Consider the following 288,358-nt stretch of genomic DNA (forward strand, 5'->3'; position numbering starts at 1 on the left):
CACCAAAAATATTTATACCATCACAGTGATGAAAGCATGCTCCAAAGCACCTATTCATTTACTAGTGAAGTAATAAAAAAATTACTTCCTTACAGAATTAGTCTCAATCACAAGCTATTTCAGTCAAGAAAGGAAACTGCTTACCATCCAAATCCAGCTGCTAACAGGAACTATTTTCCTCCTTCAGTGAGACCACTCATGTCTGGGAATACCTTTACAGACACCATGAACAACCTGAACAAAAGAACATGACCTCCTCCAAGAATTCAGAAACTGAACAACATGATGTTCTGATGAAAATACAAGCCTCTAGGAGCAACTCTGACCCACTCTGACCCTTTTGTAGGCAGTGGATAAAGAAAACAGTGATGGAAACTACAAAGAAGGGAGATGTGAAGGTAACATAAAACTGACAGCAGATTTCTACCTGTATCAGCACCTTTTAAAAATCAGTGAAAATTATTAAATCTGAAAATTATTACTATGAAATCAAAATTTACTTTGGCAGGAAGTTTTTCAAAGAACTGTTGTATTCATGTAAAGTCACAGAAGACATCTGTATTATAGTCATGAAAGCAACTTAAAACCTTACTGACTTTTGTGAATTGTAATTTATTTTACAACCTTTATTCACATGCTCATCAAAATAATGCTGTACCTCCAGCTGCTGAACCTTGATTTGGCCCCTGTGATTGACACATTCATTGCCCTCGACTCAGCTACTGTACTTTTTTTTATAGTAAAACTAGTTTGCTGCCAGAATTACGTGGACAGAAAATGTTGCTGCGTTGATTCCCAGTGTGAAAAGTGATCCTGCAGAATGCCACCTACTAAAAACAGAGCCTTAGAAGAAAAGAAAATCTCTGTAAAATCCATAGCCCCTGAACATGATCACAGAATGTTTTAAAGGACCTTGAGGATTACTCTCTTTAGGGTAAAATAACATAGTTTACTTACATTGATCCTGGGAGAAATCATTTTATTATATATCTTCATTGTACATGAAAGACATTAAACTAATAATTATAGTATAACATTTTTAGGCAAGTGTGAATGGATATTTAATCCCTGCAGTTCTCAGCTACTGGTTGTTCATTCTACTTTAGAAATTAGAAACCTGATATAAGATTGGAAAAACTAATTTGCAAAAGTTTTTTTCTCTTGCTGCTGATAACTATCTCTCACATGCTTTGATAACAGAACATAGTGAAAGGAGGAGCATAGAAGTCCCTTCCATACTATCAAAAACAGGAATAATATCACAATATAAAAATTAGTGGATAGAGAACATGAACAACACCTGAAAGAGGTGTCAAATATAAACTGTCTTAGTGCCAATTTTCTTTTTTTTTTTTTTTTTTGCATAATCCTGCCTGTAGCACTGGCACTTTGCTTTTGTGCTACATTCAGAAGCTCAGTGTTTTATTCTTCCAGTTGCATTAAACTGTGACAATGAGAGATATACAGATTTATTTTTTAACAGGATTCAGCCTGACCAGCAGTCATTTAGCTGGAAATGGCTTTGCTTTAAGGCAGAGCTTCCTGACTTAGCTTGTACAGGCACTGTCATCAGACAAGGAGATGGCACTGCACCATGTCATTATCAGCAGTGACAGTAGCAGCTTCTGGCTGTGCACAAGGCTGCACATGCACTGTAGGAGATGAGATCCTAGTCCTAGCAAGTCCTCTGCTGGCCTTTGTATACAAGGGAAGAAGGAAGGGTCATTGTCTCCTCTGGGATTGTTTTAACCTGCAGGGTACCTGCTTTAGGATTGAAATCACATACAGATTTTTAATGCTTTCCATCCATATATTTCCAAACAATGGCCAGGGAAAGCGTCGTTGCATATTAACAGCTGCTTTTTTTGCACATGATGAAAAAGTGACATACAGAAAAGTTAAGGCCAATGTCCTCTAAAGCACTGAATTCAATCTAAGCTTGTTGAAGTCTAACAAGCTATGGACATCTGTGCCCAGGTGACCTAAATGGAAACTCTCCAACCTGTTCTGAGCTCCATCTCTCTTCATGAAACCAGACCTGTCCCTCCAGCATACAGAGACATGTTGAAGCAGACACAATGTACTGAAATGTGTGATAGACTTTGAACCATTAGCATCTGAAAACTCCTTTGATATTCAGAAATGTTTCCAGTTCTTAAAGGGAGCCACTAGCTCAACTGCCAATGACAGAGTCTCATAAGGTTTTGAAAAGCAGACTTTATTTAATAGGCACATCATTGCTTTAATAGCACTCGGCTGCACAGCTCTCTTCACCATTTGTGAATGGTTTTGTTTGATTACACTGCATTTCCTCAGTGTCAGTAGGATTCAAGTAAAAAAGTTACTGCTTTTATTCTCTGTCATTTCTCAAGATGGAAAAAACCAGTAAACCAGTAAACATCTAGCACACAGGAGCAGGGTACAGACAGAGCTGCCTGCAACACAGCAGAAGTCAAGACAAACTGAATTTTGAGCACTGAACAGTTAAAGCTGCAAGACAACCATAACTACATTTGCTCAGATGGAAGCTTGCTTTATGCAGGATAGAGATGAATGTTGCTGACTAATACATACAATAATGAGTTCTTATACTGAGAAACAAAGACTGTCCAACGTAGACAAGAATGAGGGTTTCCTAACAAAACAGTTCACATGAAATTAGCTTCCTTATTATTTCTGATTATAAAACTTGTATTCCCTCGTCTGTAAAAGTTAAAGGCCTAAAAGAAAAGAACTGCATACAGAGCTCTAAAACTGCACTTTAATCAGCTTTTCCCCCTTATATTACAACTCTTTGTGATAAAAGCATAGCATTCTGGATAATTTTTGTAATGAAGTCATTTATGTGGTTGTTACATTTCTTCCCTGAAAATCTGCATTTTAGTATTTTATTGAATTCCACCAATAGAAGCATATAAAATCAGAAATCATGAGGAAAGTAATATTGCTCTATGAAAGAAAAAAGCATGACTTCTAACATAGTTTTATGAACATTGTAAAAGAAGCGCATATGGCATTGAAACATTCCAAAAATTGAGAAATATTTTGCAAGTTTCAATGTTTTTTGGCTTTACATTCTGTTTTCTGAATGTGTATTTCCAAAGTTTTTGCATTTTTTTAATAGATTTTTTAGCATTGCATAGGACGGACAACCTAAAACCAACAAGGCAGGTATCTAGCGTGCTGCACACATTAATATACACCAGTTACTTCAGTTACTAGCACTTTACACTGACAGCACCTACTGTATTTGTAAAATTTGTTTTTAAATCAGCTTGTCAATGCTTTTGAGAAGCAATCTGGGCAAAAAGGTGGGTACATTTTTAGTGTCTACCATGAATACAGCCCATTACTGAATCAGAGGTCACTCTCTCCATACAGTGCTGATGAAAAAGAGGTGTAATCCAGAGCCCCAGGAACAGATCCCGGGCCGGTGTACGGAGGCATTCTCTTGATGCAATACTGAGCCTGCTCGGGAGGCAGCTCTCGACGCAACTCATCTGCCAGGATATAAGGCTGGGAGGGGGGAAAGGATTGACAAATTCAGTATGTGTTCTTCAAAAACAACATATATTTATTTTCTCTAACTGTGACTAATAAATTTGGACATCTTGCCTGTTTTTCTGAGACCAAATATTTTCCTCGGTAAATTCCATCACAAATTATAAGTTGAAGGAGACAATTGCATCAACAAACTGATTAGGTCAAAATGCAGTCTCAGGATAGGTGACTGTGTGTGTTAGCTACCAAGCGCTGTGCAGCCATGGGCAGACTGCTACAGACACAGCTTATCCCTGGATAGTCAGGATCTTTGGAGTGACTACTGCCCCTTCTGCAGTGACAGGACAGATGCAGGTAGTTAGTTTCAAGGCTCTAAGATATGTGTAAAGAAAGATGCATAATTGTTCTTAATGGTTTGCATTTATGATATGAGGGATACCCTCTGTTAACAGACTTGACATTGCTTAAAATAGCAATCTAATGAAAACCACTTTTTCCTGAGACCATCTTCCACATGAATTGCTACTGAGAACATGTCTGGAATTTAAAATGTGGTTCACATTAACTGAGAACACAAAATCAATACAAGCAGCTGGAATGAGAAAATCAGTAGAGCGAGCTTGGGCAAATAGACCTGTACTGCTGTGATCTCTCCTTTCTTCACAGCACAGGACTGGTTTAGAGGCAATACTGTTAATGGCCCTGACTCCTCCAGAAGCTCTTGTGTTGCCATTATACTCCCTTGCACCTTCAAACACCACTCAGTCACAAGTGCATCTGGCAGTGGGGATGAAAGTATGCCAAATTCAGGAGCTTCCTCTACAAAGCCAGTAACTAGAGGAGGCCTCCTTCCGCTGCTCCTGCCAGGATATGGAATACACCACAGTGCATCACCCTGTTGAGTGAGCTGCCCAGTCACAACATGGCTCACAACCAGGTACACCTGGTTCTTGATCAGGTCTTGTGCACCTGATCTAGGCTATGCTTTCAAGGGCCAAACTGCATTGAAACATACAGATAAAAGCATGAAAGGCAGAACAAGTTCCCCACTAATAAAGGCTGTGGTGCGGAAATAACCTGATGTACAGACCAACTGTCTAGGTCTCGTCAAAGACGCCTAATTTTATGTTGGCTCTCCATGATATGAGGATACACAGACCAAGCCTTGTATTCTGCACCCATTTCATGTAAGAGTCTTGGTTCCAAACAAGAAGAAAAAGCACGTGCTTTCTCTGAAGTCTGACAAACTGCAAACAGAACTCCACTATTACTAAAAGGCTTGTAACAAGAAGGACTAAACAGGAGAGCGACTGAATCCTTACAGCAGCAGCACGGTGACTGACCTTATCTGAAGCCAGGATTCTGAAAGAAGCTATCACTTGCTCAGCTGTGTCTGTGTCAGCCGTTTCTCTGGTCATGAAGTCAATGAAGGACTGGAAAGTGACGGTTCCTTGCCCATTGGGGTCAACCAGAGACATGATTCGGGCAAACTCAGCTTCACCCTTTCACAAAATCCAAAACAAAGAAAATGGTCACCATAATACCGATCTCCAGCAGCCCAACCCTCTCATGAACCAGTCGGAACCACTGGTTACAGAGCTTAAAAAGCATCTTCCTGACTCAGAAACACCAACATCAGAGCCAATGAAATCTGCATCTTAAATGCCCACCCCACTTCTGTAAAGTGTATCCTTTGTCCTAAATACATAAAATACCTACCTTTCAATTAACTGTCACCATCTTCTCTCCCTCCCACCCTCCCACAATGACTGCTTAACTTATTCTAACTTAACACTTCATTTTCCATCTCATCCTAAAACCACTGTAATTTAGGTACCATGCAAGAAAGTGAAACAATAAGCCCAACAAGCAGTGTAGTCTGAACTAAGAAGGTAAACAATTCTGAGCACTTCATGTCAAATACAGGACAGCTTGACTAAGGATAATCTCTTTCTTTTCCATTAAAAAGGTAAATTTCGGAGGAAATTTTTAGAATAAATAAATGAAGCAAGGAAAATGCAACACCCAAGGCAAGTTTATGAAAATTAAACAGTATCAAACTCATTCTTCATCATGCAGGTAGAAAAGGAGAAATTTACAAAAACATTAGTTTAATAACTGTTAATTTCAACTTTTAGAGTTTCCTTAATTCAAAGAGCAATGCAGTGCACCATAGAATATGGTTTTCAAGTGTCTTGTTTTACTTTTAACTTCCCTTTTAATCATTTGAAAATAAAGAAAAAGGAAAGTACTGTCTCCAGGGTAAATGACATTAGTATCCTCTCTATTTAGATACACTTTAGTATTTCTGTGGTTAATGTTTTAGCTGTGAGCAGAATTAGTTGACATTTTTTCTTAAAGCTCGTACCAAATCATAACCCATTGAAATTAAGCAAGCTCTGAAATCATCATGGTCCATTAATCCATTCTTCCTCTATTGGCAAAAACAACATAAGGAATATAGAAGGAAGGGTTTGAAGAATCCAAGGTAATTTCCAGAGAGATGATGAGTTTGAACCATTGGCATATTGGATCCAGTGTACGAACAGTATTCATTGATGTTGCCAGATCAGGTCATGAGAATCATCATCAGTTTTAAAAGAGGAAGAAGTAACTAACATATTACACACAGGAAAGAGACATTTTCACCACGAAAATAGTAACATCAGGAAAGGTCAGGGGAGAGATAAGGGAGAAGAGGAGATGAATGGGACAAGAATACAGAGAACACAACCAGAGAAGACAAAGAGAAGAGCAAGGAGAAAAGTTTGTTACTAAACTAGACAAACTCAGCAGATACTCAAGCTGCCTCCCTGATATGAAATGTCTTTGAAATGTTCTGCATGGAATCTCTAGCAGCTAAAGTACAGTGAAAAACAGTGAAATATTTCATTCCAAGGCCAAATTAAATACGAGAGCAGTCTGCTGATATATGGGAAATAAGTACAGGGAATTTTCCTTCTGACTGCAGGCTGTCAAGACCTTGACTACAGCAGAAATGTGCATACTGGCTTAAAGGATGACACCTGCAAGACTTCGGAGATCAGCTGAAGACCTTGTATGAAATGAGGTTGCTCATTTTTCAGGCAATAACATATCTACAACATTCTAGACTTGAAGCTCAGTAAACATTAAATGGCATGAAAGTAAGAAGGTAAATAAAAGTTTCCTCTGTGCTCTGATAGACTGCAGTGGCTTGGAGAGAGTTGTGTCATCCTGTGTTAGGAGAGAGAATATGAGAACTTGTATTGAGTCTGAGGAAAGTAAAATTGACACAAGTTTGAATGCAAGAAGCATAGGAGCTCTCCTAGGTATCTAGTAGTGTTCAAATAAAATATCTCCAACCAACTAAAACAAGCAAACTGAAAAATCTTTGAAAAATGCAAAGCTCAAAGTGATGCTGACAGTCCATCTAAACCAATTGTCTTCCCCAAGGCAGGATCTTTTCAAAGCCTTATGACCAGCAGACTGGAGTTTAAACATGCATTCTTTTTGGCTATTGTTATATCTGAAAAGAGAATTATTTCAGTTTCCTCTACCTGCAAGTCATTTCCAACCTGTCCTAGACTGATGAGGCAGGCTTTAAATTCATCAGACTGTAGATTGTCAGATTCGTCCTAACATCCCATCACAGGTCATGCATTTGGGAAGGGGAAAGGAAAGAAAGTCACAGGTCAGGTTAGTTGGTTAGTAAAGAACATTCTATTTGCAAATAAATAATCACATTCTTCCAGAATTTCATGGAAATTTAATGTCAACATATGCAATGAATTACCTAAAAAGTGTGCAGTTTCTGCAGTTTCATGCTTTAAACTTTTTCTCAGTAGAAGAGGGTCCTCACTTCATCTACAAAGTTAAAATTCTGCTTCCTTCCCTCTTTTTTTATAACACCTTTGCTGACAAGGCAGATTTCATTCTATGAACTGCCATTTGTTTCCTTCCTTTCCTGTTGTCATGCAGTGTATGTGAGATGCAATAAAAATATCACTGAGCCTGGGCAAAACATGTTTTCCCCACTCAATTACTGTTACTTCATTCTTGATGTGGTAATACTACTTAATAGAAAGTGCATATCTCAAAAGAGATAAGTACAAAATAAATTTATAATTGACAACTTATTTTCAGTTATCTGTCTTCTTTAACAATATGTACAGTCAGGTTTTGCTTTGAAAACTGACTTTAAAAATGCACCATTGAATTCCAGGTTAAATGGTTCCTAGTAATACCACATCAAACTGGAACATTTTTTCGAACCAATTTCTTTTTCTATTTTGGTGAAGGTGAAGAAATTCACACTAACTTATTAAAAACAGACTGGCTTGTCTTTTTCTTCCTGTTCATAAAAAATGTGTCCTACCAGAGGAGTACTTTAGAGTGAATTAACATAAATACAATTAATGAGATATTCCAAGATGAAAAATTATGACCCTTATTGATTTTACAGACAGTTTGGACAAGATCCAAGGTTTTCTGTCTGCTACATATTTGCCTGCTAGATGAATAATTTATTTTTGAAAATTTCTATATAGCTATGCATAGATAAAATGTGAGTTTTAACAAATGCACTGGGCTTATTTAATATACTAATAGGATGAAGTGGTGCCTTAGTAAGTTAATAACACCATGCATTTTTAAAATATCATGCTGTTATTGACTTCCTCTGCATCAACATCCACCAGCCCCATAAAAGAAAGATGAAAAATAACAGTGGGAAGTCAAAGAAGGAAAAAAAGCAAAGTTACAAATGTGGTACAGCATTTAGTTAAAAGCCATAATCACAGTAAAGTTTTTATCCTTTAATGTTTCTATTTAATATGATGATTCCTGCAATAAAGCATTCAAAATGGCTCATTTTATCATTCTCAAAATGTTAATCTAGGCTGGTTTGAAACTTTCAAAAGCTGTCCTGGAGACAGGCTATGGCAGGTCCCACCAGGGGTGAAGTTACTCATTTTACCTCATATTTAAAGATGAAGATACTTCTGTGTGACTGCAAAAAATAATTTTATAAAAATGGGAGCTAAGAGCCAAATCCTGCCTCTCCATCTCCTCTACCAAGGTGTTGGTGGAGGATCATCAGCTACCACCCCACTCCATGGCAGGTGGATGGGTGGGTGGGCAGTGTATGCAGGAGCTCCCCAACCAGCAGCAGGAGCTGAAGCAGTGAAGGGCAGATGGGAGTGAGGGGCTGGCACATCCTCCAAGATACAATTTTCTGTAGGAGAGAAGTGCAGTGGTTGTGCTGCAGCTCAGAACAGTCATATGGCTAAGTGGGACTCCCTAGTGAGGGTCCAAATAGTAGTGCCAAGTGCAGGTTTTCACATTCTTGTAGTGAAATTTTCAAATCTTCATCATCTGTTGCCTAAAAAAGCATCTTTGCAGTATATCAGAGTTTCACGGAGTTCAACGGCATTTTGCAATTAAGGCACAGATGAAGCCCGTGTGAAGGCGTTCTCAATTGGAAATGGTTCTTGATATTTATTTTTATTGTTTACAGACCAACATTAGGAGCTGAAACTAACCTTTTAATGCATATAAATAACTTTGCCTTGTTCATCTTTTCCTGCCAATACAAAGAAAAACTAAAATCTCCTTCATATTTCATTATTAGTCTTCAGAAATCTTTTTCCTTCTCCTTGTGATTTATATGTGACCTTATAAAATAAGTGAACTTCTGAGTCCAACTAATCCAGTCTTAAATATGTCCTTAGTTTTCCTGAATGCTAATCGATCTGCTTAAGCCTGAAAATATGATTCCTTTAATAGGGAGCTGTTGTTTTTCTGTTAGCAAAATATAGGGTGGCATGATGCCATTTTTCTGCATGCAAAGTTCCTACTTGAAATCTGTAGTTTGCAGAAAAATCAATAGTAGAATGTATTAGCAGCCATTAAAATAGTACAGGCAGGGCAGCTGCAGATATTTCATCACATACTTTGCAATCTTATTTAGAATGTACTAAATATACTGAATCTGAAAAAGGAATCCCTGCATAAAGAGATGTCAAAACCACTGACTGACAACCTATCTGCGTGGTATCCTGATTTGGCTGCATACCATTATTCAGCTATGCACCATTTTGAACACTTCTAAACTGCTTCTGTGATTCAGACACTGTGTCCCACTTTCTCTTTTTTTTTCTCTATGCAGTCACATTAAGGAAGGAAATATAGCAGCATTGCTGAAGATTTACATTTATAACTACAACTAGACTGTGCCTTGAGGCAGTCTCTTGCCAGGAGTAGGGCAGCAGTGGTAAGCAAGGGTTAGCATCAGGAATAACCCCTGGGGCACCAACCAGCATGTGTATATGCCTGCTGGGAACACAAGAGCCAGGAAGGTTATCCCCATGAGCCAGGGAGAGAGCCTGTTTGCCACTTGCCTTTTCAAGGATGACTTGTAAAGCTCTCTGTGCCAGCACATCTCTGCTGGGGAAGCACTGAAAGAAACACTACTTTTCCTGCCTGCCTTTGTAATTCTCACATGCACTGTGAGAATTTTTTTTTATACATTCTTCCCAGGGAGGAAGATAGGGGTTCCTTTCTCAGATTCATAAGCAAAGGAAATTGTTTCTAAAAGCACACTAAAAAGAGTTGTTAGATTATTTTACCAAAATACATACTTCAAAATGGGGAAGGGAGCTACTCTGCATATCAGTACTTTGATGACATCCTCAAGACACACTGTCAGACATTAAGACTCCCATCTTAAATGGGAGAAATTCCACATAAGTCAGAGCAATACCATGCATAAATTGTTCTGTTATACTTGGATATTTAAAGCCTCCTTGTCAGTGACAGTATTAATTTTTGGGATCCTTTCTGGCTATTCTTCATGGTGAACAGCAGTCCAATCCTTCAAGTGTATTTTTAAACTGTATCAGGCATTCAGAAATGCTGCTAAATGCCACAAAATTTTTACATATATTGTTAATTCCATCTGACATGAAGAAGACCATATTTTTCATGGTAGTGCTTATGTTCAAATAAACCAGTTTTATCTTCATTTCTATTTAAGGAAATCAAAACCATAAAAGAATGCATTACTGCCTTCTCTATCTAAACATGAACAAATATAAAGTCTTCATTATTTTATATACACTGAAGTAACTCTGAAGCACCTTGAGTTTCCTTCATTCATCAACACTAAATATTTGAGTGTGCAAGGACACAGGGAAGATAGAAAAATTATAAACAAGACTGTCTTTTTCCAACATGTTTGTTCATAGTCTCCTTCTAGCCTGTGTAGATTGAGTTGCAATGTCCATTATGTAACAGTGTAACTTAATCCTTATAATCTTATTTTTTATCAGTGCTTCTACTATCTGTTCCCTCCATAAAGCTTGGCTTGATGGTTGAATGGTTTTAGATCTTACCTTGTTCCTTTCTTTAACTTGCATTATGCTACAGAGAAAATAATTCTTACACTCTGTCACTGCAGAAGTCCAGTTTTCCACATTTGATTGTGAGGGATGGGGTATACTAAAGAGGGAATTTGTAAAATGGTCCTTTCCTTATGTGATCATTCCTGATCTCTTCTTTTAAGCCATTGGATTATATCTGTCATGGAGAAAGGCAGGGTCTACAGCTAAACTTGCAGACCAGGCCCAGGCTGTTGAGGCCACAGAAACAGATGAGGATGTATCATAGATGAAACATCTGTCTCCTTCAGATTCTGACCTGGCCATTCAGACTTCCTGCAACAGGAACCAGGGCAGAAAGGACACAGCATAAAACCATGACCCATTATAGCCTGAGGAAAGTGATAGTCAGGGACAGGCAAGATTCTAGGAGCTGGGAAGCAATGTTATATTACACATTATTGTTGTAGCCCATCTCCAGTGTGCTAGCAGCTGTGTGACACAACCACCTTCTTCCAGGTCGTACAACCTTTCCTAAGGCTTTGCTCTGTTTTATGCTTTGGTATTTCAATGGCTTTCTGCTTCTGCAAAGCCTGAAAATCCATAACAGTAGGGCTGGTTCGTGTAGGATTTAGCTTTTCCCTTCAGGCAGCCTGAGGCACCAAGAGCTGACTGTGGTATCAGCTCAGCCACTGAGCCAGCCTGGCTGCAAGCAGGCCAGAGAATTCATCTATGAACTACAAAGGTACAGGGATGCTAGAAATGGCCACCCAATTTTGCTTACTTTTAGGGAGCTGTCAAATCTTTGTGCAAAGACCTTGGTTTCCCCTAGAGAGGTCTCTCAAATACAGGCATGTAATTTATCGAGGCCTGGTACTTTGTCTGCTTTTAATAGCTCTAATTGCTCAATTATCTGCTCCAGTGCATTGGGAAAGCCATTTGGTATGCTACTTCCTTCCACCCCAGGAAATCTATCTCTGCTTTTGTGATGTTATCTTCTGCTTCCTTAGAAAATACAAAAAACAATTATGCTGTACTAGAATCACATTAATATTTTTCCATAAAATCCGTTCCTAGTTCTGTGTAGCTAAATTTCCTTATGCTTGTATGTTTCTTCAGCAAGCAGAGGTTTGACAATTCTGGTCTTCTTCCTAAACAGTTAGTGTAATCTAAAGAAGATTTAGTAAACTGTCACTATAAGAATCCAATCCATATCAAATGCAAGTGCAGGTATGGGCACCCAATTTGAGTAGAGCTGAATAAACAGGATGTTAGTGAAAAGAAAGTGGTATTTTGCTGTACCCTGAAACGATTTGAAGGAGCTGACTCAACAGACTGGTGCTGCATTATGATAAGTTTTTTCAGTATTTGAACTGTGAACTTGGTTTTAAAGGTGGGTTCATGTGAGCACAGAGCCATCAGAACTAACTCATGTTCAGAGTGTTCTCCAGCTGCAAATGTAAGATCCCCATCTGCATATATTTTGCTATTGTGTCTATTAATATTTATCTTTATAACACTCTGTCCATTAATACTGCATAACTCACAGAAGTGAGTTAAGTTTCTTCACAGTAGTGTTTTCCTTCCTACTTTTTTATTCATCCATATTTAGATAAAAAAAGTAACAGCCTCTTATTTCCCACATATAGCCAGAAAAATAATGGATATTCCTGGAGAGATATGTGTCCTAATTGTATTCTCTACAAATACATTTCTAGGGAGACAAGTTGTGATTCAAAGGGGGTTTAGATAAAACCTCTGTGATACAGATTACAGCTAAATTTAATGAGATGGAAACAACAGTAAGTACTTAAAACATGCTGTACTGTCTTAAAATAAAGGGTCATATTATTTTCCAAAACACACAGATTTATGCAGTTCTGCTTATTAATTGAACAAATACTAAACCATATAAGCAGAGCTATAATTCTACATTACATTTAAAAAGCAAAAATTAATCTTTAATTTATGTGCAGAATGCTACTAGGCTGTGGGGAGCCCTGGGCAACATGATCTAGTGGATGGCATCCCTGCCCTAAGGTGGGAAAAGTGGAAGTAGATGATCTTTTAAGTCCCTTCCAATCCAATCCAATCCTATGACTTTATAAGGCTACAAATTCTTTCTTAACTGATCTTTTAAAAAGAACCCATTGCTAGTGCATTTGCAGGGTTTTTAAATGGCTTATGTTTGGAATGCCAAGAAACTCACTTTAGGGAAGAATAAATATCGTAGCTGAGAAAAACCAGGAGTACTGTACCCTGTCAAAGTGATTGAATGATGCTCTGAAGTCATTCATTTGTTCCTGGGTGATACCCTTGGCATCTCTTGTGAGGATCTGAGTCTCAACCTCATTGATAGTGCGAGCAATTGTGGTAAGCAGGAGCTCCCATCCAACACGGATGTGCTATGAGAGAGAAAATACTGAGTTATTACAGAAACAAATATATTCTTTTAAGAGTATAAAAAGTACAGTAAGAAAAAAAATCAGCTCTAAATATTTATGTGATACTTTTTCCATACCACTAACTCTATAGTATGACCAAGGATCACTAAAAATAAAAATGGCCTTCAAAATATACAAAAAACTGATTTCTAAATGGGTACTTTTTCACTAAAAAGTGAAAACAAAAGAAAATAAAACAAGTCTTATGAGATTGTCAGAAAGACTGCTAAATTCTTGACTTCTGTGGCAGTCCCTTTAAATCAGGGAAGGTACTTACACAGCACAAGAGGACAGAATAAACTAATAAATACAAAAGGGAGTAAATGGCTACCTCCATGGTATAGTTGGTGTGCTTGTTGTCAAACACCAGGGCTTCTTGTATAAGCTGATGATCTCCTTCCAATTTGTCAATATTGTGTTTATAATTGATGATATTGTGCTCATATTGCTTCAGCTGATTCATCTGGTCCTCCAAAGGCCCTGTCATTTCAATAGAACTGCGGGCAATTTCCTGTCAAAAGAAAGAAAGACACCCCCAGGTCCCACAAAATTTAAGCTTTGGATGTGCTAATTTGACCAATGTTCACATAAATATGTTGTATTTTTATACTAAGAAGCAATAGTAATAAAACCTTCATACAGTGGAGATGAAAAATTTTGCTGCAGAAAACACATTTCAAAATAAATGTGTCACATTTGTATCTGGAATAAGTATTGAGATCCCAGTGAACCTGTTATCTTTTCTACAAAAAGCAGAAGCTAAACAGTAATTGTTTAGTGATTGATTTTTCAAAGCTGAATCCCCTGGTCACCATCAAGGTACCACTTGTACAAAGTTCCACAGTTTTAAGAATAATCTTAACAGGTGCTCAATAGTTTAGGATCAAACAGCTGGTGAACTGTTATTGACTCGGCTGTTTCCCTGTATATAAAGTAGAGATTAAAAAATTATAAATCACTTTGTTGATCAGCTTCTGCATGAGGGTCTGACGCTCACCTCCATCTTGGTCTGGATCCATGGCCCAATGACATTGGCCTGAGCAGCAAACTGGCGCCGCAGGCGCTCGTTGGCGTGCTGGCGGGCTAATTCCTCCTGCAAGGATTGATCCCTCTGAGGCACCAGCTGCTTCACCTGTCACAGTGGGAAGGCACTGAAGGTGAGTAGGCACAACTGAATAGTTTAAAAGCAAATGGAACAAGTAAGTCTTCAGCTACCGATTTTCATTATTGGTCTGAAGGTCAGTATCAGAAGAACAAGAAGCCAGAATGATCACTATTTTATTTACAAATTCCGTACTGACATAAGAAATTCACAACATGGTCTTGGGCAGCCTGACCAGAGAGACTGACATGCAGAGAGAATAAATTCTCTCCTCTGGTTGGATTTGAGACAATTAATTCACTTTAACTGCTCTTAGAGCAGTTACTTTGTTTTTCTTTTGAAAAATAAAGGTGATTTTTCAATCTTTAAGTAATTGTTCTAAGAAGAGTCAGTGCAAACCATTTTATTTGAGCACCTCCATTAGAATAGGAGGACATGTTCTGTCATGCACATCTGGAGGTCTCTAATTCATTGAAATGCTTTTGTTTGGCTGATCTTTCTGAATTGCCATGGGAGATTCCAACCTTAGTCCTCACTGCTTGGTTTTATTACCCATTGTGTGTTCTTGTCCATGTAAGTTTTTGTGATTCTACATTTTACACAATCATTTACCCCCAGTATTTTATCTGTCTTGTTTCCTAATGAAATGAAATTGGTGTGATTGCTCTAGGAACCTCTCTTTAATCCAGGACTCTTCAGTTGCTAATGCCAATTTTAATCTAATTGGACAGAAACATTAAAAGTCCCAAAGATGCTGATTTTATACATTTTTGAAAGGCAGCATCTGGGTAGAAGAAACACAAGAAATTACTCTTTGTACTAAGAGAAAGAATACAATCATTTTTTATTTTTTTAACAGCACCCCTGGCCAGGCACCAGCTCTGCACTAGTCTCAACACAGGCTTCTCTTGCCCTAGCAGAAAGCCAAAGAGGACATAGGTAATACTGCGTGATGGGAGCAAGGGATATTGTGAAGTGAGCCTGGCAAACATAAGGGAGAGCATAAGGTATGGTAGAAATTCATTCTGGCATCTGATGATCTAGAATAATTCAGAGATTTATTGTAAAGATCTCTGAATATTCTCAGTAATTCTAAACTGGAAGAATGTGTTACAAAGCCCCTTTTGTGCTTAGCAATTTAGCATACATTACCTTTTCCCACTTGCTACGAATCTCTTCGACTGTAACAGTGCTGTAAGGATTGGTTGCACTTATTCTCATGTTGTAACTCTGGATAACTTTTTCAACTTCATTCTGGATTGACAGTATGGCCTGTCGTTCACCATCTGCCTCTGGCAAAGTAGCTTTAAATTGATCGTGTGCAGAGATTAAACTCTAAAATCAGAAACAGAGAGGGAAAGCATGAAAACTCTATCATTTCTTCCAGCAACTGGAAGATCTGCTGTAAGTAAGCACAACTCCTCTCTCAGGCTCTCAAACATGTGAGCTACTGGGTACAGATACAGGATATAATACAATTACCTGAATTTCCTCTATGCTATGAACAATAAACATGTCCTGTAGGTCTTCCATAGCACCTTCCATCCAGTTGTTGAAAGGAGCAGCTCTTTTGGCAAACTCCAGGTGAAGCTGATCAATTGTTTCAAGCAATTTCTCTGTCCTCTGTACAGATTGGGAAAAGTGTATTATTTTGTTATTAGGGCAAGATGTAGTTCCACACACATACCCACCCATAAACAAAGTCATGCCTCATCTTTTCAAAGGCATTTGATTGCATGCATTGATTCACCATCTGCTTTAAGGATTCTCAGTCAAGGCAATAGGACTAACTGCAGTAAAAGTACTCTCATATCCAACACATTAAAAGGGGTAGGCCTCTGAAGTGAAATAATGATATATTTTAAGTATTTTTTATATATTTTTAAGTATTTTTATTATTGGGATCTATCTGCAAATTAATTAAAATATGATAATATTTATTTAGTAATTTCTTTTAAGTACAAAAAGAATTACACATATATTTCCCACCTTGACATTTATGTGTGTGACTTCCTCTTTTCCAAAAGAACAAGGCTTTGCAAAGTATCTCAGTGCTTTGAAATATTCACTACCAAAAATTAACCTACTGCTGGACAGAAAGGTATGCAAGACTGCAAACTCAGACTAGGATGAAAAGGTTCCAATGGCTTCTTTTAGCCTTCCTAGACATCAGATTTCCACAGAGGGGTGCTACAAACCACATGCCATTTGTTGCTGCTTTAGAACTGCCTGGGGCAGCTCAGTACTGTCAAGTCTACTCTGAGTAATTCAGTCCATTTGCAAAAGTAACCACACCAAAATGAAATGGAGATCTGAGGAAAGGGGTTTTTGCTATTTTGACTCCAATGTGGATGCTCAGTGGCACCATTTCCTGATCTGAAAGAAATGGTTCATTTCCCTCTTCCTTCCTCAGCTGAGCTGCTGATCCTTATTATATGGTTTACCTCCAGTGCCTCTCTCCTTTTCTGAGTGAGTGTTCCCAGGCTGTCCCATTGGTCACATATCTTTTGACACCTATCATTGACACTTGCAGCATCGTGGTAGTCCAGTTCACTAAGAAAGAGCAAAGACAAAACTCTGTGTGACTTTTTAAGGACAGGAGCAGTGTCCACACTTCCATTTGCCCTCAACAATTGTTCCCCTATTTCTTGCAATATTTCTCCTAAGGTAAGCATGGGTTGCAGTACAGACATTGTGTTTAGGCATCAGCATTTCAAGCACAGCACAGGAACAGGATCAATCTCCTCTGTTCTGAGAAAAGTTAAGTGACATCCAGGTATTAAAGACAATTAAGGTGTCCAAGCATCTTTGTCTTAGCTATTCCTGTGACACAAGCAATTCAATCCCCTGGTGGCCAAAATGCTTCAATCTAGGTCTTTATGAAGTTTGCAAAGATTGGTACACTTCTAAATTAATTGACCTGAAATATCCATTTTGTTTAAAATAATCCAATCCTTTCCTTATATGATTTGAAATTACTTAACTGAGAAACACACATCAGGTTGCATTCAAAGCATAATCTCTCACAAGCCTGGCAATACTAATACGGGCTTCCGAGACCTGGGGCGCAGAGAACAAATTTCATCTTCCTCTTCAGGAACTCACAGATCTACACCCCAGAACTGGCTGGTTCAGAGAAGAGGGATCTCCAGACCAACATATGCCACCAGCATGAATGAGTGTATTAACAAAGGATATCAGTTACCCTTGCTTTTTCACCTGCTTAATAGGCTAATATCATCCTGACAGGAAGCAACTTACTATTCTGCTTGAGACTGGAATAAATTTTTAAGGCTCTGTCCTGAGATTCTGCACTAACTCTGCTTCAAACTGAACTTTTGATCTCAGTGGCAAATGATAGTCATCCATAATACATCTGTTTGACACTTTGGAAACTCACTTTTGTTGGTGAATTGCCATCCATTGAATTTAGCTCTTGGCTTCGCCTTGAGAACACTCTGCTCAGGACTAAACATTGCAGAGACTGTAAATACGTGACACATGGCAATATGAACCTAAGGTTTACTTTGAGGCTTGAACAAGACAGCAAATGCAAATAGAATTTGTTCCCTTTTTTTTCTACCGTTCTTCTCCAGGCAATTGGCAAGAACAATGAACAGATCATACTGCCAGTAATACAGAGAATCACAGAGGACAAAATGAGAACAGAGGCAGCTTTCCTCTGTGAAGCCAGAGGCCAGAAGCCAGAAGCTCTGTAGGCCAGGGGCAGTGTTCATGTTTCCTCCTCTAAGCCAAATCAGAGCAATCTGGTTTGGAGTAAACCTGAGAAGTATGAGAAGCATTCAGTTTAAAAGAAACTTAAGATGTGCTGTATCAACTGACTGTTGAAAGTGAAGAATGGTAAAACAGGTAAAAAACATTCCATCACAGAATTACAAAACGACAGAGTGAGTCAGGTTGGAAGGGACCACAGGGGGTCATCTGGTCCAACCTCCCTGTTCAAGTAGGGTCATCCTAGAGCACATGTTTCAGGATTGAGGTCAGGCAGTTCTTAAATATCTCTAGTAAGGGAGACTCCACAGCCTCTCTGGGCAATCTGCTCCTATGTTCAGTCACTCTCACAGTAGAGTTCTTCCTCATATTCAGATAGAACTTCCTGTGCATCAGTTTCTGCCTCTTGTCCTATTACTCAGCCCCACCAAGAAGAGTCTGGCTCCATCCTCTTGGCACCCTCCCTGTGGATACTGATAGACATTGATGAGGTCCCTTCTCAGTCATCTCTTCTCGAGGCTGAACAGGCCCAGCTCCCTCAGCCTTTCCTCATAAGAGTTCTAGTCCCCCTATCCATCACTGTATCCCTCCACTGGCCTGCTCCAGGAGCTCCATGCCCCTCTTGTACTGAGGATACCAGAACTGGTTACAGCACCCCAGCTGTGCCTCACTAGGGCTCATCAGAGGGGCAGGATCACCTCCCTCGACCTGCTGGCAATGCTTTTCCTGCTCCATTCCAGGACACCATTGACCTTCTTGGCCACCAGGACACACTGCTGGCTCATGGACAGCTTGTTGTCCACCAGGACACCCAAGTCCTTCTCCACAGAGCTGCTTTCCAGCAGCTCAGCTCCCAGCCTGTGCTGGTGCAGGGTTTATTCCTCCCCAGGTGCAGGACCCTGCACATGCCTTCGTTAAAGTTCACTCAGTCCTTCTCTGCCCATCTCTCCAGCCTGCCGAAGTCCTTCCGAAGGTCTGCACAGCCTCTGGGGTGTTGGCCCCTCCTCCCAGCTTTGTGTTGTCAGTGAACCTGCTGAGGAGGCATCTGCCCCTTCACCTGAGTCATTGATGAACAAGGTAAACAGCACTGGGTGCAGTGCTGGACCTTGGGGCACCAGCCCCAACTTGACCATGTGCCTCTGGGTTACAACCCTCTGGGATCTGCCATTCAGCCAGTTCTGAATCCACCTCACTGTCTGCTCATCCAGCCTGCACTTCCCAGCTTTGCCTAGGTGAATGTTGTGAGACAGTGTTAAAACCTTGCTAAAGACAGGAAAAATCCACTGGTCTTCCCTCAGGCATCCAGGTACTGGACATGGTTTACAACACATGGGCTTGCAGATGTCAAGTTTGCCTAGGTATTCTCTAATCCAATCCTCCAAACAAATTTAAAAATAACAAAAACAACCCAAAATTGTGAAAGCAAACTCTTGTATGTAAGGAGAAAATTGCCAGCAAGTCACACTGTGCAAGTTCTCCTTAAATGGAAAACTTGCTTCCTTCTTTGGAAGCCTTTACATTAGCCTTCAAAGGATACAACAAAAGCCTGCTAAGAAATTTTAAGTCAGGAGCATAGAGTCTTGGATGAAACAGGCTGAGACTGATTTTGCTGTCATGAGTTTTTGGCTGAAATTTGTTGGGTTTTTTTCATTATAGCATATTAAGTTTATTAGATTATGAGCAAACTTTATTTTTGCTTCAATGGATCACTTATCTCCTTTTGTCGATTAAGGGTAAGGGCAGGTGTCCTTCCATGAAAGTGAGGGACTGATTGTACCAGCTGTGGTCAAAGTCCTGGAAGGTGATATGTCACCTTCCTCCACAAGCTCTGCCAGGGAGATTCAGTCATTCCCCATAACATCTCTACTACCCTATTCCTTCCAGGGATATGTGCTGTGGACAAATAGGTAGGAGACTAAGATCGAAACAACTTTTTTAAAGGGCACAAATGGTGCTAACTAACAAAATCCTAAGTTAGTTCACCAAGTGGCATTAAACAGTGTAGCACCACTACCTTTCTGGGCCTGCTGTTGTTTAGTTCAATGAAGTGTATTATAGGTATCAAAGAACATTTTTTCCTGCCCTAAGCAGGAGCAGAGGAAGTAATAACTCATCAAAGATTAATTAGTTGGAAGTAAAACACAGACTTATATTCCCTGTCCTATTAATTTTTGTATCTTTTTCAACATTGAAGAGAGTAGATTTACATTTCGTAAAAATTTTTGCTTTGCAGTGCATGAAGTACTGCTTCTCACTTGTTACAGACCTAAGAGAACAGTCTTTGTATTTGTTTGGCTATTTGAAACCTACAGCCTTTGGAATTCAAAAATCATTAAGTTATCATTAAGTAACTCAAACCTATCTGTCAAAATTTTAAAATTCAGTAAAATTTTGACCTGATCCAGATAAGCACTTAAGTGTGAGCTCACTCTGGGAACAGTGATAGTGCCACAAAAATAACCTGCTGAGCAACATGTTTTAGCAGTGCTTCAGAAAAAGGCTCATGTTAACCATGCACGTAAGCACAATTTGAGCCGAGGTCTCCAGAATCAAAATGACTCTCAAATCAGTCTTACAGAAAATGGTCTGCTTGGCTGAAAATCAGTCAAAATACCAGTGATAGATATACAAGAAACTACATTTCAAAAATTTTGTCTTGATGATTGGAAATACTGAAATGAGCACATAAGATCATAAATTAATATGGGTTTTTATAGTACAGCTCACTCAAATGAGCATTTGCTATGTCATAAATGGCAAATCTCATTTTAGAAATGCTTGTCCTCCTTCAGCTTTGTATAAAGCCCTATCCAAGCCCTGTCATGCCTCTTTGCCAAGGAATATCTCAGTCTATACAAGAACTAACAAGAACACAAAAATCTTGTAGCAATATCCTGGCTGGAATCACCTGTTTGCATATACACATAAATCCTGTATCAAAATAGCATAAATCAACAAGCTTGTAGCAACTTTAACCTTAAGCACGCAGTGAACTGAGTTGTAGTAAACCATACTAGGACAGGAAGTCGTTAATTAGTAGAGTTCAAGGTCATATAGCAATAGGTCTGCTTTGAAATTGCAACATTAGGTATCCAAGAGATTGACTAAAACAAAACATGGAGGTGTACTGAATTGTAATTTAGACACAGATGATGATGGTTTCTGTAAGGGCCTGCTCCAGTGATGAGGAAAAAAAAAAACAACCCACCAAACAAACAAACAAAAATCAAGGAAGAAACATCCCCATTGTCTTCAACAGGCTTTGTATCAGATGCCAGTGCACATTTCTTAGCATTCAGACATTAATCCTTCTTTTAAAATACAGATTAAGAAAGAAATTAGCATTTTCCTCCATAATTTTATTGTGTGAGGAATTATGTATAAATAATTAAAATCAGTATTTAAAGAGAAGCTGCCCATTTGCTTGCAGCCAGTGATAAAACCTGACCTTTATGACCTTTCATTCAGTGTTCCCCATGGGCACTAAGCCTAACTGAGTTAGAGTCACAGAGAAAAATCAGGCACTGATAGCACCACTGTATGGAGAAGCAGAGAAGTCAAATTAGAGCATCTCTAAATGCAATCAGCTTTCAGCACCTTTGCAGCCCAGGCCACAAATAACTTGTTTAACTTCACGCAGCAAATTACTGAAACAACTGAGAAGAGACAATCCCAAAATAGACAGGATACAGTGTTCACTGGCGTCACCAGAGGTAAAGGACAGAGGGTTCAAAACACTGGTAAGCAGATGCTGTACTATGTATACTACATTCCCAAAGTTTCTCATAATTCATAAAGCTGAAGCTGAATTAGCAATGATTAAGTGTTACAGAAACTTTCTTTAGTATAAAGAGAAACAAATCTCAGGGCAATCCCAAGTGCAAATACAGGCTGAGTAGAGAATGGATTGAGAGCAGCCCTGGGAGGAAGGACTATGGGATGTTGGTTGACAAGAAGCTAAATATGAGCCAGCCATGTGCACTCACAGCCCAGAAAGCCAAACGTGTCCTGGGCTGCATCCAGAGCAGTGTGGGCAGCAGGGCCAGGGAGGGGATTCTGCCCCTCTGCTCTGCTCTGCTCTGCTCTGCTCTGCTCTGGTGAGACCCCACCTGGAGTGCTGCATCCAGCTCTGGGGCCCCCAGAGAAGACACGGACTCATTGGAGTGGATCCAGAGAAGGGACACAAAGATGATTAGAGAGGTGGAGCATCTGTCCTAAGAAGACAGGCTGAGAGAACTGGGGCTGTCCAGCCTGTAGACAAGGAGGTTTTGGGGAGACCTTATAGCAGCCTTCCAGTACTGAAAGTGGACTTACAGGAGAGCTGGAGAGGTACTTTTAACAAGGACAAGGGGGAATAGTGTTAATCAGCAAGAGGACAGGTTTGGACTGGGTATTAGGCAGAAATTCTTTACTGTGAGGGTGGTGAGGCACTGGAACAGGTTGCCTGGAGAAGCTGTGGATGCCCCATCCCTGAAAGTGTTCAAGGCCAGGTTGGATGGGGCTTTGAGCAACATGATCTAGTGGACGGTGTCCCTGTCCATGGTAGGGGTCTTGGAATTAAATGATCATTGAGGTCCCTTCCAACCCAAGCCATTCTATAAAATAATTCCACAACAGAGATCAAGGCATGCCAGAAAGTGTTTCATAATCTCACATATTCAGGGCAATCTCCATTCTCTGTGGATTTTTAGATCTCTTTCAAATTAACCAAAACACAGTACTTACTCTGCCCACTGTGCTTAATTTTTCTTTCTTTAAATAATCTTGAAGATGGGATTTTTCTTTTAAATCCATTTGAATTACACAATTATTGTAAGTGGTGCTGCTATCACATATGAACTACATTTTTAGACAAGCGTCTGATTCTTAATCATTAATGAATATGGAGCTGTTTGTGAGTCATGGTCCTTCAAAAAGTGAAAAAAGGGCATGTTTCTAAGATTTCATTTCTGAGCAGTAACTGTTCTGTCTCTTCAAGGTGAGAAATTGAAACTTGGAGAGCTGAAGCCAAGGGTGGGAATCTGAGAGCAATTTATTTCGTTTCCACTGTCCCTTCTCTAAAATGGAGACAATGGCACTTCCAAACAAAGTATCAAGAGATTGTGATAATAAGCATATTAGAGACAATTAAATCTCCAGGAAGTCAGTGCATTACCCACTACTATGGAGGTAATAAAGGGACGCGAAGCCTTTTGAAAGGACCAATATACTTGTGAAGATACTTGACCTGCAATTTGTGTAAGTGAAATTATTTTTTAAGTTAAACAACTCATAGCCTATACCTCTCAGCAGACCATATGAACTGAGAAATAAATACCTCCAGGAATCCCATCAACCCACAATGGATTCATGGGTAGAGCTAATGCTAAAATATTACTGTGAAGTCAAGTTGCAAATGTTTCTTTTCAAATAAATTTGGTCAGTTAAATATCTATATTTGGTTGGGGGTAAGGGGGAGATGAGGGAAAGGTTGCAGTGACCAGCTCAGATAATATACTTATGAAGCTATGTCTGGAATTCCTACGTTGGTACCTATGACACTATCAAATTCATTGGAAAGAGTTTATCGCAAAGTTAAATGTCAGCAGCTGCAAGCCTTTAAATGGAACATACTTCAGCTCCTGGGCAATGGCAGCGATCTGTTCCACCCTGTCCTGGTGAGCAGCCAAATCGCTTTCAAAAGCTTCATGTTTCCTTAACATGGCACGGACTTCTGTCAGAGAGGCAGACTCATAATCCTTCTGAAGCAAGGTCTGCTCTTTGCCTGAAAGAGGAAATGAAAATATTACTCATTTTTTAGCAATTTATTTGTCATGAAAATTGTGAATTTAATCAGCTTTTTAGTTGAGGCATGGTGAAAATCATATGTATGAAATTAAATCCCATCCCCACTGAAATCAGCAGAAAATTGTCAGCACATGTTAATTAGAAACATATATTTTTAAAGCTCTCACAGTAATATCCTAGTTTTTACATAGGCTGTTTATACAGTTCTAAAATAGTGAGTATTACATTGCTAGAGAAACTGGCATAAAAATTGTATATTAGCTAAAATCTTTATCTCTAAACTACTGTGATATTTTTTGTAGAATAAACTTAAAAAAACAAAAATCACACTGCTATGCTCAGCTTCACTCTTACTAATGATCTGTTATTATTTTTTATGTTCTATCTTCAATTCATTATTCATTTCAGCACTTAAAAAAATAATAAACCGGAGATGTGTGACTGCCTTTTGTATCAAACACTGAATTTTAGGTGGAAAATGCCAACTTATCTACAAAAGGCTAGAGAAACAAAGATTAAATAGAAACTGAAATAGTACTGTTGAGTAGCTCCCATGTTTGACAACTGAATCTACACAGACAGGCCCTGCAGCTGCACTCACCACATGGCATTTGCAGTTCTGTGAATCCTAGAGCCAGAAGCAACTATTGTTCCACTTGCTGTGTACCAGCTTATGTGAAGTTTTCCCTACACAACAGCTACAACTTGTCACCATGAGTAGTTTATGCTCAGAAAACTGGCTCTCAGGGCTGATAAACGCTGTCGTTTCCCTTCTAGTTTCTGCTTGGCAACCATTTATAGCCTTGCATGCTTCCAGCTACTCTGTTAGGGGATGGACTCTGATTCACTTTCACAGTGTCAAAAGAATCTAGCTGGAAAAAGCCAGAAGCATGGCAGAAATAGGAAGACAGTCATCAGGATGATAGAGCAGACCTATGTTTAATAGTCCCCAACAAAACTGAATGCCACTGTAAGGTCCTACAGGTGTCAGGTAAGGTTAGGTTACCACTAAAAGCCAGAACTTTAAATGGTGTGTAAGCCAAGGTTTGGAGCAAAGCAGACACAAGTCCAGTATCATGTAGTTTATCTGGACTATTCAGAACATCATGATGACCAAATAATAACAAACTCAGAATACTTCTGTTAATAATTTCACACTCAGTCAGTGGTATGACTGCATTCCTGGTTGGATTGCTGGTGTACAATTATGTGGTAATACATTAGCAGTAATGGCCCCTATTCAAATGCAGAATATTCCCATTAAGTTTGACTCACTACCTGAAGTATGATTTTTTACAGTTGCATCTCATTAGCAACATACCAACAAGTTAGAATCGTGACTAGAGTCAACAAAACCTGACATTTTATCTGTTATTATTTTAGATTGTCTGAAATTGTCCAAATTACTTATGAGTGAGTTCGTGACTGGCAAAGACTCAGCACTGACAGTTCAACTTTGAACATTAAAATACTAAAAATGTTAAAAGCCATCTCTCCTCACCATATGCCCACTGTTCATGAGTGGAAGCCTTCTGCCTAAATTTCTCAGCCAAGTGTTCAAGTCTTTCCAGTCGTCGTATTTCATTCAGCAGCCACTCCTCATAGCCTTTCTCAGCTTGCTCAAGTCTCTGCCAAGCACCGGCAATATCCTGTGAGGAGCACACATGGGAGAGATGGATGAAATTATAATCTCTTTTTATCTAAATTTACAGATTTTTGATTAATTCATAATTTGGCTTCAAAAAGAGAAGTTTTTATGTTAAGATTTTGTAAAATCACAGAATCATAGAAAATGTTGTCAGGCAGTTGTGTTTTAGTGCAGACACCTGCTCCTCATAGTGTGTTGTATTCAGGTGGGTTCATGAAAGGAGCCCCTATATAAATGGTTTCCAAGCATGGCTACAGGTCCAGTGTCTTCACAATATATTGCTTTTACCTGCCATTTTACAATTTGTGTGCTCTTTTATATCTCTGTTATCAAAATGAAACTGCTTTACTTTCACAAGTTAGGTAGCAAGGTAATTAGTATCAGGAGGATTTGGTGCATATTTTACCTCGAACACAAATTCATTTCATCTTCTGTGGTACACAAAGTTCTGTGAGCTTCCTCACAAACTCAAAGACATGAGTGGGAAGCCGAAGTAACAGAGCCTTTATTTTCTGCATACAGGGAGTGAACAATAACCCTTTTCAGGTAGAGCATCTTTTTTTTTGTTTGTTTATGAAAAAACACAATGATAGCACAGAGTACAGAAACAGGTTTCCTGTACTCCACAGGAAATGTTTTGACCCACAGTCAAGTTCACAGTACTTATCAACAGATGAGAATTCTTGGTAAAGACTATTCTTATCTTCATAGACATAAGAGAAAAAGCAGAATAGAAAAATACAGAAACGTGTATTGAGCAAAGTCTGTCTGATGACTAAAATGTCAGTGAAACCACTGAGTTTTGCTTTAATAAGCAATCATTGGCTCAATGATACATGAGTATTGATAACACTCCCAAAGGAAGCTCTATCATCTCCAGATAATTTGCTTTTTGGAAAATCTTCAAACAGGCAGAAGCATATTATAATATATAATAATAGGCTTATTAGAAAGCAAGATTCTGGAACAAAAGGAAATGTGTAAAAGGAGTTTGGTATTGAAAAAGTACAACAAATATGTTTCTGAGAAGTGACTTAGAATGGCCTTTCAATCCTTTACACTACCATTTTTGGGAGGTCATTGATAAAGCAAACAGAATATTGATGCCGCCTTTACTTACTGAAACCATTTTCCCCTCTGATGGCATGAAAGCTGGCCGATTGCTGATTCTCAGTTTTGTCTGCAGGGTGTTGAAATTGATCTCCAGCTGACATTTCTCCTGGACTTTCGGAGGTTTGTGTTTGCGGCGGTAGTCCCGGAAATCCTCTAATTTCTTCTGCATAGCCTGCATTGTTTTTTCAGGGGTCCTGTTTTCCAGCCAAGGAATTGTCCGGCGAATCCATTCTAAAAGCTTTCAAACCAACATAAACAAGTCAAAGGCAATGGAAAAAAAACAACAACAGAAAGATCATATTGAACACACAAATCCTAATTAAGTTTGTTCCATTTTAATATTATTGACTTCAATTGGTACTGATGCCTTAATGGTGAGTAAGCACAAGATATTCAAAGCTAAACAATACTTTTATATCATATTGCTTTATACAAACAGCAAATTTGCCCAGATATTCCAGGCATTTCTAGAAATAACCTGATTTTCAGAAAGATTAACACACATCTAAGGTGTCTCTAATTACTCAAAATCTGAGTTACCCAGTATCATCTGCCACTTTCTTGGTGTTTCAGGTAGTAATAGTTATGGGACAGACATAGCTCGGGAGAGAAACCAGCCTCAGGTCATATAAAAAGCCTTCACTCAGAAGGCCATTAGTGCAAATTTAGATACAGAAAGCAGTGGAGTGATCTCAGTAGGCTTGTGCAGGTTAAGCAGTAAGAGATAAGAGAGCTCTCATTCAAACACTATACATCCGTAGTCCTGCTCAGCAGATTTGCCTTCAAACAAGAAAGAACAGGAGGAGGACATTCATCTGTACATTCATCTGCTGTCCTTGCTCACAGGTGACTTGTGAACAACCTGACAGACCCTCTCCAGGTGTGCTTTGCAGTACACAGAGCCAAGGAGCTTGCTTGATCTGGTATGTTCCACATGTGGTCGAGGATAGCTGTCTTTGAAAAGAGACAGGAATCTTGGTCTTGGGGCAGACAGATGACAATCCCCAAGACACCCTTTAGGATACATTAACAAGCCTGATTGGTTTGCTGAAGGTCACACAGGAAGTCTGTGGCAAAGGAGTCACCTGAAACTCGTTATCTTGTGCAACTGGGCTTTGTAACCTGCCACTGTGAGATTTACCCTTTTCAGTGTTTCCACTTTTCTGTCTTGAAGAGAGTGCACGAATCTTTCAGCTTTCAATATTTCACAAACATTGTTGTCACCACATTACAGATAAAGCATCCTTACCTCACTTGCTAGTCTCTCATACTCTTCCATCAACCTCTCATTTTCCTGATTCACAGCAAGCACCTTACAGATCCGGTTAGCTGCAGTCTCAGCCTGTAACACACAGCAAATAAACAGGACATATTCATAAACATATTCTGAGAAAAGTATAGGCTTGGAGAAAGAGAATGTGGCTGCTGCAAATAAAAGATCACATTCTTTTACAGTTAGTGATTTATGCTCCTAGGTTACTCAGATACTCCTTTTTCCTCCTTCTGCAGCCATAGATTCCAATGGTTGAATGAGGCACAGATCAGCACAGAGGTCCCCTTGTTTTACAATGAAGCCTTACTATAGTGTTGTTTGATAGATCTTTTCATTTTAAAGACAACTTAAGCCATTCTCAGAAGATATCCTATTAGGTTATTTTTTTAAGTCGCATCCAAAAAATATTAGACTTGTTAGCCACACTGGAAAGCCACCACAAGTGATGCAGGAGTCTCAGATCACCCTGTATCTGCATATCATATGTATATATACCCTTGAGAATAACTGCAGCTCAACCACTGATGGCAGATCTTTTCATGCCTCCTCACAAATTTACATGTGAAGGCTCTGGGTTGCTCTGCTGTATTTAGAATTTACTAGTTTGATACCACCAGAGCAATACTTTCATACAAATATGACTCTGGAATATATCTAATCAAATAAATATCCATCTAGACTCCTGTGTTACAGAGTATTTGGAACTCCCCTTTTGCATGAATAGCAAAACCTTCATACCCAGGAATGAGAGAGCACAACAGTGTAGTTGTGCTGTGGTAAGGCATAGGCAACCTAGCAGATAGGAAGGAAATTCAGTCCTGAGGATGAAGGGAAAATATTAACTACTTTAAAGGTTGTTTTTGTTGTTGCTTTTGTTGCTTTGTGATTTTTATTTTTTTTTTTTTGCATCCTAAATTGGGTTATGTCCATTTGTAGGCTAGAAATGTATGAAGCAGAAGAGGAGGAAATGCCACATTTATAAGTGAAAATACCACTGATGACAGGTCTCCTGCTGATGTTCATGCCTTTTATACTAGTACTTTCATCCACAAATAATCCTGTTGGTTCAGTGGGAACCAGGCACAAATACTGTGTTGGATGTCTTCTGCGCCCTCCTACGTCTTCAGGCATCTTAGCCCTACCCTAAATTACTACTCAGCACGAGTAAGTCTCAGTCTCCAATAAGACATTGCAGCAACAAGCAACAGCTCCACTAAATAATATCTTCAAATCAGTTTTTTTTTCTGAAACAGTCCTTCAAGTTACCAAATAAAGACCCAAAATTAGAAACAGAATGTCTGTTTGAATTAAAGAGGTTAACTTGTTACACAACATTTAACTAAAACACAATTGAGAGTTGGTTAAAAACAAATATTAGTGCTCAAATAATACTTGCAAATGTTAATTAAAACCACATAGTACTAAATTAGTTGCAGGTTTTGTTTAAATAAACTGGTGGAAATGTGAAACAACCAATCAAAAACACAGCAACCTGAAGGGACACTCAATTAATACCTGCTCTGCTCCAGCAAAAGCATGGTAGAAGCAGGACACATATGTCATGATAGCTCTCTCATCAGGTTTGGGAGTGTTCACAATATCTACAAGAGGGGGGAGAAATTCAAATAAAACAAGAAAAAAAGGAATCGAGGAGTAGAAAATAGGATTAATAAATAAATGCATAACTTCATGTCCTTCTTGCTGTTATCTTGTCCATAGCTCTATATTCAAGAAACTCTACAAAGCTGTAATAAATTTATTGTTAGATTGAGGGGTGCTGACAGAATAAAAAGTACACTAAAAATTCAGTATAAGCTCATACAAAGAGGAGGATTTTTTCTTTTTTTTTTAATAAGCTTGTTACAGCAGTACTGTCATAGAGGGAGTAACCTAATTTTACCAGGACAGTCTGCTTAAGAACTGGCACACATATGTCTGGTGACTTAAATTCTGTGGGTTTTGACTAAGAAAAAGGAAAGGAAGACTCCATTTCAGTCTGGGGAGATGTTCTCTGTAAGTTGCACATGGATTTAGCTATTAATCTTAGCATTATATATCAGTATTTTTATATTACCAGTACCTGAAGTATGCCCAATTCCAAATCACCTTACTTTTTAGAATTTTCCTTCTTTTTTTAGGACATGATTCCAGAACTTATCTGAGATGTCTATATATGTTTCTGTTTTGCATAGGGGCATCATTTAACGTTGCTGTTTGTACTTACCATTAAGCATTTAACATTTTAAAAACAATCCTGAAAGCATAAGAGAAGGGTTTATTTTCCGAGCATGTTATGATGATTTTGACATCTGCAGCAGAAATAATATCCAGCAGAGAGAAGAAAGATGGCATTCTACTATTGTTTTCACTCTGAGCTTATTTTTATCTTACATTTTTAATGGTGCTTCAAATGAATGCACACAGATTCATTTAAAGGGAATATCATCCTCTCCCATTCAGTAACCAGCTGTCAAAAACCTACTGGATATTATTAGTAAATATGCAGAAAGATGAGACAGGAAGGTTTGTTTCTATGAAACAAATGGATAGACTACTACTGGCTCTACCAAAACAGCAGCTCACAGAGAAAAGAGGCAACAGGAAATGAGCTCAGCTCTAAGATGCTGTTCTAGTAACTAGTGAGGAAAAGATCAGAAAAGGAAAAATTGCTGAAAAAAACAAGACAGAAGGTGAAGGATGAGATCTGATCCATCTACAGTCTCACCTTCTGAGCACCAGCAAATGCATGGTAGTAACAGGAAACATAAGTCATAATGGCTCTTTCATCAGGTCTGGCAGTGTTTACTACATCTGTGTGGAGAGAAGAGGGTTAACTGCTCAGAAATTCTCACAAGGTACTTTCATCTGATTATGCTAATGGTGTCACCTCAGTGCTGTAAGGATTCCAAATAAATACGCAATTATTCAGGTTGCATCTGTTTACTCATATGAGTGCAAAGCCACCTAAGATTCAGGAATCAGCAAACACAGAAGATACAACTCTCCCTGAAATGGCAAAACATCTGAAGGCTGAGACTCTACAGAAGGGTATTGCTGCCTTCTGGGTTGTGGAAACTTCCAAGCAGATGGCATGGCTGGCAGATCTACTGGGTTCAGCTTCACTGCCACTCCAAAGCAACTTCATCTGAATCACTGCAATTACTGCAGAGCTAAACACAGCCTCTGACAGTCACAAACCAGAACTGCACTCAGTGTGTATCAGCACAGGGTCCCTGTGGCTGACAGGGTACTGGCATATACTGGAAACCTGTACAGCTCCTGTAGTCCAGAAGTACATTTTGTGCTAAGAAAATTTGGATAGTAGCAGCTCTGCAATCCTTGTGCCAGCCCATCTTTTAGTTAATAGCATAAATCACAGGAAGTTTTGGCTTGGCTGCCAAATAGCTTTGTCCCTATCATGGCCTGAGAGTGAAAATATAAAGTGAGTGCAATCAAGGTATGCATCCATGGGTAAAAAATGGACCTTTTAAATACTTAACAGAGAAAGGCAGGAAGAGGTGTTTTTACAGCAGCTATGGCGGAGTAATGAACTACTCTAGTGTAAGCTGCATGGAATCCTGTCAATGTAAGGAGTGGGAAGATACTGACTTGAAAAGACCCTGGAATAAGGTGAAAAATTTTCATGTTAACAGTGAGATTTCTAGGTTCAGGACCAGTATATTTACAGATTTTGCAACTACTTTATGCAGCTGTGAACAAAATTTTGCAGAGCTTCCATGGAGAATGCAGTGGAAGTAAAGACGATAAAAAGTGACCATGAATACTTAAAGGATATTAGAAAGAATATAATTTCATTACCTCCTCCCCTGCTAAGAGGAGAATAGTAAGATAAGGAATAGAATGTGCAGAACATTTGGTGAGGAAAACAGAAGGTTTCTTACATGGACTATGAAGAGAAGAGGAAAAACATGTAGAGAGGTGCTCAATGGCAAGGGGACAGCACTTCTCTGTTTATGCCTTGCACAGTATTTCGGAGCAAAATAATTAAGTGGTGCTTGAAAGGGGAATTGCAGCTCAAAAGATGAAAACAATCTGTTTTAAAGCATGAAAGTGAAAATTTCACGTGAAGCTTTCAGGGAACTCCCTTCAAAAGAAGCAGGTGTATTCAGTTTGAGTGCAATGGATAATTCCCATGTTATCACTGCTCTACTGACAAGCCACCAGAACTGAGTCACCATTCTTGGGTAAGAATGCTTTGAACTAATGTAGGTGAATTCCAGTAGTTTGGCAGCATTTTCTGCCCAGAGTATGGAAGTTTGGTTATCTTGAAGAAATTTAGGAAGCTCTCAAGATAATTGGTGACATGTGAATTATTTTTAAAAATTATCACTGCAAAAAATTTACCACTTTTAAAAAAAAATAAACAAAAAAAATGTTTCCCTCAACCTAGCTGTCATTCAGAGGAGGCTAGGCATGTTTTTTTATATTTTGAAAGTTTTGAAAGTACTTCTACTATTTCTATTTTTGGCCCCTCCCTTAAACATTTAAAAAACTGAATATGTTTTAAGTTGCTAACCGTTATTAAATTTTAATTATTAAAAGGATTAACTTTTGCTCCTGCATTTTACCTCAACACAGTTGGGCCGTGTGCTGAGGTTAGGGTCCAAGGTACTATAATAAATGTAAACATTAATAGACAATAAGTAAAAAAGCAAAAAGTGAGTAAAATTATCCAATGCATGCGGGAAAGCAATGAAAATATTTTTTGAAAATTAAGCGGGTTGCTACATTATAATTCATGTGGAAGGAAGACTGAAAATCTGCTTTGGAAAAAAAAATAAAAAAAGGAAATTTACTATGTCCTGTTACAAGCAACACAAACTTCAGTAAGGTATAACCCTCACCTTCTGCATCCAGCATCTTTGGGATATCCAAATGCTTTTCAGCAATTTCCATGGCAAGGTTGATATTCCCTATGGGGTCATCCTGCATTAAAGAAAAAAATACAATGAGTCAAAGACAGAAGTTTTTCTTTGAAGCAAGACTAGAGTAGTTACACTAAAATTTAGCTTCTGTTTTTCCAAACTGTAAACTGGAGTCACAACTATTGCTCTTCAAAAAACAGAGTCTAGGTATATGAACTTTTAATCCAACTGCTGCTATGTTTTCAAAAGAAAACTTTAATAAGCTGTTATCTACCACTAGAACTCTGCTGGAAATGCATTCTGGAGGTGAACACAGATAACAGTGTACACTCAGTTCTGAGCTAATTCTGAATGAAGGACAGCAGCAATACAGACACTAAATGCCACTGGACCAGCAGGCAAAGTGAGATCTTTCAACACAGATTAGCCCTGCCTGTTTTATACCCACTATACAGTACATCACAGTTACATGACTTCCACCTAGTTCTTGGCTGGTTAGGTGCATGCATGACAAGAAGCAAGCAAAAACAATTGCTCTTCAGAAGGAGCGAAACTTGCCAGTTTGGACTTGGAAATAAAATCGTGTAAAGCCTCTATAAATGGAATTTTAGGGCTGTGGAAATTCAAGCACTTCCTCTGGTTTTGAGATTTTGGTTTTTGAAGGAAAGAAAAAGGAAGCAGTGAGCACAGTTCAGATAGAGAGCAGATTTAGTGTCTTTTTTGTCATTACAGACAGCTGTTGCTGACAATGAAAGAGTGTGTCGAATTTGGGCTGCCATTAAGGCAGCTTTCCCATATCAGCTTGGAGGGAAAACATGCTATGTGAAATGGCAGTTCATGCCATTAATTATATTATTATTTTGACATAGCCACAAACTAATAACTGGTCATAGCCACTATGAACAATGCCCGTGTCTATAGAAAGAGACTGGGAAAATTAGATGCAGAAAAGAAAAGTAATAAAGATAGTAAATCTAAGTGAGACCTATTGACTAGGTTAAAGCACTTTGCTTTTGAATGAGTGATGAGCACCTCCTATTTGTATGCTTGGTACTAAGTGCATGAGTAAATAGTGCTCCACTGGTTAAGGGTTGCTTTAAAATCATAGCAGCTTCTGAATAATTGGAGATCTCCATCACCCATGCTTTTAAGCTAAACTACAAGCCACAGTAACTAAAAATCTCTGCTACAGCTAAAGAAATACCTCATCTAACTTGGCATAATCAAGGAGATCAGGCCTGTGTCTATGGATAAGGGCGTTGAAAGCAAGGCCATCTTTCCAGCTACAAGTTCACACAAAACACATTGGTGAGAAAAGGAAAGGACAGCATGCAGGAGATAAGAAACAAGACACCAAGACAGCTGTTAATGTAACCAAAATGAAGAGTCAAACACAGCCAGGCCAGAAAAGCAAGATCTATTTTAGGATTTTTTTTCTGCATGTGCTTTACGTGCAACAGCTCAGCCTCAATTTGAAACCTGACCTGTTCTTATTTTGGAAACCTCTAAGAGGAAAATAGTAACATTGAAGCAGACCTGCCTATGTTCTATCACCTTTTCTCAGCACTCATCCATGGGATGGTTAACTGTGATGTTCTTTAGCATACCACTATTCAAAGCACAGATTCCATCAAACTCACTTCTGTTCATGCCATGCATAATAAGCACATATGCACAGAGACAGGTAGCTCAGTCATTCCATTACTCTGTTCATCTGTAGGAAAGGTTGCATGTAGAATTGGAGAACAAGCTGGTATTGATGGCTAATATTTCGACCATTGGTTCAGATCTGAAGTTATCTTAACAGCTGCCTAAATTAAAATTTTATGTGTTCAGTACTAAGTTCATTTAATTTTCATCACTGCATACTTTAGGGGCCCTGGTATAAATTGAACATATAAACAAATAAAGCAGACTAAGGTTTTAAAATAGTTTCAGTTCATTCATTTATTTTTTCTTCACCAAGGACTTTCTAATAACAGTTGATTCCACTAGTAAACCAATTTGCAATGAAAGGACATGGAATGGAAAAATACAGTTGGTGTTTTACCACTCTCTCTCATCAATGCAAAGTTCCACACAACAGATTAAAACCACAATTAAGGTTTCTGTTGCACTGGTGTTTACATGAGACCTCAAGAAACATTCATTCCAGAGAGGAGAAAACAGCATGTATGTGTTGACACCTAATGTGAAACAACAACATTCTACTTCTTTCTATGTTTTTTTTCCTTTCAGTAATGATACCAAGAAATTCTGACATTACTGCTCATTCCTCATTTCTCCCTCTCAAACCAATGTAGCTTTTAGAAAACATGCATTTTGCCATAAATTACAGACTGTAATAAAATAGTTTTTAATACCCATGAGGAACTACCTAAGGATGTAAGGTTATTGATTTTGCTTCCACTTGTCTGGAAGTATAAGTAGAAGTACCATCTGAGAATCAGTGAATACTTTCTGAATATGTAAGACTAGTAATTTACTGTGTATTCCTAATTAGCAAGAGTAGTGTTCTAAAGAATTTTAGGATTAATTGCCATGTCATTGTTTACTGGTCTGCAATCTACAGTCATTTAAACCTGATAAAAACAGGATGGACAATACTATCAGTGCTAAGTGGATAATTCCAATTTATTTGATTTAGTAGCCATATTGGGCAGTGTAAAGACTTCATCGACTACCAGAATCTGAGGGCCAGATTATTTGCAATTAAATGCTGAAGTCATTGTAATGGGAATGAAAGGACACAGGACAGTCAAGAGGTCCTCTCCCTTGTGACATTGAGGGTTTTTTGGGAAGGACCTTAGACAGTCATTCAGAATTAGTATGCACTCCTAAGCCTGTCTTTTAGAAAACATGCTAAGCAAACCAGAAGAGAGCCAAATCACTGCAGGACAGCATGCTGTACCACCCAGACTGATGACCTTATTTAGCTTGGAGTAGTCAATAAGATCAGGTCGGTGTCTGTGGATAAGTGCACATAATCCAAGGCCATCTTTCCAGCTTTACAACAAAAAAAAAATAAAATGGAAAAAAATTAGTTAATAAATTCATGGCATTTTACAGTTTGATCCTTGCTCGAGGCTTAAATTAAAGCAGGAATTCTGTCAAATCCTGAACTTACATCCTGTCAACTCTCTCTGAGCGGCTCTGTTACTGTTCTCCTTTAACTATAGTAAATATCTTACTCTACAGTCCATAGACACTTAAGGTATACTCCATGTAGACGTCATATACTTTCTAGGCAATTTACATTTTGTGCAACAGTCCCTGATTTCAATTGCTTAATTCATGAAGAGTTCTAGGACAGCTCAAGTACACATTCACCCATGAAAATGCATGATTTCTCATTACACTCACAGCATATTTGTGAAAAAATAAAAGAGAGCAAACCTGCAATTACTTTAATTTGCTGAAGCAATTGGCTTTTCCTGAGTTATTTCTGATAATTGTACTGGCACAACCATGTGCTCAGAGAAGCAAGAAATCATAAATCAGCTCAGTTTATTTAAAACACTTCACACATACGACAGCTTTGATCTGAGTTCTTAGACGTCACCCTGACTTAAGACTCACTACCTTTTGTGGCAAGAACAGGAAATGAATGGAGCTACAAATAGCATATTTTTTGAAAGATTATGAGAGGTTCCTTTCAGCCAAAAGCAATTATTCTGAAAGATACTTTATGTAAACACTTCAAGCAATCATAGGGACCGAGGGTTTGAGGTCTTGTCCTGTGCAGTAATTGTGTGAGCCTAAGCACATTAAGACTGTTAAAATCCCTACTACTGAGATTTCTGGGTAGGTCCTTCAAATAACAGAACCATTTCCAAAAAAAAAGGTAACAAAGTCAAGCAGAACATACCTACATTGTGTAATATAAAATCATCTAGAATGTAAAACCAAATCAAACTGAGCACCAAACAGGTTTTTGGTTTTTTTTTTTTTTTTTGCAAAAAGGTGTAAAATAAAATGATCTGGATAGCCCACTACAAAGTAGTACTGTAACAGCCAATCCACCCAAACAAAAATCAAGCTACTTCCATTAAAGATGTTTTCCCCAGATCATGCATCAGACCAGTGTATGTACATACATACATTAAGATTCTGACACTGTAACTAGAAGAATACCATTGATCCATCAGAAGTTCTACTAAATATATCTTTGCATATTCTAGAAAAGTAACACGTAACAAATTTGAGATCTCTGAAAGACAATACAGGGACTGTAAATCAAAAAAATTTTCTTATTTTGGAATGTATGTATGAACTGTATCTTCTCTGTCACTAAATGTGTTTTAGGTACTACAGATGAAGAATTAATTCAAAACACTAATATAGAGCTCTTGTTTTAAATACTAGAAGGGTCTCAGGGAAGGGAAGATTACCTGGTTAAACAGTGCAAATAGTAAGTAATGTACTTTAATGAGGTAGGCCAGTGGCACAGATTCAGGAACTAGCCCAGTGAAATCCCCAAACTAGGCAGTCTGTATAGGGACTGGAATTCCCATTCTAGGTCTTAATGAAAACACAGAAACACAAGGCTGGAGCTTCACTAAATTTTCCAGCTTAGGTTATGAGTCTGATTCTATAAACATATGTGTTTACAGTGCTGCTGTTGTGTACGTACCAAGTGTATTTTATGCTCCTTATAGTAATGTACATTGCAAAATAGTGAAGACTGATTTATCATAATGAGATATTCATATGCTCAACACACTGGTCTTTTTGCCAGAAGAACTTCTCTGTGGCTCTCATTTGAAAGCAATCATTTGCCACTATGCTGCAGCACTCAGGAATTCCCATATGACACAAAGGACCTCTAAAAATGTCATACGGTCATTCGGTATACAGCAGGATCTTTTTCTTTTAAATAGTAACTCTGGAAGTCATAGTAAATAATGCTAAAGGCTAAAATAACACTCTGAAGATAGAGCAGGAGAATTTGAAAAAGATCTAGTTAAGAGTGAAGAGCAAAATTCTCTGATCAAATATACAACTGTGGGGAAAATTTGACATAACATTTTTGAGATTGCTTCTACCACTTGAAATAATGGAAGTTTACCTAAGATGGAAGTTCTGAATGTTCACATTTCTGTAAGGAGCAGTCTTCCTTTGACACCACAGCAGCAGCCCTTCTTTGGCAGAGGTCTCTGTAAAAGACACAAGGAAGTAAAAAAACAAAAGAAAGAAAAATTTTAAAAGTGCTCAAGTAATTAATTTCTTGTCATCTTAAATGTGGTTGGCCACCTGAAACTGAATGGCATAAACCAAAATTTAATCCTAAAAAATGTTCATACAAATGGACAATATACTACTTGAATTTCATTAAAATACAGAGGTCAGTTAAGATTAGAGTCTCAGTCTGCACAGAAGTTCTGGCATGTTAGAAATTGAAGGAATTGTATTGTTTGGACAGCAGACTGTACATTGGAGAAAAATATCCAATAAAAATATAATGCAAATAGACATAAAAGATTGTGTTGGTGCATACATGAAATATGCTCATAGCCTCAGTTCATTTGTTTGTGGGGAGGTTTAAGTGCCCAAAAAATACATTTATTATCTGAACCCTATGGACATCTGAGTGCAGAAGAAAAGGTCAAAAATTATTAAATTAACTATTAGGTCCACATTTAATAGCCAACCAATTATGAGGGCAGGACAACATGCAGGGCTTGAAACAATTCTACTTTTGTGGGAAATTGAGGTTAGTTTCTAGAATTCTAGACTTTCACAACCTAGACTTGATTTAAAGAGGATTGTAACAACATGCTTTTAGGGGGCAGTTGCCAAGTGGAAACTAAGAAAAAAATTCTGAAACAGTGAGGGGAAAAAAGTGATAGACAGAAAGAAGAGGGATATAAGATGATATTTATTTGCAAAGAATGTGACAAATGGACAGGACTAAAAATGTATGTTGGAAATAGAACCAAAACACAAAAGGTATAGCTCAGAAGCTCAGAAACAGTTATGTTTCTGCCTCTGTAGCTGAGAGACATGACCAGGACTTCTGCACTTAGAAAGCTGGCTCAAGGTCTTTGTCAAGTGGGAAGAGCAGATAATTTTCCCTCCAGAAATTAATTTTGTCCAGGTAAAGAACTTACAGTATCATTTTCTGTGGAAAAAAATATTTTTAGAACACTCCTCTCACTTCTACACAATTTATTTTAAAATGTCTTCAAACAAATTTCATAATTATTTAACATAACTGTATTACTCTTACCTTCCACTGAAATATCCTGAATAGCAAAACGAAGGATGATAGTCCAGATCATACCCAGTGTCATTTTCACATTGCCATCCACAATTTCTAAGGTGAAAAATAGATACAGTAGTAGTATTTAAAAGGTTTTTTTAAAATTTTATCTTATTTTATCATATATTTCTATAAATAACACATTGTAACTAATAAATTAATTATACTTCTATATTTTTTTACTCACACAGAGTTCACCTGGGTTCATTTTTCAACAAACTCATGCTTGTGCTACTCTGTCAGTAGGACTGAAGGTTACTGAGGTGAAGGTCACTTCAGTCTTTCCATGCTAAAAGGCTTCTCTCAGGGCAGCTGTAAGAGTTTCAAATCTTTATCTTTTAGGATCATGTTTTAGAGAGAACATGAAGGGAAATATTGGAAGTTTGAACAGTATCAGCATTAACAGTTTTCAAATGCAACAGAATGAAAAACTATTGGGGGTCTTACCCCAATTTTTAAGAAACTACAGGATATGAACAGTACTGTTTTTTAATAAAATAGTAATTAGAATTTCTATACTATTTAGATATGTTTGAGAATTTGCCTCTAGTGTCAGCTCAGACAAGACATGAAGAACAACTCAAAAGACATGGCACCTCCTGACACTGAGCTACAGCCAAGCTGTAGCCAAGCTGCAGCTGTAGCCAGCTGTCCTGCCAAGCTGTTCAGAACCACAGCCACGAGGTTGTAATGCCTCACAGCTCTGAAGCATACATACATTTATGGATCTTTAATATAAATGGGGTTTTTTTAACCTCAATTTGTTTTGGGTTTCAATTTGTTCCAAGACTACTAGAGTCTACCTACAACACAGGGAACATGAGAATCCCTGCCACAAGCTGGGTCAGAATCCAATGCTCCCACATTGTAATTAAGAGATACCACTTCAATTTCTCAAAACCAAAAAATGTACTGCCAAAATGTACTTAGCATGCTGGTAATGTTAAGTCATTCTGAAAAGCAAGTCAAGAGAATCAGAAAAACATAGTGAGACTGTAAGGAAGGTGCAGCATTGGAAGGGAGGAGATGGGACTGCAGACTGACTTTCCAGTCACCTCACACCGAAAGAGCAGTAGAGCAAGGAAGACACCAGCTGCTCCCCTACTTAAAAGTCACCACTAGCCTTTCTCAAAAAGTGAAGCAGCTGTGGCTGCCTGGGGGTCCACTGGTGTTCTGGGCAAGGTGCAGGAGGAACTTGCAGCAGGAGGAATTTCCTCAATTTAAGATCAAATGCCAATAGAGGTGCCAGCAGAAAGTGCAGTCACTCTGCTACTTAGAATTGCCTGAATCCAGTGCAAATTTTTACAAAACAAAGGCAGCTGCTGTCTCTGAGACTTTAGATACAAGTTAAATTGCAGTAGGATGTGACACAAGCTGTCATTTGAATCTATGGAATTAACAAATGTGATAAGAAATATGTAATCCATCACTACCCTATACTTATTTTGTTAGTGTGATAATTCATGTTTATACATAAATGGCTGATTTCCCACTTTCCCCTTTGGATCCTGCACTAATTTTCCAGATTTCTTACATCACTCTGCCTGCCTTCCATGCATCCTGCCTTATTGGCCCTGAAAGACCTCAATTCTCAAAACAAAACCCTTCCAGACAAAAAAAAAAAAATAAAAAAAAAGACCAAATGGCAATTAGAGCATGTAGCAACCTCTCTTTCTTCCCTCCTTGTGAGGGAAGTCAAGTCATTTCACTATTTTGATCGGATGTCTGCTATGTATATACAGTGAAGACAAATTTCTTCAAATGTACAATTAATGTATTTAAATACTCAGGAGGCATTGCTAGTTGTCAGGAAATCAATTAATAGAGTTGCATAATCACTACACTGTTGTTTTCATTTACATATCCATATGTACACACATACAGAAGAAAAGAGCAAGAGAGGGAATTTTCTGTGTTGTGCCACAGAAGGATTTTCAAGTGATTTGCCAGCTTTGGTTTCTCATAAAAATGCTAGCATAAAACAACAACAACAAAAAAAGATTCCTATACAAGACAAGGAAGAAAAATGAAGTTACTAAAATATTGAAACTTATCAGTGACAAAAAGGTATTGATTCATTCCTATAATTTTCCTCTACCAGTCAATAGAAGACTTCATTAATTTTTTCATATTGCCTGTTTGCTCTGGCTGGAATATAACTCCTACCCCTCACATACACAAAGTTACAGCTTTCTGGGGAAGAAGGAGAGGGAGAGGGAGAGGGAGAGGGGGAGGGGGAGGGGGAGGGAGAGGGAGAGGGAGAGGGAGAGGGAGAGGGAGAGGGAGAGGGAGAGGGAGAGGGAGAGGGAGAGGGAGAGGGAGAGGAGAGGAGAGGAGAGGAGAGGAGAGGAGAGGAGAGGAGAGGAGAGGAGAGGAGAGGAGAGGAGAGGAGAGGAGAGGAGAGGAGAGGAGAGGAGAGGAGAGGAGAGGAGAGGAGAGGAGAGGAGAGGAGAGGAGAGGAGAGGAGAGGAGAGGAGAATGGTAAAAACTGTCTAGGGAAAATAGTAAAGCAAAGAAATTTCTCAAAGGTTTTAGTCCCATTTTTAGTCCCATTTTTTTTCTATTCTGCTTTTATTTTGTTTATTAATTTATTTTTTTATTCTAACTTTATTGTAGCAGATTCACAGATCATTTGGTCTTTACATTTTCCCACTTCACAGAAAAGCAATACAGAAGTATTTCCAATTAACAGGATACTTGTCTTTTGTGGTTCTCCATATCTAGTTGATTTAATTCAGGATGCAAGTACCTTGCAAATGGAGTTGCTGCACTTTTTAAAAACTTAAGGAAAAACTTCTAAGTCCTGGACTGTGAATAGCTCATAAGGATTACTTTCACAGTTTTTTCTTTTAGCTTCTTGACTCTGTAGTCTCATTTCATGACCAGTGGAGAGTGAGATTCTTTGACAAGACAGGTGAGAGTAGATAAATTTGGCTCCTGCTCAGCATCACAATTAAAAGTGATCAGCTCTCTCCACTCCACAGACAGCCCAGAGAAGTCAGTCTCAGAACAATAATGATGACTTCAAAGAATATCCCTGGATCCTCAGAAATACTAATTTTATTTTTTGTACTGGTGTCCCACAGGAATCACCATTTTGAGGCCCCATTTTAAATACCAGCTGTTCCCCTTGAGCCCACGTGCTCTTCACCATTCAGTCTGTCAGATAATGGAACATGATCCTCAGCAGATTTAGATACAAAACTTTCATGCTTTGGAAATTAAGAAGTATTCCAAGCATCCATGTAACTCAAAGAATGCCCAAACAGATGGGTGAGGGCAAGCCCACGTGTCCCGTGCTCACACACAGGGGCAGAGCAGTTAAGGGGTTGTAGACCTTGACAACGAAACAAATTTAAGGAGACTCTGCTCTGCCTCCTTGCTGGCATTCACTCCAACCTACTGTAATGACTGCCTGGTCAACAATGCTGAAATAATGCAGCAAAAGAAAAAAAAAATAAGTTGGGTGTGTTTTAGAAACAGATCAGATTGCTGATCCAGTCTCCAGCAAAACCACAGCACCAGTTGTCAGCCCAAGTGAGAAGGCAGGGCTGTGAAGTGTGGGAGCAAGAATGCAGTTCCAGGGGGCACAAGGACTTTTCAAACACACACTGGTGCCAGAGGTCCCACACTGTGAAACCATACCCAGTCAGATGTGATACTGCATTGCTGCATCAGCACAACACTGTGCCTTGGGTTACAAATCTAGTAGAAGGGATGCAGTAAACTTAACAGGGCACTAAGCACGTCTGTGCCAGAGCTGGCTTTGTGTTCAGGCTGTTTAGAGTGGGAGGGGAAGGCACATGAATCTATCTGCTCCCACCCACATGGATGTAATCTAATGTGGGCATCAGGCCATACTCGACATAGTGTCATGTCTTACAGTGACAGGTTCCTCTCTGCACCTAAGCTATCACAGTAGCTGTGAATTTTTCTCCCATGCTTCCATCTAAGAATTTCGTGTTTTTTAAATGATAACTAATTCATTTTTGCTTTTAATACAGCCATTTTACAGAATGAGAATTCCAGAAACAGGGAATGATAGCTAAACCCATCACCTTAATCTCTTGGGTTACTAGGTATGGCCTGCTGCTATATGCAAGAATAAATACTGGATACCTGGACAGTCAACTTGCAGTAAGTGCCTGAAAAGCTGGAAGAGGTTATTGCTCTTTTTCCAGCCACCTTTCCTAAAGGAATTATCATGGAGCACCTAAATCACAGAGCATCTGAACCCATGCCACTTGCTGTTAAGGAGAACAGCAGAGTTAGTTTAAATGTTTTCAATGTCTGATCTGAGCTATCCCAAATGTTTTGCCTTCAGAAAGTGCTCAACTGCTGTTCCCCAGCCTGAGTACCCTGGCATTAGTGACCAGCAATAAGTGGGGCAAAATAAGAGATGAGAGTGCAGAGGGCTGGCTTGGTCCTTTCAGGAGCAGATATGAGTTGATGTATCCTGGTATAAGTACTCCAGCCTTGTGCCAACTGTGATCAGTGAGAACAACCACTTTATCCCACAAGACATTCCTTTGGCTACACTCTGGTTTTGGTTAGAAGCCTCCTAACCAAACCAACCTCCTAAACTGTCTCCTGCACGACATGACAGAAACTACCTTTCATTTGTTCCATGTTCTGTAATATCAGCATTTCTTCACCAGCTATCAAGCAGGCATCTGTATTCTTAATCTTCATTTCCACACATAAATTGTCTCTTCAGTACCCTCTGCTGTCCATTCAATGCCATGTCACTCTCATAAAAGTCTTGCTGCAGAGGTTTAGGGTAGCAGCATATTTTTCCATCCCACTTCATTTAATTGAGCAAAGGTGTGATTGAGCAGTCTGTACAGTTGGAAGAGGGAGCCAGGTACCTTTGAAATGCAGCAGAGTTCTTCTGAGATCTAAAGTGCCTGTGGGATTGCCCATTTCTCCTCACTGATGATACATTCCCAAAAAAAGGTCTCTGTTTCTGCCTAAAGACAGATGGTATGGATTTGGACTCAGGTAGCCCACCCAGTTCAGTCTTAAATAAAGAGTGAGTTGAAACAAATTCTCTTCCCAGGAAGCACATTTCTTGGGATTTTTGAGTTCTAGATCTAGAAACGGAACACATTTGGTAAACAATACTTGAGGAACCAAGTGGGTTAGGTCAAACCATGGTAAAACAAATGAACACTGACAGATCTCTCCATTATTTCTACAGATACCCTTATCCCACATAATGAATCTCCTGTTCCATCCACAACTGCAGTAAGCTCCCTGGGATCAAGGCTTGGAAGCCAGAATAACAGTACATATAAGCCTGTAGAAATCTGGAAACTGGAAGAAGAGGTTCATAAACCAATCTAAAAAGGCCTAAAAATGTCAGTAGAATATAGGAGTGCTTCTCATCATCATAATGAGGTTACAGATAAAATTTTTCTCTAAGGACATGTTAGAGTGAAGAAAAAAAGCACAGAAAGCACATCGTTGAGGCTATGGAATCAAAAATAGTTGGATATCATGCTAGCCACATCATTCTTGGTATGGTAATGGCTATGGAACCCAATATGCAAATAGCTTAATGGAGTAACCAGTTCTACACACACCTTTGTCATTTTAAACAATTAATTGAATCTCCTAGTGAGGCACAGATTCACTTACAGCGAGAGTCTGCCTTCTTTAGCTCAGTTTACATCTATCAGAATCTAGCTAGCCAACCGCATGTTGGTACTTAGCTACCTGAACAGCAGAAGAATAAAAAAGCAATTACTTTACTAAATAGCATCCCATATTTCTTCATATGTTCAATCTCTCCCCAGCTACCGCAGTTTCTTTTGATCACTTCCTTAACTCTACATCTGAATTTTAGAAACACAGCTGCAGAAAATCTCATAATAAAGTGGGAGTAAGTTCCAGTCACTCAGCAGTGATATCAGCCTTTCTTTTGTCTGAATAATATCTCCTAAAGATACCAGACTGTATAAAACACACCCTAGAATCCAACCTTCTTTCTAAAGGAATTCTTTATTTTTAATAATGTATGGGAAAATTACAATGATCTTGTAAAATGTTCTTGAAAATAAATCGTTACCTTAACAACTCCTGAAACACAGACAATTCAATTTAACCTTGGAGATAGACTAAGCTTAGTGCTCATTTATACCCCTATCTCCCTCCAGGTGTCCAAAAATTTCCACCTCTTGTCTTTTCACAGATGAGCAATTAACGTAATTAAGAGACTTCTGAGGCACCCATATGTAGAGAACAGTAATGTGCACATAATGTGGCCAAGGGTCTCCACCAGACAGCTCTGTAAAGTGACCTAAGTAAGGTGTGCTGTCAAGATCTGTCACGTACCTTCTGCACCAATTGACACAAGTTTCACTCCTTTGCTAGCGATGTAATCCAGAGCTTTGTTGACATTAGCAATTTTATGGAAGCGCATTTTCCCTCTGTCTGGTTTCGGTAGCCTTTCCCCTGCAGAACAATAAATTTAATGTGTTTATTCTTATATATGGCTTGCTACAGACATAAAAGTGATTAGAAATCAAGAGTGGATGTGCCCTAACACTACCTAAAAGTCAGCAATTATTTTAATAGGTACTTTTCTAAAAGAATGCCAAAGAGGTTTGAACCAAACCCTGAAAAGAAAATTCAAATGTGGAAGCATCTAATTTTGATCTTTCTGATACAGCAGTAAAACCAGAGTAAAATTTTGGTTTGCCCTAAACATCTGGAAGATATATGTGTACTTCCTCCTACTCCACTTCTGGTTCACTGCTACTGTCTGTTACAGTAGCTGAATATAAGAAGGCAGAATGTTCTCAGAGCTCATAATGCTTATCTGCCCAACTGTAAAGAGAGGCTGGATTCTGTCCAGCAGATCAGCCATAGCATGCTTGCACATCTCACCAAAAAGAATGGCTTTTAACAACCTCATCCAGCACAGCAGAGCAGCTCATTTCAGAGCATAAGGCTAAGGTGTTTGAACAAACTTATTCTTTCAAATGATCAGTAAGAATAATAATTTCTAAAAAGATTCTCCATTTCATGAAGAATGATCATTTGAGGAATTTCTTTGTACACTGGAATCTCCAGCAAAATTCTCAAATGCCTTGTGTGGTTGTAGGTTGAGCTATTCCCTTCCCATTAAGGGGCGTTCTGATCTTACCTGGGAGACTGCCCCTCTGAATAATTTTTAAGAACAGGGACATGGTGAGTTTACACCAGCTAGTAAAATGTCTTGGATGTTCCAGTCTTTTGAAAAACAAGACCTTTTATTTGTGACTAAATATTGATCTAGGTGCACTTTAGGCACTCACTTTTGAAAGCATTGGTACATCCAATAAAATCATTAAAAGTAAAGCAAAATGTTTATGCTAAAAGCAGAATAAAATGAAATTTTAACCTAAGTGTAAAGACTTTTTAAGTGTAAGGCGCTAAGAAAAGGTCCTCAATGTTTTTGGTTTGTCCAACAATGCTGTGATGTCAGTGATACGCTGATACACTGTGATATCCTGGAACACAAGCACAAACAAGAAAATTTTGGACACAAGCAAAAAGCAGAGCTTCTTTTCTCCTCCTTTTTGCTTTACAGTGTGTTTCAACTCTCACTTTTCTGTCTACGTAGAGTTTGTGCTCACTGTTTTGAACTGTTAACAATTTTTGTTCTTTTAAGAGTGTTTCAGTTAGTATACTGTAAATACACAGAAAACTTTATTTTAGCTAACCTGAGATAACTTCCAAGAGGAGCATCAGTTTGAGGCCATTTCTGAAGTCCTCCTCAATGTTCTCAATCTGTGTGCCTGCTTTCCTGAGGTGGGAATTGCACCAGGCTGTAAACGTCTGTAATAGCAATTAAAAAAACAAACAAACAAACTTATCAACAAGGCATTTTCCAAACAACTGCTAAGCATATGAGCAAACACTGCATCTGAGATTTGGATGTCCAGCTCCCATTCATTCTATACATGTTGCCAAGTACAAAATTCTTGTCTCAGATGTTCATGAAGATGCAAAGAACTTCTTGAATAGAAACAATTTTGTGCTAGATTCCACTTGCAGATGCATCTCCAGAGAGAAGTTGTATGCATAAAGGCAAAACTTGGACACAAATGCAGATACTTAAGTTTGCAGTGGAAAAATTATCACAAAAGCAACCATGAATATTTTTGTGTCCATAGCGAGTAATCAAGTCTGCTTTTACTTGCAGAGGTGAAAAGCAGAATTAATTCCATTGCAGAGGTCATATATATGTTACCTTTTGTATGAATGAAGTTAAAACCTGGGCTACTATGATAACTTAGTAGTTAAATTAGTCGGGTTTTAAATATTCATTACTTCTCTCAGCCTTCTGACAAACTGTCCTTGCTTTTCAGTGTCTGTTAAGATACATGAAGCAAGTTTGTATTTACTAGGTATTTTAGCAGGCATTTAACTTATATAACAAAGTCATTGTCACTAAACATTTGTAGTAACAATGACTTCAGCTTCTTAAAATTGTCAAATATTTGAAATTCCCCTTCTTTTGCTACATCAAATTTCCAGTTTTAAAAACATTTAATTAAAATAGTTTTAAAAAACAAGATACATCCCAATTGTAAATAAGAAATTGCCTTTGGCCTTCTTTATTCTTGCCTGTTTGTTTAGACTATTTAATTTCTGATCTTTCAGAAACAGAATAAAGAAGGCCAGTAGATTAAGACAAAGATCTTTCCTGGAATTTATTTCTGCAGATTCTAGACAGATTTGATACCTTAAGAAAACATTGACTGAATTTTCCCAAATGGTCTAATCCTAAAAAAAAAACCCAAAACTTTTTGTTATAGAGTAACATTGTGACTACTGTTGGGTTTGACTCAGTTTATACGAAGAATTGACAGGCAGCTTACTGGGCTCTTTTCTCAGTGCTCCTACACTAACAAGGAACAACTTCCTTTTATCATCTTTTCCTATTGAATTGAAAGGAGGCAAGAAGTGCTATGGAGTTGGCAGAGTTGTGCAGTGAAATTCCTAATTCTAGGCAACCAGAAAAAAGTGGAGAGAGAAGAAAATATTGGAACTGTCTCTAGGCAGGGGTTTTTGTTGACACGAAGGGGCTGAATTGTAGGTAGGGATGTAAGTTGCTCTATGTGAATATAGGGATAAGTAAGGTTGCAGCTGAAGCATATCTGCAAACACATTTTAATAAAGGGACATTAGCTTCCATTCAGGAAGGCAGAAAGTTCCTCATTTTAAGGTAAATAGCTTTAATGAGTTCATGAGAGATCTGAAACCAGAGCATACCAATCTTCACAGCACAGATTCTAGGCACCTCCACCCTCAGGGCACGACATGATGGAGTGCTAGGATGGCATTTGGTTTGGATCATTATAGGGTTAGGATCTAGTTCATAAGATTAATTCGTCTGCCTCAAGCAGTATCTTGTTTTGGTGGTATGTATCTCAAAAAAGCTTAGCACCACGTTAAGTCATTTGCAAACATTAAAAATTATTACAAGCTTCTTGGAAGGAATAATACTATGGCAATACAGAAAAAAAAAGCTGAAAGCACTCAAGGGTAAATGCGCATGAATCTTGCATGGAAATTTGGCAATAAATATCAGAAATCTGAACCTTTAAATAAATGAGCCTTTCATGAATTAGGCTTAAATGGTGGACATGTGTTATTTGCAGATGCTATTGCAGTTTGTAGAACTGTTCCAAGCACACCATAATAAACTCAGAGAGGAAGCTGGAGAAAAACCTCAGCCATTTCCATCTCTTCCTTTAGATATTTATGGTAAATGTCCATCTTGTGCCACTCAACTTAATGAGTTTTCCTCATTTTTCATTTAATTAAGAGTTTAATGGCAACAATCCCACCAGTTGAGAAGTCTTAAAATATTCTTAGTTCATATATATATATATATATATGAACTTAGTTGATATATATATATATATATATATATATATATATATATATCAACTTGATGCTGCACTGATAGACACAAAACATAAGTCCTATTCAAAGATCAGAGAGTTTTCAAATTATTTAAATAGTTTCTCTTGAAAACGGACATTTTTATGACACTGAATTTCCTGAGAGACAAATGGGTTTTCATCTCATTCATTCTATGCAGACAATAATCACCCTATGTTGCTGTGATATAGAAAAAGAAAAGATGCTGCTAGTCCTGAGTCAAGCTGTTTTCAATAAATAGTTTGTGACAGAGTGGTTTTTATGAACTGCTTTTTTATATTTGTATGTTATTTAAGATTCCTTCCAGTTGTATTGCATTTGTAGCATTTTGACGGATAAATTGGAATTACCACAAAGCTTCCATTCATGAGATAACAAGTTCTGCTGAAGCACTCTACTGTGATTGGAGTCTTTATTTAGATGTTCTGTATCTAGATAGTTTTGATTATCTTCTATATCTAGAATAAGAGAGTTACGTCTTTTATTTAAACTACAGTTGCTCAGTCTTCTATTTTATCAGTGCCCCAGGCCATAACTTGGTGCTGTCCTGTGCCTCAAGGAAATGCCACTGCAGTACATTACAGCAGACTCTTGGTGTGTGGCTTCTTAAGCCTGGTACCACCCAACTTCTTTCCCAGGACTACACATGGTTATAGAAACGATACCTGGGGAAGTGCCAACTATGTGTCAGTGATACAATTCATTAGTGACTGCATAAAGGCTACTGCATAATTTCACTTGCAAATTTTAACAGTTTCCTCAATCTACATTTTATTTAGCCCTCATCCCTCTATTCTTATTGTAATACCACTTGTTCTCATTGCTTTGGCTTTAACTAACAATTCTATTCATAGTCAAGAAACAATTCAAAGCATGCTCAAGTCCTGGAGATCAAGATGCAGCCAGCATATAGTACACTAGAAATTTGTAATCCATTGGGATTTAAAAGCTATTAAATTACTTAGACAAAGCAAATTCTTTTTTCTGCTGAGCTGTACAGAACATTTCAGAGTATCAGACTGCCCAGAGAATCAAAGCAAGACTGAAGGCAGCAAAATGAATACCAAGAAGGACACAAATAAGTGTCTACAAAGCTAGATATTTCTTTTTAGCATATATTTGCCCTATGGGGCTCTACAAATTGAAAATATAAATAAATAAAAAATTCTCCTTTCCAAGTTTGTTACTACAAAAGAAAGTTTGCTAAGACTCTGAGAGAAAAGACCCCAGAAGAGGGGATGCAGGGCAGGAAGCCAAAGAATTCACAGTCCCACAGGTGAATGTTCTCTTAATGGACCATTAATTGTCTACTGCTGTCACAGGTCTATTTTGGAAACACTAATTCCGGGAAAGAGAATGCAATTTATGTTCTATGCCCACTTAGCCTCCTTGTGTATACTGCCAATAGCATATTCACCACAATTCACAGATCTGTGATGGTAAATTGTATACCTATGGGGAGAAAAACTCTTACCTGGTAATTTACTCAGGCCACTTAATTTGTCTCTGACAAATAAAATTGCAACCAAGCAGCAGCAAAAGGAGATATCCCTCATTAATTATCAATCAACTACAGATAATGCCAAAAAAGAATAGGGTATGCCAAATTTGTACATATATTTTCACACAGGCACAATGAAAGACGTGCTTTGCTGGGAAAAAATGGTGTCTTTGAGATCTGAGCTGTCCTATAGTTCTGTGAAAGCCCATATATCCTTTTTATGTGAGTGTAACAATAACTTACTTTTGATAGTGGTTCAAAGCCAGAAAACAAGATGCTATGAAAACAAGTTTCACATGTGCACGTAATAATACAGATAAAGACAATTGAGAAAACCAGTCACCACACCCTCCGATACTGGTCAGCCAAGACAACTTGTTCCACCTCCTGAAGATGTAAAGCAAATTTCTAATTTGGGACCGACAGCGAGTCCATAATGAACATCACTAAGGCAGCAGCATCACTTGTGCGCACAGGGGATACACTCCAAGAGTTCAGAAAGATTTGTGGGTTTGTACTCAGTATTGAAATTCAGAAATGGATCCAGCCTAATGAAGCACTGGGGACCTGTATCCTCTTTAGTACCTATATCTCATATCAAGGTTAACTCTGCCTTTCATTCACTCCAACTCAAATAAATTTCTGTCTGCTACAGTATTTATAAGCGGTCAAAATTAAGATTTATTTTAAAAGCCATATGTCTGTTGGTCTGTACCCCTGTCAGTCCAAGAAAGGCTACTTGCTCAAAGGAGTGATTTGTTTTTACTTGAATTGGAAATTTAATACTTTCTGTGCCTGCTAAGGAAAACAGAATCACAACTTTTTTTCATAGACCTTAAATTCTAATAACTAGAGCAGGGGAACACTTCTGACTAAAATTAACTTTGAATACAAACATTCAACACATTTGTTTACATATATATTACCCTGAATTATTTCCATCTGTTTCTTGAAACTGGTTTACAGCCCTTCTTCTAAAGATCTTTTCCTCTCTGTTAGCTGAGGGTCTTCATTATTTCTAGGCTAAATGGGATGCAGTGATTCACTCTGCAATTATACAGAACATTGCTGGGCTCTGAGTGCATGACAAGGGTATTACAGAAGGACCTCTGCCAGAACATTCCCAGTAGGCCAGACTGAGGTTTCCCCTTGAAGAATTTCCCATCTGACTGTTATCCATGTTTTAAAACATAAGTTGAGAACTTGCAACATGATCTGCTAGCTCCTGTGTCCACATCATGTTCTGATGGCTGCAGAATCAGGGGTTTTCTCTGGCCTTAGGATACAGTCTGTGTTGGCCCTTGTTCTCTAACTGTTTATTCTGTTCCCAAAAGAAGAGGCTGGAAGGTGAAATGCAGCAGAAAATTGCACAGCACTTTTAAGCTAGCTTGATGTAAACCCATAACTACACATGGTATCTTTGAGCTGCTCCTAGAGCATCTAGAGTAGCTATACATGTATACATGCATGAGTATATTTTTATGAATTGAAAATAAATAAAATCTTATATTTTAGCTGTTGGTTTGAATTATTATTAGCTGTTCCCTTGCTGTGTTTTTTTCTGGCAGTAGAAACCTAAATGCATTGGCACATGTTAAAAAATAACTAGAATAACAGGAGACGTGCTTCACCAGTGCAACTGGAACACATCAGAACACCAGGAAACAAAGTGGGATTTTAACACCAAATGTTCCAGAGCATAGCAACAACTGAAGTGAAGCAAAGGGAAAACATTGTGAAGGATAGCATGAAGGTTAAGGTAGAGGAAATGTTTAGCATATTCCAAAATGTTATTAGAAGAAAACCCTCAAATCACAGGCATTATGTTAAAGCCAAATTCCTGGAAACACAAGAAAGGATAAGCACAGGACCATCTCACTTTGGAAGTGAGTAGAGGCTCCATCAGAAGTAGCCCAAATCCAAAGCTGGAGTAAGCCCTTTGTGCTCCAGCACATCCATCCATATAGCTGAACAGATGGCGTCAGAGATGATACACTGGCACATTCTGCACTGGCACACATTTTACTAACTCCGGGGACTTCCTCCCAGCCCCCTAGTTTTATCACTCACAGGAGAAGTCACCAAAGGGATGCATTCATCACACAGGACTTTGCACGTGTCTTATTGGCACTCTGCATTCTGCCTGCATGGAAGAGCCTGGGGAGACCTCAGTCCTTGCAAAGCAGGTGGCCTAATCCCATGTGAGTCTAGGGTTTCCTACAAAACATGCAACTCCCTCCAGTACTGAATGACTGCACGTCTGTTTTACAGTGCTCGCTATTACCAAAAAAAACACCCAGAGCATGTAAATATCCCTTGAAGAATAATTTAGCAAGGTTGAACCCTGAGCAATGTCAAGATTATTAAGACTTTTGTTACAAAGTGAGTGATGCTAGTTCTTTCTTTCAGAGCAGACAACAGAGAAAGTTTATACTGTCCCAGTGATCTAAACTGGGAAAAAACCTCAGGCAGTAGCAAGTTGCATGGAAAATTTAGTATGGATCACTGCCTGCACTATCCTCACCTCAGCCTTTTTTTCTTAAGGAAAGAAGAGGAAGGAAAGGAAGGAAGCTGAGAGGTTTCACAAGGTCTTTAAAGAGGCTAAAACAATTAAAATATTGCAAAGTTTATTAGGAACAGCAGATATCTTTACTGGATTACCTGAGATAGCTGGAAAAGGCAGAGAAGTTTTATGTACATAAGCCCATCTTTACATGTGAGAAAGAAGTCTCAGGCTTAAGTGTGAAAATTTAGGTAAGTGTTCAGAGAACTCAGAGCTTTGATGGACCATCAGTATAATGCTTCAACAGCTATATTCCCTGAAGGAAGCCCTTTTCATTTTTCAGTACTGTTGATGACACCCATTAAGAAAGCTTTAAGAAAGCATCTGTAAAATCCAACCATGTGACTTCTCAAAATACATGCAGTACCATAGGGTTGTCTGATGTAGTATTTTTCCAATTTAAAATCATTGCCTATTCAAAATGTATTTTCAAACAAAAACTTTGATATTTCAGAAGTAAGAACACATGCAATATTAAAAATCCCATTTGAAACTAAAAGGTACTTAGGAACCATAGGAAAATGCTGGTCTAAATCTACTTTTAATTTTTGGAATTTCAAGCATCAAGCAAATAAAGAGATGCCTACTCAGAAAAATAACACAGAAATAAAACATGTAGAGATCCTATGAAGACCTTTAGTAAAAGCATGGGTATGGTTTTATTTTGCATTATAAAAATAGTAAGATATCTTTACTCATTCTTATCTTTACAACAATTTCAAGCTACCCAATTTGTTAAGGTGAAGGAATCAGAAAGACAAAGGAACTGTCAGGGGAGAAAGAAACAGAAAAACCAACCAAACAAACAACCAAACAGAAAAACCATTCCTGCCTTCTTCTGATGTATTCTCTGAATTCTGAATGTTTTTTAACATACTCCTAGGACCTAAGCAGACCAGAATAGTCTACGGCAAATTTACATGTAGAAATTTTAATTAAAAAGGGAGAAACACAGTCTTATAAAAGAGGTCTGGCATATTTTGTTTACATGAAAGTCAGTAAGTATCAGCTTCTGCTAAAACCAATCATATTAAAAATTAAACTTCCAAGGACAAGCAAGCAAAAAACTTACATTGTGCTACAGTTCTAAGCCTGCATTTAGGTACACATGTCCTCTGCTCATGATTTTATCTAGACTCAAGCCATCAGTCCTAGCTGCACTGGTTAAGCCAAAGTATTTTAAAAGTCCCGCACCCAGACTCTACAGAAGCAGATCTCTTTTATGTCATGTACCTAAGCCGGTTGCAATAGCAGTCAGCTATTTATCAAAAAAAGCAAACTAAACACAAAACCACAGGGGGAAAATGGTGTGTTTAGCAAGTCAGAGAGTCTATTCCTACCAGTGGTGAGTAGTGGCCCACTCTAAGTGGGAGAGCTTATTACAAAGACTTCTGTAGGAACCTGACCTGAAGCATTTCCTATATACTATACCCCATACCTACCCATTTGGATAATAGAACAAGGTGCATGCTTATCACATTTGAGCAAGACAGCAAAACCATGGGTCTGCAAGCATGTTTCATGACAGAGATACAATTCAAACTAATAGTAACAAATCAGTCAAATAGCTTGAAGAAAGCCAGATTCAGACAAGCAAGAAGTCTCAATTCTCCCAATCATACTTGCTATGATCTTCATGGAAGATTCATATCCTATCCGACATCTACACTGCAGCCTTGAAAAGGGAGAATATCAAGAAGACTGTTTTTCCTGCCAGATTGTGTCCTGCCAGATAAGTGATCCAAAGACTACAAAATAAGAAGTCACTCAGCAGAAAACAACTCCCTTGTAGGAATCCAAGCACTTGGCAAGCAACAGGTAGCTGTAAATTTTGTTTCTGTCAGGTTGTTCTTTAAGTGGAGATCCCCATTTCCATCTTCTATTTTCACTTGACCCTCTGATTTCCCTTAGCAAAAAGAAATCTAATACTGGAGATTTGTCAGTGATATTGGAGAAAACGAAAAAAAAAGATGGTGAGGACAGAGAACAGTAATGAAACAAAGCTAAAGAAATAGAGGGTAGAGGGAGAGTCAAAGTCAAAAGGCAGAAGAGTGTTTATGAGAAACTAAACAAACCAAAACAAAATGAAGGTGGATTCCATGATATGTTCTATGGGAACACCTATTTCCTGAGGTCTATATTATCATCCTTGAGAAGAGACCCTGACACTTGTGTTTTCTCCCTAGCTTTGAAACAGCTTTTAAAGCACTTAAGGCAGGAATTTTAAAAATGTTTTTACTGTCCTAAATGCTAAGCAAATTATGACTCGATTCCTCACAAGGGACTATAATCCTTTTCACAACAATGGGGGAAAATGTTAGCCATAGGTGAGTGCTTTTCAGCATCCCACTTCTGTATTCAAGGATAATAATAAACCCTCCATATTCCACAGCACTATTTTGGGGGAAAATAACCATTGTTTTTGAGATGCTCAAACACTACCCTGAAAAAAAGCCCAATAAAGAAACAGTAGCAAGAGAGATTAGAAAGTTGAAAAAACTATAAATGTCTTGTAAATACAGATCTGCAAAAAATGAATCAAAACCAGAACCTACTCTGAACAGACAGAAAACAATACATAACAACTACCAACATGTTCAGTATCTGTTCACTGTCACCCAACATTAATTTTGCATCTAATACCAAAACCGAGCATTTTAGTATAAACCAGTTACCTACTACTGTAAATCTAGTTACATGCTAGTTATTCTTCTCTCCTTAAACTCCTTAGTGAATATGCCAGCCTCTCTAGTATGGAGAAAGAAGTGGCTCAAGGAACTGTTAAAAATAGCAACGACTGTGAGTAACCCCACAGAAATTTTTTTTAGCTTTCACCTCTAGTGTGAAAAGTCACTGTCCCTACCTCTCACTAATAAGGTCAGTTTTGGGCACCTCCAATGAAGCTGCCATTTCTGGTGGTGTAAGTGATGGGGACACCTGTCCCCCTGAGAGCTAAACTGAGCGTACAACTCACCTCATAGATATTACCAAACAGTCTGCATTTGTTAGCAACCTTGTCACTTACTCACCTGGCCTGGGTTCAAAACACTGACCTAAAAGTGAAAGGTTCCCGTCAGCCACACAATCCTAACTAATAAATTTAAAGTCCATCTTCAGCACAAGGTTACCTTTCATCATGAGCTGGGGTGTGGGAGCTATCAGAATATTCCACTCGGAAGGCTTTGCAATGCTGAAACTTTTAATTAAGTTTGCTAAGCAAGTCAGTTTTGCTAAGTACAAGTCAGCTTTCTCTTGAATGTGAATGACTTTTTTTGCAGTACAGTTTGTCATCCACATCAGATGCATGAATCCCTGGAAAAAGATGGTCCCCAACACCATCCAGGCAATAGTCTATTAGAATCCTTTGTCCAAATGCACAAGTCCAGCTGTATTGAGTCAGCCCTGGATAATTCATAGTAGCCAGATGGAGTAATGGGGAGCAATCCCTTGCTGTTTGTTTTGAACTTACCCCTTCATTTTCCCTTCCACTTCAATAACAATATGCATGACATCATTTACAGTTACACAACGGTCTTTTGATGACTCTGCTCTCTTTGCCTTTTTTGTAAACCAACAGGTATGCTAGTACCTCATCATAACAGAATTAATACCTCTGGATTTTGGATTACATACCATTACCCAATGCACATTCTCAGTGTGGAAGATTAGATTTAGAGAATGGTAAATAATGGTATAGTCTGTGAAGTAAACAAAGTTCTCAAATTACTAACAAATTTCCAAGTTATAATAGCCCTCATATTAAATTGCATTCTCCAATGAGAGTGAAAAGACAGACTGTGAGTAATGACTGAGCTCTTGCTCCTCCACAAATTTCTGTACAACTTCTTTCAAGCTATAAAACCTCTTTATATGTCCAAAACCTTTATCCCACAGTAGAGTGAAATATAAACACATTCCATGGACTGAGACCTCTAAATGCAGAATTAGATGGGCTCTGTTAATCTTTACAATGGAGTGAAATTCACAGTTTCATGTAAATTAACTGTTGCATTTTGAAAATTTAAAAGTGTTTAAAGTAGAAAGTGAAAGAACTTGTATTTCATAATCCTCAAAAAACAAATATTGGTGAAAAAAGTTATCTGTGAATCAAGTATATTCAGAACTCAGTTCTTAAATGGCAGTAATGCTTTAAAAACAAAACCAAACACAAACAAAAGGAATCAATGGAACAACACAAATGTAAAGTTTTGTATTTTTGGTCAATGGCTTTTTTTTCTTTTCAGATGTTGATTTTGTATTTCCCTCAAAGGAAAAGTTTACACAACTTGCTGATCTCTTTGAATTTGTTTCTAGAATTTATTAATTCAACAGTTAACAAAACATGGAATAATTTTTTCTTGTTACATGCAGCACTGCCAAATTTTGCCCTTCAAAATGCTTCCTACGGAAATCTGCAGAAATAGAGGTGCATCACCCACAAGGACCTGTGCCTTTCTGACAGAACCAGGGTACTCTTACATGGCATGGCAGGGAGTTCACAGCATCCAGCCTGAACCTCTGAGGACTGCCACCTATTTGCATGGCACAACAGTATTTTCCTCTTAACAAGGTAAGCTGACTTTAGAGCATCCTATCCAAATATTCTCTGCTCTGATACACTGCACTTTGCAGAGCTTGCATGTACACTCTATAAACAAGCAAGCCTGACATTACATTCTGCAGTAGTATGGCTACTAACATCTTACACATCATTCCCGATCACTTTACACCGCAGAACCTCACAGTGCATGCGCAGAAATAAATTAGTTTTTGCCCAGTTGTCAAGGCATTAAAATAGATTTGCCACTACACTGCACAAAATTGAGTGCCACAAAGAAATTTGCACATTTTTATGAGTTCTAATGGACTCTGTCATCCATGTAATAAAGACTGCATCTTTGCATTTATACAGAGGTACATATTCACATCTCATAAAGTGCTGCCCAAATACCCCTCCCCAACCAGTCAGGCAGGGCACTAGGGACCCAAGCAGAGAGCTTGCAGAGCATAAAGTGTGTAGGTTCTGTTAGAAACTCCAAAGTACTGATGCACACTCCCAAATATCTCTTTTCCATGCATCATCTCTCTTGCTCTCTATAAGACTTTTAGATACAAATCTTGGGTGAACAAAATTAAGACAACTGATACTTTTGAAGGCATGCTCAGTTAATGGAAAAGAGCCCTATTTACATTCTGGTGCTTTCTGGATCACTTTTGAGCAAAGTGACATTTGGGAAGTCTCACTCAAAATGCAAGTTAGACAAAGGATCTAAATATTGAAAAACTGAGGGAAAAAAAAAAAACATAGGAAAAGGTATTTCATATGTCATGGGACCAAAATATACAACAAAAGGCTGAAGTGTGACAGGCTCAAAAGAAATTCACCAGTTTCTATGTGGCTCAGAATTCATTAATTCTGGAACAGTACCTTTCCTGTATTTCTGCTTCACAGAAGTATCAACAAACTAGAAGGACTCTTCAGAAAAAGATTTGCATTAAAAATGTCAACAGGTTTGGAGGGAATTGTTTCAGCAATGATAAAATATCTGAGACCAGCCATTTTACTGTTTTCTGTCTCCCTCTATATTCTTTACCAATTGTCCACTTCTTCACAATTACAGAAGAAAAGAACAATCTCTGTTTCATTTTCCTCTCCCTGTGGGGACTTGAAAATGAAGTATAGGTAATCCCCAAAGGGATTCTGTGGTGGATCTGCAATGGGGAAATCAATGCCCCTCAAAGTGCCTGGGGCTTTCTCAAGTTTGTTAAACAAAGAACATGTATTACCACTACCCCATCAGTGCCATATGAACCTTCTTAATAAAGAGATAGGATCTCCTATTGTTTCTATTCTTAGGTCCTTCTTCCACCAGCTGTACCTTACAGTGTTCCTTCTGGTTTCCCAAGAGCTCATGAACTATCACAGACAGTGCTGGTTAACAGTTTTGTTTCAGCACATACATATTTCAATGGCCAAATACTATTCAGGATGAGATGAAAGAAGCATTCACACATTACAGTATGGAAGGAACTACAGGTACAGTATGGAAGGAACTAAAGGTATGCCCTCTGGAAATAGAAGGATTAATTAAAGTAGGCTAATCCAGGATTTATTTGACTGGATTTCCAAATGTCTTTCCTTTGCTTTCTCTGTTGATTTTCTTCACCATGCTATCTTTATCCAGTAATTATACATTACACTGTCAGGTGAGTAAGTAAATCCATTATAAATTTGTCAATACAGAGTGGGATAAAACTATGTTCCTATCCAATTTAACAACATTCTTTAAAGCACTTCCATAATCATAAAACAAGGTCTTCTGACAGATATTGAAAGTTTTTCCAATTTTACCATCACCAAAACATACATCCTTAAGTCTCTGACACTAATAAATGATAGGAAAATATGTCAATAGTCAGATCCCAAAACATTTACACAGTAAATGTTGTCTTTACACTCCGTTATGTAGTACATTTGGAGATAACCAAACCTAATTTCACTTGTAATCTTAACTAAGGTTTCAGCTGAGACTCATAGAGAAAGGAAAACCTCATACATTAATTCCCACTTATGCAACAAAAGGCTCCTCTGTGGCATATATGCCACATTACTCAATGCAGTATTTCTCAATACACAAAGCACATAATCTGTCCATGTGAATTACTTGACTATTTTAACTGATGACTAGAAAATAACCAATTTTTATTTCATGTTTGTAGTTATTTCTGTGGTTAAAGATACCACTTAAATATACTGGGTTTGTTTATGCTTTTTTTTTTTGAGGAATTATCTATAGAATGACATTTTCTAAAACATTTAAAATATCCTGTAAGAAAGCAGACTTTCAGACCTGAGTTTCTAAATAATATCTAGTGAGGCTCAGGTTCCTAAATTACTTATGTTTCCCTTAAACCAGAACAAAGAACAAAACATTACTTGGGATCTTTGGATGACTTGATTATATATAAATAAGAAATTTAGCTAACTTGTTCTCAAGCACTTAGCTAAGAATAGATAGGTAAATAAACAATGATGACTGTAACTTCTGGAGGCATAAACAATGGTTTTAGACAGTGTGTGATAAGCAAACTCTTGTATCAATTAAATAAACAGTTCTTTGTTAACAGGGTCTCTCTTCTCAACAGGAGCCATGCTGGGACATGTCCTCGGTCATGGAAATGAAGACCTTCGACAAAAGGAAAGAAAACCAACTTCAGCCTCATGTCTGGTGTTTTGCTTGTCTTTTCCTATAATGCCAGATTGGTCATAAGTGCATTGTACATGATATGTGCATGCACAGATACAGCTGCTTGTGGGGCTGCACTGCAAACCACATTACTGAAATGATTTAGGATTAAGAAGTATTAAAAAGAGGGAGGGTTGCTTCACATTTCTTCCATGATCTGGTATATAGCAGATCATTGTACCAGCAAATGAAGGGGACTGGAAGCCTATAGTCAGTAGTAGAGTCAAAGATGATCAGCTACCCTGCCAAAGAAAACCTGTGATGGAACTACTCTCCAGAACTGAGGTGGAAATGAGCTTGGACTACAGGGGTTTTCTCAAAGGAACTTCTCTAGGTGAAATAATACCCTAGAGCTACACAATTATTTATAGTTGGGTGTTTGGGGTTTTTTGCTTTTTTAAAGTTTTGAATTCAATGCAGCTGGGTACCAGTTTTCTTCACATTAAAGAGTGCAATGTTTTAAGTCTTGCAGCAGTGAAAAGCTACACTGGTGCCAAGATTAAATATAAAACAGAGTTTAAAAAAATCACTTAATGCTAGATAGTTATGCCTTTCTATTCCTGCCAAAACAGCGGGCTGATTTTCAAATGTGCAAAATAGACAGAAGCTCCTCCTGACGTCAGTGGAAATGCCTGGGTGTTCAACACCTATAAAAAAATATGAGTGTTTCCTTAGATGCTTAAGGAATAATCATGGATGCTAATTTTAGCCTGGGGTAGTCACCTTCCACAGACTCCTGCCATGGCAGTGGGGGTGAGCAAGGCTTTTCAGAGGGGCAGTTAAGATTAGAATCTGTCTGCTGTAAATTAGGTTCTGCAAGTTATCAAAGTAATGGATGGCTGAACTTCTTTCATTCACAAGTTTTTTGAAGAGAAATAAAAAGCAAACATCAGATTTCAAGTTGAAGGAATTCTGGCAGTTAAGAGCAGTTGGGAGGAAGCATTCAAAATAAATGGAAAATCTTACTCATATCAAGTACAGTAAACACTTATCACTGCCATCTGCAAAGTCAGCACATACTGTTTTGGAGATGACACGGACAAAGCAATGTGTCCTTTTAACTCAAACATGGGTAAAAACAGGACCAGGTACAGGAGCAGCAGTGTCCCTTCTTGCACTTAGGACATAAATTTAGGATTTATTTTCTCCCCTCTGTGCACACTCAGATATTTTAGGTCCAATTATAGAAACTAACTAAAAATCAGCCAGACAGCTGTCACCTTCTGCTTTCCTCTGGTCTTCAAAAGCATGAAGTGTATTTCTACAAGCTACCACTTCCAGTAGGAGACACTTTTATAAAAGAAGACCATTGCACTTCAAAACCTTCTGCCCTGTCTCTTCCTGCAGAGCAGTAACACCTGTCCTGCAAACCTTTCACACCAGTAGTTTGAGGATTACTGAGACCATGCTGCCTTGATCTGTACTGAAGTGTTTCTGTTAATGCCAGCGGGAAGAGTTACTACAGCTTCTGTACAGAAACATGCACAGAGGGTGATCTGTAGGACCTGTATGGTTATGATAACATTTATGCATCAAGTCTCTCAACCTGAGGCATGTTTCAAACCAACAAATACAGTAATCTAAGAACAAACATCACACATTCTTATCACAGCATTTCATGAAGACAAACACTAAAGATGTGAAAATTACCTCCAAACTAAGAGGAATGAAATTCAATTAAGGAAGAAATTGAGTGCTCGGTGTGAATACATGCTCCTTCTGGTATCAGCTGACAGTAAGGAATGCATGGCCATAAAGGAGATATTTACCCAGAGTCAGCAACTTCTCAGCACTCACACTAGAAGAATACTACATCAGCTACACATTGTTTATGCCAACATTCACGGTCCAGAAGAAATTATGCTTGGCAGTAAAGCCATTGAAACCAACTCAACTTTGCCAACTGGGTAAGCACTTTTATATTTGTTTATTTGTAAGGATATAAAATAAGACACAGGAGGGACATTTTTTGACTTGGGAGAAGGCAAAGCAGCACAAATTTCCATCTAATTCTATTTCATTGACACATTTCTTCCTGCATCACATCTATCTGCATTCCAGCTGCAAATCCAGTGCATTCTTCTGTAAGTAGGGTTTGCAGTACAGTTTCTAAAATACTACCAATATCTGCATATTCATCAACATTTGCAAATAAAGAAAATCTTAATGCTCAGTCTTTTTGAAATTAATCAGTAGAACTACACAGTGCAATTCAGAAATCACTAGCTAAATTAAAAGTCATTACATAGATCAGAATTTATGCAACAGTGACCAATTCATGTGAGGCGTTTTTTGGCATCTGATTTTTCCATCATAATGATGTCTTTTGTCTTGTGAGAGGACAGAAGGTTTTTAACAAAAGATTTTGACCTGGCCCCACTGGCCAAAAGTAGTCAAAATTCCTTTTGCAAAGCTCTTTTAGTTTAATTTGGAAATTGATGATGGAATCATGATATTTTCTTACTGATATTCATTAGTTTACAGAATTTGCCCCAGCCCTGCTTTTGTTTGCACAGGGCTAGAAATTGTATAAGCGTGGATGTATTTTTAGTGTGGTCTCAGGGCTGAAAACCCTTAGAGGTCTTCCAAGCAAAAACCTTCCATGTTTCTCTTCAGCTCTCCAGTGACCCAGAGATTTAGGCAAGATGCAGACATCCCACTCTCAAGAGATTATTGCAAAGTCCACTGCTTAACACACAGCTTTTCTCTAGCTCTTAAGCACATTGGTGGCAGCTTATGGAAACCCACTTAGATCCATACTTTCTTCCAATCCTCATTGTTTTACTAATTGGATCAATGCATCTACAGACAGACATTTTACTATATGAATTTCAGGGGAGGTTGTGTATCTATGAGTGAGAGGCAGGTAGCCTTTTCTTCCCATTATAAAATGGTGCTTACAATTTATTTTCATAATACGTTGCTGGCAGATATTTGGGGGTCAATGACAATTAACAGCTAAACTTGGACTGGGAATTATCAATTTGACAACACTTAAAAGCATACAGAGCCTGGAATGGGTCAACATTGAGAGGTTCATTTGAGTTTAAATAGAAAACATAATATTGAGTAATTTATTGATTTCTCTCAGTACTGGTAAAGAAAACCTTCCCATTCAAATAATGTACCTACATAATCATTTCTAGTAGAGTGAATTTCATAATAGTTTTCTTTGATTTTTCCTTTATATACCAGCACCACAGTATTCAGGGCTGCACACCTTACTGACAGCTTCCAAGACAAAATATGACTGTTCCACTATCCTTTCAGCATGCTCCTCTCAAGCACCATTCCATGCAAGTAACATCAGCAAGAGGAATTTAACATGTTACTATTTTAAAAAGCACTAATCTCTAAGAGGCAAATTGTACAGAACAAGCCTTAAACATATCCCCTATTTCTACAGAGATTCTTGTTTTCATGGCAACTCATCATAGGATAAGAGAAATTGCCATTCCATGGTCTTCTGTTGCATCAGTGTCTAATACCTGGGACAGGTACACTATATGCTGAAAAATCAGGACATGCTGTTGCAGAAAAAAACATATGTTTGTCTATGGACTACCAACTTCTCTCCCACTCAGAACACACATAGCACGTAAGAAAAAACAAGATATGTTCTTCGTGTGTTCTTAATGCTAGAGCTTTGGGCACCCACTCTTTGAAAATTCTTGATGCACCCAAAGGAGGAGCATTTGGCCTTGGAATGCTGAAACTTATGTTTCATAAGGTGCATTCTGTATCTACAGTAACATGTACCATTTGGCAAGACATTGCTATTCTATACAAGACAGCCAAATACTTGCTGAACATTATGGGGGGGAAAAAAAAAGTCTAAAAATGGTGACATTTTTTGGCACTTTTCAACTACTAATACTCAAAGAAAATTCTGCATTTCAGCCAACAGAATTCCCAAGACACCAACATAACAGTAATTATCTGCATAAAAGGTAAGGGAGGGAGAGAACTGCAGTGTAGGACTCAGCATATGAAATAGCATATGCTACCATGGCACATGGTTTTTCCATTATCGTTCTGCTTTCGAGTCTGGATGATTTTTCTCCTGGTATATTCAATCTCCTCCTGAAAGTAGTTCTGAAGCTACTCAACTCTTTATAAGAAATATCCTCTTTGTAAGAATATGCAACTGTTAACAGGTTAATACTAGAAATGAGAAGGTTCATACTCTCTTAGAAAAGAGAGGACCTTTTGCTTCCCTCACACCTCCTACATTCATGTCCAGACCCTGTTCATGTTGCTCACTTGCAGAGGGGAATCCGTGCCTTCTCAACAATCCCACTGGTATTCCAAGTGGGTAAAAAGTGCTACCTCAGTGAAAACCCTCTAGTGGTGGTTTCTGTGTCTGCCATGCAAGCCTAACCCCAAGGCTCATTATTCAAGAGAAGAATTTTACATGGTTTAAAACAAACAACAAAACCAAACCCAAATCAATGTCATTTCCAGATAATCCCAGTAAAAGATGAAGACCTAGGATGGAATGTCCTCTACACATTGCAGATATTGTTATATTCTCTGCAACAATGATTTCAATCTGGAGCCTGTAAATCCATAAAAAGTGGTTCTGTAGTACTTAATTTTGCTCGTAGCATCCAGCCTCTCCTGCTAACCCTTTTCTGCCCTACATTTATTTTTCATTCATTCATCCTTGCTTATTTTTCTTGTCCAGTGAAGAATGAAGTTGTTTCTTTCCATTACATCTGTCTTCTCACTCACCAGTAGAATTCTTACAGGAAGAGATTTCTGATAAGAAACCAACTTAGATTCCATCCACAGAAGACCAAGCAAACTTAAGAGTAAATCTGGGATACTGACTGTAACTCTATTTATAGACTCTGAAGTCAGACTGAGCACAAGGTCAATTTCTCTTTCAGGCTGCAATGAACCTCTCAAATCTGCTGAACTTAATAAAGCTGCAGCAATGTAAGAAAAATAAGAACTTTGTCCATAATCCATAATTCTTATAGCTGCTGCCAAATAATCAAATAATTTGCCATACATGTGACTTCCTACTTTTTTTTCCCTTTTGCTTGCAAGGACAACAGGAGGTATACTACCAGCCAAAGGAGGCAATGCAGATAAATCCTTATAGGTCACACTGGAAAGGTAATCTGATATGCACTGCTGAAGACTAAAAGACACAGCTTTTTTCCTTAAGAATCTTTCCCCAAGTCCTCACTCATGCACAATGTTCAGTGTCATCAAGAAGATTTGCATTCAGAAAGAGGGCAATATTAAGGTAAATAAATATTTTAAATCTTGTTTATTTTATTCCAGTATAAAAAAACCCCATCCAAATGGTCATCATTTACATTGACATCTACATTAAAACCCTTCTGCATTAAAAAAGCAGTGCTCCAGAGCAAGCTAGAATAAGACCATTCATCTATAACAAAGTCAGTAAGGCAAGGAACATGTTCCCAGTTCTTTCTTTATGTGTGTTAGGGCAATAGTGTCAGACATGTCTTAATTACTGCAGGAGGCACATGTTAAATATGTGAGCTCAGTTTAATGCCTTACAATACAACTGTCCTGAGAAAGGGTCCACACTTGTTTCACAACCTTCCTTGGAAGTCTAACAAACCACATTTCCTGCCAGTTTTAAAAAAGCACACTCACTCTTATAATTACTTATAAGCAAAAGTTGCAAATAGGCACGAGTGCTGGTTAACACATGGCTCACCAAGCAGTGTTGGCAGATCAAAAACTTTACAAAAATACAGTGTTTGTGGATTTCAAGTAACAATGTTGTGCTTGGTTTCCTAAGCTAAGGGACACAGCATTACCTTATTTTCCTTTTAGTTCTATTGAGATATGGGGTAGTGAAAACTAAAAGGATTGTGGAGTCTGTTGAACTTTTCTTGAAAACTCAAGAAATAAATTTATTATGAAGAAAAGAGAAATTATAAGTCTTCCATTATAAGCTAGTATGATTTCTACTTCCACTCCAGTCCAGCAGGGTAGGGACTGATGGACAGCTGATCTCTAGTCTGACACACCATAAAACCAACCATTTCTACCAGTTCATACAAATATCTCTGCTGTCCTCTCTACCAGTGAGAAAACTGAGGTCAGAGGTGATCTGACCTTGTCTAGGGTTACAGAGCAAAATGAAGAAAACAATCCCACCCTCTCTGGCCAAGCTTTCTAATTTCAAATACTTTTTTATTTCTGTGTAGTACTGAAGAAACAAGGGGCCACTTCCATAGATCTTTCAGCTGCTGTTTTATCACACGTGGGCAACAGAAGTGTAATGGGTCAAGGAGCAGACTTCAGGCATCTCTCATCTCATGGTATACATCTATATATTCAAAAAGACACAAAGGCCATGGTTCTGTAATTATTTTCTACTGTAGACAGCATGTCCACCCAAAATACAATTTCTGCTTTCTTTAAAGATCCTGTCTGAAAAGCCCAACCACATGGGGTCTAAGTTTTCAAAAAGAGTGTCTAATGCACAAATGGTCAAATTGTTGCATTTTCTTGATATCCTGAGTTGACACAGGCTAAATGTAACCTCAACTAAGTCATTTAAATTGTTGCTCATATTCAGAAAGACAGTGCTAAACCACAACTCAGCTTTCTTTTCTATAGCGTTCTTCATATATTTTTGGACATCTGCGACCACCAAGGAGCCTGGATTACAGCAGACCATAATACTCTATGAACCACGGTTATAATTAGGCGTCACCTCCATTGTAATCCTATGGATGTCATCATGTGTTACCAGCATCTGTTGACAGATTTCATACCAGGCATATCACTGAAATGGCAAGTCTGGAGAGGGCAGCCCACAATAGAAACAATGGCATTTATTTCTGGTTTGTTCCAAGACTGTCTAATAGAAAATATATGTTGCCAACTGCCACATGGAGCCAGGGGCTCCACCAAGATCACTTTTGAATATTGTATTACCAGTTAGAACAAAGATCTGTGCCCATGCACTTGCAATCTTCTCCTAAGGAATAAGGAAACTAAGAAAGCACTTTCTGCAACTGTCTTAGCACAAATTAGGAAAACACAGAAGCCTTGACATTCTACAAAGTTTATGAGGCCCTTCATCCTGCGATTACTTACTTCTCATGTAATAATAAATTCAGATTTCTTTCCAAGATAAGGAACAAGGATCCTCTCTTGTAAATTTTATTTGAATATGGTATCACATTAACATTAAAACTAAACCCTTGGAACTGGCAATGTTAGGTAGCAAAACCACAGTCTCTACTCTATGCAAGCAAAACGGAGACTGCTTTAATTTGACAGTGGGGAAATTTGACTTTCTGCTGAAGTACTACCTGTTCACAGGAACGGAAACATAAAATTTTCAATGCAGTATAACTGCTCCCCACTTTCCTGTAAAAATCAAGAGACTTATTGTAAACAAGAATATCTACCTAATCCAAATTGTCTTTACTTTTTAACATTTGCATTGAAGGAAAACTGCATTAGAGTGCATTAGTATCTAGTAACTTGACCATTTTCTTTTAAAAATAGCCTTCTCTGAAAAACTGGACAATTGAATCCTAATCAGATGTAACACAACCTCTTACAGCTGAGCAGTTTTGCATCACTAAAGCACTTTGGCACTAAGATAATTTTCATTCTCATTATAAAATGCGAAAGTATAGTTCACCATCTGAAGAGTGCCAAATTAAAATAAATGCCAACATTGATGAGTACAACTTAATTATTCGTTAGTAGTTGCAGCAGCTGGTAGATCAAAAAAAGTGAACTTCAGCTTAGAACTTCTCCCCCTGTCCTCACACAGCAGGATCTGAATAGGCATGAATGCAAGAAAATGAACAAAACCAGTTAAAAACAACAGAAAGATGGAGGCTACAAGCTAAATCTGAGAGGAAAATATTGCTTCTACAAATTTTAATGGAAAAGTAAACCCACTGTCCCCAACTATTCTAACAGCTCTTAGTTTTATAATTACACTTTTATAGTATAGCTTTTATAGGAGCTGTAACAGTGGGACTGTCATAAGATCTAAACTGGCACATTCTGCTTAAGATGCTCATCTATGTAAAATGCATATTCAACCTTATTGTCCAGAGCACTGTCTCTCACTCCCTACCTTTTTTTCATTCTTGTAACCAGCAGATAACCTTTTAATCCCAGATCTGTCAGCTGTGACTTCAACATCACCTTTTAAATTAGGAAGCAATAAATCCTTTGCATTATTTCATCTTTCTTTTCCATATCCTACTTAAAACAATGTTATGAAATTAGATATTACAAATATTACTAAAGTAGCAAAGCACTGACATAACTCCTGCTGGGATCATAATTTCTGCTTATGTTCAGAAAAAGAACATGGGCAGTACTTGGTGGCACAATAGTTTTCTTACACCTACAAGGCAAGAAGCATTTCTTCTAAAACTGTGTATTCCGAGAAGTTTATAGACATGGGGTTTTTTTCCAGTAAGTGAACTGTCATATAGGAACATAATCATGACATACAGTTTTCCAAATATAGCCTGGATATAATTCTAGCCTGGATATAATTCTATATTTAATGTAATTCTATGACAATACTTTCCTTGTCAGGTCATTCAGTCAGAATGGAGATAAATAACAAATTCGAATAAGAGCTGACTTGCAAGACCACAATTTCAAAAGTGACTTCCCAGTCTGCTCTCAGAAACACTGCAAACTTTTCTGCACACTAACTTTGAACCATCTCGTTTATCTCTGTTCATAATTGCAATTTACTCTTTTTGAAAAATCAATTGGACACACGCATCAATTCAAAGTCTGCTTTCCAAAAGGAAGACCCAGGAAATTAAGTTCAAAGTTTCTGAAATATTTATACATAAATCTAGAGGTACTGACAGAATATTTGCAGTGCAATATAAATTTGAAACTCCCATAAAATATCTTCATCTGACATAGATTTCACTTAAGATTCAAAAAAGTGAATGCTTTATCTTAAAAATATGGCATAGCTACTTTACATAATATAAAGGGTTTATACAGTGTAAAATACATTTTATTAGAACCCCTTGCTTTACAACCCCGACAATTCCAGACAAAACATGGCAGTAAGATAGGGCATCATTCCACACAGAAGCACACAGACAGATGCACATTATTTCCAGACCTTCCTTTGCTGTTTCTCCCATGCTGGGTCCAGGAGCAGGTCCCTGTCCCATTCTTCTTCTTGGGTCATGTACTCATCTTCTTCATAGTTGTAGGTGTACTGCATGTTTGTATCTATCTGATTCATGCTATTCATGCTACCCGGGGATCAGCTTCAGCTGCTGTGGCTTCTACTACGACTTTAGTTTACTTGCTGAGAGGTTGTAGGTAGCAGTCTTTTTTTCCTTCTTTTTTTTTTTTTTCCCCTCTTTTTCCAAGGTGACAGGGAATGAATATTGACTAATCTTGCTGAGAGCAGAGGCTGAAACTGCCAGGTAGGTGCTGACCTGTGGTGACCTTCCCTGCTGTGTCCCTGGCGGCGGCGGCGGCGGCGGCTGCTGCTGCTGCTGCTGCTGCTGCTGCTGCTGCTGCTGCTGCTGCTGCTGCTGCTGCTGCTGCTGTCGGTCCCTGTGGCTGACCCTGCGGAGGAGCCCGGCGCAGCTCCCGGTCGCCGCTTATTATCCCTGCCGGGCCGTCACGTGGCGCTCGGGCCCCGGCCCCGGCCCCGCCGCGGGCACCGGGCAGGGGGGGCTGCCGCCCGACACGGCCGGCCGAAATGCCCGCCTGCTCTGCCAACCTGATACGCACCTGTCCTTTGGTTCGGGTTTTCTTCCCCCTCTTACTGACATGTATTCCTGCTCCCCAAGACCCGCCTACGATCCGCTGATGCAGCTCGACATCGCTCAGCGTTAGCCCGAAGTGCGCGTCCCGCCTTGGGACGCTTCGCACTTTCAGATTAAGGATTACACGAGCCAGCCCAGCAAGGACACCCAAGTGATGAAACGTTTCCCAGTGGCAAAAGGTCTGGGGTTAACCAGGCAGCATGGAAGCACAACTTTTAAAAAGCAACACATCTTTTTGTCCAGAAAAGACGCTAATTAAATCCAAAAGCAGGCACCAAGAAGCACATACAAAGCTCTGTGGAACCAGGAACTTTACAAGTGTGCGGCAGGAACCATTTGCCCGTTCTTTCCACAGGGCAAAATCTCAAAGGGTAGCCTGAGATCAAGCATCCTGGCAAGCATGTCCGGTATCTCCCGTGCCCTATCATTCCAGTTGCTTTGGCAACAATGTTTCTTCTGGGAATTGGCAAGTTTACTACGTTCTTCATGGAGCTTGTCACTAATGCCTGCACCTATCATCAGCCAAGGTCATCTTCTCCAGCGGTGTCCACACTGGATACAATACGAACCTCACTTACAAAATGAAAATGCTCACCAAAGCTGAGCTTTTGGAAGCCGTAAGTTACAAAATCAGGCGCGTGGAAAAACTGTGCTCACTGAAGTCTCAGTAAGTCTCTAAGCCAATGGGAATGAATAACCAGAGTAATTTATGCCTAGACAGCAATATGCCCTCCATTTCATATTGCTAACTAAAGCTCTGTTTTCTTCCAAGTCACCTTCTATCCCTTGACTCCAAGCAATATAGAACATGCACACATGCACAGAAAATACCTACTCCTCAGCTCAAAAAAGCTTTATAAATGCAGCACTAAGGTTGCAAATTGGAATTCAGAAGAGGATTGCAACAATTCGTTCAATAACAGCAAGCTGAACTTTGATGTACATACTGTGAGATAAACAGTCTAAAAATTAAATTCCAAATCTAAGCACCCAGACAGAACAACATGCTTTTCACCTGCTCAGTGCAAATACTCTCAAGGTTGCTACACTTCTACCTACAGAACAAAGCAAATGCTATGCTTAGACTTTTTGCTCAAATGCAGATGAGCATTCTCTTAGGATACTCTGAGACAATATCAAATAGCAATTACAAAACAACATAGTTCATGTATGTACACATTATATGTATGCTGGTGTAACTTGTGTGGTTTATTTTTATAGCTTGGTAGACATCTTCAGTTTTCAATACAAGTCTAACTGCAATCACTTAAATGATAATTCAAACCTTCAAAGTCAGTAAAATCATTTCTTCTTATTTGCTATATACAGCACAGAAGTTTCTAGAGGAAATGCAGGAAGCAGTCAGAGGAGTCCTAGAAGAACACACATAAATTTTAATATGTGACCCAGAGCTGGCCCCCATACAAAGAGCCCTCCTGCTGATGAAACTGTGACCTTCCACACACTCCCCCATTAGAGGGGAGCCATTGCAACCAGGTTTGTGCCTTTCCTTGGCACTGCCTTGTCTGGGGATCTACATGGATGGAAATGGTTCTGCATCAGTCCCCAGTGTGCAGTACAGATGAGCTTTACAGGTACTGATGGCTTCATACAGGGAGGTATTAGCTACAACCCACATTTTATTTGTTGGTCCTCACCCTCTAATATGGGCCAGGGTGCCCACCTCAGTCAGGAAGTAAAAACTGAGGTGCTTTGGCAAAGAATTTCTTTAATAAAGAATATCCAATCACACTGTGGATTAGGACTGGAATCAGACCCATGTCTAGATGTCTAGAAATCAAAGGATATTCTACCCAAATTTTCTAGAATTCTTAAAGAAGGCTATTAAGTCTTTCATAAAATAACTGGATTTTCTCAAACTACAGCTAGCCACTGCTAAAAAGCTACTGTTCATTTTTCCATGTTTACTCGGTACATAGGTGAACACTACTTGATAACAAAGCAAATTGAGCAAAAATATCTTCATTGTTCCTAGGAACCAACAGCCAGAACCATAGTATCTCTCAGCTAGTCTGAGAGATAAAAAAAAAAAAAAAAGTTTCTAAGATCCACTTTGGCCAGGTTATATTATTCCATTTTAGATAAAAAAAATTTCAGAATGAAAAATCTTTTTAATTCTGAAAATGTCAAAATAGGAGGCTTCAACATTGTCAGTGTGCATTTTGGGAACACTGGGCTTTTTACCTATGAAACAGGAGGTTAAATGGAAGACCCCTGTTTTCAAAAAAATCCTGCCTATCTTGATGGAATCTGACCTGCTTTAGGTTCTCTAACTAACTGCTTACTCCCTCTTAATCAGACAGCATGAGTAGGCAGGGGAGATATTTATAGATGGGAGCTTTAGGAGGAGCATCTGGTACTTTGTTTACTACTTTAATTTAATTTTATAAACTAACTGTGTGGATGGTAATGAGAAGCATATGAATGGAGGTCCGTAGTGGAAAGAGAGCCAAACTCGACGTGGAAAGGGAGCTGTCTCTTTCAGCTCAACAGGAAAATAGGAAAGTTGTGCCTAGCACAGTAGTATGAATAAAGTGGTTTGCTTCACCAAGCTTCTTCCCACATCAGAGGTAGGTTAGGATTATTCCCAAATAAAGCTGGCAGAGTCACGTAGCCATGGACTATGCATGCCTAAGGAGAAAGAAAATAAAACCAAAACAGAAATAAGCAAAGAAAGGACAAAAGTCTCAAAGAGAAAAAAAGAAACACAATGTACCATATGATTAGGGAACATTAAGTTGACATGGCAAAGTACCTGAGAGTCAGCAAGTATATTTAAAGTAGAAATGACACAGGTTGTTTATGATGGGCAAGACAAAAGAATACTCAAGACTGCCAAACAGGTTAGAAAAAATAAGGTGCCAGGGGAAGATCAGGAGTAGAGATGGCAGAGCTGAATTGTCAACTACTTTTGTTTTTTATTTGGCAAAAAATGAACAGCTGTAGTTCATGCTAACATAAACACCATTAAGGACCTACTCAGGAGAATGGTGACTTGAACCCAGGAGAGCACTGTGGCAACCAAGCATCATGTCCCATGCATTTTGAGGAGCACCAAATGGCCAGATCTTTCCTAACAGCAGGAGCAGGTCTGTGAGTTCACACAAGGGAGTACCACCCAAGTGAAAGCCTTCTAGTATGATTTGCATGAAGCTCCTTGAGAATCAAATGGCTTTACTACCTAAAGGACACTCATCTTCATCATTCTTCTTAATGAAATTGAAGGTTTTCACAGAGTTTATATTTAACATTCATTTACTTATCAAAAGCCGTCATATCATTCTTTCAAGAACTGTGTCCTTTGCATTTTTACTGTTTCTCAGATTTTCAGTCCTTGAACATATTTCTTATGCTTCCCTCTCACAAAATTGTGGAATAAGCCAACAACTTTTATTAAAACTTCAAAAATGCTGAACACTGCAACAGTGTTTCATCAGATCATTCTTCTATTTGAACTTGATGAGATCTAGAACAAGAAATGAGCCAGATTTCTCTACTTAAATAATTGCCTGTGAAACAATCAACTGACATGGAAATGGCCACCATTAGTTTTCAGCTGTAACACTTCTGTGTAGGAATACAATAGTTCGTATCTGCCAAAACTGTCTCAGAAAGGCCACAGGAAGATAAAGAACCTTATAAGAGCTCAATCAGTCATTGAGTCTTTAAGTAATCATCTTGTCCTAGTCACTGCCTGCTTCTTCGTGAAAAAGAACACTAAGATGCTTTATCAAGAAAGAAGACAATGAAAGGTAAAAGAAAATAAATTCAAAGTGACTATTCTTCTGTGTAAACTGTTAATGGAATCTTAAAATGGGGATCGAAGAGCCGTTGTCTTTTCAAAGCATGCCATAACTGCCACTTGTAGATAAAATATATTTTTGCTTGTGGCAAATATCCACTAGTTTAAAGCTTAACCAACAAAAATCTGAATTATTTAAGAAAATTATGATCTGGCCAAAATGTCAGATTCTGTTAAAAATTATGCATAAATTTCCCTCACAAAGCTAAGCAGAAAAGTAAGGTATGTTATAAAATGTACACATCATTTATTAGAGGTGTTTCAGGGTTTGGTTTTTTTGCAATACAATAAGTATAACCTGCCTTCTTCAATGTAAGAAATACACTACATTGTAAAAAGAAAACCAAGGTATTAAGTTCATTATGTAAAGGTAGTATGAACAAACTTCAAACTCACTTAATATTTCTGAAACCAACACATACATAAGAAAAAACAGAAAGAAAGAAGAGAACAGAGCCATACGTCTGGGAACGAAAACCCTGATTTTGTCTGAGCTAAGGAAAAGCACTGTGGACATTAAGCATATGTAGCCCTCCCACATTTAGCACCAAGAGGCACAAACTTTGATTCTGAAAATCTCCATGCTACTCATACAAGGTGATATTAACTATACAGTAGCTAATTACTTTTTAAAAAGTATGTTATTTCCAATGACAAGTTTGGAAATTAAATGTAAGAAAGAACAGAAAAGAGTAATTTGCTCACTTCATAGTAACAACTGTCATTGCCAGAAGATCCCAAAGTGTTTCATCAGCTATATATAGAGACGACTTACTCTGTCCCTGGAATTCAGCCATGGATGAAGTGTAGCAAGAAACATTTATGGGACCAACAAATACTACCAAAGCATAGCTTGGGCTTCAGGGGTATGGAGAAAATGCTGACAGCACTGACATCACTGGCTTTTGCCAACCCTTTGTGCGGAAGGAAAATCACGGGGCTGAGACATGGTGTGACCATGCCAGCTCAAGATGCCCTTATGTGACCTTGAGCAAGCAAATTCGGATAAATTTTTCCCAAAAATCTGAGTGTTAGCTTGTTAGACTACTGTCTCTGAGAGAAACAAACTTATGGTGCTGCACTCTGCCATCTCTGAAACAGTGTCAGCAATGCTTCCTTTGGTCCTTAATGTCCACCTAGAAAAGAAGTAGAGGCTTTGTCTGTCTAAAAGCCCTGAGGAATCTGCACAACAATTATGAATACAGTGTGCTTTATCTATCATACATCCTTTACCTCTGGACTGTGTGTGGCCTGCACCCAAACATCCCTAGAATTATTCTAGGATGTCAAGCTTGCTCAGGGATTTAGGGTCCCTTACACCCTGGAGGCAGAGCTCCTAGTGTTTGTAGGGCCATGCTTAGAGCCCTGCATCCTGCACAGCAGATGGCCCTGGTTCTCCAAGAGGGTTCAGGGCAGGCAGCAGGAGGAATCAATCAACATCTGGTCTCTGCCAGAGTCACTAGGCAGTACTGTGATACTTAGCAACAACCACAAACTGCAAGGCGGGTGCTGAAAGGTGTAAGGTAGCTGGGCAAACCCTCTAGCGATGGCACTGCCAGGCAGCAGTGCATAAGATAATACCTTTCATGAATGAGAAGAGCCCTCAGACTTCACATTCTGATGCATTTCTATTCATAAGGAACCACGACACCTGAAGTCCCTTATTCCTTGAGCTAGATTGTTGAGGGTGTCTTTTTGGTTTAATGGTTCTTGTCAGGGTAGGTGCAACTCACAAAGACAGATTAGATCAGGGACTAAATAATATCAGAAGCTTTGATAGATGCTTTGCACAGATTAGAAGTGGGCAAAGGAAAAACTGGGAAAAGTATATTGTAATTTATATACCACACTTCAGTCAGTCTGTTGGCACACTGCGGTTGTGGGGCAACATGCAGTCAGCTACAACACAGTACACACAGTAACAGGTGGGGAAACTACAAATAGGGCTGGCGTAAGAGCGGAAAAAATGGCGAGACAGATCCAGGATTTTAAAAATGGTTCAGTGACGAGAATGCAAGGGGTAGGACCAGGGGTATAGCACGGCCTGTTACAAACCTTTTGAAGAAACCTTCACATATCATGTGCTCCCAGAATCCTGCCTATATTCCTATTTTTCGCTGTCTTAGCCTTACCACGCAGAGATCCTAAGCAAAGAAGAAACTGTGTGACTAGGGCAATGCAAAAGCTGCAACTGATGATACAATTTGTACTTCATTAATTCAACCAGTAAAAAATCCCTTTGTAGGCCAGCCTGTGACCCTTAACTGATTTAATTGAGACTGTCATTTAAAATAGCACCACATCATTCAGCAATAGTTTTGGTCACAATGAGAGAGGTGTGTGTGTGAAAGAGACAAGGAATTGCAAGGACAATATGCCTTTATTTATCTAGAAACAAACACCATCAACTAACTTAGAGTTTCCAGACGACAACTGAGGGGCACAGGTTTTAAACCACTGAGGTATGAGGTAGAGATTATGGGTACAGGCACTGCTGTGTTCTAAACTCAGCATTTGTACACGTTGACTGACTGACCTTTGTCAAGTTGCAGTCTCAATGCCCTTATTTCTCTTTCCAGATACACCAGTGTAATATCACTAATATCAATCATACTCAAGTTGCACAATCAAGAAGGCAATCTGGTTGAACAAATGGCTGGTTTGAAAAATGAATACTCTCTGCTTATTATTCATTGCACAGAAATTATAGAAAGATTAATAAAAACAGCAAATTAATCCTTGTATACAGCAGTGTTAGACGCAACCTGAATTACTGCCAAAAAGGGATAACATGTTCTTTATGTATAGCACCTAACAGTTCCTTTTCAGAACCTTTGTCCTTCCATGCTGTCCATAGAAGTTTTACCCTGACACTCAGCTGCATTAAGAATGTGCACTGAGAAAATGGGCAATGTTCCTGCCGTGCCTGATGTAAAAACAGCAAGGCCTGAATTTTCCAATTCTGGTTCTAAAGACAATTGCTTCCTTCCAGCTATGATCACTCTTACCAACTTCAGACATATTCCAATGTCAGGAGGAAGTATCAGTTTTGCACACCTTCCAGTATTGGACTGCTCTTAAGATCTACCAGCAAAAACCTACTCATAATGAAGGCTCTTGTCTACTTTCAATCCCTCTGAATCAGGACAAGTGCTTTGTTTCTTAACTAGCTCCCCTCTCTCCCTGCCTAAGTTCAGTTAAGCATAAGCAAAGGAGGACAGGAGAGCATTTAAATGTTTCTTCACTTTGAAACTAGGTAGTTTTTATGATAAATTGACTGAAGGGCATGCTGTTGTATCCCATAGTTAAATTTGAAATAGCTGTAATCTTCCAGAATTTCACAGCTGAACCAAATTCAACACGTGAGGCATTCTTCTAGGCCAGAAACTGTTCTGGGTAATTGTTCAGTTCATGTGAACAGTTACTGGAGGTGGAGTCAGCAACAAAGGTGAAATTACCCCTACAGGCTGTAAGGCTACACATGTATTTATACAAACTCCCACATTAATTTTTCAGTAGATACAATCCAAACACATCTTCCCCGATAAAAACATTCTGCAGAAAGCTCGTTTTTCAATTCAAATGAATAGACTCAAATACATTTTAGGCTTCTCTAGGGGAAATGATTTTGTCATGAATGTGCTTCTAGGACACCATGACACTTTCATTTGTTCCCCATAGTTTCATCCCTCTTGTACCACTTTCACTGGTAACCTTGGCACACAGATGATTTATGGAAGATCAGGATGTTCGGGCCCTAAATTTGTAGGGCCTGATTTTTTACTGTGAAAGTACCAGTGGTGGGAGTCGGGAGAATCACTGCACTTCCAATTCCAGGAGAGAATGTCTAAATCAATGCATGATGAAATACCAGAAAAATTGAGGATTCTGCTGGGCCTGAAGGCTCAAACCATTAGGCTTACCCAGTGGAGAAAGTGCAGTAGGTAATTGTACTCTGTAAAGTACATAAGGGAAAAGACAACTTCCATACTAACAACATTGATTATCCTAAAATGATGCATTGTATGGGGAAATGTAAGTATATACAGTTTGGAGCATGTGCCTCAGCTTTCTTTATAGACCAAGAGTAACACTAATACTGTGAAGTATAAGGAAGTGTGTGAAAATCAAATACCAGATAAATCTGTAATACTTGAAGACAAGTACAAATACTGTGATGACCAGAGTGGAAAACGATAAATTATATATTTGGGAATATGCTCCAACTGAGTGCAACAGACATTCACTGAATAAAGAAAAATCATAATGCTGTTGAACACTGCTTACTCATTACACTGAACAGAGTACAATTTCTGGGGGAAAAAAAGTGTGTGACTGTGCAAATAAATACATACAACACAGCTTGGAAAACTTAACTCTGGCATAGTCCACCATTAATTAAACTGTGATCTTGATTTTTTTTTTTTAAGATAACTGTGTTATAACTAATTATAAATAAAGTATAAATTAAGTAATTATAAATGGGTTCTGAATTGGAAGACAATTCATACACAATGTCAAGAAAAGCACTGAAGGCTTCCAATGCAGCCCAGCAGCTGCATAACCCCTACACCTTTTGCTCAAGAAATAACATCATGTTTTGCATCTCCGATCTGTCTGTTGCAGTTTACACACAAGAGTCCTTAAATGTGTTACAGTGACACAGACTAAACACATTTTTTGGATTAAATTAGTGATAAATTGTTTAAAGTGTTTTGTTGCCCCTCTGCAACTTAAAACAAGCCACATACAGCACCATACTGTTAATAATCAGCAAGTAATACAAACCAAAGGGATCACACTATAAGTAAAGTGAGAAAGATTCTGAAGTGTAACCTTTCCCATGCAGTACTTGAGAGTATCACAGCAGGAACTGTTTTGCCATCAGGCTTATTTAAAATAAACGTATCAGCATCAGTGTCAGAAGCACCTAATTCTCAGTGCTCCACACTCCCCTTCACTACATGTCCAAACCCAGGCTGCCTTCCTGGCCCTATACTAAGTGCCTGTCAAACCTTGTGCAGAAATAGTACCCTCATCTCTGCATATCTAAGGAATTGCTTCTGATGTCACAGCGTCTCTAAGTCTCCCCCAAGTAGTTTCTCTGCAGAGAACTGCCTTAAGTCTCCAATATGGACAGTGCAGGCAGAGTGTCAGAGAGTAAGAGACGCAGTGGAGAAACCACTGACATACACTTGTCAGTAAGGGCTGTTAGCAGATATCTAGAACATTGCCAGTTGTCAAGACTACTTTATGCAAGGCTGCAAGGCACAGAGACAGCAGGGCCACTATTTTAAATCTGAAAACGTGACACCTCTAGTAATCAGCAAATCTGGAGACACAGGCTTATTAGTAAAACTCCAGCGCATACCCTCATCTAACACACTATTTCTTCTAATTACAGGGTGTTTTTCCCCCCAAGAATTCCCACAATACATAAGAGCATGAACAGTTCTCAATCCACAATGAAAGCAAATACAAAAGCCAAATATCTTTTTGCAATGGCACTGAAACGCAGAGAAAAAATTGGGGTATTTTTGTGACTGCAGATACTCTGTGTGACTCAGTATTGTGAAAATGCACTTTCTGACTCTTTAATGATTCTAAAATATAACAGTATTAATATCTCTCATATATGTATGCATATATAACACACAAATATTAAAAAATGCTCTGTTTTTCACAGTGTTTACAGTGCCACTGTCCCAGGCATTACATGAACACATAGCTCATTCCTACACAAAAAATACGTAAAATAATTAAACTTTAGAATGTGAATAAACAAAATATGTAACTGAATATAGTTGAACAGCAAAACTGGCAGATAAATATTCTCTTCTGTGCTGCAGAGTGTGGATCATACCTGTTTTCAGGAACTGTCATACAAAGTTGTGAGCTCATTGTACTTCAAATCATGTACCAGCTACAGAAAAGGTCCATGGACTGGCAGTGGACAAAAGAAGAAATGAAAGCAGCACAGACTTCAGTGGCCAGCTTGGGAAAAAAGCTGAAATTTGTATTTAGTGCACCTAGATAGGAATGACACTATTTCTTCTTCAGGGAAAGAGCTGTGATACATCTTAATATTTTTAAAAGACCCAGAAAGTGGCTGGCTGACAAGCAAATTAAGGCTTGAACAGCTACAGGTCAGGAATGGGTGAGTGAGATCTGCTGCTGCTCCAACACCTGTCAATTGCTTGATTAACAGGCAACTGAAGAACGTGACAACAAGACTGTATACTGCAGTAAGAAAAGTGTGCTAAACATGGTCCCTATTGATCACTTCTTCCTCCTTCCCATCCCTCACTTTATTGTCTTTTTTCCTGTAAACAGCCATGCTGTGAACGATGAGACATGTCTAGCACACAACACTTTCCTTATAGTTCATTACACCCAAGTCCCCAAAGGCCACACTGCTTCACTCCAATTACCAAGTTCTCCCAATGCATTAAACAACGTGACTCACAACTCTCACAACAGTAGATCTATGACACCTACTCTTGCAGTAGCTTGTCTGGCACAGGCTCCTTTTCATAATAATAAACAGTTAATTTATACATCCAGTATTGTACTCCCCAGGCTAAGAAGCATCAGAGCATGACAGAAGACTATACATTCACAGCAATCACAAGAGACATCTTCCTGCTTTTCATTGCAACTGTTATGCAGTCTCTATAGTCCAACTTTCTAGCTGACTTTTTACACAAACAAAAAAGTCACAATTCATCAAGCAGCTCAGCACTGAAAGGACAGCTTTTTTCTTCCACTGTTTACCTTCTCCATTTGTCTTCCTTACTCTTCCCTGATGCTCCCAGGATAAACTAGACTACCTCAAATGGATACAAATGGATTTACAAAGATGACTATTGCCTATTCTTTTCAAGATCATGCTTTCTCTGCCTGTGTCTTGCTGAAACTAGTTTACTTATTTTGGGTTTATTTCTCCTTATATAGAATATATATTTTAAAATTTCCTTTACAGCAAGTTTGATTCAAAAGCCTTTAGTCTATGTTACCATATCAGAAAGCTTTTAATACAGTAAAATCCCCAAAACAGCTTTCCACCACCCCATCTAAAGGGTTGCATTTTAATATTAGATCTGGAATGCAGCTAAACATGAGAATTTACAGCTGGGGGAAGCTACAAAGGATTTTCACGGAAATCCAGGAAAACATGACACTGTCTCCTACAGTGGTCAGTAAGTCAATGATGTGCTGAATGCACTGTCTAGCAAGGAAACTTTTTCGAGCCCTTCAGTTCAACTCAAGAATTATTCTCCCTTCAGACCTGATCCAGCATGAGAACTGCAACTCCCTGTAACTTAAACCACCACCAAGTGGTGACGGTTGACAAAAAAACTTGACAAAGCAATGTGTGCTCACAGGCTAAAAAGCCTGAATCCCAGGCTGCATCCAAAGCAGAACGGCCAGCAGGACAAGGAAGGGGATTCTGCCCCTCTACTCTGCACTTGTAAGACCCCCACCTGGAGTGCTGCATCCAGCTCCAGTGCTCCCAACATAAGAACATGGAACTGTTGGAGCAAGTCCAGAAAGGGCCACAAAGTTGGTAAGAGGACTGGAGCACCTCCCCTACAAACACAGGCAGAGAGAGTTGGGGCTGCTCAGTCTGGAGAAGGTTGTGTGAAGACCTAACAGCAACTTTCCAGTATCTGAAGGAGGATACAGGAAAGCTGGAGAGGGACTGTTTGTCAAGAACTGTAGTGACAGGACATGGGGCATGGCTTTGAGCTGAAAGAAGGTAGGTTTATATTAGATATTAGGAAGAAATTCTTTAATGTGAGGGTGGTGAGGCACTGGAACAGGTTTCTCAAAGAAGTGGTAGATGCCTCATCCTTGACAGTGTTCAAGGCCAGGTTGGATGGGGCTCTGAGTAACCTGATCTAGCGAAAGGTGTCCCTGCCTGTGGTGGTGGGGACATTGGAACTATAAGGCCCCATCCAACTCGAACCAATCTGTCATTCTATGAATTATGTTTGATTGTGTCTGCCTCCAGTTACACCAGCTGCACACTCATACAGCTTCACTGACCTCATCAGAATTACTCCTGAGTTTCACTGATGTAAGCATAAAAAGATCAAGCCCTTATGGCAGAAAGCAGACAGGGAAAATAAATGTTAACTCACTCATTTTAGATCTGTGCATTGCTATAGGACAAAAAGGCTCCCATCTCTTTGCTTCTAACAAAAGCCCAGCCAAGGAAATAATGGCTTCAAGGCTTTACCAACATGCAGAAAGGTACAGGTCATTGGATTGTCACAGGGTACAGAAAGAACTGAAAATAGAGAAAAATGCATTAATGCAGCCTAAAGAACACAATAAAGCACTGTTCTTCCTGATAATCACAGTAGCTCTGCAAATTCAGAGACCACAGGTATATTCTTATAAATTATAATGCTGTAATAGGGAGCAGATGTGTACATGAATTAAGAAAAAAGGGCATGGATTAACTCAGAGTAGCAGATTCAACTGCACAGTCTCCCAAACTACAAAACTTCAGCATGCCTCCTAAAATCAACAGCAAAACACAATATATCCTTTGACAATGAGATTACCTTGGGTGAACAGGCTTTTCAAGCCACTGCTTAGAAACACAGATTGGCTTACAGTTCAGTTAGCAGCCACATACCCACATTAAACACACGGATTTGTTAACACCTACTTTTGCTTAAAACATTAAAGAACATACACTCTGGAAAAAGTGAGAATCTTTGCATATCCTAGAAAGGTTTTGCTATTACTTCAGTATGCTGCAATTAGAATGTATTTTAGATGCCAGGCACTGTCACATTGCCAATTAGAAATGTCAGGGAACATACCAAGATTACTAGGAAGTGATGGGAAGCACAGGGAAGGTGGCCTTCTTCTGTCTCCTTCAGAATTGTTTATCATGGTAGCTCGCTAGATTACAGAAGGTGCTGCAAGAAGTAAAAAAGAATCATCATATTAGAAAATTAATTAATAACAATTTGAGAATGCTTAAAAGCATTTAATACAAACACTTTAATTTGGTATGTAAACAGTAAATTGCATAGGCAGCACTCAATTCCTTCACATTCATTCTGACATATTACAATCGAACACTACTGAGCATTCCCGTTTTTTAATCAGAAGATTTACTTTTTCCTCTCTACATGAAATCCCTCCCACCTCTTGCTTAGAAATGAAAACAAACCAGAAAGATGCTTTCCAGGAATGCAACTCACGGGAGTTTGATCAGACAGAATGAGATCTGGTCTGCAGAAAACTCTGAAGTGCACATTATGATGAAGGTTCCTCAGCACCACTTCATTCTACAAATCTCCTCCTGCTGGGTTGCATTACTTACCAAGGTGGATGAAGCTCTATTCAATGAACAGCTGGTGAGGTGAGTTGGAAGACAAAAAATATAAAGACTAGACATCTATCTAAAGACATCCATGATATGTTCTCCAGAAGTACCACAAATTTAGCGGTGGTACTTTTACAGAAGTAGAGAACATAAAAAGTTTCATAGTGTTTACCTTTCTCAGTCAAACCTTTTCGAACATGCCCCAAAGCTTACAAGTGAATAACTTACAGAAAAAGCTTGAAACAGATCATCTTTTCCCCAATTAAAAATTAGCATATGATAATTTATATTCTAAGATCCTATGAATTTTAACAGGCAATGTATTATTTCAAATGCAGCTTAATAGCAGCCATCAGCAGAGGTGATCTCAGCTGCAGTGTGGCTATGAGAATTACACCTACATAGACCATCTATGTGATGAAAAAATAAAGGGACTACTTGAAACAGGTTTGGATTTCAGTTCAAAAAAGCACCTCTTTGGAGTCCAGCATGGCGCAAATCTCTATGAGGCTCACCTTCAACACTGGGTAATTACAATGCCAACTAAGCATATTTCCTACAAGACTTTCTGAGCTAACATTTTTCCACAAAACACTTGTTTATAATCAAATCAAGAACAAATATTTTTCCCTCTGCAGAAGGTGTCTCTGTTTCTCCAATTAACTACCAAAGGAAATCCCAGCTTTACTCTGAAACAAAACAAAGATGGAACGGAAAACACAAAGGTACAAAACTTTTGTCCTGCAGCTCTCTGTGGGAAAAAAACAGAGTGGGATAGGACTACTGCAAAACCTGAACACATTACAGCTTTTGCAACTTCCAGTTTATCTTTCTGGGTAGAGTATTTAAATAATTAATCACATGGCTACAAACAAGCAAACAAACAAGACTGGTGATTTTCTTGTTTTAGAATCAACTTTCTGCCCCTTGCACATTTTCCAGATATTTTAATGCTTGGTATTTTTAGGCATGGAAACATGCATATTTCTGCAAGTTTTAAGTCATGTTAAAAGTAAGGTCACATGAAAGTTTCATGAAAGAAAAGGATGCACAAAAGGCACAGGGAATGTGGAAAAAGTGCAATAAAACTGGCCTTTTGGCTTGCACTGCTCCCAGCCAGCTCCTTTGCTAGGTGATCAGAATCTCTGTGTTAGAAACATCAGAAAAATGATAGCAATTCCTGTTAAATCAGTTATATCCTCCAAACACTTTGACACTGTTACAATTGCAATGGTAGCAACTCTTACCAGCTCAGCAATTGCTGTCATTACATCCAGACCATAACCATGTCAGAAGGAACGTGACACAGAGTTAACACACACTCTAATAAGGGACTGGTAAATATCATCAGGCACAGAGTCAGACATCCAGCTGTATTTCCCCTCTCTGCTGCCATACCTACAATGGCTTATCTTCAACCAACCAAAGAAAAATCAGAAAGGAATAACAAAATGTTGAAATCAGGGGACACCCACAATGGATAAAATTAAACATTGAAATAATTCTCTGCAATCCCAGACTTTTATCAGCATTTTGTATTTCTACTGCATGTTAAATGATTGCCAAATACAGCAGCCTGACAAACAAATCTGGTATTTTTGTCATAGCTATGAAGCTTTGCAACAATATATGGAAATAGTTTTATACAACTGGTGCTGGAATTGTTGTCTTTATTATCATTTTGTCCATCTGCTAACATCAGTTGGGATAAATTTTATTTCTGATTTTTGTGCCAGGCTTTTCTTGGTTTGTCACAAGCCACGTTCCCTTTATGGCTTTGTGCACAGACTTCCAGGTGCAGGACCCTGCAACCTTGAATGCAAACTGATGGAAGGCATCACGGGTTTTAACATCAGAAATTTATTTTTAACCTGAGGTTAACGAAATCTTGGATGAGAGGCTCAGTGAAGCCATGGAATTTCCACCCTCAGGGATATTCCAAACACAACTGGGCAAAACCATGAGCAAAATGTTCTAAGCTGGCCCTGTTCTGGGGCTGAATCAGATGGCTTTTAGAGGACCCTTCAAGCCTACATGGTTCTGTGGTTCTGCAGCTGGGATCTAGCCTACACACATTACTGCAGCTTTCAATGCCTTGCGCTCATGGGAGTTCTGTGCTTTCCCTAACATCACTCACTCCACACATGGAAAAGTCCTGAGATGGAATAACTCCACTTGTTCTAGTTGTGTCATCTCTTCTCTGTGAAGAGATGTCTGGTGGATCTCCACTCCCAGCCCAGGCTGTTGCCTTGCAGGGCTCAGCACAAATCCAGCAGCAGCCCTGCCACGGACACTTGGCTGAGGTGTCCCCATCTCTCCATCGCTGCTGCCTTCGCACCCTGGGCACTGCCTCAGAGCGGGAGGCTGTGCCCTGCCCCACACCTGTGTGATGCCTCCACAGGGACACTGCAATCCAGGGACCTGCCTGGATGGTGAAACCATCCACATGGCCACAATGGCTGCTTCCCTCACCGACACCATCCACACGGCCACTATGGCTCCTGGAGGTGACACATACTCAGCTGCATCATAGACTCCTTTGGGCTGGAAAAGACCTCTAAGATCACTGTGTCCAACCACTACCCCAGCACTGCCAAGCCCACCACAAAACCGTGTCCCTAAATCCCACATCTACATGTCTTCTAACTACCTCCAGGGATGGTGACTCCATCACTTCCCCAGGCAGTTCCCTTCAGCTCCAAGGCCTGACCACCCTTCCAGTGAAACAGTGTTTCTTGGTATCCAATCTAAACAAGCACAACTCGACGCCATTTCCTCTAGTCCGGTCACTTGTCGCTTGGAGGAAGAGGCCAACTCCCACCTGGCCACCGTCTCCTTTCAGAAAGTTGTAGGGAAGGACAACATCCCCCTGAGCCTCCTTTCCTCCAGGATAAACACCCCCAGCTCCCTCAGCTGCTCCTCACAGGACTTGTGCTCCAGGCCCTTCACCAGCTCTGTTGCCATTCTCTGGATTTGCTCCAGCACCTCAAAGTCCTTCTTGTACTGAAGGGCACAGAACTGGGCACAGGATCTTCTCCCTGGTCCCTCTGGCCACACTATCCCTGACACAGGCCAGGGTGCCATAGCTCCCTGCACGGACAGCTGGCTCCCGTCCCGCAGCTCTCGAGCGGCAGCTCCAGCCCCTTTCCGCTGCCGGGGGCGGCTCCAGGAACTTCCCGAGCCTCTGGAGCAGCCGCTTCCGGGTGAGCGGCGCGCGCAGCCCACGTGCGGCCCGGCGGGGAGCGGCGGGAGACAGGTCGGTGTTGGGGACCGGGATCGGGACCGGGATCGGGATCGGCACAGGGACAGGCGTCACGCCGGGCGCTGTGCCCCTTCCTCCCCGGCTGGGCCGGGCCCGGGCCCGCCACACGTGCGCGCCCGAGCGGCGCCGGGGCCCGGAGGGGCGGCTGGCAGCACGCGGCTGCTTCACCGGCGGGCCTGCCGTGGTTTTCTTCCCCCAGTTTTCTCCGGAGGCTCCTTTCCCCCCAGCGCGGAGCCATGACGTCCTTGGCGGAGCAGCTGAAGCGGCTGGCGCTGCCCCAGAACGATCCCAGCCTCCTGGACCGCAGCGAGGTGGCGTCGCTGCTCTTCACCTGCAAGGAAGCCGCCACTATTGACAGGGACACCTTTTTTGCCATCGGTGAGTTTTGGCTGCTTAGATGGCACTGGTTTTAAAAGCGCTCCAAGAAAACAGCTGGATAAATAAGAAAGGTAAACTCCGATTCAAAAAAGGCCTAAAGAATAGTTCAAAAACTAGTCAGCATCACTCCAGCCCTTGGGAAAACCGTGGAGCAGTGCCTCTACCAGCACGCTTCTGGGCACGTAAGGGAAAGGTGATGGGCAAGAGTCCGGGATCCCCCACGATGCTCAAGGACTGGAGAATTTGCCCAGTAGGGGAAAGTTGGCGAGAGGAATGTCTCTGATTCATTCGGTCTGGAGAGGAGAAGGCTTTGGATGGATCTCATAGGATCCTGCCATTACCTTTGAGGAGGTTCCCAGAAGATGCACCAGGCTATCCACAGGGGGATGTGTATGGCTGGAGGGCAGGAGGCAGTGGGCATAAGTTGAAAGAATAGGAGTTAAAACTAGATAGAAGGAAAAGCTTTTTCAGTGTGAGGACAGTCAAGCACTTAACAAGATTGTCCAGGGAGATTGTGCCTTGGAAAAAATTAGGTGACTTTTTTGGAAAACTCTGACATGAAAATCCCCTGAGCAACTGGGTCCAATTCTGGAAACCCTTTTAACTCTGCTTTGAGCAGAGCTTGAGACTGGAAATCTCCCATTGTGACTTCTGTCATGAATTCTGTTTTCATGAAAACATGCTGATGCCCTGCTCTTGGGTAACGTTATGGTGACAAATAATGTGAAGTGGCAGTAGCTTTTGCCGTGTTGGGACACTTCAAATTCTTTATGCTCTATCCCTTTCCATTTTCTGTATAAAATTTTATTCAGGAATGTGATACTCTTGAATAAGAAAGCTGTTTTCTAGAACCAGGCAGATGGTTATCATGTTTTCATTTTAAGTAACAGGATTGTAGATATATATCTTTGATGCAGCACAGCATGTTTTATTGGTTTCTTAAATAGTTACTCTAGAACTGCTTGGCTAAGTTTGAGGAATATTTGTGGTCTCTTATCCAGTACTGGACCTCTGATCCAGTATTTGATCATTCCACAGTTAGAAAAAACCAAAATCTATACATTGGGGTTGAGTTTCCTATGTTCCAGCTTGCATGTGTTGTCTTCTCATCCCTTCAGTGTGCATATCTGAGAAGAGTTTGGCTCATCTCCTTGATAACCCACACTATATCCTGTTAAGTAGCTTCAGACAGCAGGAAGATTTCCTTCTGACTCTCTCTTCTCCAGGCTGAACAGTTCCTCCTTTTCCTTGTATGTTGTTTTCCAGTCCTTAGACCATCTCAGCATTCCTTTGCTGAACTCATGTCCAGAAATGTTTTTTTTTTCTGCTGCTCATGATCTCAAAATTGCACACAGGGCTCCAGCTGCAGCTCACAACTGGAAGGGGCAGTTCCCCTCTTCCTCAGCCGGCTGGCCATGCTCTCAGGAACAGCACAACCCAGGGTGCTGCTGGCCTTCACTGCTGCAAGAGCACTCTGCTGATAGTTGCTAATGTTGTTTGTCAGTTGAGAAATAGTTCAAGTATATCAAAGGTTTTGGTCTTAGGCCTCTTTGCTGTTTGTTTTGGTTTGGTTGGTGAGGATGATGTATACCAGGATGGCAAAAAAGTTGGATATGCCAGTAAGGAGCTAAGGGGGTAGGACTAGAGAACAAAAACTGTTGTGTTTAAAGCATTCCTCCCATTTTTAATTTTTTTTTCCCCCACAGGATGCACTGGCTTAGAAGAGCTGATGGGGATTGATCCTTCATTTGAAGAGTTCCAGTCCAGTTTGTTTAGTTCCACATCCAAAGGCCTTGAACGCAGTGTTCAGACTAAAGCAGTAAATCAGCAGCTGAATAAGAATATTTCATTGTTCCTCATTCACCTGTCCCCTTACTTTATGCTTAAGCCAGCCCAGAAGTGCCTTGAATGGCTGATTCACAGGTAATCCACTGAATATCCTACGTGTCAATAGATAAGGCTAGAAATGCACGATATATTTTTCCCCAGTGAGAAAAATTTTGAATAATTTTACTTCAGCTTTCTGAAAATACAGGTTAGAATGTTCATAATGTGCATTTGGGCTTAGTCTTTATGGGGCCAGATGCCCTTGCCGATTAGATTTTTGTCTTTTGATAAATTTCTGTGATTATTTTGCTCTGTCATGATACTCTGTATAAAAGCAGTTACTTCCTTGCCTGGCTTTCACCAGAGTTGTCCAGCCCTAGCCATCCTACAGAGCACATAGAGAGGCACTTCTATATTGTGCTTTTAAAAGTGGGCTTTGTAAAATAGTAAATTTTTGATATTAACTCTGAACCATGAACTCTAAATATTCTTATTTGATGGTTTTGTAAGAAGGTGTGAAGAAAAACCAGTGAAGTATTTTGTGATGTTATATTTATTTATATAAATTAACCTATCCAAATGTAGAAAGTGCAGTATTTCTTATCATGAAAGAGTGTGTGATTTTTATGAAACATACTTCTTTGAGTCACAGTTTTTCACAGTGCATGTATTACACTGAGAGGTTCATACTAGGTTATTGTAACATCCAGTTTAGTATTGATCTGTGCAGAAGAAATTAAGGTAGTTTTTAGTTATACAGGTACCTACAATTTTTTGATGGTGAGGGAAAAAATATGCTAGCACAGTTTCCTCCTTCTAGCACATACAGGCTGGTGGCCACCTTGAGTTTCTGGGTGGACCATAGATCTGAGTCAGTATGAAAACCGTGTCAGGTCTTGCTTAAAAGCAAGTAAACAAGGTATTCTGAGAAGTATGTGGATAGGTCTTTTTTTCCTTTTTGGTTTCCAGATGCTTTTTAACTACATATGTATGTTCTTTTCCTTAGATTTCACATTCATCTCTACAATCAAGACAGTTTGATTGGTTGTGTTCTGCCATATCATGAGACTAATCTATTTGTGAGAGTTATTCAACTTTTAGATATAAAAAGCCCAACTCATAAGTGGCATTGGATGGATCCAATACGGGTAAAGTATTTAACAGATGCAAGATGGAAGGTTGAGGAACTTTATTTAATAATTGACTCTTCTACTCTGCTTATGAATACGGTCCACTAATTTATGTGGTTAGTTGTGGAATTGTCTGAAAAATTTAATTACAGGAATGGAGTCTGGATGCCCATATGTTATTTCTGCTGTCTTTCGTTAAAGGTGATGTTGATATTAAAAAGCTTTGACTGTAATTACTCTTTGTTTTGGCTAAGTTAAAGCATGCTTTTAAGGTGTAAGTATTTGCTACTGCTAGGAAGATACGCCAGTTACTAAAATTTATGTTTATTCGTGTTTAGGTTAAATGTGATTCTCTTAATCATCTGTCTTAATGTAGACACAAAACATTCTAGAGCAGATGTGGAAATCCATTACTTAGTTGAAATGGTGTTAACTGATCAGCAGGATTAATTTGTTAGTGATAGTAATTTTTACTTTCTGTGCTTCACTTTACTCTTAGTGTTCTAATGTTACTTTTTTTCACTGTGTAAAGAAACCTGGAGTCCCACTGGCAAGAGGTACTGTCATTACACACTGCTCCAAAGACTTGGATTTCATGGATTTCATCTGCAGGCTGGTGGCAAAATCTGTGAAGGTTGTTCATTTATTCTAGAGCATTGCTTGCTGTCACTTTTGTCTTCTCCGTGTTTTTATAGTAGTGTGCTATTTCTTGATATTTTGAACTGCATATCAAATGAAATGAAATGAATCATTTATCAGTAAGCAATAGGAGGATTTCTTTTATTATAATTTGTGAGGATGACAGTCTGTCAGAAGCTCTTATAAGGAAGTGGCTGAGACCCAGTGAGCCATGACAAAACAATTTGGCCATACTGTATTATTTACTGTGTTGCCTCAGGGTACTTAATTGTCTACATTTCTTTCATTAACTCATTCCTGCTGTTAGTTTGTAACTGTGCTCTGCATTTCCGTGTCTCTTCTGGGGGTTGCCATGGGTGTTTTAAATACATGTCTTCAGATATTAATGAGGATTTGAAACTGTGAAAGTTAGAAGATGGGCAAATTGTTTTGTCCTTTTCAGCTAATGTCTAATAGAGGGCTAGTTCTGTAGTCTCAGAAGGGTAAGATGTATGACAGATCCAGTTCTTTTGAGAACTGGGATGTATCTGCTGCCAGACTAAGGAAAGCAGACACAATAATAGAGTTTATTCAGTCACTTTATTCACTCCAGGTGTAGAAGGAGGTGTTAGACATAACACCAGTTAGCTTCTTGGCTGTCCAGCTCTGAGTCCTGAGCAGTACACCAAGATCACAAGTGATTTTGGCTACCTATTCTGATCACCTACATCAACACCCATTTCCATCTGCTGTGTCTGTGAGGAGGAGCAGTGACCTCTGGCAAGGTTTGCTGCTGTGAGAGGTGGTGACTTCAATTGTGCTAGCTGGAGCTCCTGGAGCTTGCAGGCTGGAGTTTAAGATTTTGGGGATTTGAGGGAAGCCATAATATATGCATTTCCACTTGCCCTGATGTCTGAACAACCGATTTTTTTCTGTGTTCCAGGTCTTTTCAGAGTGTCCTGGCAACTCAGCTCAACTGAGAGTTCTCCTTGTGTTTTATGCTTCCACCATTGCGTCGGCTCTTGGAGCTGCAGAGAAGATAACAGACACTATGGTCTCTCTGCTGCTCCCTTACATCCAAAAGGTAGGTGAAGCTCTGTTTCCCTCCTGTGTGATGAAGTGTACTGTGTTCTGCAGACATGAATCTGCAGATAACACCAAGAGAGACATCCTGTGTGATATGTACTGTACCACTCAGCCTGATTTGAAACATCATGCAGGTGAGGGTCCATGGAAAATAATGTTTTTTCACACCTCAGATGAGCACTTTAAGAACCGTTTTCATCTCTGCATGAGGAATGGAGCTGTGATAAATGGTTTGAAGAATGTCTTTGTTTGAGATTTATCATGCTAAACCATGAGGAGATGGTGTCAGGTAGAAAGCCTGCTTTAATGTCCTCTCTTCCATGATTGTTGCTTTGTCAACAAACAGCAATAGTTAATAAATGTGCCTTCTTTATCTGTGGACACTGCACAACAGCTTTTTCTTCTTAAAAGTTGAGTTTATAGATACCTTAAACCTTAACACATGGAAAAGAACATAGTGGGATTTCTTGGATGTCAGAATAAAAATTATTTTTATGTTAATGTACTCTTGTGTTACTCTGTGTTAAAAATACACCTTTTTTTCTTTTTCTAGGGCTTGAAATCCTCTGTACAGGATTACAGAGCTGCAACATACATGGTAATCTGCCAGATGACAGTAAAAGTGACAGTGGAGACTTCCTTGGTGCATTCCTTGATGGTACAGATAAGCAAGACGTTATTTAAAATTCCCTCATTAATCAGGGATGGGCTGGCTTGCTTGAACCTACTTCTGCAAACTCAGAAAGGAGATAAACTTGGGAAAAAGTAAGTCTACATGAATCAGATTTTCCCACTGTCTAAAATACCAAACTGTGCCTTGATAATGTGAAATTTTTATATCCTCATCATTAAAAGGACACTTCCCTGTCAGAAGTTTTGGTAGTTGACATTTCAAAGGGCTCACTAGTTCTTCTGGGCTACTTTGAAAATCTGTATGCTCACCGCAGCAAAGGTGTCTCAGTGGTGTGAGCTGATCATCTCTTGGTCCTTCTGCTACTTCTTTTAGTAAGGGATTGATGTCAGTGTGCAAAACAACCCTGTCAAGTAAGAGGTTTTCTGGAAAGTGCAGATAAGTTCTGCCCCTTCCGTGGAAGGGCTTTGAGTTGGTGTTGAGTTTAACACCTGAAGCATAAGTGCTTCTATAGCATCACTTGTTTGGTCTCACTTCAGGTGAGGTGTTCTCCTGGGGGTTCATGTGTTAGACTCCTATCCGTCCATCTGTCCTGCTCTGGCACAGTTGGCTTGTGCTGGTAACGTGCATTTGAACATAGTCCCACATGCCACAGGGAATTTGCTTTCTGGCAGAGAGGAGTATTCCAATAGGAAAAATCTTCTGAGGGATATACAGAGTGATTAGCTTCCAGATACTTGAGTGCTGTCATAGGTTAAAAAGTGCAGGTGTGAGGTTAATACATTTTGCGGCATCCAGCCAGGTGGGTGTAGAAGGAGACAAGATGAAGCTTTGTGTTAGCCAAAAGGGAAATGGCTGCTTCTCAGAGGATCTGTCATGATTACTTCTCATCCCTTTTGAATCCTCATGAAGTCTGCATGGTTTTGAAAGTATTTGTAACCCAGATGAGCAAACATACTTTTGTTTTTTCCCCCCTTTCAATTGTGCAGGCCGTTTAATTATCTGTGTAAAACCCCAGAACTGGTAGCACTTTTGCAAGGCCTGTCAGCAGGCTATGATATCTCTCCTCTCCTCCGCTACCTGTTGCCTCACCTTGTTCACACCATCGTGAAAAGTGATACAGGTAAGTTAGCACAGGTTCTTTGTAAAACTTTTATCAGCCTTAACGACACATAACTGTGATCAGTGTCAAAGCTGTGTAATTGCTTCTTCCATTGAAACTATGCCAATACCTGTGAAGACCTAATTGAGCTTTTGTGTGTTTGCTTTTTTTATTTTTTCACTTTTTTAAAATTTTCCCTTAGAGGTGTATTGTAGTACTGTGAAATCTTAGGTAGATTGCATGTACTCCATATGGGAGTAACTAGGGGACAGCTGTGTTTACCCAGGGAATTAAATGTGCCTGGGAACAGTCTGGGGCAGTGAGGCTGGCATGCAGTTGTAGCCTGTGTCTGTGATAGAGTCTGTTTGCACTGTGGCACTGTAGTGCTGAATCACGACTGGGAAAGCTCTTTTGTTAAAAAGGTCCAGATTCACACCAAGGAATGCTTTAGGGAAGTTGCTGGCACAGCTTTTTAGCAGCAGGTCTGGAACATGTCAAAGCATCCCTGAATTTATTTGCAACAATCCAGGCTTTGGCATTTTAACGACAGTGGTATAAAGCATTGCTAATGGATCACAAGAGAGTGCTGATAATCACTGAACACTGTGGTCTTGAAGTTGCATACTTGGTTCACGAGAGGATGATGCCTGTGCAAGCTGTTTGCTTTAATCAGTGTGAAGGGGCTGTTCTCTAATGTTCATCTTTTATGAATGTCCCTAGAGGAGCAAGAAGAATCCGAGGAGGCAGGAAATAACATTTACATCAAGCATCTTCAAGCTATTCTTGAGAGTATACCACTGGAAAAGGATTTAGATTCCCTGTTGGCTTCGTGAGTTTATTTCAGTTCTTTTTCTTATGCAGTACTATGGTCACTTCTGGTTTATTAGTAAATTATTCCTGACAATGTCATTAGCATTATATGAACATGTTCTTTCTGAGTTTATAAGTAAAGCCCAGATGTGGATTTTGAAATTTAAACATTCAGTAACCCAGAAGAGCCATTCATTTAGCATTTGTGGGAGTAGTTGTGGGACTGCGTGAAACTTCAGGCCAGCAGCAAATCTGTACTTGCAGTAAATAATGTTTATTAATCCTAACCTGTCAAGCACTGTGCTTTATAACAGTAATGAAAAAGGCACCGTACAAAATATGGTGGCTTTTCCTTTTGTTTGTAATTTTAGCAAGTTTCTTGAAGAGTTCATCTCCCATGGTACAGAGATTGAATCTAATCCCATCAAAATGGCTGCGCTCAATCAAAAGATCCTTCCTCTTATCAGACTTCTTGAGAGAAAGTAAGTTTCATTTTTCTATGGCAGACCCACAGTCTGTAGACTGGTGATAACAGCTATGATCTTGGATTACTGTAAGCACGATAGTCTTGCTGAAATAGATACAAAAGAAATAACTGACTCCTAATCTCTGTCCAAATTTTGTTTTACTGATCTGTCCTTACATATTTTGTTGTCACTGTGGTGACATGGACACAGACCTACTGGCTTTGTACAGCTCTTCACTTCATAGCATGACCTTCTCTGCTCATTATGTATCCTAGTGGTCTGCATTTTGTTCATCTGTGTTAAGACATAATGGTTTATTGCCTTTGCAAAACCACTTAAAGTGTCTGGTTGGATGAATGTATGTGCATTCAGTTTCCTTGCTTTTCCCTGGTTTTCTCTTGTAAATACATGTTTTTCTATAATCCTCTGCAGAAAGTATTGATGATTTTGTCTTTTGGCAGGTATCCTAAAGCCTTAGACTCTGTTTTGGAGAAGCACCTGGAAGATTGCACTGACGAGGCTGACCAAAATCTTTTTCATCAATTTATTTCTCTTTCATTAAGCTGTGGCAAGTACAAGGTAGGTAGGTAGGATTGTGATCCTAGCTCTTATATGGTTATACTGTCAGAAGGCTGATTTTTAATGGAATTCTGCTTTCTATTCCTCCTTATAAACAAAATATCCACCATTCCCACAAAAAAAAAAAAAAAAAAGAACCCCAACTTAGTTAAATATTTTGGAGGGGAACTTGGTCAAAACTGTGATAAAACAAAAGCTATCAGGTCTTTCAAGTTTTTTTTTTTTTATCATAGGGACTCATGAATGTGAGCTTTTTTTTCCCTGGTTAAAATGTATACATTTCCACCTGTTCCAATTGCTACCAATATTATTTTTCCTCAGAAACATGGCCACTACATACACTGTAGTGGTCAGTAATGACAACACAGTGATGCCCAGCAAGGCCTCATCTTACTTAAGGATGTTGTCAGTGGCAGAGGTGTCTGTTTTGGGAAAGCTGAGAAACAACTTTATCATTGTTGAGAGAAGATGGCTTGGTCATTTTTCTTGCACTGATTTTATGAATGTTTACAGTCGGTAACAGGGAAGAACAGAGTGACCACAGAGTTCTTCCTGTGCCATTTCTGAAGAGCAATTGAAACTCAGCCTAACACAGAATAACCATTACTACAACAGAGCTGGCCAAGGAATTTATTATAAAAGCTGGTTAGTATTATGGCTGTTGTTTGCAAGGAATGAAGGACTGAAAGCACTTAGGAAAATATGACAAACTACATAAAGAAGCGCTTCCTGTATATTTGTACTGACTTAACAAAGGTGCAGATTCTGTGTCTGAGTAACAAGCGGATTAACAGAAAAACAAGGCATGCAGAGCAAAGGCATATGACTCTTCCAGCTTTTAAGGTTCCTGAGATAAGTGTACGCAATTGGACTAGCAGGGATGCCTTTTTAACAGTTTCTGTCTGTGCTCTGTCACACTGACATTGTCACTAGAGCTTTCTCAGAATCCTTAGATAAGTGTAATGCTTTTCTAGGACATAATGGTGTCTGTGGCTTACTGTACTTTTCAAGCTATCTTGCAAAAACTGTCTGCAATAGTGAAGAAATTTAATAATTTAAAACAGTTGTACCATATCATTGTACTGTAATTTAACTTTCTAGGTCTTGATTATGCAGGTTTTCTTCTGGTACAAAAAATTGCCATGAGAATGTCTCTCATTATCCTTACGTATATTTCAAGTATTTTTAATATGCACTGAGGTTACTGTGCAATCTCTATTTCAGTTTCTGGAAGACTCTGATACATCCCTTCTGCTTAGTTTGAATCATCCTCAGCCTGCTGTGCGGGTCCTGGCTCTTCAGCATTTGAAGGATGTTATTGAAACTTCAAAGGTTTGTGTCTGAATCTCTCACTTACGAAACTGACTTAACATAGAATGTCTTCAAAAAGCTGTTTGCTAGACTTACAGATGAAGATGAGTGGTATGTGAAACTGTGCCTATGTCATCCTTACTGCTTTTCATTGTGTTTTCAGTAGGCTTCTGTCACCATTTCCCCATATTCTGGAGTCTGGATGTAGTTCTTGTTGATTAAGCTGCTCGCATTCTCATAAAATCCAAGTTAATCGATTAATCCAAGTTTCTTTCTTTTGTTATTGAAAGTTAGTCTGCCTATGATGTTTAATTTAGATGATATTACCACTTCTTTTGCACTGGAATTCAGATATTTCATTAAAAGCCTGTAAAGTGTTCTACAAACAAATTATTTCTTTGGCTCTGTTTTCCTTTATGTTTTCAGGAAGGCTTTGATCAGGCTTTCATAGAAGAAGCAATCTTTGGACGGCTCAAAGATGACAACAGAGATGTTGTGATGTCTGCTCTCAGTTCTTTGGAGGTGTGTGTCTTTTGACAGGCAAGATTTTATCTGGTTTTGCATATGTGTGTGTCTGGAATTCATTCTGTGTAGTTTACTTTCTTGTCCTCGTGTCCTTATTGCATGACTTTTATCCTTTAACAGGATAAAGCAATACAAATTTAGGAGGCTTGTGTTATTTGCCATCTCACAAATTCCCCCCAAATCTGCTGCCTGATCCTTCCCAAGGTGCTGGCAGTTAAAGGGAATGTATCAATTTTTTCTCTTTTTTTCTTGATGTAGCTACTGAAGCATACTTAAATCTTGGATTATTATTTGAGGCAGGCTTCCTGCTTATTCTGTACGTTTTTCTATAAAAAGGCAAGCCACACTATCTGTCTTTTGGATGGAAAGTGGTGCAGTCACAAGACATTACTGTAGTGAGTGGTGCTCAGTTGAGTTTTTCCATATGCAAGTCATTTGGTCAGTTGATAGTGGCAAAGTCCTGAGCTCCAGCTCAGGTTTACTGGATAGGACTCTGGTATGCATTGTACTGATTGTTTCCAGCTAGAGTAGCAGTCTGTTTTTATGGGTTCTGCTAGTAGTGGAGAATATTATTAGCAGTAGTGGAATTGGTCATGTGTTTTCATTCATTCTTGATCACCAGTAAACAGGAATAGAAGTACGAGTGCTCCCTTAAACTTTAGTATCTTTTGTGGTCCGTTTTTTTTTGTGGTCTGGTTGCAATGTAAAGTAAAAGCAATTCTTACTTAATTATAACATAGTTTGCATATCGTTTATCCATTTTGCCAAACGTTTCCACAATCAATAAATTCTCCATATTTTAGCATATCAACAGGGCATACTGGGCAGCCTTATTACTTCTTTTTACCTGAAAGTATTTTTATTACGTGAACATCAGCAGGAATGCAGTTAGTCCTCTTTGATCTCTGTTTCCGCTTGGTATAGCAGATATATTTTCCATTGTGATATGGTAAACTGTTTTGTATATTGTTGTATTTTCATTCATTCTTCTTGCTTATGGTTCAGACTTTCAGGAATCAAGTCAATCCAGAAGTAATAGTATCAAGTCTTTTGAACATTTTCCAGAAAGCTGATCTTTCAAAGGATGGAAAGTGGTATGTTCATGCGCTTTTTTTTTTCAGTCTGCATTCTTTCTGTATAAATTCATTTTTTAAAAGTAACTATAAAGAATACTTTGAAAACTGTGTTTCTCTGCAAATGCTTTTTGTTACGCTATTGCTATGCTGCGTTACAGGAGAGATGTTCAATTGCTTTCATACCATTTCCCATTAATTCCTTATTTGTTCTTGCTGATGTTTAGCTACAGAAAATCACCATGCAGAATAGAGAACAAATCAAAGAAACGTTGCTGATGTGATTGAGTAATGTATTTTCAACATGATTTGTTCTCTTTTAGGTACAAAGTTTTGGAGCGAGCAGTAAAAATTTTAGTCAAAGAGGAGATCCTGAAAGAGAAGAAAGAACTTCTAGATGAAGCAGTAATGCAGTTGTTACCTTTTATGATAGTCACTAATGCAAATTCAAAATCTTCAGATTGGAAAATGGCTGTTTGTTTGTCGGAGTCCGATCTCTGCTCCTTACACCCTTTACTGAAAGGCTGGCCAGAAGGTAAAGCACTTCTTGTAACTAACTTGTTAAGAGGAAACTTGTGGCAAGTTAGGACCTCATCCTTATTGAACCTAAACCTATTGAAGGGGGCAGGCTGTCACTATCAGCCTATCATGCTGTGACTGTGAATGGATTTCTTAAAAAAACTCTTTGAAAAGAGTTAGAGCTTGTTTAATATGTTTCTGACTGTTTCTAATTATTATTGTGCCACCAGTATGTTAATACATGAATTTTATACCTAGATTATTTGATTTTTTTTCCCTTGGAGTAGCTCTTGAAGAGGCAATTAAATCTACCAAGTCTGCTGAGTTGATTGGGATGGCCAATGAGAAAATTATTCTGCTACTTTCTGAAAACTTGATTTCAGGGGACCCTTCATTGGTATTGCAAATGGTAAGTGTACCATGTCAACCTAACCTTAAAGAAGTTTTACTTTTCAGGTGGTGACTGTAATCAAACAAGTGTGATATAGAAGAACTTTGCATGGCTGCTCTAGGCACTAGTATGCTATCATCAGGTTGCTAGGCAAATATATGTGTATGTGTGTATGCATATATATATATAAAATTATATATATTAACTTTTTAATGTTTATATGTATGTTTGTATTTATATACAATTTACATATATATGAAAAATAGAGAACCACAATACCATCCATATAAAACCAATTTCATCCTTAACATAAGACAAAGAAGTGATTGCCTTTTTTTTACAAATTATTGGTGTAAGTAAATTCAAGGAATTTTTAGCTTCCTGAAAAAAATTTTCTAGAGAGTAAGCAAGTATACCTGTGGGTAGTTCATAGAAACTGATGTTTGTGCATTGCAAGGTTTCAAAGACTATAATTACAGCAGTCAGTGACTTTTTGCCTATGATAGAAAGTAAACAGTATTACACCATTTTTCATTTACATGTTCAGTTTAGTCATAGTGAAAGCCCCACTGTCATACTGATTTTTGTTGTCCTCCACTCTTTTTTCTAAGGTCGATGACCTGATACTCATTGCTGAAACGGAATCTGACAGTGTGAGACAGAAAGTAACTACTCATATAATTGGTTCAGTGCTTGTTCAGTGCTGCTGCAATACAGAGATGGAGGAGAATTATTTTCCAGTGGCTATCAGAGTCTTCCGCTTCTTGGATAAAAAAATTAAAAATCTCAGAACTTGTGAACCTGCAGAGGTAAGATGTAAACAGTGTGGACAGGGCATTTTCTTTGTACTGAAAACAGTATTAAGTATTTTATTTAATTGTTTTTACTGAAGGCCAGGTTCAGAAACTTCAAGAAGGACTGAAAAAATCTCACCTTCATTTCTTCTCAGGGCAAAAACGCACACTTGTCAGTAGTGGCATTAAGAATTACTCTAATATTTTTTGTGTGTTTCCATTGGAATTTTCTTGACTTATTTTGTTGAGAAACAGCTCTAGGTTTTTTTGGTGTGTAAGAAACCCACCTGAGCAGGGCAGTGTTTCTGTGTGTACATCCCCTCACACATATTGTTGCATATTGTGATTACTATTCTGACCTCATAATTATTCCATTAATGATTTTTGTATATGCAAGTATCTGAAAGATATGGATTATTTTCTGAAACAGAGTTAGATTAAAGTGTTAAACTGACTGTCAGAAATGCTGCAATTCCCAGTCCCTTTGAAGAGATATTTTAGATTTTACTCTTCTGTTACCTCATTTATGTACACTGTAATTATGGTAGAAAGAGCTGGCATAGGTTTTAAAAGTTTCAATGTAAAATCAGAAATGTAATTCACTCCATGAGGATACCTCTTTGGAGGTTGGAAATTAAATGTTGCTGTATTTTAATGCTAAATTTCTGTTTTCTGTTGCATGGAATTGTGACAGAATACATTAAAATTTCTTTTCATTCACAGGAAACTCCCCTAAATTGGTCTGTTGAAACAGTAGAGGAAACTTTGGTGCCTAAGGACTTGTTAAATGCATATATAGAAAAACTCAGTAGTGATGAGACTGCTCATGCAGAGGAGTCAGCTATGGTCCTATTCCTATTGAAAAACTTCATTAATGGTCTAAAACCTCCCCGGTCCTTTTCAAATGGTAGGTGTTGGATTTTGCCTGTCCCTTACATCAGTAAAAAAGGAGAGTTAATTTTTTTATCTCTAAAGATTACTTGTGAACATTAAATCAACCAAATGTACTGTCCTCTTTTAACTAGAGATATCTGTTTTCTCCTGGTCTCTGAGGGTGCTCCTGTGCACTGCTGTGTCTTAATTATAACCTGTATTTTTTAGAGGACTCGTGGTGGAATCCTGAATCTCTCAATCAAGATAGCCAAGGCTACCTGCACCTCCTTTTGGGGCTGTTTGACCTGCTTGTCAGTGGAGCTAGTGAGGGAAGAGATGCTCTTCAGTACAGAGCATTGATGAATTTCGTATTAAAGGTATTATTTTTGCATTTGTTGCTCTGAATTTGAGTCATCAACTATTACATGGTTGCATTAATTTTAAGGAACACAGAAAGATGGTCAAAAGGTCATGCATGCAATGCTGCATGTGGCATTCAAGTACTGTGAGGAGATACAAGTGTAAGCTTCAGCTGGGTTACTTAACCCTAATTAAATGTAATAATGGAACACTAAAGTTAAAAATACAAAACAAACCACAAATGTGCTAGTTGAGGCAAAGATGAAAACATAACACTGATTTGCAGGGCAAGATCAAGAGCCTAAAGTTTGAGCAGAAAGTTTTGGTTCTATTTGGTAGCATGACAAAGGGTTGCTCTGTAAAATTTGGTAGTGTTTAAATACAGAAACTAAAAGGAAAACTTCTAGGAGAAATTTTGTGTTTCCTTATTACATCATCTCATGGTTTTTCACATGCATATATAAATAATGTCTGGACTTGTGTATACGTGCAGCATTTACTCAATAACTTTTACTTCCCAAAATACACTGTTTCTCTGTTTTTCTGAGACAAAGTTCTCTTTAGGTGTACTCCTTTGAAGTGGGTAGGGTGGTTTATCAAGTGTTTTCAGTAGTTAGCCAAATAAATTAAACAAGTGCTTTTTTCTTCTTTTTTCTTTCCCGTTGTGTTAAATTTAAGGTACATCTGAAGGATTCAGAGGTTCTTTTCAAATTCCTTTCCATTTTATGGACTTACAGTTATAACCTTTCAAATCAACTGAATTATGAAGTCAGTGCAATGCTGCAGACTCAGGCTTTGTATATTGGCTATGCACTGCTTGAATCACAAACAAACCAGAAAAAGAAACAACTGCTATCATCATCATCTCCAGGTAAAGTAGAACGCTGTCTATCTGTCTGTCTGTCTGTCTGTCTGTCTCTCATCTTAGAACTCAGTCACAGTACTTTAAATTTTGTGCAATTTTGCCATATTTTGTACCATGCAGGGTATCTCTAGTTATTTACGTTTAGCTGCTCTGGCCTGAGACAGTTCTCTTGCTGATCCACTGGTGCAGTTGTAAGTCCAGACTTGAAGAAGTGAAGCCACGTTTTTGGTTTTTTTTAACTTTCAAAGTGTTAAAGGAGTACAGTGCTGTGCTGAATCACTCAGTTACAGGACATTTCTGTCTGTGCAGTGTCAGGGTGTGACATTCAGTAGCAATATATGGGCTCTGAGCTTAAGCATGAATATAAGGACTGTGATGAAGTTCAGAGTCATATATCTGTGAGACTCATGTTAGTTTTGTGTGCCCTAGAGGTTTACAGTGAAAAGAGATGACTTCTTAATTCCAAATAATGTTGATGCCTCTTCGGGACAGCTACAGTAACATTTTCACCACTCATTTTATCTGTTCTTTTCCTCCTTCCCCCCTTCTTGCAGTGGTGATATCTTTGCTAATTAACTTGGGTAGTCCTGTGAGTGAAGTTCGAAGGGCTGCTCTCAACTGCCTCCATTCCTTGAGAGGAATTAAGGAATCTCTATTTCATCCTGTCCTTCATCATTTGGAGCAAAAGACAGAAGAGATTGTATCTGACCCTACATACATAGCAGAGGTATTTTTTTTAATTAAGGTGTACATTAATACAAGTTTTGTCTGCTGCTGTGAGCTTCTATCTTACAGAAAAGAAGTCACATTAACCAGGAAAGTTAATTGTCTTTGTATTCTATTGTGGACTGATTTCTAATTTTTTAGTAACTATTTAAAAATTCAAGTGATTTATTAGATGCAGAGAGCTGAGAACCCAAGAGGCATTAACAGTAGTTTATTTCCAGATTAAGAACTCTGCTTGTATCTAGATTGCAGTGTTATGAAAGCATCAAATAATTGTTGTTTTAAGGCATTTTTATTGCAAGAAAATAACTTAATTTTCACTTTGCTAATGAATTAGATTATGGGAACTCTATTTGAGGAGCTTGAGACACAGCCAAAACAGAAATCCCAGAAGAAAAAATTGTTGGAAGCTTTGGAAAACATTCTTGATTGTGTGCAGAGCCCTATTTTCCCATCATATATTGCAAGAAACCTAATGAAAATACTTCATGAAATCCATGGTGAAGTAAGTGCTGCCTTTTGAGTTTTTTATGGGTTCTGCACTTGAATGAAATGCTGAAGTCACATTTCATTTAGTAACAATGCTGTTAAATAGTTCCATAATTTGTTAGATTATTAGGTATTAGGTTGATACCTCCAATAATATGCAGTAAAGCTGCAAGGTCTGGTTTAATGAAACATAAAACGTTTGCATGCTCCTTCCAGGAATGTAATAGCTGCAGAATTTTGCTTTGGAACTTTTAAGGAAACTCCCTTGGTATTACTAAAAAAGACTGTTTCAGAAGAGATTGTTACAGAAGAAATGTATTACCTCGGTTTGTGAACATTGAGATTTCTGTACAGAATTTAAAGGTATCAAGTAGTACTGTGAATTTCTTTTATATATTTTAGCCTACTCTTATCTAGCAGATTCAGAATTCTCCAAGTGCTGGAAAACATATTACTTCAAAGTTCAAAAAATGAATTAAATTAGCATTTTTATGTTCTGTTCAGGTGTATGTGTCTTGAAAAGATTGTGAACTTTGTAGAGGGAGTGAGTGGTTTTGCTTCACATTTGGGTGTTCTGGAAAACAGCAGTCATAAATGGGGGGAAATATTACCTTGTTTCTGTACTTTGAAATGATGAAATACTGCTCTGCAAAGGAGAATGGCTAAGGAGCAGATGAAGAGGTACTTGGGGTAATCTCATATTATGTCTTGTATTTTTCCAATAGAACAGCTGTTTCCTAAAATAGTGTAAGCAGTGTGGTCTGAGAGAGGGGATGCTGCTAATATGTAATATGTAATATGAAGTAATATGAAGCTGTGCTACTGGAAAGTTGTTAAATTGAGAATGGGTATAAACTTCTGTTACACATTTTCTCTGTTTGCAGATGGTTCTCTCTCACCTCTTGCCTGCACTAGACCGTTTGCTAGAGAAGGTCTTCAACAAACCTGAGGCAATGTTAAAAGATGAAGTCATTCTCCTCCATCTAATCCTTGGAAAGTTTAATGAATATTCAGCAGCCCTCCTGTGCAAGAATCAGCAGAGTCTGGATTTATTTATCAAAAGTCTGCATGCTGCCAAGAAAATATATGAAGAAATTCCAGCATTTCAGATCACAGCACTTGGGCAGGTATGGCTTTATGAAATACCTTTTATTTCTTTTTATGCTTAAAGCAGCTAGCAGTTTTTGAGATTGGATTTACAAGGGCTCTTTCTGTGTGGAGGATTCCATGGCTTTCAACCTGTCTTTTTTTTACTACAAGATTTCATTGTTTCCATAGTGTCTTTGAAACTTGAACTCTTAAAATTAGCAGAAGGCGATACTGCTGCTTGCTGTTTTTTGCATTTTGACAAGCACAAAATAACAATACTGTATTTGCACACAGATGAATTCCTGTATCGTTGCAGATATTACTGTTCCACAGGTTTTAGGTTTTTGTCAGTCAGGCAAGAGCTTTACTTAATATTTTTCATCTGAGGAAAAATTGTCAACAAAATACAGTAGGTGAGAAATAGTTTCATTTGAAGGAAGCTACAAATCCGGGCCTGTATTGGCCAGATGTTGGCAAGTACTTCCCAAAGACTGGCAACAGCAAGTTAGTTCCCCACACACAACTTGTGTGAAAAATTTCAGAAATCGGTCTGTCTGCTGGATATTTAATATGTATGTGATTTACATCTTTAAGATTCCTGGATATATATAAATATGTTGTTATTTTTTGCAATTTAAATTTTGCAATACTGCATGGTGGGGTGTGTCTTACAAAATTCAACATTCATTAATTCCATAAGTTGCAATTTTGTTACCCTTTTAAAGTAAACCTCTCTGCATACTTTTTTTTCTCCCTTTTGTAGATTACTAAACCCTTCTTTGCAGCTGTGTCGGATGGGATGGTGCAACAGAAGCTACTAAAAGTATTGTTTGACTTACTCCTAAACTGTAAGAACCCACTTTGTGCCCAGACTATCAGCAGTGTGTTTAAAGGGGTAAGTGGCAACCTCCAGAAAACAGAAATATGTTCAAACCTGTTGCAGTGTGATTTTGTGTCACCTACATTCAGTAACACTTGTTGTTTATATCATTTATAGTGGGAAAGGAATGGGAAGATTTTTGTCAAATAAGAGAATAGTGTTAATGGCATGAAATGTTTGCTTAACAACTGCTTTTAAAAGGTATTTCCTTAAAAGCCACCTATCGGTTATTTACTACACTAAGTGAATGGATTCAGCAGAAGTCACTTCTTTTCTGCTGCACTGATTTTTATTTTCTGGGATATGACAGGAATATGTGGATTATATACCCATATGTGCATGAAAGGGATATGTTTTTTTAAAAAGGAAGGGCAGAGATATGTGATATGGCAAATTGTTCATTAGTGTTTGCATTGTTATTGTTTTGTTTCAGATTACTGTGTGTGCTGAGCAGATTGTCAGAGAACTGGAGCCTCCTAAGAAAACCAAGAGTCTGGCCACTGTTCAACAGACTAGAAGGCAGAAAATGCAACAACAGAGGTAAAACAACTAGAAACCCACAAGAATTACCCAGGCAGTTTGAAAACACCACTTGTCTTAATACATTGCATAGTTTGTACTGAAAATGCAAGCAACTGTTTCTTCTTTTCCTGTCCACAGTAAAATAAATCCAAGGTACTTTTGTCATGAGAAAACCAACTCATGTCACTGTTTGAGAACTGATGGAAATACAGTCAAAAGATATTAAAAAATCCAGTATATTTAACGTTAACAGTTGCTGTTATAGAATCTTGACACAATTGAACAAGATTCACTTTTGTTTATAATGAGGCTAGTTTTAAATATAGATGCATAGACAAATTACATTCACTTGGCTGAAATCTAACAGATGTTCATCAAAATTTTAGATGTTTGTCCTGTTTTTTCTTCCATTCTCATAAGGAACTGTTTTGTTCACTGTACTTACTCTCTTTAAACATTCTTTCAGCCATATTGAAACAGGGTATTGAGTTAATAATGTTCCTGGTTTGACCTAGAATACCTTTTCCTTCACTTGCCCATTTTGAATAATCATCACCTGTTAGATTGACCCATCTATGAACCGTACCTGTCACAATTTCCAAACACACAGGCTCACACACACCCCCATTGCCTGCATAGTCAGTGTGTTAACCACTAGGAGTTCCAGAGAAGCAAATTTCCTGGATGACAAGCAGCTCATCATTTGTATAGTTACTTGGTAACAGATTTTTTTTTCTGCACTTCCAGAAGTGTTTCCAAGAATCACTTGTTTTTTCAAGTACGGTCTGAATTTTGTTGTTGTTTCTTATGTGTGTGTGTGTGTGTGTTTCCTGAAGCCCTGTAGCATTTTCTTTGCAAATCCCTGATTGTTTGTCTTGCTTTGTTTTTTTAGAAAGCCTCAAGATGCAGAATTGGCACCAGAAACAAGCCACTTCACCTGGCAGAGGGTGATGCTTATTCTGGAGTTGCTGCAGCATAAGAAGAAGCTTAGGCGCCCGCAGGCATTGGTACCTGCACTTTTCAACCTTCTGAGCAGGTAACAGTGTCCCCACAGCAGAGCTCTGGAGCCTTCTTTTGTGCAGTAGACACTCTAAAGCATGGATATATAGGCTACTGTATCTGCTTTGTTGCCATGTCTGGTAGCTTAGCTTGCCTTTGTCAACTGAATTTCTTTTAGGCAAATCAGAGGAGGGGAATGGGAAGTTACTATGATTTTTTTCCTTTTGAAACAGTAACATGTTTACCTGATGCTTAGCTTCTCTTGTGTGAAAATTTTATTGGTCAGAGGGCTTGGGATTGCCAAGAAGGATGACACCTATTCTAAAACTGGGATAATTGGCAGGACTCATGTCATCAGCAGAGCTATTATAATTCTCTAAGCTTTGAAATTCCTCCCAACACATGTGGAACAGTCTTAGTCCAGTGCAGCCTAAGGAAACTATTGTTTTTCCTGCCAGCCCTATATTCAGGCACTTAAGGAAAGTTTAGTGTTAGTCTTTCTTTCCTTATGACTTGCTTGTACATAGACTGGCAATTATAGTGCAGGTTACAGTTTTGGCAGTGCTTTGATAAATGTCTTTTATTAGACCAGTTGATGCATTTGAAAACAAAAAAAGAAACTTTTGGCAAAGATCTTTTGGAAGCCTCAGTTTAGAACTTGTGTGGAATTAAAATTGCAGTTTCTTATTTGTATCTTTATATGCAGTTTGGTCATTTCTTTTTCCATCTCATTTCTTTCATGATGTATAGGTGTCTGGAACCCATGGCGTCAGAAGAAGAAAATATGGAATATACAAAGCAGCTGATCCTCAGTTGCCTGCTGAACATCTGTCAGAAATTGTCATCAGATGGTAGCAAGGTCCCAGCAGGTAAAAATCATCTGACTTATTTCTTGGTAATTCAATCACGATTAAAACAATGATCTCTAACTTCTTTTTTTCCTCAGTTTGCACTGTCGTGTTGAGGAGATTCCTCTATAAGGGTATATACAAGTTTGCCTTCCTAATAATTTTTTGTAGATCCATTAGGTGTGGTTTGCAAGCTGAAAACAGTGCTTGAGTGTACTGTTTATTCCTATATGTCTGACCATTGATGTGTTAATCAGTGAATATTTTTACCTGCAGATGTCCTGGACAAAGAAAAATTCAATGTGGAACTGATAGTTCAGTGCATCAGAATTTCTAAAATGCCCCAGACACACCACCATGCTCTGCTGCTCCTTGGTGCTGTTGCTGGAATGTTTCCTGTAAGTAACACCTGGAATTTATGCGTTGGCTTTTTTCTTTGGTTTCCAAATATTGGGTAGAGTGAACAACATACAGATCTGTTCTGTGGGGAAAAACTTCCTGAAAAGGAGCCGGAGGCAAAATGGACAGGTTCCCTGCCGTTTCAGGGCTTTCTATTCCATTTTAGTTGAAAACAAACCTCTGTCTTGATGCTTTGGTCACCAGCCATTTATGGCTCGTAGTGGAGTGCAGTAGAAATGGAAGAAGCTTTCTGACACCAGCCCTGCCTCACCTTCCCACGGTGGTCACAGTTCTTATGCCTTGTTTCTTGTTTCTCCTGCTTTTTTATATATAAAGACAAAACACCTGTCCTGATAGCACATTCTTACAAGTTCCTATCTCATACAACACTGAAAAGTATAATTGTAGTGATCATAAAACTGGGTTGTTCCGATTTTAATTGACCAAGAAACAGGCCTTTTCTTGTATGGACTGAAATTTGACTGTACACTGTACACTGTTCTTTTGCTTTGAAACTCTAATAAACCAGCAAAATATATCCCAGTGTATTGAACTCAGTTTGCATCTTTGTAGTCACATCAATATTTTCTCCACACCTTTGGAAAGGTAGCATGTTTTCCAAAAGACAAAACTCTGATATTTTTGAAAATTTTTGTAGGATTTTGTGGGTTTTTTGTTCTGGGTTGGTTTTTTTTACATCTTACTGCCATCACCCGCTACAGAACCAGGTAATATTGGCTCTTACAAAATTTTCGCGGTCAGAATAGAAGGAAACATTTTGTGTTCCCTTCATCCCACTTTTAAAATCTAAAACACTTCTTCCAGTCACTAAAACAAAATTAAAAATATGCCCATAATTTATTGCACTAAGTCCTGGCAAAATTTAGGAAAGTAACTCTTGAGCTAGGTGACATCTCTAATCCAGCCTTCTTAAAATTGGTTACTATGATTACAGTCTAGGCCCCCAAAGAGCCAAAAATTGAAATAAGCATGGCTGGTTTACACTGTATGATAGTGGATATTGCAGATGTTTTACAGATACAAAAAAAGGTGTGTGTGAAAATCACTAGAATCTGTGCCACAACCACATTGTGCTTCTGCAGATCTCATAGCTGGTTTTACTTGTTGTATTCACCTGGCACTGAGTGGAAGGACAGAAGGTGTTTTATCACACTTAACTCTCAATTTCCACTCTCTAATTACTTGCTTAGATGTGTGTCTTGGTTTCTAAATAATGTTTAGAGCTCTACCAATCACACAGTAAGCAGCATTAAGGGACAGTATGCATTAAAAACTCATTTAGGGAGATTTTAAAAGATAATTATGATTCTCTTTTGGTTTTTTGGGGCTTTTTTTTAATAGGAATATAATGTCACTGGTGGGAATGAGAAACGCCTCAAGGTACAATATGCACAGCAGCATGAACTAATTTCATCTGTTCTTTTCCAGGATAAAGTTCTTCACAACATTATGCCCATTTTTACATTCATGGGAGCAAATGTCTTGCGTCTGGATGATACCTACACTTTTCAAGTAATTAACAAGACAGTGCAGATGGTTATTCCTGCTCTTATACAGGTACATTTGTCCACTTAATGGAAAGATTATTAATTAAGTTAATTATTTAGCATATTGGTGGTAGAATAAGTTGTCACCTACTCTAGGATTATTTTGATAGACATTAAATTATATGTAATATAATGTAATTCAGACTCCTCTGTCTCTGACCAAGTTTACCGAACTGCTGCTTCTTTTCAGTCTTTTGAGTTCCTGCATTTTATAAATGGTTTAGCCAAAATTACCACAACTATACGTGGAGAGGAACTGAAACACACTTTAAGTTCAAGCTTTTCATCATAAAAATAGCAGGCAAGTTCAGTAGAAGAACCACTGGAAGGAAGAATCTGTTTATTAGTCCTATTATATGTCATGGTCATAGCAAAAGTAGACATGGTCTGAAAGAAGTGGAAGGGTGTATTTGAAAAATGCTTTTATTCTTCTAGCTGGTGTTTGTGGGGCTTTTCTTGATTTTGTCAGGCCCTCTTCTAGATAAATGGCCATAAACAAACAAACAAAAAAAATCTTCATTTTTCAATTCATCATTTTCTTCATTCAGATTTCACTTGCACCTAAAATCTTAATTCTTGATCATAATTGGATTTAAACATGAAACATGATGTATAAATGTAACTTAAAAATTAATTGGGGAAAAAATATCATCAATAATGGGCTGAGGATTTCCAAGACTATTTTTAATTATATGTGTACACATTTTTTATCCTCTTATAATTCCCTGTTACATAAAAAGAGAGAAAAAATTATTTAATTTTTTCCTTTAAAATCTTTCTTAGCAGCCCACATAAGTTTCTGTGACAAACTATTAGTGGCACATGATTATTACACATGGGAAGAGACTAATGTTACTTGAGACCATGTAGCCCACGTATATTATTTTTCCTAGACTCTTGAATCTTAAGACCCTAATTCAGGCAAAGTTTTCTGAAGGATGTGGCTTTGCTTTCTCTTGAAAATGTCTTTGTTTGTTTCAGCTGATGCCGAATAGAGTATTTCTCTTTTTTTTTTTTTTTTTTCTTTTTCACCCCTTTTTAAATTTTATTTGAAGCGTCTTCCTGGAACACTGAAAAGGAACTGTATGATTAAAAACTGCTTGGGAACACTTACGTTTTCCTTCAGGTTATGCATTTGGCAATGCTGTTATCTAGCATGTAATGCTTTCTCTTACTTCCCGATGTTGCAAGAAGGATCTTGTACCCATCTGCAGTAACCTGTCTGAACTGCTGTATTTGTGCACAGGCTGAGGACAGTGACTTGTCAGAGTCCTCGGGAGGTGTGGAGGAGGTGGTGATCAAGATCATCCGTGTGTTTGTTGATGCCCTGCCCCACGTTCCGGAGCACCGGCGCCTGCCCATCCTATCCCAGCTGATCACTACGGTGGGAGGAGACAAATTCCTCTGGGTTCTCCTGGTGCTGCTCTTTGAGCAGTATGTGACCAAAACGGTGACAGCAACATCAAGCACAGACAAGGTTAGCAGTCTGAAGGGGTCAGCTTTTTCCTTGAGAGGTTGATCTCTCTTTTTTGTGGTGTTGCCTTTAAGAAGGTTCTCAATAAGCCCCAGGTTATGCTGGAAAAGGCTGTGAGCTCCGGATTTGTGTTAAAGCAGAACCTGGTGGTGATGTTGACTATGACTTGTGGTGTACATTCAGTAGTGTTATGTCCTGGAGCCTGAACAATAAATTAGAAAATATTGTACTGCAATCCTTGATCTGAAGCTCTTACAATTTCATGTAGTGGTTCCATAGTAATGAAGTTGTTTTTTTCTTTTTTTCTTCAGTTGTCTTTGTGAAACATGTTACTGGTCTCTCTGCAGACCAAGATGAAAATCCTATTAAATCTTTGTGTAGTCAGGCCCTGAGATTAGGTGAAAGCATAGTTTATGGGGGAAACATAAAGAATTATTAAAGGAACATTGGTTAGAAGATAGTCTTTGCTGCAGTAGTTTAATCTCTCTCTACACCCTCTGGAGCTATGTTGTCTCCAAGAGCTTGCTGCTTTTAACTCTGGTGTTAATCCTGGCAGTGTCCAGCTCAGCATGCCATTTTCACAAGCTCACTGAGGAGTTTTTGAGTATTTTTTGTATTATTGATAGAAATATTCTTTCTCAATCTTTGAAATATTTTTTTTCCTGAACCATTAACAGGATGCTGTTCTGGAAGCAGACACTGAATTTTGGATTTCCATCTGCTGTGAATTTAATGTACGTTCACAGTTCCAGAGCGCAATGAAAATAATCCAGTACTTGACAGAGCTGCCAGAGAACAAAGAAGGTAACCACAAAACAGAGCCAGCGAATGCATGTAAACCTTCCTAATATAAGAGACAAGGGGTAGTGGTTTTAAACGAAAAGAGGACAGATTAAGACTAGATATAAGGAAGAAACTTTTTACTCTGAGAGTGGTGAGGCTCTGGAATAGGTGTCCCAGAGAGGTGGTGGATGCCCCATCCCTGGCAGTGTTCAAGGCCAGGCTGGATGGAGCTTTGAACAACTGTAATTTTACTTTGTTTCTGTGATCAGAAATGAAGTATCTTGTATTCTCGGATGCAAATTTTTTTTGTCCATGTCTTCAACAGATGATCCTGGGACAAAAAAGTTAAGAACATGTAAGACAAAGCCAAAAAATCAGGATGGGCAGCTCTTTAATGTGGAGTCTCACTCTGACAAACAGCTCCGGCATTTCAAATTCTTGTCAGTCTCCTTCATGTCACAACTTCTGTCCTCTCAGAGTTTTGTGAAAAAGGTAATAATGGCAGTTTGCCTCTAGACTGATCACAGTAAGTGACTGTGCCATATTGTAATAGCTGAGGTGTAATTTACTTTTTTAATGTGTCTTTATATTCAGAGGGGTCGCACTATCCAGTGTGTCCTGCTGACACCTTTATTGACACAGTTTTGAAACTTCTTGGTTATGTTATTTGTATTTTAATAAGGCTTTTCCAGACATACTCCATTTTTTCTGGTCCCAGTGTGTTCCATTGGCTTTATGGAGCTTGGGATTTCACTCACCGCCTGTGTAACTCCAAATTCAGTGTGGGATTCATGGTGTTAATTGAAAAGACAAAATATTATTAATTTCAGGCTATGACTCTAGCTGGTAGTCCCAGTTTTTAAGCTGAAAATTATCCACCAGCATGAAAGGTATTTGCTAATGTGACTGCATTGCCCAAAGTTCTCAGATTTCCTTCTAGAACGACGGCTTAAGTACAAATGTAGGGACTCATAATTACCCTGTTAGTGGACACTTGATTTTAAAAAAAATGTGTATTCTGGCATTTTGTTTCATGAGGGGAGTTAAGTTTCATATTTTCATTCTTGCTTTTTAAACCAGATAGTTGAATATGAAGGAACAGAAGAGCTGCAGGAGTTGGAACAGAGGTATGCTTTAAATATGCCCTACTATTTTCAGCTTTTACTGTAACCCAGGAATATCTTTAAGTGTAGTGCCATTAGAATATCTTTTACTCTAATCATACTTTTTTAATGTCCTCTGCAACAAGCAGTATTTATTATGTGCAAGTTACTTGATTTTGGTTTGTTTTTTTCTTTTAAAAGAATGTGGAGGTTTTTATTTCTGAAAGGTTGCTCTACCCAATATCCACTATTTTTCTGTATTTTTGACATATTTACATGCTTGGCCATAACTGTCATGCTATTCATGTCTGAATCACTAAAGGAATTCCAGATTTTTAGCAAAATATATTGGTTCATTAGTAGGAAAAAAAAAATAATCATGGTTCACAGGTACCTCTGTATAGGTGTAAGTACCAGTAATCAAAGATCACAGTTGTAGCCATTGTGCTGTAAAAGCCAGTGATATGAAATTGAGGGTTTCTTTTGCAGAGGCCTAACTTCTACGTTTGTTCCAAGAGAAAAAGGGTATAAGATTTATTTTAAATGCTGTGTTCTATGAATGCTCATTTTAAAATGTTTCTGTTTCATTTCCTTGTATTTTTGTTGTCTTGTGAGATTTTATGATTTCCAGTGATAACAATGGACTTCTTTAGTCTCCTTGTTACTGAAAGTTACTTCCTTTCTCTCTAGGCTGTTAGAAGAAGTTCTTCACTATATAAACACTGTGGCATCTTCAGTGGAAGGAAATGTGGACAAGCCAACGGCCAAATTTTGGAGGGTTCTGCTTAGCAAGTGCTATGATATGCTGGATAAAGTATGTCTCACTAGCCCCCATGTTAGCAGTGGGACATGGCTGCTTTTGCTTGTTAATATTATTATAAACTTCATAGGGTTTCTTGTTGCATTAGTACTGTATTTCATTGGATGGACTGTAGCTGGTACATCAGTGTTTGAATTCAGCTAACAACTTGAATAACTACAGCTGACAGCTTCTTAGAACAAGCGGATCAAAAATCAAGAATGCTTGTTTCCTTTGGTTGAGTAGTCTACTGGCTGTAAGCAGTCATGTCACTATGTCTGGTGGAGAAAAATGGCTCTTGGCAGCATTTCTCACTGTTAACTCATAAAATTACTTAACTAATTATGTTGCGTATTTCTACATGAAATTAAATCCTTACACTTTTCATCTTACTATTTTTTCTGATTAGCAATATGTGAGTAGAATTTGAGTGGCTATCTTGTTGCATAAGTCAGAACATACATATTTTGACAGCTTGGGATTTTTTTTTACCTGTAAAACATATTCCAGTTTTCACGATGTACATGCAGAGGGCATAGGCAGAATTACTTTGAATAAAGAAGGATAGCTCATGGGAGCAGACAAAAGGACTTGCTGAGGAAATACCAGAGCTAGTGGATAATGGCTGCTTAGCAGCCAGTGAACACAGACTAGCTGGAACCTGCTTTGTTGTTTTGCATGCCTCAGATGCAGCACTGGGGGGTTGTCCACTTTTCTTTGATTCTGAAACCCATGAGCAAAGTTGATGAGGGTCTTACCAGGAGGCTGCCATATCACAATGAATGCAAAAGCTTTTATGGTGCTGTTTTGTTTGTTTTCTTGTAGGTCAATGCCTTACTGCCAACAGAAACCTTCATCCCTGTAATTGGGGGGCTGATGATGAATCAGCTGCCCTCAGTGAGACGCAAGGCCATGGACCTCCTGAACAACAAGGTGCAGCAGCGCACCAAGTGGCAGAAGAGCCAGGTGAGGCAAAAGAGTTAAACCTAGTTCCTTTAGCAAATTACCCAAAGAGAGATTGATGTGCAAGTGCTTAGCCCTGTGTAAAGATGCCAGGTACCAGTGCCAACCCTGGCAAAGGCTCTTGAGCAGTGACACAAAGGCTACCTACCCACAGCTGCCTTGCAGGTCCTGAGTTTCAAACTGAATGTCTGATGTGTGTGTTCTCCTGTCCTCTCAGATCCTGCAGCTCTTAGAGCTGGTTCCTGAGCTCATTGCCATTGTCAAGTGTAGAAGAAAGGAGGAAGAGGAGGAGCAAGCCATCAACAGGCAGACTGCTTTGTTCAGCCTCAAGCTGCTCTGCAAAGGTTTTGGCACAGAAAATCCAGCGCCATTTGTGCCTGTTCTGAAAACCGCCATTGATCTCATTTCTTCAGAGAAGGAGGAAAAAAATGTGATGGGAAGCGCTTTGCTCTGTATAGCTGAGGTCACTTGTACACTGAAAGCCCAAGCAATACCTCAGCTTCCAAGGTACTGTTGGGTTCTTCTTAACAGAACCAACTGCAGCAGGAATTGGTAGTACCAAAATGCATTACTGAAGGAATGCTGATGAAGGCCAGATGGCAGTCTGCCCCTGTGTGTGTTTTATGTAGACGAGATTAAAATCGTTTCTACTGCTTGAAGGTGCTTTGTAGTCATAGAACTAAGAAACTAGTGGGGAAAATTGCAAGACTTTTATAATGCACAGTAGAATTCCTTATGGAGTCTGCTGCTGTCACTAGATAGGCAACCTTTATGGACTTAGAAAAATCAGACCCTAGTCTGTATTTTTCCTGAACAGATTGCATTTAAAAATATGAGAATGAGTACAGACAAAAACCCTTCATGCTATTTATTCTCCCTGTTCAAGAAGAATCCAAGTATCTAACTTGTTCCTTGAAAGACTGTTTCATTTCTTTACAAATCTAAGTCTCTTAAGGTCATTAAATTTTTAAACTAGACAGGGCTTTGAGTAACCTGATAGAGTGAAAGGTGTTGATATAGATAATCTTTAAATATTTCTTCTGACCAAACCATTCTGTGATTCTAAATCTACTATCTTTCATTAGCTTCAAAAGAAAATGCGCCATGAGCCCACAATACTGAGTTTTCTCAAATATGCATGCAAAAATTGTTGTGAAAATCATCCCTGCTGGCTTAACAGATGGATTTATTTGATTGGAAACATAGCTCCAAATGGTCACTTATTTCACCTTTCTCTGTTTGTATTTGGTTATTCACAGGCTGATGCCGGCACTCTTGAAGACTTTAAAAAGTAAGAAGGAGCTGGTCTCCAATGAGATTTACCTGCTGAGTGCCATCACTGCTCTGCTCAAGGTTGCAGAAACACTGCCACACTTCCTTAGTCCTTACCTTTTGGAGTGCTTGTTGCAGGTGAGCTCTGTGATTCCTACAGGTGTGTAAAAGGGGGACAGGACCTGCCCAGATCCCAGAAGCTGTAGAGGTTACTTTTTTTCTCTGAAACTGAACTAGGAGTGTGTACCAACTGTGTGAAAGCTCATATCCTACTACTCTTCTACTTACTTTCTTATGCAGGTAACTCAGATACAGAACCTAAGAGCATCTCCTTCTCCTCCTCTTTGAAAAGGGAGATTAATCACTAAAGATCATCCTGTAATATCCACAGTCTCCTCAAATGTGTATCCAACACTCTTGGAGTCATTTTAACCCACAGCTGCTGACATGAGCATTTTTTTCAGTGTTCATCTTCCAAAGACAGTGAAGCTTTGTACACAAGACAGCTTAATGTAAGGTGTTCCAAGTGGTGCAAACAGCAGAATTCCTGTCCGACATTTGCAGTACACAACTACTATAAAATAAGTTCTTAAGTTGCTAAGTAGGCCTAACTTCTGTTGGAATTCCTCACAGGTTGTCCACTTGGAAAAGATTGTGGCCAAGTTTGGTCCTTCTTCCCAGATAACTGTCCGTGTATCAACACTGAAAACCATCCTAGCGACAAAGCTGGCCCCCCGAATACTCCTGCCTGCAGTTACCAAGTGTTACAGTGAAGTTCTGCATACCCGCAAGGTAAGGGGTTTTTTCATCCTTTAGTACTTTGATAAAGAAGAAGAAAAAAAGAAACAAGCAGGCCAAAATTTGGTTCAGCTGTGTTCCCTCCCAGCACCTTGGCCACCACCAGCCTGCTCACTGTGGCAGCAGAGTGAGAAACAAAGGGAGTCTCACAAGCACTGTTCAGCAATAGCTAAAACACCGCTGTGTAACCAGCATTGTTTTGGTCACAGATCTAAAACACAGCACCATGTGAGCTGCTCTGAACAAAATTAACTGCATCCCAGCCAAATCTACCATAGTCTTTATATTATAATCTCTGGGGTTTTCTGCACTTCTGCAGTGATTCAGGAAAGGTAGATCTGGAAGAGATCCAGCAGTTTAATGTCCTTTGTGTGTCAGTTGATGAATTCATGGGAGATCATCCCATTCAGGGTTGAATCCGTAAAGGTCTTCATTTATGTGCTAGGAACATGAGTTGGAATTCTCTCCAGTATGGCAGAGGGTAGATAAAATGCTTTTCAGCAATCCTAGTAACTTAAGCCCCCAAAAGTACAGGGGAAAACCTTATTTGTTTTATCAACAATATTTCAATGAGTAAATGCATGAAGTATATAAATCCAGTTGTCTAGTTAATGTTTCTCAGTTACTGTCAGTAGCAGAGTTGCCTTTGCATTGCTTTGCTTTTGTTTTGGCAGAACTGTCTGGGTCCCCTTATGAACATTTTGAAGGAGCACATTGCTGGTATGGAGAAGGACCACCTGATCTCCCATCAGCCTGAACTGACAGCATTTTTCATTAAAGTCTTGGACTTCCGAACAGAGCATGCTGAGGTAGCTTGACTGGGAGGATGAGCAGCAGCTGCACCTCTCTACATGCCAATTCTATCACTTGTTTGAAAAAAGATTAGTAGATTCCATTGTATACATGCTCTGAAATTCTGGGTATCAGATACTCCAAATTGGTTTTATGGTAGAAAACATGGTAGTTAAGTATTTAGTCTGAAATGGACAAAATTAAAATGGTTTGAAAGCTAAAATTCTTACATTTCAAACTTAGAATTATGTTTTCTGATTTTTCTAGGATGATTTAGAGGAAGTTGGTAAGATAGAGGCTTACATTATTGACTGTCTAATCAGTATGGTTATGAAACTTTCCGAAGCTTCTTTCAGGCCCCTCTTCTTCAAGGTAGGAAATCTAAATGTAATTCATCTGCACCAGCACGTTTTTGTTTTCCAGTGCACAGACACAGGAAACGGCTAATCTGCCTTTCCCTTTCAGCTCTTTGATTGGTCCAAAACAGAGGCTCCCCTAAGAGACAGGCTGCTGACATTCCACCGAATAGCACACTGCATTGCAGACAAGCTCAAGGGTCTCTTCACCCTCTTTGCTGGTCATTTAGTGAAGCCGTTTGCTGAGACACTGAACCAGGTCAACATTTCTAAAACTGGTAAGTTGTCAGTTGCTGGCTACAGAGGGGCTTAGTCTTGATTGCTGAGAGGTTAATTTTAATTGTGGAAATTTTCATCTTACAGGATTTATTTCACAGTACACATAATTAATTTCCCTCTTTCTACTTCCTCTGGTAAATGAGAAATCTTTCTCTGAGGGAACTAAAGGACATTTTTCATCCTTGGACATAGGGCTGTTATTACAAGGTTGAGACAACATGAATATTTTCTATGTCCCAGTGAGTTCCCTGAGTATGAAATTGTGTAGAAAGGAGACTTGTTTATCTTTTTTACTTTTTTCTTCCTCATTCATTGACTTCTCTCACATGCTACATGATGTATTCAGACTACTGTGCTTTCTTGGGCAAAAATAGGTGTTATTTTTTTCTATGGGAAACTATTTGCCCGTCCTGCAGGGGGAAGTTTTGTATTTTCATTCTGTTGATGATATTCTTTTTTTTCTCCTTGGTTGGTGTGTAGATGAAGCTTTCTTTGACTCTGACAATAACATAGAAAAGAGCTGTCTACTGTTGCAGTTCACCATGGACTGTCTGCACAAGCTCTTCCTGTTTGACACCCAGAAGTTCCTGAGCAAAGAAAGAGCAGAAACCTTGATGCAGCCTCTGGTCAATCAGGTATTGACAAGTCCATAAGAAGAATTCATATCTGATTTTTTTTTTCATTACCTTTGGGCCACAGACAGTATTGATTTCTTTGCCTAAGGGTCTGAATTACTGATGTTTTTTATCCTTTGTTTAAATGTCTTCATTCTATAATGTTAATGCATGTTATTGAGCTCTTGCAGGCCAGTAGACTCCTACTGATGAGCTTTGACTTAAATTTTTGAGTACCTGAAAGCCAAAGCGAGAAGTGTTTTTGGGTGGGTTTATCTGAGCCTGGATCTGTTTTACTTCCACAGCTAGAAAATGTGCTTGGAGGAGATGAGAAGTTCCAGGAAAGAGTGACAGCACATCTGATACCCTGCATAGCTCAGTTTTCAGTGGCAATGGCAGATGATTCTCTTTGGAAACCACTGAACTACCAGATCCTGCTGAAGACAAGGCACAATTCTCCTAAGGTTGGGAGCTATCAGAATTTGAACTGGTTTTGTTGTGCTAGAAAATGGGAAAAGTGCCCCCAAAATCAGAAGTGAATTAATCCAAGTCATTGCTGAAATACCAGCCTAAATTAAAATACTGGTGCTGTACCACAGTACTCCCAAGTTGTAGAGATGGGTGCAACATGCTCTTCTCCTCTCGCTGTAAGCTGTCAATAGTCCATGTCTTTCATACTGTGGGGTTTGGGCTTTTTGAAGATTTGGTATCAGTTGGAATAAGAGATAATTGTGTATGAAGACAGGGGCACTTTAGAGGGGTAACTGGAAGACAGTTAATCAGCTTTCAGACCTGTCATAGAGTTCTGTCAAGACTCTCCAATTGACAGGTTATAGACATCAAGGGAATGTACTTGTTTTTTCATAGTGCTGAGCGAAGCCCTGATACAGTGGAAGTGGCATTGTGACAGGAAGTTAAAGTCCATTGTATCAAATAGTTTCCAGCAACATTACCTGCTTCTTGCAACCTGTTTTTCATTTGCCATTATGTGAACCCAGATGTTAATATTTAAATTAGCTCAAAAGTAGTTCCCTTCCAAAATGAAAGATTATAACCTTATAACGAATGGGAAACAGGGAACTATACTGTAATATTTGTTTCCTTATGTAATTGTTTTGCTTTAGGTCCGATTTGCCGCCCTGCTTGCTTTGATAGAAGTTGCGCAAAAACTGAAGGAGAACTACCTGGTCCTGCTACCAGAATCTATTCCATTCTTAGCTGAGCTTATGGAAGGTAATTTTCTAAACTGGCATTAGTGAAGGGTGACTTATTTCAAAGATTCAGATAGGCTCATTGTTATAACTGCTGTAAATCTTATTAATTTGTATACTGTGCAAAATGCAAACTAAAATGGATTATGTCAAACACACTCCTGAAGTTCAGTTAAATTACAGTGGTTTCTTCCGTGTTTTGTAGCCTGTGCACATCTCCCCGTGTGCAAGTTTTAGATCAGTGTTAGTAGAAAGAGCTTGCCTCGTTCTGTGACAAAATATTTCTGAATAATAATTTCATATATCATGTCTGGGGATGGTTCTAGCCTTGATGAATGATGAAGCCTTCCTTGGGTAGACTTGTAGTCACTGCTCAATTCCTGCTTAATTTCTTTTTCTAGATGAATGTGAAGAAGTTGAACAGCAGTGTCAGAAGACAATTCAACAACTGGAAGTCATTTTGGGAGAACCACTCCAAAGCTACTTCTAAGTTTATGCCCTTCATTTTCAAATTTTGTCTGAATTGCATTACTTTCAAACATCCAGGTGTTATAGGCAACAATTTTTATCAGAGATAAGATTTTAACTTTTTAATAAAATATTTTAAGAATCTAGCTTTATCATTTCTGGATGGACTGGGGACTTCTATTATGACTTTTCCTTAAGTGTTCTTAACAGGATGCAGACTATGAACAAATCCTGAGTGACAACATCTGAGACTCACTGAATTCCACTGTGCTTGGGATATACAGTTACTGTCCCAGTGGAGGGGCTGTCGTGCTCCAAGCACGGTCCTCACTGGACCAATGCACTGCAATCCTGAGAATCTTGTTTTTTTTCTGTCATCTGTAGGGAAGTAAAAAGTATACCCACTGAAGACACTGAAAAAGAAGTTCCAAGAAACTATTGATTCATGTAGGAACTAAGTCTGTTTTACAGTCTTTAGTAACTGCTACTAATTAGCTGAAGTTCAAGAATAAATTGTTTGCTATGATAATGAGGTTACCCAAAAAATTACTACTTGTTTTGCACCACGAGGTGCTGGTTCATTACACTGGTACTAAGAAAGGCACTCAGACTCTGTAAATAGTGTTTAAAATGGAATAGGATAGAACTGACACTATACAGAGAATAATCTTACGTCCCATTGGGTGCTGGGACTGAGCCTCTGCCTAGGGTGCAGCATGACATATAGATCCCAGATGTGGAAAGATTACCACATCAAGCTCTTACAGGATTTTTTTAAAACTATTAAATGGGTCTGCTGTCAAATAGGACATTCCCATTAGAGCATCTGTTGAACTCTTAGCTAAAGGCAAGGACACACAAGTGCTGTTTGTTAGTGCCAGGAGCAGCTGCCTACCAGCTCCTCTGTTCCAATGAGTTTATCCTGCAAAGGGATATGTACAGCACAGCACAGCACTGTCCTGAAGGTCACCCCAACACAGCCACAGCCCAGCCCCAGTGCCTGTTCAGGTTAACTGCTCTTGTGGATCACTAATGCCTTGACGTGGAAATGGTTCTCCAGTCAGGGTCACTGTGCCAACTTGGAGATACTGATAAGACAATAACAAAACAAAGCAAGATAGTAAACCAAAAAGGGATCATAGCTACTTAGCTACACTTGGAAAAAAGTGAACTTGAATGCTTTCACCTATGCTTTTATTGATGCTTTTTATAATCTGGCCTTTTAAAGGCTTTAGTGTACATCTTATTACTGAAACTGCTTCAGTTTTAGCAGTCTTAAAATACACAGGGATCCTTCAGGCATATATTGACAACTAGTAGTAACTTATTTTTAAAAAGAATATAAAAAGACTGACATTTGTATGGAAAACTGAATAGGGACAGTTTAATTTCATATAGATGGTATTTTAATACATGACTGAAAAACATTCATTCTCTAGTCCACTACTGAGCAGTCAAGTGCCATTTCAGATGAAATCCTACCTGGACTACCTGGATTCAGACATATTTTAAAAATGAAACGCACAAATATCCTCTTCAGACGCTAAGGATTCTTAAGCCAGTTAGGAGCCACTTCAGATGAAACAAGCTCTCAGAAGTTTATGTAATTGAAACCAGCTAAATCACTTTCCCGTGTTTGACTCTGGAAAACTAAAAGCTAGAGATTTTGGGTCCTTATAAGCAGGAGGTGACATAACCATAGGTGTCAGAGAAAGTGCTATTGCAGCAGCAGGCTAAGAGGTAAGATCAAACTCCTTGCCCTTTGCCAGAAGTAAGGGGTCAACTGTTTGCTTAATCCAGCCTCACTGTAAAGGTTATAGGTGCTAACATAAATTAAGATACAGAGAATTATAATCCATAGTTCTCTCATAAATAAATTATAAATATCCCTTTGGAGGTGGTTAACTGTATCTTTGGATCTTATTCCGGTTTCATTTGTACTTCACAATATTGAATGGATCATATCACGGAATGCCAAATAGTAGTTTAACTTAAACATACAGAGTGCAATTGTTAGATACAATATGATGCAGCATTTTCATATTGCTAGGTTCCATAATGTAGGAGATTTATCTGAGCAAACGCTGACTTGGCTTGCCAGGGAACTGTAAACTAGAGAAGGATTTAAATTTGCAGTTAGCATTTCTGATACTTGCCTAACTCAGAGAGGCAAATGCAAAAGCCTAGATAGATTAAAGGCAGGCTCAGCACAAGTCAGCACTTATTTGTACTTGACAAGGAGGCACTGTCATTAGAAGAGGTTAAATTATTTTAGTACTGTTGAAAAGAACTACCGCTCCTCACATCCAACAAGTGAACATCTCCCGTGACTTCCACCATGTTGATCTTTTCAAGTTGTTTAAAACGATGCTTGTACTCCAGAGTGTGAACACCATTAATAGCAACTTTGAACTGGTAGGCATCACAGAAAATAAGCAGCTGAAAAGGAAGAAGAGAAACAGTTAGGATTTAAGCTCAGGTAGGATGTGAAAAAAAATCTGATGACCTAGCATAGACTTGGCAAGATGAGTTTCTGTTAACAGAGAATGTTTCATGCAAAAGCAACATTTAAAAACAAAAATGCGGCATCACTAAAATTCACAGAATCATAGAATAACTTAAATTGCAAGGGACCCATAAGGATCATCATGCCCAACTCAATTTAATTTAGATTTGCTCTTAGCACAGGTTGCATTTTTGCAACTACTTAAAACTGTTACTAAATAAAGACAAATCTCTAATCTCTATGGTTCCATTTAATCCTAAGTATTTTCAAGACATGAAATGCAGGAATAGCAGTTTTATTTAAATCTGTATTAGTAATAGGACATTTAAGCATCAGTGTTAATCCGTTTGGCAGATTTTTCAGTTTGATACTCTCTCAGGTGAACTTACCTCAAAGTACATCCCTGGACTGAAAGGGAACCTATCAACTTCCTTTTCTTCTTCTCCCCAGCTGTCGTGAAGGTAGGAGTTTCTTACAAAAACTTTGTTTTTCATTCGGGGATTCAGATGTAAAGCAATGTCCTTTGATCCACTTGGTCTCAGGTTTATAGCAAAGCTGGAAGATATTTTTTTAAAGTTTACTGGACCAAGGGTTTACAGACCTGACAGCAGCAGTCAATGCCATTTACCAAGTCCTTAGCCAATGCTCAAGACTGTTTAGGAGCCAGGGCTGTGATTCATCTGAAGAACCAAGCACGCAGGCAGCCAAGCATGCACTTGTGCTCTCTGCACAGAAACCTTTGCTGGAGGCAGCAAAGGTAGGACATGACCCTGCTAGATCCACTTCATCACTCACAGCTTTCTGCACATGTCTCAGCAAGAAGCTATTGACACAAGAGCTGCTCCCCTACTGCACTAGGAAGCAGCATTCTCAGAGGAACACACAGACCTGCCTGCTCCCCCACCTCTTCCACTCCGGCAATGCAGAGTGAGAGGCTTTGTTTTACGTACAGACATAATATTCTTTCTGCTAACAAACTGGTTGGACTCTAAGGAAAAGTTCAAGGATTCTTTCCATGCATTTACAACTGCTGGGATTCCATGCATACAGAATATTCTTTTGTAGGCATCAAAGCTCTGCCCAGGCTGAGCGAATGCTCTGCCATCTCCTCTCAAATGCCCACCAAATGGGGTTAGTAAAAGGGAGCTCTGAAGAAAGGTGATAAGAGGGAACAGTCATTCAAATTCAGATGAATGCGTCAACCTGGGGCAAAGACCTTACTGCATTTGAAGAAAGAAATATTCCCTCCGTACCCAAATTAGCTCCAGTTGTCAGATTGTTGCCCTCTTTTGAGAATTACTCAGTCCAGGAAAGAAATATTGCAACACTTCCACGCTGTGATGTTCTCTTTTACACCAAGAAAAAGAAACATCTACAGCTGTGTGAACTAAACAAAAGACATGAAGTAACTGATAAATTTCATATAAATATATAGGTTTAAAAGCATAAACATAAAAAGCAGACAATAGGCATGCTTTAACAACCAAAAGCCTCTTCATGCTTATATGCATCTGAGCACATTCAGCACTTGAAAAGTGCTAATAAACTTTTCAAGCCAAAAGAAGGAAAAGAAACGCTACTCTCTAAGTATTAATTATCCTATTTAATCTGAAGTCCATCCAAACTTTGTGGATAAGGATTCCAGACCTTGGATTCCAGTATGAACTCTGAATGCTGTTCAACTGCAGGGAAAAACCGTGCCCTGAGGAAGCAGGAGTGCAGTACACACACAGTGTGAAAACATGCTTCTCATCACTTTCATTTCTCATTAATTGCTTCATTTTTAGGCACGTTTTTGCAGAGCCAGAACCACCCTTCAAGTAAAGGGCATGCTGAAGCACAGACATTTGCTCAGCTCCATTCTGACTGTGCTGTGCTCCCCCCACTCCCCAAGCTTCATTTCACGTTTGGAAAATGTGCTCCTTGCAAACCTTTGTTCCGAATTTACTATCAAAATTAATGCTCCCCTATCAGCTTTCACAGAATGACCTGGGTTGGGAGGGACCTTAAAGCTCATCTCGTTCCAACACCCCTGCCATAAGCAGGGATGCTCTTCATCAGACTTGGTTGCACAGGTCCCCATCCAACCTGGCCTTGAACACTGCCAGACATGAGGCATCCACAATTTCTCTGGGAACCCTGTTGCATATGCCTCACTACCCTCACAGTAATGAATTCCTTCCTCGTATCTAACCTAAACCTACTCTCTCAGTTGGAAGCCATTCTCCCTTGTCTGTCACTACATGCTCTTCTAAATAGTCTCTCTCCATGATTCTTACAGGCACCCTTCATGTACTGCAAAGCCACGATCAGGTCTCTTTGAAGCACTTTTTTTTCCCCAGGCTGAACAATCCCAGTTCTCTTGGCCTTTTCTCTTAGGAGGGGTGCTCCATCCTTCTTTAATCACTCAGTTCATCACTTTCATCACTCAGTTACTGTCAGTTAGGCACCTGCATGCTTATAACAAGCACGTTTGTCAGAGAAATATTATAACATGCAGCATTTGAGCACACCAGCAACTCGTCTCACCTATTACTGCCAGATCCTTACTCTTGGATCTCTTTAGAATAAAAGCTCTCTGTGCAGTACATTTGCATTTTATTTCCTGCACAATGGAAAGCCCTGAACACACAAATTTGTGAATGACACAGATTTAGTAGGTAAGACACTCGGGTTTTACCTTCACTTTTCACAAAAGAGCTGCTTTTTAAAGTCCTCTTTGAAGCGGTAATCCTGCTGGTTCCTGAGGAAACTGCACTGTAGTTTCAGATGATTCCAGATGCAAAGTTGCATGTAAGTAAGGATGTACAGAGGCAATGGAAAAGCCTACTCATTCTCAAGAGCACCTCAGTTAAATAACAGAAAAACAAAAATCAGTAACACATACCTCTTTGCGTTTTTATTCACTTCTCCTTGAATGGCAATTGTGCATCCTGGATGAAGTGCAGTACCAAGTTTCCCAACATAAGGAACACCCTGGAAGTACACCCCCCGTAAAAATTTTGACTGTGACTTACTTTTTTCACAATTTTTTTAATACAAGCTGAGTTTTACTATGGCAGGAAGAAATTCTAGCCTACAATTGCAAATCTGCACTTACAGCTAAAGTTATTCCTACCACCATATTGCAGGATCCTAATTCTATAGGGGAAAACTTATACTGAGATAAATACGTGAGTATTTTGGGTTTAAATTTAGACTACCACCTTGGGTTCAAAACAAACATTATTTACAACTACTTCTGCCACTACTAATGGTGGAAGGAGGGAAAGAAGGGGAAAGAAAAGAAACAAGAAAAAAGCAAGCATGAAACTCGCTGTAATAGTTTAAATTCCTATCAAATAATTTTTCAGACTTATACCTGACTTCTCATCTCTGGAAGTGTAAGTTTTGCTTTAAAGAGTAAGACTCATGCTAAGGTGTATTGTTGTCTCATGATCATGAGTACTGGAAGTAGTCACTAAATGTTCTATCCTCCTGGCAGCAGTTTGTCATGATCGACAGTGCAAGCATTTTACTCGTCTTATTTTTGCATTGTGTTACAAGTTATTTTTACCAGGAAAAAGAAGGGAAAGCACTCCACTTTTATGTTTTTTCTGAAGTCCACCACTTTCAAATTACAATACTGCATGTTACTTGGTTTTGAAAATAAGACTGAAGAAGGCAGAGTGGCAAGATGCTTTGTCACTTGACAAAGCATCTAAAATTATGGCACTCACTGCAATTTCACCTTCTCCACAAATTCTATTTGCATATATTCATGGCTTCAATCCCTTTTCAATCCCTTTGAGTGTGGTCCTTGTTCCAGTGTAGATACAGTCCACCTGCACAGGTTTTTGCAAAAAGATGAGCACTCACTCCATCTACACTCCAGGCTGGCTGGGTGCAAGTTGCACCCCTAAGGTGCAATGCTTGCATCCAGCTACCTAAAGTGTACACAGGCTTCTGTCAGCAAGAGGAAGATGTAGCAGACAGGTTCCACACATGTTAACATAACATGACTGCAAAATACTTTGGCTTTGCAGGTGTTCCCTAAGGCAGAGAAAACAAAGTATGCCTATTTGAAAAAAAAATATGACTTGGTCCTTTAAAACTTCAGATACTTCACCTTTCTTTGTTTATGGTTGTGGATGCTGTGTTTATCTTTCGGGTTTTCTAAGATTTAACAATAGTCTCATGTACTAGCTGCAGAGAAGAGGAATACCTTCTACAAAACCTCACTGATAATCTTTCTCCAGCTGACTGTGAATTCCTTTCTTCTTGTCTTTTATGCGTGTCTTTTCATGAATAACTGAAGTAATTTTTACTTTTTTATTCTATATTTGCAACAAATCTACAGGAAACACTTACCAGTTGTGAACCATTTGGCATTTCCCCCTGCAAGAGAAGAAAAGAACATTATCTAGCTTATCAGACAACAAGGAGATTCATTCAACCTTGTACAAACATACGTACATTTTCTGTGCTTATCTTTGTTACTCCTAGAGACGATGGCTGAGAGCCTTGTAAAGACTGCAGAAAAAGAGATATTGAGGTGTCACTGCTACCATCATATAACTTTAGCATAAAGTTGGTTTAGAACGATGTAAAGATCATTATGCTTTGAATGGTGAACTGTTAAGATGGAAATCTAGGGCTATGTCAATGAAAAAGATAGAAACCCCTACAAACCTAACCCTATATAAAATACAGAAGTCCCTACAAACTACAGAAAAGTTCTGAAGATCAACTGCTGAAGCCAAATTACGATTTCTGAAGATCACCTCACTACAATTTGAATCTTTATATAAGTCAGAGCACTGTCAAGCCCTCAGGATCTCAGGATACGCACAGAGTATTCCTCACTGGGGTAGAAATACCAGTATGGCAAGTCCACACAGCAGGCTTCTTGGGATTCTAAGCAGTACTCTACATCTTTGTCCCTTCTCATGGGAAGGACAGATGAGCAACATGGCCATGGCAGAGAGAGTTCCAGCTTAGCCCTAGAAGATTGTGTCTTCAGGTTGTTTGGTTCAATACAATCCTCCAACTTCCTCCTTAGAAAAGTGTATTAGAAGCCAAGACTAAAAGGAAAGAATTGCCTTTCTCCATTCCTTCCTTCCACAAAGCATACAGCATCAGCAACCACAGATTAAACCAAGTGTATGTTTTGTGCTTGGGTTAGAAACCAACTTACAGCACCTGCTTGACCTCAAGCTCTTCTTGGAGTCCTCCAAGATCAGGATGCAGACAGCTTTGCAGGAATATTATTCTGGCAACATGCCCAAGGCCAAGCAATGGAACCATGAAAATCTGTTTACCAGCTTTGCGAATGATCTTTAAACATAGCAGACCTATGTTTAAAGCTTAGCCTTCATTATGTTCAGCTTGGCCTCCTACCAAAACAATTATTAGTCTGCTGACCTGATATTTGGTAGCAAGAGGCAAAAGCTTTGCCCACAATGTAGTGACAATTGCACCGAAGAGACCTTCAATTTCTGTTCTAAAAGTCTAACTCTTCCAGAACAAAAGAATCTCTCCTCCTGCAAAGGGAAAATCTCCCTGTTAGTTTACTATGAGCAGCACAGCAGGCAGCTGAGAGGAGGCACAGCACAGCCTTCACTTTGGATTCAGTGCAATTTGGTCCACGTGAAAGTCAAGCTACAAAGTCTGAGAAAGAATACCTCTTCTCATCCCCACAGATGTACACTTCTGACTTCATTCTACAACTCAACCAGTTAAGCAGGAAAAACAGGGCAATGTGCACCAGGAGCTCCAGCTGTGTCTGACCTTAGCATTTCAAAGCCAGGCAAAAAGTTACAGCCATGGCTAAACTTGTCACTTAGAAGCAATGAATACTCAAGAGTTCATTCTGGAGCCCCTGCAATATTTGGAAAGTCTAATCCACCCCTAGACTAAGTATCCAATCAATTCTTATACCATCTGTCCTGTCAACTTTGTAAGCCATAAACTTTTGTCACTTTTTTGCCCCTAACTGCAAGTCTAAAACAGGAAGACATAAATCCTCGTGAAAGTCAAATGCTGAAATGTGGGGAAACCAAGATCTCCTTACTAACGTTGGACTGTGTAGCTGCTTCTTATTCCCTCATTTTTACCAAATCCCACTATGCAGTTTAGCAGGACAGAGGAAATAAACACGTCAGCTATCTATACAATTTACCTGAGAAACAAACTCTATGGTTTTGATCTTCACTTTGCCATATATTCCAAGAGTACCTATTTTTTCAAGGCTAATTCTGTGGTTGTAGAGCAGCAAGTGCTTTTTGTTTACAGTCACCTAAAGAGACGGGAAAGAAAACAGAAAAACTGCATTAAACGTACATTACACCAGCCATGTATCAACTTGTATGCACAGATCTCTGGTTTACACTGGTTTACACAGACACAATTAGGTACAAAACACTTCTAGGACTGTCCTAGAAGTATCAGATCAGCTAAGTTAAGCTCATCCATGATTCAGTCTCTCCGTCACTATGAGGGAGATTAATTTGCCTACACTAAAATTTGCATTTCAAACCTTTGTTTTTCTAACACTTGATCATTTACCCATGTAGTACTATCAATGTAATAAGAACATATTGTTGCAGTCTAACAGAGCAAGACAAATACACCTCACATGTCCCCTCCAAAAGGACTGTCCTACACTAGTCATAGAATAAGTCTATCCCGAGATCAGCCCTTTGCACATACAGAGGGAAGGGTGGAGTAGCCATTAACTATGACAGGAAGTTCCTTGCCTAGTCATCCAATTTGGAGGGAAGCAATACAAAATTAAAGATCTGATTTAATTAGCATCTCTTTAAAGAAAAGCTCTAAACTTTTCTGCAGTTAGACTGTACCTAGGTAACAGAGACACCTAGACTTCCAACATTTATTTCAATTATACAAACTACCTCTACTTTATTGGCCTGACAATGGCTGCAGATGAAGAATCAACCCAGACTCACCTGGAATTTATCCTTTAAAATCATGATGACAATCTCAAACGACTCTCCTTTTTTAAAGGGCATGTCATAAGTGACCTCCTCCCAGCCCCACTTCTCCCTGTCCAGTGTGTTGCAAACAATGCAGCCAGACCTTCTGAAGCGGGGGTTGAAATGGAACGCCACATCAGCTCGAGGCTTTATGCTGCTGCCACACTGTAAATCCACCTGGAACCTAACCATAAAAATAAGACAAACCACATTCAGCTCAGTCTCTCAGGAACTCACCTAAAGGCTCGGTACATTTGTATTTTACTGTTGAGCCCCAGAACAGGCAGACACAATGAATGTCACTGGATAAGAAAAAGTCCCCAAACAAATCTTTGTCCTCCTCTCCTCCTACATAGCTGTGAAAGGTTCTCTCGTGATCTACTGCAGTGAATATAAACGTTTACATTTATTTAATGGTCATAATTCATATCATGTAAACTCTTCACTTACTGTGTTCACCACCTTCCCTACCATCACCTTCAGCATAATACATCAAATGAATCTTGGATAATGTCAGGGAACAGAACAAACTTATTGGGCACATGCATTAGTCCATACTCCTTATCCCAGATTAAGTTAATTCCTACACACAACATATTCAGTTCTCAATTTTCTTAGTCTCAGATTACCCTTTAAGTCTGCATTCAATCTGATGCTATCACAAGGATTTAGATCAAGCCTTTGTGTGCCATCCTAAGTAGGACCCCTGGACACATTTCAGCCATTACATTCTTGCTTACATGGTGACACTGCAAAACATGACAACACAGCCTCTACCTGTCTGCATCATCAGGAACAGACCCATGTATCACAATCTTCTCTCCAGGAACAAGGCCATCGTGTATTGTCCCAACATATGGAATCATCTAAAAAAGGGAAGAACAAAACAAGAAGAAAAAATATATTCTAATACCATTTTGTGATGGAGGCAAAAAAAACCCAAAATAGTTTAAAAATCAGTATTCTAATTCTTAAGTATATGATGCTTTACACCATTAAAAGAAACACAACTAGCTTTCAATATAAAAGAAACCACAACAGGAACAGAAAACTTGGCATGTTTTCCCCTATGAAAACCAAGATTTTCAGATAAAATTAAAACTAAATTTTCCATCCTCCCTTCTTAGCTCTCAAATGAAGAGTCGTAATATTTTATTGCCTCACTGTTCATAGAGCATAAAGAGAATTCACTTCAAATTAGATCATTCCCAAGGGCTGACTAGTATCAGCCCCTTGTTGGTACCAGGAGGCAACTTCCACAACTCCCCTGACTTCAGGCCTACAGGAGCTGCCTTTTTGCTTGTTCTTGCTCCATTAGGCAAAAAAATTATAGGAAGAGACTATGTCACAGAGTGTCTTCTTAGTAAAGCCTACACAAACACAGTAAAATACCTCATCCTAATAAACTAAGAACTGCAAAGTTCTGAAAGCAGTGAAACAGCCCTGTTCAGGAGTCTTGGATTTTATGGTGTATACAGTATGCATTCTGGCTCAAAGTTTCACCATCTTTTCTTCCTATATTTTGTTCCTTATCAATAGCTGGAGAAGGTAACATATGGATGTTACACAGAACTGAAATAGCAGCATGGTGAGAGCTGTTAAGCCATAGGGAGGGATATGTCAGCTAGGATAAAAGCCCCAAACACCCCAGCACAGCTCCCTCAGACATGCACAGAAGCCCTACCCTGACCATCCAGCATCTCAGGAAGGGATGGGAAGCACCTTAACATTAAACTGCAGAAGTTCCCAGGTGCCTGATCTGAAAGCAAAGCATTAAGTCTACATCTCATCACATGTGTGAGGTGCTTCAGATTGAAAAAGGAAAGAAATGGTAGAAAATGTTGCTTTTACTCTGGTTAACTGACAAGAAATTTTGCCAAAGTTGGTTTTGGTAGTTGTAAGATTTTAGGGTGCCTTTGAAATGAAACATCAATTGCAAACAAGAATTCCAGTAATTTAACAACAAAAATAACAAACACATTGGAATTACTACTCTTGAATGGGATATTGGACCACAAAACAACAAGTTGAGATTTTTATTTTTAAAATACATAGATCATTGCATGAAATAGGCAGATATGAAAAGGATATATGTTTACTGACATATATTTTTGTTAATCTGTGAGAAAAAAGGAATGAGAACAGAAATTGCCTAAATCCAGAGTGCTGATCATTTCTACCAGGAGACACACATTCTTTTCTGCCCACTCCACTTTCCTTCTCAGCTACTCTCTCACTGCATAAAACCTAATTCAGAGTCATCTTCTGCATAAGGAAAAAAAAACCAGTACTTGCTTCCCAAGCAAACTGTCAGGTTAAGTCTCATTTTTATTGGCTTTAGTAGGTGCAGTAGAATAGGACCAAAATGTGGCATTAAAAAGTGAAAGAAAAGTGAAATCCCTTTGCTTACTGGCAATCACTTGGTTCCTTAAAACACAAGCTGCACACCAGAAGATAATTTTTATTCAAACAATAAGAACAATAACTAAAAAAAAAAGTGTATCTCGATTGTTCTCATTTTTACACTCTGCTCCTGAGGGGCAGTAGCTCTATTGCAATAAAGTAATAAGTTACCAGTTCAGTCTCCAAAGACAAACCAAAGAAGCACACATAGGTCAGGGATAATGGGACTTGACCACTTTAGTGAAGCAAAGTTCAATGCTCCTGAAAAGCAACTGTGGCAAAAGCTCTTCTTTATATTCAAAAGGATGCATTTATTTAAAAGAAAAGGTCCCATCAACTCTTCAGAAGCTCAGATGTGGAACCTACAAGACCACAACAGCGCATTTTCTGTGCACAATACCACAGACTTAATGAGACTTTGTCATCACAGAATGTGCCTGTAATTTCCTCATGTCTCAAGATGCTCTTCTACTTCTTTTTCCTCATTTATTAAAAACAGTATTTGTCATATGACATGATCTACTATCATCCTGTCTTTCTTCCAGACCTCCAAAACTCAGCTCTAAAGCCAACTGGTCAATGTCAACTGAGTTGGAGAGGTCTCAAAGATTATGTTCTTCCTAAAAGAAAATTAAAAGAAAATTTTCATAAAACAAGAGGAGAAATTATGGTCTTAAGGCAAAGGAAAGGACTTTGAGGAAAGGACTGTGATATAAAAGCTTTTATCCAGCATGCTGGATACCAGACAGCAGCCCCACCATATGGGACATGACATAATTTCTTGTTAAATGGGTGGAGTAAAGGGCATCAAGGAGGAAAGCTGATTTTCTGCAAGCTTGAGAACAGTACGGTAATGAAGAAATACATCTCAGAACTCAAACCTGTAATAAAGCTATGAAGTTTTGCTGCTAATGGAACAATGTACTGAAGCAATGGCATTTTCATAGCCTGCCCTGCCACAGAAGGGCTGAGGTCGAAAGAAACCTCTGGTCTCTCTAACAAAATGCTTTGCACAAAGCAAGGCCACATGGAGCAGGTTGCTCACTGCCTTGTCTGGAGGCTGCCCCAAAGTCATCAGCACAATCTTTCCCAACTCTGCCTCCATATTCCCATCCCAAATACTCATTCTTTTTTCCACAAGAGGTTCTTGACCCCTAAGCCCTAGTTGAATTCTCCTGCTAAGTCTTTTCACCCACCATACTGATGAGCCCCCTTGCAGCCATCCAATTTTGCTGGACTGTTAGTCTCTCTCCGACACCACTCATTTGTCCTAAACATCTCCTAATCCTTCTCTTCACATCTCCTTTCCCACCAAGATCTCAATCTACTAACTTCCAGCCTCCCTTTCCTTTTGCACTCCAGTCCTTCCACCTTCTAGTTAATCATAGAGCTTTCCTTCCTCTTCCAGCTAGGTTCTCATGAAGGAGGTTGAAACTATTCCCTCCCCCCCATCCCTAATTCTACTCACTTTGCAAGCAGTGAACATACACTGGGAATAAACAATCAGATTCACTGAGGGCCCAAGAGTGTGACAGTACAAGCTGCAATAGATAAAGAAGTCCTGTGCAGGTCTGTGTTACTGTACATTCCCCATAAATACCTTACAGATTTTAAAGTGGTCTAGCACAAAAGGGTAAAAATACTATCTCCTGCAGGTCCAAATGAAATACCTTTTTTAAGACACAATGGAAGACAGAGCTTCAGGTCACTCGTTTAGGGTAAGCCAAAGTCAGGCTGCTGTCACAGACCACGAGAATGCTAGAATTTTTCAGAGAAAGTTTCCAGACTCTGAGCTAGGCAAACAAAATTCTGCCAAATCCAGTGTTTGCAAGTACTGAATCATGTCAGCTCAAGTCTTCCATGGAAAACAGGATTTATTATGAATTAAGATATGAACTATGAAAAACAATCCAAGTTTAGTTGTTCAGACTGAAGCTACACACACTGAAGGCACCACAAAATAAACATTTCAGGAGAGCTGCCAGGCACCACCCATGTTTACAGAGAATAAGAAGTGGTAACACTTCTTATCTTACTTTCCAGCACATTCTGCAAAATTGCTAGATACCTACGTAAGCTGTACATAAAACAGGATTGTCCTCCAAGGCTGACAGAAAGCCTGTCCTCGTTTGGAAGTCCTGTCCATCTGTTTACAGTACGATTTCTAAACACCATCATCTCTTCATGTCACCTGTGACATTCTCCCCCAAATACCCGTGTGATGCAGAGCTCTCAGCAGCATCCCTCACTGCGCAGAACAACACTACTGACATAAAACAGCAAAGTCCCATTTCCCAAGGGAGACATGGCTGACATGACAGAGGAGTTACCGGGTTACTGATTTTCTGCTGTGATGTATCCAAGGGCAATTCATGTATTTCTTTCTGTGGTGTATCCAAGGTCAGTTTATGCATTTCCTTTTCTGGTGCACCTAAGGATGTCATCTTCTCTCCTCCAGCTGAAGTTTGTCAGTTCTGCGTGGCCACTGCTGGAGTGTATGTAAAGAACTCACTGATCAGGCACCACCAAAGGAGGGATCCCTTTGAAAAAAAACAAATATTTTAAGTAAAGGGAAAACAGGTGATGCAACATGGAGTGAAACCCTCCAAGTTACAACTATAAATAGCAACAAGAAATTATGCAAACATCTTTCCAGTAAATCTACTGGAGTTTTGAAATATGAAATTAAAAGGCTTGCTTAAAGCACTGAGATGCTACTCTGGTAAACAATGTCAGCAGCAGCCTGCTATCCCCAGATTTCCCATGGCAGACAAGCCTTAGTGGGTGACTTTGCCTTTTCCACCCTTATCCTACATAAAGTTAAGAAATACTAGGCAAAGACAAAGAAGGCAAACAGAGGGTGTTTTATATTTCTTCCTCCAATACATACAATCCCTCAAGTCCACAAGTAATTACAGGTGTTTGTAAAACTATAATTAAATGCACAACATTAATAAGAAGTAAAGCCTGTGACCATACTCAGCCACACTGCAAATTCTTTAGTAAATCCTTTAACAAAGTGACCAAAACTCAGGGCCAAATTTTAAAACTACTAAGTATTATTTCTGGCATATTCTGGAGAAACAAGGTAGCATGTAAGCTCTGTGATAATGACAAGTAGACAGGGAAAAAGTCAAAGGTGAGGGCTCTAGCCACACTGAGTGTCAACAGGAAGCAATGTTATGAAGAAAAAACCGATCCAAACAAATGAAGAAAAAAAGAAAATAGAAAAAACTCCAACACAAAACCAAAACCCCAAGGTTTGTGGCCTCCATTTTGCAACATCTGGCTAATCTTGTTGGAGATTTAGACCAGATGAGTATTAACTCATGCACTTAAGACCAGTATCTAGAACACAATTCAGAGAACATAATACAACATTACACAACTATTTTGCCCTTTGACCTTCTCAAGGGATACTACCATAAATACACTTTTGCCTGTGCAGGCAAATTTTACTGATTTCATTTTTAAAAGGAGAAAATTAAGACCAAATCGAACAATAATTTTGCCTTTACCGTTGTACACTCCAACAGCAGACCCCAAGAAAATGAAACCTACAACCCAACCCTGGTATCTGAACTTCCTGCACATGCAACAGCAATCTAGATCCTGCTAGGAGAGGATCCTGGCACAGGATCTTGGCAGAGCAGGTGGCACTATGACAAAGTGATGAGTTCAGGGTTTTCTTGTTTGCCTATTAGTATTTTATTGACAAGGTCGCCATAACGAAGGAAAGCTGCAATTCAGGCTCTGTTTGTCAAAACCAGGATATGCAACTGCAAAGCTCTCCCGTATCCTTCTGTCAGAAGAACCACTACCAGGGTATGTGAGACACCAGATCGGCAACACGGCAAGTTAAGGCTCCCTAACTATGCTTTGAGAACGGAAATACACAGGCTGCCCCGGCATCTCACACACTGACTGCAAGGGGCACGAAATACCTCCCACAAACAGGAAAACCATAGACGCCGATAAGCAGCTTCCCACCGTGACACAGAGAAAATGTGTCCTTTACGAGTTACCTTCATGAGGTAACTCCGGCCAGTCCTTACAATTAAAGCGAGATTTTGCACCAGTGAGAACAAGGCTTGTGCTAAGAGAATTACCGAGATGCTTCCTGGGTATCCGCAAGCAATTAAAGTACAACACATCGGAGGTGTCCCCCCGTCCCCTGCTATGAACCCAACACTCCCGAACACTGGAAGGACACAGGACCAAGCCACCTCGGCCACTTCAGCCTTACAGCGAACCGAAGCAGCCCCTCTGCCCGACACGCACAGGGGCGGGCAGGGAGCGTGTCCCTGCACTCTCCGCTCCGTCTCTTACCTGCAGGACGCACCGCGGCGATCAGCAGCTCCTGCACACCCGCGGGACCCGCCCGCCCAGCGCTGCCGCCATCGCCGCCGCTCCCGGCCCTCACCGCGGTGACGTCACCGCGGCGCCGCTCGCGCGGGGGGCGTGGCGCGCGCCCGGCGCAGCCTGCCGGCCCTGGCGCGCGCAGGCGCGTTCTCCTTCGGCCGGCGGGGTTGGGCTGAGGCGGCGCCGTGGTGGCCTGGGGCTGGGCTTGCTCCTTGTCGGGGAATTGCGCTCCCTAGCCTGTGAACCGTGCGCTTCCAGTGTGTGTTATGCTTCCTCTGAAGGTCCCGTGTTACAGCGCAGCCCCGTCTCCTGACAAGGCACAGCGCACACGGAGTCACAGAATTGTTAGGTCCTCTGCAGCCCTCTGGCGATCAGGTGCCACCCCCTTGCCAAGGCAGGGTCACCTCGAGCAGGTGACACAGGAATGCGTCCGGATGGGTTTAGAAGGTCTCCACATAGGGAGGCTGCTCCACGACCTCCCTGGGCAGCCTGTTCCAGTGCTCTGCTTGTGGTTTAGTTTATGGCCATTGCTCCTCACCCTGTCACTGGCATCAGTGAAAACTGAAATCCTCTTGAACACACCTTTGAGATATTTCTGTGCATTAATGAAATGCCCTCTCAGCCTTCTCCAGACTAAGCAGGCCCTGCTCCCACAGTCTCTTCTCATTAGAGATACTCCAGACCCCAAATCATCTTTGTGATGAGCTCCTCTCCAGGAGCTCCTTTTCTCTCCGGTCCTGAGGAGCCCAGAACTGGACACAGCACTCCAAATGTGGCCTCTGTAGGGCAGAGTAGGGGCAGGATCACCTCTCTCAGCCTGCTGGCCACACTCTTCCCAGTGTACCTCAGGATACCACAGACCCTCCTGGCTGCGAGGGCACTGCCAGCTCGTGGTCAGCTTTCACCCACCAACACTCCCAGGTCCTTCTCTGCCAAGCTGCTCTCTAGCAGATCAGCCCCCAGCCTGTGCTGGTACTTGGGCTTATTCCTCCCCAGGTGCAGGACACTGCACTTGCTCTTGTTGAACCTCATTAGGTTTCTCTCCGCTCAATTCTTCAGGCTCTCCAGTGACCCACGATGACTGTGGTCATCTCTGTGACCAGACCAAACACAGTTTCACAGTTTCAAAGCTTACACTGGGTCATTCCCTGTCCCAGGACCTTTGTATTTCTGAAATCTGGAAATCTCATACTCAACCCAATCTTAAAACCACCACCCCAAGGCCATGCTTCCATCCTCCTGTTCCCTTGCAGGCCCCACTAAGAACGATTTTGGCAGTTTCGGTCTAGTAAGCAGGAAGGTCAATGAAGTTCCTTGCAGTTTTATGGCTCATGTTGTATAACAACAATCTGCTCAGAGAAGCACTGCATCAGGTTCCCCCATTAATACGCTGGATGGGGAAAAGATGAGGACAAAAATAAAGAGTGCAATATAAAAGACTCACATAGCTACTTGCTAGATTTCTGCTGATATTTGTAGGATTGCTGCTTTAATGGGTACCTCAGCTGAGCTATGTAAGATTTGAAGGGTTCATTCACAGAAAGGTATGATAACACTTCTTTTGAGGAGAACTGCAGAAATTAGATACTCAGATAAAAGAGCAGTAAAGCAGATTGACTGGGGAAAAGTACCTTAGAATCATGCATGGCTGTGAGAGAGGACTGATGACTATTGTGTGTAGTCAAGTGCTAGCAAAAAGCCTGCTATTCAACTGTTCTACATAATTCCACAGCAGTACTTAATAAGAGAACAAGTAAAAGGTCCAGAGCCTGACCTACCACTTAGTTTTTCTTTGAACCTATTTTCCCAGGCACTGTAGTTGAAAGAGTAGAACACTTTATTAAAACCAGACTGACACAAGTACATGAAATACACTCAATTGTCAGTATTAGACTGCAACCTCAAAGCAGGTTTGAAAGTTCAGGTCAAACAGCAAAGACAGAAAATATGCTGAAAGACTGGAATAAAAAAATATGATGCTGAAAGGAAGAGCAATAAGCGAAAGTGTTTCTAGAACCACAAAAAATAAAGTTTTACTACTTTACTACTTCTTGCTCAGGGCTCTCCTACTTTTGGGAAGAAATAATCCAAAGGAAATACAGTGATTTGAATTATGCACCAGTTCCTTACTGAAGGAGAACAGCTGTTTGAATAACATGATTTTGGGCTGAGTCATAGGCAGTTTATGAAATTTTTGAAATAGGAAAGTCCCTATTTCAGCTCTCAAACCTAATGCAGTACTGACAATGAGTCAGTTGGGTTACAGCTTCAGCAGCTTTGTACAACAGTGCTGTTGCTTTGTTCATAGACTGTCACTCTCCTGCTGATTTCTTATGACTGCTAATTTTAGCACCATTTACTAATGGCAGTCCTGAAAGCAAATAACAAAGTCTTTCCTTATTTCCACAGTCCAAGTCCTAATTCAGTCATTTTCTTCTAAATTTGATGTGCATTCAACCATTGCTGGGACTATGTGTAATCCTGTCAGCAGGGACTTCTCATGTTCCAGCAGAATTTTGCTTGCTGGAAAAATATAAATGCTTTGTCAAGACAGATGCAGCCAATTTCAGCTGAAGCAAATATAGCAGCTGTTCTTGGCCATGAGGTGGCATGTCATCGAGGACCCTGTTACCCCTAAGAAATTTTACCTGCCTGTCCTGTCCTTGAAGCCAAGCCTGTAACCCATGCTTCTCAGGGTGGCAAGTCATGGTCCAAAGTCAAGGTAAAAATTATATCTAGTCACACTTATTTGGCCTGGTATTTTAGGCACAGTTCCAATTATAAAATTTCCATTAATAACAGAATTCCCTAGACTCGACACAAATAAACACTAGTCTCCGTTAAGAAACCTGCCCATGGAAGTTACTCCCAGCTGATTTTTTGCATTGTTGTTGTAACAGGATAACTATTTTCCCCTAGTTTATACAATACTACAGGCCACAGGGGTAAAGCCTCTAGCACATTGGACTGTTCAGCATACACTTTGTGCTTAAGGACTTCACTGTGTCTTCTGTAGTTTTAGTGGAGCTGTTTGTGCATTACAGCATTTTCTAATGGAAATTATTCTTGTAGTTTCTTTGAAATGCTTTAGACTCAAAAAGGACATGAGTCACCATCTCTTGGTACACCAACATTAAAATTTCAGTTGACAGCCCCGCTGGTTCAGCTTTTACTTAGCTGCAAGTTAGTCAGTGGTCCTCCATAACTCTTCTTTATCACTTTTTAGCTTCAGTGATCATTCAGCTCTTCTAGTTTTCAGTTTAAAGCTTACAAATTACAAGAAACAAAAAGTGTCACAATTTTTTAAAATGGGCTTATGGATTCAAAAGCTTAAAATGCTTCAACTGCTTCAGGAACTAACAAGTATTCTATTTTTTGTTGCAATGCCTGCTTTCTAAAGCAAAATGTTGAAGAGAAGCATAAGAGCAAACAAGATACAGAATAGGTAGGAGGGCCAAAGGACAAAAAATAAGTTACTAGATCTTTTGAAAGCCAATTATAGGCCATATAACCCTTAAAACATATTCACCCCTTCTTTCTTACATCAGTGACGCTCTAGGTTTCTTGAAGCAGTCAGGATCACTGCTTCATTTGTGTTGCAATAGATAGAAGAGCAAAGCTGTGTCTGTGCTTGCCCTGTCTGCACAGCCCACCTCACCTCCACCTCCAGGCAGTTGAGCCACAATCTGCACATAGTGATTCAGACCCTGCCTACCCAGGGAGATAAAAACCTATCTAAAAAAATAAACAAAAAATAAAACCTACCTAAAAAACTATCACACATCTGCAAAGGTAAAGACTGTGTGATGTTCCCCAAACTGTGACCAAACCCAAGTTACCTAGAACTCCACCTTCACACCTTCATCATCCTCATTGCAGTTGCTCTTTGATATCCCTGGTGAGTCCCTGCAGTTACAGATGAGCTCATCTGCCCTCAGCTCTCCTGCATTTTCAAGGGAGAAGTGCAAGGGCTGTAGTATCACCTCTCACCACGAGATGGTAGGTGTTTCCTGATGGTTAGAGAGGATCAGGCTTTAATAGACCTTTGAGATAGTGAACTTCTCAGTTCAGAGAAAGCAGAAGGAAAAGTAAATAAGGACCAAAAAACATAAAAAACAAAACAAAACAAAACAAAAAACTGTTCATGGGATTGTGAATGAAGTAGGAGAAGCTCACATATATTGGGTGAAAAGACAAATATAAATTCCCAGCTTAGTCTCAAGATATTTTTACTACTGTAAGGATTTGGGTGCCCCTTTCTTATGCTAGCTCTTTGTGTTAAGGAACTTTTTAGTTATGTAAATTATTTTTTATGTCATCAACAACATGAAAATTCAGTTATTTTTTGAGACAAAAAACATTCCCAAATTAAATACTGGGTAATTTTGAAGCAAACTCATTATCAAAAAGAAAAAGCATTTTCACACAAATGTGTAAAGTTGTGTATCCATCCCTTACTGTACATAGATACACAGAACACATTTACTATCTGAATTACTTGCGCTGCTCTTTCTCATTTAAGTATTTCAGGCAACTCTCATTACCACAATAACAAATATACCTTTCCTCAAATGACCTGCCTTTGAAATCAAGAATCACTCTTTTACAAAGGCAAAATACAGATATCAAGCTAGTAAGTATTCTCAGCTGTTAATTGCCCCTCTACCCTTAACAGAGGGTACAGGAACCCTTTCCCAAGGCTGTCAACTTCTCTTTGCCTTCAGTTTCTTGTGAGATGGAGTCAGTCCCAGACCTTGGCCAAAATACAGGCAAATACTACAGATTGCACTTCTCAAAGTAAGTTCTTTTAGTGCTGCTGATATTCAGCCTGTCTGACCAGTAGATCCATACCTTCCCTATCCACTTCAAGCCAACTGACCATAGCCATGGAACCAAGACTAGCTGAACTCAGGGACTAGGAAAAGCACTTATCTGTCAAAACAGGCAACAAGCTCACATCCTCATTTAATGGTGCTCTGCCCGTCTGTCCAAAACTGAGTCAAAATTTAAAATGTATAAGATATACTGAAAGTAGTTATGAATAACTAATTGCTTTGCCTTCATGGACAGAAGAACATGATCTGCTGCAAAAATTACACAAGTAGGCTGCTCTCTAAGTTATTCTAAATGCATTTTCTTTGACCTTGCTTAAACAATTCTGCTGTTTGACAAATAATTTCCAGCTATGTCTGGCCACAAGTCAAGAGTGCTACCCTATCTTAAAGAACCATAAGGCACAATTTACATTTCTTTCCTCTTGTTGACAGCTTGACTTGGAACCATGGGGGGCCTTTTGAGATAGTGAAAAATATGCAGTCTCTTGCACAAAGCACTGGCCAGGCCAAACTGCAGCTCTCCATTTTTCAGTACTGATTCAGGAAGAACCTGTGGTTTACAGTTTCTGTACAAGTTATTTCGAAGCAAGCATCTGGGACCATGCTGAGTACACCTATCCTTTATGGTAGGTTCCAAAGGACAATCCCAAACCCATCCTGCATTCCTCTCCACAGATCCAAGGGAAGTGCAGGCAGAGAATATGGCAACTGGACCCTGTCATCATTTTGCTGTGGATTCCCATAGTTGTCTGCACAGGAAAACTAGGTTCTCCTGGAGCACAGCACTATAACTTTGTCATTGAAGAACAGCTGTTAAGCTCATTTTATCTTAGATAAGTTTGAAATTAAATAATACAGTGGTTTGGCCAGCTTCATGGAAGCTAAAATGAGTGGCAAAGGCCAGTGATCATCCTGCAGGCACAGAGACAGCAGGCAAAAAAACTGGAAATCCCTGAAAGGAGAGCAGGTCTTATACAGGAATAGGAAAAGGATATAATGGAACAAAACTAAGAGCCTTTTTGGTGTCCAGTATCAGACTGGTTATTAATTCAGGAAAAGTTCACCCCATACAGGTTTCATACCTCTCTTAGTCAGTAACTTAGCTACAAGTTTCTAGATAAATATTTCTGTTCATCATCTTATCAAAATTAACTCGTTTTTCATATGGAAAAGATTTTAAAAATGCATCTTCCTTTCTTCAACAACAGTATGTGTTGAAATTTAAGTGCTTTAAGGCACCATTAATTTAATGCATAAGGTATTTTTTACACAGAACAACTAATTGACAGTTCAGCAATTCCAAGTTGACTGGTGAGCAGAAGAGCTGATTTCCTACCTGTAATAAAAACAGATACAATAAAGTCAAACATTGACAACTATATTTCATCTAAAAATAGTACACATTATAACAGAAGACATAAGAATAAATTGAACACTCAGAACCAATATTTTGCAAACAGATACAAAACTAAAAAGAGAGTGTGTATATCTCCATTTATGCCATAAAAGGAGGAGAAAAAGTATTTCAAGTATAGTAATGAGTAATCCAGTGTATGGTGAAGTTTAAGGCTAACATTTTCAACCTTCAGAGATGAATTTATACAGAATCCACCTATGAGCTCTCAGAAGCAGCTTTATTTCCATTCAACATGAACTCTTGCATCTGACATTGACTTTTAAAGAGCTTCAAGGGATCAAACTCATCTTCACAAAACAACAGTTTCTTCAAAATTTTGTAAGTTTTACCCAGAAATCAGGAAAAGGGGTAGATTTCACTTGAACATGTTGATTCAGGAATGTTACTGCATAATTTTTTATTCCCATTCTGATTCTTAGGTGAGGATTCCAGCTCCTAGCTGGTCTGGATCTACCAAAGCACAGCATATTTACCACACAGATATACTGTGGTATGTTATGGGAGGGAAAAGCTGTGTGCATACATGCCAGCACTCACCATCCAGAAAAACAACGTACACACAGATATATGATCCTAAATCATGTGTACAGTCAGCCCACTGCATGGGAATTACATTGGACAAGCTGCATTAAGAGCTATTTGCACATCAGCAGTGTACACCTCTATAGGAACTGAAAGCAGCAGCAACAGTCCCCAAAGCTGATCTAGAGCATCTAACTCAAGACAGAAGATTATTTGCAAAAGTTAGAAGCTGACAGACATCTGTTGGGAAACCCCCACTCTTAGAAGAGAACCATTAAACACTTGAACCGCAGCCCCAACAAGACAGAGCAGTAAAATTTCCTCCTTAAAATACAGCTAGAAAACTAGAAGTCTAAAGAGTAGCAGCTTTTTTGAGGAATGGTTAAAAAAATTCATTACAAATTCTAGTCTTTTCTAAAAAAGTTAAAAATTCAAACCTCAAATTTAGGTAAATTTCTTTACCCTGAAACAAGACTTTCAGCTTATGAAGTCACTAAAAGTTAATTTTATGTCAGCCCTGAACAAGTACCTGACACTGAAAATGTTAGTCTTTACTTCTAACTCTTCAGTAACCATATCACTCAGTATCTACAATAAAGTATTATTAGAGGTCCCTTTTCAATCTCTTACAGTAAGAAACTCTGCATACAGCATTAGACTTCCCTCAGCTTTGCCACTAATTCTTATTTCTACTCGAGAAAAGTAAACAGTGTATCAACCTGCACCCCAATCTAGTTTTCCCCCACATCTTGACCAGTGCTTTGGTATATACACCTATGTACATACTACATTGTCTGAGCTGTCAGAAGAATGGTAGGAAAAAGGCCAATTCTGAAACATATAAAATGTAAACAGTCTAATTCAGACTATGAAAATACTTTTTAAAAACACCAGTCTAAACCACTTTAAGTGCTTTAATAACCATCCACCTAGGCTGTAGGTGAATTCAGTTGTTCATTTTCCATTAGAGTGCCTTTAATCAATGTATAGTGCTAGTTTCGCACAAGACTGCAACTGCCTTGGTGTGGGACAGAAAGCAGGCCAACCCACAGGACCATGAAGAAAACCACAGCCTGTTAAAAGGGAAGTTACAGTCAATACTAAAAATACTCTGTGGTGCCATCATCTCACACTGCAAAGTGAGGGATTTGATACATGCACTCCAAGTGTACACTGTCTTTAAACTTTTGGAAAGTAATTTTAAGCATAGAGCCTTTTAATTGGTTCTTTTGGCCCCTAAAGGTTATGGGTTGAGAAGTCTCTCTGAATTGCATGATTTCTTCTTAGAGTAAATATATGGCCTATAATGTAGCAGCATGTGAGTAATTATTTTGTTTAACATCTGTTATTGTTTAATGTCTACTCATGTTCATAAAAGACTTAATTTGCTCAAATGTGATGCTGAATATTCAGTTAATTGTAACATTCAGATCCAAATTGTTGCCTCAAACACTGAGGTGTTCCTGTGCCAAAAACAGTGTCACAAAGCTTATAAAACAACTAAAAATGAAGAAAAATAGTCCACCTCATCTTGTACTAGGTAGAACATACAAAATTGTGGAAGAGCTACCGGTAAGGCCAAGAGGCTTGCCTTCTAACTGTGACTTTCCCAATAGCAACAGCACACAACTGATATGGTTTACAACTGCTGCAGTAAAACAAGTGATCTGGCCTTTTCAATTCTCTTCTGTTTAGGAAGGCTGTGAACAGCAGCAAAGAAACTGAAGGTATTTGCAGACTCAAGAACACACCCTGGATGATTCCAACCACTTTTGGAAGGTTATCTTTGCAACCCTGAGGGCATAAAGCTTATATTTTTGTATACAGTAGATAAAGATTACACAGTACACAAACCCTCAGTACAGGCTTTCCCTCTCTTGCAAGGGAAACTTCCAAAGTTTAGTGGTAGCTAGCATTTAACACATACAGACTAACAACTTTCTCTGACCTAGAAGTCATTCTGATAAGTTCTGTTCCCTCTCTTGGGCCATTCCTCCTCCACCCATTTCAGCAGCACTTTAACAACATCAATTCTCTTATAAAATTTACAGAGATCAATCAGCTGCTCCACAGTCCGGTCACTATTCCGTAGCAAGAATTCCAAGGTGGGACTTTGGGGCTTTTGTTCAAGGAAACACAATTCATCATAAGTCATCCCCCACTTGCTTGCTAAATTTCTCCAGTTTTTCACTGTTGGATGGCAGGGATCCAGCTTTAGCCTCACTGTGTACAACAAGTCCTCATCATTGAGCATGTCACTGATGGTTGGTGCACGGAATAAGCACAAGGAGCAGGTGACATTTTCCTTGCAGGTTTTCTTGAGATCTGCAGTGAAAACCATTACATGGAAAGAAATTAGGATCTATTGCTGTGGTATCACCAGGAACAAAAAGTTAAAAGCATAAAGGGTTGAGAAGTATAATGTTACTTTGAATTGCTTCTGAAAAAGTTGGAACAGTGATATGCAATGCCTCTCCTCATGAAGCACTCATGAAATTAGCTTTCTAAAACTTCACTCTTCACTACACTCCAATCAAAAGAGCTTTAATCGGAAGGCAGTAATTTTGAAAGTAACATATTTATACTTTTATAGAAAAGACATAGGATGCAATGCATTGTGTGAGCTAGAATAGTCCTCTTTTTGCTTTTGGAACAATGTCATTTCCTTGAATCTGCCATAACGCCCACTTACATCACCAACAGGATTATGTATGCAATCCATGCATCTTGTGTACATGTGTTGTAGAATGAAGGAAAAGGTTTTCCATTTCTGATTTGCTGCCTTTATAACAACATGAAATACATGCACCAGGAGAATCTCTGCTGACAGATCCAAACACAACTAACATCCAGTATTTTCACACAATGAAAAAGTAGATATGTTCCTTTGCTTTGTAAAGACTCTTGCAATAAAAAAATCCCTATTTTACTAACAAAGCCTATTTTAAATGTACATAATGAAAAGGAATAAAGTACATACTCCTCCATGTGCAAGAAAAACAAAAATACTAAGTTGCTGGAAAGAGGTGGCGATATGCTCTAAAATCTGCATCAAATACTGAATATTGCCATTTGGAAATCTCCTACACACCACAGTCAGTATCAGTATTGTCAAATTGTGTGAAAATTCCAGAATATAATATCTGCATGCATGCTGTATTTTATTTTTAAAGAAAGAATAGGCTATTGCTAGTTTTGCAACACTGCTCATCAGATTGCTTTTTTAGCAGGCCAAAGACAACTTCTGAAGTTTTCAACAAGTTTGGACGTGCAGCAACAACACTGCTGCAGACACATAACATCATACAAATGCTTAGATTAATATTTCCTTCTTAAAGGAAAATATTTCTGGTGACATCTTAGCTCACAGGTATTCCACAGGCCTTGCAGCTGTTCTCCACAGGAATATGTATGTTAACTCTTCTGTTCTTCTTGTGCACCATAAATTCTTGCTGAAGTGAGACAAAGCTTTCTTGCTTCATTCATACCAACCTTTACTTATACAAACAAGGCAAAATGAATACAATCAAATTTCTGTCTGAGCTTAGAGGCCAGGAGAGCACCCTATCTGAATTTCATCTTATTTACTCTGGCAGGGTTGCCAGGGTAGGTTTTGTCCTCCAATAGAAACAGGGAAGAAGGGGTAAAGAAAACACCTCTGTAAAAGGGCACAGATACAAGTAAACAAAACTGAGCTAACATTCTTTTTGTGCTTTACCATCTGGAAGACTATCAAAGGCATCATAAAGAATCCTAATTTTCTAAGGTGCCCCTGTGTTAGATGCTGACAACCACCACCCAACTAATTGCATGATCCTAATGCTACCTGATAGGACAAGCTTCTTTACTAATAGGAAACTCTCAGTTTCTTACTGTTAGACTAAGAGAACTGTATATCATACACACACACCCCTCCCAAGCAGATCTCACACAATGATGTTATGCACTCACAGCCTACTGCCAGGTTCTGCTCTCTATTGACAGCTATTTACACATCACTTCCAAAGGCAGGGGCACTAAATGTATTTGGAAAGCCCAACTTGCATATTTTGTATGGTCTGCATCATTGATCACCATCCTCTTAGAACAAAGGGGAAGCTGTAAATGACACTGGTAATGAAATGAGCTCCATAAGCACTAATTATCTAGGCAGTTCTTTGTTATGACAAATATCAGTTTTTAAAAAAACACTTTCAAATAAAACCTAGGTATAAAATATGGAGAACAATAAAGCTGACATATTACCTGAAAGTGATTTATCAGTATGGTTTTGTGTGTCTTTGTCTTCTGGCTACAAAGCAGAAAACAAATATAAAGTCAAATTAAAACAATGTAATTGAACACCAGAATAAGTATTTGAATAATTTACAACCAGCAGGAGATTACTTAGAAGAGTCCCAAGCTACTTGTAAATTCAGACAGGGAAAACACATTTAGTTCTGAGGAACTGCTAACACTCTGCAGTCTTTTCAGGCAGCATTTCCACATTTTGGCTCATAAAACTGCCCTGTTGGTGTTGCATGGACTGAGCAACAGCATCTTTATTAATGATATGGTACAGCACTGCATCTTTTGACTAACCCTCTTAAACACCTGACAGTTATTTAACAATTCATATGGTTTGATTAAAAAGATTTTTAAAATGTTTTGCAATGTAAAACCCAAGAATTTTGCCTGTAGCAAGCAGCAGTAAGGGACTGTTTTGTTGATCTAGGCAAAGTGGAGAACTTTTTTTTTTTTACAAACTTCTTTATGCACACAGGAAGCTTTTATGGACAACAGGTGGACATGAACAGTTTTGTGGCTCATATCTAACCCTCCTCCTATTTGAAGATAACATTCCCTCAATGGTGTTTCGTCTGCTAATTAAACAGAATGAGATTGCTTAGCAGCCCGAGACTGTAGCACACGTTGTAACATTTAAATTCTACTACTTAGCAACCTCTAAAAACTGGAAGGACAGCCCCTTGATTGTAGAACTGGGGGGAAACTGCAGCTGCCCTTACTCTAACTATGCAGGTGTGGAGCCAGGTGAAATAGCTTTCTTCTGTTGAGGATTTAAAGATGAAAGTAGAAGGGGATTTTCCCCTTAGATAGCTGCAATGAAGTACTGTTGATCTTTTTGTATTGTGTCATTCTTCCAAAACTGTAACAGCAGGCTTCTTAATTTTGCAGGTTGTGCATACAAACAAAAGTCAATATATGGATAACAATTTAGTGTAATATGATACTCTAGTCCTACCTGCTAGCCTTCTTTACTAAGAAATCCACTAAAAATAGAATACATGCAGTTTCAGTTGCTGTGGTGAACTTGCATACGTTCATAATCTAATTATAAAGAAGGTGAAATCTCTCCAAAATATTTACAGACTTTGTTAAGAAAGGAAAAATTTGCATACTGTTTTCAGTATTTCTTTACTCCCAAAAACTGCAAGACCACGCATGCAACATCAAAATGTCTGCTCTCTGCTCAAGAGAGATCTTATACTGTCCATGCCAATTGCAAGTGGATAAGCCCTACCATTATCTTCTACTAGTTTACTTTTCTACAGTGATAACTTTATCTGGACAGCACTTTTTTAAAAACAAACTCAGCCTTCATGGCAACGTGTGAGCACCCAAATTTAAAAAAAAAATTAAATCTGAAGTTTCTGATTATAGTAATTGTCTCCACTCCCACAGATTCCTTTAAAAGGCAGTATGTTACTACTGAGCCTCAAGGAGCAAATTCCCATTAGGGTAACTCCTTGGGGAGAATGAGGAACTTCCCAGGACAGCTCAGCCTTGTCAGAGATAAAAAATAAGCAAACAAAAAAAAAAAAGCAAACAAACAAACAAAAAAATATATATACTGTTCACTTAACTGCTGTCCTGACCTTCATTTCCCAGACTTTATCAATTCCTTAAAGTTCAAACCTTATTGTGAAAGCCAGTGTCCAAGTGCCCTTATGTCATTATACATGCCTTATGAGGCATAAAAGATAAGAGTGGGTAGTACTGCAAAAAGTACAAAGAAAAGCAGCAATACTTACCTGTGCCATACATCTGTTTACAAAATTCATATTTTTACTGATCAGTCATTATCCAATTTATCAAGTCAGATGCACTCAGATTTATTCAAGATCATTTTCTTGTAATGTAATTGCAATAAGAAAATGTAGTTTTACTGCCAGGGAAATGAAGGCATTCAGCAAGAATATTTTTTGCCCACAAGGTGGTCTAATCAAAGCCATAAACTTATGTACAGTCTGAAGGTAAGCAGAAAGTTTTCCAGTTCTGTGGAACCACCCTAATACACTGAATTATCTTTATAGTGATTCTAAGAAGCCAATAAATGCTCTCTTCTTGATGATGGGAAGGAACAGTTACCTCCATCATCTGTGAAATGCATACCAAACCCATGTTTGTTTCTGATGGAATTCAGCTGGGACTCTGGCATTAGGAACTCCTTTTAATTCTTCTTCTTGCTGGATAATGCTCATTCATTTCTCTTCTCCAAGTTTTCTGCTCAACCCAAAGAGAATCAATTTGAAATTCAGAAAATAACATTCACTTGAAAGATGATAACCATGGAGCATGGGAGTCACTCAGCATTGCCCTTCCTACGGCAATGTAAGATTTCACAAAAATTGGACAGTGTTTCAACTATGGGAAAAGCAGTGTCCCAAAATCAAAGCAAAACATTCTAATGCCTTCCTAAGGGCAAAATATAGGATTCCTTACTTCTTCACTTCTTCTCTGCCTGGCTTTATTTTCAACAGGTAATGTTTTCACTAGAAGATGCATGCATGACAAAGCTTTAACTCTTTGGTGGCTCTTCTTCAGAACATCTATACATCGATCAAAACCTATTTAAACTAAAAAGTACATGTTAATGATAAAATAATCTCTTTTGTTGCTCTTCTCCACAAAAGCTCCCTTCACTGAACTCTTGAAAAGAAAGCAAATTTCTGGTCTGTTTTACTGAATAATTTTGTGCTCTCCAGATATAGTCTGAAAATATACTTATTTGTTAATGTACTTAATTAACAGCAGTAACTTAGTTCACATTCAAGTATCATTTTTCTTACCTGTTGGATTAGGCCAGAATCTGATGTAAGGGTCTTGATGTTCACAGATGCAATTTCCAAAGTAACTTGATCTGTTAGGTATTCCTCATCTAAGGCAAAGAGTGTGAAATACTGATCTTCCATTCACACACAGATTTCAATAGTAAGACTACAAACATAAATTATAGTATAGATGTCTAACATACAAAATTTAACTCCATATCATGATCAAACACTGTGAATTGCTAGATTAAAAATCAAAAATGTTAAATCAGCAGAGTCTGTACAATCATGCGGAGCATGACTGTGAGAAGAAATATAATCTTGCAGAGATTAGAGTAGCAGCTGTTTTCTAAACAAACATTGCACTGTTTTTAAAGCAAGAGTAATGTTGCTCTTTCAGAAAGCTGACTACAGAATATTAACTGAACCAATAAAACCAAGTAGGCTGAAGATGTCACAAATCGCTCTAATTTTTGTTTTGCTTTTCTCATCACACACAAAATGACTGTTAAAATAAGTACTGCTTAAATATTTACCTTTTATTCTGCCCCTTTGTGAACTGGACTCATTCTACTGATTTCTACTACACAGGAATTTGCTGAAGCACTGAAATAATCAATTTCAAAGTGTGTTTATCAACAGCCCTGGGAGTCCACTGAAAAGCACAGCATTCCCTAGTACAGCACAAACTCTATTAACCTTTCAAGCATCACTTCAGCCCTCAGAATGGGATACAAAGGACACACAAACCCTTTGTGAACCTTGTGCAAATGGACAAATTTCACTCTGCATGATTAGTAAGGTCCTCCTCATCAAACTACTTTCATAATTCCCCTGAACCAGGTGCAGACCAACCATTAACACAAGCTTAAAAAGGGGTATATTCTACACGTTTTTACACCCAAGAACACTCCATGGGGGTGACTACATTTGTAGCCCTGGTATGTTTCCTTTTGTTGTTTGTTTAGTGGCAAGATCTGGTTGAAGAACCTCTATTATCTTTATGAATCATTACATAACAGAAAGAAGCAATATTTTCTTAACTCACTCAAGAACTTGATCTGAATCAAAGAATTCATCCTTATACTTGCAAGAAAAAGAAAATTAAAAAACATTATTCTCAAATTCTTCTGGTTTTATAAGACTGTTGAAAGATATTTCATCCCCAGTAATGTCAATATTTAGTAGAGGATCATCATTATTCTTTATCACTGTAGGTCCAGAGACAATAACAAAAAAAAAAAAAACCCAAAAGAAAACAAAGTCTGTCTGAAAATACAGAGCATGGGCAACAAAACTGTGGAAATAATATGTGTGAAATTTGTTCTATATTTGAGTGGAAATAGAATTTCTATCAAATCATGATAAACACTAAGGCAACCTCTACAATATAAAGTGCCCCCTCAACTCCATTTTACTTCATTATCAGTAAAGGGTGCCAAGAACTTCAATAAGCTATGGCTCCAAAATGGCCAATTAATTATCTGACCAATGAAAGCAACAGTGTCGCCAATGTATTCATCTGTTCAAACATGAAATCTGAAACAAACATAATTGTGTGATACACAGAATCAGAGCGGCACATCTGTTACAATTTTTTAGTTGACAGACTCATACTTCTAAGTTTATATTTTTAATAGAAATAACTACAAAAAGCTATTCTCAGAGAAAGAATTAAACTCATAGAAATTAACAAAATACTAATAGGTATTTGTATCACATTCAACTTCAAAGGGGAAAGCTATATTAGTAATTACATCTTTTTACACTTAGTAGAAGCAAAAATTAAAACTAAATATAAATCAAGAGCTCTTCCTTTTTACAGAAAGTGCTGACCTTTGTACTTACACGTTAGCTTTCCTTCTTAAATGAGGTGCATTTAGAATATGCAATTTTGAATTTCAAACCCTGAAAATTTTGTAATTTAGGAATTTATCTAATTAATTTTGAGGAGGATGTAATGTCAGAGGTGAAATAAAAAGAAGTGGACATGGAAAAGAATGTTCTAGTGTCATTGGTTTGGTGCTGATAAACAATTCTGAAGGACCAAAGGACCAAACCACCTGCCTGCAAATAAACAGAAACTAGCTTATGACTTCAAATAGTCTTCATCTCACATTATTCTTCCCTGTTGAGCAGCACTTCTGAAGAATACTCATTTCTTCTGTCTTTCTCAAGCCCCAGAATAATCTCCAACTTTTCTTTAACTCCAGTGGTACACTGCTCCCACTCCTTAGAAGTTTCCACTGTGACAAGCCTGGTTTCTTGTGTCAGTCCCACTGCAGATCTGCTGTGCAACACAGGATGGAGAACACACTATCTATAGGGTGCTCTTCAACCAAGCCCCTGCCCTGGACAAAATTCAATGGCGGAGCCTGGGATGACAGCAAAAAACCCACCCCACACGTCAAGGAAATATAAGGAGGATATTCACACTGTAATCCATGTCTTTTTCTTCAGAACCTGCACTCCCTCACTCCATTTTCAGCAAAGAGAGGCAGGAACTTGTGCAGAGTGGACCTAACAGTAGATTCCCCAGTAGATGGTATTAACACCTGCTGAAGGTAAAAGATGGCATGAAGAGTTGACTCGTTATAAGGTTGGGAATGCAGTCAGAGGCAAAAGACCTGAAAGGTATTTCTTGACTGTATTTCTAACATCATCAAGGCACTGGTAGTCCCTACAAAGTCACCATCTAACATTATGGTGTCTCTACCATCTGTTGTCTGAACTCTATGTTTCAATGGCACCACTGTATTTGCCTTTCAGATCGAGAACCCAGGTCTTCTGATGATAGTTTTAGAGTTACTTTTAGATCAAAACTAATCTTGGGAAGGAGATTGCAAAAGTTAGATATAACCACCAAACTAACCTTGAAAGTAAAGAGGGCATTACATTTAAAACATAAATATCTAACAAAAAGTATTAATAGTTCAATCTGTTGTGTAACAGCACTGGTTTTATTGCAGATGGCAGCACAGATCAATGATATCTGAATAGACAGAATTCACAATACTTACCTTTAGGTACTCCTGTGTCTTGGACAGGATATTTTTCAGTCTGTCAAAAAAAGGCAAGAAACACAGATGTTTGCTATTTTGAGTGTAATTGTGCTGGGGAAAGAGTATTTATGTACTCTTTCTTTATGTACTTTCATAAGTGCATAATTATAGCTGTACCTCTCAAGTTGCTACTAGTTGATCTGTTCACCATCAGACACATCAACACTATTTCTTGGGAACTGAGATGTTACTAACCCTACTGATTAGCACATGAAGTAACAGAGATTGCTGCTTTGCTACTGTATTTTAAAGCTATTTTTAGAGAAAAAGGAAAGAAAAAGTTTAGGAAAGAAATTTTGTACTGAAAGATAATCCTGAAAAGGTAATGCATACCACAAGGAACAGACATAACTGCAAATTCTCTTTTAGCAGATTAAGCTTTTAATAAAATGTTACTGCATTGAAAGAAAAAGAAATAATTTCCCCTTCTGCTCTAAACTTACATAGCTGATTAAGATGCAATAGGAAACTATTATTACTGAGTTTAAGGAGAAAGCTACTGATTCCCAGGCATGACATAACTTACTATTACATCTGAAATTTACCTCCTTCCCTATGGCCCTCACCCATACATGAAAGTAGGTGTGCCTTTTACAGAAAGCCGAGTTTTAAAAGGTTTTCCCAGAATTTCGTATTACTTTTACTCCCACCTCAGCAGGAGGCTGGGATGTTTGAGATCCCGACACAAGCGGTGCTCGTGTGCCAGCGAGCACCACACGAGCACCAGAGGGCGCGGCTCGGTCCCTCCCGAGGCTCAGCCGGGCCGGCCTAAGGCACCGCCGCTCCCGGATCCTACCCTTCCATGACTTCAAATCAGCTACAGGAAGTAGTAACAGCTTAGTACTGTTGAAATTTTAAGCCCTAGGTGGATTTTTTAATCCGTCCAAACTGTGTAGAGAGAAGAACGTCAGCACCAATTTTTTTCTCAGTTGTTGGGGCTTTTTTAAATTAAAGGGATGGCACTGCCACAGCCTTTGGAGGTTATCCCATGGACAGCTCAGCTGATAATACCATCCAGTTCAGCTGATGCATCTGTTGGCATTTTTACTTACACTTTTACTGCACAGGTTAGTAAATTAAAGTTTGCCTGTGCAGTCATACAGATAAGCAAAATCTTGTATATAAACTCACAGTTTGAGTTAGCATCCTTGAATGTTTTTTCTCACTGTGGCATTACATAACCATAGAGAGCTATAATGATTTCGACTGCACTAGACCAGAAGCACATACCATTGTTAAGGAAAGAGTGCTTGGATCCGTATCCTCCACTGGCTCTTTTGCTGCATGATCTGCTGGAAAAGAGAAAACTTTATCACTGCATAATCAAAGTATTTCTGCCAATTCATATTTTGCTTTTTTGTCTGACCAAGATAAAACACAACTATGCAGCCATTACATGCATTATGTCATATTTCCACAAGGAAAAATGACAAACTGGAAAACATCGGAACTATTAGCACAGAGATGAGAAACTACATGTAATAAGGATAACCAGCTCTAACCTAACAACAGATAGACTTCAATTAAAATCCTAAACTCCTCAGTGAAAAAAAAAACCACAAAACATGTCAGCAATAAATAATAAAATTCAGTAAATTTTCTAAAAGCTAAGTTCTGTTCTCCTATTGACAGCATTCCATTTTTTTCTCAAAAAAATGATTCAAACAGGAAATGAACATACCCACTACAACAAAAATTAATACTACCATGAACACCAGATTACAATAGAAAATTGAAAATACTAATTTAAAAAATATTGGAGCAAAATACTAATTATTTGTATACAAGAGAACAGTAAAATTCAACTATATTGATATCAAGAAAAAAAAAATACATCTTCAAAGTACCTACAGGTGACTCATGAAATGTTAACCCCTCTGCATCAATGGCTAAATTGACAAATACTAGTGGGATACTGACCACAAGTGCACAGAGAATCTGAAACAAATCTCACACAGAAGTCCGGATTCACAGAACTACTCCTGTAATTTAACATCATCCTGCCATATTTTTCAGCAACCTCTTCTGCTGATAAGTATAAATGTTTTCAAAATTTGAAAAATAGTTTAAATTATGTGGTAAGATCTTAATTCTTGTCGCTCTTACTCTTAAAGTCATTTACTGCAAGTACACATTAAGTTTTCAGCTGCAAACAGCAAGACATGATTGTAATCAGTATTCGGCGATTACCTTCTTTGGAATATAAAAATCAGTAGATTTAGAACAGTCACAGAAATTAAATGCAAAGCACATATAAACACTGAGCCTCAAAACAGAGGTTACACAGACACCATTTCAACCAGCTCAAATTTAGCATAGTTGCTTATTTGGGGATCCACTCCTACAAATCCACTCAATACAACAGAACAAGCTGAAGCACTAACAAATGCAATAGATCACAATAAACTGAAAATAAAAAAGGTAGCAGCAGTGGGACAGAGTTGTTCACCCTCCTGCTTCTGTAAGGCACACCACCAGCAGCAGTTCCTGGGTGTCCCTGAGATTCCAGGTAAAGCCAGAGCCGCCAGGAAATCCCCAGGCATTGTCCAGGCCGGTGGCACGTGATCAGAGAGGTATATGGCAAAGGCTGAGCACACTGAATGTTTTAAAAGGGCAGGGGCCTATGAAATTGCAGTTGAGCATTGTTCACACTGCAAATTAGGAAGCCATATGCAGAAGAGGAAAACAAACAAACAAATGAAACCCCCCCCATGTTCTTGTCATGTGTATTTTTTGGTAAATACTAAATCCCTGCCCCAGAAACACGGTATTTACAAAATGTTCTGGATAAAACCTGCCCTGATACCAACAGTCAGCACAAACTCTAAATGTAGAGAGGCTGAGAGTCACTGGAACATGGGAAAATACAGCAAACTGCCATAAAACACTGCTTGAGGGTAGGGCCAAAAACAGAGGCTCCTAGTGGAAACTGCAGTGGAAAGCTGCAGAGAAACTGGGCAAAAAAGCCCAGTAAAGGAAAGCTGTAAAACAAGGAGGCCAAAGAAAGGCTCTAGGGAAGAAGGCCAGCCCAGGCATCCCTAGTCTCACTGTTTTTCCACTCAAAGCCAGTGGCAAACATGTACCTTACTGTTGGTTTATTTTGGAGGACTTTCAGCTCCTCCTCACAGATTCCTAGATGAATTTTTAAAAATAAACAATCAAAAACAAAGCAACTAGCCAAACAAACAAAACAACCCCCAGAACTTTCTTTTTCCCATGTAAGAGGAGCCTTGAGGAAGAAGAAGGCAGACCTCATAGAAGGTCCATGCCTTGGTGAACCTCACTGACTACTGTAGCTATGGTAAGGGCTCTGTCCTTTATTCTCTGTTACATGTCTATGACACCAGCATGGTATATTTTGCCACTGGTAACTTACTTTCCACAATCCAGAGGGAAGTACTGAAAAAAATGGAGAAGCTCCAAGAATACAGGCATTTGAAACAAGGACTTGACAGACCCAAGGGTTTCTCTACAAGAGGTGATAGGGTACAAGGGTGATGGGGTACCTCTCATTCCTGTTTTCTAGGTCTCATACATAAACACAATCATGGGAATTTGCATCTTTCTTGCTTAGCATCCACCCTGAAAAGTATTTAAAACTGTATTTCATTTCCTATACCTCAACTGCATCCCTTTATTTAATAGTTCTTTATGAAAAATAGTAATTTCCATTGTTTTGTTTAGGTTGCAGAGCACTACCAAGTCCCCAGTTTTTTTATAAGTGGGATGTATGTGTATGAATATTTGTACCTAAGATTAAAGACTCCACATATTGGGCTGCAGATAATTCACCAGGGTCTTGTTGACCACTCTGGAAACCACAGACCTAGTATTTCATTGTGAATAAGGCAATTTGAATGTCCTTTCGCTCTTCCCCACATGCATCTGCCCCAGCATTCCACAGCTCATGTCATAGAGCTGGACACAGGTGCACTAAGCAGTAGGGAGGAAAGTTCTGTGATTATCTCAGTTTTGCATGCTGAAAGGCCAACAGGAACTGCGGGGATCATCTGACTGACTGATTTCATGGTTCCTTTGACAGACAGCTTCATAACAACATTACCTGGGATCCCTCACAAAATCACTACCACCATACTCGCCCCGACAGGATACAGACACTGGACCACATTTACTTCCCCACATTTCTGCTGGGAGCCACAAGTGAGTTGACTCAGATGGACATAAATCAGCATGTGCACATGGACTCAGACAGACAAATCACGTTCAGTGGTTGCTCCTGAGGTTCATTTCTGCCACGCAGTGCCTGCATTCTGCTCAGCAGCTGCCACAGCCCTCCCAGGGCTGACCCAGTATGACCAGTCTGCAAGAAGAGCAGCAGACTTGTACCAACGCCCACCTTTTCTCTCTGTTTAATGCTGCTACTATAATGGGGATGTAGTGCTCTGCACCTACCACTGCAGTTTTGCTGCTTTTCACCCTTGCATTGGAAAGAAATCTGAAAGCGAGTTTTACAGACCTCAGCATTTTGATCTTTAAGCAGGAAGGGGGGTCACAAAGCACCAGGTAGCAGAGACAGTATTCCCCTCTGTTACGGTTTTTTTCTCTGCACTAGTGTCTTAACATCATTAGTAGTGAGTGAAGCACCTAAGATCGGCTACAGTTACATAGTTCAACCATTCACCAAGATCTTTTTCACACCAAGGCCGGGCATACACATTAATAGTTTAACTTAGCACAACTCAAACAAGTAATCGTTCTAAAACTAATGTTGCTCATAGAGATGAACTCTTCGACTGAACCCAAATAAAAAATGTTGCTTTGACTAGGGGCGCATTAATTTCAGAGTTGAATAGGAGGAGAAGATATGGCAAATTATACAAGAATACTCAGTACCCTGAAAAGCCCAAGTTCATTGGCACTTGCGCATTCTTGCTTACTGTTAACTATTCAAAACTTTGTCCCTGTCTGAGCAGACAGGTATGGCAAAATCTGTGATGCTGGCACACTACAGGTGAGGTGCTTAAAAGTCATTTGTACCATTACCATTACTATGTAAGTTAATGCGTGCGGACTTCGCAGCCACGCGAGCTCTAGGCTAAGAAAACGTCTTTTAAAAAGTTATTTTGAACATGCTGTTAAACTACCGCAAACTAACTTAGACGCTAAATACTGGAGCAGGCTTGACAAGACAAGTTAGACTAAATCACATCAGCAGAGCGCATGATAAATTATTACCGTACTTTACTAGCGAGGGCGGAGGGGGAAGGGAGCAACTTAAAAACTCTTTCCAGCCCGGCCGAGACTACACTCCTCACCTGGCTCCCAGGAGCCGCGGCCCCGGGTCTGCCCGGCCCGGGATGAGCGCCGCGGGCCGCACCCCGCGCATCGCCCGTCCCGGACCCCCGCGGGCCCCTCCGGGCACCCCCTCCCGCCCGCCCGGCTCCCCGCGGCGCCGGCCTCACCTGGGGGCAGCGGGTCCTGCGGAGCGGCCATGGGGCGCGGCGGGTCCCGGGGCGAGGAACGCGACGTGCCCGGAACCGCCGCCCCGCCGCGCCGCCCCCTTCCTGCGCCGCCCCGCCGCAGGTAGGGCGCTCCCGGCAGCGAAGGAGCCGGGCAGGTCGGTCCCACCCGTGGCCGTCCCGGGCGCGACGCCCGCCGAGGTAGAAAGCGAGTCCGCCGGGAGCCCGCACTTCCCAGCGGGGAATACCGCGCTCCCGCGGATACGTCGGGTAAATCCTCCGTGCGGGAGGTGCTCCCCTGAGTGAAAATGCCGTGTTCAGCCGAGACCACGGGCACGGGGCGCACATACCGCTCGTCAAGTATGCTAGTCCGGATCTAAAAGTGAGCTACTGCAGCAATATGAAATCAAGTGCTCGCTCTCCTGTTCTTGAGGACATTTGCGAGCTTCAGTCACTGCCTTCGACAGAGAAAGGCGGTCTCCATTACTGCTTAAGGTGCATTTGCGGGTGGCCCGACGTGTACGAGCAGCGTTTACAAACGCAGGTACTGCAGAGCTACGATCATAAACTGCACTCTGCTTTCTCACAGATATTTAAAATTCGTCCTCTTATGCTACAGGCACATCCGATACCATGACGAAGTCAAATCTTTGGATGTAACTGCTTTGGAATCCCACTGTCATCTCTGGCAAATTCTCTCATTTACAATGTAAAGTAATACAGGTTTCTCAGATGGAGCACATGAAAATACTCTCTAAATAAGAAATATTATGTATTGCTAATTAGTGTGCAATACAAGAAAAAGAAGCTGGCACAGCTAAATTTGCCATTATAAAGATCACCTTTGTGAGCCACCTTTTTGAGAGGTAAATTTACAGATATTCTGTTCTCTTACACTGGGAGAGCTCCAATTCCAACTGGCTTACACTGGCATAACTAAAAGTAGCCTTTGGTCCATTAAACATTAAAAATTAAGTGATTTTCCATGGATTATTTTTCATCTCCTGTGCATGTTAAAAATAGTAATATATTTTTAAAGATGATAAAGATTAAATAGCTCTCATTTCTGTAATTTAAATTGATGACAGTAGCTGTCATCCTGTTGTCATGAACAAGCATTTCTCACACTGCAGCCTGGAAAGAGGCAAGGAGAACGCACCACCACACCTCTTACTTATTTTTTAGATAACATCATTAATATTGATGCTTTTCAATTACTTTCTTACTGAATTTCACCCAAGATAAAATTCATCTTATTTAATCTGAGATAACTGGAGGCTCCACCATTGGGTTGTACACACAAACATATATATATATCCCTACATACCTTAATCTCCAAGGTACGGCTAACAGATCACTAAGATTTCTGCAATTCATGATGTATAAAAAACTAAGAATTTTCTTTTAGGCCTATCATTGGAATCCAACTGTTCAGGGGTCAGTTGCCTCTCGTTTCTTCCACATTCATATTAAAACTCATTCTCAAAGAATACAGGCTTACTTGCTAAAAGGCAACACGAAATCTAATTAGAACTGAAACTGCTGATTGTGTGCATTTTCCTAGATTTCCTTAGCGGCACGAGGGTTTTGGTGATGGATAATTAGGCTGAGAGCAGAAGAAATGTATTTTTACCTACATAGATCTGCACAAATGCTATTCTAATAATTGGAGTCTCTTTTATAATTGTGAGGAAGGACACAGGCATAGTAGAACTAAGAATGTTCTAGACTCAAACCTCTCAAATATATGCTTCAATCAAATGCCATGTGTATCCTGAGGACCTCCATGTATGCATTGCCTCTGTGTGCTATTCAAAAACTACTGAACTTTACCCCAAAAGTAAACACAGTGACTGCAAAAACCTTGGGGAAATATATTTACAACCTACATAAAAATGTATTCACTGATTTCCTTTGAAATATCCCTAGTGAACTATTGTTACACAGAAGGCTGTAAACAACAGAAGGCTACAAAACACTGGTGTTGGGGGCTAAATCAGGTTTTACAATCAACATGGCATTTACGCTTCTCATAACTTACAACCTGAAATCTTCCTACATGAGGATTAAAAAATTATTTCAGTAAACAGTAACGAAGTATTTTTAGTGGAACAACACTTGTGCCAGCAGCCAAAACTGTTTAATGTTGTTCAAAACCATGTATTTTCAGAAGTGTATCTATAAATCAGATTGGCTTTTCAATTCAAAGCAGATTTTTAAAATTATTTATGGAGAGCTCTTTAAAATAATGAACTTGAATTATAGAAAATAATCATCTAGATAATATTACTGTTTTAAAACTTAGGTTAGTAATCATAATTTAGCAATTTTTCCGTAGTACTGAAGGAGAAGACTGCAATTACTTACAAGTATCTCTAGAGTACTGATAACAGTACAGGTTAATTTGGCTGTTGCATGCCTGTTCTTGTATCATTCATTAATGAGTGCTGTCAAAATCTTCGTTACTTAGCTAACTGACCAGTGCAGAAAGCCAGCAATTATTTTGGCAAAACTAAATACAGCTGTATCATAAAAACTAAGTCCAGAATGAGACAACTTTAGGCAATGGCATTCCATAGAATGCTGGATTAACTTTCTCATCAAATTTCTAAACCTAAATACTATCTGTATCTTATCTTGCTGTAACCCTATATGTCACTAAATTCAGCATAACTAATCATAATGGGAAGAGTTCAGAATTTTGTAAATTTCCACTCAAATGCAGAATTACTAATTTCAAATAGTTTTCACAAATCAAGACTATGCAGGTCTCTTCTCACTCCTTTCTTCTTGGCCCCATCAATAAACCCAGCCATATTTGATGAGGACAGAGGCTTTTCTCAAAGATCTACAAAATATCTGGTGATATATAGCTGGAGAATTTATTGCTTGAAATAGCAATTAACACAGTCTCAAGGGGCTTCCCACCTTCTAAGCACAAGACTGCAGACAAAATCATGGACAATATAGTCCTCTCCAGAAAAAGATAACTTCTCTATCCCCACAACAAAAAGAAAAACAAAACCACACACACACAACTCCCCCATCCCCTCCAAAAACAAACAAAAAAACCACCCCAAAACATTTAGTTGATCCTCTATAGCTTTTCCACATGGAAATAGAGAGCTTTTGTTCCAGATGACAAATGTTACACAGGGGATCAGTAATATTCCCCATGCTTCAACACAGGTTGCCAATAGTAGTGGTAACTGTGGGTCTTTGAGAATCACATGGCAACCTTGTTTCTTCTTCCTCATCTGTTTGCTTTCTACATTTCAAACAACTTCACTTAAGGAAGTTCATATAGAGAAAAATACCTCTATGTCAACATAAACTCTTTAACCCTCCTGTATTTCAGGATATTTAAGAAGAAAACTCCCTGCAGTTTCTCTCCCAGTATCCTACAGATAGTTTTTAATTGTCAGCAGCTTCAGACTGCAGCTAGAAAAGTTCTTGAAAATTCTGAGACTGCTTTGGAGTAGGAATAATTAACCAGCAGCTAAAAAGTTAAAACTACTTTCTTTGCCAATAATGATACTGGTCTGCTCTTTCACAGTTCTCTTACAGGGATGTCACGATTTTGACATTTAATTGACAGAAACAGCACTATATGGAGAAAATATAAGAAATGACACATACCTAGACCAGCTTATGTAAGCCTGTAGATAATTTGTGCGCCTGACAGGGCTGCATGATATGGAAATGTTCCCACCACTTCAGGAGCTGTGCTTGTGTCCAAGTCAAACACACACCACAGAAACAGTGAAACCTTGCTTTCTCTAGATTGACATGTTGAAACTGAGCCTAATACGATTGATTTCAGGCTGCAGCTTACGCCTCTGCAGGGACATTAGCACAGTCCTCCTGCCTGACTGCTTGTTTCCATAAATGTACAATTTAGATGAGATCTATACCTCATGGTCAGATTTGCTGACAGATAAGCACGCACACTGAAAGAGCAAGTGCACAAATCTTAGGTGTTTTTTAAACAAGATTATGTATTTTCATCACACCTACTATACACAGAAGTTTGACAGAGCTAGTAGACTCATTCCTGTGTTGGTATTCCTTCTTTCAAAAAGTACAAGTACTACAGGAATAACAATAATACTCTATAGATTACTTCTCTTCACTCGGATCATGCTGTTGTAGACTACACAATATACTTTGTTAACATCCAGCTGTAACACACACACATGAAACAGGGAAATGAGAACACAGGTGTACAGCTAAGATTCATAGTTTTTCGCCACCTACAGAATCTTCCTGGAAAATGTACTTCCTCCCTGCAGTGTGCTTCATTTTTTTTTTTTAACTGCATGCTATTTTTCTTGCTTTTTTCCTCATAGTCACTGTGAAAATATTGTTGCATTTTCTCATTAAACATTTGCCCTTTTTTCCACTATAGTGAATTTGACATATTGTTTTGCCATTTACAGGCCACATTCCTGAGATAACCCTAGACATCCGTAGGTACTTTTCAGAAGATATTTGCACCCATTGCCACAGGCTTGAGCATAGGTTGTGGTTTTAAGGTAGACATCAGTAGGTGGGAACAAGATGTCAGTGAGGCAGGACTTGCAAGGAAACATAACTTGTATCAGGCCTAATGACAGCAGGACAGAACAGGGTGAGGGTGTACAAGCTCTCCAGGGTAGGAGGCCTGACAGACCACACAACTCACGTGCCCTGGTACGTGGCTGCTTTCTGTACTTTTATCAGGTGGTTTACTGAAAGTTCTTACCCACAGTTGTGCCTTGTGGTATCATTTAAATCTAGACTACCGCAGGATGTTCCACTGCTCAACAGGTACTGCCCTCCCACTGCTGCTGTTTGCCAGACTTAAACAGAAGTTTGTGACATATTGATTCTTCTGGTTAACTCTCCTAAGTTTAGAAAGGACTCATACAAAAGTTAATTTGGAAAAATAAATAAAGGCAAAAGTTTCAAGGGCAAAAAGTTTCAAAATAAAACCCCACATTTCAGATTACTGAAAGCTAATTAATGAATTTAACATCTGGGATTTATCAAGTTTCTCCTAAAGGGAAATGTGAAGCCACCCTGTTTTACCATGTATGTTCACTTAAATCAATCCATAATAATCTCTAAGATCCATCTTTACACAGTTGATGCCTATAGATCATTATTTCTGTCTACAGCCAGAGTGCATAAGCTCAATTCTAACAAATAAGAGCTGGCTAAAAAGTACCAATGGAGGTAATACAATAAAACTTGCAGAACTTGATCAGTTTCAGGTCAGAGGCAAGTTTGGTAATTGCAGATTTGCTGAATCCACTAAAAGACTGTCTCTCTCTTGTGCACCCAGATCTGTGCCTACGCTAGACAACATCAGAGTCATGAGGAAGAGGTGGTTCTGGTGTGCTTTACTTGACAGAATACTGGTTTTGGTTCCTGTGCTCAAGACTTTCTTTGCTTGCACATACAAAGCAAACACTAGTGCCCATAAATGAAACTGTCAACATGGGTAACAGCGGTGCATATTATGAAATCACAGATAATGTTTGTTCCTATGACAACCACACTGTAAAATTAAATATATAGGCCAGATGACTCTGCAAGACCCCAGCAAACTGTAAACTGTGATTATCCCTCTCCCCAGTGAGGGCTTTTCCTCAGCCCTTGCTAAAATTTGATAACACCATGGCAGATTTCTTTAAAAGAAAGAGGCTTAGTAGACACTTACAGCTTTGTAATAAATATGCTGTGGGGTTTTGGTTACAATTGTAAGACCTCTTCTTCTGCAGATCTTTCCTGAAACTGATTTCACATAGAAATCCTATATTAGGATTTTTATGTTCAGGGGGTTTTAGACATTTTTATACCACTAGCAAAGTAGCATTCATAGATTTAAATCAACATTAAAACATAAAATAAGATTGAAAACACCCTAGAGTTTAGAAAACTGTGTTAAGGTACATTCATGTGCTATCTGAGATAATACTTCTGCATAAAAGGAGTATTTTTAATTGCCTCTTAAACTTATCCACTATATATTTTTACAGTTAATTTCTTATCCTTCTAATATGGCAGTAAAAAGCTAAACCACAACTGACTTCTGATACAAGCATTTCAGAGGTGAAGAAATAAAGTACCCTCTGTAACTAACATAAAGTGTTCTGAACTGAAAACCGAGTGAACACTATGACTTAAAAATATTATAGTTTATTTCTAACTTTTAGAGTCCTTTATGTAGCCCAAGCATGTGACAGTGCTTTATTCTTCCAAGGTTTGAGGGCTTTTCTAAATGCTCATGATGGAAACTTTTTTTCCAAGATCAGAGGTACAAAATGTAAACAAATACAATTAATTCACTGTAATCTGCTGGACAGAAACAGTTTCTTTGTGAGAAGTACAAACCACTTGTGATAAAGTTGGAGTACTGATACTGAGAGCAAACGATGGCAATGTAAACATGAACTGTTCTGCTAATTTCTTCTCAAATATCTAACTAACGTATTGCTCCAATGATGCTGGAAGTAGGACTAGGTTCTCATTTAGTCATTTGTTCTAAATTATAGCTGTACTGCCTGTACTCCGGAGAGGAAAGAAAGGAGTATTTACATGATCTCTCTGGAACCAGAGACTGCCTATTTCTAACTACTGCCTATTTCATCTTATGGTCTCTGTAATTCCTAGACACCATCCCTTCAACACATTTTCAGCAATGCAAAAATGTGTGACGTAGTGGCCCCTTAAGGACAAATGTAATGGAAAGCTAATTTGAATTAATTTGTAAGTAAGTAACAAAGGTCAATCTTAAAACTTTTAAGCTCTCTGACATAGTTCCCCTAGACTTAAAGCTTGTCTCCACACTGCAGTAAAGGGGTATTCTCCAAACCAAAGGGTACAAGAAGAACCCGAGTTAGCATCTGAGTTGGAAATAAAATCCTAATTTCAGCATCCCTGCATATTAAATCAGTGCAATACTCAAGTTTTTCACAGAAATATGACTTTTTGCGATTCTAGAAATGAGTTACAGATAAACATGTAACTGTTAGGAGCAAAGATTGGTTGTGAGCTGCCCCAACAGTGGGACAGGGGGTCCTGTGGCCCTGCCCAATTCACCCGCGTAGCGCTGGGGAAGCACAGCCCCAGCCCACTGGGTTATACTGGAGTGCACTGGGATATAGTGGGCCAAATTGGTTTATACAGGTCCAGACTAGGTTGTACAGATTAGACCAGGTTTAGACTGAGATTATAGGGAGATATGCTGGGACATAACTTGGTTTGTTCAGTCGAGAGAATGTGAGAGTGAGGGGAGACCTCATTGTGGTCTTCAACATCCCCACAAAGGGAAGTGGAGGGCAGATATCCACCTCTTCACTCTCACGACCAGGGACAGGACTCAAGGGAATGGCCTGAAGCTGAGTCAGGGGAGGTTTAGGTTGGATATCAGGACAAGATTCTTCACCCAGAGAGTGGTCGGGCACCGGAGCAGGCTCTCCAGGGAAACGGTCACAGCACCAGCCTGACAGAGATCAAGAAGTGTTTGGATAACGCTCTCAGGCACATGGCGTGACTCTTGGGGATGGTGGAGTGCAGCGCTGGGAGCTGGACTTTGATGATCCTTGTGGATCCCTTCCAACTCAGGCATTCTATGATACTGGGCAAAACTGGTTGATACTGGCCTAGGTTATACGGGGATGGACTGCGATAAAGTGGCCGGGACTCAATTTAGGCTGGGATGAACGGGGAAATACTGGGACTTACCGGGCCCGACTGGCTCGTACGGGTCCGGCCCGGGCCCGGCTGATTCGACCGCGCGGTTCCGCCGCCGCCCCTCGCGCGCCCCTCCTCACGCGGCCCTCCCGCCGCCGCGCGCACGCGCCCAACCGCCCCCTCGCGCGCCGCCGCCACTTGTTTTGGAGGCGCGCGTGGTCCTCTCCGATTGGGCGCCGCCGCCCCGCCCCGCCCCGGGCCCGGGCCCGGGAGGGGAACTACATCTCCCGGCGTGCCGCGCGGCGGCGGCCCGGGAGCGGCGGGCGCTGTAGCGGGGTGGTGGCCGCGGCGGTGCCGCTGCTTCGTGATCCCGGCGAGGATCCCGGGCGCGCCCGGCGGTGCCGCGGACGGGTCGCGGTGAGCGCGGCGTCCCCGCCCGACGGGTCCGTCCCGTCGCCCGCAGGAGCGGCCGCGCCGGGAGGTAGACGCTGCCGCCGCCGACTCGCGGCGTGTCCCTCTCCTTCCTGTGCCGGCGGCGGGGCGAGGGCTGCCCCCTCCTCCGTCAGTCGCGGCGGCAGCGGCAACATGAGCGGCGGTGGCGGCGGCCGGAGCGCGGCGGCGAGGGCACGGCTGGCAGCGCGGCTGCTGGCGGTGCTCGGCTGCGTCCTGACAGCGGAGGCCCAGGTGGGAACCGGCGGCTGGCGGGACGGTGGGACGGCAGGGAGCGGGGATGCCAGCCGGCTGTGTGTAGGGAGCCCTCCCGGAGGGACAGAAGGGCAGAGCCGGGAGGTGAGGTCACTTCGGGGGTCGTGGGGGAGAGGGCAGCCCTGGGCCGTGTCATGTGCAGGCTCCCCGCGGAGAAGTCGGGGAATTCTCGTTGGAGTCTGCAGCCCACGTCCTTCCCCTTCCGCACCCTGCGGCTGGCGCTTGTCGGGATACAGCCCGGGGTCGGTGCCGCCGGTCTGCGGGGAGAGGTTGAGTGACTTGGGAACCACAGGTAGCATCGGTCAGTGGAATATGTTGGGGAGCTCTGGGTTGGCTCATATCCGTGATTTCGGGCAGAAAGGTCGGTGCCCTGATAAAGTCTCTGAGAAGCCATATGTTCCAGTGGGGATGCCAATGCCCGGGCTTGGCTTGTGCTTAGGTTGTGTCTGTTTGCTCACATCACAGGCGAGGATGAGAACACTCTTTCCGTCTGTAAACTGCCTTCACAGCTTTAGGAGGACGTGTGTCTGTAGTTAGGAGCTCGCTGTTCATCCACTGTGTGATCCTGACTGAAGTGATAGCTGGTGTCAAGTAGAAGAGGCTTGCACCTGGGTCAAAGACCTTGGAGTGAGTTTATAGAGGAATACACCGTCCACGTGGAGCAAAGCTTATCCCCTGGATTATTTTTCTTATATTTTCTAAATTTCTGTGGTGTATGATATGCTATACTGTAAGTGGCCCCCCAAGGCGGTGATGACAGCATAGATAACTTTTATTGTAGCTGTTTGTGTTGTAAGTTGAGGTTGTCTCTGATTTACAGAATTTTATTATTTTAGCATAACTAAATGCTAATTGAAATGGAGTTCTTAAAGAAGCACTTAATAAGGTGGTATGTTTTTTTGTGATGCTTGGCAGAGAGAATGGTTGTTGCTATTTCATGAAGTTGTTAGCCTATTGTGTTCAGAGTTTGGCTTGTGCAGGGAAAGATAAGCTAACCTATAGTTCTTGGAGTCATGTTACCTCATTCTGTTCTCTCATTCTGCAGTTATGGCAAAGTAAAACGTCTAAGGAACAAAACAAGGTGTCCCAGGTGGTCTTCTAATTGTTGAAGCAATTAAAGTACAACAACCTGATAACACTAATAAGGTTGTTTATATGAATAGATTGCTTATTTTTATATGCACTTCTTTAGGTTTTTTTCTTTAATATTAAAGTGCTGACTGTGTTTTTCTAGATTTCATAAGGAGAAATTGATGCAGGTTGGACATTGACTTTTCCTTCTGAAAGGCTGATTTATCTTGGAGAAGATAAGCTAAAAGTTTCACTTCTCCAGTATACCTCTGGTACCTGTTTAAGAACTAAACTAGGTTTGACAATACCTGGAAGCACTTTGATAAGCATATTGGAAATGTAGAAAAAACAGCAGCTACAAAATGTCACATGGCTTCTTGAACACAAATAATAGTAGGCTAATGCATTTAGATTTTGTTGTAGCATTCAAAGTAACTAAGAGATGAAAAGAAACCATGATACTTGTCCGTTGTAATAGAAGTGTGGTAATTTAATGTAGTTTGTCTTTATATTTGTGGACTAAGTTAACAAGTGTAATTCAATTAAAAAAGCAAAGTACCAACTGTGTGAATAACAAAGTAGGTCTTGCAATATGTAGTTTTAACCATGTAATACGCTGTTTTTATTTTGATGTCCCCAGTTAAAAAACCAAATTCATTAGAAGATCCAGATATTGACAAAAATGAAATCATTTTGTGCATATTCTTGGGGTGTTCATTGTTCCATCGCAAGTGAGAGCACTGAAGCCTGCACTTAGACTAATTAAAGAAACCTCTGACTTGGGTACTTGAAGCTAGTGTTGCTGTTGCATCACTGTGCTGTGCACTGACTCCCCTGCTGCAATATGCTGTTAAAGTATTTTGTAATTTGTAGTTTGGTACAGATACAGCTTAGTTTAATTTTAGAGCGTGCTTTCCAAGGAAACATTGATTTTGCTATTTTGTGTATACAGGGAGCTAACTGTCAGTTCTGAAAAAGTTGTGAGGAAAAAAAATGGAAAAGTTAGTACTCTGGTACTCTGAATTAATTTTTCTCTTCATACTTTCCTAAATCAGTTTTTGAGGAGGATTCATTTCTGGAAATTCGCTGATCTAGATAAACAGTACTGCATTTTCAAATATGTTTTTAGAATTGAGGTCTTATTAAATAAAAAGGCTGCAGCTTTTTTTTTTTCTTTTAATGAGGATTTGACACTGAGTGTAACTATTGTGTTTATCTGGGACAGTTTTCCCCTGAAAAAACATTTTCCATTTTGCATAGATGGTAGAATTATTTTTGTAAGCAGTGGATAGCCTTATGAGCTGGTCATCAAAAGTTTCCTACTCTTTTTCTTCTCAATCCAAAAAAAGCTTTCTCACATCATCCTATTTATGCAATTCAGTAATATTTGAGCAAAATGTTCAGAGTAATATTTTTGCCTTTTTATATTAAAATTAAATTTTATGCTGTTTGCTTTGTGGTATGGTGTTTCCTGTAAGGGCTGCACCTTTACAGATTTCTGCCCATGTGTGATCAAGAAGAAAATTTGAAATTAAATTATTACAGATTAAAGTGTATAGGGATTTTATTTCTGTAAGCACCGTTAATAACAAGTATTTTCTTCTGACTTTGAAGTTGGTAGTCATGTGGTCTGTGAAAAACCTGTAATTACACATTGGCTCTTTGACGGTCGTTTGCCCAGGTTTGAAGTCAGATAACATTAACAAGGCAAGCATAACAGCAGAAAAAATATTTGGTTAAAGTAACTTTTCTTAAATTAGTTTTACTTCATTGCCGTATCTGCTCTACAGAATTGTGACAGCATATTTAGTGCCTCAGGAAAAGTAGGATCTACATAAGGTGAATTTTCCACTTAAGTGCTTTAATCCATATCCTCACCTCTTTATTCTCACAGAGTTGGGGGAAATCCATTTTCCAGGCCTCCTTTATGCTTCATAAAGGAGCAGAAGCATACAATTTGGTTTCTAGTGGCTCTCTTACATCAAGCTTGGTTATATAAGGGTAACTGTTCTGTAAAGTATGGGAGTGATTTATCATGCGTAAAACAGATTAGATGATTTCAAAATCTCATCTATGTGAAATCTGTGGAGAGAAAAAAAGCAACAAGATATTTTTTGTCTCCTTTTCAGCATAAGATTTTAATAGCTAGAAGTTCTTCTAATCTCATACAAATTATAACATGTGTGGGCATTTCCATTTTAAATAATTTGTAGGCCATAATGTATATCAATGAATTTCCTGTCTGGCTAAAGAAGAGAAGCAGTAAACACCAGTGTTTGGTTCCATTCCCCTATGAACAGGTCGGAAGCCTTCAGACATGTTTGTAGTAGTTTAAGAAGCTATGCCTAAGAGAGTTAGTTTAGATTTATTGAAATTTACTGCATAGCTATTCATAGAGCCACACTTTCAGTGTTTCTACCTTTCAATAAGACACTGCCAGGGTCTCAGCAAGAGTGTTGCCATAGCCTAGTCTGTGAGGTTAGTTGGAGCTGTCCTGTCCTCTCTGCTACATGCACAGTCCTGACTTCCCTTTCTGTGTTGGCAGTAGAACTTCTGCACTTGTAGTATGTGCTACTTTTCATGGGGGTGGTCTTAACCTAGTGCAGTAGCAGTACAGCTTGCTCTCCTGGCACAAGAAGAGGGACGAGACCTGGAAAAGTCATACTCAGTTTCATGATGGAGTCACAGCATTCCAGTATAGATCCCTGTGCCTTGTTTTCCTCGTATTTATTTGTTGAATTTATTTGTGAAATTCTAAACTTCTTGGGCATAGAAGAACCTACACTCCTTTTCCCCATGCCTATAAGGAAACTAGGTGGAATGTTTTCACGCTTGGAGAAGAAATATGAAAATAAAATGATGGTGTGTGATCGTAAGGTTTTTTTAGGCAATTCAACTCATGAGCATTTGGTAGGAGAACAGTTGATATGCAACTCTGCTGATATTCCACGTGTTTGTAATTTGGAAAATATTGTTGCTCATTCTTTAGAAAGTTCTATATGCTCAAAGCATCAACACGTTTCACAGGTGAAATTGTTAATCTTGCTAACCTTGATTTAGCAGTGCATTTGGAGGTGGGCTTAAGCTCCAAATGCTACAGTTTTACTTTGAGTTTTAGGTATGTTACAGAGTATTTTATGATGAGAAATATTTGCTATGGAACTGCATTTCACTAGTATTTCTCTCAGTTACCCTATTTTTCCCTTTAAATTATTTTTCTGCAGTTGATATTCTATTAATATATTAAAAATAAATATTTATATATTTTGTCAATAGCTCACAGGAGTCCTAGATGATTGTTTATGTGACATAGAAAGCATTGATGACTTCAATACTTTCAAGATATTTCCGAAAATACAGAAACTGCAAGAACGTGATTACTTCAGATATTACAAGGTATGCTTAGAGTGGTATTTTCCTTAATAATTTAAATAAAAATACAGAAAATATAGGAAGGATTGACTGTCAAGTCAAATTGCCAGTGTTAATCTCCCTATTCGAAGCCAGTAGCTCTTTAATTTGGTTGAAGCAGGTTTTCAGTCCCTGACAGTTATGTTGATAATAGGTCTTGTTTACTATGTTCATCCTGGAGTCAGTGGCAGTAAATCATGACTGCTTTCATTCAATTGATAAGAGGTAATTTTAAAGATAGTGCCTTTGTACTGCTGCATCTGGAAAAGGATCATATTTTAGCAATTTTATGACAGCATGGAGTGCTTATCTTCTAAGAAATGTGTGTAATTTGAAATTGAAATATTGCCATGATTTACTTTTCTTATAAGTTGCTGTCTTATTTCTGATTTTAGTGTTGGCTATCTAGAGAACTGTTATTCCTTTGAAAAATAGGTAAAACTGTTTCTTTTTCAAGTAGTATGTAATATAATTTTTTATTACTTGAAGCATTTTTTCACTACCTCATGTGCAAATGACTCGATGCCTGATACTTTGATTTTCAGATATGCTTAACTTGAAAGTGAAGTTGCATTTTGACTGAGCTAATCGGGTGGCTGCCTGCCACTGGAAAAAGGAACTCACACTCCTCTAGGGCAGCATCCTTCCCCTTTGCTACTTTTAGTTCTCAGTTAGCCCAATGCATCTCTTTTACCTGGTACACATTTAGTTTGGGTGTTTCCGTTTGTCATTTGGTAAGGGGTTTTGTTGCTAAGGCTGTGTTGATTTTGTTGGGGTTTCTTTTATTGATTTTGGGGTTTTTTTTCTCCTTTTTCATCCATCTTTTTTAGGATGCAAAAAGTTATCTAGCTGATCTGGAATCAGACAAATGTTAAACTCAGACAAGATGGGGTTATGAGTGTGCAGAAGGAGAAGAAAGCACTATACTCTTCCCTTTCTAGCCTGAACAAGCAGTAATGTGTAACTGCACCTTGAATCTCCTGCTACATGATATAGTTCTAAATTTGCTTTTCAGGAGAAACAGGATATGTGCAACTTCAGTACTAGTACATCACGTAGTAGTGGTAATGAGATTCTCCAGAAGCAACAGAAAGATACAAAACAAAGTACGTGAATATGAGGAAGCAACAGGTATATGAGACATCATACAATAGTAATTTTATCTTGCAAATTTAGAGCTAATGTTCGTTTCAACAGCAGTTCTGCAGATCATATTCTAAAGGTGTGTTGCAATACTGTCTCATCTTTTATACTGATCTTCCTAATAGATGGGCAGTTCCAAGGGCCTGTACGCAGTCCACCCAGCACCACACTTCACTTAGTACTTCCAGTGGTGGCAGGGAAGAATTTGTGTTGAACAAGCGAACTGAGTAAGTCAGTCAGAACATTCTGCACCCTTTCCTGTTTCAATAAGCAGCAGCTTTTTTGATATCCCTATGCAGAATCATGAAAGTGTGCTTTTAAGCACATAAATGGATGTGGAAATTGTGGAGGTCGGTGTTGTGGTTTAGAAATGGTACTCCCACCAAACCACGCACCACTCACTCTTGTTCCACTGTTTTCCTCTCTCTCCATGCTACTTCAGGATGGAGGTGAGAATTGGAGGCACAAAAGGTAAAGCTCATGGGTTGAGATAAGAACAGTTTTCTGGAAACAGAAATGACATAAGAAAATGAACAGTAACAGCTACAGTACTAATGACAGAAGGCATAAGAAAAGAAGGGATTCACATGGAGGGGATAAAATAATAGACAGTATCAGACAACTCCCTCTGCCATGTTTTCTCAACTGGAAAGAACCCCTTGTCCCTGGAAGAAAGTACTTTTCCTCTTCCACAGCAATGAATGTGAGGTGGTATAGAAGAACTCAAACCTAAATGTACAATACTGAATGGATGAGGTAGTTTGTATTTAAAGGCCAGATAAAACTTCATAAAGTCTTGTAGAAATTGTGCTAGGTGGTTTCTAAATAGTAGAAGACTTCCCAGTGAAAGAAAGAAAGAAACATTTGTGTCTCTAGTTTTATACATTGGAACATACAAACTGTGGAAATCTCATGATCAAGAATCTGTCTTTTAATTTGTGAAAGGACTGAGTAATACTTTGAGTGATAGTAATGAAATCAAATAGCTCATACCCTGAAGAAGATTGGATGTTCTGTGTAGACAGTCCTTGATTGGCTTGATAAAAATACAAGTGCTATACAACTTCAGTTTGTGTCTGTGTATTGGTTTTTGGTGCTCTTCAGTCATTCTGGAACTAGTACCTCTTGATTTGTATGTGTTCTTTCTGAATTAATCTGTTCTTTAGGCAGCAGTATTCTTTTATTTACAGCATTCCACTGTGTAAAAACAGTGGCTGCCTAGTTACTTATATCTTCCTCAGTGTGTAAGCATTTTTTATTGTGAGAGTTTACTTAAAAAAAGGTTGTAATTTAACAATCTTAACTGGTCCTTTTTGGTAGAAGTTTGTGGGAGGTGAAAGTTTTATATAATTGGCCTTACTATGAAGGTGATGTAGAATGTAAAATTATTTTGTGCTTTATTTAAAAAAAATATGAGTGAACAAGTACAAAAAATAATTTTGCATTTTTTTTTCTGGGAATGGTGTTTGTGCATGGACTAGAGGAGATGGGGGGAAGCAACCTAAAATCTCTGCTTTTATTGTATCTATGCTAGCAAGATTTGAGCTGTAATGAGAAGCTATTTGTCATCACTTCTAAGAAGTCGAACCATCTGCTAAATGACTTGTCAGGCATTATCTTTTACATTTTAAAATAATCATCTGTTTTTAGTTTGATTTTGAAATCCAAAATCATCCAAGCACTTATTTGAGTTAGTAGGTTTCCATTTCAATTTAGTAGTGAGAGATTTAATTTTTGTTTTAATATACTTTTTGTTTGTGTTCATTCACTGGAGACCATTATCATTAGCAGTTTTACTCCACAAAGCTTCATCTTATGTAGTTACACTAATTAAAAGATACCAAATGACAGACCAAACTCTCCCAAATCCCTCTAGACTTAAAGTATGTAATATAACACTTTTCTCCTTGTGTCCTTTCCTTTAATTTAAAGGATTTCCTGATACTAAGAGCTTTCTTCTACAGTTGCCTTATGTAAGAGTGGATTGTAAATTTCTGATTTTGTATGTTTAGGTCAACCTGAAGAGACCATGCCCATTTTGGGCTGATGATGGCCATTGTTCTATCAAAGATTGTCATGTAGAGCCTTGTCCTGAGGTATGGATCAAATCATACATAATAGTAAAATGGTTTTGGGCTAAAAATTTGCCAATTTGAAGTGGCTACTATTGCAATAGCAATACTTACTAGTGAGAATTTAAATTTAAGTAAAAGCAACAAATTTCCATTCCAAAAGTAGAAATACAACAAAAATATTTTAAAGTCATAGTCATTTTATGAACAAAGCAGATACCTTCAAGAATAAGTCTCTTTAAGCTCTAGCACCATTTTGCGTATAACATGTTGAGAAGGTATAGGAGCAAGTTAATTTTCAAAAAACAAGTTTGCTTTCACCTCTATAGGAACAGTATTTCATTTGTAGATTTTAATCAAGCATAAACATTTCTAGGAGCAGTGTAAAAGCTATGGGGGTTTTTTTGTTTTGTTTTGTTTTTTTAGAGCAAGATACCTGTTGGAATTAAGGCTGGGAGCTCTAATAAAGTAAGTACTCCTTTATTTTTGAAATTCTTTCTGATTTTTTTTTTCTAATCTTAATTTTCTAACAGCTATGTTACTTCCTAGTACAAATCTTCAGCGTTCGCATATTGATGAAACAGTTAAGATAACTGATCAATTCCTGTTTGTGGCTTTACCTTTTTACCTGTATGTATGGTAGTGTTTCTAACATAGCTGGTACTGTTGTGTCATTTTGAGTCTGTTGTTGCTGGAGAGCTGATGCAAACTGAACCAATGAATGACAAGGGACAGCAGTGCATGGCCACAGAATGCGGGATGCGAAATTGTTGCTTCATTTCTGAGTACAGGTCACCTTTTAAAAAGTTATAGCTGAAGATGCACAGAGGCAGTAGCAGCACAATCTTTTTTAACAATCATAAATAATCACAACATATAATATTAAGAAACCCCAAGTGATTGTGTGGAATTCTGCTATGCCTTATTTTGAAGAGGTCATTAGTCCAGAGATTATTTGGTTATTAGTCTAAAACCAGTTAAGGCCAAAGTGTCCAGTGCAAACTTAAGCAGTCAGTCTGTGCTGTTAGCTTTTGCTTGCATCTCTCTGAGCCATAATTCCTAGATCACCAAGTGATCTTAGCAAAAACCAAGAAAGTCGAGGGGCTATGTATGCCTAGGAGAAGAGCTCAGAGCAGAAAGACTACCCACACATCCCAAACACAGTGCCCAAAAATGAGGGTTTCAGCAGATGATGGGATAATGGTGCCCAGATGAGAGATCTCCACTGAATACCTTGACTGTGTTGTGGACACTTACCTCTTGAGTAGCTATTGTATCTCCATCCTCCCCAGCACTTTCCACCACACTGGGCAAGATTGAGTGTAGTTCACCATATCATAAAGGACTTGGGAAAAGGACTTTTTGCATTACTAAGAAACATTACCAGAGATAGCTGAGATGAATACTTCATTGTGAATTGATGACTTGTATGCTGCTGTCTGGAACAGAGCAGGCAACTCTGTCCAAGCTTTAGCTGAAGAGGAAGTCTTGTTTCTGTTATGCGAACATTAACTCATTTAATGGTACCTGGTAATCAGAGAACAAAAGTCTTTCTCACTGACATGATCCAAATGTAAGTCATTCGCCATTCCAGCACAAGTGGCAGTAGTTGTTCTGAAAAGCTGATACTATATCTGGAGAGTAAATCTTGTGTTTTAGCTGAATTATCTGTTGCCAGTTCTCTTTTTCATTGACTCATTTATCTTCCAAGCTTGATTGTCGAGAAGATGACTCCTGGAATACCATAATGCCTCCTAAATGGAGGGACTGTAAGACTTTAAAGACTGTTTTAGAAAGGATTCTTGTAGCAGACACTTGAGCTTCCTGATTGATTAATCTTGAGAGCCATAAATAAGTTGTTAAATAGTAACCAAAGAGTATGCTGTTCTTTAGATATTTCACATGAGCGTATCAAATTGGATTTAGGAAGTGATAAAACAGATGCCTTTTGCTTTCAGCACAATAAAGAAAGTGGGATAGATTCTTTGGGAAGCTGTCACTTGCAATATGCTCGCTACAGTGGTTTCCTTTGAGTTGCCTTGCAGGTTGTTGAAACCAGCTACAGTACTGAAAATTAGCAGTTCCTTACCTTTATTCTGCAGTAGAAGACACTAATATGTGCTGCTTTTCTGTTAGAGAAGCAAATACTTCAGGGTGAAAATTGTCCTCAGAAAGGACATGAATCTTACCTACGCCATTTTCTTACTTCTCATGGTTCAGTTAAATGATCTTCTGTAAATCAAATTAAAAACTGACAATCTCATTTAATATCCCTTTTAAGGAAATAATCAAATTCATTCTGGTATGAATGTTTTGTTTCAAGGACTGTGCAAGTATTGTGCTATTAGCCTGTGCTGATTTCCCAGTTGGGGAAGTCTTGCATCTTATGGCTTATCTGTAAAGTACTGGGTTAAAAAAATCTTTGAAGCAAGGGACAGGATACAGTAACTCCAGGTTACAACATTCAACTTTGTCAACACTTCCTGTCCTTCTCTTTTTTTTTTTCTTTCTTTTTTTTCTTTTCTTTTGTTTGTTTGTTTTTTCCAGTAACTGGCCTTAGGAGATCCTGGTTGGCAAGGACAGATATTTTGTCCTGATCTTGTCAGGGGTCACAGAGCACTGATATGACAACTGTTGCAATTAAACACTGGAGAATAGGAAAGGCTGGAAAGATGTTTTGAGACCAGAATGTTCATTTTGTTAGAAACCTTAAATTTAGGATTCTAATCTTGGCAGTAACCTTTTTCATTGCAGGATAGGGATTGGTTTGCAACTCTAGACATGCAGAATGTTTTCTTCAGCATCTCAGTATGTTATTTCATCAGCAGTATCTGTTTCAGTCTAGTTAAGGTCATTCCTTGTTCCCATTTTTTCCATTTAACATCTATACAAAGCTAAAGAATGGAGTCCCACACCTGGTCAAATCCAAGAAAATTAAGTGATAAATCCTTTCTAGAGTAAATATTTATGGGCAAGGCCCCTAACAAGATTTAAATTATTTGGTTTTTCTAATCTTCTTCACTTCTTAGGCCTTCTGCTGTTTTTCCTTGTGTTAGTTCAGGCAAATGCATTTTAAAAAAGCAAATAATTTTACTTATTTATCTGAACAGTTTTAATTAAATACTTTCTTTTTTTAAATGATACATATTGTGGTAGTACTTTGTCTCTGGCATCTTGACCACAGAGCTGTCCTCAAAAATGAATTACTCTTTCTTTTTTTTTTTTTTTTTTTTTTTTTAATTGACCCAAGGTTTAGTCTGGAAAAAACACACATAATCCCCGTGCCTCCCTCCCCACTCCCACCAATCCAAAAAACCTCCAAAAGGAGGAAATTGAATTTATCTTTTCAGAGAGCACTGTTACTACCTTTTTATGTTCCAAAACTTAGAAGAGTTTTTTGAGCTTTAAGATGACAGACTTAAATTCCCAGCTTACATAACCACATTATTATAGAATAGTGGAATTTAATCTTTAATTCTTCAAATGTTTTCCTTAGAAGCATTCCAGAAGTAAGTAGTTTATTGGATTGCTTTTTAAAAAATGCTTCAGAATCAAAGTTAAGCTTATATATTTCAATTCTGTCTTTAAAATAGGCAAAATTTAAGTTCAGCTGAGGAAGCTTGTCTTCCAGACCTGTGCACATCTGAAGCGAGCCACTGAATTGGATTAAAGGAAACATGAGGGGGAAATTGCCAAATCAAAATTGCCAAAACTAATAAATACACATACAGAAATGAAATAAAATGAAACTTGGGCTCTGATTTAAAAAACAAGTGTGTTTATAGGTATGACACTGCTTGTCTTTGAGGGTCCTTTTATGAGACTGTAAATAAGTATCTGAAACACTCGATGTAGGGTGCCATGTCACAAAACTAACTCAATTTAAACAAAAGGCAAAGCAAAATTTTGACATCTTTAGCTGAATTCCCTGGAGCAATTAATTTCACAGAGTGAAATTAGCCTGATAAACTTAAGTGGAAAAAAAATTGAAGAAAGAAATGTTGCAGAAGCATATACTGCTTCTAGAATAAGTGGATTTCCCCTAATACTAGGGAACTCACTGCTAAATGTAGAAGTACCCAACACCTGTTCTTGAGGATTTCAGTAATTCATTTGCATATTAAATGTGACTTTTTTTACAGTATTCAAAAGCAGCAAATAATTCCAAAGAATTGGAAGACTGTGAGCAAGCTAACAAACTGGGAGCAGTTAACAGTACCTTAAGGTATGCTGTGATTTGCATCAACAGTACAAAAATAGTAAGAAAAGAACATTTTATTTTCTCTGTCTGATGTGCTAGCTTTTGTTCTTCACTCTTGCCATGACCCATTAGAAAGTAAATGGGAAATGATGCAAGAACATCCAAAGGCAAAGGTATTAAATTATAAAATAATAAATGACCTTTTTTTTTTGTTTAAAGTAGGCTTTGCTACTATTTAAAAGGTGTATCTTATAGTATCAAGAGTCAGAAGAAACTTGCAAATAGAACCACCTTTTCTCTATTCTTTGTTCTGGATTAAGGGGTTTGGTCCTGCTTTGTCCCACTGTTGCACTGATGTGCATCATATTTGTGATCATTCAGTGAACCAGATTAGGGAACTGAGTTACTTTTGTTGTTGGCAAAGTTATTTTTAGCTCGGATCAATTCTCTGATCTTGCTTATTGCATGGCACTGTCAAGGTTGGGTGGGAGGAATTCTGCAGGATGATGTTGCCCCGGGTACAGAAATCTGTGGAACAGCATCTAGAAAACAGAGCACTCCACTGGATTCCCCACTTTTGAAAAATATAAATGGAAAAATCAATTCTTCACTCTTAATGGAGGGATACAGTGTCTTTGCTCACAAGTTTCAGCAGGTTCTACCAGGTAAAGATGTCGAAACTCTTTCTTGTGCCATGAAAAAATGTCTGTTTCTGCCTGGTGTGTGGTGTTCTATGGGAAATAAGGAACTATTAATTCTGTTCCATTTCTGTAAGGCAAAAGAGTGTGAGACTGTAAATGGAGAGCTAGAGGAAAATGCCTTTATGAGAGTAGGAGAGATGGTTAAATTTGGGAGAGGGCAGGTAATGGATCCTGCAAGTGGAGGACAAGTTTGTGCTTTGCAGGAAAACCTCCATGTTCTCTACCTAGCAGTGCATTATCCTCTTGGTTTTGAGTTGTTTTCCTTTATAAGTTGTATTTCTTGTGGTTATCAAATCTTGTCTGTTGGTAATTACCAGAGGATTTCCTCACCTAATGCAAAGTATAATGTCTTCTATTGTGATTTGGCAGAAGGTTAGAAATGTATCTTACTGTAGAATTGCCTCTGTAGAGTTGAGCTGATGCTAATTTGATCAAATGGAATAGGTTGTTTTTGTTATTTCAAGACACTTCCGTGCACCTGGAGAAGAGTTCCCAATCTTAACTTGGCTTACGTTTTGCTGTCAGTAGTGTGGCATCAATAGTTCTGTGCTGCACTCAGTCACACTGCACTGCACTCAAACTGCTGCACTGTTTGTGCTTCATAGTGTGGGAACTTCAAACTACTTGTCTCTCTAGCACAGTGCACCTTTGAAAATGCTAGAGTGAGTAGAATACCATTATTATTAAAATGGCTTAGGACAAATCATATTCATAGAGTACTTTGGTTTCGAAGAGGGATTTAGACACCTAGTCTCCCAGTAAAAAGTAAGGCACTAAAAATTGTAGGTTTTATTGAAAGTACAGGTTATGAAAACAGTGAGTCTTCCCTCCCCCACCCTCAAAGTGACAGCTGCTGAAGTAATACTTTGAAATGTGTTAAAAATGTATTCTAGGAACATATTTTACCAAGATCTTACTGAAGGAAGAGGAGCTGCTGCAGTTTGTTCAAATAATGGTGAAATCTTTGCTTTCAAAAGTCAATGTTGAGACATTGCAGTTGATGCCTACTTGAATCTCAGTGCAATTAACAAGGGCTACCTCCATATATTCTCAAGTTTGATATACTGACTCAGAATCCCCTTCCAAGTTGTATGTAGTTTGTATTTCTTTCATGAGCTCTTACTGACATTGCTTATTTAAAAGTTTAAAATTGAATATATTTTTTTTCCCCCCTCAGTAACCAAAGTAAGGAGGCTTTCATTGACTGGGCAAGATACGATGATTCACAGGATCATTTTTGTGAACTTGATGGTAAAATGTTTAAGCTTTCTCAGAGTGTTTGTTTTATATGCTGTCTCATAAAAATGCAAAAGGTCATGGTTTCTGTACAAATAACCATTTTTAAGAAGTTTTAATTTTGTCCCACGTGACAGAAATGCGACAGTTCACACCATATACACGAAGTGCAAATTTTTGCAATTTTACAAGGAGTGTTTGGTAGCCTACACAGTGCATATTCACCATTACCTCCTTTTATTATATACTATATACTTATTGTACAGGAGATATTCATGTAAATAAGATGGGAAATGGGAGGGGGCTAACACTTTTTAAAAAGCTTCTTACAACAAAAAAATTGCATCTAGCACAAATATAAGATGGTTGTTTCTTACTACTATATTGTTTTGTTGCTATTTTACTGTGCTTGGACTGAGTTTGTTCCTCTTCCAGCCTTGCTGTTTCCAAATGATCTCTGCACCCTTATTTGTAAGGACTTTTATTATTAAAACATTAGGATACTAGATTGTGTCTTTACTCCACAAATGTGAGTCTTTTTATTTGCTTGTAACATTCAAAGCTCAAAGGAATGTTTTTTCAGATAAGTGTGAGTATTGCCAGCTTCAGGAGTGACTGCTGAAGTACTTTTTAATAAATACCTTAGAAAGCTTTCTATGCTAGGAATATTTAGGGCATAATATTAGATGTTTTCATCTACCTTAAGGTTTATGTTTGGTGTCACCTGAGAAAGTAGCAGCTGCAGTGAACTTAGCAGCTGCAGTTTTCCTTAAGCACTTCTGCTGTCTGATCTGAGCACTTTCTATATGAGCTATTTCTGTAACAGCTGATGAGCATTACTGTAGATCTGAACTGTTATATGGAATTATCTGCTGTTGTCTCTACTATCTTCAGGTAGTCTACATACATTTTTTAGTAATACTAAGCTGTGAAAGATATAGTTGTGGAGCATTTATTTTAGAAGTAATACTAACTTAAGTAATTCCTGCTTATAACTCCATCTCTCCTTATGTCATGCCCTTCTGAAGGAGGATGTCCTCAGCTGTGTTCTTCCAGTGTGGGTTTTTTTTTTTTTGCACTGGCTGTGGTGTGCATCTTTCTGCATGGTAAGCTGATTAGGCTTACCTAAATAGCAGGAAAGTAAGTTGCCATCTCCCTTCCACCTCCCACACTGTTGTGACGAAGTGGCTTGTTGGGTGAATTTGTGTTCTGGAGCAGGGAGAGTGAGAGAATAACTACTGGGAGTCATGGGGAGGAAGTAGAAACCCTTGTTCTCTTCTCCTCTCTTCCTGCTGGGCTTAATCATAAACTAGATAAGGGAATTGATCCAGCTGAAAAAATTTAGTAACCCAGGTCAGCTTTCCATCTTTCTGTTGCATGGCTCCACAATGCACATAGACTCAGTTGAAAGTGGATAACAAGAAGTAAAAAGAACCCCAAAGTGATCAGGGAGTGTAGGAACTGCTTAGGTTAGCCAGTGTCAAATAAATAAATAAAGCTGTAATTTGACTTTGTCACATTTGGCACTCGTTGTGTGTCTTGTATCAGTCTCCTTTCTTTGTTTTTGCTGCTGCTGCTGAAGCAATGCTTAACTGCTCATGCAGAATCATCTCTTTTTTAGAGAAGTTTCACTTTCTGTTTCTGTGGGGTTTTTTGGATATCTGAGGAAGTACTATGTGGCACTTCTTGGCCTATTCATATGAATAAGTCTCTGGACTTTAGGCTTGTTTTGTATGTGGGGTTTGTTTAAGCATGGTTGGTCTTGACCTAGAATTTCAAAGAGGGGTGAATCCCTTTTGGTTTTTACTGGTTGTTGCTTGAAACTATTTCTGTTTCTACAGTGTTTATAAGCAGAGAGAATCCTGAAAACTGTTTCACAATTTTCTGTGGATAAGTTACCTGAAATTTGTAGTGAACTTCTGAGATGAGGGTATAGCTTGTTGAAAGGCTGCTTAAGTAACATGCTTCTTGTTGTAACCAAGAGATTTGTTCTGCAATATGCTGAAAGTTTTGTTCAGTTAAGGAATGTGATTCAGACTTTTCTGCTGGTATACATGGGTACTTGGAGGAAAAAATGGCTTTAGCTAATAAGTTTACTGTATGTACCAGCTACAAGGTGTACTACTTTGATCTTGTCTTTATTAAAAACCTAATGTATGCAGTAAACCCATTTCATAAAAGTATCTCCCCCATCCAAATACTGCCAGACAAACCCTAAATTTGGAGGCCATTTAAAACAAAACACTGTTTGTGCCTTAGCCTAGGGTCAGGGAATACAGTGCATGTCAAGTGTTTGTGGTAGACTTAAAGAAGCCACATGGATAATCATCAGACATTTCAGAAATTACAGACACTCAGGAGACTTTGGAATATTTGAGCTTTGTATTTAGCATGTATATTGCTGCATTTTTACATACATGGCATTTAAAATCCAGCTGGAAGACAGAATAGTATTATGGGACCTCTTGTTTATATTTAGTTCTGTGTGTCTGGTAAAGTTAAATCTTTTTCTATTACTCACTTAGCATATGTAACAATTTTTCCTATTTAGATGAGAGATCTCCAGATGCACAGTATGTGGATTTGCTGCTAAATCCAGAGCGTTACACTGGATACAAGGGGCCTTCTGCTTGGAGAGTGTGGAACAGCATTTATGAAGAAAACTGCTTCAAGTAATTGGGAGGGAGAGGAAGCCTGTTTCTTATACATGTACTTCAGTTGAGCTGAAAACTGATCTTTGTGTTTTCTCATTTATTTTTTAGGCCTCGATCTGTCTATCGTCCTTTAAATCCACTGGCGCCTAGTAGGGGTGGGTCTTGCCTGTTTACCTTTCCAATGCACTTCTTTTAACATAGTGACTGTTGCAGTACAAGTGATACAGATAGCAATCTTCAGTCTGTAGGTGTGCTTTCTGCTTTTTTAATTTCCTCTGTAGAAGTAACTGTGTGTTTTTAATGTTTTGACTAAGGCTTGTGGTACTTTATTACATGCCTGACATATTAATGTCAGGTAAACTGATATGAAAACTAAATTTTAATTCTCAAACTGTTTACTAAGTGTCACACTAGTTTTCCAATTTGAATGAACTTTTGTATTCTTGTTTCTTTTTTCTAAAAGTGTGTAATTTAATCAGTTCAATTCATACTTATCCTGGTGTAATATAGCTGTACCTTTTTCATCCATAGTGTGCAATGTATTGCAAGTGTACAAATAATTGCATTATTTGAAGGCCTGGATTCTTAGGAAGAGTCAGTTATGTGCAAAAGTGTTTAAAAAAAGAAGTATTCTAATAACTTGGGATTAGTTTTCAAATTTAAGTTGAAAGCTATAACCTGGTGTTTCAAATGAATCAGCTTTCCCTTGTCAGTATCTCATTTCCCTTTAAAATTAACCATTGCCCAATAGATTCAGTTAAAAATATCACCATTCACTAAAAAATCAAGACATATCAATATTTATAATTACTAAAAGCTGATATATTGCTGATACACACAAATAAAAAGAATTGTAATGGATTAATGCAGGGATCAGAATTTCAGGAAAGAACACTGAACTGATTGTTTAACCATACAAACTAAAGACTGTGGCTTCCTAACCATCTTTCTGAAGCTGAAATACAGCTTTCAAGAGTATGTGAACCAGCTGCTACTAAGATTTCAGTTTCTTAGTGACTTTCATTATTCCGATGTGTTAAGTCTCGTGTATTCTTGAGGAATAAGAGTGGAGTGAAGTAATCTATTTTTTGTAAATTAAATAAAGCTTCTTGCAGTTTTTGAGTGTTTATAGTAAAGTCTGTGTTTCATTACTACTTTGCTGTGGAAATGTTGTCTTTAATGCTTATGCATTTCTTTTCCTTTTCCTTCCCCTCCCACCCACCCCCCAAGGAGGAGATGATGGTAAGTAATCTTATTTTCCTTGACCTGCAGAATTGAAGTTAGCATTAGAGAGTTTTGGATTTTGGATTTTATTCACTTTACTGTTACTGAATTTGAGAGCAGGAAAGTTATGTTTTTATGCAGATTATATTAATAGTTTTTAATGGACTCATACTTTCATTTGGAGTAAGGGGAAGGAGTGGAAAAGGGCAAAACACAATTCCCTTCTTGGTTCTTAATCTTGTAACAGAATATGTGTTGCAATAATGTTATTAGTTTTTCCAGAACCCCATTGATTCTGATGTCAAATCCCTTAAAAGAAGAGGGACAATTTTTTGTGTATTTTCTTGAATGCCCTTGATTTTGAGAAGATTAGGAGAGAGTGGGGAGAAAGTATTTAATCTGCCTACAATGAGGCAGATTTCAAGATTTTTCAGTCAACTGAAAGTTCTTGGGCCAAAGATCTAAGTCTAAAGGAGACCTTCAGGCAGGTTGAGGTGGAGGCTGTCAGAATTGCACTCTGCCATCTTGTCTTTCACCTGCAGTGCAAATAATTAGACTTGTGCTTCCATACACTGCTGAATGCCCTGACCAGTAGCTGAGACTTGCTCATTCTTATATTTCTTGTATTTCTCCTACTCTGTCCCCAGCAGATTTAAACCAACCTCCAAGTTAGCTGCTTCAGTGCCTATTCTCATTTTAATAGCTAAATTATTTAACTACACGTCTAGATGGCAGCTGATGTTGTATGCATAGTAATATAAAGATGCTGTAATGTTGAAAATGAATACTCTTCATTTAACTATGTATTTTGTATTTACAGGAGAATCTTTCTACACATGGCTAGAAGGTAAGGGCTCTTGAATGAGTTAATATAGTGTTATATTCACTAGAAGGAACACTGTAGTAGATTTTTTTGTCTCTTCAAATATTTTTCACAGGGTAGGTTTTTCAGTAAATTGTGCAGAGCTTCCAAGTGTTGTTCAAGTGCTTCTTACCTTGAAGGTCTTTAAAAATCTTCTCATTTACTTAGAGAGCATACTCCTTAAACATTTAAGTGTTTTATCTTTTATAAAGAGGGAGTTCACTTCACTGCCAGTTACTTTGAATTTTCTGGTTATTTTATGCATTTGGGCAGAGGCGTTATTAGTAACAATAGTGGTAAACATTATTATTTGGAAACAGCTTTAAAGAACATTAGAGATTTTGGTGGCTCTGTTCCCAGTTCATAATCGAAGTCTGTGTGTTCAGAAGGCAAAGCAATTTTCTTTTTATTCGTGTTGAAATGGAAATTATTATTGCAGTAGTAGCAATCAAAATCCCATTTGGGAGGTGTGCAGAAAATTTAGTCAAATGTATTTAATTTTACAATTAGTTCATTCTGCCTTTCCTAAGCCCTTACTTGTCTGGTGGTATTGTAAAAAAGCATATAAATTTACATGCCTTTAAAAATGTCATGTCTGTAAGTGAGGACACATGTCAGCCTCACAGGTAGGCTTCACCATCAGCTCTTCCTGCTTCCATTTTTGGAGATTGGAATGGCAGGAAAGTTGCCCAAACATATTTTTGAGAGGAACAAACTCTTGAATTTCAAGTGTAGTCTCTAACTTTGGTTCTAATTGGAATTATAAGTAATTTCTGCATATAAATTATATTCTGACATCTCTATGCCACTGTATTTTCGTTTATGTTGTAGAAGTCTGTATTCATTGAGTAATATTTTAAGCTTTTGTCCTGTGCATTTAAATTTTCAGTGAATCTACAGTACAGCTATGAAGAGTTATTTCTACTGTTTTCCAATGGTATAAGGTTTTCTGGGCCTTTTAGTGTTTTTTGTTAGGGCCACTCCTCTAATTCAGTGGTACCTCTAATTGTAATTAAGATGGGTAACAGTTTCTCATTTCCAGACCATCAAAATTCAAGATTATTTCAAATTTAGTGCTCAAACAATGTAGCCATCATATTTTTGTGTAGCAATGTATCTGTGCCAATTGAACAGTTCCTTATTTGACTCTGTTTACTAGAACGTTAACAAGCAAGAAATGTCAAATGTCATTCTTAGTATTGCTTTATATAAAAAAATAGGAGGTAAACTTTTCCTGTGATGGCTATAAGGGCTTATTAACAATACTCAAGTGCTGTAATTATAATTCTTGGAAGTCAGCAATGCAGATTTGCATCACTAAAATGTCCAGGTATATTCATTTTAATGAACTGTTTCCAGTATTTAGTTTGTAATCTGTTTGTCATTTTTCCTGGACAGGTCTGTGCCTTGAGAAAAGAGTGTTTTATAAACTAATTTCTGGACTCCACGCTAGTATCAACTTACATCTGTGTGCCAATTACCTTCTTGAAGGTATGTCTAGGTAAAATTGCTGAATGGAATTCCACAGTATCTGCAGCATGTAGTTTGTTTTTTCTGAAAATTGTTGGGGTATGCTTAGTTGCTTTTATGTTCTAAATATATCTTTTACTACCCCTGCCCCTCTTTTATTTTTTCTCTGTATAGAAACGTGGGGGAAGCCCCGCTGGGGACCAAATGTGAAAGAGTTCACTCGCCGCTTTGACCCTGCTGAAACAAAAGGAGAAGGACCAAGGAGGCTCAAGAACTTGTATTTCTTATATTTGATAGAGCTGCGTGCTTTGTCAAAGGTTGCTCCGTACTTTGAGCGTGCAGTTGTCGACCTTTACACCGGCAATGGCCACGAGGATGCTGAATCTAAAGCTCTCTTACTCGATATCTTCAGGGATACCAAGTAAGGCATAGGGATTTTTTTATCAGTAGTTTGAAATTTTCTGTTACATGTGGAAGTGAGAAGAGATGGCCCCCTGATAGGATAGGACAAGGAAGAGAGTGGAATGAAGAAATAAAATTTAAGTAATGGGAGAGATCAAGGGGAATTTATGCATTTGATAGGAGAGATTAATAGTTTTGAGGTTTGTATATATGAATCTTTATAAGCAAGCAAACAAAAAGCACTCAAAAAACCCCAAACAATTCAACACCCTGGGCTGTTCCCTGTGTGTTGCTTTTTCTGATTCTTCAGTATAAGATGCACATGATTTATTTTGAAAAGGGAAGTAGTACATGCAGTCTTTTAATGGTCCACCCATCAATCTAGCTTTTATCACAGACTTAACTGCTGGTGGTTTGGCCATCCCTTCTTCCTTCTATTTATTCCATAATGTTCTTAAGTTCAGTTTCTTTGCTCTCCCTTTTGCTAGTTTTTGTGATTGGTAACATGTTGTGTGGTTTCATTGCTGTCCCTAAGTGTGGTCTTGCTAGGTAGTTGAGATGTAGTCAATGGTCAGTTGGAAGGCAAACATTAAGCCAATTTCAGTATTAATTTGAGCAAAACTCTGAGTAACAGATTTCAAGTTACAGTGATTGAATAGCAAAACTGATACCACTGAGTAATTTTTAAGGCCTAATCTGCAAAGACTAGGAACTCTGAAAAATATTTTACTGGTGGTATCAGCTGTTCACTGAGCTTAACTGAAAACTGTAGTTTATGCCAACATTTCTTTTGATTGCATTTTGTCTTTATTAGGTCCTTCCATATGCACTTTGATGAAAAGTCCATGTTTGCTGGAGATAAGAAAGGAGCCAAGTCACTAAAGGTAAAGCAAGTTTTCTGAATGACATCCAAAATACCCGTTTTCAGATTAGGCTGCATTATTTTAGAAAGCCCTTCTGCCTACTACAAATACACTGCTGAGAGTAAGGTTTTATCCCTTCATTTTCTAGAGTTGTATCTGAGGCCTTTTAATCAACTTTATGGTAAGGTGCTGTCCTGATCCAAGCAGACCGAAATCTCTGGCTTTGTGCCTTGAGTCTGGCATCAGGACTGTGGTTGGGCCAATGAGTATTACCAGTAAACATAGTGGTGCTTGTGGTTAAGTACATTATCTGGATAAAAAGAACCCACCCAGTCATGTTTGCTTTACAGAATGATGACTTATATAACACAATATATGGTGTGCTCTTGTAATGTAATACCTAACATTAGAAAACATAGTTCCTAGACACGGGGCCTAATGGGAATGCTGTACCTATACATCAGCTTCCAGTGTTAACATGCCACTGGTGTAAATTGCTAATCCACAGTTGGAGTGGTGCTTGATAATGATGCTTTTGTATTTATTAACATTTACAACACTTATTTCAGTAGTGGTTTGGAATGTCATCAGCATTACAAAAAATGCTATTAGAAATGTGGCAGTGTTTTATCAGCCCAGCTAGTGTTTTTTGAATCTAAAAAAATTGAGATAATCTTAATTAGTTCTGCAGTGTGCTTGCTTCTGTTCTGTCTGAAGTTGCACAGCACCAATTTACCCATAGTTTTGAACAGGAAATATCTTTTGTGAATTGTGACCTGTTTGTCAAAAAAAGTGGTTGGCTCAAAAGGGATTTGAGTAGTGGAAGAATAAAGGGGCAGGGACACAGATACAGTAGCTCAGAAAATTTGGAGAAAGGTGGTAGGAAATCAGTGTACCGAATCTAAGCATTATCCTGCATATTCTGTATTCCTGTGGGGTTATTTTTTAAGAATTAAATGTTAGAAGTGGCTTGGAAACCCGATTCTGGGTTTATATGGATCTTTGTTATGGCCTGACTACATAAAGCAATGGTTTTGTTCAGTTTTGGTAGGATAATTGATATTCCAATAAATCTAGATCTCTAATGGTACTAGATTCATTAGTGTTCTATTTTTGTAAAGTTAAGATGTCAATTACCTTAAGCTTTTTCATTTTTTTTTTAACTGATAGGAAGAATTCAGATTGCATTTCAAGAACATCTCCCGCATAATGGACTGTGTCGGATGTGACAAATGCAGGCTCTGGGGCAAGCTGCAGGTACAGTTTATTTTGTGTAGGTGTGTGTGTTCTGGCAGAGGCAGGTCCCAAGATAAGCATCTATTTAATTTTGGCAGGACACTTATTACCTTGGCATTCAGGCTTTTTGCACATGGTTGGTCCTTGGTATCCTTACCATGTATTAAAAATAGATATATATCTACTGTACCATTAAACATTTTAATTTTTTTCCCAGTTTATTTCATTTAGTCAACAGCCATTTAGTTCACTAAAAGGTAGAGTTTGTGTTCTAAAAGACATACTTCTAAAGCAGATGCTTCATGGTGAGATACTACTAATAGTCAGTATCTTACCTGTATTCAGTGATCAGATGAGCTTTGTAGAATCACTTATGGGAAACCTTCCTTTAAATGCAGCACTTACTTGTTAGGGAATCCAGTGTGAGATTTAACTCCACAAATTGAGGTGTAAGAAAAAGAAGTATTTCAGATTTTCACAGTTTATGCAGAGGGCAGCAAATGAATGCAAAGGTGCGCAGTAAAGCTGAAAGTTGAAAACCAGTTTCATTTTCTTGGCACTTGGCACTGTTTTTATTTTATTGACAGCAGTATTTTAAACCTCAAGACTAATGTTAAATCCAGACTGAGAAAATGGAGTGTCTGCTGTACTATACTACTGTATTGCATTAAACTTATCAAGACTGCAGTTCTCAAAGAGTTTGTAGCATCAAAAAAATTGGCGGCCTCTACTGAATTTCTGGAGTTTTGCTTATCCAGTCCTAGTTAATGCTTCTGATCTATTATTTTTCCTCCTCACTAAGAACTAAAGAAGGCCAGATTTCCTGACCTATAAAGCTCTCTTGCAGCCAGCTTCAACCACTTTTTGTCAAAATCCAGTGGTTGCTTATGTAGCCCAATTAAAAGTGAAAATAAAAAAAGCTACTTCTGTTCTATTCCTGCATAGAAAATAGGGGTTGGAATTTGAACTGCATGGTTTGCCACTGGGATTGAAGGTGGAAAAAGCACATGTGTTGTGATACCTCACAAAAAAAAACTTAGTTTGACTTCAAAGGGGAAGGGGAAAAGAGGGAGATGTGCTCCTGCAGGAGTGGGGCATCTGTAAGATAAGGGGCAGGAGGGAGCTGGAAATGTTGTAATGGGCATGTTTTCATATGCATGACCAAGAAGAAAAGAGATGGGAAAAGAAGAGATTAAAAAGACAAGGATGAAGAGCAAGTATACTTGAGGAAACAAACATTCTTAAATAAGTGACTGAACCTGGTATACAACTGATGTAATGCATTTGCATTAGTGCCCTGTTTTTTGTACAGTTTTTTGGGTTGAGGGTCACTATCTAAGAATTGGCACTAAAATTTGCCTAGATTAGTGGTTTTTTTTCTTTTTTAATGGTTTTATGAGTATTTGAAGGAATTATCTTACTGATGTTAAAACATTGAACTTTTCTTACAGACTCAAGGCTTAGGAACTGCTCTGAAGATCTTGTTTTCTGAGAAAGAAATACAAAGCCTTCCTGAGAACAGCCCATCAAAAGGTTTTCAGCTCACACGGCAAGAAATAGTTGCTCTTGTAAATGCCTTTGGAAGGTAAAATGTTGTCATTTTAATAGTAGAAAAATATAGAACTTCAGTGTCAATACTCAGTTTCTGTGGAAAGATGGTGGTGTACAAGTAGCTGTAGGTTTGATAAACTTAATGCCTTCAAACTGAGCATGTTGATTATTAGCCTTAGTCTTCATTCTGTATTTGGATCTAATTCATCCCCTCTAACTCAAGTCTCATCAATCTACCATCTACAAGATGAAATTTAAGTCTCTAAAATTTGATTTTTTTAAGTGTATCCCCTTCAAATGATGTAACTTTTTAAGAGCTTTAAAAGAAGTGTACATAGAGCATGCTTTGCTCATCATGTTAGTTCTTCAGATCCTAAATGTAACAATCTGTTCATATTTAAACAATCCATTTAAACAGCCTGATAAAAGAATGTAATAAACTTTACTACCTGTGGTTAGGGATTTTTAAATGTTTGATGAAGCTGGAACAATTAAATGTATATATAAACTTTAATCCCTGTCATATATTATATAAGTATAAAATGGAGAGTCAGATAGTAGACCTTTTGAGAGAAAGTGTTCCTTAAGTGTGGTAAGCTTTGGAACAGGATTGTTTTTGAGAAAAAATTTAAAGGAAATAGAGTGTGATAATTTGTACTTCTCTTTTGCTGACTTGGTAACACTTTGGTGGTTTTTGTTTTACAGGCTTTCCACGAGTATAAAAGAGTTGCAGAATTTTAAAGTTTTATTACAACAAACTAGGTAATGAAGGTCTTTGCACAACCCGTTAGTGAAGATCATTTACGTGACTGCATTGAGCAGAAGGAGCTGATCCTTACAGGACTCACATGAACTGATAAAAAGTAAAATCAAATCCCAACTTGAATATTTATGTTTAAACTAGGAATGGTTATTAATTAGAAAATATATTTATGAATGAAATATATAGTTTTAAAATGTGTAAATTATGCCGATCTGTTTATTTTTTAAGTTTTCTGCTTACAGTTCTGTTGTAGTGAAATGTCATAAATTCTCTTATTTCTTTGTCTTTCTGAGACAGCTCTTTTATATGAAAACTTATGTACCCCCATCCTGACTTGGCCTGTCTGGAAAGAGGGGAGTAACTTCTTGTGTCTCCCCATTTACTGAGCTTCAGTGGATTCTGAGGAATTGGTATATTAGTTCTGACTGTCAAAAGGAAGGAGGGGGGAAACCTCCAAAAAATAAAAAGAAAAAAATAACAACAAGAAAACAAACCACAGAAAGGAAATAAGGCTCTTGCTGAGTTTTAGCTTCTTACTATAATAATGAAGCTTACTTAAAAATAGCAAATTTACTGAGCAGAATTTTTTTTTATGCTGAGCTTCTTTGCATCAGGGTGATACCAACATTTTTTGCCCTTGTCTTTTCAGCACTTTTTTTTATTTTTATAATTACTACATTGTCTCTGATGCAGCAGAGCTGAAAGTGACTTTTCTGCAGCCTCTTAGCTGCATTTACTTGGAGATAGGGGTCAGGACAGGAAGAGATGGTTAGTGAAGTGCTGCTAGCTGAAAAATCTCAGTCAATTGAGTTTCTGTTTACTCCATATTATTTGCTAGATTGTAATCACAGTTTCAGTTTCCAGAAGTGGTCTTTTTAGTGTCTTAAGTGTTAAAATAGCACACTTTGGTCTTTGAGCCATGGAAATAAATTTGCTCTTTATGAGTTATGTTTGAGTACTATGTTAAAAGATCAGTGTAAAACTAGCTTTTGTAGTCACTTTTAACAAAGATGCTTTTTAAAATTCATAATCATACTGAAATTTAATACCACATACTCTATCTATGCAAACCCTCACTGCATCTTCTTTAAAATGATATTCAACATTAAAAAACGGGTATGTTAATAACATGACTTTCATAAAACAAGAAATTACTCATGTATCATTGTCCACAAATGTCAGTGATAACTTACCAGTGTCAAAACAGAATTCAGAAACAGCATTACCATTAGTAGCAACCAAATATTGGTTTAAATTTATAATGAAGTAATAATTTATTTTAAACCAGCATGTTTAAAAAATGAAGGTAGGTGTTATGAATGTAGGAAATGCTGGTGCAGTGTAGATACATCTCTTGTTTTTAGAAACAAGTCTTCATAAAATTAAGTGCTCTTACACATTTTTCACCCTATTAGATACTGAGTGACCTGTTTATATAACTGATTGTAATTGTGTTGGCTTCCATAATGTGTTCCTTTACCATTGAAATTTTCTGAAGGCTGGAATACACTCTCTCCTCTGTTTCCAGACTAGCCTCAAATTTCTACCTGACTGGAAATGAAATAGACTGTTCTGCTGACACTTGGCTTTTATAAAAAATGCTGTTGCTTAAGAAAGTTAACCCTTTTGTGTCAAACTGGGATATGCTAAATGAAACTTTGATATATATGTATAGAGAGAGAGAGAGAGAGATAGAAACAAAAAACCAAACCACCCTTACAAAGTTTTGGTGATAGTTGCAGAAATTGGCAGTGAACTGGTGTCCCAGTGGAAATTTCTGTTTAACCTTATAGGTAATTCGATGTGGTGTTAGGGGAAGTTGATGCCAGTTTGGGGATGTTGTTTTTTTCCCTACTAGCCTCTCTGGCCTGTGGGCACCTGTGTCTGAGCAAGTCATCCCAGGCTTTCTTTTTCTAGTTAAGCAGAAGGGCAGGAGGTTTCTAGGTGGATTCATCTGGCCTCTTCCAAGCTCTGTATTTGCACCCTTAGAGTTTATTTCTCTCTTAAATTGAAATGGGAATCTAGGTAAGTAGCTCAGATGTGAACAGCTGTGTTTGGTAGATGAGTTACACGCTGAGTATTCAAGTCTTCTGAGTAATTGTGTATATTGAGTGTAGTTTTTAATTGGCTGTCGATTCTCTGCCTTTTGGATAGACCTGAAAGGGCTAGAACTGTAGGTTCAGTTGTGTGAGGAGTGCTGTATAACTGGGATTTACCTGTATTTGCTATGTATTAATTATAGTGCCTAAAGCTTTAGGCAGGATTTTCTAGTTAAAATAAAAAACAAAACTGTATGACTGTGCTGCCCCAGGAAGGATCTAAGTCTCAGAAATGTTTCTTCCTTTTTTCCCCCTTGCTGTATGGGGAAAGTGAATTGCTTCCAGCCTCTTCCTGGGGATGTGCAACTTGCTATTTTTTTTCTTTTTCCACCTGTGCCTGGCTAAAGTCAACAGACACTGAAGCAGAATCATGCACTTGCTCATGGGACAGGTGAGAAATTCAGACATGTGGATCCTGGACACCTGGTCCTTGCAGCCCTTGTTGGCACAAGGTTAATACTGTTAGGCAAGAACATAGAGAGATGTGAAGCTTTTCTTCTTTTCCTTTGTGTCATGGGAACACAGGAATGCAACTGAACAGCAAATTGTGTGTGTAAGTTCTGTTGCACCTGAAGGTACATATGTCTTGATGATCAAATGTGGAAGGCATTTCACCTCACTGTCATTGTAGAGATAAGACATAAGATTTCTCCTATAACAAATCTAGTTGAAATAATTTTCCTGTCACCATCTTTTTTTTTACTGTATTTGATGTACATTCTGTAACGATGCTGCCTATGAAGTGTTGCTGTGTGAGTTGGGTGACTTAGTTCTTTATATGTTAAATTAAATTTTAAAAATTTACAGCTCTTTTTTTATACTAAATAATAAGGTTAGTTACACCGTCCATGACCTGTAAACTATTTTAAATTCCAGCTCCCTGTTGGAGATCGGCTTGTCAACACTGTCTGCCATTCATTTCAGAGTAACAGTACATTTTCTAGTACAAATGACACAATGATTGTAATCTCAGAGGTAGTGAGAAGACAAAGACAAAAATGCTTAATTGTTCCCAAGTCATGAAGACTTGTGTGAAATAGTGAAAAAATACTTGGTGCAAAGTGCACTGGTAAAAAGTAGGGCACTGTTGCTGAATAATTTGTTCTTCAGTGCCTGAGGAGGTAGGTCAGAATATAAATTTAAAACAATGAAATATAGAGACTTGTGTAAGCTGGAATAATAAGTGTTTTCCTAGTTTTCAGCTGATGATCTGTGCTTTCATTGTATGTGCATGAAATACACCGTGCCACATTTTCTTGAGTTGTTTTTGATGGTTGGGTTGCCTTGATCTGACCTTGCTTTTGTGCTTTTCTGGGAAATGACCTGTAATATGTTGTAAATAATCTTGATGCTCATGTTTATAAAGTAGCAATCAACAATTCATCATTTTACAGTTTCTCCATATAGCTATCCTATTAAAATGTAATATTTATTAAAATCAAAATCAATGTTGAAACTGCTTATTGGGATCTAAACAATTCTGAATCTTTGCTATGTTTGAATCTACAAAATGCAAATTAAAGTATTTTCTGCTACACCTTTTTGTGGATGTGATTTTTCGTGTTTCATTTGAAAATATATTTTTTGCTTTTCATTTACCTTGCAATGATACTTGGTAGCTATTACATAAATTACTTCTGTGATAATCAAGTAAGATTAAAATGAGCAGATTTTCACTTACTTAAATTTCATTCTAAAGATGAAGGATAACCTGCATATTTCTTGCTGTTTACATTGCACTTTGGTGTGTCTGAGCATCAGGAATCCATTCTAGAATTATAATATGTTTCTGTATGAACATGGCCAAATTTAACCCCTGCTTAAGTCCAATTGTTTTAAGAGACAAAAAGGCTTATTTAGAAATGAAGTCTGTTCTGTCCCTTTCTCAGAATAGCTTGTAATACCAATGTTGTAATTTTTTTGTTTGTTCATCCAACGGGGCTGTTCATATTGAAATAATTTCCCTGAATGGGTCTTTCTTTTTCATTCCATGTGTGCATTTCTAACAAATTATCTTGCTGACAATCTGATAAGACATATTTCATCCCCAGCCTAGGTAAATGCCTAGTTACACAGTGATGATAAATTAAATTTAAGCTCTTACATCTCACATTATTCAAATCTCCTGTGTTTTAGAATATTTAATTCATTACTATGGATGGTTGCAGTCACTTGCCATTCCCCTCTTTTGCATGCATACTGTGGCATAGGGCTGCAGTTCTAAGTGCAGAATTATCTTAAGTTTTTGCTGTGGAGCTGTAACTACTGTGAACAGAATGAAATTCCTGCAGACTTCTCTTGCACTGAGTCTTCAGGCAGTTTTGTACTAACGTGATTGTAAACTCCAAAGGGTTTAATAAAATTTCAGTTCTTCTCCCAGCCCTGTGGCACTTCTTTTAATCTGACTGATAGTTTAATTGGCTTTTTTCTTCAATGAATATATGTGAAGAAGGCAACGTAAGCTTTGGGAGGGCAAGTAGTTTACTTCTGCTGGAGGCAAGGCTTATGCTTTGGCTTTACCACAAAGACCCCAAAACCCAAAGATGCTGTGGAAGACTTGATGTGGGAGTATGGCATTGCTCTTCTGCCTTTGGCTTTCAAGCAAATTTAATCAGATCTAATCTCCATCCCTTTTTTTTTTACCCTGTAATATTCTCTTGAAATATACACAATTCTCAACTTCTTGTACTTTCTGAAGTCGAGCATGAGGAAAACATACTACAGCATACCCATCCACCATTTGAGAATGCTGATAATATTTGAGAATACACCTCAAAATGGTATACTTTTATAAAAGTAAAGATTACTAGAAGTAGTATGTTTTTCTCCTGGGGAAATGTAGATTGAGTTATAGTATTTGTTTCACATAGGTAAGGAAAAAGAGATGCTGGGGAGGCAGAGTTCTTCACTGCTGAGTACTGGGCATAATAAAAAGACCTGAAGTAGAATCTGGGTTCCTGTTTGCCTTTGATTAGTAATAATTACTTTTAGGCTTTCTCTCTGCAATGTCACATCCTGAAATTGTATTTATCCACCATTTCCCCCCACAACTCCCTACATTTATCTCTGAAGATACAAGGCTAAAGCACTGCTTTTCTAGATTTCTTGTAATGCAGAAAGACCCTTTTGAGGTTTTTTTCTGCTTTATGTATACCTGGCTCTTGTTCTATTCCCACACTGCAATTCCCAGGTTCTTAAATAAATAGGCAAATCTGTTACTGTTCTATGCATCCCTCATCCTGGTGAGGTATTTGACTTACTCTTCTATATAATCTACATAGATCTAATTGATGGACATGATCGTGTAACTTTAATTTTTCAAGCATACAAATCTTCAGCTTGTTTTGCAGTTCACAGTGCTCCAGTTGGAGCAGATGCCCATCTCCACTCCTCTGAGACTGTCCCTAAAGCTGCTGAGAAGATAGTTTTCTTACTTTCTTAGAAGAATACAAGGTACAGGTAACTTCTAGCCTCCATCACACTACACTGAGTAAAGCAGTGATATCAAAAGAGTAAATTGTGCTCTGAGAACATAGCAATAACTTGAAAAGACAATATTTAATTGGGCTGATATTTTTTTCTTACAAGCTTTTAGGTGCATGTAAAAATTGCACCTGTCATGCATTTGAAAAATCTATTCATGTGTTTACAATATATTGATAATAATCATGTATTTCTAACTTTATACACAGTGTAAAAATAAAAATACTTAGAAAATAATTATGCCATTTCACTTCATGACATTTGCTCTTTTTAAATGAGCATAAAAATGATTAAATTATACCTTCTAACAACTCTATTCAAAGCCAAAATACCTTGGCTTAGAACAAGGTATTAACTGGAACAGTCTTCAAAGTTTAAATCATTAGCTTATATTTCTCCTTGAACTATGAAAAGCTCATGGCAAGGTTCTTCATTTATGTGTGCATAAGAAAATTTCTAAAAACCAAAAGGTAAAGAAAAGTTGCTAAGCTTTGTTTTTTCAGAACATTGGTTTTAATGTTGGAATGTCCTAGAATGCTGTAGTTGATTGAAGTTAAATAGGGCTTGGCCGGTCTGTGTCCAGTGCTGGATCTTGTTGGAGGGATCCTATGTAAGCCATGAAGCTGTTGTTCTGATGGCTCCAATCATAGTAGTCTGGAGAGAAACTTAGTAAGAAAATAGAAGAATTAGTGACTGGCAGATTGGTTCTGTAGACACCTGTAGGTTAGGGAACATGGGGGAAAAGCAATCATGTAGAGGTAGTTCTCATGAAGTGCAAAAGATAAAATAAACCCTCAACCAGGGGTACAGGCAGCTATTTATTTTGCTGATGTCAATTATTTTGGCCCAACTGTTTATTATCTATTTCCTGGTTCTCTTGGTTCACTAAGGACCATCCCCTTTCTGATTTGCTGTTCCCGAAGGTATTGGAAAATCCCAGAATTGGTGCTGCTCATCCCTGCCCAGTCCTGCCACTGCAAGGGCCTGTCAGAGATCTAAACCTCCCGTGTCTGTGTCCCAGAGAACAGGATGTGGTTTGCAGCTCTGCCCTGCTGTCCCTTCTCCCATGAGCATCATGGCACAATTCATGTGGCTGGTTTGGTTTCCACTGGGATCTGTGCATGTTACCAGTGTGGCTGGTTCCCTGATGGCTCAGTATGGAAGAGAGGGTGCCTCTGGCTCTAGGATGGGATACCAGGCTGACTCAAACCACCTGCAGCATCCTCTGTGGGCTTAGTTACTATGTGAAAAACTAATTAATGCAGGAATGGGATAACTGCTCTAACTATAAATAGTGAGTGTGCAACTTTACTGAGCCATGGTCTGGGCTCACAGACAGTGACTACACTGAATGAGTGACAAGAACTAGATCTGGGTTATGTTAACTACAACTGACAACTCAACCAGCATTTTGAGTGGTTACATTTATCTATTCATACCAGAGTGTAACTAGAGGAACAGCAAATGGATAACATGACTGAGACTCCTTTCAGGGCAGGACAGGGTCCTATCGGTGCCTTTCCTTCTCTGAATTGGGTGCTACCATTTTCATGCTCCTTCCTGGACAGGAATCCTTACCTAAAACACACAGCTGTGCAGGGAAGCCAGAATTTTTGTGCCAGTTCTGAGTTGTGTGGGATTTTAGCAGTTTGGTGGATTTTTCTAAGCTTTCAACATGTGGGAAAACAGATGCTCCCTTCATTTCAGGTCACCCTCAAGATAATTAGCCATGTTACAGGGCAACCTAAGCTGAGAGGCTTCTTGCTACAACCATCACAAGCTGGTGCCTGTGCTGTTCAGCTTCTCCCTGTTCCACCTGAGCAGGGAGACAGCTGTTTTTCTAGGCAGTCTTGCTCTCACACTTGAATGAGTAAATGGCACTTCTGCGGCCACTCTTGGAAGAAATAGAGGATGAAATGAAGTTCTGACCCAAGTTTTTCAACAAGTGGTGCATTGGTACAATTCTTAAATTATGTAATGATTTTCACTCTTGTGCTTATTTATAGAGTCTACAGGGCCCGTGGATGCCCACAGTCACTCAGTGCTGCCTTTCCACTTCAGCTTCCCCTCTTGCTTCCTCTCACCCTGCTGAGATTTATGCAGCAATTGCACCTAGACAATTCACATCTGTCTTCTGCAGTGTGTCAGAGCTCCTCCTCCTCCAGTTTCTGGTTTGGGAAGCAAGCTGCTCACTCTTGTGCCTCACCTGCCCTGTGCCCCCTGTGGTGCAATATTCCAGGCTAGATCATCATCACTGTCGTATCTGCGGGGGTTGTCAAAGAAGTAAGATCTGGGACTGAAGCCGTGGCTTGGGACCATTCCTGCGTTGGCCTGAGGGAAGGGAAACCTCAGTCAGAATTTGCAATGGATATCAAATAGCTGTTTATCAATTGCTTGGTGCCTGACTTCCAGAAGAAGTTGCTGCTAGCTTACCTTACGGTTTCCAAAATAAAACACAGTTTTGCATTTGCTGAAGACAAGAAAAATAATTTTGCATTTACTGTTTATCTCTACCAGCATACTGATACTGATCCCAACAGCTTTTATTTATCCTTATTTCTTACCTAACACCTGGCCTTTTCCTGAAACCACCCTCCAGTCTACATTCAACACTTCTCTTGAATTCCTGTCCATCCAGGACATTCATGCTTTTAGCCAGCTGACTTCAAGTGAGCAGTTGGAAGCAGTGGAGGGGATGAAGGAAACATGAAATGTCTAAAGAGATTTGATTTTTTACCTCCCACATTGCTAACACTCCCTCCTGGTACCTTACCTCCCTTGCTGCAGGAACTGATCATGTTCGAGCTTGGCATCCTGCTTAGTGAACCCACATCTGAAAAATCTCTTAGGCCCTTACCAAGCAATTTCAGCATCTCTCTATAGTGCTGTGAGGGTCAAATCCTGAGGTCAGGTCTTTTGACAAAACAGGCAGAGAAGCATATGTATAACTCCTTCATTTACAAACCATTTCCACTTTATTTCCTCGTGAGTCAAAACAAAAAAAATACAAGATGCAAGAAGTCAGCTTGATTCCAGAAACAGCATAGAGAGACATCTAAGAATCTGCTGAACCTCAACCACTGATCCATTGCTCCCATCCCCAGGGAAGAGGGGTTCTCTGTGCCTGTGGATAAGCCAGGATGACATCTTCTCTCTGGCCTTAAGAAGGAGAGCAGTTTGATCTCCCCCTTTATGCATTAAATAACTTTGACAAAAATGAAGATTAATGCATCTCTGTCATGCCCCCATTTCCAACATGTGTCTGGTTAAAGGTATGGCAAGGCAAAGGGCCACATGCTGCTGTAACCCTGTGTCAGCACCAGAGCCAACAGAGAGCTCATTCCAGGCTATAATCACTTGTGGAAAGGAGTTTCATATTTGAGCAATGCTGAATGCAGGATGCTTCTTTTGTTTCTGAAGTCCCAAATGAACCATGAAACCAAAGAACTGTTTCTTAGGATTGTTAATTAAAAATAAAGAATATTTTTGATTTTTACCTAATCAGACTTGATGTTATGACTTTTTTAACTAAAGGAGGGTTTGCTTTAATTCTAACCCCATACTTTCTGGCCAAGTAGCAGCCTACTGAATGCATTAGCCTAAAATCCTGTGGCCCTTGGTCTCCCTCTTGTGGCATACCGACTTTCAGTTTTCTCCTTCTCCAGTCCCTTTATTTTTTGTTCAGTTCTACTTATTTCTGGTCTTCCTCGAAATATTTGTCCTATGTGAGGAAAAAAAATCGATATATGACCTAATCCATGTGACAGATAATGTTTATCCTAAAAGAGGTGTCCATAAAAGAAGTGGTATCACTGATTGCCTCTTCTGAACTGTGTATTTGTGGAGATTTAAGGATTTCTGCAAATCACAATGCAAAAACATGTTATAAGTGTTACTGCAATGCTCTTGTGGATGAATACTGCCTGTTTGACTCCATTTGAGCTCTTGTTTGATTAGGACTCCAAGCCTTCATGAGATCAGCTTTTTGAACACAGTGATTAAACCACTTCCCTTATTTTCATTGTCCGTGAATCTCCCCCACACTACCCAAACTTGGCGACGAGGTCTAGCCCACTTCAAATGAAATGAGATCTCTCTGTGGTCACTTTTTAGAAAAGTAGGACCTCTGACCTGTACTTAAAAACATTTCTTCTCTTTGCAGTTGTCCTGGTTAACTCCTAAGCAGGAGTGAGACTGAGATACTTTTGGTCATGGACTCTGGGATCCATGGGGATTCTTACTGCAATGTCTGGTATTATTTCCTTGTCTGTTTTGGCTTTATCATTGTCTCTGAAAAGTACATTTGAGGACAAAAACCATCACCTTGTCTAGAAAGTTATTCTATTATATTCTTCTCTTACTTGTGTATTTACCATTCGCATCCCTTTTGAGTAATATTAGCTTTGGTTTCACTTGGCCTACAGAAACAGAGACTTTACCTCAGTAATCATAGTGAGGGCTGGTATTTCCTGTGTGCCTGTCAACCAGCTAACCTGGAGACATTTGCCTACAGCTATAAAAATGCTTGTCCATCTATTAACTACCTAGATATAAAGGACACTTATTGGGAATTATCCTTACAACTCATACCTTAGTCTCTGATCTTCTGAAATAGCCAACAAATCAGGAAGTGCTTATTATGGCCACTGGTCTTTGACTTGGAAAAAATCCAGTGGGTACAGGGCTGAAAAAATTCAGTCTATTATTTCATAACCCTGTTGAACAGTTAGCACACAACCATTTTCACTGCTATGTGATGAAAGATGCCAAGTTTGGATAACAAACTCCTTTCCCACCAATTCCAGTAAACTGCTGTATTATCTCAAAGGGAAGTTGTTCCTACCCTTAAGAAAGTTACTGATTTTTAAGATAAACTGCCTGACGAACACCTGGCCTTCCTTCTGGATGAACTTGATGAGTTTCTTTCAAGAGGAGTCAGCATAAAGAGTAGAAAGTTTTGGTTGCTTTTATTCTGCTGAGGACACATTGAAAAAGAGACATCAGAATGTAAAGAAGCAAAAGATCCCTCAGCATCTGAGCCCTTCAGATCTGCCTGGACATTACAGTAGTAAATACACTAACAAATTCCACTTACTAGATCTTTTGTAGGGTTTCGGACACGGAAGAAATACACAACCAAGGAAGTAGGCAAGAGCTCCCAGATGAAAAGGATCACTCCAAACACTATGTAACCTGCATCTCCCAGCTGACATTTCAGATCTGCCTGTTGAAAAGTAAAAGAGTGAAGTGTTTAAAAATAAAGATGGCAGCTCATTTAAAGGTGCAGGAGGCAATTTCAGAAATTCCATTCAGTAGAGTCAGATTAACTTGGCTAATGATTAAAGGTATACTATAAAAATCAATACGCTATTTTGGGTACATGATTTCCCTTTCCTCATTCTGCTATCTTACCTTCAGAAATAACAGTTTAATGCAGGAGTCTTCCCAGCTTAAAAGCCTGGCAAGCAATCACTTAATGAAGTGATCAAATTCAGGTAATGAGAAACTAGTTTTCCAGTCCTATTCCTGCTGGTAATAGTTGTAAAGGAACAATCAATAGTCAAGGACATTGCTTTTAAAAATTAAAGGCTTGGGTCTGTTCAAATTGGTGCACATTCTAAGGCTGAATAACCCAGCTGTCACATGCAGCAGTAGCTGTGATCTTCCTTCTAGATCTCCACCATTGCCCATAGCTACAGAGAGCAAATCCTGTCCTTGCATGCATTTTGCACAGAAGACAAAAGGGTGTTTCTGACTGGTGACCTAAGGCAATACTGCAGTGTATTTATGGGGCTGTAATTTTAGAAGTGTCTTTTGATTGTGGCACCAAATTGAGTACCCACTCCTCAGTTCCAGGCCCTTTGCATATAGTTCAAATAACTTACCCCAAAATCCATACAACCCCTAATGCCACAAGCCAGAATAGATATTCAAAAAATGTAGCAGTAACTCAAGGGCTAAAAAGCATTCCAGTGAGCTCCCAGCAAACAACCTCTGCCTCCAGAGGGCAAACAGGACCAAGTAGTCTGGCCATACCAGCCCCTGTTACTCCAAACTGTAGTAGTCAGAGCAAGAATTGTCCCCTGCAAAGGGTCAGCAGGAACAGCAGCAACTCCTCTGGGCTTAACAAGAGGGAAAATGCTAGATTCAGGAGACAAGTCAGAGCCTAATGCCCTTCTGCCTAAACCTGTGTGCTCTAATTCCACTGGCAGCACCTGCAGTCCTCTTCTCTGCACTGCAGCTTGGTTGACTAGAGGTCCCTTGACAGACCCTAACTCATAACAAGGTCCTCAGGGTAATCTATCTAACTATTTACCTACTTCTTAATTAAAGTTTTACCTACTGCTCAACAGCAATTTGTTAATGGCTGCAGGTTTGCTTGGCCACCCTGGCAATACAAGGTCCTTGCATGGCTGGGAACAGTGTTTTGGATCTGCAGGTGATTGCTGATTGCAGGGGAGACATGGGATTTTGGGGTCAAACAAAAGATACTCATAACCCAGACACAGACCTATTTTGCCTAGCCTTGAAAGAGCTGAAAAAATACTGGAACCTAAATATATTCTTCAAAACAGAGAAAGGATCTAGATGCTGAAATTTATTAAAATTCAACGAAGAATCTCCTGCTATTTCCTTTAGTTCTTTTATTACTGTTAGTTTTCAATGTAAATTGTCAGTTGTAATTAAAGGTTGGGAAAAGTAGTAGCCTTATCCTCAAATTACAGAAATTATCATGCTAATGCCAGAATTAAAGTAAATAACCCTACAGCCCTGGATGGCAGTGGGAGATGTTATGATGTCTTAGAACTGAGAATTTCAGTGGAATAAAGTACTGTTTTTCTGCTTCTCTAAGTACAATACATTCTTTATAATGGACAAAATACCTGTCTGTTTTAATAAATCCTGCTCTTTCTTTTGACAAGAAAATCAAGGTAAACAAAAGATTGATTTTTAAAAATTATTTGTCTTGTGGTTGCTTTTTTCTTTTACCACAGAACTGGAGTTTTATCCTTATGCCAAAATTATCAGAAATTTGTATTCCTGGAGCAAAACAATCTTAGTGCATTGAATAAAAGAAAAAAAAACAAACAGGGTTTGAATATATTTATTCCTCTTGTGATAGCATTTAGGAAGTCAATCATCAGATAGAGAATGAGGTTTTTTCATTAGCCAATATTTTCATACTTGCCTGATCTGACACGTTGTACCAATCGTAATCAAAAGAGTTGACTTTCTTGGTTTGGGAAAACGATAAGATGAACAAGTTGTAACAGGCTCGTGAGGTATAAAGTAGTATAACAGTCACTCCTATACTTGTCACCTGACAGACAGATGAGCCCTGGAAGAGATTTAAATACAGGTTATTATTAATAAAGGAAGTTGAGGATACCTTTGCTCTGCATGGACTTTGAGAGTTGTTATGCTACTCTGTCTCATGCGATTGAATTTTTTCCTTTCCTTCTTTGGCCACTATGTCCTATTCTATGTATATTCCTGTATTTTATCAGCACAGTGGTTTCCAGGCAATGGTAGCACTTACAGCCCTTACCAAGATGGGCTGTGACTAATTTCTATATTTTATTGAACAAGTGCTATTTTCAGAGCAGTGAAAACACGTAAGACCCACACATTGTATGAGGTGGAGTGACAGAATTCAGCCTTCAGCTCTGCATTAGCTACAGAGCATCCTGTATCAGATGCTGGCTAGCATGATGCAACCTTGCATCTTTTTACAACTGCTTGCTTTGCACCAATTTCACAAGTACAGAGCAGGTCATAACAGTCAGCAGTTAAACCCAGCACAGACAGGAACAGAACATCCTGCCTTAGCTAATGTCAACACAGAAGAGACAAAGTGGAAGCACAGCCTACAGGAACAGTGACCATGGCAGGGCAGTCTGAGTGGTAGCTTGGGCATAAGGGTAGGTATGAGACTGCAAGTGTGAAATTGCAAAGGTTCCTAAGCCCTAGAGAGAAAACTGGATAAAGCAGGGGAAAGAGCCTGACCCAGTGAGAGGAGTAAGCGCCTGACTACTATGTCAGGTGGGCAGGGTCGCTGTCAGGGGCTGAGACACCAGCAAAGGATTTGTAGTGGGGAGGCAGGATGGAAGGAAAGAATCCAGGAGCCATGGCTGCAGGGATCTGTGTGATCCCTCTGATCAGAGAGGCAGAAAGATGTACAAAATTGGGACTGGCTTTGAGAGAAACTCAAAGTAAATTCTTTGCAGTTGGCTCTGGAATAGTGCTTTGCACAATCAAAGGAGAAAAGATGGGTTAAAGTGCTGTGTGCATTCAGAGGTAGGTTGCCTTGCAATCATTTACTTCTCTAGCCCTGCCCTCTCCCTCTCCTGGCAGAGACCCACACCAGGAGGATGGGTTCCTTTCATCTATGTGAGAGAGACAGGCCAGGAGAGGAGTAGCTCCTCCCTGCCACAGGACCTTTTAAACCAGTGCAGGAGACTGGAAAGTCTGCATCTTATTCCCTCTGCTCACACACTCTGCTTCCAGGTTTGCAGCTGAGGGGCAGAGGTTCAAAGCACTGTGGCTGGCAAAGCAGACAGCAGAATGGCTAAAGAAGTATCGGGGAAGTCACCAAGCCTTCCCAAGTCACCAAATCCTGAATTTCTGGACTTCAGGAGACTACCAAGGCTGCAGTGCTGCTCACCCATGCTGTTGGCTATTGATCCTGCAGCTTTATTGACCCAGGTCCTCAGTCTACCCTCCCCAGTGAGGAGGAGCAGAGGGAGTATTTTAAAAGAGCTTGAGAGAAATAAGGTTGTCTGCCTTCCCAGCAAAATAACAATTGTTCTGTGAGCAGCCAGGCTCTGAAAATACCCAGTGCAGTGAATGTCTCTGAATTCCAGCTTATAACAGCCTGGAAACACCACCATTCAGCAGGCCTTAACCTGCAGCCATCTCAGGAGTGAGCCAAGAGACTGCAGCCACTCAGGAATTGAAGCCAGATCCATAGCAGGCAGTAGTGAAAGCTGTGGCAATACCAGCAAGCAGGAAATGCTTTAAAGAGGAAATGTTTGCTAGGCACTTCTCTGTTCTCCTTTGATACTAACAAGTCAGTGGTGCTGTCATGGAAACCAAGGGAAAGAGAGCAGAGAGAAGCTGCTGACAGGCACATACCAAACCCCAGCTCAGTGGCATTTACAGATTGCAGATAGCAGAAGCAAAGAGCAGAACGGAGTTGGCATTTCCCTTTATAGATTTCCCTACATAGCTGTCATTCTTCAACAGTTAATAGTTAAATGTGTAGAGATGTAACAAACTTCCCTCCCAGCAAATACAAAAAGGCAGATAAAAGTGTCCTGTTTTTGCTTCCAGTCAAATACACTTAGTGGGTTGGTGAAGGGAGAAGGCAGCAGTGAAAGCAAATCCAGATAAATCGTTTTCAGTCACAGGCCCCTGCAGAAAAGAAGGGGAACCCCAAGCTGATAGTGTGTCCCACCACATGATGCATTTGGCCAGCACAGAACTGGCACAAATCAGCACTTAAGGGCAGGGCTGTGCCCCTTCTTGGTACACAGCACCACGACGGTTCTCCATGCCAGGTCGTGGAGATGAATGTGTTTTCATATGTGGTTGGAAGATACATGCCAGCAAATGGGAGATGCAAACAAAAGGCTGCCAGTACTGGTGCCCACCTACATGCACCACAGAGCATGCATTATCTCCCACACTATTTCTGTCATATCACTGCAGAGAATGGATTTTTCTCCTCCAGATAGTTTTTTGGCATAACAGTAGCAGACAAAAAACAGGTTGTTTTATTCACTGCCAGTTTCAGTCATCTGTATCCCTAAAGTATGTGCACTTCCTACTGGAAGTCCTCAGAGGAAGTCCCATTTCAGATCAGGAGAAAGGAGGGGTAAAGCACTCTTTAACTCTCATTTCCACATTCAAACTTTCATCAGCTGAGTGTTCTGTCCTTTCCTGTCTGCAGTAATGCTAGAGATTCTTTGGGTTTTGTGAAATAGTTTGGAGTAAAGAAGATTGGGTTTCCTGCAGGAGGAGAAAACAGAACAAAACTAAAACCAAACAAAAACAGAACTAAACCCTCCTTTAGGTTAACATTGCTTTGTTACAGAGATTTATGCTCCTGTGATTTGCAGCACAAGAAAAACTTTTCTTACTAATAAAAATAATCCATTGCCAGTGCCCTTTGGTCAGCAAATGACAGGCTTGAAAGAAACAAAACTGAGCTGTATTTTTTAAATCTTCTATTTAGCTCTGAACTTTTAGTTGTTGTGCAGCATGGTCAGATTTTATTAAACAGGAAATGTACTAATTTCATCTGATTAAGTAAATGTAGAGAGTAATTCTATGATAAGGTTTTCTAAACAGCAGCTGAAACTTAGATTTTTAAAGGATTTGTTGTGGTAGCAGCAATGCGTTATTGGTTAAACTGAAAATTTGAGATTTAACTGTCTTCTGCAAACACAACGGCTTTTGAAAGCCCTGTTTCATTATTTATAGATACAAAACATATTCACTGATTTTATAATAAACACTGCATTCTTATGTGATGCCACCCAGCTCCTTGATCACTGAATGTATCCAAAGATATATACCTAACAATATTTCTTTAAAGAACATCCTGTAGAGTAATAGGACACATTTTTTAACCCTTTTCCCCAGCTAAGTTATAATGTATTAAGTCTTTAAAATGCACTCTCATTATCTATAGGAATATATATAAGAATATGCAAATGTATAAAGGGAGATTCATATTTCTCTGTCTGGCTTATCTTCAGCATGCTGCTACCTTTACCTTAAACAGTTAACTTAGCCAACAATTTGACAAGCTGAAGAATTTTCAAGTATAGGCCACTTCCATGATGCAGTACTGAAATGAAGTGGTCATCAGACAAAGGACCCAGAGAAAGCAGTGTCCACTTGAAAAAGAGCTGTGAGAAACTCCAGCCAAAAAGTTTTGCAAAATCTGCCTCAAAAATACATATCTGTATGATCACTGCTTTTAACCAAAAGCTCCCTTGCTACCATTTAGTATTTAATTCATGTACTGAACACGATGGCCAGCCAAGTGCAGGCTGTGAAGTTTAAGGCCTCCAGCTCTCAGTCTTTGTGGCTTTGTTTTGCACTGCCCTTGTATCTCAGAAGGTACTTGAAAAGAACTGAAAATGTACCTTACCTTGGACTCCAAGTAAATGTTGGCTAAAGACATCTTGGAGATCTTATACAGGCAGATGGAGAGTGAAACAGCACACAGCACAAACAATGTGTCATTAATTGCCACCCGGACAGAGACAATGATTTTTCTCTCTGAATTCTGTGTCCTCACCAATACTGCACATGTTAAATTCACCAAGAGGAAGAGGAGACTTATGAAAAGAGAAGCCAGGTAGAGGGGCAACCTGGGAGAGTGAGAAGAAAACAGTTTTAGCAACATTGTTCAGCAAGTGTCAATCATGAGATGGAAGTTGCACTCCGAGAAATGAAATCTGCCTGTGCTGGGCTGCCACAGCTGACAGAGTGACCAGCTGCCTGAGCCAAAATCAAAGTGCTCCAGATTGCTGGAGAGATTAACCTAGCTCATTTCAAACCTGTTTTTACAGTTACACAACAAGCTGTAAGTAAAGAAACTAATGTCAAGGAGCAAAACATGGAAGACTGCAGCAGAAATACAACAGCACAGTTCTTGAAAACTACTTTAAAAAATACATGTACCTTCTTAGACTGTCCACTTCATACACAGCACAAACCCTCTGCCTACTCACCCCCAGAAGAAACCTCTCCAAAGGCTGAGCTGCCTGGAATGGACTGGTTTTGACCCTGGTTTTACTGTACCACCACTGCCATATAAAGCATCACTGACTGTTAATGTTTGTTACCAGATATGAAATTAGGGAAGTGTCTAAAAGAAGGAAAAATCTCCAAGTTACTGCTTCCCTAGCTTCCATCTCTGTCTCTTTTGCTAAATAATTTGGTCATGGCCAACTCCTTGAAAGAAATTTAACTATGCATATTAATTCTGGGTTGGCATCTTGCCTTCTAGGCCAGGAAAAAGGTGTATTTACACAACCACAGGAGCAGACCTGGAACCAACATGTGACAGAAAGAAGCCTAGGAGTTGGACTGTTTTTATCCATCTGGTTCTTTTCCAACCTACCCAGCTCTGATACCTACAGTATCAAGGTATCAATGTAATTAAGGTATTATATGGTATGTATTTTTTTTTATTACTGCTTCTAATTCCTCCTTATGTCTATACAAACCTTTGGGGATTTCCATTAAAAAAATTAAAAAAGGAACAAAAAAGCATGCTTCCATTTCAAGTATTTGCTTAGTTCATTATCACTGCTCACCAAGGCAATTACTGACAAGATTCATAATCTGCAGTCACTGAACAAGAGGTTTTGGCCACAGCTTTCCATGCCTGTTGGGAACTTTGAATTTAGCTGACAACAAACATACAGACTGTCCCTGAGGAATATGGTTCTGATTGTTTAACAATACTTTACCCAGGAGGGATCTTTTCCTTTCACACATTCATATTCTTTTGGGTTAGCATCAATGCAGCTACAAGGCTGAAGCACAGCTGGCTTCTTTTCAGATGGCAGGAAAGGAGGAGATATACCTCTGAGATATTTTAACTGTATTACAGGGAGAACTGAGAGACTAAAAGCTTGTGAATCAATGCCTTTCTTTCCAGCTATATCTGGCAGTGAGCAAGGATGCTGTTTTTTTCATTGCCAGGCATGGAAATTCCCTCTCAGCAGGAAGATTGTGCTCATTCTTAACTTTCCAGGGCAGGGCTCTGTTTTTAGGATAAGCAGCTGGAGGTAGTTTCTTTAAACTTCATAGTCTAATGCTAGATGTATTGCACTCCTGAAGCTCCTCTCTCATACAGTTTCCTCTGTAATGGTGGTACATTTACAGCTTTTATTACTACCTTAGAAGTCTTTAGTGGTCTCATGCCTTCCTTTCTTTCCCCTCCAGAAGTCCCCCTGTGAGGGCCTGTGAGGAAAGGCACACTCTTACATCTGCCTTGCTTGTGGGATGGTGAGTATATGCCCTCCTTCTGCTCACCTTAACCCGAAGGAACTTCTGCTGCAGTACAGCCTGCATGCTGGCATGCAGCAGCAAACTGGCTTGCAACCAGCAAGGCTGAGAGGCTGCCAGGCCACCAGGCTCCTCCTTTGCAGACTTTAGCAGAAAAAAAAAAAGTCACTATTGTCGTACTCTCGGGCCCATACACTCCCATATGTGCCAGGTTGAATTGTTCTGGCCAGTGAGTTTTGCAGCTCTTCACATCATGATCTTCCAGCCCCCTTATTATTGTGATGTGGCCGAGGAAACAGCTGTCTGATTTGCAATGTCATAGAAGCATTGCTGCTGAATTTATGGAAAAGCACTGATAGAGATGCAGGCGGTCTCACTAGGGGAAGTTTTAAGGTCTCGCCAGATTAAAGGCAGAAAGTATCTTTACAGTTCAACTACAAGAGCACCTACAAGGCATGAAGAAGCATATGGAGTTTTATAGAAAACAGAAAAGCAGGACAGGAGAGGTGCTTCCAGATTGCACCAGTGAAAGCGCAAGTGAAAGTTCAAAGGCTTATTGTGCCTAATCCCCACTTTGGGACTACTCTTTAAAGAGCTGTGTGTAATCTGGTTTGGCTGGGGAAGACAGATGCCAGGCTGTTCTGTTCTTTCTGTGTCAGGCTGAATATACCCATAAGTTTTTCTTTGAGCCAAAAATAAAACCTCAGATAAATGCAGTGAGATTTGTCTTGTTCAACAAGAAGTTCTGTTTGAAACTACTGTATTTTGTATGCAGTGTCTGAGGCTTCTGTGTAACAAGACATGGACACATGGCACAGCACGCCTCATCCAAACCTGGTAACAATAAGAAATCCCCAAGTCCAGGGAGACAGGCTGAAGAACTGTTTAAATATTAAATTGGGCTGGCATAGACTTCACCTTGAGCGCTTTTACTAATTTTGTGAGGGATGTTCTGAAAAAAGTTTGCTTAAGATTCTAGATCCCCGATAGGAATTTTTTTTTTGTATCTGAAATTATTTTGATTTCTGAGACCTGTATCATTACACAACAGTCCTATCTCTCAGTTACCCCATTTATGTTGCCATCATCTGTTGCAAAAATGCCAATACCAGGCAATAAGGTCTTACACTTACTAGAGAAAATGGGACAAAAAAATCAAAAAGTGGACATTCAGTAATGAAGAAAAATCAGATTCGGTAAGTGCAGACTCCAGACCTGTCTGTAGGCCTTGCATCTTTCCATCATACATCTCTCCCTCAGGATTTTAGCAACCTGATCTAATGAAAGATATACCTGCCCATGGGACACGGGTTGGACTAGATGATCTTTAAAGATCCTTTCTAACACAAGCCACTATGTGAGTCTGTGTTATTTCACTAGCTTGTTACAATTAATTCATATGTAGTTGTGCACATATTACATCACTTCAATTGCCCTGTGTAGGATAGGAAACGAGGTCAGTTTTATCAATATAGCTCTTTTAGACAGATTAACCACACCCATGCTGAGATCTAGATGTTAAAACAGAATACAACTGAAAACCCTTACCAACAGAGCTCAACAAGAAAGAAACAGATGGGAGATCCAGGAGTGATTTGTATTAGAAATCCAGTAGGGAAGAGTCAGGGAGGAAATGGAGCTGTCGTGAGGAGGCTGGTCTGTGCATGAGTAATTCTAGCCACAGTACATTTGTATTTAGGAACACAAATGCTCCAAGAGCTACATGCAGGTTGCTAATGTAGTCACTTCATAGTCATTGACTAAATATCACGAGCTCCTTGTGCTTAAAGAAAGACATTTTCAAGCAGCATTCAGGAATAAAGCCTTGCCACAAGCATCAATAACAGAAGGGGTTCAAAGTTTCTAGCTCTCACCTCTAAAGCCATGCAGGAGCCTGTCCACAGACAGTTCTCCACCACCCTGACCTGCAGCCCAGGCTCTGTGCAAAGCGATCCTCTTTGTTCCTCTTGCCTGTGTGCCCCACCAGGGGCAGGCACATCTGCTCTGGGGGGACCTGCCTGGGCTGTGCTCTGCTTGTCTGCCAGTCCATTCTCCTGGATTTTCTGCCCCCAGGAACCACAGTGCAAAAGGGGGGTTCAAAGCTGCTCACATTTACTTTTCAGCCTGGAGTCCACATTCCTGAGTCATCCATCACATCCTGCATTTCCTATGCCCTCCTCAAGCCTCCTCTCACTGTACTGCCCTTATACCAAACATGGTTCCCAAAGTACTTGGTACAGATGATTGCCCCACAAGCTGCATGGAAACCCAGCCAGATAACAAATTTCTAGAGCAAGGACAGTGATAATATTTGGCCTGTTGATACAGTACTATGTTCTCCTAACAGTCAGCAGTAACAAGTCAGATTGCAGTTTAACATCATTCTGTTTTCCTATCCCGAATTCATATTGTAATTTTCTTTCTTTAGAATGGAGACAACCTCTCTCTCTCTCTCTCTCCTTCTAAACAGCATTGCCCAATTGAGGCTTTTAAGTGTTGCCACAACAAACATTAATTGATTGAGCTCTTCCTGAGCTTTCTGGACATTACTGCCCCTTGGGGTTCTTTCAAGTACTTCCTGACAGCTTCTCCTCCACAACGAGATGTCAAATGAATCTCTCCACCTAAATGCAAATCTACCAAAACCTCAACTCTGTGGAGTCAGAGGAGGTTATCTATAAGCTCCCAAACACATCACAAAGTTGAATCCATTCTCCCTAGCTCTTTCCTTTCACAACTTGCCCATCATCTTCCCAAAACTTTTAAGACTTCTATTACCGCTGACCTCACAGATTGAAATGGACCCGCTCCCATTCATTCTATTCAAAAAAACCCAAAACATCACTCTCCTTCTTCAGCACTGGATCTGAATCTACCTAGTAATACAAATGTTTAGAACCAGTAAACAAATCTCCAGAGTGGGTGTTTTCCGCTGGCATTTGAAATATTTGCCTTTGAAATATGTAACTGTCTAAAAACAATCCTTGTGTTGGGAAAGGACAAAGTCTCCTAAAGGCAGTAGGAAGAAGGTGGCTTCAGAACCATCATCATAAAACATTGATATACAAATATGAATAGCTGAAATATGGATGCCACAAGTTACAAAAGATGTTTCTCAAACAGCACAGCTGCTCTTTTTTACCACATTGAATGTTTGCATATTTCTTACCTGTATTTCAGTAGCTCTGGGGAATATTTTGACTTAGCTTTGAAAATCACCTGCAAAACAAAAAAAATATTGCACCAAACATAGCATACATGTCACCAAAGGAAGACACTGAGTCACAGCAATTTTGTCTCACAGGCCACAAGATATGTCATGACAGGTTTCATTACATAACAGATTTGCATGGATTGCACACCCATGGCAGGCAAACTATAAGCAAAGTACTAGAACCACTCAGAAGGTGATTAGACTCACTTGTATACAAATTGTCTACACTATTATTTCCACTTACTCTGGCTTAGGAATAATGTCCTTCATACCAGTATTAACAAAATTATCAATGCCAGCATATCATAGAGGGAAATTATTATAGGCTCTTACATGACCTGACAGTACATGTCTCTCACATAGACCAGCTCACGCTAGGCCCAATATTCCCATGAAAAACCCATCATAGTACCCTGGCCTGAAATTAGATATATACTTTTACATTCATATTACGTTGCCAAAATTATGCCATTGAGTACCAAACTCATTATTTTACTCTGAGGCATTATTTGGCTTCTGCTGACTGTCTCTTCACTGTACAACAGTATGTGCTCTCACAGAGAGATAGCTCAGGCCCAGCAATCAGCTTGTTGTACCAGAAAAGATAAAATACTGACAAGTTTTCTGTAATGTAGCTAGGTGCCACCAGTCATAGCTGTTTAACCACCATCAGAAATTACACAAAAAATACATTACAATATTTTGGGTCTTATTTATTAAAAAATTACTTGAAAGTATCACTGCTTTTTTATGAGCTAACATGGTTTCCAAACAAACTTAGTTTACAAATGTTAATTTAAAACAAAGCACACTGGTTACTAGTGTTAGAAAGACTGCATGATGTATGACTTTTTCTGGGTTGTTTCCCAATTATTCTCTCCTCAAATTATGCTATCTTATCCATTTACCTTGGTTTTGCATGCCCTTTAGTAATGTTTGCATAATACTTGCTATGATTATTATGCTTTCCCAAGGAAATGGAACTTAAATGATCACAATGTGACTGCAGACGTGTCTGCCTGCCAATCTCTTTATCTGGCCTTTACTAATCTTAAAATACTTCAGAAAACTGATGAGAAAATGAAGTATCAAAGTATCTTGAAGTGTCAAAGACATGATCCTTTATCGCTTTTCTAAAAATCAATGACTCAAAGGAAAAAAGGAACTCTATAAATGTACCTAATATATGTCCTCTACTTGCATGATGATTCTACACATCACCCAGTAGGAGAGAGTCTGCACAGTAAAATATTGTAAGAAATTCTCCAGTTATGGGAACAACTGAGAGTCAATCATGAGACATAGATTTGGAGAAAATCAGGCTCAACTTGTTCCAGAGCTCCTGGAACAACTTGTCATTTAACTCCTATTCACCATAAACAGCTGCCTTGACATGGAAATTATTTTTGTGATGCATCAGCCTGCTTAGCAGTAGCTGAAGCAGCAGAGAACACTGAGTTTTTCAGCAAACTGAGAATAAAATTGAAAACTTGGGGGAAAAAATCTCTAAAAATATTCTGCAACCATTGATACTGTTTTCAGATAGATAACATCTCTGATAGTATCCCTTATTGAAGAATTTTGTGATTCATTTTCCAAATTTCTGGATCATGAAATTTCACAGAAGTTCAGGAAGAAGTTTTAGGCTGTTTTATTTATTTGCTTCTGAAAGGAAAGGTACAAGGGGCTTGCAAATGTTCTGCACTTCTTCTGTGCATTGAGAGTAGCTGTCACTTTCAGAGAAGAGATGCGGTTCAAAATACTTCCCAGACACTTTTTGTACAAGATTTATTGCCTACTCTTCTTATTCTGGAATGGAGGGAGGAAGCAGATTCCTGACCTCAGTGAAACTAAACAAGTAATCCTTGTCTCTAGGGCCATTCCACAATCCTCACCTATTGTGAGTAGCACTTGCACAGATTGTACCATTAACTTTGACACCTTTCAGGAGTTGCACTGAACAGAATAGTTCAGAGCCTCTGCAAAGAACTTCACAAGACAAGCAATTTCCAGTGGACAACGAGTTGTTCTGGTTTCATATAACCTAGCAAATATGAAGTTCCTAAATACCATCTCCAGTGGTTCCCTGAAAAAGATCTACTCATCCCTCTTAAGTCACAAAGTCCTGTCACATAAACCAACCCAAGACCACCGCTCAGCAAAATCTCCATGGATAATCTGGGTAAAACCAAATGCGATGCTCCTGCTATAGATCCAACAGGATCTCAAGATTCAAGATCACCAAAACACCTGTTACTGTGATTCTGCATTTGGTGAATCTGTCCAGGGTAATCCATATTCTGAAATTTTCAGAGCAAAAGGACCACTAAGAAATAAAATAAATACTGTACAAAAAAAAGAAAAAAAAGTTATCTGGAATGAAAGTCACACTTTAAGGCACGTAGAATTCTCACCAATCCACTGCTAGGCAGGAGCACGGGCAGCCAGATTCTGCCACCTTTGCTTGAACACTGATGGGGCCTTAGTTCATGAGTAGCCCTGCTGGAAGCAGTGGGATTGTCACAGAATAAAGGGTTGTTCAGTGGGAGTAAGGATGTCAGAAGCTGATCTCAATATACCTTACATGCGTGGGTGCAGCTTTTTGCTTTTAGCATTCAGCTCAAGAGCCTGGTTGCTCAATGGCCCCTCCTTGCAGCAGTGTTGAGAAAGCCTCTAGTGAATATCTGAGTCATCTAAGTAAGTCTTCCAGCAAACCAGAGCAAACCAGACTATTCCTAAGAATAGACTAAACAGCAGAGAGCAGGCTCTTTTAAAAGGATCCTTCAGAGAGGCCCAAGATGAACACGAAAAACACAGTGAAAGTCCTTGCTAATTTTCTTATGTTTAAGGGGTTACTTTTCAGTCTTAAAAGTATTTCCCCTTCTTGTTCTTTGAAGGAGAAATATCCTGTTTTGACTCTCTGTTTCTGCCAAAAGGTTGGAAACCTCAAATGAGACTCTCACACCTCCTCCACTCCCCTGAGGTATATGTCTGGCATATAAAACTGCAGCAGTTCAAAAGGACTCCAAAAATCTCTTCATACAGCCAGAGAAAATTCCCATTGCAGGAACTGATGTAAACAGCTGACCTTAGAGACATTTTACGAGGCCCCAGGAGTGGGGACGGCATGGGACCCATCAGCAGCTTGGCTCCAGAGAGCTCTGGAGAACTGCTGGGCAGCAGAGCAGGCAGACAGGGCCAGGCTGTTGTAGCTGATGGGAGTTCCAGCTAATCAGGAGACACTTTGGCTCTATCAGTATCAGTGAAACAGCTGTCAAAGCCAAGATAGATATCCCCAAAGCAAAAGAAAAATAAAATCTCCCTGGAGCAATTTTCATGTCCATACTCTGATTTAGCTGAAGTGATGTGATGACTGGCACAAACCTCTGCTGTACCTCTAGTGCTAGCTGATCAATTCACTTTTACAGGAGCTACAGCTCAGCTTACTAAAAAGCCTCAGACATGTGGTAAATGCTTGCATATGTCTCAAGCTGGCCCTCTGCACAGGAATAACATTCAGCTTTGTTTACCACTTCTCACTTCAAAAACCCTATAAGAAACATACCATGCACTTTTCCTTCCCCGTTCCTTTCACCACAGTCCCTCTCTTCCTCTGTCACACTACATGCAAATTTCTCTTTGAAACCTGAAAATATGCCACAACCTCATTATCCGCACATTTACCTTTCTTCCACTGTGTATCTTTCAGTCTCAGTCCCACCTTCCCCTTTCTCTCTTTCTTCCATGTTCATTCTTTTTTTTTGGATGAGATTTCCAAAAACAGGCAAGATTTCCCTCTACTCTCTAAATTCTATAGTATGTAAGGCCTACAACATGGGCAACATGACTCACTACATACTCAGTCTTCCATGAATTGGTAAAAATAGTCCTAAAAGGACAGGGATGATTGTGGGGGCTAACAGCCACCACAAACTTTCAAGAGTAGCTTTCCTATCAAGTTATTTTCTAAGTCAAATGATTTCATCCATCCTGTCAGATGCTGACAGCCAGCCAATCTGCTATTGGAATTTGTCTTCTATAGATATAATACTAAGGGCAACATTTTATAGCAAACATATTTGCTGATGCTTTACCATATGCAGTTAGACTCCTGTGTAATTCTATATACATCTAAAGCTTGTTTAAAATTAATAATAAGCTTTATAATATTTGATTTATTGATTTCTGCTAAAAAAAATTCTCCAAAATTAAAAGCCCTCTCTATTCTCTCACTGGTGAGAATTTTTGAAATGCTATCCTCAGTAATTAGAGAATGAGAAATTTTCTTAATTCTCCTCCCAGAGCTAACATTTACTCTGGTTCCACTGAAATACATGAAAACTTTCTGAAAGCCTTGTGCTGTTTTTTACCCCACCCTGCCAGGCACTGCCAGCTCCCCTCTGAACTGTCTTACTGTGTACCATTTCTCTTAATTTGAAAGTCCCTGATTGTATCAGTACTGCCTGGGAGGCAGGGTAAGCTTCTCAATCCAGATGCCAAAGAAAAGGGAGGAGGAAGGAGAGGTAAAATCTGCCTACCAACCTTCTCCACCCATGCTGTCTTGCACCTCTTTAGCTCAGCACTACTTTCCCTAAATCCTGGAGAAGATCCCAACCTGATGACAAAACCTAGAGCCCACCCAACTCTTTTCTGTGCCTGGCCACAAGGGAGGCCTGGGATTTTCAGTGAAATTTATAGCTCATGATCTTTGGCCCTGACCTTGTTCTTCGAGCCTGTAACCCTCCATCCTAGCCTCTCTCCCGCTTCATTTGTTTTCTGTTCTCCAGGGAAATTCAAAGCCTGGGGAAAAAGGACAAAGTGAAGCAAGTCCTTCTTTGCCCACCCCTCACAAGCACCGAAAAAGGCAACTTCTTTTTTTTTCCCAGAGCCTCTTTACTCTTTTACCCACAGCACTTACTGTAAACCCTGAGGACTCATCTCAGTGAGTCCCTTGTCAGGGACAGGGAATATTTGAGAAAGCAGGGCATAAATATAAGAGTATCCAAATCCTAAAATCCTCACTTTCTTTATTATCCTGGGATCCCTCACCATGGGATTCTCTACTTCTTTCCCTTTGAAGTGGAAAATATTATGTTAGTAAGCAGAAAATGGAAGCTGCTTGTGTAAGACAAATATCTCTATGGGATTTTTGGTCTCTGGAGGTGGAATTGCACTTTGGCTCCCTATCTGGTAGATCAGGATCAGGGTGCTGCTCTGTCTTGGTACAGATGTTGTGCTACTGTTTTACAAAAGTGCCACTGGATCTCATCTTTATTTGAGATTTATTTGAATGATTTCCAAGTAGGCAGAGAGCCTATCCTCCTGAGACGGTAGATCACACAATTCTTTTTCTTTAGAAGAGGATGAATACAGACACAGGATTAAAAAGTCCTAATACACTTATTTATTCCATTAAAAATCATATTAATTTTCTCCAGTATGGGATCTCTGACAGGAACTAATATTCTATAAGCCTTCTCTGCAGCACCATTTCTGCTTGCCCTAATTAGGGCATTACAATTGTACCAAAGAACCCTGAACTTGGGTCTTAACCTACATATCCCATTTTGAGTCAAAACTGTTTTGATTCTAACATCCCTTTTGCTGATAGTTTCCCTGCTTTAGCAACCTGCCCCAAAACACTAGAGGGTCTTCTCTGCAGCTGCTGATGCTCAAGTCTGGGAACAAAACTCTGTTGTGCTGATGTCATCAGGGCTTATTTGTCTTGCTACATAAAACACAGCTGGAATTCCCTATGGCTTTGGGATACCTATTAAAAAAGAGAATAGTTGTGGCTAACTTTCTGTCAAGTTCAAAGGTTCTTGTTATTTGAAAAATGCCCTCGGGCACTTGCCAAATGAGTTTTTGTTTGGCCAGGAGGATTTGCAATATTTTTTGGATCACTTTTTTTTCCCTCACATCTATTTAAAAGTTTTCCTAGCAGTTCCACATTTAGGAATGGTGGGTGCTGTACAGCAGATAAAAAAAACCTACAAATTCTGGAGACCCAAGAGATCTCTTCCAGTGCTCTATATCCATACTATACACAGATCACTTCCTTCCCTCAAGCTAAGCACCAGTGAAATAGCAGGGGTTTCATGCAATGAGACACACATGCAGACCCTTCTTGCCTGTCATTCAGAGAATAAAAGGACAAAAGTTGTTTCTAAACAGGTCTGTGAAGTTTTAAGCCATTACTGAAAACAAAACTTTCTCTCTCCACCCCTTTCACACTAGTTCTTGCTTGCCTATTGTGGAAAGCTAGATGTACATTAAATACAAGATGCTGAATTTCAAGCCAAACCACCTTTTAATGGTTAGAAGTAAAGAATTAATAACCATGAATTAAAAATATATGCACTTATTATATGATGTATTCATAAAATGGCTGTGCTTGTATTTCTTAAACCTTTGTTTCAGTGGGGGAGATATCTGAGATTAAATTTCACTTACAGCAACTAGCTCAAGAGCAACCAACAATATACTAATCTTATGTCTGTCTACAGTGGCCCAAGATATTTAAAGATTACAACGCACATCACAGACTCTGAAAGTCCCCTGCAAATATTGCTTCGAAAGCCTCACAGCAGCTCTTCAAAACAGGTTCCACTCTTTTTCAGAGGGGCTCAGAGGAAGATCATGAGGACTCAGGATGATAAAGCAGAAATTGTCTCAAAGGCAGGACCAACAGCCTTAGCATTTTTTCTGTTTCCAACCACTGACTTGTGCTTCCTGAACGCTATCAGACAACAATGCTAAAAATAAGTGAAAAGGACGTATGTGTGCATTCTTTATGCTGTCTTTTCAGATCTTCCTTAGACAAAAGGAATGTTACCTGCAGCACTAAACCTCCTAAGTGCTGACACTACTGCACAGACTGCTGTGCCCCCCTGTGCTCGCTCCAGCCCAGGCTTCTCTTGGCCAAGAGCCAGAATGCTGCACTCTGCCTCCAGACTTCCACAGCAGCCCTACATGCATGTCTGAGGGAAGAGTCTGACCTAAGGCTGTGACTTAGTGTCAGCACGGTGATGGGATGGACTGTGTGCTGATGGACACTGGGCCCTGGGAAGCTGCACAGTTATCAAATGACTCTCACAATAGCTATGGGATAAAGCATAGGTCACCACATGCCTGAGCTGGATTTGAGTAGTATGCAGATGAAAGGTTCCTGTAATCCCTTAATGTATCTCAAGAACCAGGGAGTGGAGCAGGGTGAGTTAGCAGGTGTTTCAGACACTGAATCCATGAAAGCAAACCTAAGCACAAAACTGGGTACATGGTTCTAAGTATTTAATACCCTCTACAACTCAATTGATATTCTTATAACTGCCATGCTTACCATTACTGCTTTTCCAGCTCTGGGATAGCAGTTCTTGCATGCAAGTTCTTGCATGCAAGTTCTTGCATGTTCAGAATTGATAAGGCCCGTCATCACTACAGAGCACTGTTGAACACCATGGGGACTACAGAAGCACCAACCCCAGGCACCCCCAGGAACCCGAGCTGGTTCCAAGTGGGGCACACAGCAATACCCAAAGCACGGGGTACACACAGCAACATCCTGAGCACTGCCCAGTGTGCTCCAGGGCTGAAGCTCTCCTGACAACTGCTCCTGCACTGGGAAAGTGGACTTTGGTCAGAGCCACATGAGTGCGGGCTTGGCATCCTGCTCCAAGTGCTACAATAGGATTGAGGACATAGAATCCAGTCTCTACCCTCCTGCAAGTTTCCTGTGAGATCTTAGGCAAACCCAGCAGTCTTTCTTTGTCCGAGCATGCCAATATCCCATCCTTCAGCCAGCCAAGTGCAAGATAGCCATGTTCATCATAAATATTTCCAAGCACTTCTAGCTGCAGAAACCTGGAGCCCTGTGGGCAGCTTAACTCATCAGGCTTCTTAGATGTCCACAGCACAGATACACTCTACAGACCTCTTCCTGAAATGGAGATACTATTTCCTTTACTCCACTATACAGCTAAATCATCTTTACATCAGAGTCCTTGAAAGAAAGGGTGTATCTCTCCACAGCACTTAGCACTTATTGAACAGAGTCAAAGCTGTTTGTAATACAGATCGTTAAAGGAATTTGGGCCCACAGTAGGACTCCATCAACAGTTTCAATTGTTATACACATAATAAAAATCTCACTCAGAAACATTAGCCAACTTACAAAAAAACTGGGACTGGGACTTTGTTGCTGGCAAAATTAGACATTACAATTCTGACTGTACACAGAGATCAAGACTGGTAAGCCAGGAGGTTTTTAAAGTCTAATAACAATAATAAGGCATAATAATAGAATGACATTTTGGGTGCCCAAATTCAAAGCTCTCCTATACATTTTCACTCCAATCTTTGAATTATTTCTATAGACAATAGACATGTTAATTGATATTCTCACAGCAATCACTTCAGCCTCCAGTTTCACTGTAACACTTATCACTTGCATATAAACCAGAAGTGAAAATACCTAAGTAAACAACTGAAATTTGCTTTTTGCATTGCCAAAGTACATTTGTAAATTACATTATTCTCATGATGCTTACATAATAAGGCTTTACCATTCAGCTAGATTTAATCAACTAAATATCTATTGCTTACCTGTGTGAAGTAAAGATTCATCAGGGTCAGGGTGAAAAACTGGAGGCAGACTGGGAAGCAATAGAGAAGCCAGAAGATGAAGGGGCTGAGAGAATTTGCCGTGACAAAGTCTTTGAAGTAAAATGAAAAGAGCACTGTCCTAAGAGAGGCCCAAAACAGGCACAGAAACAGAAAGACAGTTTGGTAACTGAACCTCTTGTGCCTGTAGTGAAGGACCAGCCAGAGCTGGACGTAGATGAACACAAACAACAGTGAATAAAAAATAGTATATACAATGGTCAGGCCCAGCTTCACATACGGAGGGACAGCTGGCGTCAGGGTCGGCGGAAGGGTGTCATTTTTCAGTGGGTCCCACTCAGGGGCCTCCATTTGATATCGGGAATCGTCAGAATTATTTAAGTTTGGCTGCCGCTGCTGCCTCCTCCTCCTTCTCCTTCTCTTTTCATCTTCCTACAGCATAGGAATCAAGAAAATGAAAGAAAACAAGCTGCACTTCCTCTTTGGCAGCTCACTGTGGGCTGGTAGCACATGATCACAATTCAGAATGATTCATTAGGACTGCCTTTGTCAGCAATTGGCAGGGAACAGCTCAGAAAGCTGCTCTTTGCTGATGTCTCTGCACAAATCTTTGCCATCCTTATGAAAAAAAGAAATCCATCAACCCCTGAATGATTTACTGCTAATTTTTTTCCTAAGGAAAATTACGTGGATTTTTAATTGGTTATGTAATGTTCTATTTTCTACAAGAAGCAAGTACCTGACACTTTCCCAGTGGCAGCCACATCATATCTTTGCAGGAATTTTTTTCTTGTTTCCTGTTTAACAAGTATTTAATTTAGCTGCATTTTGTTAGAAATCATTTTAAGCACCTTCAAATACTCCTGAAATTCAAACTTCCATACTACGCTGCAACAGATCAGCCTGGCATTGCAGAAACCTTTGTGTTTATAAAGAATTACACAATTAGCACAGCAAATCTAATGCATTCAGTTTCTTCTTTTTCTTATAGGATGCTTCATTAGAATGGGAGAAAACGGACATCAGGATTTCCTGATAAAAACCTAGCATATACAGGAACAAAATAAAACCTCATAAAGATCTAAATTCACCAAAGCACACATGCAGCTACAGGTTCTTTTCTTCTCGGTTGCTTTTGTGCCATCACTCTGGAAACAGCTGACCAGACACACCTTCTCATAAGTGTGCAGATGTGCCCTTGGGATGAAATCTATAAATTAATAGGTGCTATGGCAGGCTGATGGGTTTGACTCACGGTGGTGAGAAGTAAGAACTGAAACTGAGTGGTTTAGACTGTGGTGTGGTCAAAATGCTTCATGTATCTCTGGGTCATGTATAGCATCATGTAACATATAACAACAAAATTTTAAAAGCTACTTTAGTTATGGCTGGAGCACTGTCATGTTCTTATCTATCATTTATAGTAAGCTGACCGCACAAAGTGCTTATTACCTGGACCAATCCCCAGGGAAGACACCCACCATGTCTGGTGAGCAGTGAAAAAAACATTCCTGTAGTGGAAGGGTCCATGTAATGAACTAACACAGTGTACATGTTACACGGAAAATGACAATATCAACCAAAATAATGATTTCTATTATTAATGCCTTGCACTAAGAGGAGTTCAAAACTACTATTTTGTTGAAAAAGACAATTTAATAATTGTGCTTATTAATACAAATATGATATATAAAAATGTGGGCAAATACTTAAAAAGATCTCAAAGTGAACCCCATTCTATCCTAGAAATACCCACCCTGAACCCTTAAAGCTCTGTTCCAAAATCCAAGTAAGGTACCAAAACTTAAGCAGTTTGATATTCAAGGTGCTGAGTAAACTCAGGTCCCATTGGCTGCAAAAGGATTTGTGTGTTCTCAGTGCTTCTGTAAATCTGCTCATTGATTGAGATTAATAGATATGTATCTTTAAGAATCTTACCAGGAGCAGTAAGCCTTGGAAATCCCAGAGAAACAGCTTACAGAAACAGGGTGATCCACAGCACTGGATGACAGTCAATTTGATGACGTATAGAAATGTACAGAACACAGAGTAAATATGGGAAAGATGAGAGAGGAAAAGAAATGTCTAAGCACCACAACTTATGAACATACGCAGAGATACATTAGAGCTTGCAGAAAAAGAATTTTATGGCTTCAGCACAAATAAACTTGGACTTAGCTTTGAACTAGCATGTGTTCCTAGACCCTTCATAATTCCTGGAACAAAAGAAAAAAAAAAAGAAAGAAAAAGAAAGAAAAAAAAAAGAAAGAAAAATTTACTTGATACCAGGATAGGACATGGAAAACTGAGCAGAGAAGCTGAAAAACTCAGGCTGCAATGCTCATTAGGAAAAGATGGGGGAGGTAAAGGACCTGAATAGTTTACAAAATATGTATAACAAATAGGATACAATAAATTGTATTTCAATACCTACTACAGAAGGCTCCATCTCCCAGATCAGGAAGACTGTATTCACACATATATTGATACATACTTCCTCCTAGGAGACAAGGAAAACATCTTCCTAGCCTTCCTCAGTTTCACTAATAGGCCAGCCTCATGTATCTGTCAGTCTTCACAACCTTGGTGCACACATACACTATCTAGAGGCCAGAGTACAGCAATAATAAATTCAGTGGGTTACACACCAACTCTCTGCTCTCAGCACAAACTTTTTGATTTTGCTTGTGGCTATCATTAACCCGTAGTGGTCATAAGCACTCTATTGCTTTTTATCAGTGACCTATAACAACTCTTCACAGCTTGTGCTGTAAGACTTTAACTTGCTTCATGGGCTTCCACTGCATTCCTTCAGCAAGAGCTACCAGGATTTTAACACTGCCACATGCCTGAAGTATTCTATTAAAAGTACAGAGGAACAGGAATCCATTTCCACTCAACAATCTGCTGGTTTAGTGCCCTTGTGGATGTGACTGCCAGCTTATGCTTTGTGGGAACGTGTTGTCAACAGCTAAAGAAGAAGCTGCTGCCTCAGTCAGGTGTTGCTAAGGGACAGCAAAAACTATGGACTCTCATTAGGGTGTAGTTCTAAAAGTCTTTTAGAAAGGCTTTTGCAGAAAAATGCACTTCTGAGAAGGGAAGAAAATAAAGTAATTTAAGATTCTGTTAGATACTGAACCATCTTCATATTTGATTTTATACTGTGGTAGTCCAGAAAACTTGTCCTTAGTTGCATGGCCAGATTTTTTAATTCTTTTGAGGCTTCATGATTTCTTGGATTGTGTTTCTTATAACTACCCAGCTCTCATGGTTTATACCTGAAGCACTAAATAAAGTACCTATAGCTGGACCCTATAGTCTGCCCTTCTTCAGAAGTTGCTTTCTCCCAGAGTTATCTGCAAAATTTCGAGGCTTTTCTATTCACTTCCACCCCAGCTGAGACATACCAGGAGAGGTTGTCAGATAGACAGGCCTCTTGCCAAACCAAACAAAAATAAGCTGGTATTCTGGATCAACGTTTTCTTTTGCTCTGCACCCCATGAGGCCTATGATTACAAAACTCAACAACAATATTTTGAAGTAAATAATTCTTCCTACTTCTATTAAAAAAAAACCAAACAAACAATGGGACAGAAATCTGATGCTGAACAAGATCTACCAAGTATCTGGTGGAGAGTAGGAGTATTAATACTCTGAATTAGGCAAAGGGTAGAGAAACCATGGAATTCATGATTATATAATTTTCCCAAGTTTGTCACAACACTTACACCTCATCCTTTTTCATTTTGTGTCCCACAAAAGTCTGAGCTCAATTGCATGCACTGTGCTCATTTCAATTTAAATAATCTTTCAACTAGACAAATTCCTCTGATGCCTTTCTTTTGTATTGTGACAATTAGAATAGTGAAATTTAACTACGTGGTGTAAGCACACACCTTCTGCATCTAATACTTAGGCCAACACTTAGGCCAATGCAATCTAGTACATTACATGACAATATGTCACATTTCTTGATGAGACATGGTGGCCAGGATGCTGAAAAAATGGACATTTCCTTTGAACAGTTTCAACAATCTGATTTAACTACAGGGCAAGCACCTAAACTAGTGCCTGCTCAACCTGGCAGATTAATTAGCCAATAAATCCTGAACTTCTAATTTCTCGTTTGTCTTTTGATTCTGAGAACCTTGTTTGAAGTTTTTTGAATGCTACTGCATTGCAGAGCATATATACCTAGCTTTGCAAAATACTGCTGATGGGATACTTCTGTCCTTCATTAAGAATGGGCTCATCTCCAAGTCATGGTCTACGTCAACATCTTTGGGATCCAGTGTCTCTCTGCCATTCAACATTTAGCAAGTCTGTTAAAATCCGAACAGAGGGCTGGGAACCAGTTTTCTCAAGGGAAAAAAAATGTCCTTTCATTCTTGGGCTTTCTCTGCCTGGGCATGTTACATTTCACTATTAATCCTGACATAGACCTCATACTCACAACATGTCTAAATAAAACCCTCATCATAAATCAGGATTTATTACTCTAATCTCATTTAGGTCATACAGTGGCGTAAAACAGTACAAATGTAGGGCCTTAACCCATAATCCTTAAGGCAACCAAAGCTTCCATTGGCTTGACATAAAGTAATGCTTACGCTTCAAGGGCAGGAGCTCACCACATAAACTAATCAGAGTAATGCAAATACCATTTAAGCCAGAAAAGTGTGGTTTTGTAATTTCAGCCCATACTTGACCAGAACAAAATTTTCCAAAATACATAACACAGTCAACAGAAGATTGAAAGTCTGGAAACAGAAACATCAGAACACGAGTGCCTTTGTTTAATTTTCAAATTTTGTCTCTATTAGGCTGGAAGAATGTTGATTTCAGGCTCTCCTGCAGACTTCTCCATTGTGCAATATGCAATAGGGACAGTCTGAAGCTTGGAGTTGTAGTTTGGACTCCAGACTGGTAAGAAAGTTCTGGACACCCTGAAATTTCTATTGATGTTGCACGTTCCTTGGGATTTAAAGCAAGACTCAGCAAACTGAGATCTAAGATTTTAAAGAATCAAAAACAATTTGTTGCTTTTCACTGTTTAAATCATTCTTTGTAGCTTTCTGTTTCCTGGATGCCTCCATAACCCAGAAAGACACTTTGAATCCTTGCTAGCTCAAGCAGAATTTATCCTCTCTTTTGCTAGCCTTCTCTACATTCTTTGACTTATGGTTTACCACCTTCTTTTCACACATCCCCAGCCCCCACTAGAAAAACCCATCAGAAGGGAACTAAAGCAGTTGGGCATTTCCCTTCAGTGGGGATTCCCTTAGACAGATCTGTCAGCTGTGTATGAGCTGACTGGAAAAAAAAGAGGTGGATAAGAAGATGTCTCATGATAACAGAGGAAGGTGGATTTGAGTGCTAAAGGTTACTTGGCCCAGTGTGGGGGCATTTCATATTACTTGTGACACTTACTAGCAGGGAACATGTCTTCTCTTCACGAGAATCTTGACAGGTAAATAACAAAAAGTCAATTTGAAAAGGGATTATTTTAGCCACATCCAGGAGAATGAGTTATTTTCTTCCCTTGGCTTAGACAATATGAAGCCTCTGGCTCACAGCTAACAAAACCCTCCACATTAGAAATCACCTGATTCAGCTCTGGTTATCTGTTCATTCAAGCAGCTGAGAATTCCGCTGTAGAACCAAAAGTCCAGAATCTTGCTTAAGCCTTCTCAGGTTAATGTCTCAAGAGAGCTTTTAACTCCAGTGTCCTAAATCTATGCCAGTTAGAGCCAACATCCAGGCTAGCCGAGCAGAAGATGAGGTTATGTTGGGAACTGTGCTCACAGACAGGCCTGAGCAGCTTGGTGTTCCTTTAGTTTCTGGAAGTGCATTGCCTCGGCTGCGCTCTGGATGTGGCCACTGCAGAAACTTGCCAGCTGTATTGATGAAGACAGTTTCGCTGGGGAGGGACTCCAGTCTAGCCTTTCTGGGATACAAACACAGGGTGGAGAGGCACAGCCACTGTAGCTGGAAGCAAAGGTCTGCCGCTGCAAGGTGATGTAACTGAGCAGAGGAACAGAATTCCAGAGACAGTCAAATTTACAGCTGAGATATGCATTCTCTAAGATAACCTTTTCTGATCCTGTTCTTAAGCACATCTGGAAAGACCCGAGATAAATTTGTCTATTTCCTAGGCTAAAACCAACTAGTAAACAAACCCTTCTAGTAAATTCGCATTCAACTCTTGACGAGTCAGACTGAGCCAGCAGTGCCCTTCCTTGCCCTACACATGGATCCTTTGGATGTCGTACGCCGCGTTCACCCTCGTGTGTTTGTGCTGGGACTTCCCCAAGCTGTCAGTGCACACCTGAGGGCAGAGCACCCCGGCAGCAGCTCCAGCTTCAATCAGAGGAACGGGACCGAGCAGGCACCTTATCTGCCACCTGCTCCCCCCCGACCGTGCCGCGTCCCCACCCGCTCCGAGGGACCCCTGCCAGCGGAGAGGAGGCGAGCACATTACAGAGGGGTCTCTCGCCTCAAGCCACCGCCCCTCTGCCAACAGGAAGGGACAGGGAGGGCCGGCTCAGAGCCCCGCACTCTGGGAGCCGCCCCGCGCGGCCCAGGGCCGGGGGGAACACGGGCAGAGGTGGCGGCACCCGGGCAGCCCCGGGTGCAGGAGCGGGGCGGGGCAGGGCAGGCAGAGAGGACAGGGAGCGCTGGGAAGGCTGAGAAAGCAGAGAAGGCAGAGAGGGCTGGGAAGGCGGGGCAGGCGGGCCGGCCCTTCCTTCCCTCGGAGCGGGGCGGGCGCAGCCGCCACCGCGACCCCTCGTGGGGAAGGAGAAACGGGAATGGCTCCAGCCGCTGCTTGTTGATGGGTTTGCATTCTGGCTTGCTTAGCGCCGGGGTTTTGTGTTGGGTTTTTGTTTGGTTTGTCTGGGACTTTCATTTCTTTCTCTTGTTTTTTTTTGCTTCTTTTTGTTCTGTTCACCTGAGATGGACGCCGAAGACTGCAGCTGTTTGCTTTCCCCTCCAGCTCTCCTCAGCCCTCCCTGTGTGTGTGCTGAGTGAGGGCTTTTCCTCAACGCCAGCCTGTTTTCTCCATAAAGCTGCCCTGGAAGAGACACAGAGTTTGTCGCATAGGTTCATGTCCCCCAGCCAGCTGCATTTAGCCAGTCGGTTTCCTGTCCCGACCAGCAGCTTTTCCCTGTTTTTTATTTTATTTACCCCTGTTGCAAAGCAGTAACCAGCATTGTCCTGATTTATTCTGCAGAGTTTTATTCACTTGTGAACTGTGCCTCAGTGGCAGAAATCGATTGAGCTTTATCTCCTCCTCCTTAACATCATTAAAATACGTTTATGTGAAAAATAATAGTAGCTGGCTTAACAAAATGTTGGTTTTATTTGGGGGAAAGTGGTAAGGTTGTATTGTATGTCCATACAGAGCTACGTTTGTTTCAAACACAGTAAAATAAAAGATGATCTTTTCATGAATGCAATAATCATGCTAGCTGTTTATGTTTGTTTATGTTTGTGCAGAACATTAAGTGCATTAGACTTCAAATGGCCCAGCAGAAAATATTGCCTTAGTGGGTGGAACAGAGCAGAGAGTAAAAGTGTAAAAAAACAAAAGAAAATAATTAAAAGGAAAAAAAAAGAAATTTAAAGAAACATAGCTGCAGATGTTTTTACAGGAATGACATTAAAGAGAAAATCTGCTTGGAGACAGTAAGTGACTGGGGAATTTTTGTAAAATTCTCACAAACAAGTTGTTTGATGATATCATCATGTGGATAGCAAAAGCTCTGCCTTTTCTGTCGTTTCTTTTCATAAAACCATGTCTATGTAAATTTATTATATTAAATAAGCATCTTAGCTACTATTGTGGCTTAACCCCAGCAAGCAACTGATCAGCATTATTATGCAAAATCCAAAACACAGCACTGTATCAGCTGAGAAGAAAATTATCCCAGCCAAAACCAGCACAACTACAATTATAATTTCTTAATAGTAATATTTGATAATGAATTTATGATAAATCATAATTATAACCCCCAGATTATATACCTATAATAATATTATCCTTAATATGTTGCTAAATATATAATTTAAATTATAATTAGGTAATAATTTATAATGTCTAAGCACTAAGTAGCAAGATGTTAATTATTTCAATATTAGGGCATGATGGAATTAAGGTGGTCACCGCAAGTTGTTTTGGACATCATTGCAAGTGCTTTGTAGTTTTACCTTTTGTGAAGGTTTTTCCTCCAGGATCCATACTTGGGAGGACAGAATGGTAATGCAACAAATGTTTCAGGAGGAACCAGAGCTGTTAAAATTGATGTGTTTGGTTGTAAGGTCTAACATGTATGTGAGCTGAGGTTTGGTGAAATGAGGGTTTGCATCACATCAGGTCTTTGTAAGTACAGGGAGAGCTGAGGAATTCTGCAGAGAGGAGAGCTTAGAAACTATTCAGTGGTACATGCTGTGAAAAGAAAAGGAATAGAAAGATTTAACAGCTGGGATGGAGGGCAGGCAGCAAGTATTTAGCCTGGACATACTTCTATCACCTCCAGCTGTGCTGACTGTAGTTTATTTTGGAGTAAAATCCAGTACAGTACAATGGCAAGTTTCCAATCCTTTTATAGAATAGACAATTTTGCAGAAAAGTGACTTCAATCATGTTTGCTATTAAAATGTTTTAAGAGGTCTGTTGCTGTGTGCAGCTGTATTTGCTTCATCTTAACTATGTCATTGCAAAGAATCTTTCATCAGAAACTGTTGGGGTTTGGGCTACTTTTCACATTTTGTTGCCCCATTTTTTAAGAAGTAATGACTATCTTAATCTCAGCTAAGGAAAGGTGGTGCAACCATGTGATTAATCAATATAAAAATATACAGAATATCAAACTAATGAAAGAAACTGAGAAGCTGAACTTGAATCTTATTAATTGGTATGAAATGTTTTCAGATTTGCTTAACCTTATTTATGGGTTTAAATGCAAGAGATACACTAAACAGGCCTCAGCCAACAGCATCGAAGACAGCTAAAATCAAAAGAGATATTAATTAATTGGCAGTTCTTGGGAGTGCTTGTGTCACCATATATCCTGCTAAGTATTGGGGGTTTTGGGAACCACAAGTATAGAACTGCAGCCCTTCAAGGTATATGGCACTTGGCTATTTATTGCACTTTGCTGTGTGTCCTGTTGTCCTGTGTGTAAAAAAATTTTAAAGACATGAAGGGGGGAGAGAAAAGGAAAGGGGAAAGGATTTATTCATTTCCAGGACTGCATCTTCAAGGGTAGGCTATGCAAGCCTCTGTCTCTTAGCAGGCAGCTTTGGTTTTAATTTGGTTACAATCTTATAAAATCTTTTCTAAAGACCTACCTATTTTATTATGTTTTGTATTATCAATAATTTTTGATTAAAGAAAGCAAAATGTTAATGTCAGAGAATGTTTGCATTAAAAAAAGAGTGTGATTTGGTAGTCAGAAGACAATAGGGAGGATGCATGGTCAGTTTCCCCCATAGAGCTCTGTAAATGAGTAGCACAAGAAAAATTCAGTCTTCTGAATATTTTCAAAAGACAGACTAAGTCTAAAAGGCTTTTTATTCATTGAGATTACAGAAGTTAGTAAAAAGAAAGTGATTTCTCTTTAAAGTAAAATGAAAACATGAAGCTAGTTTGCACAGTATATCCTCTTTATAACAGCCTTATAGCAGTACATCAAAAATTAATTTAATGGTAGAAGGAATGAGATATATTTGGGGGAAAAAACAAAATGTGCTTTCTGTGCTTTCTCCTGCAAGACAGAGAACATGGGAAATTATCAGCCATTTTAAATTCACTGTAAAACACTAAGATTACTGAGAACATATAGATGTTTCTGTTAAATTTTGAGATAGATAGCTATATATACAAAGTAATTGAAAATCCTCAACACTCAGTCGTAACAAATTCTATCTTTTCAGGGGGATTTCACTGATATAAATTTAGCAGTCTGAGTGTGTTAGCTTTCATTATATATTTGTTCCTTTTATTAGCATTAAGCTAATTTTTAACATTTTTTACATTTACGCAATTTTATGAACATTTTTTTTAAAATTTCTTTGCTAATACTACATCAGTGCATTTTTAAACTCCTAGGAACCCACACACTGCAAAATTGTTAGAAGAAGCTTGAGCATTACCAGAATTGGAGTAACTAACTTTACTAACACTGCCACCACTTCTCTTTTTGGGCAGAGACACATAATGTTGATTTTATTCCCCCACTTAGGGACGTATTTCTGTCTTGGAAAATAGGATTCCTTTCTTTGTTGAAGTCACTTTATATACTGATTTCACTCATGTTTTTATGATATACTGACTGAAGATCTAATCCAATGAGAATTCTTACACATAGTTAGGGTGTCTAGGAATGCATACAGACACCAGCTCTTCCTCAGGTGTACTGGCTTAGGTTGTGCCTTATTTTATTTGATTTAATTTTTCACATATTCAATGTCCAGAAATCTTGGAGGGAAGTATATGACGACATTTTATAGTAATTTAAATAACATTTAAAACAAATAAAATTTAAAGAGTTTAACTTTTAATTCCAAGCTCCAAAATAAGACTGGTAATTTAACAAAAGTTCTAGTTAAGATTACTCTGTTTGGGGAATATGTTTTTTCATACATCATAACATTGTTTATGAGTCTTGTAATTAATCCTAAAATTAAGCGCTCTTGCTGTGCATAAGCTTTAAAGTCTCTGCCCTTGCTTTTAGGTCGTGCGTGTGAGTAGTGACTGGGGGCAGCTGGGGGCCGCTTACAGCGGGCATGACCTCCTAACAAGCTTGGTAAAAAGGTGTGTTTCTCTAGATTTGACGTAACAGGTCTAGCAGCACAGCAGCTCGGATCAGCCCCTTCCCTGCGGGTGCCTTCATGGCAGAGGCCAGCGGAGGGTGCTGGTGTTATTGTTCTGCAGTAGCAGAGCACGATGGAAAAAAAAAAAAAAAAAAACAAAACAACTGACCCGACGGCAACATTGTGCTGGGACTACCGTGTGCCAGCTTGGGGCTGCCCTCCCAGCACAGCCTGTGCGAGCCGCCACCCGCCACAGCCTCGAAAATCTGTGAGATGGTTTATAATGACTGATAGCGAGCACCGTGTCCGACCGCGGGAGGTTGGGAGCATGAGGGGAACAGCTTCCTTTGAGAAGGAGCCTGCAGCAGAGTGTTCCAAAAAGCTGGGTGGTAGGAGTGTGTGGCTTGTCTCACGTTCGAAGTGTAAAGCTTGACGCATTGGCAGACACAGCCACTGGACTCAGTCTGTCATGGCAGGGGTTCAGCTTGCCTGTTTGTATTTTGAAATATCTTTGTGAAGCTGCACAACAGAGGTTTGCATCCTTCAGCATAGTGTCATAGAACATGCTGAGTTGAAAGGATCCCCATCAGGATGATCAAGTCTAAGTGTGGCCCTGCATAGGAAATCCCAATAATCACATCATGTGCCTGACAGCACTGTTAAAATGCTTCTTGGACTCGGTCAGGCTGGTGCTGTGACCCTGGGAGCCTGTTCTGGTGCCCAGCCATCCTCTGGATGAAAAAGTTTTTCCTAATACATAGCCTAAACCTTCCCTGACTCTGCTTCATCCTGTTTCCTTGGGTACTGTCACTGATCACCAGAGTGAAGGGATTGGTCCCTGCCCCTCCACTTTCCCTCGTGAGGATGTTGAAGACCACAATGAGATTTCCACTCAGAGTCCTCCAGACTTTGGCTGCATTGTGCGTCCTTTGTGGTGAGCTTTCACTTGCCCTGTGATATTGTACATTCTTGGCTGTTCACAAGCAGTCCTGATGCCATCTTTGTAAAGTCACCTTTTAGAGGTTGCAAAGTATGCAGTAATAAAAGTGTCCTGTACTGAATCCCATGTCGAATAGCATGTGCTTGAATCTTTACTGGTTGGCCTCACAAGGAAGAGACCTCTGCCAGGGAAAAAGCTGCTGGAGCTTGTGTTTTGCTATAGCTGCAGTTTGCCAAATGTCCAAAAGTGAAAGCCTGCAACACCAAGAACTCTTTAGCACTCACTGAATAGAATCTGATGACAGAAATAAACTAGAAGGAAGCAGAAGTCAAACTCAACAAGGGGCAACTTCTAAACACAGTGTTTAATCCTCTTGTGTGCTGTTCTCTTTTTGGTTGGAACTAACTTCACCCAGTTTTTGCTCCTTGCACCAGTACTGTGCCTTTCTGTGCTTAGCCAGACAGGCCTGGCTATTCCTTTCATTTCTTCAAGCATCCTTCCTTATTACTGAGTAGCAGCATTTCTCTTTTATTTAAAACCAGCAGATGCTCATTTAGAGAATTCATTCATCTTAGCCGAGCACTGCTGGAGATAAGAGAGATCTTTGATCAAAGAGAAGATCTATTTTATCCTGCAGGGTGCCAAGACCAGCAGGATTAGCAGACCCTGAGTTTCATTTGGTATGGCTGAGAGTGCACACATGGCTAGGCAGCATTCCACCTCTTGCATCTTTACCTGCAGGACTGGGTAGCCCAAGTTGTGCTCTTCTTCATTACCAGTCCCCTTCTTGAAGTCACCAGGGCAATTTGCACAAGCAAGTGCTGGTTGTGACAGGCTTTATATTTGTCTCCTCTGACTTAAAAATACTCAATTTCTCTTTTCCTTTCCCACCATCCTTCTCTCATCTGACTCCTTTCTGAAATCCAAGTTTTCTTCTCCTTGGTTGTTCCTTCTTAATTGAAAGATACCTAAAAATATGGGGTGAGATTACTGAGGCCAGTGCAAGTCCAACAGGCTTCCTCTTCATCCTGGGTCTGGCTCTGCCACAGCAAGAGCAGCTGAGAGCAGCTGGTTCAGACACCAGGACAGTAACTGAGTTGTTACTCTGCTGAAGCAGCACATGCAACAAATATTTATGTCTGGTACCAAGAGGAAAAAAGCATGTTCAGAGAAGATAGGCTATTTGGAAATGACAAATGTCCTGACCTCAGGCAAGGCTGAACAGTCTGGGGTGGATTTCTGTTTAAGTCAGTCTAAAAGCTATAGTACACTGTAGGGAATGGTCAGAAATCATAGAAACTAGAAAAATTATTACAATTAGCAGCAGTGAAATTATATGGATGATGGTACTTGTAAGTTCTTCTGTACATATAACATATGTGCTGTTGAATATAAGCCCTAAGGTTGCAAATACTCCTGAGGCTCAAGGCAGAAGTATTCCCATATTTCAGAGAACACTTAGATGCATGTAAAATGCAGGGCATGCTGATTAATATCTGGAAAGAAACATCAGCAAGCAAGAAGGCTAAGTTAGTCTTTGACATGATGCTCTGGAAAATTTAAAGGTAAGGTTTTATTCAGGTAAAAACCACACCAAACTCTAATTGTCCTACCTTTGTGTTTTGCTGTCTTTGAAAAAGAGGGTTGTTTGAACAATACTGCACTGTCGAGGTAGTTTTATGCTGTTGTATTAAGTCAATCTGTTTGTTTTACTTTTCCCTGAAGCATACATCCTGTTTTGAAAGTAACGGCACAATTTACAAGAGAACAGAAACAGCTTGCAGATAATTCCTCCACCACACAGACTGAAAATTATTGCATAAGTGTTTGTATCTTTCCCTGATTACTAAGCTGCAATTTGTCAGTCATATCCTCCCCAATGGGGCAGAATTTGGCAGCCAGCAACAGAATCCTTTGTTGCATATTCACTCTAAAAAACTTCACTCCTAATTTTTCTTTGGGATATTTTTTTCATTAGTTTTTGTCATGTGGTAGCCCACAGAGTATCTCAAGTTGGTGAGCTTTTTCTCAGGCTTGTGAGCTTTAGGAATAACTACACAATTTCACACTCTGCATACCCATAGAGAGGGTAATTAGCTGAACTAGGATTTTATTGGGAAGAAACATGATCTACTCCACTTTAGAAAGCTGCCTTTGGTTGCTAGGAAATCTTCAGTGAGTTTCCTATGTGTCTTCTGGTTTGCCAGGTGGACAAACTGTATTTCTTTGGTTCCTTATTTTTTCTCTTTGTGAAGGGGAATAACAATAAATGTTTCTTAAATCATCAGAACAAGTTGAGAATTTGGAAGAGTGAAAATCTGGCAAATGGAAAGTGTTGTTGAAACTATTACATCATGATTTTTGAGAGTATTGTACCGTGACTGTTGTGTGAAAATCTGCTTTATGTTTTAGCATTGTTGCAGGGAAAAAGCCACAGAAAAAAATTACATTTTGGATAAGACAAAGTCCTGTTCTGAGTACCTAAATAACTGAGTTTTATTTACTAAATGGAAGAAGCAAAGGACAGCAGATTTCCCTCAGAAAGAAGACAATGCTCTTGTTTGTTCAAATGCTGTGGCTCATTCTTCAGAAATTAGTCTTCCTTCTCAGATGATAAAAAGGTTTATATCCACCAAAAGAAAAATCAATAATTTTGTTAAAACTTGGGTCCAATGTAGTACACATTTTTTCCCCCAATTATTTATTTTCAGCAATTTAATCTCCAGGGTTCTTTTCAGACTATACGAGCTGTGACATGGGTTGAATAGGGACATCTAAATGACAACTTCATATTGTATTTAATAGCTCTAATGATGGATGCGTTGCATCAGGATGAGCATTTTAAGGGACAAATGCATTAAATACATAAAATCAATAAGTAAAAATTATTATACATTTCAAGGAAAAATATAGCTTTAAGGACCAGACATAGTTTTGTTTCAGATAATACTTTTTCTTTCCTAAGTTATTTCCCCAAGTTTAGTGGCCTTACTTGTAAAGTAAGTATAACCCATGCTGGAAGAACTGTGCAACTGTGTAACTTTGAAAGATCTGTGCTGCTGGAAAACATTAAATTGTTTTTCATGCAGCAAGTTTGAGGGAATCATAAAAGATTTACAGTGAAAGGGAAACAGACATAAGTTTCTCTGAGAAAGAACTCAAGGAATGAGAACTGGTCAATGAGCCATAAAGAGAGTCAGGCCTAAGATTCCAAAAGGTTAATAAAAAGACTCTTCTGAAAAAAGATAAAGCAGGAAACTGGGATGCGGATAACCAGTAATATTAAAGGCCCTTGTGGAGAAAAGGTAAAGGAGGAGGATGTTAACTGTGGGTTCAGAGAGCTCAGGGAGGGAAAACAGGACAAGTGAGGTCATTTAGTTAGAGGTCCAATAGTGACCACAGATCAAGAGCCAGTAATGATATGAAAAGGCTTTGGTAACCTTTCATTTGCTAGTGTAGCTTTTTAAGTTGTAACAGTCCTCTTGTCCCGCACCCTTGACAAGCTTAGAAACCTGCCTGACTGCAGGTACATAGGCATGCCAGTGCTCCTAAATGAGAGACAGCCAAGGATTTCCCTCATGCACTGAACACCTGAATATCCAAGCTGCCCAAGTGTTAGCTGATGTCCTGCCCGCTCCAAAAGGTTCTTTCCATCACAAAACACGGAGTGGTCTGGCAACAGTTTGCTCCAAGAACCATGCTCAAAAGGAAGACACAAGCCACGACCAGACTTTGCTTTTGCCCTTTCTCACCTTCCAGAGCTAGCTGAAAGGCTTTGCAACTTCAAAGACCTGCACATACCCTCATATCACAGACTTTGGTATGTGACACGTACCCTTAATTTTGTGCTTTAACTAAACCACTGCCGGTCTCTGTAACGGTTCATTTTATTTCAGACATACTGAAGAGAAGTAGGAAAAAGGGGGAAGAATGAAAAAAATATTTGTCTTAAGGGTACAGTAGCCCAGAAAAGATTGAGGGCTAAATGCTTTGCAGGCTGGACACTCCAGTGATGTTTGGGGTTAGTAGCTGGGACACAATCCAGTGCTTGTTACTTTGCCTCAGGGAGCACCCTCTGTCCCTCTCTCAGCTGGGAGTGTAGACTACACAGGGAGTTTGTTTCCAGCAACCTCTTATAGAAGAGACTTCGTGCTCTCACCCTGTCTCTTCTCCACTGAATAAGTTATTGCATCAATCCCAGGGTTTACAAATCATGCCTCTTTTTTTTTTCCCAGGGGCAATGTAATTGTTTCTGTGCTGAATCACTTTGTGATTCAGTGCAGATCCCCGTGTTTTATTGTTGCTCTGTGACAAAACTATAGTGTTACATCCTAATCTAAAACACTAAACTCTCTTTGGGAAGAAATGAGTGGGCCATTGCTTGTATTAGTCTGCAGATTCCAAGTGACGTGAACAGCAATATAAGCCCTTGAGTCAGAAAGAATAAATAGCTGTAATTCATGGAATTACTCCTGGGTCTTTTTGAATCTGGACTGTTTCAAGTTAGGGTAAAGTTCACAGTTTTTACACGGTTTAAAAAAGGAGCAAAACATCTTTTTTCAGCATTCAAATGTTTTGTGTGTTACAGCCAGCTACACACATTATATCCAACATTTTAAACATAACTTATCCCGAAGCTTACAAATTAGGTCTTCAGGTTGAAAATGTACAGTCAGTCCTTGGATTCACACATGCTTAATGTAAGAATAAATTATTATATTTATAACACCTCATAGCTAAAATTTAAATTTGAGATACTGGAAAACTTATGAAGAAGAAAACAAAGAAGAAAAATAAATTTTAAGAAAACATATGAAACTACTGAATTGATATCCACCAGTTTTTACTGCCATTTTGTGTGGAGTGATCAGCAGAGTTATAACTCCAAAATTTTGCCTGTTGATAATGCTCTTGGAGTCTAAGATTATGATTCAGCCATTCTTAGGCAAGTTTTGCCTTTAAGCACACACATCCATGCTGCCCCTCAGAAAATTATCTTAAGCATCTTAATTTATCTCACAGATAAATTTCAGTAGCTTATAGGAAACTTTGGGGTGTGCTGACTGGATTCCTGAAGGCAAAAATCCTTTGGTGTAGCCAACTTTGAACAGCTGACCAGAGGACAACAGGAAATGTTAGCATCATTTTTTTGGGGGATGGAGGAATTTTCTTTCCTAGTAGATGTTGACCAAAAATGAAAACATTTACAAGCATTCTCATTAAAGGAAATATTAGTATCTGTTGTTCATTCTAACCAAGCATGGAATTATTTTTGGTCTTCCTCTCTGTGGGGCTTTCATAAATACATCAACATGTAAAGATAAACCGCAACCTAATTTTGACACCATACAATTTATGAGAATAGATGTTATATTGATTAAGTATTTCTTCACTTACCTGCTCCTTTTGTATAAAGCAGTAATTAAAACTGTTGGTCTTTGCTGCACCACTGCATCACCTATTCTGAATGAAAGTCAATTTCTCTGTTTTACTCACAGTCACTTAAGGTAATGATAGATTCTCCTGAGTGAATTTCAGTAACTTAGGCCATGGTTTCCACTCTAGAAAAATCAGTTTCATGTATAAGACTTTCCTTGTAAAAAATACTATTCAATAATCATGGAGGAAATAGTCTTCTCTGAATTGTGAACATTTGGACTTATCTGAGAAATCACATACTCTTTTTAAATGGCAGTTGTTGCAAGATAGATTGTTCTAGCAGGCAGAGAATCCAGGCACTGCCAGGCTCTGTGAGGCTAGCTGTGTACTCTGCAGACACAAGAAGCTGATGTGAGAGAGTAGCTTGGCTGTCAGAGGAAAGACTGTGTCAGTGTTTCAGACTTTATTAGCCTTTCTGAATGTTTGTAGAAAAGTTGAGGATGTAACCATTTGTTAGTGAGTTTCCAGTCACCACAAGCATCAGGTCAATTCTTGGCCTCTCTTTTCTTTCTGATTGTCATCTAGAAGCTTTGCTGATGAGACTCAATGTGGCGTGTTTTTGGGGTTTTTTTTGTTTGTTTGTTTGTTTGTTTGTTGTTTATTTCAGGTGCTACATCTGCACCTGAAATTCACAGACAAAATCTGGATGCCGTGTAAAAGAGAATGCAACATTTATCATTGCTTTTGGTTTGGGAACACATTCAGTCTGAAGTGATGGTTTAACTTGAGATGCACTAAATACCATCTCTTCACCAGACTACAAGGATATGTATTTTCCCTGTGTGTAGTATCTTTGTTCTGAAATCTGACACAATTATCAGTGAGTCAGAGTAATTATTTCTTTAGTCTTGGAGAAGATAGGTGGTAAATGATACCTTTTCCATAGCTGTCTTCCTGTCCCATTCAAATTGGTTTTCCGCATCCCATTCCCATTGTTTAAAAAACAATGTCCCTTCATATTGTGACTGTTTTGTGTATGTATGAGAAAATGATCATACATTTTGTCTTCCTGTCTTCACTGTGTTTTTTAAAACTCTGAAGTAATTTTTTATTGTCTGTTTGGAGACTTCTATGGCACAAAGCAAAAACTTTTAGCTAATAGCAAAACAGTAAGACTTGGAGTAGATGTAGTAATTAGTGCTGAGCTGAATATTTAAATAGAAGACTAAATATATGTCCTCTGGCACTGTTGCAACTCTCTCTTACTACAGAGAAGTTCTAGAATTCTTACTGGATTAGAGAATCTGTTCTTGAAAGAGAACAAACATTAGGAGGTAAGAAGGATATTTTGAAAATACATATATTTTAAAAAGTAATATTTTTCATATGTTTTCATACATTTCAGATGGGAGGATTGTAAGGCTACTTTTTTTTTTTTTTGTCTAGCCATTTTAGAATGCTGTTATTTTCCTGTTCTATTTTCCATCTAATTTTCCCCAACTTTTAAAATTGGGATGAAGAAAAGTGTTTATGGCTCTGTACAAGCATAACTTCCTCTTTGAGGTTTCTTTTCTGTCCCCTATTGATACAGTTACCGGCTCTAATAATGAGAGATATAAATCAATAAAGACAACCCCAGAAATACAAAGTGGCTCCAAGCATCAGACCTAAGAAGAGTCTAAGAACTTCTGTTTCTCCCATGCTCCTTTCCCTGCTCCAGGGAAGGAATCTGCTGCTGCTATGTACTGTTATATCACAGCAGCATATCTCTCCTGTACTGATGAGGTCATTGGCCAGGTGTTAACACATTCCCATTCGTGCCCAGCTGTTCTCCAGAACAGGATATGAGTTTCCAAGGAGATTGTCCTGCAATACTGCTTCCCTTTTGTTGCCCTGCAATAGATCTGCAAGAGAGAAAAAGAAGGGATTCTCCAATCTTCTATACTCTGCCCTAATGCAGAGGCCAAGATAGAATACCATTCATATGAACCTCTTCTCAAAAGCATCTAAGACTGCCTCAGAATTAGTTTCTTTCTGTAGAGAGTTCTGCTGCAAAGGACCCATTTTTGAAGATGCTCTGGAGTTATGTGCCCTCCATGGTGATACTGGCTCATGTAGAGTTACAAAAGGAATCTCGTGTTTCATTCTAGTGAACAGTGGACATTAAGTTCTAAGACGGAGTGATTTAAATTTATGATGTGCACTCCATGATCTTCCTGTGAGCTTTTCTTTTGCTTATATCTCTCTGATTCCCATGACCTTGTCTCTCTAAAAAATGCTCCTTCTCAGCAGACCTCAGTACTATTCTTTCCTGCCAGTATCCCAAATACTCAGTTCTTTCCAGTTTTTTTACCACATGGTTACTTTGTCCTTTGATCCATCTGCTAAAATGCTTTGTTGTCATTGACAGCAGAACATCATCATGGGAGGCCCAGGGCATTACTTTACTTTCTCCAGTCATGCCAGCAAAGGGAACACTAGCTCTGTTTTCTCTGTTAATGAAACCTGAGGAGGGGCTTGAGAAGGTCAGGCTTCTCCATATCTCTATATCCCCTTTTCCAAATCTCCTCACATTTAGGCAGTGAAATTCTCAAATATATGTGTGTGTATATCTGTGAGCTATTTTAACACTGTACTGTATGAACATAGAAATTCAAGTCAAATCTATTGGACTGTCTCAATTCATTGTTAAATGAATTATTCCTTAAGGTCTACTGTTTAGTGATCTGATCAACCTAGTGTTGACTTCTCAAAGATTTCTATCATTCTGCTTCCACTTTGCCTAATCTATGATTTATCTGAAAATAGACCCCAATGGTAAGGAAGCATTTGATGATACATGGTTTCTTTAGTTATTTCTTTTAGTTATTTCAATGTCCTAGTTACCTGTAATCCTCAAACTCACCCATTTAATTCCTCCATCTGTTTGATACCACTCTTCAGATATTTGAGTTGAAGATGCTCCATGTATTTGAAGCATGATCTTAATCAAATCTCCCCATTATCATTTAATCAAATACACATGTTCACTTCTTTAGCAATTTCTTGTATGTAATTTCCTTTTAACCCCTGATCTTTTTGTTTGTCTGTTTTGTTTTGTTTCAGTCTGAATTGCCTCCAGTGGGGAATTTTGTGTGACATCTCTGATCTCACAAGCAATCTCTGGAAAAGCAGTGTCATTATAGACCTTTAGAAAATGTCACTTCCTTGTAACAAAATAAACCCAGCTCATTTGTTGTACAGGATCTCAGTGGCTGCTCAAGGAATACTGTTGCTTTGTAAACTGCTGCCATATCTGATTTAATATCCAATGAATATGTGGAGTTCTTGGTATTTGTCATCTATGAAAGACCTTCTGGAAGGTCTTTCTCAATTGTGACATTCCAGTTTGCATTTAAATACTTTTTCCCCCTTCTTAAATCTTGCTGAAGTTTTTTGCATTCTCCATTCTGGTTGGAGTTAGCAATTAATATCTTCCAATTAATTACATCATAAGCAAATGTGCTTTTCCTTCCCCTTTTTAGGTCCTTATTGAAGATGCTAGAAAGGACAACAGGAAACTTATTTTCTTGTCTTAGAACTAACAATCCTTAATACTCCTCACAGGGGGAGCTGTATAGAAGACAAACTTGCAACTACAACAGAAACATTGCAATTCTCTTAAGGTAAGTGTAGACTAAACAATCACAGTATGCTGACTAATGGACAAAGGGTTTACCCTAACATGGCTATTACCCCATGTTTTAAACATGCAGATTGAAGATATTTAACTCTTGAGCCTTCAAATCCATTTCAAATTTACTGCACTAAGTTTGTGGTCCTTGTTCTTCAAATTCTGGACATAATACTAGGAAATCATGTGAATCTGACAGGAAAATGTTACCCCACTCAGAGTTTTGTTCTTGTTTTGCTTATATATTCCTTTTGTTAAGTCTTACTCTTGTAGTAAATGTGGCTGTAGGAAACATTAAGCCTAACAGAAATTATGCTCTTGTGAATGTGTATATGAGGTTCTGGTATTACCATGGAGGTTAATTTAGGCTTTCTCTTTGCTGTGGAGCTGTGTTGCACAAGCAGAAAAACCTTAGGTTCTGCAAATTTGGAAATGGGCTTATGCTGGAGAGATAATTTGGAAATGGACTTATTGCTATTCCTTGTAATAGGAAGATGATTTTGTGATGAAGGCTGCTGGGGTAAGAAGTTAAGTTTGGCTTGTGGTTAAGTATTGATTTGTCAAATGAGGTGAAAGATACCTTGGCTGGATACTGAGTCATCTTTGTGCATATGTCTATGCTCAGATATGGTGGTGATCCAGCCAAAAGGCTGCTCTTGTGGCAGTGGTTAGCCATATATTTCTGGATATATATAAAGCCATGGATTCAATGAATCCTCCAGTTACTGTCTTAGAGACTCTGAAAATATGGAGGGAAGTTGCAGGTGGAAGAACAGCAAGAACTCAAGGAGAGCAGACTCATCTTCCTTCCAGACCTCCACATGATGCCTCAGTGACTGTTTTCACTGACGTACAGAACCCAACACTAAATACTGATAATGATGATTAGATTTGTTTCTCCTTTAGGCTGGCAGGGTTATAGCTCTACCCAGGAATGTCTTGTGCTTTTGCAATTTGCCAAATGCAAAATCATACTTTCTTACAAGAAAAAAACAAAAAGCAGGTATTAAAGAAAAGTAAAAAGTCAGGCAAAAAGTATGTGAGTATCATTTCAGCTGCCTTTCCTTGAATGATTAGCTGCTATAAACATTCTGTGGACGTATCACAGCATATACTTTACTGGCCAAGATTTAATCTTTAAGCACTGCTGTCCACACTTGGAAACCGTAGGAAAAATACATGAAATATAACTGTTCTTCAGTTGCTTCTGAGTGTTCCGAGGGAGCAGGACTATGCTATAAAATAAAAGGCATAGTCAGAAGTAATGTATTTATATATACCATATTTATTTTCTCTGTATTTCACATCGGCAGTAATTTTTTGTTTGCCAATTTGTTTTATTTATTTTTAAAATTTTATTTTATAACCAAATGCAATCCGACATGGATGGTGTTAATTTATGAAACGCGTTCCAATGTATTTATTCATTTTCCCTGACAATGAGCACCTGGTATCAAAATTATTTCAGAAGGCAGCATGGGGATTAATATTTTTGTTTCATGTTGATTTTGGTATTTGGTCTCGGTGCGCTTGCTGTTGGGAGGTACTGCAGCTGCTGGAGTCACTTTGAGCACACATTTTCCCAACGCAGGAGCCCCACTGGCCCTGGCGGAGAGCCGTGGTGCTTTGAAAGCATCCGCCGCATGCCTGCGACCCCGCGGTGCACCGACTCAGCTTCTCGAGTTTCGCGCCCCACAAGCGGCCGATCCCGAAAGCGGCTGAGCGTCCCCATCCCGCGCCCCCGGAGCGCTCCCGAGGGTCGGTGGCCGCGGACGCCTCTTCGCTCCCGCGGGCGAAGCCCCGGGCCGGGAGCGCCCCCCGCCGCTGAGCCCCGCTCGGGCTGTGGGAGCGCCCGCGGGGGTCCCGGGGCCGCTGTTCGCCCGCCCCGCGCAGCCATTGGCCGCGGCCCCCCCGCTCCCCGCCGGCCCCGCTGCCCGCGCTTATAGCGGCGGGACGGCGCTGCCGCCGGGAGCCGCCGGGATGCGCGCCCCGCCGAGCTGTCTGCGCTGGGCGCTGCTGGCCCTGGCGCTGCCCGCCCTGGCGCTGCCCGCAGAGCGGCTGGCGCTGCTGCCGCACGGCGAGGACCGCGGCGATGCCGAGCTGGAGCCCGGGGACGATGTGCACTCGGCGGCGCTGGAGCTGAACACGGCGCTGCGCTTCTACGGCGCGGCCGTCCACTCCCTCTATGTGAGTGTGGGGCCCCCTTTAGCTGCCGGCGGCTCGGAACTGCTCCTGGGGACTCCTCGGGGAGCTTTGGGTGGGTGCGCCGTGGTGCTTATGGGTCCCGCGTGGGTTCCGTGTGAGTGTCCAGGTCAGAGGTCGGTGCAAAGCGCTTAATTGTTCCGGTTGTGTACAGTCGGGTATCGCGGCCGTGTTAATTCCCTTCTCGCACTGTGGCCGGGGCACATTCTTAGAGGTGCACAGCCTCCGCTGGGAGACAATGCAAAAGATGGTAATAGCCTAAAGAAAACGCAAACGATTAGCCACAGTGAATGCCATCCCAGGCGTTTTCTGCCCTCGTAACAGAGTGCGTTCGTCTCAGCAACATCATCGTCGTGGTCTGTTTTGTGTGTTTCGGCATGCCGGAGTCACAGAACTGAAACGGAGTGTCTAACCAGCACCCTAACGTGTCTAAGACTTGCACCTCTAAGCACCGGAGAACTTTCTGCTCCTTCATGTCTTTGGCACTCTCAGGTGTTCATTGCTATAAGAGTTTCTTGGGCAGAGGAAGTTCCATATTCATAGTAATTGCAGGCTTTGGGCTTCAAGCACATCTCAGCCTTGTGTGCTCACAGCTGGATCTGCATCCCAGAGTGGTGTGTGCATGTTCATAGCTGATGGAGGGTGTTCAGTGTTTGAAGGTGGGATTGAAAACAGATTGTCTGGAGCAGAGATGCTCAAAAACAGCCATAAGGAAAACTTTAAAATGGCAGCATGTGTTCAGAGTGCTGCAAGGGTACTGCACACTTTATCATTGCCTCTTTTCCCCTGAAGCCCCATCTAGGCTAGCAGTTGAACATGCTGAGTAGCATGTTTAGAAATGTTCCTTCCCTACCAAAACCATGTGTTTAGTGCATTAACCTGGTAAATTAAATCTCACCTCCCTGTCCAGAAAAAGCACTGTGGTTTAGTATTGTGGATCTAAGATGCAACAGTGGATTAACCTAAATGGAGACACTTGGGAAAGTAGAGCTCCATGTGATTGCAGTAATTCAAAATTTGATGTAGTTCCCATGCACTTGAGTCTGTTTCATGGGTATTCACTGAAGATATAACTTGCTTGTGCTACACTGAGTTATATTAGTGATGACTTGTATGACTAATATGACTATATTAGTGATGATGTAACTTAAGTTACACTCCTTTTCATTGTCCATACTGCCACTACTTGGATACATCCTGAAATCATATCTGAAATCTAAAATTTTGAGGGATTCGGGTTATGTTTGCGTGGAAAATGGATGCTGCTCACTGAAGCTGACTGAGATGAAGTATTAAGTGGAGTTCAGATTTCATTTTGACCCTTATTTCATTGTCTTGCCTTCTGTACTGTAATTTGGTCACTGATTAGTCAACTCAAGTAAAAAATAGACTTTTGAAAGCACAAACATATTCTTGAAAGATAGTGGGCCGTATATTCAGCCACTAAGAGGCAAAGATGACAAGAACCATGCAACAGAGGTAAGCGACAGAGACTAGACAGAGCTTTCAAAGAGCAGTAAATTGATTAACCAGTCTAGGTTTCTTTAGTTTAATGATCTTAATACTTACCCTGCCCTCAAACAGCAACAGTTCTAACTAGTTTTTGCCTGAAAGATTACCCATATAGAGTCTACTTCCAAATCACTTCCAGAGCTCTGCCAGCATTACTCAATACTAAGGATGGGCAGTTTTAATGAATGGCATTTCACTATCAGTCCATACACTATGCAGAGGCTTTTTCTTGCACTGAATCTGGCACAAGTGTTGCAGAACAGAAGCACAGTACAAACTTCATGGGGGCAAGGAGAGGAGAAGTATACATGTTAAGGAAATGTGCTGGAGTTTCCAATGAAATGCTAGTTGGTAGTAAATATTATCAAGCTGATACAATTAATATTTAGTGCACATAATTTTATGTAGCAATTTTATGTGGGTTCTCTTTCTATCTTTTTTAACAGTTGAGAAGCTGAATTGTTTTAAGTTAGCTGTACATATGAACAGAAAGGCAAGGCATTCTGTGAAGTGATTGTTTAGTACCAACTTGTCATAAAATCCTTGGCAACAAAACCTTTCCTCACAGACAGAAGAGAGCACTTTATTTCATATAAATGGAAACAGACGGTCACATATTGTGATCTTCAATATGGTGTTTTTGTATGTAAGATTTATAGCATTGAACTCTATCACTAACCCATACTATTCTATTTGTTTTAATAGCACACTTTCATTAAGGCTTTTTCAGTTTACACTAAAACTCACTGGTGTGGAAAAATGTAAGGATTAGGGGTTACCTCCATTTACAAAAGAATTGAGAATCCTCTAATGCAAACTTGGTTCAATTTTTTTAATCCTTACTTTTATTAAATTCTTAAATTAATAGTTGGTCATGTTGTGTTAGAAAGCTTTGCTGCTTTAAGTCAACTGTCACTTCATTATAAAAATAAATTCAAATTTTCTAAACTTTTTTAATGCAGAAATATTCAAGCCCGTAAAATGCCTAGTCATTGAATGGGGAAAAAGTACCTCTTTTGTTAGAAACTTTAATTTTTTGTTGTATACACAGAGATCCAATATTTCTTTTAATAGAAGTACTTCCTTACTTTGCATTCCTCTTCTCAGTTGGTTTTCAAGGTGGACCTATAATTGTGTATGTGTGTTACTGGTTCTGCTACAAACCACAAATGTATGTTAACTATGTGTGTAATCCAGAAGTTTAACATGCTAAAAATACATCTGTGTTAGTTCCTGTCCATTTAAATAGTGTTATACCCTAAAAGGAAAGATGTACAGTAAAGCTGGTCTTTAGGCAACGCCCACCTGAGGCCTCTTTTCCCCCCTTTCCCTTTTGACAGGAATGGTGCTTTGATGAAATCCAGTACTTACCCCAGATTACTTCTCTTTATTTTGGGATTCACACTTAAACCTGTGTTTGTGACCTTGAAAGAAGCAGGGTGAAGTTAAAGGAGTATTCACTGACTTTGTCAATTTAAATGTATTGCTGAATCTAAAAATTAAAAACATTTTTTCCATTATTGGTGAGTTTCTTTTTTCGCCTTAAAAATCAAGGCAAAAAGTAAGCAACTTGTTTATTTGTTTTCATGTGATGGCTTGCAAATGTTTTCTGGGTTATAGAAACATTTCCTTAACACTTAAAACTGAACTGTCTCACTTAAAAAATGTCTTTAAAAAATCATGTTTGCACCTCCTTAATAAAATTGATTCTTACTTTAAAGCTTATAGCAAATAGGAAAGGACTAGCTAGACCCATGTCACTAAGAGGTGAGAAGAGGAAGGCCATTTCTTCTGGCTTCTGCTTTGTTCTGCAGTATTAACTAGTCCTGATTGCATTTTCTCTTAATGCTATTTTAATCTCTGCCATAAATGGGGGATCATGAAGCTGCAAAATCTACACACACCAAATCTGATGAAGAGCATGGAATTTGTTTAAAATACTTCAAACACCAGTCATTTCTCGCAAGAGGATTTAGATGAGAGTAGGGCTGTTTGTGTACAAAAAATGTAAGAAAGCAGAAGGAAAAGGAAAACTTTTAACTTGCACTGAATTTATTACTTTAAAGGGGGAGTGCGTCTGTTTGCTAAAAGGTCTTAGTAAACAGACTATAATGTCCACCATTCTCCATCCTGTCTTCCAGTGGAGTAGTATAATTGGTGGGTTTTAATTTTCCTCACCTGATTTAGCTTTACTTTACAGGAATATGAAGCATTTTCTAGTGTACAGATGTTATAGGAGTTCTGGGAACTTTTCTGGACTAGATTTCTCTTGCATGTTTGACTCCTGTTGTAGGGTCTGTACTAAGGTAACCCATGCAGTCTTTTTAATTTCCTCACATTCATAGTTCACCTTAGTTCACTGTCAAGTCATGAATTAATAGTGTAAAAAATATCACAATATTCAGCTTCTTCTCCCCGTTTTGAACATGACCTGTTTTCCCAACATGTTTGCACAGATTATTTACTGTTTATATACCTTAGATATACTGTTCATGCGTAAAGCATACTCACCTATTTTTTTTACGTGATCTTCACTTTTTTGGTGTTTTACACTGTAGCTCCTAATGAAATTATACATCTGCAGAAAATGCAGTCAGCATATGTCAAGCCACTTTTAAAATAAATTCTGATATATTGTGGGAACTATTTGCTAAGTTTACATAATGGTTTGTGTTAAGCATTATCCAGTTATACATCAAGCTGGCTGACCACTGGTCTGTGGCAGGGGGGGCATGCTCTGACCCTCTGGATAGTCAAAGTTGAGTTCAAGGTATAGGTGTTTCTTGTATACGGAGAAGTGATCCGTTTCATGAGTTGTCATAAAACACTTTTTATGATTTGCTGTATGTAGCAGCAGTGGTGGTCCAGATTTTAAAGCTATTGTCAAGGCACATGTAGCCAGCATCCTTGATGGACTTGAACAGACTGTAGTTTCTTTGTGAAGAATATGTGTGGCCTCCTGTTGGCCTCCTTGTTTACAAATTTAGTGTAGAAAAGGGTGAAGAAATATGTGGAGGCAATAAGAGTGCTCAAAGACAGAGAATAGCTCTTCAGCAGGGAGTGCATAGGTAGACTGGGGCTCTTCATTCTGGAGGAGAAACTATATAGTGTGATTGACTGGGTAGAATTTTTGTGTGACCCAGTACAAAAATTGGGGCCATCAAATGAAGCTGGAAGCTAGACTGAAAGTAAACAAAAAGTAGGAGAGCCCTGAGGGTATGAGTCACTAATTTGTAAAGTTTCTTTTTGAGGGATTTTGTGGATACATGGAGTTTATATGTGTTAAGGGAAGACTCAACAAATACACTAAAGAGGTACACTGAGAATGAAAAACAGCCAAACCACAGGGAATCCCTTGAGGTGGATGCAGTTGGAGGCTCACTGGAGAAGTATGTGCATGTCCTTTTGTTTTGCTGAAACCAAGCTAGCAGGTGCAGCTGGGGCCAGGCCACTGGGCTAGGTGGCCTTGTAGTCTGAGTCAGTGGCCATTCTGACCCACTTCTAGGCATCTGCAAAGATTTTATCATACTGATGGTGTCTTGACTGTGTAAAAAGATCCAGCAACAGTTTGTTTTTCTTGGACTCATAAGAATCCCTGTGAGTGACATAAATCTGTGGGAGATTGCAGTTTTAATTTCCTATCTTATAGTGACAGTTCTGGGACCTCTGTCCCCTTTCGAGTCCCCTGTGTATGTGGCAGCAGCTCCAGAGGAAATGCCTGGCTGCCTGCAGGTAGTCAGATTTGTCCTGTTATCAGGTGGTCCAAGACTTGGAGGTGGATTTGTATGCGGCTGAGTCAGTGCCAAACAGAGGTGGTGGAAGGGCCTGGCACTAAAAGCTCTGTGTGAGCACTTCATGCACCAGCTCAAGTCCTGACACCTGTAGTCTGTGTGTGAGAGCCAGCTCTGGTTTGCCAGTGGAGTTTGGCTGTCACGCTTGGATTGGCCCTAGCACCTTACATGTATGTATGTGTTTAGCTCAGTTTTAAGTCAGAGGCGGCTGACTGTGAAGCATCATCTCACGGATGGATTGAATCTCCCTGAGCCAGTACCCGTGCATTTGCAGACCAAGTGTTTCACTTAAGTGTGTAAATTCCTTCCCCCACCTCCCTTCAAGTATTAGACCCATTTTTCTATCAGACTGTGTCAGGGCACTCAGCCATAAAGGAATTTATAGGTTAGCTTATAACTGCTGTGGAAATTCTGTCTTCTAGACTCTATAGCCTCTGGTGTAAGAGCTGTGCTCTGTGCTCACAGCATGTCTTAAAAATGAGTAGCAGCTTGTTGTTAGCCTTGCACAGTAGCAAAGAAGTTCATAAGAAGTTCAAAGAGGGTGGTTGTGATGAAGTGAAAATTAAAGCAGTCCTGGCCAGGCAAAGAGGAATCTGTATGTCTTCCCAAAAGACTTTTGCCCCATTACAATAGGATATATTTCAATAGGTAAGCATGGAGCAGGATTTTTTGGGTTGGCATCTATATGTGAATTAGTTTTTTGCTCAGAAATTCTATCAGTTTCTGAAGCGTTGGTGTGAAGGTTATGTACATCCTTGATAGAAGAGACAATAGGTGTCTGAAATTTAAATATCTGAAATCTTTATCTAGGAAGAAAAGGCTGCAAAGTTTGTCTGTAAAGTTGACCTCTGATTTTGGGCAACCGAAATCTCAGGACTCCTGACGTGGGATAAAAACCAAAAGCTTAAACAACCACAATTACTTTTTAAGTACAAAACTGACTTTTGATTAATTTCTGTTTGAATTAAAACTGAAATATTGCGATCTGGAGCACATACATGTGACAGTTGAATTAACAGTATTTGTGTTATAATTTTCATCTTTTTTTAGGTTACTACTAATGGGATTATTGCAGTGAATGAACCCTCAAGTGAAGAAAAATACCTTGGTCAATTCCCAGTGAGTTTTGGGGCTATTGCTCCTTTTATGGCAGACCTGGACACAACAGGTGGACGTGGAAATGTGTATTACAGGGAAGATTCATCCTCAGATGTCTTGCAACTTGCATCAGATTATATCAAAAGAGGTTTTCCTGAGACTGCCTTTGATCCCAGCAGTGTTGTTATTGTTACCTGGAAGCTTGTGGCTCCTTTCCAGGCACCAGGAGAAGATCATGCTTTGGAAGAAAAGGTGAATGTTAATCAGAGCTTGAAGTCATGTTGGACACATGCTCAGCTAAAGTGTTAACACTGTAATCTTTTGACTTGAAGGCTTGACCTTCTTTGTTTTTAAATGAATTTTTCAGACCTAAGATGTTTATTATCATTGAAAAGGTTGTAGCAAAATAGGAGTTTACAGAACTTTTACTTGAGATTTATTTTAATAATGTTTTATTAATTCAAAAGAAAATGCTTGAAACTACATAGCTGATTTCATTGTGTTTCCTAACGACTCTTACTTTGAATGTTAAATGTGTTGCGATAATAACTGAACTAGAATATCCTGACCTCCCTCTGTGCAATGTAATCCTGTTGGCTTGTATTTTTCAGCAGACTCTTAAGTCATTTTGACATCAAACTATGTAAAATCAGATAATTATATGGACTAGTAGGATCTTAAGACCATTTTGAACAGATGTTATTGCATTTGGAAAAAGCTCATGTTTTGTAGCTAGTATTGGATTAAGAAACAATTAGATTATTTTTATTGTTATTCACAAATAATTTCCCCCTTTTTAAACCATTCAGGTACTATCCTGCAAGGATATATAACTTTGTGCACCATAATTATCAAAGTTGATGAGAACATTATTTTACTTAGCACATATTTTTATGTCAACAACTGATTTCTTTTGCTGAACTTGGCACAAGCATTGTGTTTATAGTAACAATTCTGCACCCTAGTAGCAATGAACAGCTGATGTCTGAGGTGCTGTCCCAGTGGTTCCTACAGTAGGCAGGAGTGTTCCTGTGGGAAAAGACTTTAGCAATGTGAAACTTGAACTTTAAACATTCTGTTTACAGATTTTTTTATTTAGTCTAGCACATTACTTCTGTTATTTTAAGGAAATGAAATAGCATCCTATAGCATTACAGAACTTAAAATTGTTATTCTTTGGGCAGCCTATCTGACTTTTTCCTACAGATTTAATTTACTTTTGTTAATGTTTTCTTTTTAATGAGAATTCTGATTTTCATTTTGTGTTTAAAAAAAATTACTCTATCTTTCTCAACTTATTTTTATGTGAGTAAATGTGTATTAATTTTTTTTTCCACAGAGAAACACATTCCAGGCTGTCTTAGCCTCTTCTGATTCCAGTTCCTATGCTATTTTCCTTTATCCAGAAGATAGTTTGCAGTTCTATAGCACATACTCCAAGAATGGTGATGAAAATATTTCTGCTATGATTGGCTTTAGCCAAGCCTCTACAAACTACTACTTTTGGGAAAAGCCAGGATCCTACAATGTCATTGCTAATGATGAAGACAGCATTAGAAACCTGTACAAGTATGCTTTTTTCTTTGTCTAAACTCCTGAAGAAAACATCAGAGTTCAGTGGTTTTCTTAATTGTAGCATGAATCAATGAGAGCTATTAAGAACCCTTTAGGCATCGCATGAGAAATCACAAAATCTGCCACTGATAAATATCCACCCCCTTGAGGACTTGGAGGACTTTGGTGAAATTTGTTAGAAGTCCATATTCCCATTGTCACTGGTAGGAACTCCTGTATACTTAGTTCTTCTATATATAGTACCACTTAGACTTCAACTCTTCATAATCTATCCTAGGCAGGTTGTTTTTGAAAGAAGAAGTGGACAAGCAGGAAAGGGGACGGGTTAGAAAGTTTAAGTCAGCGGTAGCAAGATTTTTGTGGCCCTAAAATCTCCTCTGTTCCCACCGCTTTGGAGATAAGAAACACAGAAATTCTCAGCAGAGTTCTGGGTGAGGAGAAAAAAATGTTACCCAAAATGTCAGGGGTGTTCTACAGTTGAATAAACTGTACCTGTAGGTAAGTATGTATTCTAGATAAGATAATTAGACAGTTTTGTCCTGACACTTTGCAGTGAAGGATAACATTGTGTAGGCTAGAAATACCACACAACTTGCTTTACTTGGCCTGTGCTTGTCTTTGACAGAAGCAGCAATGCTGGGAAGCAGGGCGTTTGGGTGTTCGAGATTGGTAGCTCATCTGACAGTATTGTGCCTGCCAAAATCAGCAATATTTTGGAGAGCATAGAGCCCATCGAAGATGACCAGGAGATAACTTCTAAGCCCTTTATGTCTGACTATGGTTCCACTGAAATAACACAGCAGTATATCACAAGTAGTACAGACAGCACTGAAGAGGACCAGCACCTTGTCACATACAGTGTTCCTCAGTTAGGTACAGAAGACTTTCTGACTTCATACCAAGATGTAACAGGAACACCTTCAACTGAGGCTTTTTACAGTCCTCAAAATTTCCCAACAGCAAAAGCTCCACCTCGCCAGTTTCGGATCCAGCAGTTTCCCCCGCAACCACCTCAAGTCATAGATGTGGAAGAATTTGATGAAACTGGAATAGGTAAGGTCTTTTGTACAGTTTAGCTGCTTCTAGCACAGACAGGCTGCAGAAAAGGCATGTGAAATAAATTGAATTATGAAAGAAACAGTGTTTCCTTCTCATTAGCTTCATATCTAAAAATCTGGACACACGTCATAAATTTGTGTTATTCATTGAGGTAGTTAATTTGGATGTCACCTCAGATGCAGTCCTTGCCAGTCTCGCAAACTAGTTCCCTAGTCAACTCACAGACCTTTCTCAGATGTGTTACTGAATACAGGTGATTCAATAAAGCCTCAAGTCTTAGAAGGGAGGAATTAGAAATTCTAAGTTTGAATAAAGTGTTTCTAGAAATTTCAGAGTAGTGTGACTCACTGGCCAGATGTTAATTGCTTCTTGAAGCAGGTGTGAGAGTTGCTATCTCCATTAAATAACAAGGTAAACTAGTTAGGATTACAGGGCGCATCGGTTGCGGCATGGTCCTGAGTGCTGTACTGATATGTTTGTTCTGAAGTTGGAAGGTCCCCTTTTCATTTTGATTTGGAAACAAGGACAAATTAAAATTATTGTGTGTTTAGCTTTGACAGGAATTTTAGCTGACCTGTGTTAATATAGATGTGCTGAATTCAATGGAATCAAACAGTTTTCTAACTAAATAAATAAACTGCTGAAGCCTTGATGTCTTCTGCAAAACAGTATAAAATTATTTGCACATTTCAAGGCTAGCCAATAGCAATTGCAATAGTTTGTTTCCCTTAAAGAGAAAATGAAAATATGATCAAGTGAGTCCAGAGACACTTTTAAATTAGTCTGGGGTTATGTGAATACCACAGTAATTACATGAACTATAAATGTCTGGTCTTATTTTCCACAGTGTTTCGCTACCACACAGATGTCCAACAGACCTGTGCTAACAACCGTCACCAGTGCTCTGTTCACGCTATTTGCAAGGATTATCCCAACGGGTTTTGTTGCAGTTGTATTGCTGGTTACAAAGGCAATGGCAGACAGTGTGTAGCAGAAGGTAACTGGTTTAAAATTTAGATTCATAAGCAGCGATTACATATGGCATTCTTGAATGAGGTGACCTGTATTCAATTCCAAAATAGATCCAATGAAAACTTTTTGAAAGGCTTATCACCGAGATACAGTGAAAGGCATTTGAATCAGTGAGCTCTAACTTTTTAAAATGTTATTTTTGAATGAAGCAAATTATTTTGAGTTGTCAATTTTATGCTTTATGCATTTTAATATAACTTTCTAGAAAAAAATAAACTTCTTCTGTAACTGACATCATTTAAAAGAAAGCATAGCATCCTAGTATTTCCTAGAATTAGTAATGAAGTTTCAGGATGTTATAATCTGATATGGTCCTCACTCTAAAAATGGACAGTTCAAAGTGATGAACAAATTGACTTTGATCATTGAACCAAAGAGCATGGCTCCTCTTTGACTCTTAAGCTGCTTTGCTAAAGGGTGATCTGCCAGATTTCTGTTAAATACCCATTCAAACTTTGTTCCCGTGTAAAATCCATAAAGGAATTTCTTATGTATACACGTGTAATCCTCATAGTGATTTGGCTCAGAGTACAGATGCATTTCAACAATTCAAATAGTTTACTGCAAGACTGTGTTTTATAACCTAGGAAAGCAAAACCTAATACTTAGCTTTCAGTTCATAAAATTGGATTTTCCATAGATAGAAGGATTTGATGATAATGAAATTTAAACTGCCATGTGGGGAATTATATACAGGAGAAAATAAGCAGTCCATAATAGCTACTTCTGTATAACGCTGACAGTCTTCAAAATGGCCAATAGTTCAGAGCCAAGAAATGTAATAGGTTAGAGTAATAGTCTCCTAATAGGGAATGAACAAATTTGCATTTAGTGTGTATTGATATGAAGTGTGATCTTAAGAAGCTTCTGTCTGCCACTTGCTGTCAGATATAGTGTAACAGGGTTAGGAAGTTATCCTTGCAGACAGAACTTTCAGTGACAATAAAGGGCATTTCTTCGGGCAAATTTGGCCATTTAATCCTTCATGTTAGACACCACACATGCATGTACCTACATAGGCAAGTGAACACATGGCAATTTCTTGTCTGAACTCTGTGAGTATTTGCCATTTATTTCAACATTAAACACTGAACACTGTGAGCACTCTGTACATGTTCCTTGGAGAGTATGAGAGTACTGTTGTTTTGTTCTGATGCATTGTATTGATTTGCCAGGTTCTCCTCAGAGAGTCAACGGCAAGGTCAGAGGAAGAATCTTTGTAGGAAACAACCCCGTTCCAGTTGTGTTTGAGAACACTGATCTCCACTCCTATGTTGTGATGAACCAAGGGCGTGCCTACACTGCTATCAGCACAATCCCTGAGACTTTGGGGTATTCTTTGCTACCTCTTGCCTCTGTTGGAGGTATCATAGGATGGATGTTTGCTGTGGAACAGCAAGGATATAAAAATGGATTCAGCATTACCGGTAATTTCTAAATTAAGATAATGTTCAAAATTGCTATGCTTTCCTCTGTCTTGGTAGAAAATAAATGTGCATCTAGAAGCAATGTAGGGTGAAAACACACATCTATTCTGAGCTGCAAATTGGTATTTTATAATCAAATTTCTCACCATTTTTCTTGTTTACCATATATAGACAATGGACCTTTTAATTTACTGTCACTGTACAAGAACTAAATGTGTTAGAGAGAAGATTGACTTGGCCAGTTTCTGTTCAAGAAAGTGATTATTAAAAAGATCTGTTGAAGGGGGGATTGTTACTGCAGTGTACACAGTTACTAAAAAGAGCTTTTCCTACATCTTCAAGAGATTTAACATATTAATTGCCTGATTGTACCAACAGAGGAAAAGAGAAATTATAACCAGACTTCCTGAGGGTCTAAAACACTTTACAGAAACAGCTGCTGCATGACATGCAAATGACTGCTAGCTAGTTTGAGGGAAATCCTTGGTTACAATTCGAGCTTTTCATAAGAGATTAAGGCCAAATCTGGTTGGCTGTGCTGCTGTGAATTCAAGCTGTAGATTCAATCTGTTCTAGGAGAACACGTGTTTCTTTTTAAAATTTGATCCTTTACAGACTTGTAATATGAATTTAGTTGAACCAACCTTTTGGTTTGGGATTTTCTTGGATTTTGTATGTTTGAAGCTTGTTCTGGAATTTGCAATGTACATTTCACTTGGTTTTAATTTGGAAACAGATGTACTGGATTTAAATTTTTTTTTTAACTCTCTGTACTCCTAATGGAATTTTTTTCTAAAATGTCCTTTTAAAGGACATAAGGCCTACTGCTATTAGCTTAGTCAGAACTTATTTTTAAATTTAATAAATTTATTAATTTATTAATATAAAAATAAATAAATTCAAAATATAAATTCAGAATATAAATTCAAAAAACCCTTCTGCCTCAGGTTTATTTGTGATTTGTCATGTTTAGTGCTTAAAAAAATTTGCTTGCTCTATCCAAGTATATTATCACTATACCTCTGAAAATTATTTCATTAGAAACACAAGACATTAGCAATTGTGCTACGTCAAAACCTGCAGACAATAGTAACTTATATTTTGTCCACTAGAAGCATTATTTGGAACAGAAGGAATTGGAAACCTCTATTGAGTTTAGTGTTTAACTAATTCTCTTTTTTTTTTTAGGTGGTGAGTTTACACGGCAAACAGAAGTAACTTTTCTCAGCAACAATGAGAAGCTGGTTGTAAAGCAGAAGTTTAGTGGCATTGATGAGCATGGTCACCTTACCATCAGCACAGAAATGGAGGGCAGAATACCTGAGATCCCATCTGGGTCATCAGTCCATATAGAGCCATACACTGAACTCTACCACACTTCTAGTTCTGGTAAGCTTCCATAAGAATGAAATTATAAGAAAATGCACAAAGCAGAGATCAAGATAATCAGACAAACTTTTTATTCCCTTTCAAACAAGTGTATTTAGGACCCTTTGACTTATATAGGAAGTTGCTTTTTACCTCTTAAGAAAAGGTTTCAAAAGAAGGTGAATTTTGAGCGGGACAATGCAAATATTTCTAATGTTTTCATCGAAAAATTACAAGTTTAATTCACTTTCTGTTGGCCTTTTTTTTACACTGTTGATGTACAAGTTGCAAGGTTTTTCTCTGTAAGTCCACAGTGCTTTAGTAGGAGCTGTACTGGTGTATAGCTTTTTTTGGTAATGTCATCAAGTGAGCTGTGATCTTTGATGAAACTAAACCCATTATTTATACTATAGCTCATGTAAACTTCATTGCAATAGCTCTGTGAGCATTTATCAGTAGTATTTCTGCTGAATTTTAGCAACCAACTGGAAAATTACCTCTTAATTCCCTTATCAGTTTCCTACATTGTCTCTTCAGTACTCCTCTCCCTTCTCTCTCAATTCTTTTTTCATAGATCCTAGTTTTCCTAAGAAAACTATTCTTCGCTCACTGTTTACAGGGCAATCTTGCTTTGCTTACTTATTTTGCTTTCCTCTTCCTGGATAAAATTATGGGTGTTTCAATACAGAAAATAAAGAAGTGAGGTTGGATTGTTGCTGCTGGCCAGCCAGCCCAGCTGTCAAAGAGCAGTACAGATGAAGCAGCCTGTGGTGTACCCCTGTGCACATGAATACTGGAGAGACTGCACTCTGCTCCAAGGGTGCACTTTTTGGTTGCTAGAGATAGAAAATAGTGTTGTTACATCACCACTGCTTTATGTTCACTAATGTCTGGGTTTGGTGGCCAGTGATGAACCCACTTGTGCTTTGCCTGTTGTTTTGGACTGGAAGGAGGAAGTGGAAGCAGCAGGAAGCTTCTGCTTTGTGCTGAACAACTTGAGATTTTGGGCAGTGTCTGCTCTGCAGAACAGTTGTCTACTGAACAGAAATACTGTTCCCATGGAGGTAAAGTCAGAGGCTGGAGGGAGGTGTCCTTCAGGCTGGGTTTGATTTGCCAGGACTCAAACAGCTGCAATTCTGCAGTCCTGTGGCGTATCTAAAGGACTTAGCAGAAATCCAGCTGTAGCCAGCTGTTGCAAGTGGATTGATATAGGTGTATTCTGGTGTCCAAACAAAGAAGAGTGGTGTTCTGAGGACCTTTCTGTTGTTGGGAGAATTCACAAGCCCAGATCTTTTTGAAGAGTTTTGTTCATAATTGTTACCAATATGGAAAACTGTTGTGAAGCATAGATGAGCTCTCAGACATTCACCTTCTTCAGGGCTCTGTTAAAATCCAAGGCTAATAGCCTACAATGAACTAAAAGTGGGTGTAGTTTAGGCTGGTGAGATGGCTCTTGTCCTTAGCTTGGGGATACATTATATAAGTCCACCTAAAGGAACCTCTGAGTTTGCCGAGTTGAATTTTCCTTTCATTACTTGGAAACCCAAAAAGTGAGGTTAAATTTTTCAAATATGTAAAAAATAAATCAATTTGCTCATTTCTCAAAGCTGTGATACCTGAGAACAAAGTGTATTCAAGTGCTTGTTCTATTGCATGGAAATCCATCCACTTTCATAGCCCCTAGCCTTTGAAATTCCTGTTTGCACTACACAGACTGCATCCCAAAGTCTACAGGTAGCATTTGACAGCATGCTTTTGGTCTCTGCTCTCATCAGTGTGTTTGCTATCATGTTGTAGTGATCACCTCATCATCCTCGAGGGAGTACACAGTGACAGAGCCAGAAAGGGATGGAGTTGCTTCCACGTACACAGGTGCCTATCAGTGGCGCCAGACCATCTCCTTTGATGAATGCATCCACGATGACTCCCCACATTCTGCTCCTGCCACCCAGCAGCTCTCGGTGGACAGTGTGTTTGTCCTGTACAACAGAGACGAGCAGATCCTGCGATACGCCATGAGCAACTCCATCGGCCCCATCAGCGGTAGGTATTGCTTTTTCTCTTTTGTGAGTAATTAAGGGCAACCATCCATTTTTTTAGCCTGCCTTAGTTGGGTGTTAATGAGTTAAATTAACTAATTTCATCATCTGGTAGAAGGCCAGATCCATCAGAGAAGGAGAGGAATGGAGCTGATGAAAATTTGTATTTTTACTTGAGAAAGAGTATTTAAGTGATGCTCTGTTCTTGAAATTCACTGGGGTTTATGTCTAATTCCTTGAAATACTCTCAATACACCACCTGGAGTCTATTCCCACTTGGATGCATGGAATATGTTTTTTATCTTTATCTAATTTGTAGTTCCTCTATTAATGTTTTGCATAGAGACAATTTTAAAATGCACACCAGATGAGTAAAAAACCTGGCTGTGCTCACTTTTGTTTGTTACAAAATAAAGTTTCGCTAATTAAAATTAATAAACCTAGCTCTTAAGAATCATATTGAGTCTTAAGAGTCTGACTTATTAAGAGTCATTTGAGTCTGGTCTCAGTGGCTGAAGATGAATTTCCTTTCTGTCTTGCTCTTTTTAAACTCAGTAGTCCTTTGTACAAGTAACAAGGAACACAGAGTGCTCTTAAATACGTACCTAAGATAGCACCTGCAAGGCCCTTTATTCCTGATGCAAAAAATGTGTTTCCTTGCTTAATGTGTGTTAATGAGCAATTTCCTTTTGGGCCTTAACTGGATGCTATTACTTGGACAGAGTCATCAAGGCTAAGTATGATCTCTCTTGCCAGATGGTTCTGCTGATATTAACCGGAATCCTTGCTACACTGGCACTCATAACTGTGACACCAACGCCGTGTGCCGTCCAGGAACTGGAAATCGTTTCTTCTGTGAATGTTCGATTGGCTTCCGTGGAGATGGAAATGTTTGTTATGGTATCAGAAGACTTCAATTCATTACAAAATTAAATCTAATGTAGAATTTATTTCCCTTGGGGTATACTGACCTTCAGAACTAGCCATTCCAGAAAAATGAACTGCCCTGAGAGGCTGTTTAAGGTTAGAGGGTTGCTAGGCTATATATCTCAAAAATCAATGTAAGCAAGTTTGACTGTCTTGAAGAGTATGTTTTCCTGTCTTGCAAAGCATTTTTCCCAACAGTTTGTCTTTTTGTAAAACGTGTGGGAATTTAGTTGTGAGAAATTTACGGTAATGCAAGTTCTGGTTAAAATGAATCAACTAGGTTAAAAGTTCTCAAGGGAAATGAGAAATAGGAAATGCACGTGTGGACAGAGCACAGATATGTGCAATTCATTGGCATCATCTTTTTCATGATCTACTTTGAAAATCCATTTCTGTTCAAAAAGACTCATATTTCCCAGTTCTGTCTAGCTCTGTATTCCTAGTGTATTTGGGTTTTGCCTTGCAATCAAATCACAGCACTAATACTTGTTTTCAAGAGATGAAAATGTGTGTTAATGAAATGTGTCATCTCTATTACCTAAAAAGGATTTGGGGGTTTTTTAAACCCAAAGCACAACTCTCCTTCTACTCCAACCCTTTAATCAACTTGCAAATGAAAACAACAGCATCACATTGTCCCTTCCAGTCCCCTGATGCTGTGAGTTGGGCAGCGGTGGATTAAAGATGTGTATGGATAATGAAAGGGGAAGCTTTTCCTAGAGTTCATGCTCTCCTAGTAGTTATCATTGCTTCTGATCACCCAAGGCTGCATTTTCTTTGGCTCCTCTTTCCTCTGCAATTTCCTGTGCCTTCCCCTTATTACTTCATGACAGAACTTTTGGTTTGTTTTCTTCTTTTTGGTGCGCGTTAATTAAGGACACAGTTACCTCAAAACTTATTTTCAGGTTATTAATATCTCTTAAGAGATATGGTCTATGCAATCTGTGGCCTAAATACAGAAGACTGCAATTAATATAGAGTTCCCCAGTTTCTGTTTTTCTGGCATCCATATTAAATGCATTTTTGTAATAACCAATATCCTTTTAATACCCTAGATATTGATGAGTGTTCAGAGCAGCCAGGGTTGTGTGGCAGCAATGCAGAGTGCAACAACCAGCCAGGCACCTACCGCTGTGAGTGTGCTGAGGGATACCAGTTTGCAGCAGATGGGCGGACTTGTGTTGGTAAGTTTCATGTTTCTTAAAAGCATTGCCCACCAGCCTTTGGGTTGTGATACCTCTCACAGGGACAGAAAACAGTGTTGCATGATCTCTGCTGATTTCTAATGTAAGTGAAATTCAGGAGTTTGTGCTGCAGCTCATGATTACCGGATTTGTCTGCATTTTCTAAGTGCTGTGCTTTGACTTTTTGGGGGTTTGTGTTTTGTTTCTTATGTCTAATCCAGAATTCAATTTAACAGATGAGATTTCAGTTACAGATTCATTCCTTGGACAAGACAGTGCACAGCTCTAAACCAGTGTGTCTTGGCGATTGCAGACTTATCCTGAAGTGCTAAGTTATCATGATGATGAGGAATTGTAGCTGCAGATCATTGTTAAAAATCTTTCTGGTCTGGCTCTTAGCCAAATCCAATGAAGCATTTAATATCAAATTCAGTAGTTGTCACTCAACTATGTTTTTATTTTTCTGTAATTAAAAACTTTTTTTCTGGAGGAAGCCTGAGTTAATCTGTATTTGCTATAGTAAGGTTGTCGTAACAAGGGATATCTTTCCCTCTTTGCCCTGTTTTTCACTCAAATTGTAGAAATTCCCTTTGGAAAAAGGAATCCACAAATAGTAGATAGAAGAAGGACAATAACAAATAACAAAAGAGGAATAATGACTCTACCTCTAGAACTGCAACTGTCAGGATAGGATGGAGATTAGAAGGTTGTTTTCTTGATAGAATTTTTATCTTTGCGACCTGACAGTAATTGTGTACCAACAAAACCTATTCACACTCTTCCAGTATGGCTGGAAATTCCTCTTTCTTTTAAAAATAAGTGATAACAGCTGAGGATTTTCTTCTTCTGTTGTAACAGCTTTGTGGTGGAAGTTTAGCTACCCTTTGATCAGTTAATGCATCCAGATCATTGCTAATTATAGCCAAGACTGTTCTTCAGCCAAGACTGAGGAGTCTTCATCTTGCTGCAGAGAGTTGCATTACTTTCCTTGAGTTTGTAACTTTGCCTGATGTGTATTACACTCTGTCACAAGCCAAATTTCTCTGCTTCAGTAAGAATTACAATTCATGTCTGTTCCCTAAGTCACAGTGCACCCTAAGTGTTGCAGAACAGTCAGAAAAAGCAGCTCCTTCTACGAAGGCCACTGGAAGGGATAGGGTGAGATGTGGGAGAGCAGCTTTATGCTCCTTCTGTTATGTCCAGCACTGCACTTTTGTGACTTGGACCTGAAAGGGAACATTCTTTTCTCCAGCCATGACCTCACCAGCTTCATTCTACCACTTTCCCATGAAGCTGATGTTCCACTTTTAGCAAGTGCTAAGTAATTCCTTGCCCAGTTTGAAGGATATCAGTTTGATTCCTTCCTTCAACCAAAACCAAATTCAATTTTTAAGACTGAAGAGAGAGAAGATAAATTCTAGTTTCCCAACAGATAATAGAGAAATTAAAATAAATGTCATGGTAATCTTTTCACAGTGGAGGGTCTCATAAGCTACAGAGGATCTGAACCCCAGAAGGGGCAACATCAACCCTCTTTGCTTTTGCAAGTTGCTCTGGGATGCCAGTTCTTACTCAGCTTTTTTGGAACCAGCACTTTTTTTCATACCAGCTGTGTGATTCACTGGATAGCTTTATAAGAGTAAATAAACTTTGTCCTCCTATTGGTAGGATGAGAAACAGAAAGACTTGGGGACTCCCTTTGAGCTTCAGCTCTTACCTTATTTATCTATAATACTGTTCTTAATGAATTTCTCTTTAATCCAAAATTTACTTAATCAAGTAAAGATATTAATGATTCTAATAATTATGTCATTTCCTCCAGAGAAACAGAAAATAACTAGTGTTTTCAGATATGGCTCTGATAGAAGATTTTTTTATTTCCCTGCTGACACTGTGGTAGTTTCCATCTGTGTGCTGGGATGAAATGAACATTGTAGTGTCTTGTCTTGGCCCCCTGTCAAATTTTTGTCATAATTGTGTAAAGACAGCCTCAATGTTACAGCAGCCTCTGTTAGAGCAGCTGGAAGTCTGTTCCTGGATGTACACACTGGACACCCTATTTTTAGGCCCAAAATTTTTGTAGTGTTTTATCTCTTCCTATTCCATGTAGCTTGGTTTCCTTTCCTGTTCTCTGATGTAACAGGTAAGCATAGGTAACTTCCAGAAACAATTTATGTGCAGTAGTGCAGTGCCTTTGGAGCCACAGCTGTCAACATGAGAGAGTTATGAAAAGTTGCAGGTCTGGTCCCAGATCTCTCCAGTAGTCAACAAATGTGTTTATCTCCAATTGAGTGAGTTACAGCCCCTATTTGTTGCCAAGTGACAGCAGCCTGGGTCAGTACTAGGTTAGTGTAGCAGGTCATCTAAATAATTCCCAGCGCAGTGAACTGGCCACTTAACTAACATGTGAGGTAGCTCTGTGAGATGCCTTACGTTTCTTCATTCAGGACTCCTTTTCATAAACAAAGCTGATATGAATATTAGGATCTGGCACTGTGGTAGCCTTTCTGGCCTGTTCTGTATTAACAAGCACCTATGAGGTGCTGAGACAGTTGCTTCATTGTAAAACATTAATAAGATTTAACACCACTGAAAGGGGAGATTTCAGAAAAAAAAAAAATTAAAATCCCAACCTCCAGAGCAAAAACCCCTCCGTTCCTTGTTTCCTTTCTCTCCTGTAATCTTTCACAGATGTTGTTCTCTCCTATGAACTTACTAGGAGGCTTAGACTTTGTGAAGGAAAGTTCAGATTTTCACCTCCTCTCTTTGACATTTACCCTGCAGCTGTGGAGTATGTGGTAAACCACTGCCAGAGGGGCACACACAACTGTGACATTCCCCAGCGTGCTCAGTGTGTGTACACCGGAGGGTCTGCCTACATCTGCACATGCCTCCCTGGCTTCTCCGGAGATGGGCGTGCCTGTGAGGGTGGGTAGCACCATTTATCGTGGGGCTTTTCTACTCCTCACTGCACTACTGGGCTAGTCTTTGTGCCCTGTCCTCTACCTGCTTTTCATTTCAACTAGGAAATTTCATAGTACGAGTCCCTCGGGCAGCAATTTTTATTAAGCATTTCTTTTTTCCTCCTCTCACCTTTGAATTTACTCTTCAGTGTTTGGTCTATAGAAGGTCCAAGATGAGATAACTGCAGAAATTGCAGTAGTTTCAGCTGCAGACCTTTGTCTGCTGCAACTGTTTGCACTGTATTGGTTTAAATGACTAAGGTGGTGAAACAAAATGCTCAGACAAAGTAAAAAATTTTGCGTTCTGTTTCACATCAGTCTGAGTGCAGTGGGGGAACAGCTTTACCTAATTACATGTTGGAAGCATGGCTAGCCAAATCCTGCTTCTCTTTCAATGTTAAGTCATTTGTTTGGGAAAAATGGACATAAATATCTAAAATACTGTGAACATACTACTACCCTTTGGAATAGGAGAAACCTGGGATTATCTGAGATAGAGAACCTAAAATACAGGCACACTTTCCCCTTTTATCTCCCTTGCATTTCTGTTCTAGATGTATCTCCAAAGAACTGTCTGTATGTCTAATCAGATACTCTAAAATAAGAGCCTGAAAATGTGATAGGTTTGTACTTTATTTCATCACTCTGATTTGTCCATCAGGAGGAACAGTCACCTGAGATTGATCTTTTCTTTTACAGATGTAGACGAATGTCAACAGGGCCACTGCCATCCAGCTGCTTTTTGCTACAACACCCCTGGGTCCTTCAGCTGCCACTGCAAGGCAGGTTATCGTGGGGATGGTTTCCGATGTGTGTTAGGAGGTAAAATTCTATAGTTCTTGAAAGTTGGACCAGAAATATAATTTGTGATTTGCAGGATATTTATCTTAATTTGGTTGCCTTCTGAAAACAGTGCCTACTGCTGCACTGGGGTTCTTATTCTTCTCTAATCTTTCAAGTTTAGGCTTTTACCAAGCTTGCATCAAAACTGTATCTTGATTCTATCACTTTTTCATGATATCCTGTTTAATGTCCCATTTTATGTTTTGTTTATTCTATCCTCAGCAGTTTTCAGCCTCAAGCTGATACTATCTTTTGAAGTTGCCTTTCGTACAGGTTTTACCGTGGGGGTGATTTGGTTTGCATACTCAGTAATCATGTACCATAAAATACCTGGAATTGTTGGCAATGCAAATGGATGCAATATTTACAGGAGAAAAGTGAAAAATGAGACCAAAGTCATGAGGCTCTTGTCTGCAGTGAGATCTAGATGCCTACATGCTACATAAAGCCTGTGGTCTAGAAAGACTACAGTTTCCAGCTGGCACCTCCTTGTTTCTGTATTTATCCAGCCTATTCTCTGTTCAGGAGAAAGTTCTTTACCCTAACACTTCTGTTTCTCCATTGTACTTTGAGGCTTGAAGTATAACACTCATCTTGAAGGCATGCTTTAGAAAAAAAAAAAAGGAGGAAGGAACATTCGAGAACAAACTAGCATTATTATTTTACTTTAATTCAACAGCATGGCAAATCTATGGGACAGACTCAGGTTTTGTAGATGGTGAGTCTTTCATCCAAGAAATAAAGCCTAAATTCTCAATATACTCAAGCCCAATTCTTCTTCCTCTAAGAATCTTGTCATTGGGCATTTTTCAACAGACTGAAATTCAAACCATGCAGTCAAGAGTAACAAGAATATCCTAGGGCCAAAAGGAAAGAAAGGGTTTAAAGGTTTTATTTTGGTTGTTTTGGCTGGTTTTTGTTTGTTTGTTTTGTTTTGTTTGTTTGTTTGTTTTTTGTTGTTGTTGTTTTTTGTTTGGTTTGTGGTTTTTTTTATAGTGAAGGTGCTTGCTTCAAAGTGTTTGTGTGACATGACATTACTACCTGAGACTTAATATTTTTGTTTTGCCTCTATGTTCCCTAATTCTGAATTTCCAACTTTTTTTTTTTTCCCCACAATTGGATGCTCAGTTTTTGAAACCAAAAAGCAAAGGATTGTATGGAGGAAAAAAGAAAAAAATCACAAAGTTGATTCTAGTTTTAGATCATATATACATGACACCTCACCATGTGCACAGTAGCACATTTTGTGAATTCACCCAGTGCTTGTAGATTTTTATATCATAGGTAAATTTCAGGTTTTGAAGTATTTAATTCTGAGATGTAGCTTTCACCACTTTGTTAGTCTTTTAATATAATTTTTTTAACTGGCATTTAATGCATAATCACCCATGTGTATTTTCATTTTAGTGCCAGATAAATGAGGAACTAACTGGTGTTTATGACCTGTGTCAAAATATTTAGCTTACTATCCAGTTGATAAAAAAAAAGTTATTTTTCCTAGAGGAGAAACTTGATGTGAATAACTTGAAGCAAATCAAACCTTAAAGCTTCCAGTTCTTCAGGCAGAATTGTTGGGGCAAAAACATGGCTTTCATGTCTGTGACATGCCCTTTGTAGATGAAGCAGATCGTTTGGTAGACTGATATTTGCAATCAACCTATTAACTTTGTTACAAGGACGCAGTTAATTTCTTCTGAGTATGTCTGATGATTTACTTAAATAGTTTTTTGGGGTTTTTTTAATGTGTTTTTCTTAACACCTTTTCTTATGCAGTGGTTAGTGTGTCTCTATTAAACTGCTAAGCACATGGTATTATTATGTAGTAACTTTGTCCTACTTATGCTGTAAACTTCTTGACTTCCTTTGCTCAACAAAATCGTGTCCTGAATGGGGATTTTTCCATGTTGCAATTTTAATAGTAGTAACAAAATATTTTTAAGAGTTTTGTATCTACCGTTTTAGTGGGTGGAGATCTGCCAGGCTTTATTAGTCTTCATATATGCCTCACTGATAATTTTTTTTAGTACGGTATTACCAGTGGAAGACAGGCTTTTAGAAATACTTGTATCAATTATCTCTGCTCATTAAGTGTTCTGAGCAGTAAAAAAAATAAAATAAGAAAAAAATGTAAAATCTGTGTAGATAAGAAGTCTCACTTTTTGCTGAATTTGACTGAAGTACAAAGTATCTGTGTTGCTCAGCTAGCCTGCAGCAATGGCAATGTTTACAGTTTAGCACTGCTCCCTTCTTAGAGTTAATAGAACAATAGCTGTCCTTGGGGTGTCATCTGTTACTAAAGCTTTAGTGCCTCTAGAATGGATAGATCCATCAGTTAATCATTGCTAGGGACAGAAACAAACTATGCTTTCTGAAGCCTCACAAAAGTAGTTTAGTTTACTCTAGCGCTGGATTTGTAAAGTAAGTTGCTTCAGAATGGAGATTGCAGAGGAGGCCTATTGTATTCTGCTGTAATTATAGACCCTTTCTCCCCCTTCTTACCCACTAAGGTTTTGATCTAGTAAGCCTCAGTGTTGTAACTGAAGTTTTTCCTGGTTGTTAATGGCATGGAAGGTTTCATTCATCCAAATACGCAGTGCTTTTTGCTGTTCTCTGTTCCAACCCATGTGTACAATTACTTGCTTGTTTGGTGTCTTTATTATTATATGAAATCTTCTGTTAAATCTCTATGGCAACTCTTGAAACAAGTAGGCTAACAGGAGAAATGGATTTGAGTCACACACATGGGAATGTCTGTGGGAGTGAACCAGCAAGTTGATGAAAGAGTTAATGATGCTGGAATGTCCTGCTGCTCCCAGCTATTAAGGAAGTCTGTACTTCATTATTCCCTCACGCTTCATTTTTCCATTTCAAAAACCCCAGATGTCTGAGTGTTTCTACCCCTGCAGACCCCAGACACTGTTTGCTAAACAGAAACAAGACTGGATTCTTGGAACTAGGAACTGTTAAGAGCTATTCTCTGATCATCTGTGTGCAACTGGTTTCACATGAGAAAGGGAAGGTTCTTCATTTGGGTTTTTAAATTTTTTTCTACAGCATCTGAGGACTGCAATTAAAAATGTCAATATAGGTATTTGAGTAAGAGAAGTCCATACATCTCAGTTTCTCATCCTCTTACTCAGCTTCCATCTATTTTAAGAAAAGTCCATTAATCATTTTCTACACCACTGCTACAAGAGCAATCTTCTATGTCTAAAAAATACCTTGAATATTTGTATATGGCTTTAGTTTGTTTTTTTTTTCTCAATTCTGTTTCTTTCTTCACATATGTGAAAAAAGCATATGCGTATGTGTATGTTTATCATCTCATCTTTCCATATTCATGCTACTTCCATTTTCATTTTTACAAATTCCATAATCTATTTCAGTGACTTTTAAATTCTGGATTGCTACTGGTAATTCATGAATCAACTGGAAAAAAAAAAGTTTAATACGCATCAAATACAAATTGATTCTTCTGAAGAAGGATATACATTTAGCTGAAGTTCAGGATGCACCATTCTGTGTAGCTAGTCTGACTTGTACTGTGTTCCACAGAACACAAATTCTTCATCACACCTTTATTCTCTGTTCTGCTCTACAGCTTCTATCTTAGGAACATTTTTCTGTACACTCATTCAATTTTTCACTGTTCTTTTGAACTGTGGTTGCCAGAGCTGGACGCAATATTTCTTGATTCATCTCCCCAGCCTCATATTCTCCTCTGTACCTGTATATTCCCTGTGTATATGCTGAATTCTTTTTTACCCTCTCACAATCCCTACAGCACTGATCTGTGATCTGCTGATAGCTTTTTCGGGTTGTAGTTTCAAAGATTAGTCTACCTTTAGAGGCTTGTCTACACAGTTTATTTCAAGAAGTATGACTTCACATTTACATCCTGTCCTTCTCATGTGGCCTGTTTCACATCCACAAAGGATGCAGCCTATGGTTGTATATTTACCTCTGGAATGCAAATGATGGAATTCAATTTCTTAACAGGGAAATTTAAAAGCAAGACTAAGGCAATATGGGAATTTACTAAAGATACCACTACTCCATGACATTTGACTTCTGAATCAGATTATTTTTTTCAGTTTTTAATTATTTGCCAAATCAAGTTCTTAGTTTCAAAAATTGTACAGTCCTGCGGGCATAAATAAAGCACCATAGCAAAACACAGAGCTATTAGGTCAGTGTATTACCTTCAGCAGTCAAGCACCAACTGCACCAAAACCCAGTGAGGATGGGGTTTTACTTAATTTTACAGTAAGTGCTGATTGGTAATGTTTAAATGCATACACTGAAAAATACTGTAACTTGATTCTGCTGTTAATGAAAAGCTGATGTCATCCCTGCTTTTTTTCATCACCTACAAGTACCTAGGTCCTGCTTTTACTGGTTGTTTCATCTCTGGCAGAATGAACTAATCCTGGTGTATACCATTTTTGTCATCACTGACATGATCATTTGCTCTGCCTTTCAAATGTGGGTTTCAAGAATGGTTAGAACCTCCTGAAAATCAGGGCTAGTTATCCCTGTATATGGAGCCTTGAAACAGGTATGGCTTGTTTTCCATTTGCTACAATCAGGTGCAGTACTGGATGTAACAGCACCATTACACCAAGTAGATGTTATTTGCTCTTAGTGCTACCTGCTGAATTTAATGGACTTTCTTCATGCCAATCATGAGATCAGAGAGCTCTCCTAATGCTAATTGTTCAGTATCTTTGAAGAGTCTTGACTGGATGAAATACAACAGTATTTGTGTTAAAGGCTGGCTCACTAAAAAAACACATTTAGGCTGCTGTAGTGAAGGAAATTTACTGGCTCTTAGTTTTGTGTCTGGATGTTGGCTTACAAAGTAGTCCTTGAGCTACCTTGATATATGCACTTTCTCATTACCCATTGTCTAGGTTGTGCTGTTAGCTCATCAAGGCAGGAAATGTGCTTTATTTGTTGTGTCAGTCTTATCTTTCAGACTCTGTCATAGCTAGACTAATTTCTGAGAGTTAATTAATGCAATATAACACTTGCAAAATCAGAGCATCTTCTCCTAACCCCACTGAGTAAAAGGTATGGCAGTATAAGCTGTGTAAGCAGACTATTTATTTCAACCCACTGCCATCTGTATGCAAGATTATTGTGCCTTCATTGTTGCATAGGCTACAGTGCTCACAGGGTTTCCACCCACATTTCTTTAGGTGCCTCTAAACTGTAAGCATAGTAATCCTGGCCATGATTCAGAGACAAGGAGGAAAAAATGGAGAACGGATTCCAGGTGCTTGGTTGAACTGTGCTTTAGTTTAGGCTTTTTTTTTTTTTTTGTTTATAAGTTTTAATATTGGTTAAATTAATATTAGGGAATCAAAACAAAATGTTGAAAGACAAGTTAAAATTATTGAGTTAGCACAGATGAAGATGGTAACCCTGTCTTTATTTCTTTTCAGAATGTCTGTTTAACATAGATTACTTACTGTACTTGATATTGTTAATAAAGTGATCACTAGTATAAGGGATTTTCATAAGCAAAAAAGTAGTAAAATACACAGTTATTCCTAGAAGTGAGTGAAAATAGGGTATTTGCAAGTATTTTTATGCAAATAAAAATTCTGCATTGGTGGGGTTTTTTTCAAAAGAACCAATCATATGCTCTGCCTTCTGGAAATTCAGTACTAATTTTGAAAATTATTTTGTTAAGACAAGTCTCTTGATTTTAGGGTTGCTAAGTGCATAAGCAGGCCATTTATGAGATTGGTCTTGATCACTGCAAGATCAGTTCCCTTAAATAATGCAATCAGAATTCCTGAGTAAAATCTACAGATATTATTGTCAACATTGTCTTGAAATTAGAACAGATATTGATATTTCAAGTCACCAAAACCACTAATGTATTTTATGTGTAATCACTGGGTCCTATCTGGGAGTGTATACACCTTACTTTCATAATTCATATAGAATATTGAGTAAGAAATTGTAACCTGTTGGTATATACCCTATTTTCATGAGTTTCCAATGTGAAGAAGAAAAGGAATAGTTTCTACTGTTGGTTTTTATATCCTACTGAGGCGGAGTCAGTAGTGTGTCTCAAAGCTTATAGGAATGCAATTATGAATATTTTTTCTGCACTAGACAAAAATATATGTGGGGAGTAGTTTACCTACAGTCTGTGTTCCCCCTGCTTTCTCCCATGAGCAGTGCCTATAATGAGAGTTTAGAATAAAAAACTGTGGCAAAACCATCTGTTTCCTGGAATCATCATTTCTTTTACCTGCATACTGCATAGGACACTGGATACATGGAAGCAAAATCTGAGACGGATAATGGAGGCTTTCCCACAGGACCTGGTTTTGTAGGTTGATTGAAGGCTCTCCACCACCCACATTAAAACTGATGCCAAATATTTCAGTTGTTCAGTGAGCTGTTGTCCAGTCATTTATATTTTTCTAATTATGTCCAGGTGCATGAAACTTGTCCAAAGCGTTTGCTTGCATAACTAGTTTAAATATTAATAAAAACCTGCCTTTTTTTTACAGAACATAGATTTACACCACAGCAGTCTGTTAATGCATGGGATTAGCTTTTTGTTTAGCTGGGGTCAGTCTAATGTGAGCCACACAAAACTAATCCTGTCCATCAGGCAGTGTAAAAACAAGGTAAAAACAAGGAAAGGAATAAATGGAAGTGTAATGTTAAAGACTCTTCAGTAGACAGTTTGTGCCAAGTAATTCTAAATGCATGTAGAAATCATTGACAGATACTCTCCCAAAATTACATCTTTCTCTCCTAGGGATCTCAAGTGTATGGTAAAACCAAGCCAGCTTTCTTTGTCTGGAGAAGGAAATATATTATTTTTATTGTATTATTTTAATTTCATCATGTTGTTTGGCTTCTAGAAGATATATCCATCCAGATGACTTTCCCTACTCCATGATAGATAATATAATAAGAAGGTGTAAATTTTAGTTCAGATTATTTTGTAAAATTGAAACATAAAGAGCCAGATCCCTGCATGTCCTGATGTGACATCTGAAAAGTTTATTTCCTCTGTAGTCTCTGCAATAATATGTATGCATGTCGTGTAGCCAAAGCACATGGTATGGTTCTCTGTGCTTCACCAGGGGGTGGACAACCTGTCTCAGCAATTCCTTTCTTAGATCCAGAAGAATCAAATGAGTGCTCAAACTTTATAACTGAACTTTAAAAACCTAATATACATCACAGCAATGAACTGCTTCACTTCCGAAGATCTGTAGGGAATTTGGCATCTGCCTCACATTGTGGTTTTCTTTTGTGGCTTTGAAGGGAATCTCAACTTCTAGCGTTACAAAAAAACCTTCAGCCACTGTAGGGTCTGTCTAGTTAGTCACATTTTAAGGCCCATGGACAATTGCCAACGAGTAGGCATAAGGGCCAAAAGTCAGACATCAGAATGTTCTTGCTCATCTGCTTCATGGAGAACAACCATGTTTTCCAGCTTCTGTTTATGACCCTTCAATGAAGGAAGATGCAGGGGATGTGTTTGTTCTCTTTTAAACTAGGCAGTGAAAGATAGAATAAGTTTAAGGCAAATGTGCCACACTTACATAGGGGGGACTGGTTGGAGCTGTTCTGAAGTCACATGCCTTCAAGCCTTGTAACAGTGTCACGTTCCACTAGAGGTAAGAACACTTGTGTATAGATGGTTAGTGTATGTTAATTGTTAATGGACTGTTGTTATTAGCTAAAACAGAAATATTCACTGTGGTTTGTTTTGTTCTGTTGTTTTTTTCCCGCAGAAGTAGAAAAGACCAAATGCCAGCGTGAACGTGAAGTAGCTCTTGGCAGTGGAGGTGCTTTCTTCCCAAGGGATGCAAGAGTTGGTCACTTCATTCCCCAGTGTGATGAGCATGGGCATTACCTACCCACTCAGTGCCATGCTGGCAGTGGGTATTGTTGGTGTGTGGATAGGGATGGGAATGAGATTGATGGCACCAGAAGCGGCCCAGGAGTTCGACCACCATGTAAGTGGCTGAAGCAGTTGTTTTGTGTGGGTATCTGTCCATCTGAGTTCACTGTCTCCCAAATGTGGGGCTTAGTCCTTCCCTGAGATACAACACTGACAATGAAGCAATGCAGATTTCAGCTGTCCCAGTGGTGGTATGTCTCACACCCTTCAGTGACCCCCAACACACACTTTTCCTTCAGCCAGGGCATCTGGACAGCTGTGGTCAGCTTCTGAATAAGAAGGTTTTTCTTGAAATGGTGAGAGGCCAGATAATCCCTGCCCTCTGGGAGCTGCAATAACTGACTTGCCTCAGGAAATGAAGGATGTTCCTTCCTATGTTTTCCTCACTTCAGCTGCAAAATAAGATAGATTTTTCTAAGCATTTGAAGCAAAGAGCAATTACAGAGCCAAACATGAAACTACATATTATGTCAACTTCTCCTTCTCTGTCAGCCAAGGGGAAAATTTCAGAAGCTTTCTGCTTCTGATTATAGTTATTAATGTCTGCATATAGGGCTGTTTCCTTCTAAGAAGTCTGACTGTAATTGTGTTTCTGCAAATAATATGAAGCCTTGTTGTCCTGTACAAGCTAATTTTTTCCCCATCTGTTTCCTTCCCTGTTAATAAGGTCTGAGCACAGCTGCTCCTCCTGTTGTTATTGGGCCCTCTGTTCGACCAGACACAGTACCTCTGCCACCAGGAACACACTTGCTTTTTGCCCAAAGTGGTAAAATTGAACATGTTCCTCTAGAGGGAAACAATATGAAGAAAAGCAGTGCAAAAGCACTCTTGCATATTCCAGTAAGTACTTTACTATACTAAGTCCGTGTTTTTTAGAAGATTCCTGACAAAGATGAAACCGACTGTCTAAACACCTTGATAATTTAAGTTAAAAACACAATTTTTACTCTTCATTAAAATTTCAGAAACCCATCAATTTGTTACTGAAAATTTCTGACTAGTCAAAAATCTTAAGCCTAAGGTATAGAAAAGATAATTATTGCCTTTTAAAGAATGGCTCACAATAGATCAAAAGACAAAGTTCTAATCTCACATGCCTCCAGCAACTCTTCATATTAACTCCTGTCTATTCACACTTCTGCTGATTTTCTGACTCTGGTATAAAAGTTTAAAAGACCTACAGTAGCAGTAGGTGGAAAGGCCCTTTTTTCCATTCCTACTCCCTCAAAGCTTTTTCCTTAGTCTTAATCTATTCCTGTTTTGCTTTTTTTTTTTTCAGTCAGTTATCTCCACTTCTTGGCTACACATACATTTTTCTTCCTTTGTTTTTTTTCGCTTCCTTCCCCATGTGTAAGCCTGGTGGGTGGTAGATCTTTTTCCCATGCTTCTTACTACCATCTTGAGAATCTTTTTTCCTGGAAAATGAATTCCTGATGCTGAGAAGCTGTCTTTTCCACCACCTGTGTCACATGCCAGCCCTTTTCCCTGGCAGTTTCATCACGTTCATTTGTTTTGCTCAAGGCCTAGGATTTCTGTTTTCATTCCAGTGTTACTTTATTTGTAATAGATGGCAGAATCAAGTAGCATGCTGCTCTCTCTTCTTTACATATATATAATACTGAGTAGTTAGTAAATACTGGCTAAATTATACAGATTCACATCATTAAATAGTACCATAAATTGCTGTGATGTAAAGGCAAAATCAAGGTTTTGTCCCTTATGTAAAGTGCTGCTGCAAGAACATAAAAAAGTAAAATACTTTATAAAAAATGGTGTAATAAGGCTGAAGGTGACATGATTCTGAATACTTGTCACCTAGTCTCATTATTCACTTGATCTAACTTAAATAACTTAGAAGTATCTTCAGGAAGGAACTTCCAAGAGATGAGATGCAATTCTGTCTTGAAATTTTCAATTAAAAGGAAACTTTCAGTCTCTGCTAGCATTGTTGACTTTGTGTTGTCTGTGTTGTGTATTTGCAAAGTGGTACCAGAGGTATTTAGATTGTTTTGCAACCCACAGAATTAATGTAGAGTGATGAGTAAGTGCATCTGTTTTAATTCTCAGGTTTGGAACACCTTTCTAAGAAGCACTGTTGCAAAAGCAGCAACAGTGACAGACTTTAGATTTAATGTACAGCTGTTGCTTTACCCTGAAAATTTCTTTGATTTGTCTGTAGGAGAGAGTTTGAACTCTAAACTCATACCCTACTCCTATCTTCTTTCTGCCTGAAAAATTCCATAGAAATGCTTCTTGTTGCTGAGAATATTCCTTCCACCAGAATGATTTACTTGTTTAAGCTAACTTTTAAAATAAAGCCTTACTTTGCTAGAACTTTTTAGAGTCAAATGGTGCTACATAGGAAGCACAGCCATAATGCATGACTTGGATGTCAGTGTAAGTCAGATTTGATAGAAGTAATTATTCCCCCTTAAAGGGAAGGAATGAGAGGAAAAAGGTACATGAAAGGGTGACACAGTAAAATGTTGACATTAACTTTCTTTAGATGGGTATGCAGGTGAAGGTGAAGAAGTCAGACAAACTGTTCAGTACTAGTATCTCCAATGCTGCTTTGAAACAATGGAGAATTATATCTGCTAGTTAAAAGGGACTTTTAACTGGAAGTATTTTTCTAAGATATTTAACAGTGACTGTTACCCAGTGATTTTCTGCGTGTCTCCTCCTCATTTCCCACCTTTGCTCAAGAATTTTGTTTCTTCAGGCTTGGGTCTTAAAGCATAAGTTAATGCTGCTGATAGGTAACTGTTGTTTATCCTAAGGTGATCTAACTTGCCTGTTGTCTAACAGGACAAAGTTGTTATTGGAGTTGCTTATGACTGCGTGGACAAGATGGTTTATTGGACAGACATCAGTGGCCCTTCAATCAGCAGGGCCAGCCTGCATGGTGGGGAGCCAATGACCATAATCAAAACAGGTAACAGCAAAAAAATTATTTCTCTTGCTACTTCTTAGGAATGGTATTAGAGTTGAATTTAGTAATACGTACTTCCTAGCTGTTGCCTGAGCTAAGAGTTATATTTATGTATTAACGTGGAATACCATTAGAGGGTGTCTTTGATTTTTGTTCTGGCAAGCAAGGTAGGTGTTGGATAGATGAGATTTTGTTATATGTAGTATTTTTTTCTCTACTGAACTCTGCTGTCAGCTGCCTGCTCTGCTGAGAAAGGACTGGTGAGCATGGAGGTTGAAGACAACTCCTGCTCTCTCTTCCTTGGTTTGGGGATCAAACAGCTGAAAAGTTGTTAGAAACCATTTTTGCTGTGATTTTCCCATGCCTGCCACTTAAGTTGTAACATGGAAAGTGAGTAAAACCACCTTGTTTGGTTTTTACCCTTTGTAGTTGTTAAAGGATTTGAGAATTAGACTGGATGATATTGAGGAGTTAGTGCTTATCCAGTTTGTCTTGTTCTTACATTCTTTCCTTCAAGACTGCTGCTCACCACAGTCCATGTTCATTTTCATTAGAAGGGTCAAGCCCATGCATCTTGGATGTTAAACCCTTTGATTGAGTGGAAAGCGCTAAGGGGAAGGACAGGTTTAGAGAGCAAAGTGAATGGTTGGGGGAGGTGTCATTAAAAAAAAAACAACAGCAAAAGTAGCTGGAGGCACATTCTAAATACTGGTGTCCCCAAGATCCTAGAACACCTGTGAAGTCAAAATACTGGAAGAGGTCACCTTTGCTTTCAATCTTATGAAATTATTTTAGAAAAATTATCAGCTAGTTATAAAACTCTACAATAAATTTGGTTTAGTTTGCTATGGATGTGTAGAGAATCACTGCCTGGACTTTGTGCTTTGAAATAGTGAGTTTGTGAGACTCCATTTGGGCTCTTAGGAACAGCAGATACTTGGGGGGGTGGCTTGGATCCTACCATTGTCCCAGGAAGGAAAAAGGGAGAGCTTAAGGCCATCCCTAACCATTCTGGCTGTTATGGAGCTTCATATTTCTATACCAGTTGATGGCTGAGGTATTTTGTGAGACTTCTTTTTCCATCCCAAAGTATTTAATATGAAAGGGTCTCTAACCTGCAGTACAATCCTGTACTTGCCTGTGACACTTAGAAACTCTGCAGGGAAAAGATTTTTGCTTTGCACTATTAATGTTTTTTTTTTCCAGAATCTGCACTTCTAAAATGGGGGAAATTACTATTTACTGAAAACTTTATATGAATATTAATGTCTGTCTAACAAGAGTGTGCATAGGTATTAAAATTCTTGTAATGTATAAAATGTTGGAAAATTATTTGTGAAGTCTTTCAGCTAAATTTGGTTTATTATTTAAGGTAATTCAGGATGCTTCAATGCCAAACTGAAACCTCATGAGTTTTACCTGCTATAAAAATTACCGTATGTGTGGAGCTTTAGCATGAATTCTGTTGTTCTGTTAGTTGCATAGGTTGTAATGCTTTTCCTGAAGAGATTGGGAGAGATGTTGCACTTTACTTTTTGGATGTTAATGGGCATTTCAATAAGGATTTAGATCAAAATAATATTGAATATTCAGCATTCAAATGGATATCTTCTATGTGGGCCAAAACTGAAACTTTCAAATTTAATGAAATAGGAAAATGCCTCCCCCTTAGAAGACTCATGAGAATTTTTTTGTTTTGTTTAATCTTTGCCTTCTTCCTCCTGTGAGCTCCAGCTGCTTTCTTCAGTTCATGCGTATTTTTCTGGAATGTACTGCACTTTTGGTTGGGTTTTTTTAAAGCTCTTGTGATCCAACTTGGGGTGCTTTGCAGAAACACTGTTTAATTGTGGATCCCCATCCAGTTGTCCTTTATCCCTACAGCTGTATAGGCTGTGGAGGCTTTCTCAGCTCTGCAGCTGTGGCAGCAGGTTAGGAAGTAGAGCTTTGCTCTGAGGTAGCTGCCTAAAGTCCTATTAGCTGTTCATGTCTGTACAAACCTGCCCTCAGGGACAGAGCCTGAGACTGCATCAGGCTCGATGACAATATAGCAGGAACATATTTGTGCCTCTGGAAAGACTGATGATAAATGAAGCCTTTAAATATTCCCTTACCCCTCCCTCCATGGGGGATAGTTTTTTATGGCTTATCATGAACCACACAGAAGGGACATTTCCTTTAGACTTCTGTAAATCTCCTAACATATAGCTGACATAAGGAAATTGAAACAAGGAAACTAGTCAGGGAGCAGGGGCTCCTGGGAATCAGTGACAGCAAATCTTTTGCCTGCTATTCTGTTTCCTAAAAGAGTCGGGGAGCTCCTCCATTACCATTTAGTAAGTAATCTTGCTATCCCAGAGGCTGGGGACCACCCTCAGTAGACTGCCACTAGCAAGGAAAGAAGTAGGAACATTTGGGGATCTGAAGTATATTTGAGGTGGTTTCTTGCAGCTGACAGGTTTAACTCCACAGAAGCACTTAGAGAAATAAAGGAGTAATGTGAAGTCAGTATAACTGAGTCCAAGTGTGCCCAAGAGCCCTTAGGAGGAGTAAAGAAATGCCTGATTAACATTTACTTTCTTGCCCACCACCCGTCCCCTCCCTCACATGAGCTGTGAGTTAGAAACAATGAGGTACATCTTGTTTGTTCCTTTCCACCTCTTCAGCAATTAATATAAATCTAAAATGTCATGTGTGCAGATAAAGTGCTGAGTGTAATTCGCTTGAGTGGGAGAGCAGAGGATGCTTGAACTATTGTGCAACTGTTGTTCACAGCAACATCACAGTAGCACAGTCCAGAGAGCCCCATGTTACCATGTTCTGGGCCAAAAGCCTTTTCTCCACAAAGGTTGCTTATGTCACATGATGTTTTTTTAATGGCTGTCAGTGAATAAACTTAAGAATTAAAAGAGGCCTAACAGGCCACATTCCGTTCTGTGTGTGGATCAGTATTTGAAAGGTGCTTTTTTTTTCAACAGCTGGCTGGTATAAAGGGTAACTTCTGCCTCTTTGGGGGAGTGACCATGTACATTTCCTTTTCTTTTGGAACTGAAATTGAATGAAAATGGATTTTTTTTTTAACTTGTCTTTTGCTTCCTTAAAGTCTACCCTGCCTGCCGGCTCTTTTTCAATGGAACCTTGAAAAAACAGCAGTTTCTCATAGTGGCTGAATTAAGCTCTATAAATTCTTTCTGCATCCTGCATCCAAGTTAGAAATTACTAATGCCAGAGCAGTAAGGTCATTATCTGCTATTTCCTGTTGCTTTTGGAACAACTAGCTATCCAAGAAAAACTGTGCACATACAATGCTAAGATGTGTTCCTAAAAGAATAGCTCTGCAAATACAAAGAACTGGATCTAGATTGCATCAGTTAGTTAATGTCATTGTCTCTAATGTTTAGAGTTTGATTTTTGTTTAATTGTTGCATCAGGTAAACTTAGCATAAATAAGGTTTTCAGAGGGATGCTGTGTATGCCAGTACTAAAGAAAGAAAAATATTAAGGGTTATAAAATCCATTTTACAGCCTTCTAAGGATGATGGAAGATTTTGACACTATCTTCTGTTCCTTTCTCTGTTACCAACTCTTTCTATGTTTGCCCCTCCAAGTACAGTTTCTATGTGTGGGAAGTTTGTTCTGTATGGAACATTTCATTCTATGTCTTTATGAGAGTTTTGTGTATTTAAACTTTGAGGCAAAAATTTAAACTTTAAGGCAAAATGCATGTTCCTCTTCCAAGTGATATAAAGTAGCTTTTGTTGGACCACAGCCAGAGCACTGAAGAAAACCTATCTCTGTTAAAGGTTATCCTTATGAGGCTGACACAGTGTATTGGGAATAAATATAATTCCTAGGAATGTTTTTCTCTGTTCTCCTGCAGATTTGGGAAGCCCTGAAGGGATAGCTGTAGATCACCTAGGTCGCAACATCTTCTGGACTGACTCTCAGCTGGATAGAATAGAAGTGGCCAGGCTGGATGGGCGCCAGCGTCGCATCCTTTTTGACACTGGTTTGGTGAACCCCAGGGCAATTGTCCTGGATCCTGTGAGAGGGTATGGATGTGTTGTCAAGAAACATGTGCAAAGCTTTGTTTTATTTATCAGATTATTTAACGGACTGAGGAGAGACCTGTGTTCCATGCAGAACTCTACTGATGAAGTAGGGCTCTGGGTTCAGGTCAAGCATCATGGACTTCCATTTTATAGTAAATTGTGTGTGTGTTAAGGAGTAAACCACAAAGGTGCCATTGAGGGGCCATGCATATTCTAAGGCACGGAATGTACATCCAAGGAAAAAAGATGGCCCTCTCTGAGGGTTTCTGCTGAGGATAAACTACTCTGATTCCATTATGTGTCGCTTATTTGGTACACTGAAGAGAAAAATACTGTTTCAAATGGGTCCCAAATGTATGCTAAATACTCTTGCTTTAGCCTGAGCAGTCATGATGGGAAGGGAGATGAAGAACTCGAAATGTAGATGTATATATTTGGAATGGCACTCAGAACTATTGCAATATAGGTCTTTTTGACTGGCATTTTGATCATAAGCTAAACAATGGAAGGAGAGTGTTTCTTCTTAATCTGTGCTTATTCCTTTTGTTTTTATTGGAAGTATAATTGCTACATTTTTACTATACTTTTTTGACTTCTTTATCGAAGTGCAAGATGGCCCTTCTTATTTATTTAAATTATTTAGGGGCTATGTGTTACTTTTGCTCTCTTAGCATTTTCTCCATTACAACAGTCTTTTGAGATAAGTCCCTGTCTTAACTCTAGCCTTTTTCTTCTTCCTAAGAAACTTGTACTGGACTGACTGGAACAGAGAAGCTCCTAAAATTGAAACTTCATACATGGATGGCACAAACAGAAGAATTCTTGTCAAAGATGATCTTGGGTTACCAAATGGACTGACATTTGATCCTTATTCCTCAATGCTGTGCTGGGTAGATGCAGGTAAAGGGGGGCTAAAATATTTCTTTTTAATAGTAGTAGTGTAAGTATGTCCAATCCCGAAACTATGCACAGCCATAGCTTTTGGCTTTTATAATTTATTCATTGCCATTCACATGAGACAGTGTGCAAGCTGAAGGATTTCAATTCTGATTACAAAACTTTCTAGGAATGCAACAGATCTGTGTGTCTTGTATGTGGCCATTTTTTTAGGTAGTGCTTAAGGCTTTGTAGAAGATGTTAGTTTAAGACAGGAGAAAAACCACAGATTTATCTAATCTGCCTTACAGAATGTCATCCTGGCATTTTATTTTAAGGCCTGTAACCTGAGACCAAGTCTGTCTTATATTTGACTGAAGCAAGTCTTGAAAAGGAATGCACCCAAAAGATCAAGGGATTAACGTTCCTCCACAAACCCACTGTTAGTTTTGTGACAGTGTCTCACCAGTTGGGGGGGGGGGGGGGGGAAGTGTGCTTTTAATTCTCATTTAATTTTTGTCTTTTTGGTATCTTGCTGTCTTTCACCCTCTAGACTCTGGCAGGGATGTCTTCCTGTGGAGGTGCTTTTCCACTTCAAGTCACCTTTCAGATTTTGGATAAACTAAAATGGTCAAGCTCTCTTTTTCACTGTAAAATGCTTTCTCCAACCTTTAAATATATCTCCTGCTATCTCTAGTTACTTTATCTCTCTTCCTTTCTTGTTCTCACATTTTCACCTTCTCCTTTTTTGTCTAGTTCTGAAACACATTACTTAGGAAAAACCTACAGGTATTTAAATTCATTAGCAGTGTTCCCAACCTGCAGGCTTTGCAGCTAGACCCTTTTTGCACCCTATTTGCATCTATGAGTTAGATGTTCTTCCTGCAGTCTCACATTCATGGCCCAACCCAGCAAACATTTCAGCAACATGCTCACCAAACAAACTTTGCAAAAATGTCTTCCAGAGGAGGTGGAACCACACTGTGGACTTTCCACCCTGTTCATGCTTGCATTTTTGTGCTTGTCTTTCATCCCTGATGAGAGCTCTCTTGTTCTGATTCAAAGGCTTAATTGTTTCACTACATCCAGGTACCAAGAGGCTGGAATGCATGAACCCTAATCAGCTTGGTCGACGAAAGATTGTTGAAGGGATTCAGTATCCTTTTGGGGTTACAAGCTATGGGAAGAATTTATACTATACAGACTGGAGAAGGTACATTATCTGCTAAGGAAATTATGGATTACTTTCATGTTTTTTCTCCCTGGTAGAAACTGAAATATACACTGCATTTCTCATGCCTAACCTCTCACACATTCCTGTTTTGTTGCTTTTCTGGCAATAGCTGATGCAGGGTGGAGTGGATATGTAGAGCTGACCTATTGATGCTGCCAGTTAACTGAGTTTTCACTTTTTAGCATAGTGATTTGTCCTTGAAGAAAATGATTTTAACACTGAACATTCTTGGAAAAGGAGTGGGCAGTAACTTGTTTCTCTTATAGCAGCTGTATTGTAGAGGGCAGACATTCAACACTCTTGGGTTTCTATACCCTATATTACATGAATGTTCAATGAAAAATAAGGGGGGAAAAAAGTGTTCACTATATTGATGACACTTTCTTTATTGCAAACACTCTAAAATGTTGCCATATGAACAAGACTTAGAGGTTTACCTTATCTTCTGAAAAAAATCCAGTCCCCGTATTTTAAAATAAATATTGTTACTTGATGTAAATGGTTTTATGGGCTCCATCAGCAAACTCTCACCCAAATGCTGCCATCAATTGCAGCAGCAGTAGCTATTTCTGTGTGTGAGGATTTCCAAGTTAGAAACTAACATTTGGGAAGTGTTATACTAGAACAGGCTTGAGGAACAGCATGCTACCGATCTGTTACTTGGACTCCCCTTTTATACTTACTTTATACTTATGACTAGCTGCATTCCTTCTGGAGATCAGGCTCCACCTGAAAGACATCGTTGTCCATAATTGTTATGCTTAACAGCTGCAGTATCAGCTATACCACAATACTTGTCAGAGGGGCAGAATGTGAAAAATGTGCCAAAACTACCAACACATGCGTCCCTCCTGTAGAGGGACATTGTCCTGTACTGGAAGTACCTTCAAAATCGTTAAAGTGTCTCCCTGATAAATTTCTTGTCTGCCTAGAATGAAGGGCATAACATACTAGGTTTGTCCAGGAAAGGTGATGTCTTTGGGGATTTTACTTCTGGTATCTCTTCCTAATTGTAAAAAGAAAATGACTTCACATTTCCCCCCCTTTTCATTTTGTTTTCGTTCTTTTTACTAGTTGGTTGGCTTTTTGGTTGGTTTTTTTTTTTAGGGGGGGCTTTTTGTTGCATTGTTTTGTTTTCCCCTATACTTTCACCTTCATCTCACTTCTGTGTATTTTCTTCTGCATGTGGCAGGGATGCTGTTGTGGCAGTGGATCGCACGATTTCTTTAGAAAATGACAACTTCCAGCCTCACAAGCGCTCACGACTCTATGGAATTACCACAGCCTTTGCTCAGTGCCCAGGAGGTAATCCAGATCATTCTTGAGTTTGTACAGCTGTGTAACACCTTACTGTATAAATGAACTTAGTAGCAGCTCCCATTTATAAACTGCCAACTGATTTGGGTAGTGAAGATTTGGGTTAGTGTTTAGATTTCTGTTTAGTAAGAAGTTAAAAGCCACCTAATTTCTTTTCCATAAAAGCAGTTTTTGTAGTTGCCACATGAAACCAGAACTGGAGGGGGAGAAGGGGCCTGTTCTATCTTTTGTGAAAGGACATTCATCTGACGAGCATCCGACCTGAAAAAAATGCTAATGTATCGTCTTCTAAATTGAATGCTATATTCATGGCTTGGGCCTTACTCACTTATTAATTTTAAACTACAGAAATATTATAGTCTTCCAGATGTCCTTAACGAGATCCAGTGTTTTTCAAAATGGAATGTTCAGAAAACAGCAGGTGGTAGATTGGCTGGACTGAGCTGGCTCTTCTGCTCTGTTGAATGTTAAGTTTTTCAGATATGCTATTGAAAAGAGGAGGAGAGGAAGCCGATACCCTTGAAATATAATTTGGTTTTTGTGAAGCAGTATCATTATGCAGTTATGTTGCTCTCAGCAAATCACTTAGGAGAAGCCTTTACTGTTTGTTTTTTTTTACAATATGGCTGGAATTGTAGGAATTGTGCTGTTTTTACTTCGAGACTAAAAAAAACAAAACCCTTAGGATAGTTTCTTTTCAAATTACTCAATGCATGCAATAAAAACCAATATAGTGCAAGTTTTGGCTCAGAGTTTAAAAATACATACAAATGTCATAATTAAGAAATGAGTTATATTGTTATTGCTGGTTAATTCACAGATTCCTTTTGGTAAGCACTGTAAAATTTAACAGCATTGTGTGCTCTGAGTATATGCTTATACCTATAATACTCAGAGCCTTGGTGTAATTTCTTTCTATGTGTTATGTCTGTTTCAAGTGATTTTTGTTTGTTTTCATGGATCATTCCTCTGTACCAAGACAGATAACTGACGATGATGTTCTGTAGCATTTTGGACTTTGTCCCCATGTTGCACTTCTCTATTTATTCACTCACTTCTCTTCATTCTAATATCTGTGACCATGTGGCCAGTTTATGGAGGGTATTTTAGGAGTAGCTCACTTGATTCATGTTGCCTTTTTCACTCTATTATCTTGATCTTCCTTACATGTGAATGTCAATTTGACACAAGGGATACGGTGACTCATATCTCCCAAAGCTTGTTTCCCTACTCTAGCCATAAATCTTAACATCTCTTGTACATGTCTGTTCCAGATTTTATTGTGGGTTTCCATTTTTCTTTTCTCTCTCTAAGATTTTACATCTCTGTTTTTTTTCTTTTTCCAGGACATAACTACTGTACAGTGAATAATGGTGGTTGTACTCACCTCTGCTTGGCTACCCCAGGAGGCCGTACTTGCCGCTGCCCTGACAACACAGTTGGAGTAGATTGCATAGAAAGAAACTGAACATTAAAATAAGCTTTAGAGCAGCAGACACCTTTTAGAAATGTGCTGTAAACAATTCACTCCTATCAACACAATCAGGCCCTAAAGATAAGTGCTCCATGCTGCTGATAGTAAGCCACAATGCACATATGCAGACACAAACACACACACACACAGAGGCTGTTTTTGTAGCAGTTCAGTAAGACAGAGCTGCCCAGGTTGGGTCCAACTTCACCTTATTCCTTCTAAAATCATCTCTTGGCTTTTTAAGGTAAATGTGGAGGCCTTAGTTGCATCTGCCCTGGGCAAGGAGGACAAGTCTCTTGGCAAAATTGAACTAACAAACACAGAACAGAGTAAAGCGAATGCAACTACTCAAATCCTGAGATTGAATTGTACCTTGGAGCACACAGCAGTTTTCTGCAGAAGTGGTATGCTTAGCCCATCATATATGTGGCTGGGCTTACCTCTAGCTGAGAAACAATCAGGAGGTCCCAGCCCAAGGATGAGCAGGTGAGGGGAAATACCCAGTAATAGCACATATTTACTGCCCAACCATATTCCTTCTCACTACCTTCTCACTACCAGACCTTTCACTTCAAAAACTTGCATCTCAATTACAGAAGTACTTTATCCATGTGTTGTAAGGTATATAATTCTCCCCCTGGCTCATGTGATTGTTTCCTACAGCACATGATTTGTTATAGATAATCAACACTGTTTAGTGGATATCTTTGAAGTTTTTGTTAGGTTTTAAGAGATTTATGTTTCTTCTGTTTGAGGTGGATTCCTGAGTAGTTCCCTCAAATCCACTGAACAAAATTTAGATATTTTGAACAACACTGATAGTCATCAAAGAATGAATGTTGATTCATTGGAAGACAAGTGACTTTAAAAAGATAGTCACATTTTGTTTTCTGAGAGGTTTTTAAATACTATTTCTATGTTTGATTCTATAAGCCTCAAAGGGGTCTCTGAATTCTGTCTTACCAATCTTTCCTCTTTAGCAAACCATGCCATGCCTTTCTGTAGACCATAAGAAACCATGGCAGTTAAAATCTGGTTTTCAGAAAGCTCACCTCTGCTTTAGTGCTTTAAAGAAAGAAATATAGTGATGCCCCATTTATGTGCCAGTGTTCAGTAACAGCAAAAATGGTGTTCTGAAAATCAAAATGAAGTTTATGTTTTCTTCATCACCAGTAAGTTGGGAGAGGCAAAATGTAAATGAATACTTATATGTCAAATTAGCAGTACAAATCTGGGAGTGAAGTTTGGTTTCCCCACTGTGTGTTGGGAAGGAAGCTTGCCTGCAAACCAACATGTGGCAGAGCAAAACAGGGCTTGTGAAGCTCCTGCCAGAGCACATTTCACTGTGTGTCGTGATCAGAGCAGTAAGCTAACATCCCCATTTCCTCACTCCCTCTTCAGACACAACAGTGACAATTTTAAACAGAGCCAATTCTGAGTCTTAACTGTGTGACATCTTCATCTTTAATTGTATATTTATCATAAAATAGCAAAACATATAAATATTTTAAAGATTTTTTTGTATAACTTTTATAACTTTTAACTCATTCTATTCATACACTTAATCAGGTATGTCTTATTGTAAATATCAAAAATTTGTTGAAATGAAGGTGCTTGATAACTCTTTCTCCAGAAATAGTCACATATCTGGTGAAATATTAAAGTTTACACTCTGTACAGGTATCTGCAGTACAGTCAATAAAAATGGTTGGTTTTTATTTTCTATAAAAAAGAATGTCATGCCTGCAGAAGGAAGTCGTATGTGCCTGAAATACCTTTTCTTGTTGTGTTCTGGGTTTTAGCTAATTCATATCTAGTGATGGTACTTCTCTCCCAATATCATAGCAGGGAAGAAACTGCTGTTGGGGTTTTGTATTCTGGAAGCAGTAGGATACTTCAAGACAAATACATGAGAGTGCTTGAAGAACATAGGGCTTTCTCTGTTTTGGCTCAATCTTTTTTGCTGGTTGTAAATTCTTGTTTACCTTTGTCAAGTAAGTATAATTCAGTTATCCCATACTTCAGACTTATAACAGAGAAAATACAGAAGAAGGACAAGAATAAAAAGGGGTAGAATTAATCCCTATGCTCAAAAATGCCCCGGTGCTGTGTT

General features: G+C 39.1%; 7 protein-coding genes across 23 annotated transcripts; 3 read left to right on the top strand and 4 right to left on the bottom strand.

Annotated features, from left to right (window-relative positions):
• Positions 1-2,424: 2,424 nt before the first annotated feature.
• On the bottom strand, positions 2,425-70,596 carry ACTN2 (actinin alpha 2). 14 transcript variants are annotated; one of them, XM_062488983.1, is made up of 22 exons: positions 69,481-70,596; positions 46,816-46,930; positions 45,443-45,562; positions 39,074-39,160; positions 37,913-38,000; positions 35,772-35,850; positions 32,824-32,905; positions 30,684-30,769; positions 27,935-28,027; positions 26,693-26,923; positions 25,426-25,573; positions 23,751-23,901; positions 16,850-16,958; positions 15,888-16,028; positions 15,558-15,740; positions 14,301-14,435; positions 13,635-13,814; positions 13,118-13,264; positions 7,041-7,118; positions 5,870-5,935; positions 4,845-5,003; positions 2,425-3,516 (listed from the first exon to the last, which is right to left on the bottom strand). In XM_062488983.1, exons 1-22 carry the CDS (start codon positions 69,613-69,615, stop codon positions 3,358-3,360), a joined length of 2,772 nt encoding a protein of 923 aa, XP_062344967.1. In that variant the 5' UTR covers positions 69,616-70,596; the 3' UTR covers positions 2,425-3,357. The 14 variants fall into 14 exon arrangements, with proteins under 14 accessions (XP_062344967.1, XP_062344976.1, XP_062344971.1 ...); XM_062488992.1 differs by lacking the exons at positions 7,041-7,118; positions 35,772-35,850 and adding an exon at positions 34,049-34,127; XM_062488987.1 differs by lacking the exons at positions 5,870-5,935; positions 35,772-35,850 and adding an exon at positions 34,049-34,127.
• Positions 70,597-86,811: 16,215 nt separating this feature from the next.
• Positions 86,812-120,492, top strand: HEATR1 (HEAT repeat containing 1). The gene is made up of 44 exons (XM_062490135.1): positions 86,812-86,953; positions 88,660-88,876; positions 89,787-89,928; positions 90,443-90,544; positions 91,472-91,612; positions 92,168-92,379; positions 93,235-93,382; positions 94,073-94,176; positions 94,529-94,639; positions 95,086-95,203; positions 96,428-96,535; positions 96,941-97,036; positions 98,045-98,133; positions 98,436-98,647; positions 98,919-99,040; positions 99,634-99,831; positions 100,540-100,723; positions 100,918-101,066; positions 101,728-101,920; positions 102,469-102,641; positions 102,978-103,145; positions 104,014-104,256; positions 104,982-105,113; positions 105,532-105,638; positions 106,513-106,656; positions 107,370-107,488; positions 107,744-107,865; positions 109,316-109,444; positions 110,681-110,911; positions 111,586-111,712; positions 112,017-112,183; positions 112,772-112,818; positions 113,485-113,608; positions 114,419-114,559; positions 114,774-115,063; positions 115,816-115,966; positions 116,462-116,620; positions 117,301-117,435; positions 117,686-117,790; positions 117,884-118,052; positions 118,534-118,688; positions 118,973-119,131; positions 119,792-119,900; positions 120,280-120,492. The coding sequence occupies exons 1-44, from the start codon at positions 86,812-86,814 to the stop codon at positions 120,366-120,368; spliced, it is 6,483 nt and encodes a 2,160-aa protein (XP_062346119.1). The 3' UTR covers positions 120,369-120,492.
• On the bottom strand, positions 111,812-136,661 carry LGALS8 (galectin 8). Of its 4 annotated transcripts, none has more exons than XM_062490137.1 (11): positions 136,559-136,661; positions 134,560-134,769; positions 130,604-130,692; positions 129,800-130,010; positions 129,013-129,129; positions 127,308-127,364; positions 127,203-127,229; positions 125,740-125,828; positions 123,242-123,407; positions 122,651-122,785; positions 111,812-112,022 (listed from the first exon to the last, which is right to left on the bottom strand). In XM_062490137.1, exons 2-11 carry the CDS (start codon positions 134,671-134,673, stop codon positions 111,957-111,959), a joined length of 1,071 nt encoding a protein of 356 aa, XP_062346121.1. In that variant the 5' UTR covers positions 134,674-134,769; positions 136,559-136,661; the 3' UTR covers positions 111,812-111,956. The 4 variants fall into 4 exon arrangements, with proteins under 4 accessions (XP_062346121.1, XP_062346124.1, XP_062346122.1 ...); XM_062490138.1 differs by lacking the exon at positions 111,812-112,022 and adding an exon at positions 120,532-120,724; XM_062490140.1 differs by lacking the exon at positions 127,308-127,364.
• An 8,652-nt stretch (positions 136,662-145,313) lies between these two features.
• Positions 145,314-158,933, bottom strand: EDARADD (EDAR associated via death domain). Its single transcript, XM_062489001.1, has 6 exons — positions 158,903-158,933; positions 154,710-154,771; positions 153,438-153,477; positions 150,436-150,524; positions 147,611-147,656; positions 145,314-145,690 (listed from the first exon to the last, which is right to left on the bottom strand). The coding sequence occupies exons 1-6, from the start codon at positions 158,931-158,933 to the stop codon at positions 145,314-145,316; spliced, it is 645 nt and encodes a 214-aa protein (XP_062344985.1).
• Positions 158,934-167,139: 8,206 nt separating this feature from the next.
• Positions 167,140-195,778, top strand: ERO1B (endoplasmic reticulum oxidoreductase 1 beta). The gene is made up of 16 exons (XM_062490141.1): positions 167,140-167,263; positions 171,632-171,751; positions 174,922-175,005; positions 175,408-175,449; positions 179,124-179,206; positions 181,061-181,134; positions 183,671-183,791; positions 183,882-183,928; positions 185,004-185,015; positions 185,818-185,844; positions 187,258-187,350; positions 187,504-187,750; positions 188,546-188,615; positions 189,765-189,851; positions 191,282-191,415; positions 192,087-195,778. The coding sequence occupies exons 1-16, from the start codon at positions 167,165-167,167 to the stop codon at positions 192,145-192,147; spliced, it is 1,401 nt and encodes a 466-aa protein (XP_062346125.1). The 5' UTR covers positions 167,140-167,164; the 3' UTR covers positions 192,148-195,778.
• Positions 195,779-198,225: 2,447 nt separating this feature from the next.
• On the bottom strand, positions 198,226-223,000 carry GPR137B (G protein-coupled receptor 137B). The gene is made up of 7 exons (XM_062489005.1): positions 222,574-223,000; positions 213,928-213,977; positions 208,888-209,110; positions 204,916-205,065; positions 202,822-202,950; positions 199,933-200,057; positions 198,226-198,391 (listed from the first exon to the last, which is right to left on the bottom strand). Exons 1-7 carry the CDS (start codon positions 222,940-222,942, stop codon positions 198,280-198,282), a joined length of 1,158 nt encoding a protein of 385 aa, XP_062344989.1. The 5' UTR covers positions 222,943-223,000; the 3' UTR covers positions 198,226-198,279.
• Positions 223,001-245,378: 22,378 nt separating this feature from the next.
• On the top strand, positions 245,379-286,239 carry NID1 (nidogen 1). Its single transcript, XM_062489007.1, has 20 exons — positions 245,379-245,585; positions 251,954-252,253; positions 253,341-253,570; positions 254,202-254,629; positions 255,483-255,632; positions 256,843-257,094; positions 258,283-258,483; positions 260,260-260,505; positions 261,258-261,401; positions 262,484-262,612; positions 265,397-265,540; positions 266,275-266,397; positions 274,194-274,418; positions 275,031-275,203; positions 277,172-277,298; positions 281,173-281,344; positions 282,087-282,244; positions 283,310-283,433; positions 284,647-284,759; positions 286,118-286,239. Exons 1-20 carry the CDS (start codon positions 245,379-245,381, stop codon positions 286,237-286,239), a joined length of 3,768 nt encoding a protein of 1,255 aa, XP_062344991.1.
• The last annotated feature ends 2,119 nt before the right edge of the window (positions 286,240-288,358 follow it).

Source organism: Cinclus cinclus, chromosome 3 (genome assembly GCF_963662255.1).
Source record: "Cinclus cinclus chromosome 3, bCinCin1.1, whole genome shotgun sequence".
In the NCBI taxonomy this organism is placed as follows: Eukaryota; Metazoa; Chordata; class Aves; order Passeriformes; family Cinclidae; genus Cinclus; species Cinclus cinclus.

Coding starts and splice junctions, on each gene's coding strand:
- ACTN2 (XM_062488983.1), bottom strand. CDS start 69,615: ATGAATAGCATGAATCAGATAGATACAAACATGCAGTACACCTACAAC. Junction 46,931..69,480: donor GGGAGAAACAGCAAAGGAAG/GTCTGGAAATAA, acceptor TTGCTATTACAG/ACGTTTACAGCCTGGTGCAA. Junction 5,004..5,869: donor TTTCAATGGGTTATGATTTG/GTACGAGCTTTA, acceptor ATTTTGTGAAAG/GGTGAAGCTGAGTTTGCCCG.
- HEATR1 (XM_062490135.1), top strand. CDS start 86,812: ATGACGTCCTTGGCGGAGCAGCTGAAGCGGCTGGCGCTGCCCCAGAAC. Junction 88,877..89,786: donor CTTGAATGGCTGATTCACAG/GTAATCCACTGA, acceptor TCTTTTCCTTAG/ATTTCACATTCATCTCTACA. Junction 101,067..101,727: donor TGATGAATTTCGTATTAAAG/GTATTATTTTTG, acceptor GTTAAATTTAAG/GTACATCTGAAGGATTCAGA.
- LGALS8 (XM_062490137.1), bottom strand. CDS start 134,673: ATGACATCCTTAGGTGCACCAGAAAAGGAAATGCATAAACTGACCTTG. Junction 127,365..129,012: donor CCATAGAGTTTGTTTCTCAG/GTAAATTGTATA, acceptor CTTTTTCTGCAG/TCTTTACAAGGCTCTCAGCC. Junction 125,829..127,202: donor TGCCAAATGGTTCACAACTG/GTAAGTGTTTCC, acceptor GTGTACTTCCAG/GGTGTTCCTTATGTTGGGAA.
- EDARADD (XM_062489001.1), bottom strand. CDS start 158,933: ATGGCCGCTCCGCAGGACCCGCTGCCCCCAG. Junction 154,772..158,902: donor GCAGGACCCGCTGCCCCCAG/GTGAGGCCGGCG, acceptor TCTCTTTTCCAG/CAGATCATGCAGCAAAAGAG. Junction 145,691..147,610: donor TACTGATAAATCACTTTCAG/GTAATATGTCAG, acceptor TTTTCACTGCAG/ATCTCAAGAAAACCTGCAAG.
- ERO1B (XM_062490141.1), top strand. CDS start 167,165: ATGAGCGGCGGTGGCGGCGGCCGGAGCGCGGCGGCGAGGGCACGGCTG. Junction 187,351..187,503: donor TGCCAATTACCTTCTTGAAG/GTATGTCTAGGT, acceptor TTCTCTGTATAG/AAACGTGGGGGAAGCCCCGC. Junction 191,416..192,086: donor CTTGTAAATGCCTTTGGAAG/GTAAAATGTTGT, acceptor TTTGTTTTACAG/GCTTTCCACGAGTATAAAAG.
- GPR137B (XM_062489005.1), bottom strand. CDS start 222,942: ATGGAGGCCCCTGAGTGGGACCCACTGAAAAATGACACCCTTCCGCCG. Junction 202,951..204,915: donor GGTACAACGTGTCAGATCAG/GCAAGTATGAAA, acceptor ACTTTTCAACAG/GCAGATCTGAAATGTCAGCT. Junction 198,392..199,932: donor CCACAGGGGGCACAGGGCAG/GTGAGGCACAAG, acceptor TTTCTTACTAAG/TTTCTCTCCAGACTACTATG.
- NID1 (XM_062489007.1), top strand. CDS start 245,379: ATGCGCGCCCCGCCGAGCTGTCTGCGCTGGGCGCTGCTGGCCCTGGCG. Junction 252,254..253,340: donor ATCATGCTTTGGAAGAAAAG/GTGAATGTTAAT, acceptor TTTTTTCCACAG/AGAAACACATTCCAGGCTGT. Junction 277,299..281,172: donor AATGACCATAATCAAAACAG/GTAACAGCAAAA, acceptor GTTCTCCTGCAG/ATTTGGGAAGCCCTGAAGGG.